Source organism: Meles meles, chromosome 3 (assembly GCF_922984935.1).
Source record: "Meles meles chromosome 3, mMelMel3.1 paternal haplotype, whole genome shotgun sequence".
Classification (NCBI taxonomy): domain Eukaryota; kingdom Metazoa; phylum Chordata; class Mammalia; order Carnivora; family Mustelidae; genus Meles; species Meles meles.
In genome coordinates, this window is record NC_060068.1 from 172,651,121 (window position 1) to 172,939,478 (window position 288,358).

The 288,358-nt window shown below is 47.6% G+C and overlaps 1 protein-coding gene across 3 annotated transcripts; it reads right to left on the reverse strand.

Annotated features, from left to right (window-relative positions):
* Positions 1 to 14,697: 14,697 nt before the first annotated feature.
* TRIO (trio Rho guanine nucleotide exchange factor) lies at positions 14,698 to 240,101 on the reverse strand. Of its 3 annotated transcripts, XM_046000363.1 has the most exons (56): positions 239,978 to 240,101; positions 229,482 to 229,596; positions 223,267 to 223,459; positions 220,253 to 220,765; positions 218,594 to 218,716; positions 214,314 to 214,505; positions 206,640 to 206,771; positions 194,072 to 194,302; positions 179,516 to 179,638; positions 167,554 to 167,745; positions 150,706 to 150,875; positions 149,579 to 149,753; positions 145,417 to 145,612; positions 144,452 to 144,618; positions 142,346 to 142,465; positions 140,463 to 140,654; positions 139,840 to 139,989; positions 136,371 to 136,485; positions 132,494 to 132,609; positions 127,869 to 127,991; positions 121,567 to 121,761; positions 121,357 to 121,472; positions 120,506 to 120,572; positions 119,786 to 119,895; positions 118,796 to 118,865; positions 118,103 to 118,192; positions 113,448 to 113,540; positions 110,943 to 111,054; positions 108,768 to 108,958; positions 106,694 to 106,795; positions 103,502 to 103,644; positions 102,836 to 102,935; positions 91,820 to 92,063; positions 55,679 to 55,971; positions 54,201 to 54,371; positions 51,603 to 51,698; positions 46,090 to 46,238; positions 44,742 to 44,808; positions 43,317 to 43,420; positions 40,965 to 41,034; positions 38,954 to 39,043; positions 38,302 to 38,394; positions 37,472 to 37,522; positions 37,134 to 37,211; positions 36,025 to 36,216; positions 33,927 to 34,104; positions 30,897 to 31,720; positions 26,670 to 26,917; positions 24,892 to 25,030; positions 23,992 to 24,019; positions 23,628 to 23,790; positions 23,241 to 23,362; positions 21,867 to 21,945; positions 19,976 to 20,176; positions 17,615 to 17,753; positions 14,698 to 17,042 (listed from the first exon to the last, which is right to left on the reverse strand). In XM_046000363.1, exons 1-56 carry the CDS (start codon positions 240,099 to 240,101, stop codon positions 16,494 to 16,496), a joined length of 9,219 nt encoding a protein of 3,072 aa, XP_045856319.1. In that variant the 3' UTR covers positions 14,698 to 16,493. The 3 variants fall into 3 exon arrangements, with proteins under 3 accessions (XP_045856319.1, XP_045856320.1, XP_045856321.1); XM_046000364.1 differs by lacking the exons at positions 179,516 to 179,638; positions 194,072 to 194,302; positions 206,640 to 206,771; ... (4 more) ...; positions 229,482 to 229,596; positions 239,978 to 240,101 and adding an exon at positions 174,933 to 175,027; XM_046000365.1 differs by lacking the exons at positions 14,698 to 17,042; positions 17,615 to 17,753; positions 19,976 to 20,176; ... (3 more) ...; positions 23,992 to 24,019; positions 24,892 to 25,030 and having other exon boundaries at positions 26,784 to 26,917; positions 31,460 to 31,720; positions 239,978 to 240,025.
* Between the last annotated feature and the right edge of the window lie 48,257 nt (positions 240,102 to 288,358).

Here is a 288,358-nt window from a genome sequence, read left to right on the forward strand (position 1 = left end):
TTTTTTAAGTAATCTCTACACCTGACATGGGGCTCGAACTCACAATCCCGAGCTCAAGAGTCACAAGCTCTACTGACTGGGGTGGCCAGGCGCCCCTGAGCTAGGACTTTAATCCAGCCCCGAACCTGTTAATTTTGATCACAAGGCAGAGCGGGTGGTAATTTTTGCTACATGAAGGGAGACCGGCTAAGCGAAGGGCCCGAGCAACCCAGCCAGCTTCTCACCGAGGGAACCCCTTTCCAGGTCTCTGATTTAGAGACCACAGCTGTTTGGTTGAGCTTTTTCCTGTAATTACTTTGCTTATCTCCTGGCTACTTGAATGAAAGGGAATGACTGCTGAATTCCCTGGCAAAAGACCAAACACCATCTAAAGCCAATACCTGGACAGATGAGTTCTCCTTCGCGTCATTTAAAAATGAAGGGCAGTGTTGCATAGTAAAATGCAAGAGATGGTCTTTCCCATCTAGCGGTACGGATCTTATCTTTTTTTTCAGTTAATAAACCTATGCTCTGGTTTTCCTGGCACCTGCGAAATGACACAGGGTTCTATGCAAAGTCTTCTCTCGAGCATGGCAGAACTGTAAGCAAAGATTTCAGAATCTCAGGTGAAGCGTGGCGGCAAGCCGTCTTGTGAACACACACGCAATGTGCTGCTGGGCACCGTGGTTGGGGACGAGCTGTGTGCGGCCGGGCCCATACAGTCAACATGTCACATGCAGTGGAAGCCGCCCTGACATTTGGCACAGTTTAAGGAGGTTTAGTCATGGGGTTTGTGTTGGGATAAGGATGGCCTGGAATTTTCCACCTCAGCAGAACACAGCAGGCCCTAACTTCTTAGCTGGATGGCAGCCCAAAAGGAATCACCGGTTATGAATAAAATTTCCTACACAGGGGAACGGCCTATAGACAAAGGTGAGCTTTCCAGGACGGCCTGAGCCGCAGAACAATGAAGTACCTGGAATTCCCTTTCCGACTAGCCAGAGGAAGGCGATACCCTTGCCAACCAGAAGTCTGAACTCAGCCCCAGGAAGCCGGCTTCTGTTTCCATTGAGAACGCTGGTCCCGGCTGCAGCTCTGGGATTGCGCTTGGCACGGGCTGTGGGGGTGTGGGGCCCGGGACTGAGCTGCTGGGTGGTGGGGAGGAGGGGTCCCTGAGGATGGACCCCCACCCCCCGGGGTTCCGTGTTGGACTTGGCATTCCTGACCCCGTTCTGGCCTGGTACTGGCCTAGCCCGGCGGGGTAGGAGGGAGGCAGGAAGCGGGGCAAGAGCAGGGGGCGGGCAGGGGTGCTGCAGTGAGCCCCCAGGGCAAGGGGAGGACTTCTGGCAGTGGAATCGGGAGGCAGGGGTATTCTTGGGGCCGAGATATTCGGATGTTCATCAGTCCAGGGAAGACGGTCCCGTGGTGGTCTGGGGAGGTAGGGACTCGTCACACCAAAGCAGGAGTCCTCGGCCTGCTGTGCATGTGCGGCGGGCTGGCTGGCCGTGAGAAGGTCAAGGCTTTCTGAAATAATTAGAAAGTCGCAGGAAGTTGCAGAGATAGCGCAGAGACGTCCCGTATACCCTTCGGCCCGTGTGGTCCCGTTGTCAGTAAGTACAGTACGACAGCAAGCCGGACAAACTGACGTTGGGACGATGCACGTGTTTACTTCCGTGCTTTGACTTTGGCTTTTTCCATCCAGCATCACTGCCTTGAGACCCGTCCAGACCGCTGAGGGTATGGACAGTTTGTTACCTTGGACGATGACGCAGAGCGCCATGGTGCGCCGTCCGGTGGGCCTGGCAGCTCTTTCCGTTCGGGGTTCTTACACCCCTGGGCCCCATGAACAACTGCGTACGGTTTACGTGTGGAGGTAAGTTCTCGTTTCTCTGGAGTAAATGCCCCGGAGTATGACTGCTGGCTTAAAGGGTAAGTGTGGGCTGACTTTCTTGAAATGCCAAACTGTGACCCGGTGTAATTGTATCATTTTATGTTCCAAACAGCGACATGCCAGTGGCCCACTTTCCTCTCTGCCTCCCCTGTATTTGGCGCTGATGCTATTTTTAGTTTAGTTTAGTTCGGGCTGTTGTCATGGGGGGGAATGACATCTCCCCAGGGTCTTAATTCGCTTGTTTTTCCTCCATGGCTGGTGTGATCTGACTCGGGATGCATGCGCTCTTCCCAACCATGGACCGTCTTTGGCTTCGGATTGCTGTCCTTTGTCCGCCTTTCTGGGAGCCAAGGCCCTCATGCTCGTAATAAAAAACCCCAAAACCAACCCCCCCAAACAAAAACAAACAAAACCTAACCCCCCCCAAAAAAAAACGAGAAAGAAAATCCTTATTTTGTAACAGCAGTCTTAGGTTCACAGCAAAATGGTGCCTGAAGCCCAGGGATTTCTCATACACCCCTGCCTGTAAGCATGCACAGCCTCGTCACTATTAATATCCCCCTGTTAATGAACCCACACTGACACGTTGTAGTTATCCAAGGTCCGGGGTTTACATTAGGGCTCACACTTGCTGTCCTACATTCTGTGGGTTTGGGCAAGCGTATGCTGACATGTGCCCACCATCAAAGTATCATACAGGGCACCGTTGACCTTGAACAGTGTGGGGTTCGGGTGCTGAGCCCCCGAACAGTCCACATAGAACTTTTGATTCCTCCAAAACTTCACTGACAGCCTGTTAACCAGAAGCCTTACCAATAACATTGTCGACTAACACCTATTTTGCATGGTCTATGAATTGTATACAGTATTCTTATAATAAAGCTAAAGAAAATCATAAGAGAAAATATATTTGCAGTCCTGTCCTGTATTTATTGATGAAAAAAAAAAAAAAAACCAGCAACAACTCTGCATAGAAGTGGACCCACGTGGTTCCAAACCTGTGTTATTCCAGGGTCAACTACTTTCCCTGCCCGATAAATCCTGTTCTGCTTATTCATCCCCCTCTCTCCGTTAACTTCCGGTGACTCACTGATCTTTTTACGGGTTCCATAGTTTTGCCTTTTCCAGAGTGTCACAGAGCTGGAATCACACAGTACGTGGCAAGCCTGTTCATACGGCGTCTTTCACTTAGTCTTATGCACGGAACTTCCCCCACTGTCTTTCCCCCGCACGCGGCCGTTCATTTCCCATCAGCGCCAAAGCTGTTCCACTGACAGGATGTGACGCGGTGTATGTGTCCACTCACCTACCGGAGGGCATCTTGGCTGCTTCCAAGTTCTGGCAGTTAGGAATGAAGCTGCTGTGAAATCCCGTGCGCGGGTGTTTGCGTGGACATGATTTCAACTTCTTTGGAGAAATACTAAGGAACATGATTGCTGGGTTTTATGGTGAGAATAGGGTTAGTTTGGTAAGAAACTGCTGAACTGTCTTCCAAAGTGGCTGTAGTTTTGCATTCCCGCCCGCAGTGGCTGGGAGCTCCTGCTGCCCCGCCTCCTTGCCAGGGTTTGCTGGGGGGAGGATTCCGGTCATTCTGAGAGGCTGTCTGCTCTTTCCTCTTTCCCTGGAGACACTCAAATGCATGCACTCCTCCAGCTCGCCCTGTCTCAGAGGCTGAAACCTAAGCCCTCTGGCTTCTGCTGGGAATCAGCCCTGGGAGAGCACCAGCAGGAGGCGGAGGGAGAAGGATGATGAAATGCACACACAACCCCACCCCACCCCTCTGTGGCATTGCCTCAGGCTGGCAGCTTCTGTCCCAAGAAGGCCATGCTCTTCCAGTGAGGGACCAGTCCTGACTCTTGCCGCCTGCGTCCTTCAATAACCCTTTGTTAATATATCAATTTCTCAGGGTGCCTGGGTGGATCAGAGGCTTAAGTGTCTGCCTTCGTGATCCTCAGGTCCTGAACCTAGGATTCTGGGATCCAGCCCCATGATGGGCTCCCTGCTCAGTGGGGAGCCTTTCCCTGTTTGTCCTTCTCCCTCTGTCCCCCTCCTTCTCTCTCTTACTTGCTCTCTCTAGAACAGATCTTTAAAAAAACAAAACAAGGGGCTTCTGGGTAGCTCGGTCATTAAGTGTCTGCCTTCGGCTCAGGTCTTGATCCTGGGGTCCTGGGAATAAACCTCACATTGGTCTCTCTGCTCAGCGGGAAGCCTGCTTCTCCCTCTCTCGCTCCCCCTCCTTGTGTTCCCTCTCTCGCTGTGTCTTTCTGTCAAATAAATAAGTAAAATCTTTATATTAAAAAAAAACACCCACAAACCAAAAAACCCCTAAAATCGGCTTTTCCAACTTGAGTGACCAACTGTTCCCCAAAGGACCCTGATTGATGTATCTCCCCATCCCTTCACCCCCAAGAAAGTGATTTTATTTCTCTTATTACTCACTTGCTTGGCCAGTTGGTCCATTCGTGTACATGCTCACTTCCAACTGTGGAATTCATTCATTTATTCATCCAAAAAACACGGAGTGAATGTTTCCCTAAGGAACAGGCGTATCCAGGTGTGTGCCCGTGTTGGAGGAACTGGGTGTGAGGGGCAGGGCACCAGGTGCTGTTTTGAGGGACGAGGAAGGGGTTTCTTCTGCCCCTGATCTCCAATCTTCCCCGGCTCTGTTGAGTTCCCTAAAACACCTCCAAGCCCTGCCCCTCCTGAGCAATCCTGACCTCCAGAAAGTCTCTTCTTCCCGGTCCTCTGTCCTCTGGACCTGGTGCCATCTTGCTGGGTTGTTGGCCTGAGTATCTGCAGACATCCTAGCCACTCCGTTTCTCCAACAGGACTGTTGGTCTCTGTCCTTCCGTCTGACCTAGGTCAGAACTTTTTCTGCAGCCTACCTCCATGCAGCTAAACTGTTTGCTTGTGGAGACTCTCACTACCTGCATCATGGCCAAAGCCATGCCCCCGTGAAGAGTGTTTGGGGCCTTTCTCCCCATACCACAGACCCCCTCCCTTAGGCTTCTCGGTCACCACTATTCCGAAACCTCATGAAGCCGTCCTCTGCTCCCCGCGCCTCTGTAAGATCCTTCTGAGTGCACCTGGGACAGCTCCCCGAGGGTCCCTTCTCCCCATTGCAAGGTGTGTCCAGCTATGCTGTCCAACATAGGAACTATTTACATCTAAAATAACTAATATTAAACTAAAGGAAAACTCACTTCCTTAGTTGTATTAGCCACATCTCAAGGGCTCAATAGCTATATGTAACTAGGGGCTACTATACTGGATGGCACAGATATAGAACATTTCCCATCACCGCAGAAAGCTCTTTTGGATGACCCTGATCTAGATAAAATTTGGCTGGGGCCTGTGGAGCCTACGAGATTGTTGGAAAGAAACAAACACCTGACCATGTGTGCAGGCTTCCTGCATTGATTCACTGAGCAGTGTGGAGTCTCCAGCACTGCAGTTCATCAGGCTGGCTAACAGCGCCCACACTTCAGAGTCAAAATGCAGAATCCTTCGTGTGCGCTTTGCTGAAATGAATGAAGGAAAAAAATTTCCAAGAACTCACAAAGCTTGAGCCCCGGACTTCTAATGTCTGTTCCTCGGTTTTTCACCCCTCCAGTCTGGCAGGCACAAGCCCCCAGCGGAAGCAGAGCCTGTCCTGGAAGGGTTTGTAGGAAGCGTCTTGAGCTTATGAGAGGAGATAATTTGTTGCACACAGACCAAGCACTTGGAAACAGTGATGAAGACAGAGGAGCTCCCTGTCCTCACACAGCTTACCATCTGGGGGGAAACAAAGAAACAATGTGCATCAGTTCACGCAGGGACAGAAGAGGCCATCCCTTAGGTGTCAGAAGGGCTTATCTCCAAGGACACCTAACCCAAGTTAGAGGATGCGGACAGGGTGTCAACATGGGGGTGCATGGTGCCCAAGGAGGGACAGGAGGGTGTAAAGGTCCCACAAGGTGGGGATGGCAGCATGTTCTGGGCTAGGGCAAAGGCAAGTGGTTGGAGCAGAGGCAGCGAGATCAGTGTGTGGTGGGACGGAAGCCCTGTGGAGGCTGGACATTTCCTCACAGCAATGGGAAGCCTCCCGAGGGCTTAGGCAGGGAAGACAGAGGCATCTCCCCAGGCTGACTCTACTCTGAGGGGATCACCGAGTAAAAGTGTGTAGAACCGGAAGAAGGAGTCTGATTAGGAGGCCTCTGTGAGATACATGGGGGTCTGGAGTGAGGTAGTGGAGAAAGGAGGGGGCTGAACGGCATGTTGTTTAGAGGTACAGGAAATGCAAGGGGCAGGGAGAGGAAGGGCAAAGGTCAGCTTCAAAATTTCTGGCCCAACACCTGGGTAAATGGCCATGGCTTGGGAGTTAGGTGAGAGGTGAATTTCAACGTCCAAGTAGAGCGTTGGGTATGGGGGGGGGGCGGGGGGGGGGAGGAAAACTGATTTTTCCCTCTATCCTTCGGAGCTCTTAGGTCAGGCCCCTGCAATAAAAGGCAATTAACAAGGGAAAACAAACAGAGGTTTATTAACATGTAACTCTCATATATACATGGGAGATGCACAGGGGGAAGTAACTCGAGGAGGTGGATTAGAACTCTGGCTTAAATGGCACCTTCCACAAAGAACAATAAATTTGTGCAGAAATTACCAAAAGAAGGAGTTTGTTATGTAGATTTCTCTGATACTCTCAGCTGCCAAGGTCTAGAGTTGTCTCTGGTGATTAACTTTTGTCCTTCCTGGTAGAGGGGCTCCTTTGAAAATTTATGTCCTACTTTCAGGCAAATGGTGAGGGAAGGAAGTTTTCCTATATCTACTTCAACTACCTTCCTATGAAAATAATCCAGAGTGGTATGTTTTGGGATGATATTTGGATCCCCTTGATAGGTATGTGATGTGGAGCAGAGGGGACTTTCCTGGAGACATAAAGTTAGGATTGTTGGCACAGAGATGACATAGTATGTTGAAAAATGGCCCTTTAGAAGATATCTCTGTCCTAATCCCTGGAACCTGATATGAATGTTACCTGATATGGCAAAGATGAATTTAACATCTGCACAGTTGTAATGCCTGCTCTCATTCATATTTCCTATTTCACCCAACTGGCCATAACACTGAAAAGGAAAAAGAGAAGAACAATGACTTCTTCTTACCTTAAGTGAGCCTGCTGTTCTAACTCCTGGTGTGGTGGGTGGAGCTTGGCATGGGGAGATCATTTTCGTGTTTGCAAAAAGTCAGTGCTTTGCATCTTTTCCCTTTTTGTGTAAAAATAAATACAGAAACCAGGTCATTACCATATCTTAACAATCCAGTGGTATAGGCAGTTCTCAAATTATCACTAAGTTGTGTCTTGAAAATCAGTTTTATGTCATTAGTTTTCAAATATAGTTTTCTACGTAAGTACATTAGCATGAGATGAATTTAGTTATAAAATGGATGGACAGGGCAAACTGAGTTAAAAAGGTTTTTAACCTTCACAAACGAAACAGAGATGTATATGTTTTCTATAGGCAGCAATTATAAATGAGGCAATTAGTTTTCAAGTCTCTGCTTTCCTTGGGCCTTCCCAAGGATTCTGCCCGCAGTGGCTTTAGCTGTCCTCTTCTCAGGACAGAGAAAGCTGGGAAATGCTTGGATACACTCAGTGTATCAGGCGCCTGCAAAGAGGCCCCTGAGTGGTGGTTTCAGTAGGATGAGAGCCACAGAGTGAAAGATAAAGCCCTACAATTTTTTTGAATTGTAAATAAGAAATGGCCAATGGAAGCTGACATGTTGGAGGAGGCAAATGCTGGGTCGGTCTCGAATTCCATCAGAAGGACACCCTCCTCTCCAAGGAGGACCAATCTGAGGTCACTGCCTGGAAACCCTGTTCCCCCTCCAAGGACCGGCACACACTCTTTCCTGTTCCCTCACAATGTGAGGCAGTTCTTTGCACTCCACCTTCTATAAGTGACTTGAGTCAATTCTTGTCCCTTCTCTCCCTCCCGATACTTGAGAGCAGAGTGGCCGCACCCCTGCACAGCTCTGCCCACCCCGGCGCTCCCTCCCTGCAGCCCGGCCAGGCCCGTGCACCTGGATCTTCTGGACCAGGAGCAGGAGACCTGGGTGGGTAGTAGAGTAAGACTTGACTGAGAAGCGAGTGGGCAGAAGAGGCACCAGACTGTGAAATGGGCAAACAAACCCTGGTTGTGCAGTTCTTCCTTTGAAAACTGATAACATCAGTCATTTTTGAAAATGAGAGAAAGCAGTTGATTTTGCCCAGGAGACCAGTGTCACGTCATGCCAACATTGACAAATAAGGGGAGAGGCATGGACACTCCACTTCTTGTCTTGGGAGGCTGGCCTCATGCCCCGACTCGGAGCAGCAGAGGACCCCGGGCGCCAGGCACCACAGGAAGCAGGAACCACAGAAGACCATGCGCGGTAAGGAGAAAGCTGGCTGGTGAGAGGCCTCAGGGTTGAGGAAGCACAGGTGGTGAGTTCTCTGGGATGTCTTTTTTGCCTCAGTCTTACAGCTAAAGCCGCCGGCAACCTGGAAATGTCAACAGATGCCGACAATAAAAGTCCCAACAAAGCTCTGCTCTCTCTAGACAAAGGGCCAGCTCTGAATGATGGAAAGCTTTTGGACAGTAACCTCTCTCCTCTAGCAGACGCTATAGAAAACCCTTGGCCCCCACACCCACCCAAGACTGAGCAGGGATCCTAGGTTTCCATGCTTGATAGGCTATAATGGGGTGTCCCAACCCCTGGCTGAGGAGGTATTAGAGAAGTCAGAGAGCAGAGAGTTTTCATCACTGCTGGGTAGGAACAGGAACCCCTGCTCTCTCGGCTATCAGCAGGGATTACGTGGGGAAGCCTGAACTTCCAACCCACTCCTACCAAGTAATAACCAGGTCCCTGTCCTACCCAACTGGGGTGTCCCGTAAAGCCTAGGGCAGTCAGGACCTCTCTCATCCTTGTGGGATCTGGGGAGACTAGTGGAACTCAGACCACTGACCACTGTTAATGAGGCGGCACCCAGCCTCCTTCCCAGCTAGAATGATGGCAGAGGAAGCCAGCTAGGTCAGAAGCCTGGAGTGAGATCCAGAGCCACAGAACCTAATACCCAAAATGCCCCCATTTCACGCTCAGAGAGGAGTCTACTTCTCCCTCTGCCCCTCCCCCCACTTGCGCTCTCTCTCATATACATACATTCATCCACACATAAAATGCCATTTCAAATGAAAATCATTCATCATACTAACCAGGAAAATCTAGGAAAAGAATGTGAGAAAAGAATAAGCAATAGAAATCAACAAGACAGATGACAGGGATATTAGAATTATCTGACAAAATTTAAGGCAGCCACGATAAGAATCCTTCAAAGAATAATTGTAAACATCCTTGAAATCCTTTAAAAGGAAAAGGTCAAACATCTCAGCAAAGAAATAGAAGATATAAAGAAAAAACAAATAAAATTTTCTAACACAGAAATACCACAGCTGAAACAAACTCAGTTTATGAGTTCAAGGGTGGCCTAGAGTGGACAGAGGAAAGACTCCAAGTATGTCGAGACAGAAAAACAGAATTTATACAATCTCAATATAAAGCAAGTAGCTTAGGGTTGGAGATCGGTGGGGATACTGCCTCAAAACAAAAATGTCATCAATGTCTTTGAAGAAGGAAAACGATGGTAGGCCTCTAAAAGTACTTGAAGAAATGGATGAAAACAAATTTGGTAAGAGACCTAAACATATAGATTCAAGAATATTAGTCTGAGACAGAATAAACACAAGTAAATCCAATGCTAAGACACTCACAGTCAAACTTCTGAAAACTAAAGACAAAGAAAAAGATCTTGACAGTGAGAGAAAAACATCTTACTTATAAGGAGGAAACTTTTTTCTTTTTCTTTTTCTATTTGTTATTTTTAAAGATTTTCTTTATGTTTGACAGAGAGAGACAGTGAGAGAGGGACACAAGCAGGGGAAGCAGCAGGCAGAGGGAGAAGGAGGCTTCCTGCTGAGCAGGGAGCTCAATGTGGGGCCCGATCCTAGGACCTTGGGATCATAACCTGAGCTGAAGGCAGATGCTTAATGAGTGAGCCACCCAGACACCCCAAGGAGGAAGTTTTAAAAAAAATTATTCGAGAGAGAGCATGTGCAAGCAGGAGGACAGGCAAACGGGGAGGAAGAGGGAAAAGAATCTCAAGAAGATTCCCCTGAGCACAGAGCCTGACGCAGGGCTTGATTCCACTACCCTGAGATCATGACCTAAGCTGAAATCGAGAGTCAGAAGCTTAACCAACTGAGCCATCCAGGCACCTCATGGGAGGGGACTGGGTGGGATTTGAATGACTGTAGATTTCTCATCAGAAACCATGAAGGCCCAAAGGAAGTGGCACAATGTTTTTCAAGTGCTGAAAGAAAAGAACTGTCAACTCAGAATTCTAACCCAGGGAAAATATCATCAGGAACAAAGGGGCAGATCAAGGCATCTAAATTATCTTTGTTGGGGGCGCTTGGGTGCCTCAGTTGGTTAAGTGTCCCACTCTTGGTTTTTGATTAGGTCATGATCTCAGGGTCATGAGACTGAGCTCTGCGTGGGGCTCTACATTCATGCTTGAGATTCTTTCCGTCTCCCTCCCCCTATACCCCTCCCCCAGCTTACGCTCTCTCTAAAATAAGTAACACCTTAAAAAAATAAATCATGTTTGATGATTGAAACAAAAATCACAACACTGTGTGCTGTGATTCTAAACCTAGGTAGAGGAATTATTTAAAACAATTATAAACTGGAGAAGGTAATGACACATAAAGAAGGGTGGGGTTTCCATATGTTTTTCAAATTGGTAAAATGACAACACTGGCAGACTGTGATGACTCACACACATGCCCATACGTACACACACTGTAATATCTACAGTAACCACTAAAGCCATACAAAAAGATACATTCAAAATCAGTACAGAGCAAAATGGGATTCTAAAAGTGTTCAAGCAACCCACGGGACGGCAGGCAAAACAAAACAGAGAAATGAAAACCAGAGAGAAAAACAGTAAACAGAAAAATAAAAGGGCAGGTTTAGGCCTTAAGTTTATTAATAATTACATTAAATGTAAATGACCTAATACACTAACTAAAAATAGAGATGGGTGGGTACAGTGGATTATAAAACATGATCCAACCATATGCTATTGATAAGCAATCTGCTTACATATAAGGGTGTAGGTGTACTGACAGTTAAAGGATGGAAAAAGGTGTATCATGCAAACATTAATTAGGAAAAAAGAGTAGGCATGATTACATTAATGTCAGATAAAGTAGATGTTGGAATAAAGAAAATTGCTAGAGGGAAGAAAGGGATAAAAAAACATTCAAAAATCAATTTCAATTTCTAAATGACAGCAATAAATTCATGGACACCAAAATTAAAAGTATGATATAATTTATAATTGTTTTAAAAAAGAAATACTTGGGTATAATTCTAGCCACCACATATCAGAACTTGTAAAACTATAAAATGCTGATGAAAAAAATTAAAGATCTACATCAATGGAGAACCATATTGCATTCACGGGAGACTCAACATAGTGAAGGTACCAGTTCTCCCAAACTGATAAATTTAGTGCAATGCCTATAAAAATATAAGTAAGATATATTTAGATGTAGACAGGACTATCTTAAAATTTATATGGAAATGCAAAGGAACTAGAATAGCTAAAAAAACAATTTTTTAAAGATTTTATTTATTTATTTGACAGAGAGAGAGATCACAAGCAGGCAGATAGGCAGAGGAGGAAAGCAAGCTCCCCACTGAGCAGAGAGCCTGATGCGGGGCTCGATCCCAGGACCCTGAGATCATGACCTGAGCCGAAGGCAGAGACTTAACCTCCTGAGCCACCCAGGCGCCCCATAAAAATTTTTTTGAAAAGGAAAAATAAGGTGGGAGGACCGTCTACCTGATTTCAAGACTTCCTGCACAGCTATGGTAATCGAGACTACATGGTAATGGAGGAGAAAGAGAATTAGACGAACAGAATAGAGAACTTAGAAACAAACTCACATAACCAGGCCCAACTGATTTTTGACAAAATCGCAAAAGAGCAGCCTTCCAACAACTGGTGCTGAAAAAACAAATTGGTCTTCCATCTGCAGAATGCAAACAAAAATAAGAAAACAAGAAGGCAAGAAATACCCCCCAAACCCTTCAACCTAAATTTGATACCTTATACAAAAGGTATCTCTGTTTTGAGTTAATTTTCGTATAAGGTATCAAATTTAGGTTGAAGGGTTTGGGGGGTATTTTTTGCCTTCTTGTTTTCTTATTTTTGTTTGCATTCTGCAGATGGAAGACCAATTTTTTTTTTTCAGCACCAGTTGTTGGAAGGCTGCTCTTTTGCGATTTTGTCAAAAATCAGTTGGGCCTGTTTATGTGAGTTTAAATGTAAAATGTAAAACGTAAAAACATTTACCACCCCCCCCCCCCCGCCAAAACCCCTTAGGTTAAAAAAGTTCACTCGGGGGCCAGATTTAAAAAAAAAAAAAAAAAAAAAAAAGGTCTTTGCTTTGATACCAAAAAGCTTGATCTACTAAAGAAAGAATTAATAAATAGGACTTCATTGAAATAAAAATATATTTCTCTGTAAAAGATCCTGTTGTTAAGATGAAATGGGAGAAAATATTTGCAAGCCACATCTCCGACAAAGGACTAGTATCTAGAACGTATAAAGAATTCTTAAAACCTAACAACAAAAAACCCACTTAATGAGAAAATGGGCAAAACACAAGAAGGGATATTTTATGGAACAGGGTAAGCAGAAGGCAAATAAACAAATGGAAAGATGTGCAAAACCAGGAACCGCGAGGGAAAGAAAACTTAGAACCTCAATAACATCACTATACACTTGTCAGAATGGCTAAATAGAAAAACAGTGACAACATGAAATGCTGGCAGATTTGGAGAAACTGGATTACTCAGACGTTGCTGGTGGGAATGTCAAATGCTAGTCTGGAGAAGTTTGGCTAACCCTTAAAAAACGGAATTTGTCATTGGCATGTGATCTTCCAATTCTCTGACATTTATGGCAGAGAAAGAGACTTACGTTCACACAGAAAGCTGCACACGATTGTTCTTAGCTTTGTTTGTAATAGTCAAAAGCCAGAAAAACTCCAGATGTCCTTCCATGGGCGAACAGTTAAGCTACGGTACATCCACTCCACGGACTACTACTCAGTAATAAAAAGGAAAACGGTTGATATATCCCACAACCTGGATGAATTTCCAGAGAATTGCGCTCAGATAAAAAAATCCATCTCAAAATGTTACAGACTGTATGATTCCATTTATTTAACATTCTTGAAATGACAAAATTGCAAAAACGGAGACCAGATTAGTGGCTGACACAGATCAAGGGAGGGTTAGGGGCAGGAGGGGGTGGGCACGGCTCCAAGGGGCTATGGGGATCCCGGCAGCGATGGGGCGCCCTGCATCTTGACTGCATCAATGTCAATATCCTGGTTGTGACATGTGGTGTGTTTTCAAGACATTATCACAGGGGAGAACAGGGGAAAGGGGACATCTCATACCGCTGCAGGCACATCTACGGTGATCTCACGGTAAAGCTCAGCTTGATTTTAAAAAGTACGTTCTATGTGATTCTATTTACATGAATTCAAAGGTAAACTAACCTCAGAACGATCGAAATGAGAACAGCGATCACCCTGGCAGGGAGGGGGCATGAGGACTCTGGCGCATAGTGGAAATGTTTTTGTTTTGGGCAGTGACCACAAATTCACGTCTCAGAAAAGTACATTTGAAAGGATCTCTCCTTCCAGAGGTTTAAGCCAGTCTGATATCCTGAATTTAAGATAATGCTCAGCATGTGTTCTGCTAAAATACTAAGTTTCTTCCCTTTAGAGCTGAAAGGAATCCCTGAGCTTTACGGATTTATAAATGGTAACATGCAGAATACAAAGCATCATGATTTTTGAGGGAAAAGAAAATCTAGGTAGTGATCACGACAGGCCGTTTTTCACTTGGGGGAATGCTTGGCTAGTCCTATAGGCGTAACGACTTCCTTCGGCAAGTGTCCAGTGACAAGAAAACCCCCACTTGCCCCAGTCTCGCTACTGAGGTCTGCACTGTGGTGAGGCGGCCACTCCCCGGGCCCGCGCAGGAGAGCCTCCCTCGTTTCTGGCCCTCCGGAGCCTCCCGAGCCGCGGGGCGGCGCTGAGACTTCGAGGCGACACCCGTCTCTGGGTGAGTGAGCTTCTCGCGCCCTCCCTGACTTAGGGTCTCGGTGCAAATGTTGTCCTTTCACACCTGCCCGACCTTCAGGATGTCAGCGAACGGAGGAGTAATGAAGCCTGTTCTACAAGTGCCCCAAGACCCCACGGCTCCTGGGGCGGGTGCTGAGGGCCAGCCACCACCTGGGGGGGGGGTCTGCTCCGAACACCGACCCTTGAACCCAAGCGCTTCACGTTCTTCCATCCAGCTGGACGTTAGGGGTACTTTCCTGTGGCCAGGAGACGACAGCCCTTCCCTTTGCTCCATTCGTGTGTCCATCGAGAAGTGGGGGACCTCAGCGATTCTGACCAGGACGAGGTGCAGCCCCACCGCACACCCCTGAAATCTGATTTATGCACCAGTGTCTTTGGAGTCTGGACTCTGGGAACCAATCTGCAGGCCCCTCACCGACTCCCATTTCTGGCCCTGTACAGCGGATTCCCAATCCAGAACATTCTCCCCTCCAGCTCCCCGCCAGACCTAGGAGAGGTCAATCTTTCAGTCTCCCTCAGTGATGTCTCTCTTCGATTCCATGGTGATCAATTTAAATAAAAGGCCTAACGCAAAAATCAGGCAAATATGTTTAATTTTTTAAAATAACTGATGGCAAAATAAAATATTCACATCACATCATACTGTGTAAACATGTAAGGTCTCTGTACAAAGAAATATACATGCAAAATCATGTAAAAACTTAACTGAATAAAAGAAACAATACACAAACAAACGTTGTGAGGTTACGAATACACATCCAGTTTTGAATCCAATTTCTTTTAAAAAGTTTCTGTACAATTTTACAAGAAACAAACAAAAACCCAACAAAGGAATAAATAAAATACACTGCAAGCGGCAGGGCTGAACCAGGCCAGTTCACGGCTCAAGACTCTGGTGTCTGGCCGGCTGGGGACGCGGGCTGGTCTCTCTTTTGTGCATTTCACACAACGAAGGAAAAAGGACATCCCGAAAAATGCAAGTGTGCCCAGAAGCCCCACGGCACGCCCCAAGGCCTCCCCACTGTGGCATGAATTCTGCCAATGACACCGCCGTCGGATGCCGGCCTCAGGGCGGCTAGGGCTTAATTGGCTTTTATTTCTTACCAAAAGCTCAAAATCCAGCCAATTTCTGTACAGAAAGTTGAATGTCAAAAAGTCTAAAAAGTAGTAAATGTCCAGACTGATTTTGGGAAAAAAAAAAATAATACTTTGGCATTCTGAATAATAGCATAATAAATTTTAAAACATTACCCTATTATCCAGTTTTATATTCAGAGTATGAAATCACTTTTTACAGTCCTCAAAACTGACAAACTTCACGAAGAGTTAAATCTCCTTGAACTGATAGCACAGGGCTACAACCCCCCCCCACCCCCGACACACGCACAAAACCATAAAGCTCACTGTACGAAGTATGTGCTTTTTCTATATATTTATTACAGGTACAACAGAGGTCTTCATAAATAGTTGCATAAAATGTTAAAGCCACAACATTGCACATGATATGAAATAAAACAAAACAAAAACCCCCAATGAGTGCATTTACAGTATTTTCATCTGACTGTATACTGCTCAACAATCTGATTGACGGCTTGGAGGGGTGGGAACACGGGGAAGTGACTACTGGGGCTCAGGGCAGGACCCAACCTGATGTCCTGGGTGGATGGGCAGAGCCCCCTGACCTCCCCCGGTGGAAGCCCTGGGCAGCGGGTGAGGAGCAGGAGGGAAGGCAGGACAGGAAAGGACAGACTGAAGGCAGGACCAGTCTTATATACAAGTAAGGCCTACATTTCATCAGAGCAGAACGATTCATTCTATTTTTATGCAAAAGTCTGAGGTTGAATGCACATTTCAGGAGCCCAGTCTGGCGTCCCAGCGAGACGCACACAGACCCGGCAGCTGGGAAAGCTCAGAGCTAGGTGGACCCCGAGCTCTGGACGATGCCGCAGGGACGGCCACCACGAGGGTGAGTCCTCCCCAGAGGGGTCCACCATCTCTGTTTTGTTCGTGAACACCAGTGGTCGAACATAGGCATTTCGTTTCCTTGAATAAATCTTGGAAAATGTTAAATTTGCAAAATTCTATTCATGTTCGTTTAAAAAAGTTTCTTTTTATTTTTTGCAGAAACCTGAATAAAAGACTGTGATGCAGCAACGCGGTGTCCGCTCACGAGGCTGTGCGAGAAGGTCCTCCACCCCAGCACAGCGCGCTCCCGAGTCCCAGGCGCTGCCGAGCACAGCTCGCTCGGAGCCCAGCGTCACACGATGAACATACGGCAGCTCATCAGTTCTGTTGGTTTGTGTTTCTCTTCGAAATTCAAATTAACAGCTGATTGGCAGGTGAAAGAGAATGAGAAAGAACTTCAAGATAGGTCAAACTCGAGGCAAAAGCCTGCTCTGTAAGAAGTTTTTAACACTACGGATAGGTCGAACATCGTTCTGGTGTTTGCGCCGCTCAATGAAGGAAGTCAGTCTGGACGTGTCGAGGACGCCCGCCCCTTTGCCACCGCCATGGCCTGCCTGCAGCCACTGCTCCTGGAGGGCCAGCGCAGCCGAGGGACGCTTGGCAGGGTCCTCTTGCAGGAGGAAACACACGAACTCCTTGGCCTTCTGGCTCACTCCTTTAAAGCAGTCCTCTGGGAAACTAAAGTCTAGTCGGCAAATGTTCAGGCAGGTCTCCTCCACGCTGTCGTCGAGGAAGGGGGACACGCCGCTGAGAAGCACGTATGTGAGCACTCCGACACTCCATGTATCCGAGGTCAGGGAGATGGGGTTCCCAAGGATGATTTCGGGGGCTGCAAACTCGGGGTTCCCCAGTAACTGGTGGGTGTAGTAGGTCGTGTCGAGTTGGACAGCATCTCCAAAGTCAGCCAGTTTAATCGTTGGCTTGGCCAAACTCTGAGCCACCAGAATGTTTTCAGGCTAGAAGACAGGGTAAGACAATGGTCATTTCCATCGGTCCCGATCTCAAGCTTATGCGGGATGCGCACCAGGAATCAACGAAGTCAACTGGAAGAAAGCATTCCCACGCAAGACGGCAGGCGGTTCTGAGCGTGCAGCCCACAGAGGAGGAGGAGGAGGAGGCACGACACAGAGGGAATGCCGCCCCCCCGCCGCAGACGGCCCTCCTGGCAAGTGAGCATGAAGGCACCGAGCTGAAGAATGCTGCCTCAGGAAGCTGGGCGTTCCCTTGCACTCCTGGCTCTAATGGTAAAAGTACCTTCCTTTCTCAGCTACCACTGACCCAGTCCACACCAGCCTCGCAAAGCTCACAGGAACTTTCTGGAACCTCTTGAAATGTGTGACATCTCAAATGTTGACCTTATACTTTACTGACTGTTTATATCATTGAGAGCAAAATCCTAAAAATGGAGATTAGATATCAGGGTTCCCATTACCCACCTCCTCCTGTTTGTCCCCCGTCCCCCCACACCTCTTGGCCTGGTGCAGTGGACACCCTGGGAGGCTGGGCCATGGTGGGAAACCCCACTAACCTTCAGGTCCAGGTGTGCTATCCTGCAGTTGTGAAGGTATCGGACGGCTTCCAGAACCTCCCCCAGATACGCCCTGATCTTCCCTTCGGTGAGGTTTCCCCATCGCACCACACAGTCCAGGAGACGCCCCTGGTCAGCCCTGTGGAGGCAGGAACGTGTGCAACACTCGTCACGGTGCTGGGTCACTTTAGAGGCAACAAACAGCTTGTCCGTGCCCACTGTTAGCGTCCTACCAGGCTGGTGTTTCAGGAGCACACCTCAGCCTACGGGCGCGGGGCTGCTGAGAGCCGGACTGCTGGTCAACCTTGTTACGGATGTGCGTGGGGAACAAGGGCGCCCAGCCCTCAGAGGTGGTGGGGAAGGGGCGGGGAAGGGGCGCTCTGCAGGCACCTGCTGTAGGACGGAATGAAGTGCCACACCTCCCTGAGCCTTCGTCCCGTCACGTGTAAGACGGGCAATGGAAAGGCCACACGAGGTAACGTAAGCAAAGAGGCAGACCTCAAGGTGTGCTGACAAGACAGCCATTGGGAGCTGCCGCCCCGGTGCTCCACAGCACGACAGGCTGTCCCACACGCCTCCGGGGCCTGGACATTTACCCAAGTTCCCGCTGTGCTTTTCCTGGGTGCCTCTGGAAACAACCACTCAGAGGGGAGCTGTGACCAGTTAGTGACCTCGGCCCCGCCCCCTTGTAAGTAACACCTGCAGCCGCTGCTCTCCATCCCCTGCTCACTCACGACCTGGGTTGGAGGGCTGTCCTTCCCCAGCTCGCCGCCCCCAGTTCTGGGACCTGTGATCTGAAACTGTGCCTTCGATCCAAACGTCTGCAGAGCTCCCGTTTCCCTGAAGCGGGAGCAAGGATGCTGAGGGATTCATGCTGGACTCGAAAGGCTTCCTTCTGTCAATGACTTTGACACGGAAAAGCCACCGAGGGCAGCGCTGCCCATGGGCCAGGAACTAAACGCTTACTGTCAATTCACTAGATCCTCGCGCCAACCTTCCCAAGGCCAAGCAGCCGCGCAGGACGGCCAGCACTGCAGCGAGGCGGTCTGGCCCCAGGCTCTCTGAACGCCGGGCTACGCTGCCCGCTGGCTGTGGAACAGGAACTAAACAGAAAATCAGCCATTTGTTGGGTAACAAAGTGGAACTGAGGAGAATTTGGTAGAAATTGGTTATAAGCCTACGGCCATACCACCCTAAACGCGCCCGATCTCGTCTGATCTCGGAAGCTAAGCAGGGTCGGGCCTGGTCAGTACTTGGATGAGAGAAATTTGTTATGAAAAGAAATCCTAGTAACAGAACGGTGAGACCAAACCATTCAGTTTTCCACTAAGAAGAAATGGCAGCTGAACACACTTAAAATTTTCAGCCAGAAATGGAAGTCTTGTTGATTTTTGATGAGGACTTTAGGCTAGTTCTTGTCAAAAAATCCCCAAATGAGCAGTAGCTGTCAGACACCCAGCATCTCCAGCCAGAACGGAACAGAATTTAAACACAGCTCAATGCCAAGATATTTCAGAGAGGCGAGAATGTTCTAGAGTGGGCTTCCCTGCTCGGGGACAGGTGATTCTCTGCTGCAGGCCCATCGGGCCCTGCAGGATGTTGGGCAGCACCCCTGACCTCTACCCTCTAGATGTCAGCGGCACCCCCAACCCAAGTTGTGACACCACAAAAGTCTCCAGACATGGCCAAATGTCCCCCGGAGGAGGCAAACGGCCCCCAACCCAAGATCACACTCTTGGGTCACAGTTTTCACACTTGCTCCTTAGACGAGTGAGTGCACTGCTTATCGGGGTGGCACACAGAGCTCACTGAGCCCCACGGGACTGGGGGCTGCTCTGGCCAGAGGCCCACCCCCTTTCCCAAGGACCTTCTCTGCGCAAGGTGCATCTCACTCTCCCATTCCGACCATCCTGCAGTGGACCAGAGCTCTGAGGGGCAGGACTGCAGGCCCGAAGCATCGGACATGAGCAAGATCTCAGGGAGCCCACTCAGCACCCACGAGGCTCCCCGGGCACCCAGCAGCCATGTGGTGCCATTAGCAGGGGCAGGAGTCTTCAGGGGCCTGGCCCCTTGAGGAGCCTGGGAACCAGGGTGGTGCTGAGGTGTTTCGATGCTAGGCTCACTGCCTCCTCATTTGGACAGCATGTGCTAAAGACTGTACTTCTTTCTACCATTTTTGGAAAGCTCTAGAACTGTGTTCTCTGACAATAGGCATACACACATACACATACACGCACACTACAGGAAATACGGATCCTGAAATCCTGATTTCCGTCTGTCCCAGAGAACAAACAACAGTAAAATCACTTGACGTTGAGGCTGAGGCTTACGAACAGGGGAGGGCAGTGGGTGCGTACGCACATTTCCAACACCAGGACGTAACTGGTGGGGGTCTCGAAGGTATCAAGGAGGCCAACAAGCAGTGGGTGCTGGAGGTTCTGCAGGATTCCAAGCTCATGGGTGACCTGGTCACGCTTCATCAACTTCTTGTTCACAAACTTAGTGGCCACTGCTCGTTTGGTTCCTTTCTGATCACATTTTTTAACGACAGAGAATCTGCCCCTGGAAAACAGGTTGAGAAGGTCACTTTCAGAGGACTCTGAGTATGTCACAGAGAAAAGACTCTGCGAACCTAAATGGACCAGAGGCCTGTCTGCAGCCCCTGCTCTCCCGGGGCACTCGTGGAGGAGTGGTGGCTCAGGGTGACCCCGAGGGAGCCTGCCGGTCTCGGAGCCCCTCTGCCACTGACGCTGTCTTCTCCTTCCTGGAGGCAGGCTCCGTTTCCTCACCCTGCACCTGGCCAGGCCACGTGCCCTCCTGACCTCTGGATGTGGCAGAGGTGACACCATGGGGCTTAGCAGGCAGCTCCCACCTCTGCTCTCATGGAAAACCTTCCTTACCCCGTCAAAAAGCTTGCGCTGTACGTGGTGGCTCCAGTCACCTCGCGCCCCCCACCTTCAGAAGGGACGCATGTGTGGGTCTGGTCCCCACTGATAGCCCATGGCCTCTGAAGCCCTACGCAGTAAACCGTACCCAAGAAGCCTCAGCAGCACCTTGACCTGACCTGGATGAAAGGGACCTGGACCTCAAGTCCGAGCCCACTACCGACGATGACTCTGGGAGCAGCGGGGACCGCAAGGAGTAGTTGTCTACGGGTAAATCCGTAGACAAATGCTGAAGTGGCCACACCACCTTGCTACTCCGCCCACAGAGAGGCACGGTCTATTTCTCTGGCACTGGACCTGGCCTGGCGGGTGGGTTTTGTCGGCCCACGCAATGCTGGGGAGTGTGGTTGTGGATTTCTGAGGCTGGGCCTTAAAAGGCTTTGCAGCTTCCGCTTTTGCTGTCTTAAGAGGCTTCCACCATCAGGCGAGGAAGCCCAGTGTGGACGTCGCTGTGGAGAGAGGCCCAGTGCCCCAGCCAGCTGAGCCCAGCAGAAACCAACAGATCTGCCTGATCATTCACACATCAGAAGTGATAGCAAGTGTGTGTCTGGTGCAGCAGGGGTAAGCGAGCGCGTGTCAGCCTGACATACCGGTGGGTGAGCAGGTACCCGGAGGCGCACGGCCAATGTGGCCACAGGACTGTAGGAGGCTGCTGCTGGGGCAGTTCTCTTGGAAAGCTTTTTAAAAGAGACAAGTTCAGCTGGCATGCTTTTGACCACCTCCTCGCCACATGGGTCATGACCCTGCATGTGGAGAAGTGCTGTGTGGACGGGCAGCAGGGCCAAGTCAGAAGGAGCCTGCCTGGGGGCCAGGACACTTCTGAGCCACTGCCCCAGGCGTGGCTGCCCCTTCTGGAGGGAACCAGCCTCTTTCTCTCTGTTTGGGCAGGAGGAAGGACCCTGCCCCTCCAATCTACATCTCCAATCAGAAGAACCCATTCAGCCTTTCTCAACTGGGACTCCCCAAGAGAATTAAATGTCAACCAAAAAGGGTCTGAGCAACTCTCCTCTGACTTCCCCAGGAGCAGGACAGAACAGTCCTGGAGGCACAGCAGGAGGGTTAAGTCATCACATCAACAGATAGCTTATGGCATTAGGCCTTAATTCTCTCTTGGAACCCAAGCAGAAAACATCTTTACTCCCTCAATGTTTAATATCAAAAGGCAATTACAGATTATGTTTCAAATATAATTCACATAACTTCTAACTGGTGGCAAAATTCCCTACTAACCATATCAGTCTGCTCTTACGGAGAGTCATGTCATCCACTCTGCTCTCCTGGGAGGGGCCCTGGGTTTTATATCATACCTGCCAAGCTCAGCCACTTCACTGTAGAAGGAGTCAAAGTTGTCTTTCCAGGTCACCATGATCCCATCACTCCCTGGACCTGCAAAAAGAGCAGCATCACCCCTGAGCTTGGTTTATGTGGCGCTTCCTGGGGAAGAAGTCTACAGGCCCGTGCTGTCCAATACGGCAGCCACACGTGGCTACCGAGCACCTGACCTGTGCTGGAAGTGTGAATGCACACCGCAGGCCGGGACTTAGGACGAAAAGAGATGGATTCACGGGACAGAAATAAACACACGCTTCCTTTCCATTATTTTCCCACTCACATCTCCAAGGTGGGAGTCTTCTAGCTTCCGAAGTTCCTTTAGCTTCTGCTACTGATTTCTTACAAAGCAAAAATCACCTGCATAGTTTCCGTGACATCTTTTACAAATTAGAACACTGGAGATGCTTCCCTTTTAAATTCAAGACTCTCTTTTTCCCTTGTGTCATGATCCCAGAATCAGATCATTTCCTTTCTCTGGTTTAATGAGGTTAAAATACCTGGGGTGAAGACACATGGGATAAAAATGCTAAGCCAGTCCTGTTCATTGTCTACACACAGGGCACTCCCGGACTCAATACACCTTTTAGGTCAGATTCTTATTTTTGCTCTTGGAAGCAGTTTCCTAGAGCCGGGGCAGCTGAAGGATGCACGGCAATGTCAGCCGCCCTGCACTGCACAGCTGGCTTCTGCGAAGCCAGAGCTGCAAACCAACCAGTACATGTCGCCTACTGAGTATGTACCCAGGTCAGTGCGACCAGCGGGAATTTAAGAGGGCCTGAGATGTGGGTTCTGCCTCTAGGAGCTCATGGTCCGGCCAGGGAGAGAGAACAAGGCTTTGCTGGGCCGTGGAGCTAGGGCTTCAGACCGGAGCGAAGCCGGGTCCTATCGTGGTTGCCCTGCGCTCCCAGGAGGGATGCTGTGAGGTCTCAGTGAGGCACAGAGTTCGCACAGGCCTCAGCCGTGCTCCTTCCTCTCCTTCCAGTCTGCGAGAGACCAACTTATAGGACATTCCCTCAGAGCCAAAGTGTCCACTGAGCAATTACATAAAAGAGAAGTCAGATATGAGAATGTGTTTTGAGCACTGGGAGATGGAACACACCATGTTCCAACCCGGAGGACGGCACCGGCCGCTCGGCTGCCCAGGGCCTGCAGTCAGTGGCCTACACTGTGCACCTCACCGAGACGCCCTAGACACTGGGGTCTGCCACTTGCAGCTCTCATTGGGAAGGCCCCACAAGTGACTCACTGTCAGTATTGCAGACCCTGTTGAGTGCGTTTGCGCAGAGGCGGGGTTTCTGGGCCCGAGAGTCTGGGAAGATGTGTGCCCCCGGCTCAGGGGTGTCGCTTACCCAGCACCCTCAGACTGGCTGAGGACGAGGCTGAACCCATGTCGTTCACAGCGATGCACGTATAGATGCCGTCATCTTCTGTGGTCACGCCGATGATCTTCAGAGTGGCCTCTCCCAAGTCACTGCCACACAGAGGACAACATGTTGTGGGTCACAAAGGCACAGCTCCCCCAGTGACCACCCCTACCCTCTCTCCTTTGGGGGTCACAGAAAATGACAGAGGAAGTACTGACAAGGAATTTCAGTGGGATTTTACTTTTCTTGCACACCCCGGTACGAAATGCTCCCTTGTGGGCAGCGTCAGGGTACAGAGGGTAAGTGAGGGGTGGACTGTGGTGGTCACAGTGGACGGAGGTCATGCTCACTGCCAGCGAGATCCACTCTCACCTGTAGGAGATGCTGTAGTGACCGTCGTTGTTCAAGGTGTTGTGTTCAGGGCCCTTCCAGGTGATCGAGGCCTTGGGGCGGCCACAAACTCGACATCTAAGAACAACGGTCTCCCCTGTCTCACACGTGACCTCACTCAAGGGAATGACGAATTCTGGGGGAACTGCCAGAGAAAGGAGTCACTGACACCTGTCACCCTTGGCTCCCGTCCCACGCCCACAATCCCAACAAGAATGAGCACGAGTTGTCGCCCATGCCCCAGTGCCCCAGAAAACCTGCTCCCCAGGTTATGCGCCAGCGCTCTACAACGTGCCCCGTAGCCCCTACACTATGCAAAAGCAGAGGAACAAGGAGCGGAGCTCACCGTCGTATATGTAGTTGGGGTTGAGAAGCTGAAAGGGAAAAAGCACACAGATGTTGACCAGAAACATGAACTGCTTTGAGAGATGTTATTTTAATTCCCAGGCTACCGACCAACAGGAATACAACCTGACTTATGTGGGTTTCAGAGCACATTTGCACTGCCTTTAAATGCTCTCAAAAAGCCTCATGTCATACAAATTTCAGCGAATTTTTGTTTTGCTACCTGCAGACACAAAAGAGCCTCTTGAACTCAGAAATGCCCATTTTCCTCATCCAGTGGGCGGGGTTCTGCTGGTCCCTGGGCCCCTTCCTTCTGAAGGGCGGCCAGCGCCCCGACCTGAGCCCTTGTGTTCCCTTTAGGGCTGTGCAAGCAACCGCCCCCCCGCTAGGTTTAAGGCAGTCTGACGGGAATAAAGCTGACGGAAGCGAGCACGAAGGAATGTGCTAAAGCCAGTGAGCCTGGGTCTCCAGCCTCCAGTCACTTCCCGGCAGTGCGCGGCGGGCACTGGGGAAGTCTGTGCCACGGCTGCTTCACACTGTTCCTGGAGAACCTGGGCTCTTCTTTATCAGGGCGGCTGGCAGCGTTCTTCGTAAGCTACACGTGCGCCTGGTCAGCGACGCAGGTACCCGGCGACCGGAAACGCGCATGCGCACCTGTGCCGAGAGCACGGTCCCCGCCAGCCCTCTGCAAAGTGCTGCGGGAGCTGCCGACAGGGCAGCAGGAGGTGATGGTGGGAGGCAGAAGGTGGCAACTTGAGGCCAGGTGCCAGGCCCTCAACTCCTGGGCTGCCGCTAGCCCAGCGGCTGCCCCGGGAATGAATGAGGCAGGCTTCTGGGCTGCCACCAGGGATGCCGCTTACCCACAGGGATGGCCAAGGCTCCTGGAGATGCTCTTACCCACCTTCACAGACACCTTGTTGCTGAGCCCCTCCCGCGACTTCCGATAACCGTTCTCCAACTTGCCTTCCCGCTTGCCGTCTTTATCTTTTTTCTCAGATTTTTTCCTTAAACGGAGTGCTGTGTGCCAAGATGTTGACTTCCTAGGGGGAAAATAACACGTTGGTAGTGTTACATCTTTCCAGTGTTCAGCAAGCGATTCCTGAAAGCCTTAGAGAAAAGCTGAGTAGCCCACTTCAGGATTGGGGGGTGACTGAGGCTCCCTGGCACCAGTGAGCTCTGCTGAGGGAAACCCTGTGGGTCTCAACCCTCAGAAGGGAAAGCAGCTCTTCACTTTTGAGGATTAAAAATACCAAAGTGCTGGTAATGGTTAATTTTATGTATCAACTTAACTGGGCTATTGGGTGCCCAGAAATGTAATCAAACATTGTTCTGGGTGTTTCTGGATGAGATTAACATTTTAATTGGTAGAGTAAAACACACTGCCCTCCACAACATTGGAGGCCCCCTCCAATCAACTGAAGGTTTGAGTAGAACAAACAGACGGGCTTCCCTGAGCAAGAGGGAATTCTCTAGCAGAATGGGTCCCCAGCCTGCGGCCCTCACTGCAGATTCCGACTTCCTAGTCTCCATAACCGTGTGAGCCAATTCCTTACATTACCTGCTTCCTCCCTGGAACACATAAACACACACACACACACATACACACACACACAATCTCTCTCCCCTATTCTCCTATTGGTTCTATTTCTCTGGAGAATCCTAATATAAGGCCCCAAAACACTCTTTGATAAAAACAAAGTACAAAATGGGACTCTTGAAGAATGTGCTAGAACATGCCTATCAAGGAGAAACAGGACAAGGGGATTGAGAAGAGGCTCTCTGTAGCCTGAACTCAAGGCTCCCTTCCCTGTGAAACAGCAAGGTCCAAGCCCGGAGGTGCAGGGTGGTGCTGGGATGCCGGCCAGCTGAGCTGCGAACCCAGACAAGGGTCCTCCATGCTTGGAGAGGAGCATGCCTTTGGGTCTGCTGGTTTGGGCCGATCCCTACCACAGTCAAATAGATTCAGGGAAGGGCAGCACCTGAATTCAGTTTTCTTTAAAAAACAAAACAAAACAAAACAAGGGGCACCTGGGTGGCTCAGTGGGTTAAGCCTCTGCCTTCGGCTCAGGTCATGATCTCAGGGTCCTGGAATCGAGCCTGAATCGGGCTCTCTGCTCAGCAGGGAGCCTACTTCCCCCTCTATCTCTGCCTGCTGCTCTGCCTACTTGTGATCTCTGTCTCTGTGTCAAATAAATAAAATCTTTAAAAACAAAACAAAACTTAATACAGCAAAACTGGTCATTTCCTAACTGAATGAACCTTCTAGCAGAGGTGAGGCGTGATGGTGACGGCACCACACAGATGTTCGCCGGCAGCTCCCGGAATGAGCGTCTGCCCGGCTGCAGCCTCGGCACAGCCTGCTAAGGAGTTAGAGGTCCTTGGGGGAATCCTCATCCCCAGCCTGGGACCTTTGGAGACTATAGTATCATTGTAAATACCCTAGTAGCTTAAAAAGGCTGTCTGTTTGCAAATGGAGGTTATTAAAAGAGCCAGTCAGAACAAGTCTGAGAGATGAAGGGCCACCCCGCCCTCACTCTGGGGCTCCACACTGTGCGCAGAGATGAACTCGCCCCGACAGACGACGACGCTGCTCTCTCGCTGGGCCTCCTCCTCCCAGGGCCACTAGGCCTCCCTCGCGCGCAGGCCCCTTGGCCCTCGGCTGGCCTGCCGGGGACTCACTTGAGAGTCCCATCGGGGTTCTCCATGATGACTGCACTGGTATGCCCCAGGACGAAGCCTGGAATCCAGCCCTCGGCTGCGGGGCACTGGTCAGTGGCGGCTCGGAACACCAGAAACATGTTCTGTTGATTGCTGGCCAGAATTTGAACGACCTCTCCTTGACAGACGTTTATCTCATCCTCCTTCACTGCCGTGTAATCGTGTGTCACCAACATGGTGGAGATGTTGCTACCGCTGCTACTTTCACTCTGGAGCAGGAAAGACCAAAACAAAAGGCAGAGGGGAACTGAAACGAGATCTGATGTCATGAACTCGCTCGTCAGCGCGCGCTGCAGTGTGAAGACCCAGAGCAGGGCTCCCCAGACAGATACGGAGGCACCTGCCCTCCTCTCCATGCTCTCTTTAGTTATCTTTGTGCCTCTTTTTGGGTCATTAAAAATCAGGATTTCTCTAGAAAGCAATGCAAGGAACAATCTAGATTCAATCACCGCAATGATGACACTTTGCTTTTGGGAGCTTCATCTACTGTTTTAATCCCATCTTCCTTGCACCCTCCAAGGAAGGGCTCAGTCCTCCTGCGGATGCCATGCTGCCTTGTCACTGGGACTACCGGGCTCATTTAAAAAAAGTATTATTCCATTCAAAGGCCACAGAGAGTAGCTCTTCAGCTGACTCAGCAGATGACGGAGCGACCCCAAGTCTGCCAGAGAAAACGTTCCCCGAGAACACGTGTCCAAGGACCCTGACAAGCTGCTGCCAGGCCTCATCACTTTTACCTCTTTCTCCTTTGAAAAGAATGCGGAACACCTGAACGGGAATCAGCGCTGTTCTGCTCTCACTGATAGTTACTCTGCCTGCTCTATGTGGCCCTCAGTGAGCGGCCCTGAATTTGCACGACTCAACTGTCCCGAAGGTGGTGTTGCCACGGGAACACAAAGATTACACAGCATTGCAGAGCAGCTGTGGACACCGCTGGCCCCATGACTCAAGCTCCGGGAACAGCCTTTGGCATGACAAAACCTATTCTCTTTTGGAGTCCTAGCGGGGCCCAGTCTCTTTGTTCACCGTGTGTCTCTAAGGTCCACCACAGTGACGGACACGTAGCAGACACGCAAACATATTCAGCGACTCAATGAGGCAAGACTGCAAGAGTAAAACACAGATCGTTTCTTAAGGCCACCTACCTAGGCCCACAAGCTGAGTGGTGTCAGCTGCTGAGTAGAAGAAACGCAAATGGCAAATGGCAGTATTTGTCCCCAGCTGTCATGTACCAAGAGACCCTTTTGTTCCAGGGGAGGAGGAGGAAGCTGACACCAAGGGCACATCCTGAGCTACATCTTGCTCAATGTCCCCTATCAACAGGTGGGATGCGGGAAAGGGCGTCAGGCCCTGCTCCTGGTAGCTTGTCCTCAGAGGCTCCCACCAACGATGTCGTCTGACTGCTCGCGGGTCCCCTGGGCTCCGAGAATGCTAGCCTCTGCTGGGCTCTCGGGTGCCCGGGGCAGCTCCCAGGTGGCATGGTTGCAACTGTCAGCCAACCCTGCCACGTGCCTGTCAGCCCTGGGCTACTGAGCTGGTGTTAGGATGCTCGGGAGCGGACAGGTGGGCCGCCGTTAACAAGCCAGTGTGCGGAGGATTCCGGGGTGCGGAGCTAGGACTCTGGCCCCAACGCAGCAGGGTGCCAAGCTTTGGTTCTGTCTCAGCTGAGGGTCTGTTGCGGATTCCTGCTTCTCGTGGGTCCCCATGCTGTCCACGTTAGGCTACGGCCTGTGCATATTCATTTATGCCATTGTATTCTCTTAGCATGTACTTTATTCTGACTTAGCAACACCCAATAGTTTTGAGATCATAAAGCCAAATTTGCTGGAAAATGCCAACAAAAAGCAGCTTATGTGGCACAGCTGCTTTTGGCCACAGAGCATCCCAAGCTTTCTCATAATTTTGCCACAATAATGATTGCTATTAGTATTTTCTGAACATCCCCTATGCGCCAAGCTAAGGATCAGGTATTTAAAATCTATCTCCCTTAGTGCTCGAAGCCACCTTCCCAGCTGGCACAATTATCACCCCCTTACAGAATGGGGGGGGGGTTAGGCGTGTGCGTGGGCCGTCTGGCCTCGGAGACGAAGGCAGGGGTGCACTTCTACCGCTGCCGGTGGGCAGGTGCAGACAGATTGTGCATCCACATTTGGGGGCTGGCACAGTCACCATGTGGGTTGGTCCACATCCACTCCACTCCTGCTCTCAGCAGAACTTTCCAGAAGGTGCCCATGAAAGGAGCAAGAAGAACCCAGGCCACGGGTTGGGCACGGCTGCTTGGCTGTGACTGCAGACAGCTCCGTGGAAGTAGTCAAGAAGGAAGGTGGTCACTGCTGACCCACTAGGAGGATAAGATGACCCAACTGGGTAGAAATGGGGCAGGGCGACAGTTCCTTTTAAACAGAACATGTAAGAGTCCTAGAGGACATGTTCACATCCCCATTTAGGCCCCTAGTGGTCTTCCCGGCCTTCCAGGGCATTTCTGTAAGGCACTCTGACTCACCAAAACACTAGCAATCTCCCTTTCCAGGTGACCTACCACCTAAGGAAACCTTTTGCAGGCTAAAGCTGGAACATACGGCACCTGAGACTGTGCCTCTGTCCCAGGGCATCCTGGGAGGGAGCCGGGTGGTGACGGTGATTTGTGTGTGCTCTCGGGCGGCCCGGGGACCAGCATGGCATCTGAGGTTCATTCTGAAGCACAGACTCTGAGTGCTCCTCATCCGCGGAAGGGGAGTGTCCAGGTGAGGAGGAGCTCGGGAGCTGTTCCCCAGCCCAATTCCCCAATTTGCAGGGGTCTCGCTGTAAGGCCACGCCTGCCTCCCGAGTATTCAGCCAGATGTGGACAGGCATGGCATCCCTGCGCACCTCTGCCTCTTTTCCTCTGGCTGAAGGTGCTCACCTGCTTTCCTAGCATTTCAGACCCAACCAGGGGCCAGGCTACACTGCCCGGTCATTGTAAGGCACCCACAAAGACGACACGGGTCACAGCCACTGCAGCAGACGCCTGCCTGGACCACTTATTTTTGCAAATTAAAGTCAAGGGCAAATAAGTGTACCAAGACCCATTTCCCAATTTCTTCCTCAATTAAATATAAAGATTGAGTTTAACAAAATACGTAACAAATAGGAAGAAAAGAGAAGGCCACGTCAACCCAAACAGGGCATTAACAGAAGTCCAGAGAAAATTAGAGAGACATGCAAAAGCTAGATTTGTTTTCATAAAGAGAGACACAGACCCTTTTAGGGAAATGTATTTAAAAATTTATAAAGCGATCAAACATACACTCCATTAGAACAGTTCTATTCTCTCACGCATGCCTTTAGGAAAAGTGTTAGAGGTCAGGCCATCTGCCGTGTAGGAAAACAGCTGGGTAGGATAGTGAGGAAGCCACAAAATGGGGGAGAAACCCACCACAGCAACCTTTCTGCTTGAGGACACAACATAGGTGACGGGCAAGAGGAGGGCGAGGAAGCCCGGAGCGCCTGCAGCGCGCCCCCTGCTGGGCAGAAGGCAGGATGGTCGCGGCCGCTGGCAGGAGCCTGGGCTCCAGAGGCCCTATAGCAGTCTCTTCCAGAGTGAAAGTTGGGGGAATCAAGTATTTCCACTGTAGAGATTCCTTTCCCCCCATTTTGTCTGCTTAGTTTGCTGTGAGTTGCTGTTGGAAGTTTTCTTGAGGGATTTTTTTTTTCAGCAGAGGAGTCAAAAATGCTGCAAAGATAATTTAAGGCATAAAAGAGCACAACCAAGCCATGAGCAGAAAGCTTAAAGTGTACAGATTCCAATTTAAATAGGAAGTAAACAACAGGGACACTGACCCCTCTAAAAAAACGTGTGAGGAAAAGCAGGGGTAAAAAGGAAGTTCCAAGATATTCTGCTGGTCAGAGAGCGTGAAAGACGCACAGGTGTTGCGTTCGGAAGGTTACCGGTCTGGCTTCCCGGATTAAGGGGACACACACAAAGCAAGGAGCGAGTTAGTAGAGACGAGAGCAGCGCTGTTCCCGCGGCAGGAGGGGTTAGAAGGCGGCTGGTCCGCAGGCTCCGGGCGGAGAGCTGACCATTGCAGATGGCGCCGGCCGGAGGGCCAGGAGTTAGTAGGAGGAGAGCGGCGGCCACGGGGAAGTTTAGAAGAGCTGGCGGGACAGAGGCAGTGGGGCGGGCGGGCGCAGGCTGCCGGGCGTTCTTACCCCGTTGCTCTGGGTGGACTGCACGGACTGCTCGCTGGCCGAGGAGCACGTGCTCATGCGGTCCGTGTCCTTGCCGGGGGCCGTGTGGCGCTGTGCCTGCCGCTGGAGGGAGTCACTGTCCCCCGGAAAGGTGAAGGAGCCCGGACGGCTGGCGGGGGAGGCAGGGATGGAACTCCAGAAGGAGCCCCCCTTCTGCAGGGGGCTGCTGGGGGGAAAGGGCTCCTTGCCGATCGGAGAAGGGAACGCGGTGGCCACAGGCGAGTTCAGAGGCGAGACGGCCCCGGGCCTGGGCTTTCCTAGGGGCAGTGAGCCCAGGCTGCTCCGCGAGCGGCTGTCCTCCTGGTTGGCCCGTGCCTCCTTGGTGTCCGCATCGCGGCCGGCGCCGGCGGCACTCCCTGAGGACTTCCTGGGGCTCTCAATCACCTTCATCTTGGGGATGTGCTCGGAGTCTTGCTGGGGGCCTTCGGGCTCTCCTGGAGCTTGCCTGCCGGGCTGGCCAGGGCCGGCCTCCGGGGCAGGGCTGCTGCCGGGAAGGGGCGGTGCAGGGCCGGGAGTGGACATACCTGACATCTTGTCTGCCTCTGCCTGGCTCGAGGCTGCAGAGGAGACCAGCACGGGGGAGTGGTGTCGGACAGGCTGGGGGATCCGGGAGGGTCTGCTTCTGCTCGAGCTCGGGAGGCCGCTGCAGCTGCCGGGGCCACTGCTGGGGTTGCCGCCTCCTGCGCCTGGGGCCCCGCCGCCGCTGCTGCCCCCGCTGCTGCCCCCACCACCGCCACCCCCGCTCCCGCTGTGGTTCCTCTGATACTCGATGGGTGATGTCAAGGCTGTAAAGCAAGGGAGACACAGAGAAAAGACTGTCAGGGAACCAAGCAAAATATCCTCAGGGGCAAAGGAGAAAGGCACAGGATCTCTGGAAACGGTATTCTGGTCCTGAATGCCCCTTTCCCCAGGCAAGTGGGGGCTCACCCACAAGCCTTCTAACCACGATGACCTTTAAGCTCCCACCCATCCTGGAAGCAGCAGACTGACACCATCCATCAGTAAAGGCAAAGGTCTTAAACGCCGCTCGTCTGTCGATGAACAGCTTACATGTATGGGAGGTGCGCCTGTGTGAGTGGCTGCGGCTGAGAAGGCCGAGGAAGCACCAAGTGCGTGAGAACTATTGTGGCGCCGACTGGGACAGCCTGGGAGCAGCGAGCAGAGCTCCTGCATCCCCGCCAAGTGGAAGAGGCCAACTGCCCGTGTGGGAGAATCCCAGACGGCAGCGGCTCCCACGGAGTGGGAAAATTCAGCCCAGCTGCCACAAAGGTCTTCTTTAAACCCGAGTGGTCAGGAAAAGAACCCGGCTGGGAGCTAAGGAATCCCTTGGTTTCCCTGCAGGCTCGCAGGATGGCAGCGTTAGGGGCCACTTCTGCTTTGCAGATTTGGCACAAGAGACAAGGGATGGTAAAGAGCTCCACAAAGACCCCCGCGGGTCATGTAGCTGTCCCGTCTCCCGTTCCGGCAATTGAGTTTGTATGTGGAACGTGCCGAATAAGATATGGGGAGATATGAACACAAACTTTTGAAGCGTTAAAGCCTTTGAGAAATAAAACAATTAGGCAGAACCCCTTCCTGCCTGGGAGGCGTCAGACAGGTGGGAACAGGCATTTTGTAGCCCAGTGACATTTTACTAAGTCTGTCCTGGCCATGGCCTCTTACTGGAACAAGGGGTGAGAGGGAAGAGTGTCACGCGTCCAGAGCTCCCAGGCCATTCCTGATGGTGCTCCATCCTCTGGAATCGGTCCTTTCCGTAGACTGAGGGCATTTAGTACGGTTTCACAGTATGGAATATTCTGGATTCCAGTGTGGGAGGCAGTTCATTTTATTTTCAAGATGTCAAAGTTGACTGAGACCTCCCCACGGCTGCCTGCTATGGCTGACCATGCAACGCATCACTTTATAACAGGACCGTTAAAGCAGCCTGCACTGGCTCACTGTCATGGGAGCAAAACTTTTTCTACATTCACAGGGATGGTCCCCGAACCCCCACGAGCCCCATGGAGCCAACCACAGGTGTAAAAAACCATCAGTCTTGCTTAACTACCAGGCAGCTGGCCACGCCTTGTCCCAACCTGCCCTGCCCTCGATTTTGCACCGAATGCCTGTGTTCATGGCTCTTGAACATCATGCAGGCGTGAAGGTGGTTTTAGGGCGACAAAGAAATGACAACATCCTGTTGGACTGGGGCACAGACAGAGAACACGGACATGGAGAAAAGGACAAAGAGAAGGCATTAAATGAGTTATCTAGTTTCCGGCCGAATTCTCAGAGCTCATCAGTGATGGCCCAGTTAGATGCAGAGTCAGAGTCGGCCATCAACCAGGGAAGCAGGAGGCAGTTGTAGGTCACCCACAGAACGAGTCAGAGGAGTTATCTAAACCGTAAGGTCAGTACGGTCACCCTCCTGTGGAGAAGACACAGCCCCTAAGGTGCTTTGCAGCTTCCTGTCATCACTCATGTCGTGGAAGCTGGGAAGGAAAACTTCAGGTCTTGTTTTCTAACAGGAGGTGGGAGGTATGAATAAGCAATGCAAGCAAAAGCAAGTTTCAGAGGTGCACTGGAGAATGTTTACAATATCTGTGTCTACTTCTGTCTGCTACCTCAGTCTTTCTCAAGCACTCCCTTCCCAGGACAGGCCTCCAGGGCACATATGGTGCGAGAGGCCATGTGGACACGTGCCTGACACGTGCCCAGGGCAAGGGCCTGCTGGGAACCTTGACTCGGCCATGAAGAATTTGTGGGACTTTAACTTACTGACCTACCCCGTGCCTCAGTTTCCTCATCTGTAAAATGGGCTAACACTGGTACTTGCCACCAAGGGTCGTTGTGAAAAGGAACCGAAGTAACACACAAGTGCTTATTAGGACAGAGCCTGAAACAGTCTGGGCTAACTCTGTCTGGTCATCATGAGCAGGACACAGCAGGAGAAGAGAAACAGAAACATGTACCTCCAGCAAAACACACACCCAGTAACAGAACATACGTTACCATTTAAAAAATTGCGCTGGTTTTCTAAAATTTGGTTGATTTCATGGATCCACGTTTGCCGAACACTTGGACTGGATGAATGTAAAATGAAGGTCTCCACCACACCACCCGTCCTCGATGTCAGAGCAAATTTACACGGATCGTTTTCCACATTTTCCTCCAGGCAAAGGCAACTCACCTTAAAGAGAGTAAAGCATTATTCACAATGGCCAAAAGGTGAACGTAACACAGGTATGCGTTGATTGACCGATGGATAAAGAAAGTGTGGTCTCTGGAATGAGTGATGGGGTATTACTCAGCCTTAAAAAGGAAGCACAGGCTGACATATGCCACAACATGGATGAACCTTGAGGATGTCATGCTCTGTGAACTAAGCCAGTCCCAGGAAGACAAATGGTGCTACGATTTCTTACAGATGAAATAAGACTCTGAGTGGTCAAATTCACAGAACCAGAGAGTGGAACAGTGGGTGCCAGGGGCTGGTGGGAGGGCGAATGGGGAGTGGTTGTTTCAAGAGCACAGGATTTTGGTTTTGCAAGGGAAGGAGAGTTCGGAGGCGGACGAGTGGATGGCCGCAGAGCAGTGTGAACGTGTGTAATGCCGCCGAGCTGCACACGGACAAATGGCTGAGATGGCAAATTTATGCGTATTTTACTATAATAAAAACAAAGCACATTTATTCCCACTGGTCAGGTACAATGTAAAGTTCACCCTATGTCAAAGTTGAAACAACCAGTTTTGGGTTGAGCTGTCATTTATAGTGCCTGGAAATCATCATCTTGAAGCTTTTCAATGACTTTTCAAACTCAGGGAGGAGGGGATTAATAACGTGAATATGAACTAGAAACATGGGCCTGGGAATTACCTGATTTCAAACGCCTTTATGATGAGTCAGTTTGTGTATCCCTCCCTTCTCTGTCCCAGGAATAAAATGACACTATTTAAAAACCTTGACTATTCATAGGACACGTGTTAGGAAGTTATACGTGGTATCGCACGTGGGATGGTTTCACTGAAGCAAAAACATAGAATTTCTAAGCTGCTGGAGTGGAGCGGAGAAGTCAGGAGACTTTTGGAAAAACAGGTTAGATGTCCAGAGGATGGAGGGTGCAGAGTGACAACCTGGGGGCCTCTAGTGGCCTGGGTGGGAGGGCTGGAGGATGGAGGGAGATAGGAGAGGCCCAAAGCTTTATAGAGCCCAGCTTGAGTGCCTCCCTAGGTCCTGTTGGGCAAAAGAGCCCCCTGTAGTCCAGAGCAGGAAAACGTACGAAGGCTGCTGCAGGGGCCGACAGAAGCCTCATGGGGACGGGATGGTGCGGTGTCCCACCTGTGTGCTGAGACCTTAGGGCTCAGAAGGCCCAAGAGGGTCCCTGCCCCTGCTCCTGACAGGGAGCCTAGCAGCCCAGGTTAGGAGGTCCTAACACAGGGAAGCACGTCTCCCTTCTCAGCTCAGGGCCTGCATGGCTGCAGAGGTGGGAGGAGCAGGGATGGAGATGAGAGTGGGGAGGGGGAGGGGAGGAAGGCAGACTGCATCTCCCAGGGACTGTTTGCTGGGACCTCAAGCCCCCTTCTCTGCTTTTTTTCTATCTGGCCCTTGGTTTGTCCCATTTATAGGACACAAGCCATCTGCAATTATTTTGTCTGGTTACTTGTGTCTCTCCTTCATCAGAACTCGCTATTCGAGGGTGTGGACTGCCTGTCTGGTTGACCCCCGTGGCCCCATGCCGAGCACTGAGAGCTCAGTGTGTCTGCATTGAGTGGAGGAGAATAAGAAGACACTGGGAAAGCTTTCTGCTTTGGCCTTACAACAGTACTCCAAATCTGTGTTTCTTAACACTGTACGTGGTTCTAGGACAGCGGGTACACAGGAACTAACCAAGACAAAGTCTTCTCATCATGGTCACACAGAGATGTGTGTGAACCATGAGCCACTTCAGAATGTGGATGGTACAGGGATGTAGTGAACTTTTAAAAGTTCTGAAACGTCTTAGGAAAATTTTAAAATATTTAATAAACAAAGGATCAGGACAGGTCATCACTGAAAAGGAAACAGTTTATCAGTATAACGGCTATGTATATCAGCACAATTACACATTACCTTGATGCTATTCTTAAACAGGAATCCTGGCATCGAGAAGCCCTTTTTTTTATCAAGTGGTTCACTGAAAATGACGATCTGCTCAAAGAGGAAAACTCGCCTCTCTTTACAGCGAGGCAGAAGTCCCGAGTCTTGGTCTGTGACCAAGAATGTGTCCTGTAAGAGCAGCTTGCCCTGGGCAACAATTTTACCCTAAAAGGGGGGGCAAAGGAAAAGGACAGAACATTTCATTCTAAGTCAAAGTATCTGTTTTGTTCTGTTTTTTCTTGTTGTTGTTCCCACAGAATGTGTTTTTCTTCTATTAATTTATAGAGCTTAAAAATTTCGTTTATTGTAATGAGTTCTTAGCACCAGATGGAGCAATCATCTAGATAAAATTCTTGCCAGACTCTGTGAAGTCTCTCAGTTACGATCAAAGACAGAGTGGGTGGAAAGTGTATAGTTTGCACTGCAACAGGTTCTCGAGGCGCATCCTGGCATCCTGGCAGGACCCTTAGTAATGCACAAGGACCTGTGTTTTCAGAACACTCTCCCTCCAGGAGAGTCTATGTGTGCTTTCCTGAGAACCACGGCACCAGAACTTTACATCCTAAATCTCTAGTAAAACAGTAGGCAAGAAAAGCAAAAATGTGTCCCCTTTCCTTACTTAGTAGTTGAATTTGTGAAAATCCTGAGTATCTTTAAGATACTAATAAGGCAATATATGTAGTATCAAGAGTCTGGCAACTCATAGAAATGTCAGACTAACAATGCATACACTGAGTCTGAAGTCAAGCTCCCAGGGAGAGTGGAGGGGCAGGGGGCCCCTGCTTCCCACTACCTGCCAGGGAAGGCACCTGCCACTACAGCAGCGGAGGGCCCGCGAGACAAAGCAGGTCCTGCCTATTTCCGCCATCAGGCACTGGGTTGTGAGCAAAGGAAGGTCGTCAAATAACAAATGAAATGCACTAAAAGAAGTTGAAAGAAAAGATCAATCAGGTTCAAGAACAGTTAGAGGAGACAGAAAACCAGGTAGAAAGGATCAGCTTTCTACATGTGGCGATAAATAACGGAAGACCAAAGAAAACGAGGGAGGCCGGAGGAACAAGTGTAGAGAGCAGCCGCATTACATCAAATCCTTGCAGACGCCCCACATTCATCATGTCGTTGCAGCGCTTGGGGACTATGCACATGACTTCCACGGCTCTCTGCGGGGGAGAGAAAGCAGATGCACCAGTCAGCTCCCTCGGGACAGCTGGTGTGTCCACCCTCCACCCCACCCGAGTTGGGCTCCCTCCTTCCTCCCCCACCCCAGGGTGCAGAGGGCACATCCAGGTGGAGGACAGACCCCTCCTAGGGACAGGCTCCTCTGGGGCAAGATGCTTGGGAGACACTGGAGACAGGGGTGGGGAGGATTAAGTGAGGGGTCTGGGGAGCACAGGGTGGGCCCAGCAGGGGACGTAAGTACCTCTAATTCCGACGTGTCCAGGCTCGCTTTTTTGGAATATTTGAGGAAGTCCTGCAAGGAGCACGGAGAGAAGGACACGATAAGGGCAATAATCGGAACAACCGCCGCTAAGCTTTTTGCTCGTTTCTGATGTGCCAGGTGCCAGGCTAAGCGTCTTGGTTGTATGTTCTTGTTGCTTCTCCCAGTAACACGATGCAAAGACACTCTAAGGAGGATTTTGAGCCACAGCAGGGTAGAGTCAACCAAATCTAAGCAGGTACTGGCTCCTCTTTTACTCCACGACGGCTCTGGGCTCCATGGATACCCGGCTTCTAAGTGTGGTAACTCAAGGACTGTCCACATATTACAACACTCACTTTCGTCATGGAAAACTGTGTGGCTTTGCCTTTAATTGCTTTGACAAATTTAAACCAACCAAGGGCTTCTGAGTTCTTTCAGAGCCAACAGAAAGCAAGAGGCGGGACTGAAATTTTAATTTCACCCAGGACCCCAGGAAGATCGGAAAACCTGAAAGGCCCAGAAAGCCAAGGAAAACCATTAGCATTCAATGATCTGTGATGGTGAAAAAAGTTCACTTCAAGTGACGTTTTGATTCAGAACTTGATGTAAATGAAAAATCGAGGAAATAGTATAAGGTGTTTTATTAGACTTGAAGAAATTTACTCTGAAATATTTAAAATCAGGAATCAGAAGACCACTTTAGATTTTTTTATAGGAAAGATTCCCCTCCCCTGCCCAACCCTTCCTTCTCCTCACCCATCCAGTCCCCTCACCAAACCAACTGCCGACTCCAGAGTCTGCAGCCAAGTCTGCCCCATGCAAAGTCTCACCTTCAGGAGCAGCTGGTACTTCATGATCCTCTGCACTGGTTTGATTAACAGATCTGTGAGCTGCAGCCTGTGGCCCAGGCGCTGCTTTAAGTCCTGTGGTTTTAAAGGAGAAAAGAAAGACATGTAAGTGCTGCCTTTCAGAGGACAACTGTTTAATCCCTGCATGGTCAGAAACGCTAACTACCCAGCAGGAAAGGCCGGAAAGGCGTGGGGGGGGGGGGGTCAGGGACCTCGCTGCACAAAAACCAGTCAGGGTGCCACCAGTTTGCAGAATGGCCTCTTCCAATCTTTCAGGGCAGTTTTCAAAATAGTCTTTTTTTTTTTTTTTTATTATTTAAAGACCTTCTTTCACTTGGTTTCTTTTATTCATATAAACATATGCTTTATTTTTAGGCTGAGAGTTTAGATCATGAGTTGTTGTGAATCTGTAAAAAGCCTTAAGTTCAAAATTGCTTTAAAAAAACCCCTTATTTTAACAATGACCCCAGTCTTCTGAAGGTTAATGGATACACAATCATAGACTAAATTCATACTCATTTCTCTAATTTATAGGAAAGGATTACTTAGTTCCTAGGAAAAATGATATTTTAGCTTTGGGACATCAACCGTACACAGAAGATTCAGAAATATTTGTTTCTTTCTTGGGTCTTACCTCAAAAAAGGTATCAATGTATTCTGAGACAATGTGCTCAGACTTTGGTTTATTTTGACAATAAACTATGTACATGTGCAACCTTCTCTCCTAGGAACGAAAAAGGCAAACAGATGGGTTAAAACAATCGGAAGTTCAATTAGAACATAAGAGCGCACGCACATTTCAGCACATTCATCAAAGAAATTTTCTTAAAACAAAACTGTGGTTTAGGCCTGTGGGAGTACATTCCAGATGCATGACTAGGCCAGCATTCTGCTTTGTGGCTCCAAAGGCAGTCTTTCCTCCTCGCCCCCTCAGGTATTTCAAACCCCTCGCCTCACCCGGCAATACAGGGGCACAAGAGTACATGGTTCTTCAAGTTAAAAGGAGAATTACTGCCACCCATCCAAATGGCCCAGGGCTCTAGGATGCCTTGTTGGCTTTAGCAGGGAAGAAAAAGCTCTTTTACATCAGATACTGAGGGCAGGGAAAACGTACACAGTGAGCCCTCCCTTAATCCGGTGATCCTCAAAGCGTGGTGTGCACAACCCTTGGGGCCCCTGTGGCCTTTTGGGGGATCCAGTGGGTCAAAATTATTTTCAGACTAATATTAAGGTAACACTTGCCCCTGTCTTTGTGCTACCATCTCAATGATGTGCAAAACCAGCCCGCACCTGATAAATGGTCACCACTGCACATTTGCAGAAGGCTGCCAATTCCACTTCAGAATGTTCTGGATGCAGTCATAAAAATCCATTTAATTAAAACTCAACCACGGACTGTACATCTTTTTAACATTCTTATGACAAAACAGAGGTCCACATAACACCTCTGTGGCATACAACAGTTGTCTCAAGCAGAAGCACTTGTGACACCGAGCTGCGGGCCACCATTTTTACTTGAAAGGAGGAGGGACACAAACTATATTCACACTTGGGTCTCTGACAGTCATCTTCTTGAACATGAACAAAAGAAGCCTGTTGTTTTCAAGGCAAACCAGCAGTATCTATTGATAATGAAACTCTGAGTTTTCAAGTTAAAGATGAGAATTTTGGAAAATATGGTATCTGCCACTGTGAACTTAATACCTAAGGACTGGTCTAAAGAGATGGTTGGTGACATCAACAAATCTGACTTTCTGATACTGTGTAACAAAATGTCTCAGCATCTGGAAGCTCTAAATTGTTGAACCAGTATTTTCCAACTGACCAAGGCACAATTGCACAAGCTGGTGCATGGGTGGAAGCCTGCCCGTGGGAGGCGCTTCCAGTCAAACAGGAAGGCAGAAGTCCACCATAGAGCTTTCCAGATTCCCTGTGGCAGCTAACCTTTAAGACAGTATTACGTGGTCAAGTTCTGGTGTGGCATCTCAGAAAATTACCCATAATTATTACCTGAATAGAGTATTAAAATACTCGTTTCTTTCCAATTCTCTGCTTATATGAAGATGGATTTTTTCCATATATTTTTAACCAAAAAACCATTCCACAACAGAATGAATGCAGAAGCCGATATAAAAATCCATCTGTCTTCTATTAAGACAGACATTAAAGAGATTTGCAAAAATGCAAAAACTTGTATCGCTAGCTTTTTATAAATGCAGGAATTTTTCCTTAAAAAACCCATTAATGCTAACACACTTATTTCAGATATACATATATATTTAGCTACTACGTTAAACCTAAACCTATACTGTATGTTTAGGTACATCACTATCTTCACTAAACAACTGTTTGCCCACAGATATCCCCAAATGCTCCTGCTTCAAGTCTGCCTCTGGTCTCCCTTTGAACCACTCTGCACTGCGCTGAGCTGCACGGCCAGCTGGGGCTAGGTGACTGGGAAAGCACATAATTTGTGTGCAAGAGTGGGGTTTAATTCCAATTTGCTGACACTACACAGTTTGATTTGATTCTTAACACAAGCACTTTTGTAAATAACCGGTGAGTTCTCCTTTAATCTGAAAAACCAGTCACTGAACACGACGGTATCAGAACAGAATATAAATAAATAATGTTATTGTACTGACATGTTTAACAAAAAGGGATCCTAGTTTTTCCGGATCTTCAAGGCACTTCTCCAACTCTCCTAAAAAAAAGCTGGAACAAGAAGAGAACTATTAGAGCCATTTCCAACTTGGCCTTCTGATTTTAGTCAAAATAGTCTGTTGTGACATGAGCAATTGGGAAATGTCAAGTATATACTTAAGAAATCGAATGTGCCCAGAAAACATTTTGTTAGGGCAGGAACCAAGAGAGATGGACAGGTGAAAAAAAGGCAAAATGAGACGATCCTTTGACCAGCAACCTTTCCTTCTCTTAGGCAATCAACATTTTTTGTCTCACTTTTCTTAAGGACACAAGCAATAACATGTCACGGCTGAATACAGAGAAAAAAAGTTTCAACACAATTGGTCATTTTTATTTCTGAATACTTGAGTTTCATATATTTTTATAGTAACTTTTAGGAGGCTCAAATTGAATAATTGATATAAAATACTGAATATGTTACCTGTACCAGTTTTATAACATTTTCCCAAATATCACCCAAAGCAACCTCTAGGTTATGTATAGCAGCTCCCATTAGAGACAGAAATCAGGTATGACCGCAGCAACACAAGGGCTGCGGACAAGCACTCTAGCTCTTCCTGGCTGCAGTCTCGAAGACGCAGGCCCCCCTTAGTTAGTACTTACCCACGTTGACATTTATGTCTGGTATTTTATTAACCCACAAACCAACATATCTATGAAGGCCATGTTGAATTTTCTAGCACTTGGGGTTTAATTACAGCTGTGCACACACTGTGCGGGCCCTATCTTTAGGGGCAACTTCTCTGTCTGGTCATCTCAGGAGCACTGTGCTGTTCCCTCTTTCCCATCACGGCTTCACAGCCAGACTTGGGGGTGGCAGACTACAGAGGAGCACCAAATATCCCCTTTCTAAAATCAGGTTCACTGTAGGTTCTTGAAGTCTATCGTCAACAGAGCGATCAGTTATACTGTGACTGCAAGTGGCCATTCACTTACCTGTGAGTCGAATGAATTAGATGTTAGGGGAATACGAAAATGATGACCCTGAATATAAAGGGTCATGTAAAGAATGTAAAACCCTTGTTGTATCTGGGTTCAAGGGTTTTACATTCTTTAAGGACAGATGAATTTAGAAATAATAAAACACTACTATAAACACACTCTGATAACTCCTCATATCGGCACAGTATTTTAGTTTCAAAAGCACATTTATGTATGCTATGTGCAAGGAGTACAGAGCACGTCTGCTTGGAGTGATGAGGTCTAACGGAGAGTGATAATTTGACCTGGGTTTTGAAGGGGGATGGGAGCACTCTCCAGGCCAAGGGGACAGCAATGCACAGAAAGACAGTAAGCAGGTGGCCTGTGCAGGTCATGGAACAGATCAGGGCTGCAGGAATACTCCACAACAGTATCAGTGGCTGGCATTAAGCAATCCGCAGATGACTATAGTCTTTTAAATTCACAGTAAGGTGACCCGAAGGGGCCTATGGGCTGTAGCACCAGCCTCCATGTGAATCTCCTCCTTATTAGGATGGGGTGACAAGGTGCTGGGGTCCAGTGTTTTGGGCGCAGTCATGTCTGCTTTTTCCATTACAATTGTTAGAAAAAATAGTATCTTTAAAACTCTCTAACAGTAATTTGTATTTATTCAAGAGGTGGCTGCAGTTCGAATTAGAAACATTTACTGATGCTTACTCTACACAGATGGTGTTCTAAGTGCTTTGCATGTATTAACCAGGTCTCTCTTCAAGAAAAACCCCATGAGGGGTGGATAAGACTCTGACCCACATTGTGTAGGTGGAGAACGGAGGCCTGGAGAAGGGAAGCAAGTGGCTCAAAGCCAGGACTGGGCTCTGAACCCAGGTGGTCAGGCTTGGTGCTGGTGCTTCCAGCCATCCCCATGGGCGCTCCCCGGATGCACCTGCAAGCAGAACAGACGCTTCCCCCTGCCATGGCACGCGAGACAAAACTCCTTGGCGCATCAGTATTTCTTTTTTTCTTTTTTAAAGATTTACTTATTCATTTTAGAGAGTGTGCACCAGCAGGGGGAGGGGCAGAAGGAGAGAGAATTTCAAGCAGACTGCACTGAGCATGAAGCCTGATGCTGGGCTCAAGCCCAGGACCCTGAGATCATGACCTGAGCTGAAATCCAGAGTTAGATGCTTAACTGCCTGAGCCACCCAGGTGCCCTTATCAGTACTTCCTCTGTACCAGCTGCCTCTGGGAGGCCACACAGGTAATAAAAGGACACGAACCACTGCACATCCTTTCCCATTTGCCTGCCACAAGGCAGTTTAGCAAGTGGTGATGCTCTGTACACCATCACACATGGCAAGTGTCTTACGTACTCTCTGTGCCAGTCATAAATCTGATGGATGTTGCCAAATACAATCTTGTCCTTTCCTTTCATGTCATCAGGAACGCCATCTTCTTTCATAAGAGCCATGTAGCCCTAGAATTGAATATTTAAAAATAACTCTGCTTCACTGAACATATCTTGATCAAGTATGACTTATGGACTAACAGTCATAAAGAAAAAAAGAGACATACACAACTGTCTCAAAACCCAGTATTTTTTTAAAAACAAACAAAAGCTATGCAGGAAAGAGTCCTGCCTGGCACTTGAAATGTCCCACCATACACACTGCCATGATTTTCTCTCCTTGGACTGTGTGGCACTCGTAGATCCAAAGTCTTCTAAGGAACTGAAGACATTTAAATGTAAACGGTTTCATAAAACAAATCATCTTATCAGCTTGTAAACATTAAATATTTGGCCAGAAATATATTTTCTCTGTTCTTAGCATAATATAAACAGATTTCCTTTTCTTTTTGGATTATTTACATAATTTGTTAAATAAGAATTTAACAGTATTCTTTCCAAAAGTGGATTTTTAAATAACACTTGATTAAGTATGTTGCTAAAATGTCATTTCAGCTTCTCGAGTGGGATTCAGCCTAGATACACTTATCTCTTAAGTAATTCCAGTGACTTATCTTGCAGACACAACAAGCATGCTAAATCTTTTGCTGCACACTTAACTGTGAATGCTGTTACTTTTAATGGAACGAGCATCCCCAAAGTACTGTCTTAAATAAATTTATGAAGCCAAAGAAGTGGTAAAACTGTATACCATAAAAACTGCTTTTTGATGAGCTGAGTTTATAAATAAGATTATGCCCTGGACCTGAATGACCAGGTTAAGTGAGGCTTTTCACAGAGCATCACTTGATGCCTTGATGCTGCGTGAAAGACCATTTTGTCACAGCTACACCATGCATAGCAACTTCTGGGCCATGAATATGGTGATGTATTTGTTCTGGGGAAAGTATAAGCAGCTGGCCTACTGTAGCCACAGGCCAGCTCTGAACCCAGGTGGATTCAGGATGGAACTGATGCCACAGCTGGTCACACTGGACTTCTTCAACCAACGACATTCTCAATTCTGCGATGATATCCATGTTTGTAAATAATCAAAAGCAAGATTCCCATGTCATAAATACAGTGGTTGGATATAATTTTAAAACTTAATTGTAAACAAAAGTAATTATGTCAAAGATACACTATGTGAAAAAGAAGCATTTAAAAGTGAATACAGATGAAGGGGATTGGCTAAATTTCATTTTCCTGAAACTTGGGTTTTCTTTTGGGGGAAAGGATGTCAAAATGTTTTTAAAGCTTTTGAGAAGGTATCAGTGTTAAACTGTCAAACATGATACTCCCTTGACAGCTCTTAGGGCTGATGCAGGTTATTAAATCTCTGCAAACATACCTCAACCACACAGCCGAGGTCCCGCACATAGTCACGCTCTGTCTCCACTAGTTCTTGCAAAACATAGCTGGAAAGAGAGAAAAACAAGTGTTTACAATCCAAACCCTTCTCATTTCCTCAAGGAGTTCTTCAGCACTTTGCTTTTGTCAGGTGAGACTCCCACTGGGACTGTCCTGTAATTTATCAAACTTGCACAACTGGGTCTCCAATTCCTGGGTGTCCCAAATCACTTACAGGTTCATGTACGTAACCCCCAAGAGCTGGGGACTCTGATCACATATATGGACAATCAAGAGAGACTTAGACATAATTTTTCTACATAAAGGCATGACATTAAAGGAAGCAAGTTTGTTTTGTTCTGTTTTTAAATGATTACATCATTTTAAGCTTCACTGGACTTACGAGAAAAAACTTTAACTCAGATGTTTAACGCTTTGGGTCTGACCACTGAGCCAAAAGTGTGAGCCTGAAAGCTCACAACTGTTTGCAAGGCCTCTGATAAGATAAGACAATTAGTTGATCAAAAGAGCATAATACCTCAGCTGGCCTGGAAACCCGCTGTTGGTCTGCTCATCATTCACTCAGCCCCCACAGGCTGGGCCTCTCCCGAGAGCGGCCATCATTCTCGGATCCAGAGTGCTCCACAGAGTGCTCAGGAAAACCGAGTCTCTGCCCTCACACAAGAATTTCCTCTTCTCTGAAAGCAAGGTTAAAACCTTTTGTAGTATTTCTCAGGATTCTCCTTTTCACCATAAGCAGCTTTACTGGAACTGAGAAACACTATCACTAAGGTTATGCTAAAAAAATATTCAAGGTTCAGGACTCGATCTGATTTTATGTTGCCTTCTTTCCTTCACAAGTCGTATGTAATAAAAAGCACAGGAGTTTCTCACTAGAAGTGACAGAAGAAATTCTTGTATCATTCTTATTTATAAATAAAGTATAATATACAAATACCAAAAACTGCAGCTACGGGGTGGGGGAGGCGCCTGGCTGGCTCAGTCAGTAGAACAGGCCCTCTTGATCTTGGAGTTGTGAGTTCGAGCCCCATGTTTGGTGTAGAGCTTACTCAAACACATAACATAACATACACATAATATAACATAAATAAAATAAAATAATAAAATAAAATAAATGATTTCCAAATTCTAAAAAAAGAAAACCCTGCAGTTATGACTTCCTGCACCCTTATGAGGCTCTGAGAGAGTCTCAAAGACCTATACAACTACTCCAGGAGCGACCCTGGAGCTCCCGTCGCGCTGTTCCAGAGACGGATCCCTGCTACATGTGTGAAGGTGACAGAGACAGGAGGAAATCTGACCAACGCGGACATGGAAACGTGTCTTACTGCCGTCTCTTTAGGGAGCTGGATTTTCTTTCTTCCATCTCATCAATGGGTGAGGAGGAGGACAGGAGGGAGTTGTCTGAAGGGTTGAAGGAGGGGCTGCTGCTGTCTCCCTGGTCAACAAGGAGCGAGCTGGGACGATCCTCCAGTGCCTGAAAGAAGACCAGACCACCAGTCACATTTCCTGCCTATGGTCCAGGAGGCTGGAGTTAGAATTAGGAAACCTTGTAAGTCAGAAAAGACAGAAGGCCTGATGCTAAAATCAGAAGATCTATGTTTGTGATATTACATGGTATTTCATAACAAATCCCCCCGACTATTAACACAAATACTGAGCAAGAGAAGCTGGACAAATGAGGTAAAGCAAAAAGGACAGTGAATTTATATGCATTAATAAATTCTTTTGTTTTCACCAGATAATTAGAAATAGCCCAACTTGTTTCCATCACAGCACTGCCCCCATTCCTGGATGTAGCAGGCATTCCACACGTAGCCATTTTTCCGCAGCTATGAGACAGCAGGACCATTTCAGAAGTGCGCAGAACCTCCTCCATCAGGCCAGTCAAGCACATCACCCGTGTCCCCAGCTGGTGGGCTACGCAGCAGTGTGGGCCATCTCTATTTTAGTTTAGACAGCGTGGGGGCTCTTCTTGATTATCTGTGAAGCCTTGACTCTGCCTTCAGTGCACACACATTGCCCAGCTGAATGGAGATCTATTTCTGGACACTAACCACATCCTTCCTCTCTTCCGTGGGAAGCAGTTGTCACCTGCCTCAATGAGGTATCCCAAACCCCCTCTCCTGCTGGAGTTTAGTTTCCACGAGTGACTGTCATTAACGCTGTAGTCTGTGTAGAACCTTGAATGAAGCTTTGCAGGTGTTCACATCTAAGATGAATCTCGACTTCTGTCCCTGGACTAATGTGACAATGATAAGCGACTGCTTACTTTCTAGTTGGTACACATTAACTATGCTTTTTTTTTTTTATATTTATTTTAACTATGCTTTTTAACTGAATTCCCAAAGCTCCAACAGGTGTGGGTTATAATATTTTCAAAAAAAAAATTTTTTTTTTAAAGATTTTATTTATTTGACAGAGAGAGATCACAAATAGGCAGAGAGAGTGACAGGGAAGCAGGCTCCCTGCCGAGCAGAGAGCCCGATGCGGGACTCGATCCCAGGACCCTGAGATCATGACCTGAGCCGAAGGCAGCGGCTTAAACCACTGAGCCACCCAGGCACTCCGATATTTTCAAAATTTCTAAAGCACCCAGCTGGATATACAGGATGATCAAGAAGTATTTATCTAGATGGGAGCTGGGAAAATGTGATTAACTTACCCTCCAACAAAAACTGCAGGAACACTTCATATTCTGCATCAAATCAAAACTCCTAATGCTTGTCCCATTTTTTTCCCCTTAAGAGGAACAGACCAATGCTGATCTCGTCACTGAGCCCAGCCGTGAGGACACAAAGTCTGTGCATGTAGTTTTGTTCACTAAACCCATGGAGCTGTGGAAACACACTGACTGCTGCACTTATTTGTGACAAATAGGGAACAGCGTTCAATGAGAAAGTAGCACTCTGTTTTTGAAATAATTAGCTATTGGCCTTTACTGGAAGCAAGCACTTTGCAGGAAGCCGCGAGCTTGCTCTGTGCTCATCGATCACGGAACTCCTCGAGGGGAGGCTGGAGTCTGGAGGTGGAGGGAAGGACTCTATGCACCGTCTCTGGTCTAGATTTGCGAGGAAATAGCTGAAGCTCGTTAGATTCTGTTCTTTTCATTTCAATGGTGATAAAAAAGAAAGAAGATAGAGAAGATGTCTCCTGATGTCCCTTCACACAGAGCAATGAGCAAGGAGGCCAAGCAGTAGACATGGTTGGTGTCAGTGAAGCCCTGGTGTTCGGCTGGCAGGATGGCTATCTGGACGGCCAAGGGTGGAGACGGGAGGCGTGGACCCCACTGGACAGCCAGTGAGGGTGAGGAAAGGCTTCCACCGGATAAGCCTTTCGGAACCAGAATTCCTGGGACTTCACAGATTCAGGTGAATTTCTTGTGAAGTCCTCTGGGTTTGGTGGTGTTCTATGGGCAGGTTTTTGTCAACTTTATTCCTTGGATGAGGACAGGTCTGCATAGATAATGCATCTCTTCTAAGGTTAGTTTTGGTAAACTAACTCATTTGGTAAACTGCTCATTTCATCCAGGTTCTCCAATTTATTTTCAAAAACCTCAACAAAAAGTGTTATAATGATTTTAATTTCCTTAGTTGGCTCCTCCCTTATAATTCTTGTTTTGTGAATTTGTGCTTCCCCTTCTATTTTCTTGAGGTTACCTGATGTTTATTAGTTCTTCAAATAACAAATACTGGTTTTATTTATTCCACTTTTCTATTTCTCAACTCATTATTTCTGTTGTTTTTCTAGTATCTTGAGATAGATGTTCATTCATTTTTTTACTCTTTCTCATGTCTCCCTTTATATTTAGATCAACGAAGAAGAGGAAACCCCAAAGTCAAGCGCAAATGGTCAGTGGCTGTGGGCTGCCAGTGCTCAGGAAAGACGCACCATGTTTCCTACACTGCCTGGACCCGGGATGTGGAGGTCAGGGAGAGGAGTGAAATAGTTTCCAGGGTGGTTTTATTTTTCGGATCGACTGCAGAATTTAGGGTTAGGAGGTTCAAGTCCCCGAATACCATACTGTGTAACAGTTGAACAACTTCTTCCCAGGCCAGTAAGTTAGTATGTAGCTTCTGAAGGACAACCAACTCAGCCTGAGAGGTCACCCACAAGAAAACGAATGCGGATGACCAGGGATCTACAGCACATGGGAAACGTGCTGCAGTACGTGACCCCAGTTCACATGCAGAGAACAGGTGAAAGGGTATTAAAACGATTCAGAGTTTTCACTGACAAAAAGCAGTTCTCCTCTGACATCAGAGGATTAGTGACAGGAAATCAACACAGAGCAACGTTTCCCTTGAGCCAGAAAAAGAGGGCAGAATCTAGATTATATTCCATGGATAGTGAGAATGGGATAAGTCCATCATGAACAGCATAAACACGGTCCTCCAATGCAAAAGGCAAGCACTTGTGACTACCCACATGGATGGAACCTGGCCAGGAGCTGAGCAAACAGTCCTTATGCTGAGTTTACAGCTGAAGGACACAGGCTCGGAGAGCCCAAGTGTAAGTAGCAGTGTTTGAACACGAGTGTACGCGCTTTCCGTGATGGCAAGAGCTTTGTTCCTGTTAACTGAAGGAGAAAACTGAGTAGAAAGAATTGAGTTTCAACTGGTAAAGTTTAATGCCTTGGAAATGACAGGAAGGAATGAAGCAGTAAGAGCTGAAAGAAACCACATCCTAGAACTCCTCTCCATTTCAAGACCATGTGAATTAATGAGAAATGAATCGCAGCCCACTTCAAATGGAATGCAGTTCTGACACAGAATGATGACAAGAAGGCTGACAAAGGCCACCTCATAACCTTGCTTGGGAAAACTATCCAATTATTAGAATGATTTTAGTGATCACATAATTGAGGACTATAAATGACTGTTTTTAAAATGTTTAAAGATGCTTGGAAGCTCACAGGGTACAATTTAAGTACCCTTTGTTTAGACCATCAATCAAGCTGTCCCAAAGAGACCGCTGGGATGCGGTTTAGCTCAGGTCAAAGTGAAACGATCCCAAACTCTTGACCAGTAGAGTTAAGTTCTTGGGGTTTTCTACCAAGTACTAGCAACTTCTTAACTTCCAAGCCCATCATGTCGCTTTCAGAACATGACTACCTGGGAAGAAATTCCAGTTATGGCACAGTGAAACAGTCTGAATTTTCCCTGATACAATTCCCACTTGACTGAATCAACCACAGTTTCATAGCAAATATGGTAAGTTCCAGTCTGTTTCATGTGTCCAGGGTCAGTGGTATTCAAAGACAGACAGGCTGACAGTTTCTCTTGCTATCTCTGATGGTTAGAATGATCAGATGATTAAAAAAAAATCAGATGACTGATCAGAACCTATGATAGAAGAAATGGGGATGATATAACATTACCTAGTTAGTACCTACTGGAAGGAAGATAAATTTCCTTGACAAAGTATATTCTTCGATCTGGCAATTCCAGTGCTAGAAATTTACCCTACAGATCTAACCACACACACTTAACCAACATGGAGGTTTACAATAGTGTAAAACTGAACACAACTTTACACACACACGTATATATTATTATTATGAATTTGTTTAAATAAATTATATAGTATAATCAGGTCTCTGCCCCTTACTGGCTGGTTAAGTTTTTAAACTCTGTCATCTATAAGATAAAATTACAGTAACGTGTACTTACCTCATTGGGCTCCTACTAAGTTAACACAGGCACAAAATAGTGCCCGCTATAGAAGAATCCTTCAGTAGATTATCACTGCACCCACCCAATGGACTACCGTACAGATATTACAAGGAACGAGGTAAACCTTATGTACTGATGTCAGAAACTCCTCAAGATTTATTAAGTCTTAGAATATTAAAAACAGAATGAATCCTTTTTGAAAAATAGAGCATGGACAAGCACCCTCCCTCTCCCCATAAATGTTTGCACCCTGCAAAGAAAATGTCTCGAGGGAAACATACTGATCACAGTGGTTACCTCTGGAAGATGGACTGCTGGGAGAGGCTGAGGGCTTTTATTTTCAGAGGGGTGACTTCAAAGATGTTAAGTAATACATTGTAAATCCAAATGAAAGATCTCAGAGACAGTGAAAGGAACTATCAACCCAGGCAACTATGTGCGCCTGCCATTGACCATGGGCATACCTGCGGACCTGAGTGGAATTGACCACACCTGCTAAAATGCTGTCCGCTCTGCAGTCAATGTAGGTGCAAGAACGGATTCATCCTGGCTCCCGGAAGGTGCCTCTAACCCCTGGGATGTCCTGCCTGATGGGCCTGTCTATTACCTAGGGGCCTTGGGCCACAACAGACAGTCCATGTCAACAGTGCCACTTTTGGTGGGCGCTCTGAGCCACGTGGTATCTGGATTTCTGGAGGGGTAACAGACAAAGGGGAGCCATGCCAGCAGTCAATCTTGCGTATGTAACTGAGCTCAAATAAAAATGCTGAACACCAAGGCTCAGTTAGTGTCCCCTGCTGGGCAGACTCTACATATGTGATGTAAAACGAAGTCACACATCGTTGTCAGGAGAAGTCTGTGCTTTCCACAACTGGATGCTTGACCCTGGAGCCTTCCTGCACCCTGCTCCATGCACCTCTTCCCTGGCTGATTTTAATCTGTCCTTTCACAATAGAAACCACAACTCAGGCTATCACACCTCTTCTGAGTTCTATGAGTCCTTCGCGCAAATTCTTGAACCTGAGGGTGATGCTGGGTCTCCCACCCCCGGTAACCCATGCAGGCACACTATGCAGATCGGAGCATGACGCGAACGGGGGCACATCCATCTGTAAGCAGCCTCTACGGCAACTTCCAAACCTCAGACAGTCTCTGGGAAGCCTTACCATCTTGCTTTTCACGAGTTCTTCGATTGCACTCACGAGCTCGGCTGCACTCGGAGTTTCAGAGCTGGTGGGGCGGACTAATAACCGAGAAGAGGCCTACGGAAGAAGTGAAGAGAAAGACAAGGGGGGGGGATGCCTCATGTTAGTAGCTGGACGGACAGCAAATTCTCCTGCAAGCTCAATCTCTTTTTCAAAGTAATTTCAGACAAAAAGACCACAAGTTTGTCTTTGTTTGCATTTATTTAAAGTCATCCTTTTAAATTTACAATATTCTGACACAAAATACTAAATAAAACCTGTCTGGGATACATGTGGAAAGCAGACAAAGTCTGTTTTTCATCCTCGGTCATGTAACATCAGAATGCTTTTCAAAGAGGTGACTGGGTGTGGGAGGTTGCTAACTGGAATTTCTGTAACTGCCAGCTAGGCGAGTGGCTAAGCAGGGAAAAATACAGAATCTGATCAATGTAAGAATGAAAGGCTGGGGGTCTAATGAGTGATCCTTAAATAATCAGGAAACCAAACAGGATAGTAAAAATGGCTCTCCTGTGTTTATGGGGTCAACAGAAAGAAACAAGAAAGAAAAGGAAAGGAACCGGGGGTGCACTGACCAGACAGGGAAGAGGGGGGACAAGCTCACCATTTTCTGTGCCATCCATTTCCCCAATGATTAGTGCAGAGTACAGAAGATCTGTGGCCTCACAAGCTATGAGATGCCATTTACGGCTAGAATCAAGGTGTACAGGGGTTGACAGGTAAGGAATTTGAGGGAGGGGCTGCTGAGTTCAAGTTTCAGTAATTAGCAAACACAGTGTGTTTGCAGATTACTTGTGCCATCGATTAACTGGAAACTAGAAGAGGGGCATAATATGAACTTTGCTTCATATTAAGGACAGCAGAGATGCATGCGACACACGGCTAGCTGTCCTAACGATGCATTTCTCACAGGAGACAGATACGGATTTATACATTCACAACGAGGCTTTTACATGTGTGGATCCAAATACGTGATTTGCAAAACAAATGTTGGTTTGGTCTAATGAAATCTGGAGTATGGGGTGAAGAAAACAAGAAAAAAATTCAAATGGAGAGGTAAGGAAACTGAGCCAAAACAGACACAGAACACAAATCAACGTAATGCTGCAGTGAAAGTTTACAAAAAGAGAAAACAGAACAAAACAAAATATTAGTCACAAGATAATAAACTCTCTGGGAATATCACTACAGATTTTTATAAATGAAGAACTGCTACTGATAATACCCAAAGAGGTAACACGATAAGCAATAAATGATTTCAACGCACTGAAGTATACAGTGTAATACAGTCCTGAAATGGAGAAAAACACTCTTCTGGGGGAATAAGTCAACCAGGCCCTACATCTCACTTCAGCTAACCATCCAGATTTATGAAAATTTCAGTTTCCCGCTTTCAAGGAAGGTACAGCTTGGGATGCCACAAAACAGTTTAGGAATTGGCTGAGAAATGACACATTCCCCTTTCCTGGCAAGTCTGCTCTGTGCAGGGGGTGAGGCCCTCTGTCACCTCACCTCAGCTCCCAGAGCAGCTGGCCTGCGCCTCACATGTCCCCAAACTCCAGTCTCCAACCCAAGCCACGTCCTGCAGCCAAGCCCCGGGATGCTCTGACTGTGCACCCAGTGCCAGCACGGGGGAGGAGGCAGGTTCCCAGGAGCTGGGGGTGGCCACCCACGTTAAGACCAAGGCATGGTTTGCCTCAGCCTCGCAGCTGGCTATCACTGGGCCGGGGCAGAGTCATAAAACACGGGTAATCCAGCAAGTGACCGTGTTAGCACTGAGGAGGGAGTTGGGAAGGAAAAAGAGGAAGAATGGGCAAAAATGATGAAAACACTGTTTTATTCAGAAAGCTTAGTTACTGCCCCCCCCCAACCCAAGGCACCCCTCTAGTGATGACTTCATAGCATGGTTTTCAACACCTGGGCCAGAATGCAAAAGAATGTGCAAGCCAGTTACCAGGTTTCTTTTGGACAGTTTAGCACTCTGCAACGGGGATGTGCAGAAAAGTTTTAGATCAGGTAAGAACTAAACAAACAAAAATCCAAGCCTGGTTTGAAGCCTCCACATGCACCCAAAGAGGAGACTTACGGTTTTGAACTGATCCCTACACCTGGACACCTATCCCCACATACCAGCTGATCCAAAACGCTAACATCAGGCATGCTGGACAGAGGGTCTAGACAGCAGTACTATCCCATCCAAAAACAACGCCCGTGTGCAAAAACACCCTCAAGGGAGAGCAGAATGGCCTAACGTTCACGTAGGGATGCAATCACCAAGACTGCGAATGACTTCTCGGACTTCTCTCTCAGGGACCCCGGGTGGCGCAGTACATGGAAAATACAGTTACTTTCAAAGTAACAGGTACTAAAGCATTATTAAAAATGCTTTCAAGTACCTGTGTGAGAAACTACATATGTCGGCCTACTGCCTGGTCTAAATCGACTTTGCTCTTCATACTTTTGGGGAGAAAATGGGTATAGCACGTTTTCCAGGTGCTTGTTCACAGCCAGAGCTGCCAGCTGCAGCAACGAGGCTTGGGTGCAGTGACATGGGCCCCTCACCTTGTCGTCCTGCGAATCCGGCTGGAGTAGGCTATGCTGCTGGATGGCCATGGGCGGTGGGAGAGGCACGGCATCGGCCCCCTCCTCCCCTTCTTCTTCTCCGCAGCTCTGCATGCCGGACGATGAAGACTTTGAGAGCGTGCCACTGCTCAGGCCCTCATTCCGGCCTCTCTGAAATCAAACCAACGTTTGCTCATTATATTCTAGGCCCAACTGTAAAGGTCAGCTCACAGAAATGAACCCTAAAGGCGTTAACTGGGAAAGTATAGCCGGGACAGGAACGGAGATGCCAAATCAAATGCAAACTCTTTCCACCCTGATACAGCTACCTCGCCTGCCGACTTGGACAATGGAAGGGCCACCGCATGCGTCTTCTGACGGGGCCTGCCAACATTACCCATTAGGCTTTGAACACCTCTCATCTTCAACCCCCAAGCCCCCACCCCAGATCAGTTTAAAACTCTGAACCATTAGTAACTTTCATGTCAATTCAGTTTCTTTGGTCTACTTTCATTTTTGGTAACTTGCTAGAATAAAATTCACTGAAATTAAAATGGCATAAGGAATAATATAACTAAATGCATTGGGAGAATCTGAATTTAGTCTCACCTCAATTTTCCTCTGCTTTCATTTTAGAAAAATTCTCTGTTTTATTTCTACTAAGAGGACACAGATGTAGAAAACAGACAGATGAGAACATAATAAACCATATACTCTAGTGAAAACCCAGGACAAAATAGGCCCAGGAAAAAAGCAGCAGAAAACGCATGTCTCCAAAAATAATTAAAGGACACATATCTTTGCACTCTGTTTTTTTCTTTTTGAGGGAGCTGGGCAGGCGGGGCTGGGGGTGATCTCAGTTTAAAACTCTAAGGGTCCCTCACTGACACCGCCAGCCACACAGAACCAGCCTGGGGATCATGAAGGGATTCTGTTCCCTCAGTATGTTCAAAGCTCCCCACCCCAAACAAAAAGGAAATTTAAAAAATTCCTGGCTGACCGACAGACATTCATCTGTAATGACATGGAAATAACCCAGTGTTTACTGGTTAGTGAACTAAGTTCACTGGGTGTTTTCTAGTGAGGACAGATGTTAAGTATGACTGTGGGGGAGGAGGGAGGCACACACACTCCCCCTGGCCCTCCATGTCTGAAGTGGGTGCTTCCCCACACAGTGCTGCCCCTGGGGTTTGGGGGCTGCTTAGACCTTCTGCAGCACCCAAGGGTGCCTCCTAGCTTGTCTGTGGTGCGCGGACAGGACGACCATGGCAGCAGTGTCCCCCTCCTCCTGGAGCAGGCCTGGGGGTGCCCATACCTGGGCGGGGTGGGGGAGAGGCTCACTGTCCTCTGAGCTCTTTCTCGGAAGCCACCACCAGTCCCAGGGGCCCAGGGAGACGCAACCCTTCCTACGACTTCAGGAGCAACCCCGGTGGGTGGCCCTGCCCGGTGAGCGGGCTCAAGGCCGGCAGGGCTCTGACCTCTTCCACGGTCTCGTCCTGCGGGGTGGCCGCGCTATCGTCCGAGTCCTTCTGCGAGCCGGCGTCGGCGCTCTTGCGGACCTCCCTGCTCTTCTTGTGCTTGTGCGCCAGCTTCTTCACGTGCCCGTCGGCCTTGCCGCTGCTCAGCCGCCGCACGGGGCTCGTCAGCCACTTGCGCAGCGTGTTTCCCGGCCGCTTGGGGCCTGGGGAGCTCTGGGCCCCCATCATGTGGGGCTGGAGAGAAGCCACGGACGCCGGTGGGCTGGCATCGTTACTGGAGACGGACAGCGAGTCTGAAGGACAAGAGAGACATGGCACGTTTGACAGAACCGCCTGCAAAGAAATCCTCCCGCCGTCCCGAGGGCGCCATCTTGCCGACCCGCCGACGCAGCGGAGCCCGGCGCGGGGAGCCCCGCACGTGGAGCGCAGGCGCGAGGAGCGCACGCGGGCGCCTCCGCTGTGTCCGCCCACTTCCCCGCTCACACGCACACAGCTTTCAAAGTGTCCCAAACCTGAGTCGCTCCCGGTGACGCTCTTCTCAAGATGGGCCATTCCCTCCCCACACCCCAAGTTACCAATGCTGAAGACCAGTGTCACTGTCACAGACTGAAAATGTCATCACTTAAGACATCGCAGGGGTCAGAAGAATTTTAAAATTATTTTCATCCACTTCCTTGATAAACAAAAGCTACGAAAGAGGACTTTAAAGGAAATTAAAAACAAATTGTGACAGATGAATGTATAGTTTGACTGAACACAAGAACAACTCCGTAAGTCAACGTGTGTGCGCATGCACCCAAATCAGTATGGATTTGACCTGGTTAGACTTTGGGACAAATGACGCCCATCTGGAAAGCTGCGTCACAGCAAAGTCAGCGGCTGTGGAAGGGATAAAGCCTGGCTGCTTGGGGGAGACCCAGCCTGTGGCCAGACTCTGGAAATACGCTGGTGGCGGGGGTGGGGTTGGGGGTGGCGGGTGTCTCTTTGCTCTCAGCCTTTCAGTGACTTTGCATCGAGGTAAATACCAGCAGCAATTAACAAAAACAATAATACATTTTTAAAAGAAATGTGAGGGGAAGGCTTCCTCAAATAACCAAAATGCTTTATGGAAAATATATCCAAATGAATCTTTTTACTGGATCTCAAAATCTAGTCAACCTTGAAGTGATGATTCTTTAGGAGAAAGAAAAAAAAGAGAGAAAAGCTTAGGAAACTGTGGGGCTCACAAATTCCATGTAGTTATGAGGCTTTATTTTACAAATAGAAAACTGGTGACCTTGGACACTGCCTGGTCCTCTCCTGAGCACTTCACTCTAGGGTGTCACTACAGTGGAATGGAATAAAACACTTTACACTTCAAGAAATGGAATGAAAAGATCATCACTATGCTTGTTATTTTCTTAAATCTTTTGAAGCCTTAAAAATATATTAAAATTAATCTTTAAGATCCTATCCTACAGTGTAAGAGGGTTCCCCTTTCTCCACATCCTCTCCAACACACGTTGTTTCCTGTCTTGCTAATTTTGGCCATTCTAACTGGTGTCAGGTGGTATCTCAATGTTGTTTTAATTTGAATCTCCCTGATGGCTAGTGATGATGAACATTTTTTCATGTGTCTGATAGCCATTTTGTATGTCTTCGTTGGAGAAGTGTCTGTTCATATCTTCTGCCCATTTTTTGATATGATTATCTGTTTTGTGTGTGTTGAGTTTGAGGAGTTCTTTATAGATCCTGGATACCAACCTTTTGTCTGTACTGTCATTTGCAAATATCTTCTCCCACAACCAGAGGGTTTTGAAGGGTCGGGGGTGGGGGAGGTGGGGTGGGAGGTTGAGGAACCAGGTGGTGGGTAATAGGGAGGGCCGGTACTGCATGGAGCACTGGGTGTGGTGCAAAAACAATGAACACTGTTATGCTGAAAATAAACAAATAAAAATTAAAAAAAAATCCTATCCTACAGACCCCTGTGTTCCCTTTATCCACCTCTGTGGCACGGAGACCATCGTGGGCTGTGGTTACAAAGCAGGAGTGCTAATCTCCCCGATCCTGTGATTATGTGCAGGACAGTCAACAGCAGTTTCCCACTTATGCTCCAGATGCCAGACCGAGACGACAGATCCAGGTCTCTCTGCTGTCCCATGCCTGCCCTGGGCGAAGCCTTGCACGGGTAGAGGGTCTAATCTTTCATAAAACAGATGACACATTTCAAGCAGGATCACTCATTCTTAAAAATCTACATTTTCTCGGAACCAGACTTTGATTTCAAGACCAGTCAATACAGATGTAGCATTTTGTTAAAGACTTAACCTTTTTTTTTCATCTGTGTGCATATATACACATATGAATGTGTGTATATATACCCCTTCATTTCCTTAACTTTATTTTAAAATGAGAGTCCCTGCCAGCCTTCCACGTCACTCCCCTTTTCCTCAGGTACCATCTGGAGAGGAAGGAGAGCATGAAACCATTAAGGTGGCAACACGCACACTGTGAGGACTTCCTAGAAACCTCCTCAGGTGCGGATTTAGGATGAAGGGCAAACAGGGAAACAGTGCCTCAGGAACTCCTGTGGAGGGACAAGAAAGACAAAAAGAAGGGGAAGGTCTGGGTAATCTACGTACCAAATGATAACTAACTGAAGTGTTGTAAGTTCCAGCTATCAGCAAGAATCTGTGCTAGCCACAGCAGGCCACGTTTCTCAGTCATTTACTGTGCTGGGACCTAGAGCCAAGCCCTTACCTGCCACTGAACACAGAGGAATAAAACCTTCCTTCACCCATGGGATCCACCATGTAGTGCCTTCTAGGACCACATAAGTATTAGGCCAGAATATGACACACCATGTAAGCGAGTACAAATCCTGTGGGAGGTTGAGAAGAAGGGGAATCGAGTGGAAGGATCACGGAAAGTTTCATGAAGAGGGAGCACGGAAGCTGGCCTTTGAATGAGCTGGGCTTGAAAAACTCACGTAGGCAGATCACGAGGACGTCAGTTCCACCAAGGCAGGGGCCTCATCGGCTATTATGTGAGGTATTCCCTGGGCCTGCCACGGTGCCTGGCATTCAGTAGGCACCTACTACATATCAAACAGAAACATCAGAAATCCCAGCCTCAAGATGTAAAGGAAGCTGAATCATCACCCAGATTTGAAGGACAATCATGTCTTTGATGGACATTCGTCCCGCTGGCTAATGGCACCGAACAAAGGGCTGTGGAGGTGGCGCACAGCTGGACACATCCTGGGCTGGCCAACCTGACAAGCTGCGCCTTGGGTGAGCCAAGGGGGTCTCAAGAGATTGAGGCCCACTTACTGCAATACGACCGAATCAATGTCAGGTCTTCACGTTCCTAAGCAGAATCCTCCCACATGACGAGTAACAGGGAGCATGACCTGAGCCCACGAAAGAACCTCACCTGCGTTCCGTGCCCAGAAGTGAGAACTGGAGGGAACGTGGCATGGGAGCAGTGAGCACACCATGCGAATCCTAGGAGGGGAAGCCCACTGGAATTCTGACAGGCTCTGTCCACCAAAGCCACAGGGCCACCAGGAAGTGGACAAGAGCATGGTGGGTGGGAATACAGGACAGTCCCCTCAAGCATAAGGACTTCTCCTCCGGTCACCAGACCCAGCGGGCCTCAGGAGGCATCAGTAACACTTTGTGCAACCCGGCTGGCCTAAAAAGGATGGCTCCCAGGGTATTCTAGCCTTGCTTGGAGAGGAGCTGACGGTTGTAAGAACGGCTCAGAAAGAACAACGTGAGATAGCATTTCCTAGCTTCTCTCTGTGGGCTCAGGTGCACTGGGTTTGGTTCTTTGCACTTTGAGAAGTAGGTTCAAAACAGAGTTCCTCTTCATCTGGCAGGTCAGGGAAGATAAACATGGCCGTGGCCTAGACGTTTCCTCCCAGACCCAGGAAAGAGGGAGAGCTGCCCAAGGCCAGAGCTCACCTGTGATGAATGCAGTTCTGAAGGGGAGAGTAGTTCTCTTCCTGAGGTGCTGTTTATCAAACCACTTAATGACACTGTTTCACTTTACTGGAATGTTTAGGCCTTAGAAAAATCTAGCAGCAATTACAAACTAAGAAGAAAATTGTATTGAATTTTAAGTGCATTGTTTTAGTTGCTGTTGTTTTTAAGTAATCTGAGTACCCACGAGGGGCTTGAATTCATGACCCAGAGGTCAAGAGTCACACACCCTACTGACTGGGCCAGTCTGCCTCCCCTACACAATGTCGTTGAGTTTTACATTTTACTTCAGAAAACGATGTCATTTCAGAAGTGTGTTAAGGTAGAGGGAAATTTTCTTCATCTGTCTCTAGGATTAGCAGGTACTTTGTCTAGTACAGGTCTGACATGTTAGTCATAATTCTGGTGATTAGCAATAAAAAAAATGATCAAAACCAAAAGCAAAATAGATGAATTCCTTCTCTGTCCACTTCATCTTTAATAGTAATTAATGCTCAATTCTTCACCGGTTTGATGCTCTTTGAGAAAAACAATAAATTGTTGTTGTTTTATAATACACAAACTTCTTTGCCCAAATCAATGGATGCTAACAGCCCATTCTATGGTCTTCACTAGATTGCAACATAATGCATAAATCAGAAATTTAGAAATTTAAAAATTATTTAAACTTAGTATACTCATTAATAGAATGAAACAAAGAGCCTATTTTTTTTTTTAAGTTAAGTGAAGAAGAGACTTTAACCACTAGACCAACTGCTCTGCTGCAAATCTGAAATTAAACATGTCCTAATGATACCTAGTAGAACTAAGGTCTCTAATGCTATTGGGCACGAGGTAAGCATAAGTCCCAGAACAAACACAGAACTTAGAAGGTCTCCTTGGGAAGACCTTAAATTACCGGTCTGCACATAGGGGACTCTCCCAGGAGAGTTCCTGGTGTCTGTGATATGCGGAGTCGGAAGTGTCCTGCCCAGGTATAAACACTGCATGGGCAGGCCCCCTTGCTCCAAAAGTTCACCTTCGTGCTTTGGATTAGAGCGAGGATGGCTCAAGTCAGTAACACGAGTCATCCGCAGGTGGAGGCCCTACGGCCCCAGCTCTGTATAACCATCTTGTGCCAGTACTTTCCCAGCTGGGTACCTGTCAAGACAGGAAGCCAACTGTGACCTTAGACTCCATGCTTCATGTGGGTGGGCGCTGGGTCTGGTCTGTTTACAACTATGTGCCCAGCTGCTGGCAGGATGTCTGGCACATCCTTGGCGATGAATAAGTAAGTATACGCTGAATAAATGATGAATGGTTGAGTGAGCAAGGCGACTACCGGCTACGGGCTAGCTCCCCGACTAAGCATTATTGCCTGATATCGTAAGCCGACCGCAGTGAATGGTCATGTCCTGCCTTGGTGGCATATATCCTCCTCAGTTGTAAGGGGAGCTCCAAGTAACATCTAGTTTTGGCCAAGTTCATGAGTCTATAAATCACTTACTCACAAGACCGTTAATTCAGAGTGGACTGAGGCTATTCTCGTAATGACCTGCCCTATGTGATGCTCCCTCACAAGGTAGAGAGGGTGCTGTTCTGGTGGGGGCCAGGGCACCGAAAGCGGGCTCGGGAATGAAGCGGGCTGAGAAATAGGATGGAAACTCATTTGTCCCTCAGAGAAACCGTGTCTGTTCCTGTTTCCACCTTCACTGTTGTCTCTTGCCTTCCCCTCAACTCCTAACTTCTTGGAATAGAAAAAGATAGAAATAGAATAGAAAAAGCCCCAACGCTCAGTACCGCTGCTTTCTCACCCCATCCCCAGCCTTCCCATCCCCCAGAATGGCTCCAGTCACATCGTGTCTGGTTTGGGGATGTCGTTCCTCTTTAGGGAAACTCCACCAATTCAAAGGCCAGAGGGAGGATCAATTATGTGTGACAGAAGGAATTCTAGACTCGTCAAAGGGTCTCAGCCCGAGTCTGGCTCTCCCACTCAACAGCCATGACCCCAGGCCAACATTCTAGCCTCTGGATTTCCTCACCTCACAGGGCTATCATTGGATCGTATGAAATAATGGGTGAATGAGCTTTACAAACTGTAAAGTGCTGTTTACAAAGGTAGAATGCTAGAGGTGACTTTCTCCAAGACTCCTCAGTACTACACAACTTCCTGCCACACTGTATTTATGGCCCTGTGAGCACCCAGAAAACGGGGACTCGGGGTAATCATCTTGGTAATCAAAGCTTCATGTTGGTGACCAGGACATCCTCAAAATCATTTTGAGACGAAGGATTTATGAAGGAGGTCGGGTGGGTTACTTCATTTTTTTCCCATTTGTTTTTAAAAACTTGTCCTGTATGAAGAAGAAAAAGCAGCGTAAGGAGAGGCTATCAGCCCATCGCAGTCTTTTAAAAAAGGCCCTTGAGTGTGTACACAAGAAAACCATTTGTGGCCTGCCTGAAGCCTAAGAGAGGAAATCAATTCAGGTTTATCCCCTTATTTTGAGGGGGAAACCAAGCCCACATAGGTGGCTTCTTTGCTAAGGTCAGAGTTCACACAGAGCGCACACTAGATTTCTTCTTAAAAAAAGGGAAGCTCAAGAAAGGAGGGAAGGCAGGAGTGCTGACCCCCGGCCCCTTGCAGGAAAGAGTTGTGAGTGCACAGAACACCGAGACCGGGGGAAGATGAATCGCCTTCTCGTCCCAGGCACTAAATCTGGGACATCTGTGATTAATAAAGCACTTTTTTTAATGTAAGGGAAAAAGGAGAAAAGACCATATCCTGCTCGCTGCAGAGTAAGGAGTTTCACATTTCATTCCGGCCGTCTCCCTGCTCGACAACGGCAGGACGTCTCAGGATGTTTATAATCCCACAGTGCTGAGCGCGCCCGTGTACAGAACGAGGAACTTCAGCCCCTGGAGTGGAAAACGTTCCACCGACACCTTGGCATCCCCTTGCGGCACTCCTGCTGCCTTTCTTCCTTCTCTGTCCCCACGGCGCCTGGCTCCAAGAAGGCAGAGGTGTGCTGTCTGTTCCCCCCCCCGTCTCTGCAGAGTTTAAGCCTGCTTTATGCTCAAACAAGCCCTCTCTGGATGCATATTCATTCAAATGCCACAGGGCCGGGGCCTAGCCCTGTCCCGTCAGGTCCTAGGCTGGGTACCGCTCAAGTCCTTCAGTTTTCTGATGGTGGAGTGACAGTGAGTCCTCCCCAGGCTGCTAGGAGGACAGGAACAAACACGGTCTTTGTAAAATCACAGTCTGACACACACAGGAGGCAGGACTCCCACCTGTGCACACGAATGGAACTTGCAGAAAGAGGCAAGTGGGGGGAAGGGAGGTACCCCAGGGCCAGGCACGGGAGGAAGGGACAGCTGGGACAGCGAAGGCTTCACGTCTCCAGATGGCCGGTGCCGCACCCCCTCATCGCACGCAGCCCATATGCAGAGACACGCGCCCCTTACCCCACACAGCATCCTCCAAACGCGCGCACACGGGACTGGCGCTGACAGCCGCGTCACGTCTAATGACGCATGACCCCCACACAGCTGTGTACCCTCGATCCCGGCAGACTCTCCCATAGCCAGCTAGCTCACATTTCAAATTCTCCTGCACCGAGGGTCCCAGAACGACTGCAGCTCGTTTCGAAGGAAGATATTCCCATCTTTCGGTCCACCGTACGTGCTCGAAAATCCCTGTCCAATGGACAAGGCCGTGTGAGGTCTTATCCGTCCTCTAACCAGGCTCAGCTCAGCTCGAAGCTCAGCGCCCTCCCAGGGCAAACTGCTCACTTTGGATTCTAGCGATAAGGACGTGAAGCTATGTTTATTTAGTAGCTATTGCTAGAGACAGATTATGTGCTAAGGGAAGATAAGTCAAGGACACTTCGGGGCAGCTGCGCCTCATATCTGAAGATAATTCCCTCAGACTGTTTCTGACCAGACTGGGCAGCGTTTAATCGGGTGCACCTGGTCTTCGGCAGGTTCTCAAACCTCTTGTCAAGAATTCAATGCAGCAAATCACAGTTTAAATTAGGAAATTCTTGTACCATGCCAGGAAGGTCACAATGTATAGAAAATCAGATCTAAAATTTACTTGATCGGGGTGCCTGGGTGGCTCAGTGGATTAAGCCGCTGCCTTCGGCTCAGGTCATGATCTCAGGGTCCTGGGATGGAGCCCCGCATCGGGCTCTCTGCTCTGCAGGGAGCCTGCTTCCTCCTCTCTCTCTGTCTGCCTCTCTGCCTACTTGTGATCTCTCTCTCTGTCAAATAAATAAATAAAATCTTTAAAAAAAAAATTTACTTGATCAAGGAGCAAAGAAAAAGTTGCTTGCTTATGGCTGCTGACTGGGTGGTTCAAATATTCCAGAGCAAAATTTTCACAATAAACGATGTCATCTCTGTACTTATCAAACTGGCTTTTAATTCCCTGCTTTTTGGAATCAAGGTAATAGCTTTTTGGAATGGGGGGATAAAAAGGTCGTAATGCACTAGAAATCCTCTTGAAGATCATAAAAAGTGAGCTAATCAGTAAATTACGCCCCGAGACACGTTTCTAGGGATCACATCTTCTCTTTGTGTCACACAGCAACTACAATGACCTCCACAGGCAAAGTGTGTTCATTTACGACAAAGATGAGGGAGACGAGGCTGGGGTGTTATTGGGGGGAACTTCATGTAACGAAGGGGAAACTGACCGGCCCCAGGATATGGTTATACTTCTTGTGGTTCCGCATACTGGAGCAAGTATATTTGTACTTCCAAACTTAAGTCTATTTGTAAGTATCTGAAAATTTCTCTTGATTGACTTCTTCTTCATTCTAGTTACCTCACTCTTAACTGTGTTCCACTCATCTCCTGTGTGAATCAGCAGTAGTGACGTCGCCTCAGGGGCAAAGACACACCCCAGGCGCGCCCCCTTAGCCGGTTGCCTCCCACCCACCATGGTCCGGTGTCCTGCGTTTCCCGGGCTTCACTCTGGTCTGAAACTGTCCACAAATTCACGTTAACACAGGAAATAATCGTTTTAAAAAGTTAGAAGCTGTGTAGAGGTACTGAGCGGCATGAGAGTTTGCAGAATGATGATGAGTGAAAAAAGTGGCAAGAACATTAGAAGCAAATTTGCAAGGGGAGTCCTTAATGCAACACTGTGGGCTCTGTATTTGTTTTCAAAGATGAGGTAAACACAGAAAACATGAAGAGAAAGATTAAATTCCCGAGTTGTTTTTTTGTTTTTTTTTTTAATAATCCCTAGATTCACCCAGAGGTCCGGCATAGCACTGTAATGAAGAACACATGGTCTTTCCTGCCTGAGAAAATGCACATCCATGACCAGCACATTCGCTGTTCCCTGTGCAGCCCCTGTCCACGAATTCACACTAGTATTCACTAGCAGCCCACCTCAGGGGACCCCTGAATGGAAGGACACAATGTAATCACTGGCATCAGTTCACACATGGCCGACCCAACTAGAAACAACTGGACTAGAAGAGAATCTCTCCAACCCTTCTCTTGGTGGAGGTTGAAAGCGATGGATAGTGGGGACAGAAAACGCAATGTCCCTGTCCTGGGCTTAGGGAGTCACGTCATGAAAAGGGAGTGGCTTCTCACCACCACAGAGCACGCGGAACAGGAGAGACAAGAGGCTTGTAACCTCTATCTAGCCAGACAGACGTGCAGACGGAAGTCGCACGTGCAAGTTTTGCTCTTTTGACTCTTAGAGAAATCTCAAAATGCTCTTTCTGAAAACACTTAAAAGACTACACAATCACTGGAAAATGTGGCTGTTTCAACAAAGGCAGAACTGCAAGCATCATTTCCCCTCGAATACATTCTTGGGAGGGGAATGCTAACCTGTCAGAACTTCTAGTCAGGAAAAGCGCCTCATCTTAAAGATCTTTCTCCACGTGAGTTTCAACACTTGAATTTCCAATAAGGAAACCTGAAATTCAGTAAAAATGAAAGCAGATGACATAATCCTTTGCTTGGCTAATCAGATGAACAGGATATCCCATACTGCCAAAGGGGAAATTTGAAAACACCTCAGAAATGCAATCACAGGAGAGTCATTTTTGATAGTGGAGAACACAAAGGCTGGATTAGTCTGGATCAGTGTTAGGAATTTAATATAAACCTTGTGAATGGCATTATCCGTGCCCTGAACAAAAAAGGCTCTGGCTCATCGGCTGGATGAGGAATTCTCTAGGGACAAGCAGATCTGTGGTTGGTGACAGTTCATCCCCAGGCTGCTGGCTTCTAGGAAGAGGTGAGCTAGGCAGCTGTCCTAACTTCAGACCAGGACCCTGGCAGGGGGCAGCGTAGTGATGGTCAAGGTGGAATGCTATGGCGTGCCTTGCACTGCCCCCGCTTCCAGGGTGGTGGCGGGAAGAGGGCACGTGTGGGCCGATGGCTCACCTGATGCAGACATCCACACACGGAAAACCAGGCTGTTAGAAAACCCAACTACAGTGTCAGAGAGTTCTTGTCTTCGTTTTCAAGCCCACTTTTATGTTGGGGCATATTTCTTTGTGTGAACCTCCTCTGCCTGGGACAAACACTGGCTTTGTTGGAGGAAAGCTTCTAGCCCATATTCCTGTTTTCTCCGGATAACAGGGGCATTTTCTTTGCCTTTTATGCAAGTTAGCCCTTGAAATACATGTTTCTGGGAGATGAACAGCAGGCTTTCCTGCAACCAAAAGCCCCAGGTGTCACAAAGGGAGAAGAAATCCCCAAGGAGCTATCTTGCCAGTGATGACAGAAAGGGGATTTGGGCTCATCCCTGACTTTTACACAAGGACAAAAGCAGATGTGTAAAAATATCCTTGCTGGGTGGAAGAAAGACAGTTTTTTGGGAAAAAAAAAAAAAAAAACTGCATAAAAACAAGACCAGAAACACAGACACAAATCCTGCAAGCTGCAGACATTTATGTCTACCAGAGTTTTCTGACACCCTCTGGCCTGTCCCCACACTTCTGATATATGAGCTACGTGGCTCTCCAGCACACACTGGCTGGGAAGTCAAAATAAAATGTGGTGTAGCCTCAGCGCTCACACAGAAAGTTCACCAGCCACTGAGTGGCCCTACTGTCCACACTGGCCCCCACCATGCCGCTCCATGTGAAGTCCTGGGCACAGAGGGGCCTCCGACCCCTCCCCAGGTTCTACTGCTCTCTCCACACGAGTGAAGAGAAGCTGTAAAGCCCCAGGCCAGGCTGCTCCCGTGGAGGGTCTGCAGGAGAGGGCCCTGCACGTGCATGCACAGTCACCCGGCATCACCACGGGGTCCATCGGCGACATCCTGGGGCATGCTGCTCTCGGCCCTGGTCTGCTGACAGCTCTGAAGCAGGAAAACTTCTGAATGCTCCTCTATCTGTTTGGCTTTTTCAGAAGCTGAGAAACTCTGTGTTCCCCAAAAGTCAAATGGCTGTTCTTTCCACAGGCTTACTTAAGATGAATACAACTTACACAAAGAAAGATTATTACAAACACAAATACCGTGTGTTTACTAGATTACTTAGTATTTAGTATACCGCTGACTTAGGGATAATGAGGTTTTTCTCTGTGATAAAATAATGGGTTCTTGATTCTTAATTTCTTCATTTGGGAAGCTATTTCCAGGGCAATACAGCATTTATTATTGCCCTGAATAGATAATCATCATTTAAGGGAATAGAAAGTTAATTTGGGGGGAAATAAACAATTCTGTGATGCTCACATAACATTCCCTTCATCTGATTCTGCCTTTCAGAGGTTCGAAGACTGCTAAAAACATGAATGTTTAACCTGTGGGCATAACCGTTCCTGATATTAAACACAAAGTGTTAGCAGTGAAAAGACCTGCCCTTATTTGGAGGAAACTTGCTTGTTCTGTATTCTTCATGATAAAGGTTAGTGTTTTGGGTTAATGTCTGATTACTTGTTGGGAAAAAAATGAAATAAATCTGCCTACCTTCTTACAGAAGAAACCAAAGATTTTCTTAGGGGGCAATTTGTAGATTTCCTTAAAGTTGAAAATGTCTCTAAATGAAGTGGGAGGTACACAAAGATACTCCCATGCAAAATGGTTTAAAAGAACATTCTGTAGTTAGTGGTTTAAACTACATGACTGATTTGTGTCAGGTGCTAACAGAGTTCTCCTCATTCATACACAAATTTATTATTTTTAATTAAGACTGGATCCAGAATGCCAACATTCCAAAGCCTTTTTCCTACACTCTAGAAAATGAATTGCCTAAGAACATACCCAACCAAAATATGCTATAAACCACGCAGACTTACGTTTTCATAGAGCCACATAACTCATTTCATAACCGTATACTAAATTTTACATAGAATTAAGAAGAAAAAAAAAAAAAACCCAGCCTTGGAATGTTCTGCAGTGAGCTTGCCAAGCAGGATCACTCTTCATGTCCTCCACACAGCAGGTTAGCTGAAGCCCCAGTCTCTAGGGGCGTGGAGTATTAGTCTGGAAAGACTTACAGCCATGGAGAATGAGGAAATGGATGGCTTCCCCCCCACAAACCACAAAGCAAATATCTAGTACATTATATTTTAGGGTCCCTGGTCAATTGGTTCAAAAAAAAATAAAGAAAACAAAAAGCCCTAACCAGTTAGGAATCTCTTTCACAATCATATTTTAGTAATATGTCTACCAAAGGCAAAATGCTGCTCTAACTTAAAGCTCAGCACTTGAAAACTGGGATTAAAATGTTAACCACAGGGGTGCCTGGGTGGCTCAGTGGGTTAAAGCCTCTGCCTTCAGCTCAGGTCATGATCCCAGGGTCCTGGGATAGAGCCCCACATCGGGTTCTCTGCTCAGCAGGGAGCCTGCTTCCTCCTCTCTCTGTCTGCCTGCCTCTCTGCCTCCTTGTAATCTCTGTCTGTTAAATAAATAAATCTCTAAAAAAAAAAATGTTAACCACAGTGGAAGAGGCCAAAAGCCCAAGGTGTGTGGGTAGCAGTCCCGTGGTTCCCATCCACTACCAAGCACACAAAGGGTTTGGGGCTGCAATCCCAAACTTTAATTTGATTTTAGGACACCCCACGCCACCACCGCCTTACAAGAACTGAATGGCACTGAATTTTAGTTTTCACATGACCAGCCTGTAATTTCTTGAAAACTGCCCACTCTCGTCCGCAGATGTCACGTAGCAAAACAATGACGGAAGTCAAAAAACACAAAGAAAAGAGGGTCAAGGGCGACTATACTTGGAACTGTTCATGGATCCAGCACCGGAGGCGAAACCTCCTCAGGAGAAGCCCGGGAGCCCAGAACGGGCTGCTTTAGGATGCCCACGCCTCCCCCGGCGGGGAGGGGGCAACCACAGGGAGAGAGAAGGAGGGAAGCAAGAAGGGAGGCCTGGAGTTATTCCAGGAGGGAACAAAAGCCGGCTTGGAGACAAAGGGAATGAAAAGAACGCCTCTGCTATGAACGCCAATTAATGGCAGAAATCCTGTCCTTGGTGTTAATTAGCGCCCCGTGTGACAGAATGGCACAGCCACAGACCGGGAGGGGAGCAAGGGTAGGAAGTGAGCAGCCCGCCTCGGCGTGGGGTGTGGGGGCCAGCGCGGGCGGGCGCCGTGTGCTGGCTTTCTCCTAGCTGCAGAGAGACAAAGGGAGAATGTTCAGTATTTAGCTCCACATCCTAAAAGGCACATTCCCTCGTTATTAAAGACTCCCTCACTCTGGTGTGCTTCTGGGCCACAGGGCCACTGCGGACCAGACCCCTGCGACTTCAAGAGATGGAGGAGGGAGGGGGTGATCTTCGGGTTCTGGACTCTGTCCCTGGACAGAACAACTCTGGTCCTATCATGCTGCCAGGTGTAGGTCTGTTTTCGGGACGGTGTGACTTGTTCTTTATTTTAACAAGAGGTAACAAGAGAAACCTTACTCAGCTATGCATTTGAGAAAACGGACAATGGACAGCACTGAGGAGGTTTCTTAGAGTGGAGTTTTCAAAGTAGGAGTAAAACATGCAACATTTCACATAGAAAAAGACTAGAATAAAATGAAACTGTGTCCAAACGTTACCTGCCAATGTTTTCTTTCCCTCTGCTGCCCCTTCTGTGAATTGTCTTTTTTTTTTTTTTTTCCTATTCGCATAGAGTTTCAGAGAAACTGTATGTTTTGGGCTCGTATTTGTATGGTTGGATGTGAGGGCTGTCAGAACTGACTGGGAGCATCTGGGCTGTGGCTCCTCCCCCGGTGCCCCCAGCCCGGCCTCTAAGGCAGGAAGAGGAAATGGGGGGAGTCTCCACAGACTAATTTCCAGGCTCGTTACCCCTGCACTCCCAGATAGCCTACCCTGGGTTTATGGACTTGCTTGTTGACCACGAGGCCAGCTTTGAGCACCTGGAGGAAATTCTTCTGAAGAAAAAACCCATAAATTTGTGTTCATCCTGAAGTTGGGCTGAAGAAATATGCTTAGAAAGAGCACATACCAAAGAGAGATCACAGCTGAAGAACAGGGCCCTGCTCCTTGTCTAGAGAAGAGAAAGAATTCCAGAGCCAGGAAAGGTCATTTCAACTGAAGGCTCCTAACCTGGGGCTTTGAGGGAATTTCTCAGTCTATTTTTCTTATTAACTGCAAAATGTTAATACTTCAAAATTTCATGTTCACCCTCAGTAAGGCAAATAATTTTTTGTTTCTTTGCATTCTGGCTGGAAATACATATAAATCTGGTGTGTTCACACTGTTTTGATTTTTGTTCCCTGAAACTATCACCAGACGCTCCGAGAGACAATTAAGTATGTGTTTGATCAGTGAAAAGTGAGAAAACAAAGTTATTTTTAAAATTGCAGGTCTTGGGGCGCCTGGGTGGCTCAGTGGATTAAGCCGCTGCCTTTGGCTCAGGTCATGATCTCGGGGTCCTGGGATCGAGCCCCGCATCAGGCTCTCTGCTCCGCAGGGAGCCTGCTTCCTCCTCTCTCTGCCTGCCTCTCTGCCTACTTGTGATCTCTCTCTCTCTGTCAAATAAATAAATAAACTCTTTAAAAAAAAAAATTGCAGGTCTTTTAATGTCACGAAGAAAAAAGAGCCTTTAATGTAGTTTTTAGAGAACACAACCATAGCAGCAGCAAGCAGGGGTGCGTGTGTGCGTGTGTGTGTGCGCACACGTGCATGTATGTGTAAGGTGAGGAAAGCACAGTTGAGTGTGATGCGCAGGATTTAGCCAAGGTCACACCAGCAGGGGTCGGCGAGGACAGGAACACTGGTGGCCGGACTTCTACACTATTCCCATCGTATTGTCGTGCATATCCTGTCTTAAACTCTGACTCACTTACAAATACTTAAAGAGCAAAAAAAAAAAAAGATTTGAGATAGAATTTAGTTTGCACAGTAACTTGTGTGAAAGGGCTTTCATAGCTCAAACAATACAGTGCTGTGCTAAGCACTTTGGTGGTTTTCCTTTCCTCACAGGAAACGGGGTGTCCTGTGCACGGGCACCCCCACTGAGCAGCAGGCAGGGCTGCGAGCCCACGTGCACACTTTCAGAACAGGTGCACACTGTACGTTCCCTGCATTAAGTCTTTCAAATGTTTCCCTTTAATTTATAAAAACAAAAGCTGCATTGGTGAGAATCCACATTCTTCAAAAAAGAAACAGCATTTGAAGTCAGTTCAAGGAGAACGATAAGGCACACAGTTCCCTCTGTGTGTCCATCTGTTTAACGTTAAGGAGGATCACTCATTGTTCTTTTCCTTAGAAGAATAAGTACAGCACTGGGATAGATTCCATGTGTCCTACAAAAGGGTATACTTAGTTCAGAATGAGCATAAATTCAACAGTTCCTCTATCTTATCAGTGTAACTGGGCTCTCCCACTGGAACCGTCTTAAAAGATAATTTATAGTTCTATAAAACCTGAGTTCTTTTCCTAACAAATGCTTTGCAGTATAACTCTCTAGGTTTATGGCTGTGTAAGTTATTGGTAATGGCAAGGTCTGCACATGAAATGGGCTTTCGTGAAGATTATTCCGAGCAAGACTAATTCACATTTGAAGGAGAATGCTTCAATGACTATGTCTGAAAGCAGAAAAAGAGCCTTTCCCCCAGGGTGCTTCAATAAATGAACCCCTAGATTGCTCAGGGGCTCTAAAGGACAGCTTTGCAATCACTCTCTATGGTTTGCGGGCTATTTTAACGTATTTCGGGGTTTATTTTTTGGGTATTACTCAAAAGCATTTTTCTTTTTCAATCTGATTTATGTCTATTTCTGCATTCAATTTAATAAGTAGAATCAGAATGTAATAAAATATCACTCTGATAGAACACGGCATTCTGAAAATTGTCCTGGAATTGCTACGAAGGTTTGGGAAGAGATGGACTGTCCTATTTCTTCAGAAAAAAAGAATCAGAATTTTGCTTTCTCTCATCTGTTCTTTACTGTGAAAAGATTGGATTTTTTTTTCCCATGAAAATTCAAGGGGACATCAATTTCCTTCCAAATTTGGGATATCTTAAACATTTTGTGGTGACAGCAAGGATAACATCACTTGGACTTCCCATTCGATCTCAGAACTGCCAGAACAAGACTCTGTCTAGGGGAAATGAAAGTGTAACTCCCTCCAGTATCTAAAAAGTTAAATAATGTCCCTTCAGAAGAATTTCTAAGGAACTAAAATAACGCTAGGAATCATATTGTCTCTATAAAAAGAATACTCTGTCTTTTTAAAATCCATTATCTCTTGGCAAAATCATTCATTAAAATATTTTGATCTAAGCTTTTGGTGATGCTTAGACTGCACTGGGGGGAGGCCCTCTACTTTTACCCCCATTATGCAGACAAAGAAGTGAGGTTCAGAGACATAATGTAATTTTCTTAAGACCCAGAGCTATCGAGTGGCTCAGATTTTAAATGAGACTTTTGAGGTTACCAACTGTTCCCTTTTCTTCACAAACACTATTCTTTCCATCACTGAAGAGATCTCATTGATCATCTCTGTTCGCCCACCCAGTGCAGAACGCAGAGTGTGCGTTGTTACTAATGGACCCGCCCGGCCTGGACACCGCCACAGAGGAAGGCCATTCTCAAACAACATAACAAACACAAATGGGGTAAAAGTTAGGCTCGGTGACTTAGAAATGTTTTGACAGCTTCACGAAGCAAAAATACACAGAAAATTTATAAAAAATAATGTTTGTACCAACAAATTCAATATTCACGCAGCCAACACTTATCTCTTCCTGGGCCCATTAACCAGATAATTTTCTTGTCTTCTTCTGATATTTCATGGAACACGTAAACAGTGCCGCTTCCCTCAGATGCTAAAAGCACATTTTTTGCTGTTCTCCTCCAACCTCCCCTTCTTTGGTGGCTCCCTCCACTTCATCCCTTCTCCCTTGAGCTCACAGTAAACTGGAAGTCTCCAGAAGGTCTCGCCAGGTCCCCTGGGGGGGGTCCCCCAGCTGCCCAGTTCTGAGGCACCGATGTGGGTCACGGCTGGTCAGACAATGGGGGCAAACCTCTCGAGTGCACCAGGCCAGGCCTGAAATCCCGGCCGAAGCCAGCCCCGCCTGCAAGGCAGAGACGGCCTCGTGGGAGACTCGCTTTAATGGCTGCACACCCTGGACAGACGTGGAAAGTGGCTGCTGGAAAGCCAGCCTGCTTTGGAGCGCCACTGGGCAGTTCTGTGGAGACCAGCAGACCTCGTTCCTCCCCTCACTTCATTCTTTTGTATCCTCTTGCCTTTTCCTCAGTGTGGAACTTACCGACTTCTCAAATGACCTTTGCAGGGATCACGTTTTCTTGCCTGAAGCCTGGCTGTGTGTGTAAAGCCAGAGCCTGGCACACGCATGCCCTTGGACACAGGCGCGGGGCTCCGGGAAGCACACTTTTGCACTATCTTATTATAAGACCGCAGTTCCTCGGAGAAGGAACCAGAGAATATACACATGGATACGGGACAGTGCTTCCCCCCAACCAAACCGGGAGCAGACGGGACAGCAACTGACATCCTGAGAAGGCGACGTGTGGCACAGATTATATTAGGCGGTTTACATGCCGTTTATGAGAAAGAGAGCATAATCAAAAGCAGTCAGCCTCCTGATGCTAGAATGCCTTAGAGCCCATCCATCAGGCAACACGACTGCCTCCCGGCCCACTCCGAGAGCCCCCACCGAACAGCCCCCCACACCCCGGGCCCAGGCGGGCAGCAGGTAACACATTTCAGCGCGAGCCGCTTGTTTCAAAGCATGCAGCAGCCGCGCCGGCAGCCCCCATGGGACCCTGGTGGAGGGCGAGCAGGCTGGAGGGGGCACGGGCGGGGAGCGGGGGTACCTAGGTCGAGGATCCAGTACTTGCAGGTGCCGGGCGGCCCGCCGCTGCGGTAGGCGGAGCTGACTGCGGAGAGCGAGTCCAGCGCCTCGACGGGCTTGATTCCGTTGGGCATGGTGGGCGCTGAGCGGGCAGCAGGCTGAAGGCTCGGAGCTGCCACCCTATCCGTCCCCGTAGGCAGCCGGAGTCACCCCTGCGGCGGCTGAGGCGGGCACTCAGAAGCCCGCGCAGTGGGCCGGGGCAGGCAGCGTGCGGCCCGTGGGCCAGGCCATGCTCGGCAGGAGCAGCTCCCGGGCCCAGCAGCCCCTCTGCCTGGCTTCTGAGCACTGCTTTACAGTGGGGTTTCACATGTGGGAATATCCAGACGCGCTGGATTACAGCCTACCACAGTGCCTCTAATTGGAGCTCAAGGAAATTCTGCGGGTGTGCTGGGAGCCAGCTGTCTCTCGTCTCCTGCGCGAGCCAGAGCGGCGATTTCCTGACGCTGAAATGTCGAGTGACGGCCGCCCTCCCCACGCGGGCCCTCCGACTCGGGCTTTGTGCACGTTTGGACGGAGGGCTTCTCTGAGGCACAGAACAAATAGTGCCTCCTGATGTGACTTGATAACAGAGAGAAACGCAATGCAATTCGGTCCCTAGCCAACTGGTGACATCACTGTGCTAAAATGCCTCTCCTCGCTTATTAGAAACATATCTTCCTTCCTCCGCACAAGCAGCGGCCAGCCCAGTGAAAATAAGCATGTTTACTTGTGATTCATAAAGATGTTTTCAGGAAAGCATCTTAAAAGCTCATTTTGGTCCTTTTCGGAAACTGGGTATTTTCTTCAGCCTGCATCAGGTCTTACTATTTCCTTGAGAGTTTCCCTGGGGTCCCTCCCTTGTCCCACCCAGCACGATGGCTTTGTGGGTGACAGTCCACTGTTTAACAGTCATGAAGTCTGACGTTGCAACTTCAGGGGAAGTGTATGCACTCTCCTGTTTCTCATGAATTCAAGGAGCGCACAGAGTGCTCTCCAAACTGTACTGTGATGGCCCATCTCCTGCTTTGAGGCAGGCACCTGGAATATTCTTCCCACATCTCAAACTGTAATGTGCCCCTCAGTTACTTAAACATTTCCTGAAGGGGTGTTACTTGTTGAAGCTTGTATGAAACAAAATCACATCATGCCTTCCCAAGTTATTAATAATTCTTCTATCTCTCTTTATTTACCCTACCAGCATCAATGATGTGTTGTTTTATTGTTTGCTAAGAGAAAATGTTCCTTTTTAGTTCCTTAAGAGTAAAACTTGTGTTCTCCCTCCCCCACTGCCCACATTAGTTGCGAAGTAAATTTTGAAAACTCTCAAGAGTAAAAAAATGTGAAAACAGGAGCGCCTGGGTGGCTCAGTGGGTTAAAGCCTCTGCCTTTGGCTAAGGTCATGATCCCAGGGTCCTGGGATCTGAGCCCCGCATCGGGCTCTCCGCTCAGCAGGGAGCCTGCTTCCTCCTCTCTCTCTGCCTCCTCTCTGCCTACTTGAGATCTCTGTCTGTCAAATAAATAAATAAAATCTTTCAAAAAAAATGTGAAAACAGCATAGACTTCAAGTTTCTTTCTCAGTTTAATACAATTCACAACTACAAAAAAAAAAAAAAAAAAAGAATGAATTCAAGGCACCCAAAGAAAGCTGTCTGGAGCGCTTGTTAACACCTCCCCAAAACAAACTGCCACAAAGTGGGATTTGTCTCATATTCTTCTCAAAAGACCAAAAGCAAAGCCCAAGGTTGTTTTTCCCCATGATAGATCCAGATGGCGTACTCATGCCAGGACCAAGCAAGAGGCAGAACTCTGCACAGAGCACTTTTTATGAAAGAAAACTCTATTACTGAATAAATAACCTTCTTTCTTATTGGCAAAAAAAAAAAAAAAAAAAAAAAAGGCAGTAAAAATTATGTCCTAAAGGAAATTGAGTTACTTGACATTCTAAGGTTTCATTTACTACAGTCTTTATTAAATATTTCACTTTGTCTCTTTCCAAAAACACAGCCTGCCAAGCAAGGGCTATTAATTTAAAAAAAAAGAGCTGTCAAGGGAAATTAATTACTTTATGGGTAATACATGTTCTCTGCTACAGAGGAAGGGAATGATGCTTAAAAACAAATACAGCAATTTTGGCTAAGATACATGTGACATTTCCCCAGTAACTGCCTTCTTCAAATGTTGAGTTCATGTCTGCGAGAGAAACATAACATAGAAGGGGTAAGGGAATAAAGGAAGGAAGCCTTCTCATCCCGTCCTTCCTTCTGTCTGTGGAAGTGTGAGCTTATTACAGAGTGTTTAGTAGGTAACATGGCCCTTTATAAAGTATGTAAAGATAAACTATATTAATGGCACCGCGTGACTCCTACCTGTAAGGAATGATAATCGAACCCACTGGACGGACAGGCAAGGAAGCAATTGAGAAGTCAGTGTCGGTAAATGCAAGGTGCCAAGGCAAAGGGGGAGAAAACCCAAACCGTGGGGCAAAAGCTTCCCAGAAGCTGGTTCTGAACTCTAAGACTAACTTCTGCCTTGGTGGTAGGACCGGAATTGGCTCTAGTAGTCTGCACCAAGTTCAGGCCAGAAAGACCCAAGGTGGCCTCGCAGCCTACGGACAGGAAAGCTTGGTGGGGACCGTGGCTGTGGGTGGAGAACGGGAAAGGGAAGGCAGGAAGGACAAAGGCTGGGGACCTCAGTTTCCTGGGAGCTGCTGTGGAAGGGGTGAGGATGTGCTGCACCAGTGAGGAAATCGGAAGCGACAGAGAAGTTGGAGAATGGATGCAGGGGGGGTCAGAGCTCTGGCCACGGAGTGAGCCGCCCTGCAGTGTAAGAATTCTATCAGGTAGGAAAAGAAAGGAATGGTGAGCTCAGGCTAGCACAGACGGAGATGAGCTTTGCCAACAAAGGGGACAGACATGTATGTACCCACACAGGGTGGGTTGAAACCATCTTAGGCATTTGGTATTTCTGATACGTCTCTGATATTTATTTGATGTCTAGACACATAATTAAAAGTGTCACAAAGAAAAGAGAAGCTCCAAGGCCCAAGACAGTGCTTTTAAAAACGTTATCCAAGGTTTGTCTGTGAGGACCAAAAGCAAGGGGTACTGGGAGGAACAGATGATAGATACCTGTGTGTCAGAAGGGCGACTGTTGTCTCCTGGCACCATGGTTGTGTTTCACAACCCCCGCCCCCAAGTAAATCATCAAGATCAACTAGGACTGGGATGTGTACAAATATGTGCTCAAAATGTAAGGTAAACACAGTAACAAAGGACCTAGCCACATTGCAAAAGAAAACGTAGTCACACTAAAGGAAGGAGTTTTCCTCAGTGACTCTGAGAAATGGTATTTTGATTCTCTGCTGCAAACCAAAGACAAAAGACCTGTAAGTTTGTGTCTCACAGGGGTGTGGGTCAGCAGTAAGAGTGGGTAGAGTTGAGTGTTTTAAAGTCAAGTCATTTTAGGTAAATAAAATATTCCCTTTCCAAAGAGGAAAAACACAGGCTTCCAGACGAAGATGAAAATGTATTTTGAGTGACAAGACGCAGGTGTGTCACTGTCACAGAAGGTTACAGATGAGGAGAAGGGAAGGGCTAGAATGAACTCTGTGTTGTTGACCAGGAGTTGGGAGGTTTCAGTGTGATCTGAAGTCCTGTTTCTTTACAGATGTGCAAACATTCAGAGACACAGAGAGCATGAATGCAGGCGTGTGTGTGCACGTGGATAGGTACACATACTTGTCTGCTGAGAAGGCCCAAAGGTCATGATACCCTATGGCCATGGAGCATACCCAGCACCCAGATCTTAGTTTTTAAGATCATTCTCCAATAAGAAGGAACCAGGGCTTCCTGGAGAAAAGGTTGATCCAGGACTTCAGCAAGGAAAAGACAAGATGAGCTGGGAAAGTGCTGTACTGTTAGAAAGCAAGGAAGCATGCTCGAAATGATGGGATGTGTCCCAAGTACACAGGAGAGAACCTGAAGGAGCTCCTAATGGCCAAAGCCGGGATACCCTGAATAACAAAATAAATAACAATAGTCCTGGATGAGGACCCAGAGAATAAAATACATATCCACGACTCCACACTGAGGTCCGTAACTAAGTGAGTGAGTAAAGCAGAGGGACGGCTCCTCCTTTCAGAATTCTAATGAATACCTTTAAAGAAATGAGGAAGACAGCACAGAGCAGGTGAGAACCACTGCTGTTAAAATGAGTGGGTAAAGGCAGGATGGGAAACGATATTTGTATAGTTTCAAAACGTCTCCCATGAGGTTCTTATTAATTACAAAGACAAAAGCAGTGACCTCACAGTGGACAATCATTGCAGTCCCTTCTCGAACCAGGCCCTCAAGGTCACCACCATGGGCAACTCGGTGTGTCCGGATCCTCCCGAGCCTCTGCTACCACAGGGGTGGACACGATGTCATCTTTGTGCTATTCTTGCCAAAAATCCATGAGCTTCGTTTGGTCATGAGAAACATCAGAGAAGCCGGGTGTGAGGGACCAGTTACCAAATAAAGGACTGGTAATACCTTACAAGGGTCAACGTCATTAAAAAAGGTATGATGCTCATGAAAGAAAAAAAGGCAGAGGAACTACCATAAATTGGAAAGACTAAATATGACACGGGTCCTGGATTGGATCCGAAGCCAGGAAAAAAGACAAAAGCGAACCGTGAGAAAGGGCTGTGGTGTAATGAACAGCACTGCATCAAAGCCCCGGTTCGTGAGCACTGAACCGGGGTCAAGTGACATGGGCGGTGGGGGGGGGGTGGGGGGGTGGGGTTCCTAGGTAAAGGGGGTCCAGGGATTCCTTGTACTCTTTCTGCGGCTTTTCCGTAAGTCTAAAATTACTTCAAAATAAGCAGTTTGGTTTTTTTCTTTTAAGAATTTATCTACTTGACAGAGACACAGAGAGAGAGGAAACATAAGCGAGGGAGTGGGAAAGGGAGAAGCCAGCTTCCCACTGAACAGGGAGCCCGACGCGGGATCAGGACCTGAGCCAAAGGCAGACATTTCACCATCTGAACCACCCAAGCACCCCCAAATAAGCAGTTTTTAAAAAAGAAATTGAGTGTAATGGGTATATAAATACAAATAGCTAAAGAACTTGAGGGTGTGAAAGAAGTTATTAGAGAAAAACCGGCAAATTCAGAGAAGAAATTTTGTGGGAAAGAAACATAGTAGGCAAATTAATGACTTGTGAATAAAGGATCTATGGCTTATTGAAAAAACAGACTGAAGGAATATAAAATCATTGTTTGCTTGCATATTTATGGAGCGACATATAACCATCTTGTTCTCATGGCAATAAAGGCACTTTTATTAAAATTGGTTGAGGGGTGCCTGGGTGACTCAGTGGGTTAAAGCCTCTGCCTTTGGCTCAGGTCATGATCCAAGGTCCTGGGATCGATCCCCACCTCTCTCCTCTCTCTCTCTGCCTGCCTCTCTGCCTACTTGTGATCTCTGTCTGTCAAATAAATAAACAAAATCTTTAAAAAAAATTGGTTGAAAAGAAAAATTGTTTTGGTCAAAACACTCCCCAAAATCACTTTTCAGGTACACCTCTCCCATGAGAGCCATTCCTCAAATATTTAAAACAAATTTAATGTTCAAGTGCCTATTATTAGCCTATCCAAAAAAAAAAAAAAAAAAAAGTATGAAGCAAGGTCATTTTTGCCAAAGGAGATCTTAAAAAAGTGGGGCCATATACAAATGGCGCTTTTAAAATCAAGACTAAAACAACATGTAACAGAAAGCTATTTGTAAAACTAGACTTCAGATAAGCCAAAGGGCCTCCTAAAGTCTTTCCACTCTAACAGAAGAGGAAACCAGCATTAATAATTAGGCAGCTAAACCAGGATGATGAGGGCCCCCAAGCCCTAAACGTAGCAGGTGGGAAATACAGGACAGCCGCAGCAGCATTTTGATGTCATAAAACTCTACCGACGTGACTCCGAGGAATATTGCCCATCATCTCCTCTAGCGACTAATGCCTTCCTGAGACTTGAAACACGCGCCACGACCCTCGGGGCTTCCTGTGGCTTAGCTTCCTGCGGGTCCGAACCCCAGGCGGGGCTGCCCTCCGGCCCGGCCCGCCCCAGCCCTGCGCTCCTCCTGGCGGCGTTTCCCCTTTGCGCAGCAGGCCTCGTGGCTGGCTGGGGTACAGCTGCGCCCCCGGGGTCGAGCTTCTCAGGTTCCACGCACAAAGATACTCCTGTTCCGAGGGCGTTTTGTCCAGTCTCTGAGCCCACAGATAACACCTCCTGCTCTGGAGGGAGCGGGCGGGATGACTAAATCCTGCTCTTAGGGCTCCATTCAGCACATTATTTCCTGCTGCTTTCGAGCACAGTTGCCCATCCACAAAAGCACCTTTATTGAGGGATTCAAACACTCCGTGTCGGTGCCAAAAATTCGATAGGCTCCTTTTCATTGCTTTCCTTACTATCTTTTCAGAAACGATGTGAGTTTTTCTCTTATGTTAACAAAACACACATTCAAGTGCTCCTTTTTCACGTTTCACTCTAACTCGCTGTGTGACGTTCTCTGTCTGCGCCGGCACTGGGGGTTATGTGCAAAATGGCAACATGAGACGGGACCCTCACAAATGTGTTCCCTCAAAAATAACAAAAACAGCAGTGTTCAAAAAATTAGGGTGATGTCACCAACCCCTGATAGCCAATCCGTGCTCGGATGTCCCAGTTCTGCTAAACTTGCGGGAGTGGGAGGCAGGCCACAAAAATCACTGATGGCGGGAGGATGGGAAGACAGGAAGTTTACTTCCCCAGATTTTTCAAGAAAAAACAAGCGGCAGATTTTTGTGAGGGAGGGGGGAAGAAAATTTTTACTTTTGGGAATGGTTTTTCCATTCCTTTGCTCACAAAAAGCTCACGGAGGATCAAGTTCTGGTCTTAACTAGGGGAGAAGGAAGATGAGAGATGTGGCCCAAAGGAAAGAGAAAAGAAGATTCCCATGAAGATGACTTCTCTGGGTGAGGGAAGGCAACTGGGATTACCGTAATTCAAATGACAAAGTTTAAATGGAGCCTTCTCAGACAAAGGGATGGCTGAAGGGGGCTGCAGCCTCTCAGGAATGCACAATATAGCTCCAGGAAGGCAAGCAGTCTCAGCCCTAGTGGCCTTTGGAGACCAGCTTCTGGAATCAGCTCTTCCACAAATGGTGGCTGGCCTGGAGTGACTGAGTTTGTCTCTAGAGGCTACAGCTTCTCCCCTGGACCGATGGCTCCTTCCAGCTTGTGTGGAAACAGGATGCACAGTGGTTAAGAACTTGAGTCCGGAAGTCTGACTGCTGTTCTTGAAATCCCGTTTCCCAACGCCTACTAAGCTTGGTCTAGTTACTAAGCTTGGTCTAGTTAATGTCTCTGTGCCTCTATCTTCTCGTCCTACAAAGGGGATGACGATGTTATAAACTGCCCGTGGGTGTACCTGGAAGGTTAAACGTAGAGACAAGCACAGTGCCGGGCATACGGCAAGCCCTCAACACATCCCATCTGCTACTACTGTGAGGTTTTCAGGGGGAGGGAGGGAGAGAGTGTGCAAGGGCATGTGCGTGCATGGGAGAGGGGCAGTGGGAGAGCACAGGGAGAGAGAATCTCAACTGATGTGGGGCTCGACCCCATGACTCTGAGATTAGGACCTGCTGAAATCAAGTCAGATGCTCAACTGACTGAGGCCCCCAGGTGTCCCTACTGTTAGTTGTTAAGGCCCCAGTAGTCCCTCTGCTATGGGCTGACTGTGCCCCCACCTCCAAATTTGTATGCTCAAGTCCCAAGCCACAATACCTTGGAATGTAACCCCAGCTGGAAACAGGGTCTTTAGAGAGGTCCTTAGGTTAAAACGAAGCTGTTAGGGTCGGTACTAATTGGACTGGTGCCCTTGGAAGAACAGGAAGAACAGGAAGGTTGGACACACCCAGAGGCACCAGGGTGCACACACAGGAGGACCGTGTGAGGACGTGGCAAGGAGCTGGCCGTCTGCAAGCCAGTCAGAGGCCTGAGAAGAAACCAGCCCTGCTGGTGCCTTGGTCTTGGACTTGTAGCTTCCAGAACTATGAAAAAATCAACTGCAGCTGCTGAAGTCATGTAGTCTGTGGTATTTTGGTAGCCAGAGCTGACTAACACACCCTCCTCCCTTGTCTGGTAACAATCTACTCCATAACCCAGGACTGAAATGGTCTAATTATTTTTGAGATAGGAGGAACTAATCTCTAAGAATGGCACTTCAATGTTCTTTCCTTCTAGTACATTCAAAGCTCTACAGACTCAGGAAAAGGGGCGGGGAAAGGAAAAGACGCACCAGAACACACAGGGCTACATGACAGTTAGGAAGAGTACAGGATTCCAGAGCTGCCTTGCAATGCAGCCAAGGCAAATGAGCCTGTTTACGGTCCCCTTCAATGTATGAAAGGGCCCTTCGAAGAATAAACATGTTGGGTCCTCTGTCCTGAGCTTGGCTAGAAAAGTTTTGGGAAAATGGTGACCCTCTGGAATCGTGAGCCTTGTGGAATGACTGAGCTGTCCAAAGCATTCCTGTCACCGCGAGTCAGACCACAGTAAAATGCCCCTTAATGGCTGAGACACTGAAGCAACTCGGAGGACTGCAGGGTGCTCTGGCCCACAGAGAACGCCGGGAAGGGGAGCCAGGATGCTCCTTCAGGACGGCGCTGGCTGCAGGGGTGACAGTTCAAAGGTCAGCCTCCTTAACCCTCTGACTCCGTCCGAACCTACATGCCCCTCTTTCAGCCCCTCCGAAACCCTTCTATAGTGTCCATAAAAAAGGAAGGAGATTGGGTGGGGGAGGTATTCAAAAACAGGATCTTTCAAAATTCACTGTGAAATTTTAGTGATGAACTGAATCCTTCAGAAAGTACAGAGATCACTTGGAGGCCTTCGAGCCCATTAGGGAACCTGCGACGGCGCTGCCGCGCCCCAGTGCTTCTCAGAGGCAAGGGTGTGCTGCGGGTTCACAAGTGGCTCTGCGTAAGTGGAAGGCAAAACACTGGCGCCGCAAAGAGCTGTTTATTCTCTGGAAACTACCACCCTTGACATTTAGCGGCGAACTCCTCATTTGCACCCTTCTGACTGAATCTGGTATAAAAACACAGAAATTGGTGAAATGTTATTTACATTAATATTCCACTGTATGCTGCTGTACGGAGTTCTGCGGGAAAATGTCCATCAAAAATCTCACCTCCTGGAGTGAGGCAGAAACTTGTGATTTCATTGGTATGTATGATTTAAAAGAGTGACCTTACTCAAAGGGCACAGTTTTAGGGGTTTTTTTTGTTGTTGTTGTTTTCATAAGTGAGTAAAATGATGTTAGAGACCTCAAAGGGTTTGGTACAGATCACATGATCATGACTCCCATCAAAATTTAAAAATATGTAAAAGCAAATGTCATCATACAGCACACTCACAACTTCTTTTATAGTTAATTTATGACTCAGGCGATTCTTCTTCAGATGTTTCCTTTCCATAAAGGCATTTACCCTTCCACCCATCCGCTGGACTGCGAACATTCCATCTCACAGCTAAACCTGCGTGGCAAGGACAGCGATGGCCCCCCAACACCGCGGTGTGGCTTACGTGGGCACTGCTTGGGGACAAGCTATGAGCACACACGACGACGGCACGCCTGTCACACAGAACGACGCGAGTCTCTACGTCCCCATCTGGAGTCGTTCCTACAAGGCTTGACCAAGTGAAAAAAGCCAAAATATGCTACCTTTTATGTGAGAATGTGGAGGCAAGAATAAGCATGTGTTTGTATTTGCCTAACAGAATATGGGAAGAAGTTAGAAACGTTATAATAAAAACCATTTTTTTTTAACATTTCTCCGTACACGGCAAATGGGACTGTGGGACAAATCGGCTCAGGTTACACCTTTTCAAGATTTAATTTCTGATGTGAGATGACTAAAAGTGAGTTTTAGAATTGGTTTTCCTTCTCTTCTTTAGAAAATGTGTGTGTGGGGTTGCGGGAACCGTGTGGAGGCGTTCCCCGTTCTGGGAACTGGTATGGAAGCTCTCGTCGTGCGCTCCTGCTCCCACAGCCGCTCCACAGGCAACTGGGGCATCAGGAGGCATTTGTCCTTCTCCCTGTGGTGGCAGCTCGGCTGTCAGGACCTACAGTCCCAGCTACGAAAATCCTCACCGCTCATGGGAAAATCAGCGCTGGGAACAGAATGACAAAGTCACCTCCTGCGTCTCTGAATACAGGAAGGAACGCAGAGGCAAAAGCCAAAACACACTTTGGTTTGTCTGGCGCCTGCTTCTTAGGTGCTGTTTTATCAGGTGTTCTCAGAGCCACGATTGGCTGCATAAATCACCGCGACAAGTACAAACCCCGTCTGACTGGGATACACTGTTTTTTTCCCACCGCGGACAACACTTACTCATGATCAAAACACTTAATGGAAACCAGCACACAATTTTTAAACGGTTTTTCAGCAAACATATCCTCTCTGTACTTTTTCCCAGCTTCTGCAGACCCTCATTAGAGACATTTAAGAAACCCCAGTTTGTCTAATAAATGGCGAAGTCTGATATGTACCAATGTCAGAGAGGAGGCGGCTGGAAAAGCGGGACGTGGACACCCGTGTCTTGTCCCCACGGCCACTCCCTGCCCAGCCCGTGTGTCACACTGAGGAGAGTATGCTCCTATTTTCCCTGGTGAACCTTCTCCCCTGATGACATTTCTTTCCCTAAATGCTGTCTCATGGCCATTTAAAGCAAGCGTGGGAAGACGGTTTTCTCATTCGTGGCTTACAACTTTGCTATGTATATAATTTTGTGATCATCTAATATGGACAGTGTTAATACCTGCTCATGGTTTTCTCCTGTTTCCATAAACACTTTAATATAAAGTTGGAACATGAAAATACCTCCACCATGAAGCATTCCCAGAGTAACGGCCCGCTTGCGCGGCTCCGTAATTACATGCTGCACAGCGAACGAGCCTTAATCATAGGGCTGGGACTGATCACCTCGCCTGGCTCCGCGGCGCTCGGGAGAAGGACCGCGTCTTTGTTCTTGGTGGGGCCCCATGCTCCTCAGTTTGTCTTCCCACAGGGATTTACATCACAGGCTGAAAACTGTTCTTTTCCAAGCTAATTTTCTGAGAAAGCATATATGGCCTCCATCATACATATATATTTAAAGACTATATGGGCAGATGCAGGTTTGACACGTCTATGCCTGGGGTGTGTTTTCTGGTTAACAGGGGCAATCTGGCATTAAATGTCTGAATCCACCAGAATCACGATACAGTCAACTGCATTTTTTCATATCACTAAGGTCGTTTTAATGCCCTAGGTTTTTTTTGAGAACTTATTAGGTCACTTAAAAGTCATAAGCAGTTATAAGAGGCAGGAGACTTTGATCCACCTTCGGGGCAGAGTGTCCCATGGTTTGGGAAAGAGGCTATGTGAGCTGAACAAATTGAAACCCAGTCATCCCCAATATACTTGAGGAAATGCAAGAGGCCTCGGATGGCAGAGCTGTGTGTTTGGTCACAGAGATTTCTAGAGAAGCACCTTAGTCTCTGCAGAGCTGCTGTTTCTCTGGGTGGCGGCTGCTGGGCGGGCTGGGGCAGGGGGAGCACGGGACGAGGCCCTGACTCCTGGGAGGAGCGGACAAGACGTCCCTCCGGTGGCTGTACTGTGCTAGGCTGATGCTGTCCTGGGAGCCAGGGGAGTGGTATGGACGGAGGGAAGGAATCTTAGCACCTCCCGTATTCTGAGGAGAGAAACAGCTCTGACCTGCCCTCAGAGCTGGGGCAGCAGCTGACGATGGGCACAGACTGGGAATGCAGGCGGTGGGGCCAGAGTCCCTGGGGAAGAGGACACACCTGGTGGCCTGCGGAGTCCTTCCTTTCCACGACCACAAACCTCTGCGAAGGTCCTGTCACCTGGTCTCACTTCTACAAAACGGGGAGAAGGGACATGGAAGCTGAGGCCACGGGAGAGACCTGGCTTCTCCCCAAAGCTGGGGATCGCACAAACAGGCAGGGCCACCAGCTCACAGGGCCCCGACGCTGAGGCCGGGAGGCTGAAGACAGAGGCTCAGAGGCACTGCGTTTTGGCCCTTAAGGGAAACACAGCCTAATTCTATGCATAGGGGTTGCGGTCAGGGGTCGCGTCTGATTCTCAGAGCTCTGACCTCCAGGCAAGGCGCTGGGCTCACTCACTCATTCATTTTAAGAGACTACGAGTGACTCTGAGGAGCAGCCTCTGGTATGCGAGGTATGTCCAGTGCTCTGAACTCTGAGGCATGGCCCCGGGAACATATCCAGATAGAGTAAGACACGTAAGGCAGACCGTGACAGAGCGGGCAACAAGGAACTGTGCTCACCACCCATGCAGACCCCTGCTGAGGGAGCCTCCTGGGGAGCCCACCGCCCTCCCAGGCCTCCCTGCATAGCTTCCCTCGGTGCCCTCTCAGGGTGATGGAAGGGTTCTCTGCCTCCCTCGTCAGTCCTGTTGTTGAGAACCTGTGTCGTGCGCACTTGCAGGATCATGTTCATAAGTTTAGCACCGTATCTGCACCCGCTGAAATCTGCTCTAAAGCGCTTGCAGTGAACTCCTGTGGGCTTCCTTGTGGGTTTTCGGTCCCTGAGTACATCTCATCGGGACGGTCTCAGGTTACCCTCAGTTTAGCCTTTGCGCTGAAACACTGTTAACTGCCCCCAAATTTATTCCGTTCTCCCTCACCTCCACAGACTCACCGGATACATCATTTTCTTCCTTTAGGGTTTCTCATTTATTTGGTAGGAGGGGACAGAGAAAGTCAGGTAGGGGTGAGGGAGTAAGACAAACCCCTCCTGTTACCTGACACCAGGGGGGGAGGCTGTGTGCACACCTGGGGCAGGTATGGCACGAGGCTCCTGAGCGACATGAGCTCTGCGCGACAGCAAGTCACTGAAGGAGCCTGAGGAGCTCAGCCTGACGCTATCTGTACTTCAGCTATAGTGACAGAGGAAGGGGCACCAGGGCCGGGAGGGCTGGCCCGCCAGCGGCGATGGCGGCGCCGGAGAAAAGAGTCTGTCTGAAATTCGTTATTTACATCAAGGTAACCCAATGTGGTGGGCATGTTCAGAAATCTTAAAAAAAAAAAAAAAGAATTATCATCGGACAGTTCCACTTCTGGGTACACTCCCCACAGCAGTAGAAGCGGGGACTCAGGACCCCGGAACATTCCCGGTGACAGCAGCATTATTCACGACTGCAAGCGGGAAGCCACCCCAGTGTCCGCCGTGGACGAAAGGAGGGCCGAAACGTGGCCTGCACATAGAGTGGACTGTCTTCAGCTCCAGGCATTCAGACACACAAGCTACAGCACGGAAGAGCTTGAGGGCATCGTGCTGGGTGAAATAAGCCAGTCACAAAAGCAGAACTGCTGCAGGAGGACCCCCGAGGGGTCCAACTCCTAGACACGGAAAGCAGAACAGTGGCTGCCAGGGGCCAGGAGAAGGTAACCGGGATTAGCGTCCACTGGGGACAGAGCTTCGGCGGATGGTCGGTGGTGAAGGGACACCATGTGAAGGAACTCAACGTCCCTGAAGAGAACACTGGTTGAGATGGTTACGTTTGATGTTATGTGCATTTTACCACAAGGAAAACCAATGTGGCGTCACCACCAGCTCCGGGTTTCGGCATCGGTCACGTGCCCCGGGGGCAGGTGCACGAGCTGGGCTATCACCGGGACCTCGGGGAGAAACGCCCCAGCGCCATCACGCAGGGTCACTTGGGTTGTGAGGAGAGGGGAAAGCTGGACCACTTAGCCAGAGCAGCGTAAGAAAGGGGACGCTGTGAATGGGCCTCATAAGGAACATAAATGCAGCTGATACTCCTGTCTACTTTCTGTGACCAAGACTAAGTAAAGAACAGAGCAAAGTGACAAGTTTTACAAGTTGAGACAGCAGCAAAGAAAAACTCCTTGGATTTACTAAGAGATTAGACATAATTACGTGGCATCAGTTTCAGCAGTGAATCCATATGTGATCACCAGGCGAGTGAGGGAGACCGTGCCTGTCAGTCCCCGCTGCGGGTCGAACTCCCTGGGCGCAGACACGGTCTCTGTGTCTGGGCCCGGGCCCCAGATGCTGATGTAACACAGACAGCACAACCCACGAACCCAAGTAAGACGGGATGAGCGGGAGGATTTGCTGAATCCTTTTCTACCTCCATGTTCTCGGGTCCATGTAACTTCTGACAGAGACTCCAGGAAGAACGTGGAATGGCAGCCAGAGCGAGGCAGGAATGAAACATCAAACATCCACCCCACCTGTCTGCAAAGACTGCTCCCCCAGCAACCTGCTTCCATGGGCCTTTCCCCAAGACGGAAAGCATTTCTCAACAAATAGTGTTCACACTGGAAAACAAATCAAGCAATTACATGCCTTGTTCCTTTTAAATAAGTTATATTTTTAACCTCTTCCTACACCACTCAAGTTTAACAGAAAAGAGGGGCTCCTGGGTAGCTTAGTTAAGCATCTGCCTTCAGCTCGGGTCATGATCCTAGGGTCCTGGGATCGAGTCCTGCATCAGGCTCTCTGCTCAGCGGGAAGCCTGCTTTCCCTCTCAAAGTCCCCTGCTTGTGTTCCCTCTCTTGCTGTGTCTCTGTCAAAGAAATAAATAAAATCTTAAAAAAAAAAAAAAAAAAAAGAAAGGAGAGAGACCCATTGCTCACAGATTCCAAGTATTCTCCTTGTCCAACAGATTTCCCACATTAACAGTGCTGGAAAACCACCACACGAACCTGGGCAGCGCTCTCGGTGAGTACTGGGCCTTCTCGGATGATGTATTTACACTCACAGTCACAGCACAATCTTTAAAATACCATTCACAACCAAACAGACATCTGATCTTAACAGGCATGATTTTCACATTTGAAATTTATGGAAATTTAAGGTTTTTGGACTAAGGAATTATGAAAAAATTACTGAGGCAATAAAGCTGAGAAAATTTTGGAATCAGAAATCAGTAAATGTGCCTCCTGCCTGGGAGGTCAGAGCAGTGAAGATTGAAGGCATTTAAGAAACTGTCCAGAGACAGATACATAACGACAACTCCGTAACTGTCACGAGTCTGGAAGTATGTTGAGAGGAGAGACAACCTGCTTTCTGGCATGGCCAAGAGGAGATGCACCAGCGATGGGCAGCAAGTTCTTGGAGAGAAGGAGCCACATGTAAGTCCTCACTGTAGCATCCTTCAAGCCCAGTCCGGCACCCCACATGAGACATCGGGCAGGACACGCATGTGCGAACCGGTGTTAACAGCCTCATGCGTGCCAGTGTTCGAGCAGTGTGGCGGCATGCACTCCTTTCCAAGTAAGGGCGAGAAGAAGGGTCGTGGGCTGAGCTGAAGCAGATCTAGATGTCAGGCTTCCTGAGGTGGCAGTGGCCTCTTGCTCCCTAAGTCTCTGTGTCTTTTTCTTGGACTTAATTCCCAGATCCTCATCCTAGTTGACAAAGGTCTCTTCTCCTAGGTGGAGAACCTCGTCACTGCTGCCCGATTTCCTGGACTTGAACATGGACAGGACACTCTGGCAGAGGCCTGTCCATAGCTCAAAGGAAGATTTCCCCTCCCCTAATCTACGGCCCAGGTCCCAACACTGCAAGCAAGCAGACAATCTTAAGAGGTTCTTTGCATTCTAGGAAAAATAAAAATGCAGGAAAGAAGTTAAAAATGGAGGTTTCTAAGCCCCCATCTACTGACTAGCTGTTAATTCACAACAGAGTTTACTAAGTGAAGACACACCCTCTTGTTAAAAAGACCGTGATGGGGTTTCACAGGGATAAGGAGTAACTTCTTAGGGGCCAGAATGTCACAGAATAAGAGACAAAAAGCCCAGGCAACAAACTGGTACTTAAACTTAAAACCCAGCAAAAACCCCACCTCCATAAGAACTTTTCAGAACAAAGTCAAGTGTGATAAATACCTAGTTCTTTCCTCTCGGCTAGCCCACAGTTGTGAACACCGGGAAGCAAAGAACACACCACGGGGAAGGCACATATAAAAAATCTTTCCGAATAAGTGTTATTTGTAGCATGCTTAAACTCACCAGGGCTCCTCTGTGTGAGAAACTCAAGGAGAAAAGTTGTTCTTTATTTTCAATTCCAACTCAAGGACTTAAATACATTATGCAACTTTGGAAGTACTGTGACGATGGGCTGGCCCAGCACAGACCCCTACTGGGGCTGAAGGGTCATGGGGGTGGGGGCAGGCAGGGGGGAGGTGGGGGCCCAATGCTGCTCTAAACTCACAGCTTTGCCAGGAACAAAAGCCCACACCTCAGCTTTTGGCCAAAATTGGAAAATTCTCTTTCTGTTTGGATCCCGGGAGAAATGATAGCTGAATTCTTCTGGTTGCTTACTGGGGTGACATTCAGGTCACATCTAGGCCCTAAGGGATCTGGACCAGGGTTGTGCCCATAATGAATGAGGTGAGCTAATCAGTAACCGTATCCTCTACAGCCTCAATGCAATGAGCTCAATGCACCTGGCAGCCAGAGGACGGGCCCCAAGACGGGTCATGAAGAACGCAAGGAGAGCACAGATGACAGATGGAGGGAGTGACCAGAATATTCCAAAATTAACAGAAAAGAACTGGAGTATGGCCAGCTAGAGTGATCTTCTCTTAGGGAAACAAACTGCACAGTCCCAGATCTGGAACAGTCTGCCATCTGCCAGCGTTACAGACGGATGGAGACTGTGACATAATATGGTTTGAGGCAGATAAACTACACACTCTGAACTTTTCTAGAAGCTGTAAATGACCAATGTTTCTCAAGAGGGCTTAAAGTCTCAAGTTTGCTTTTCCCTGAGGGGAAACCAGCACTAACAGAAACGTACAGCAACCTGCATGCGCCATTTAAAACCTTCTAGTAGCCAGTTTTCAAAAGTAAAAGGAAAGAGGAAATTAAGACATTAACTCGAACAAGACATTTTATTTAACTCTACACGATACATTGTCACCTCAGCCGATCACGGCTCTAAAATAGTTGTGCACGGTCTCTTTCACCGCAGCTCTTGAAATCTAGTGCATGTCCTCCCCCTGCGAAGCATCTCAGCTCAGACCCACCGCCTCTGAACGATGCTGTGTGCCTACACCTGTCCGGTGACTGCCACACTGGACACTGTGGACAAAGACGCCCTCGTACGCCCGCCAGGAGCCCCTGACTGACCCATCTAGACACACACAATAAAGCAGTCTCACCATCATTACCTTTCAATAAAAGAATCACCAAGGAATGCCAAATGCTGTTTGGTTCAAATGGCCCATCATTTCAGGGGAAAAGTGCTTCTTTCGGACGCCCCTGCCATCAGAACCACAGCACAGCCGCAGCCGTCCTCCTGAGCCCTGCCCGACTCGCCACCCTCTCCCTGGGGGCCAGCTCTGTCCCGATGCCGCATGGGGAGCCCTGGCACTTTGGCGAGTTCTGAGATACTCTACAAGGGAGAAAGGAGGTGTGACTAAACTCAGGGCCTTCGAGCTTGAATTCCTGGGATTTAACGCTAACAAAACAAAAGACTCTGCAGTCTGAAAACCCGGAGAAGCTGAATGTGATCCCACCTCCCCTACCTGCTTTCATCCCCTGGAGGAGAAGGGTACCTGCTCTGTGTTCTCAATTTATGAACAACACTGGCCGAAAGAGAAGAGCCCCCTTCTCGTTCTCCAAACAGATACCATTTTGGGAAACGACGCAATCATTTCTGATCATCACATGAAATCCTCGTTTCCACTCCAGCTCTTGATGGATTAGAAAGGCCCAGAGCCACAGTGATAACGGCCTGAGTCACGAGGGACAAGGCTGTAAGGAAACAGGGACAGGAGCACCAGGGTCATTTCCAGCGGGCATGAGCCAGCCGTGCCTCAGGATTCCTACCTTTGTGGTTGAAGATGCCCTCCATTTCCATGCTACTTCTCGAGTGGGCGATGCACAGAGAGCCGCAGGGAACCAGGCCCTCTGCAGCAGGGGACCGGTCGGTGGTCCGCACCAGACACCAGTCAGGCTTGTCATGGGGCCGCTCCAAAACCTCCACGGTCTGGCCACGGCGGATGGTCAGCTCCGTGCTGTTGCAGGCAGTGAAGTCGTGGATCACCACGGTCAGCTCGCAGCCGCCGGAGAGCTGGGCAGGGAGAGACACACGTCAGCGAGCCCCGGTCACTGCCCCTGCGGTGGGGGAGGCTGACCTGGGCCAGCAACATCTTGGGGTTGGGGCAGTAACTTGCCCCCAGCCTGAGTCAGGGCTCTCCAGTTTCGCTGCCCCTTCACTTACCTTCAGAATTACGTGGGCAGCTATTGACTTCCTTGTGTTTTAATACATGGTTATGATTTTTGAGGGTTTCACGGTCAGAATCTGATACAATTTTTCAGATGAGTGTCCGTATCATTTTGGGCCTGAGACATTATTATCTCCCTGCTCAAAATGTGCTATAATCATCATCTTTCAAACCTAGGGCAACCTTGTAAAACCTGTTTCAAGGCCACTGGGGGATCACTGCACCACAGGGCGCTAACATGATAGTTTTATCCGAAATTTCCCTTCCGACTTGGCGCCGCAGCAGCCTGCGCTGTCAGTGTGGGGGCTCGTGGCACCACGTGGGTCCAACATAGAGCTGTTGCACAGCAGGGAGACCGGAGAGGCCACGAGATCCCTACATATGGGCAGAGCACCCCTTGTTCTCTCTCCGAAGCCCTCCGGGATGCCTCTTAGTGGGTGCTCCCATCCCCAGGCCTTTCCAGAACCCCTGCCCACACTGTGCTTCAGCAGGCCAGCCCACACACTCTGGGCACTGGCTTCTTTCCCATACAATACATGTGTTCTGGCCTGAAGCTCCTTTCCCTCCTTCTCTGTTCTCACTAAGCTCACTCCCATTTTCTGTCCATTCAAACTACCAACACTTAGGCCCTCTGAAGCATATCCATGAACTCCAGCAAGATACATCCACGCCATGATTTCTGCTTATAAAAGAGGTGTGTGGCCTTCTCATGGCCACTTGCTTACCGTGGCCCGGGCCCTCTAAGTCTGCCCTCGGACCGTTCACACGTGGGGACAGCTCATACACACACACGCTCATTACCATCTCCTACACGAGAGTGTTGTGAACCCGCTCCCCCTCTCTGGACTGTCCCCTCTGGCTCTTCAACCCAGGCAGCCTCCGTGGTTCCAGCTCTGCTGCCTGCTCACTGTGGCCCGATGTGGCCCCATAGCCACTATGCCAAGGACTCCCCAAGCAGACACCCCAGATAACAGCTAGACACTGTTCCCCTCATCGTTTTGGACGTGTCCCTCCAAAACAGTCCAGGACATCACCCACCTCCCCAGTTTGTCTGTCTTCCGATGGTGGCTAATGGTACCACAATTAAGTTACCCAAGTTAAAAACTCTTGTGCTCCAAATACTATCAAATAGACCTAAGGCCGTCTCTCAGGTTACTTCCTTCCTCTGCCCAGCCACACCACACGTTACGTGGATTTTGTGGTGGCCTCCTTACACACTCCAGGTCACTTTCCACGCCACGTGAGCACTGCAGGCAGTTGCCTTTTTGAAATGCTAAGCCTCCCCTTCAAGGACCCTCAGATCCAAACTGCTGAGTGTGGGGTCCAAAGCTCCCAGAGCCAGGTCCCAGCCCGCCCTGCCAGGCGTGCTTGCCAGCTTCTCCTCGTGGGATTCACAGCCTGGAGCCTGTCTTCCCTGGGGTGAGTCCTGCCTGCACTGCGTGCATGAGATCCTGGCTGCTCGGAGCCCCCACGTTCCCTCTGGGTCTGCTTTAAGTTCTGCCCGCCCAGCAAAGCCCCCTGGGAAGCTGCTCCTGCACCCACCTCGTCGCTCAGTTTTTAAATAAATTGTGTCACAATTCTGAAATAAAACGTGACTTCGGGAGCTAGCTCTGCTTGTGGTCAGCGTGCCACATGCCCAGCCTTCTGTCCCCCTGCAGGGCGGCAGCACGGAGAACACACAGGCCAGGAGAGCCAGTGGCCTGGGCTGTGGCCAGTGGGTAGAAGGACCGGCCGGGCCTCCCACTGGGGAGCAGCCTCATTCCAGAGGCCTCGCCGCTCCCCGTCACTTGCAGAGACCTGGGAATCCGTGCCTCCTGCACAGGCTCACGGCCCCCTGGGCCCCCGTCATACCCTAAGCTGTTCATTATTCTCCAGTTCTAATGGCCTCTCTTTTGAGAGAAAGTTTAGATATTTACAATAAGAAACACATGTCCACAAGACAACCACAGAACGCAGAACACAATAGAACTCCTCCATAACAAAGCACACGTATCAACAGATGGACTGTCTTTGCTGGCCACAAAGGCAATTTCTCACGGATGTTTAATCCCCTCCGAAACGGTACACATTCCCCAGTGGGAAACCCATGCTAAATCTTACACGATCTCCGTGAGCCATCAAAGATGCTAATGTTAAAAAGTTAAAGGTAGAGGCCCAGGCTGGAGAATTTTCCCTGTGAAACCCCACATTATGGAAGTGCTTAATCCCTGTAACAAAAAGGAGGAATGTTTGCTGCCCTAGGGGAGGCGTGACCAGGGAAGGAGCCCCAGCACGGAGTCCGGCGTACTGAGGCCCGGCAGGGTCCACACTTCCTACGGCCCCCTTTAGGCCTGCTGGAGCTCTCCCACGGCCACCAGTGACCTGCCCGTGCGAGCGTGTCACCCCCTGCCTGGAACCCCACGCCCCCCCGCCCATCACGCCGCCTGGAGGTTTCTCCACCCCCCGCCCTGGGAAGCACAACTTCAAGACACATTATCTCATCACCAGCCCTGTGCTGGCTTCATTCTTGAGCGTTTTATTAATTTTTCAGACGGCTCAAAGCCACGTGGTGCATTCTGCGGGTGGGGGGAAGGGTGGGAAGGAGAAAAGGGGCTGCCCAAGAAGGAACGTTAAGCTCGACTTTATTTCTGGCCCTGATTCCTTAGCCCCTCACAGAGTAATCAGAAACTATTGGAAACATCTGTGGACTTGACAGAGCATAATAAAAATCAAGCCTGTTCTGACAAAGAATCCCATACTGAGTTAAAATTCTTTTTCCGAGACTTCGGAGAACTTACTAACAGAATCTCCTGCAAGAATCTGTTTTCAAATAGTGCTAAAATTATCATTAAAAAACAACCTATCTGCTTGGCTTTACCGTGAGAAACTCCTCCACAGATTTTTAAGGGAGGACTAAAAGGATGCTTTCTGGGGCACAGAAGTCCTGAGGATTTTTATCTCAAGGTTCACATCTGAGTATTTTAAACTCACTACAAAAACTGCCTTTAAAACCAGTTTGCTAACTTAAAAAAAATTTTTTTTTTAAATAAAAGACTTAAAATAACTATTTTGAGGAAGCAATGCAAATCATCACTGCCTTTTAGGAATTAAATTCCTAGGTAGAAAAAGTTCGGAGAATGAAGGGTGACTGAGACTGTACCTGTTTTCAATGCTATTTTCCCCGCCAGGGACCCGATTTCATTACTATGCTGAGTTACCATTCCACTGATACAGTTTAAAACTCACTTCTCCCTTCTAAGCACACCCTGAGAACGTTTTCACAGGACCTTGTTCACTTCTGTGTGTTTTACGGACTTCGGTCAGGGCTCCTGACCACATGCATGTAGTTTAGGATCCCAACTGACAAAAATCTCAGCTTCCATGACTCACATTAACTCTTGCGAAATTCACAGGAGAAGACAGTGCCCTCCTTCCCTCCAATCTTTCTGCTTTTCTCCTTTAAAAAATAACTGTGGTGCCTAAAAACCATGGCCATGACTGGCCTTAGTGCACAGACCATGGAAACTAGCCATGAAATGCCTCCTGCAGGACCAGACCACCTCCTGTCCCTTGCCGAGGACTTCGACGACCCAGACACACAATCAGCAGACTCCAATCAGGGTCCCTCTGCCTGAATTCTCTCCAGAAAGACTGAATGTGACCAAGCTGTGGACGCTCACCCAAAAGAATGAAAGAATGGAACACTCATCTCTGGTCGCTGGCATGTTGAATCTTCAACAATTACCACACAGAACAGAATTTTACTTTTTATGTTTTCTGGAGAAAGCATGTTATATTGTTGCTTTACCTGAACCCAGTTAAGAGCAGTGACTCAACTGTTTTAGTCCCCATGGCTGGGGACTTCTAAGAAGCCCACTGCTCCTCAAGGCAACACTCTCTGGTGCACAATGAGGCAGTTTGGCGTTACAAGTACACAAAGTTCTGGAGAGACCAAAGCAAACACGTGCTTTGAAGGATGGTGCTCCCAGGTGAGCTCTGGGGCAGGTTCGGCTGGAGGGACAGCAGGCTCGTCACAATGGCCACAGGGGACGATGCAGCCCCTGCAGCAAATGATTCTACTTCGAGAACCGAAGTCAGCTGCAGGTGGGTGTCTGGCCAATTTTGTGAGAGCAATTCAAAAGGAAAGCGGCATTGTGGTCTCATAAAAGCCATTTCCCCCCAAAAGAACAAAGTGTATCAACTCTGTGAACAGTCCCTCCTACAGCCCAGCACGGTTCAGTCATTCAGAAACCTCACAAAAGAGGCTTGTGGTTTTGTGGAGGTTTCACACCGAGCGGACCAAAGACCAGTCGCTTGGTTCAAGGGGATTAGGGAGTACAGCGCCATTACTGGCAACGGTTCCGAGAGAGGCCACGACCGGCAGCCAGAGTTCCCCGAGAAAGTGCATCCTGCCCCAGGCTCTCACCCACCTAAGTTTCCCACTGTGCAACTTCACTAAGCCTGGGCAGCAGAGCCCCCACTCACCCCAACCCCAATGCCAAGTCCACAGGCGAAGCCTCCACCAAGATCTGCGGGAGCGTTCTAGAGAGGACCACTGTCATGGGCTCACACACGTCGAGGGTATAGAAAGAAATCTGTGAGAACTCAACAGATGGTTATTAATTTTATATGGCTTTTACCACACACACACGCAAAAGAAATCTGTGAATTTTTCTTTTTCTTCCCAAAACGGTAGCTTACCATACCTAACATTTTATCCAGAAAAGAAATACTGAGTGTGGTATTCAGGGATGTTAATTCTTCACTCTTTACTGATCACACACTGGGTTTTCTGACGCAAAAATAATTCTTAGAACCAAGGCCTCCTTGACGGTGTGATATACATGAGGTGGAATGGAAAATGAGATGTTAAAAAACCCCAATTTAAAAGCCACAACTAAAAAGGCAAACTTTAAAAGCCACAACTAAAAAGGCAACTTTAAAAAAGTCAGGCCAAGTGGAGATAGGACAGTGATTATATATCAGGCTTCAAGGCTTCACAGACCCTGACCTGCACCAGCAACCCATTTCCCCTTGCTCACATACTAGAACGAGAGAGGCCAACACCTGCTGAAGAAACAGGCACGGAGGGAAGGTGGCCAATGAACGAGAAGTTTAGTTGGTTCACACAGAAAAAGGCACAAGAGCTGGAAAGCAGACAGCGGACCACTGTTACCTTGAGCCATCTGGTTCTGGAAACCCCGAAGCTACATAAGACACTTTCACCCAAAGAAACCCGTTTTCTGAGTTTCCTGAGTGAGCAAGACCATCCTTCATCCAAAAAAGTTAATGTGGAATGACTCTTTGTCTTTGATGGAGGGACACGAATGGGAAGAGCTAAGAAATGACAGCCAGTTAGCCAGGTGACTGGGCTTCTCACCAGAAGGAAGAACAACCAGAAGAAACCTCTGGGCTCAAGTCCAAATCAAAACTATGTCATCACCTTCAATCAGGACTGTAAAATTTACATTAAAAATCACTTTTCAGTGCACCACTATTTTTTTTTTAATTTTTTTTTTTCTTTTTTACAGATTGAGAGAGAGAGAGAGAGATTACAAGTAGGCAGAGCAGCAGCCAGAGAGGGGAGGAAGCAGGCTCCCTGCCAAGCAGAGAGCCCGATACGGGGCTCGATCCCAGGACCCTGAGATCACGACCCGAGCTGAAGGCAGAGGCTTAACCCACTGAGCCACCCAGGTGCCCCAGTGCACCACTATTTTAATAAACAGTTGTTACATTTCTACCCAAGCTTTGTATTTAAAAAAGAAAAATTCTGCTTTTTTTTTTTTAAGAACTGAGGCTTTCTGGGGCGCCCGGGTGGCTCATTTGGTTAAGTGTCTGACTCTTGATCTCGGCTCAGGGTCTTGATCTCAGGGTCGTGAGTTCAGGCCCCGCATTGGGGAAAAAAAAAGGAAAAGAAAAAGAACTGAGTCTTTCTACTTTAGCGTGGGCAATTTTGTTTTTCTGATTAACTAAAATTATCAAAGACTACATTCCACTTTGTGGTTTCATGAAAGCACTTAAAAAACTTGTCAAAGGTTACAAAAAACCACAGCCACTTAGGAAAATAGAAAACAAAGATTAGCAAAAGGAAGACACAAACACCAGGTGCGCTCCATCCCCCAGACTGCTGGCGGGGGCGGGGGCCTCGTCTCCCGGGTCCTTCCTGTCCTGGAGCACCTGTCCTGGGCTGGCCCACAGTGGGTGATGCACGGACATCCGTGAAGAGCGTGCAGTCATTTTACACGTGTGCAGCCACAGTACGGCTCATTCCATGGGGTTAAAGATGAGCGGGGGGTGGGGGGGGAAGAGGTTTTTAGCAAGAATCCCCCCTCTTCTTCAGTGACTGCCCATTCAGTATGGGGCATTTCACAGTTAAGCCCCCCGCCCAGTGCTTACGTCCCGCACTAACACTGAGCAGTTTATTCTTAGGGCGCCTCTAGCTCCTAATCAGCACAGCTCCAAATCCACTGCCGTCCGGAGCGGGCAAATACCAGGACAGAGAGGCTGACCCAGATGGCCATCTGCAACTGCCAGGAATGAAGAGCAACAGTCCAGGAAAGAGGGAGAAGGCAGCACTTTCGACAAAGACATAGCGGTAAGCGGGGATTCATTAAGTGCTCAGTACGTGCTCGGCCCTGTTCTCAGCACGTCACACCTTTTCAGTGCGCACAGCCCCGTGAGGTGATTCGTGAAGTACTGTCCCCAGTTACAGATGAGGACACTGAGGCACAGACAGGTGAGCTAACTGCCCAGGGCTGCTGAGGAGCGGAGCCCAGGGGTCTGGCTGGCGAGCACTTCCTCGTTCCTAACCACCTGCTGTCACACTGCGAGCAGCGGCCGGGGTACTCTGTCTGGGGAGACTAAAACTGCCCTGGAGAAAGGCTTGCGAATTAAAGCACTTGCTGTCATGCCCACACAGGGACACACCGACATGAGGTCCTGGGAGACTCAGAGCTCTGACAAGGCCAGCAGCTTGAGCTCCTCCCTCGGAGCCAAAGCTGCGGGAGCTCAGAACCAGGGTTCATGTGGCTCCTGGCAGGGCCACTCTATGCCCGGTATGCCAGGGAGGTGGGCTGGAAGGGAGCGGGAAGGCATTTCCTAAATAGCCTCAGTGCAAGTTTCCTTTCTCGAAAATGTGAATTTGGCCCCATTTTAAAATGCACACTGCAATTTACATAAATCCGGCCAAGTTCCTATCGTTAGGATGTCACTTCATAGAGGAAGTTGGTTGACTTTTTAAACTGCATAAAACCTCCTATCCCCAACACAGTGCTACAGCGCCTTCATTAAGAGTAAATGAAATCATTTATTCTAAATATGTGGATTCATAGATTCACATTGTAAGCTTAAGGCAGTTCGTGCCAAGTGTCAGTCTCAAATGAATTTCTCATTCATTAAAAATCAGAACTGCATTACCTTCGATGTCAAAGAAAGCTCACCCTGGCCCCGAGGGCTTGGGTCAGCTTGTCCACAGGCCCCCTCATCTTGCTTCGGTGATTCATCTTGACCTCAAGATGCTTTGTTCTAGAGTAGCCTGTATCTGATTCCCGTATTTCCTATTTCCTTTATAAGTTTTTGTTATATAAAATAAACCACAGACTAATAAGGCAAATAGAAGAGAAAACGGCTAAAAATGCTTCTTTAATACATTAAAATATTTAGCTCCACAGCCAGCGCTAATGCGAATAGTAAGGTCTGGACTCTGGCTGGTAATTAAATCCACATTTTGTTTTTGGCGTTAGCTTTCCGCTGCTGGGTGGCCCTGTGAGGGTCATCCGACCTCCTTCATCTCCTCAGTGTCCTGAAGGCTGGCTCAGCATTCTCCTCCCTACCTCAGGGAGACAAGCTCAGGACAAATGAGATAAGAATCTGGCAACCATTTGATTTCTTTGGACTCCGAATTATATTTTTGTAAGATCATTTTATCAGCGTAAGTACTATGAACACGGACAAGAATCGCTGCTAAACTCACTCCCGGAACAAGGGGGTGGCGTATTTCAAAACTGATGTTTTCAAAGAAAGAACTGTGCTCACGGGGGGTGTGGTTTGTACCTGTTTGTACCCGGCTCTGCGAACAGTGCTCCCTGGAAAGAGGGTTTCTCCAGGAGTCCCTCCTCAACAGACTCTTCCAGAAACATCCTGCGCGCCTCATAGAGCATTACTACAGCCCTGGGCACGTTAACTTTTCTTTCCGATCGCTCCAAGAGGCCGAGTCGAAAACATCCCCCCACCCAGTTTCTGAAATGTAACTGAAGTCCACGATAACAACTAACTCACAACAGGCATCATAAATTAAGCCCAACAGGCAGAATATGGTTAAGTAATTTCCCTCGCTAGGTCTATCTGCCTGTGTCATCAGAGGCTGCTTAAACCTAAAATATGCAGGGTGGAAAGAACCCTGAGACAAGAAAACTTACTGCCATCGGACTGGAGGGGGTTTTCTGGCTAAGCCAAGTTCAGTCCAACAGTGCATTCTAAAGCTGACTCGAAAAAGGATGCAGTTTCCTAATCTTCCAAATGTATTTTCCTGACTCATCTCCTGACCCTGAAATACCTACTAGAAGTATAAGCGGGGAGACAACAATAAGAAAGCCCTCCGGAAGCCGAGAACACACAAATCCTGGCATTCGCGCGGCAGCAAACTCTTCCCTTCTTTCTCATCAGGCCAAATGGGAACATCCTCTCCAAACTCCAGATTTTGAGTTACCATCATGAAATCTCACATGCTTTTTATTCTCAGCCCAAATACAGACCCAAGAACTGAAGAAGGCAACTCGCTGCAGGTCTATGGTCTTAGGAAGACAGCTCATCCCTGTTTGGTACTTTTGAACCTACCAAGGACCTACGATCTCAGGGAGGGGTATTTAAGGAAATACATGCCAGGTCCACGTAAAAGAGGAGTTCTGGGGTGTCATTACTCTTCCAGGTGGCTAGGAGTCACAAGAGCGCCAGGCCAGGAGCTGCCTGGTGGGAGAGCCTCTGTACAGCTCAGGTTGGAGGGTAACGGCTGTTCGCTGCAGAAGCAGTCATCAGGGAGTTCTGAGCTCCACAGTGACGTTTGGAGAGAAGGCACCACATGAGGGAAGCAGAAAATGGTGAATTACCTCTACACGTAGAAGACTCAATAGACAGTTCTTTAAAAAGCCTAACATCCCCGTAGAAAAGCAAAATGTTTTACTTTTATTTATCTCTTTGGCAATTTCATTCAAATTCCTTATTTCTACAAAGTAAATTTTAAAACTCATTTCTAGAATAAATTCTATGAGAGTAAGAAATTCTAGAGTAAGTTCTATGAGAGTGTATTTGGGAAGAACATGAACTTGGGACCTGACGGGTCAGTCGGTGGTTGGTGATGCCCACCACGGCGAGTCTGTGAGGGGTCTGAAGGTGGGTGGCCGCAGGAAACATTGCTATTACACCCCAGATGCCTGACGTGTCCTTCTTCTCCTTCCTCATTTCTACCACTGGCAAGACATATTTGCCACTGGGCTCTGAACAAAGTAAAATGAGACACTTTTTCTTCTCCATCCTATTACTCCAACCATTCTACTTCCTAGGACTTATAGCTTGATGAACTCAAAAAACTGAATAGAAAAAAACAAATGACTCAAACCAGAAGGATCTTAAAAGAGAAATCACTGTAGGAAAGCAATACTTTTAAGCCCACTTCCTTCTCTCCTGGACCCTGCATTACACACCGGGAATTCCCTGCAAAACTGGGTGAGGAAAGCGCCCCCATCTGGGCCTCCAGGACCTGCCCTTGGAAACAGTCTGAGACTGGACCCTCACCGAAGTCAGCAGTCGCTTCCAAAGGACTGTGATGTCAGGACACTTCCTGCTACAAATGCGCTGTGCAAACACCAGGCCAAGAACAGACTCCCGCGTGTCCCCCACGCCCCCTCATCGGGACGAATGTAGAAAGAGCAGCCTGCATCACATAGTGGGCAATGCAGGAATTCTGAACCGGGGGCACACTCAATAAAATCACTATTCACTACCAAATAACCTTTTTGAGAATTTGGTCTAGCAGTTTAGAAACAGAACATGTGCTCATCTCAGTGGGAACAGAAGACTTATGTAGCTGACATGAATGTCCCCCAGCTGGCTTTTATGGCGGACCCTGGTTAGCTGTGCCTCATGTCAGCCTGGATTCCGAATTCTCCTGCTGATTTATTTTGTTGGTTTTGGGATTCGGTCGGGACAGATCATGAGGTGCTCTACACCCCTCCTGGAGAAGGGAGAGCTACATGGATGTTTTGATGACCGGATTGGCTGCCCAGCCGTGGGCACAGGCGCGGGCTCCTTCCGGGGTGCCTTTCCTGCACCTGCTGCACCTGTGTTCCCAGGAGGAACCGCGGGGCCCACCAGGATGCCGGCGCCCCTACTGATTCACAGCAGCTTCTCATCCGGGCTCTGGGCCGCATCTGGGAAGGTCAGGCGATTTTTCCTGAATCCTCAGACTTTACCCCCGACACCCCCGAGTTTTTGTGTCTGCTCCTACTCCCAGCACTACTCAGCACATAGCGACTGCTTGGAAATGTTGGTGCCAAACTGTCATTTATAGATAGAAACAGGCTGCTTCCTAGCAGATCCAAGACTACATCACCCACCCGCCAAAGAAGTGTTGGTTGCAGCTTACCTTATCACTGTCCAGCGTGTTCTGAGACGTCCGTGAGGCGATGGAAATTGTGTCCGGCTGGCTGCTCCCATCGCCCTGGCTATCCAGATCCTCTCCATCCCTGAAGAAGAAAACAAAGTTTTCATTCCTGACACTGCTGATTTCTCAAGACTGGTGGAGGGCAGCTATCAGCCACGGGAGAGACAGAGATGTTCAAAGAGGCACAGAGCCATCTGTGGGACTGCACCAGTATTGCGTGAATAGTGACAGGAGGCCACCTTGGCTGCACGCCGGGCTGTGTGTCCAACATGTGTCCTCCGTGTAATGTGCACAATGGTAAGACAGTTGTGGTAATTTCCATCACAGAAACGAGAAACATGAACACCTAAGATAGGATGTAGCTTGTCCCAGTCCCACGCATGACCCAGATACGCATCCAGAGTCACACTTGCTGTGGAAAGGGCAACAGAAAGGGATGTGCACAGAGCCCTTCCTTTACTTTAAGCTGAAGAAGGTTCTTGTCTTGACAAAGCAATTTCATTGCTAAGAATGAGGTTATACATAAACTGTATTAAAAAAATTCCTCAAAATATTCAAGAAAGATGATCTTGGAAAAACAGTAAGTTAACACTGCCCTGTTCCCTCCCTACCAACTAAACACACCTACCCCGAGTCCCCAGCACTAACCTTCTCCCCTTCTGCCTCGCGGCTGGCGCCGTCTTGGGGATGTGAATGGGCTCCTTCAGGGCTCCTTTCAGGTGAATTGTCCTTTCCTGAATTACTTCACGGATGTGCTTTATCCAGTCCTGCTTATTTTCTATACTGGAAGCCTGAACGAGGTGTGAGAGTCAGTCAGGATACGGAAGCGGTCCTTTGCAGAACCCACACTAATCGTGCTCAGGTCACCCGCATTCCTTGCTCCCCATTTTCAAAATAACTTTCCAGCAGAACAGCAACCACATCCCATGTCTACTTTGCCATTTTGAGTATTTTCAGTCAAAGCCATTTTTAATCTTACAGCACGTATGTTACTCTAGATCTCCGAATATTGTAAGAATCAATCATTCCCCAGCCTGCAAACCTTGTAAGCAGCTCTGGGTAAATAAAACCACAAACAATCCCAAGTCCAAGTGTCCCTGAAGCAATTTAGGTAAAGACCAAAGGTCGGGGGTTCCCAGCCACCCGCGTTGGTGCCCAAGTCCCTCTGCCTCGTCCCCTGCACTCTGTTTCCGGACCAGCCCTGCCTGCACCCATGCTTGCAGCCCCAGCACTCTGTGGAGTCGGGCCCCCCCTTATCCTCGGGTCGGAAATGGGCCCACGGTCACACGGCTAGCATGGGAAGCAGCCGGAGTGCTCAGGCTAGAGACAGATGGCATCCATGTGGACGTCAGAGCCCGGCCTCCCAAGCTCTGCCGTCACCTACCCCTGGTCACACCAGTAGCGTAAACCAGTTAACCTACTGCCAGTCACAGATGGCAACACCATTACAACTTTCCAGAACTATTATCTGAAAATGACACATGGTCGATATTCAATAAGCATTTGCAGAATGAACACATAGGGCAGTACTCCTTCCAGATTTTTTCCCTTTCTCTTGGCCTCAAAGAAGGTTTCTTTCTTATTTTCTTTTCCTTCTTTTCGCATGTTCTGGGGCTTAGTAACAGTTTTTAATTTCCTTGTGGAACACATCAATCTCCTATTATGACATAAGCACAATTCCCTGTAAATGACTGAAACAGTCGTCAGAGGGATTGCAGCTGAGATCCTGACTGGGAGGGAGCATTTTCTCGTAGCGCACCTTGTCTTCCAAAACAGAAAGTCAAGGCCCAGTTGGGAAAGGAAATTAGAGTTGGGACTATCTTTCCCCTATGTAAAATGTTTTAACTGGAGGCTGTGTCTTTAAAGTCACTTAGAGCTAGGAACAGGGAACTAATAAATAAAGGATAAATGCAGCCTCTGGCCTCCATTCCCACATCTGAGACTGGGAAGCAGTAACCCAAGTTCTTCTGGGGCCAGAGGCAGGAGGATCAGGGACTAGGGGAGTCTGTGCACGGAACAGAGGTGTCTCTCGGTGCAAAACTCTGAAAACTGCAGATCTACTGGCCCTGAAATGCCTGATGCAAGCATTCAGGTTAAACGGAGAGAAGAATCTGAGAAAGAACATTTGGCAGGGTTTAGGGACAACGGAGGGAAACTGTTAAATATGGTTCACAAAGAAATGAAATTCTCATGATTTAATAGGGTGAAGTGATCATTACATTTACGGAGAGGAATTCTCCTGACCTTCAAGAAATTAAAGGAAACACGTGCCAATTTTTCCGAAAAACAAGAGAAAGGTAAGCCAGCTAAATACTAAATAAAAGGTCCCACTTGTCTAAGAGATGGGAATAGTTTGTTTTGGACCCCTAGTAGTCTCCATCTGTTTATGGAAGGATTTGGAAATCAGGTGCTGCCTTCCAGAGGACAAGAAAAAAAGGCCACGGCTCTGTTTTCTAACGACTGGGCCATCCGTATCGCTGGCGTTTCTGTCAGTAACTCCTCCGCCGCCGCCGTCAGCTCCAGCGGCACCACCGTCTCCCCCCGCCGCCACCGCCTCCGCCATCATCTCCACCTCAACACCTCCCCCGCCACCTCCACCGCGACCACCTCCATCTCTGCCACCGCCACGTCCATCCCAAGCACTGACATCTGTCACTGTAGCTAATCTGGATAAACACTTACTATGAGTTGGAAGTTTTATGGTTTTGAGTATACTTTAAAATTTTATGGCTTAGGAAAGTTCCGTTATCTAATATTTAGCTATCAGTGCAATTTCTATTCTATAGGGCTTTATGCCAATACTAACAAGAACACACTGGGTTGGTAATCTCATATTCATTGCAAAACAATCCATCATTTCCATGGGAATAAAGATCTTAGAAACACAATGGCTTCTATTAAAGTACAAATTCTTTAAGAGCAAGGTACCGATGAGAAATTCATAGTTGCGGGAAATACTGGTGAGAGATTAAAAGGAATGTATGAGACAGAATCCCTGGCATGCAGTTTCATACACCAGAGTCCCATTAAGCTTTTGGCTCATCTCCCAATATTATACAAATCTTCAGCAACATCTTCCACAAAACATCCCAAAATCACTTATGGCCTTCCCAGACAGCTAAAAAAGACAGTTGCTTCTGTATTTTCTCAAACACAGGAGGGAGTACACAAGACACCTGAGCGCCCTGCGTCTTTCCTTGGAGAGGCTGGTACAATGGAGGCAGAGTTCAAGTCAAATATTCAAACATATATTCCTCCCCTATTCCAATATATACCCCCCAAAAGCACCCTTAGTGTTTCTGAACACTTTGAATCATAATATTATCAACCCTTGTAACTGATCATTATCTCCCTTTTTTCTCTGCCCCTTAACCAGAAAGCCAAAGAGCCTGGGACCCCATGAAGACTCTCAGCACATTCAGCCCTGGAACGGCCCAAGGCCTTCACAAGCTCATCAGGTGCCTATTTGCCTTTGGAAACTGGACGAAGTGTGCGGTGAGAGTTGTTGATCCACATGTCCTTCTTCCCGTACCCTCAACTTCCTGCACCCCTGATGGAATCGACTAATTCTTTTTCAGACAGAAAGAATGGGAGAAGTTTAAAGAGATTTCTCTCCATCTGACCTTTATCGTAGAAGAGCGAAAGTTTACCTTAAGGCATTTTATCACTAGCGTACCAAACAGAATTTATTCTATTATTCTTTTTGTGATAATCACCAATCCCGAGAGAACACAAAAAGAGCAAATAAAAGCATATGAACACCAATATATTTCAACAAGAAAAAAAAAAACAACAATAAACTTGTCCCAGAGGACATTCCCAAGCTTCAAATGAACATACCTTCAGGACAATTTTATTATCTGAGGTTGGCGTCCTCCCCACCCACAGTGCAAATTTGCAAGGATCTCCTTCAACGTGTTCCGTGACACCCAACTCTGAGGTCTGGATTAAAAAGTAATTATATAATTAGATGACTGTAAGATTCCAGCAGGATACAGAACAAAGACCAAGAAAATGGTTTTTGGCTGTGGTCATGCCAGGTTATAACAACGTCGTTTTTTACGCTGACGGGTAATCCTCCGATCTTCCTGCAGTTAAGATGAGAAAATTTTGTTCTCAGGCCGCCATGATTGGTTGCATCCCTTCTACTTCCCCTGTGCGCATCTACTGCAGATCCTGATGAGGGTCAACCAGCAAACCCAGAGGAAGGAAACCAAAATATCTAAAAATCCTCTTACTGGAAAATCAAAGAGTTGGCCATTTTCAACTCATAAACAACAAACCAAATTGGTCTGAGTTGCAAAGGAACTGCATCATGCGTTTTCGGCATGAGTGGAGTAGCTTCGCAGAAGGCACATATTGTCTTCACAGTTATTTCCCGATTTGTTCATCAAGAGCATTAACTTTTAGTATTTCGTCAATAATTTTAAGGGCTAAGAGACAAAATTTCTCTCTGTGACATGTGCAGTTGTGATGGGAGCACGTGGAAGAGCAGAGGTGAAGGTCAACATCTTCAGTCCCTCCTCCACAGTCAAGTTCACCTCATGTGTTTCCCCCCTCCAGCAAAGGAAGTGATTCATAATGGTGGCCTCTGAGGGAACCTTAACTTTTGAAAGATAAATTAAATGAAGATGTATCAGCTTCTAAAACAGACTAGCTTGGTCTCTGAGGACAGATTAAAGCCAGCTAGTGAAATTACTAGCCAGCAATGCTGCACTTCTTTCCAGTTACAATATGATCTAAAATGATGTAAGGTGGGCTGTGAGCCAAAAGACAATCTCAGACAGGATATAAGCCAAAGAAAATGGTATGAAAACCATTAGTTTAAACTTGCAAATTCCAAATTATTATTAAAGATGATTTCTACATTGGTAGTATTTTATTACTTTGGGAACTTGATTAATATATGGATACCATAAAAATACATAATGTAGATGCTGTCCAAATTCCAAATATCTACCAATATTTATAAGTGATCTGTCATGTCTTGTGTAAAGAAGAAACCAAATTCTATACATTTCCTATTCTTTCTCAGACGGTGATTTTTCATTAGTGTTGCCCAATCCTCCCCCTGCCTGACCCTGCCCAGCGGTTCTGTGATGACAGCCCAAGGTACTCCGACGAGGGAAACACAGCGGACCCCGAGGAGGACACCTGCTTGAGGCTCTGCAGAGAGTCAGCATGTGGTTTTACACAGAGACTTGTTATTTGTTGGAAAAAAGGCATCAGCTATCTTCTTTTGGCAGAAAGTACAGTCACCAGTTAAAAAAGAATTCAAATGCAACATAGTATGCACCCAGCACTCAAGGGTGGGGAGTGCTCTCTGCACGGATGGGATAGTGGACCTTTAGAACTATTTTTGCATACGTATGTTTTCTCTAATAACCATATTTTGTTAGTGTAAAGAACCCTAAATTTGCTTATTTATTTTCCACACATTTACCTTTATTGAAAGAAAAATTCACCCCAGATTATTAAGAGCCTATAGCCAGCTACCCAGAAAGGCTGCTTAACGTATCTTCCAACATCGGTGAAAGGAAAATTAACTGGAATGATATGAGAACTTAATCGTAGACTCATACGATCAATTTATTTGTAAAGCTGGTTTGGGCACATAAGAGGTAAATCTAAATTCACTTAAAAAGTGTTTTCACATCCTCAGAGTCTATGGAATTTAGAAAAAGCAGGTTTCCTCCGTCTAGCGAAGCTAAAACCCGTGAGCTCCCCCTAGTGACTCCAGATCGTCAGAGATGTTCACTGTGGAAGATGAAAACCTAACAATTCTAAAGTTCCACATTTTAGGGCAGTTTGGGGGGTTAAATGGAAAGCAATGGTGCTTTTTTTTTTTCCTGCCTACAAGAAGATTTGCAAGTGCATTACCTTTAAATTAACAATTCTGAATGTTGATACTTACAAACAGTTTGCTTTTATAAAGGTACTTGCTTCTGCCACTGGAATCTTTCACTTCTTTACTAAATACTAAGGACATTTCAAAAAGGAAGAGATGCCGTTCTCGACCCTTTCGAATTAAGGTTTTTGGGTCCCACACTTGGAAGGATTCCTGCAGGATGAGTTCTCCCTGAGACTCAATATTTTCATCAAACCCTGCAACACAAAGACAAGGAGGCACAATCAATTTGAAAGAAAATTAAAAATGATGCACAGGACAGCACTGGGACGATTTAAACATCTGTTCAATGCCCGACAATTGCTTCACAGATTAGAGTTCCCTTTCTGGGCCCCCATTCCAGTTTGCCTGCACTGACGAAGGGTAATTCTTCCTAAAACACGACTTTGCGTATATTTTCCCTTGCTTGAAAAGGAAGAAGAAGAAAAAAAAGCCAGTGCTTCCTCATGGCTTTATTCCTTCAACTCTGTCTCCTGCGGGTGGCATTCACGCCATCGGAGATTTGAATAAACCCCTTACTTCTCGGCCTTCACTCATTCCATCTCACACACCTCCTCCTCCCCTGGCCCAGAATGGTCCACGGACCTTCCCCCAGGCCACGGCCTACTCCCAGGCTGCGACCTGATCCTCTGCCTCTTCAGCCCAGACACCCTCCTGGACATTCCCCTGCAGTCCCAGCCTTTCCACAGGGCTCTGGTCTGGCCTTTCTCGGTCAGTTCTCCCGTCTTTGCAAAATTCTTCCTGTGAATCAGTCACACTCCGGCCACGGAGTGGCTTTCACTCTGCTCAACTCTTCCCGGAAGTGGCCCACTGCCTGGACTTCCAGCGACCAGGCTGCAGGAAGTGGCTGGATATCCGGGGCAGGGCCTGCTAGTTCTCCCTCGACGACGGCTCTCTCCTCCTTCTCCAGAAAGAAGCGTCCTTTGTGGTTGCTCAGACAGGCCCTGCACTTCTGCCCCCGTGGCGCTGGGACAGCACGCACCCAAGCTCAGGCCGTGTGGGGCAGTCTTGCGTACAACTCCTCGTTTCTGCCCTTCCAGCGGCTGCTTCCTCCCCGCCCTCTTTCCCCACTTTCTTTCTGTTGGATGGAACGTTCCCATGGGCTTGACATGTCCTAAACCTTCCCAAGCAAACGACATTTAAGCAGTGGAGAGAAAGTACAGAGAACAGAGCCTGAGTCCTCGATGGTGCCAAAAAGGGCTGCCACACCAGCTCAGGGTGTGACTTCAGAGGCAGGAAAAGCCGCCCCACCTGGCCTCTGACTCCTGCGTCTCTGCGCAAACAGCAGCACCTCTGCCCCAGTATGTACTGGGCAGCTACACTGCTCGACACTACTGATGAGACACAGGCTAGAAAAAGCACTTGGGGAAGGATTACTTCTTGTACGTAACTGTGTACCTGATAATACGACTAAAGCTCTATAACACAGAAAAGGCCTTTTTAAACACAAGCATCATGGAAAGTTCACTTGCAAGGTGTTTCATTTTGTTTCTCTGCTCGCTCTTCACACAGCACACACCGCCGTGTCCCATGCCCCCATGTTCGAGGCTCTTGCAAGTGATACAGTGGATAGAGATACACGGAAACAGCAAGGCTTTTAAAGGATTTTATAATCACAGGGGGCTGCTCTTGCCGTCCTTCCATCCATCCATCTACTGTGGACACCTGATTGCTTAAAACAAGTGACACACGGTGCTACCGGGGTCCGGGAGAGTGGACAGCCTGTTCTCCAGATGATGTCAAGGGCGTGCTCTTAATGAGGCTGAAGCACTTCGTGAAACTAAGGGGAAGCACCGAAACCAGATCTTTTAAAAAAAAAAAAGAAGGTCCTTGGGGCGCCTGGGTGGTGCAGTCAGTTAAGCATCTGACTCTTGATTTCAGCTCAGGTCATGACCTCAGGGCTGTAAGACTGAGCCCCACGTGGGGCTCCATACTTGGCGGGGAATCAGCTGGAGGATTCTCTCTCTTCCCCCACTCTTCACCCCTCCCCTGCCTTGTGCCTGCACACTCGCGCTCTAACAAATAAATCTTAAAAAAAAAGGGTATTCACATCTAAACTCTTAACTCCTAACAGAACACAGAGGTACAAAGCCAAGAGTTTCAGGGCATCGAGAGCCCCTCATACACACTGTCAGCAGGACGTGTGCAGCTGCTTGTCAGGGGACGCGCAGAGCCTCGTACCTTCCAGCATGCTGAGGTGCATGGCGTCGTTGGCTCGCTTTGGCACACTGAGCATCACCTCAAGGCCATCTTTTATCTCCCCTTTTCCTTCCTCACAGCAAGTGAGTAGCTCCTGTAAGAGACCAACACCATGAACCAGCCAAAGGCCAAAAGCTTTGCCAACAAGATCTTTGCAGAAAAAAAGTCCATGAAGGATCCATGAGTTTCAAGAGAACAACAGACCACGGTCAGCTGGGCACACAGTCTCACAGAAAATGAATCACTGCCTCTTTATGGATGGAAGGATCTATCTGGCTCAACTCAGGATGCTTCTTCAGATCAGAGGAAACCAGATGCGGTCCCAGTTTAAGACAAAATCAGTGTACACATTAACTACCGAGCCTCAAAAATAATAAAAATAAAAATAAATAATTAGCACAGCAAAGCATAATCAGCTACCGGTTTTCTCTGAAGGTCATGGCAGAGTGCACCGACCACCCCTGTGTGATCGTGAACGCTTCTGTGTTGTTAACACCGCCCGCAGCCCGGACCTCCCGGGTCACGAGCAGGAGCAGCACCGCCGTGCCCATATCCACAGTCACACACTGTGTGTGCCCTTGTGCGCAGGACGGATAGCAAAGCGCGAGTGATCCAATCGCACCTCCCTGAGTGTGATTCCATTTCAGATGCACTTGGAGGAACATCTGCTATTAAAGGAAGGGTGACAAGGACAATAAATGCATGTTCTGGCAGGCTCCAGGATATTTTCTTACCAGCGGATGAATGGTGACAGTAATAGTAACCAGCACTCTCTGGGTCCTAGCAGTCCCCAAGAGGGACAGGGCACTGCAGGGAGCTCTGGTCTCATACTGGATAGTTTTAGAACAATTTGGCACCAGACAAGCACTTTCACTCATGACCAGATGGTTTTCACCTATTATTCTAGGGAGCTTGGCAAGAAAAAAAGTGCTTAAGAATGCTATGTACAGAAATTAACCTCACTGGCAGAAAACTCTCCTCGTTGGGGAGCTCAACAGAGCTTATTACTATTCTGCTGAAGAACCCCTGGGCAGAATAACGTGAGGTTCATAAATTAAAGTCCCACTTTAATGGTGATTAACTAGATGTGAGGTCACTGGAAAAAAGAGATTTTTAGTGGAAACACATGCTAAAGACAAAATTCTTAAATCCTGAGGACACCAAGAGGTACGCGGCCTTTGCAGAAGTAAAAAGCAAAGGGTTAATGTGAATATAAACAACTTAACCTCCTGACTTCTATTTCATGCTCATGGCAAGCTCATATTGCTGCAGTGAGGGCCATAGAAGCACTTAATAGGATTTTGATACCAAAGTGCAGGAGAGCTTTCCCAACAGAAACGGCCCGTGATGGAACTGCTTTAACAAAAGTATATGGCCACTTCTGTTTCTGGAGTTTTCTCCTTAACAGAAAGAGAAAGTGTTTCAGGATTTCACAACTCCATCTCCGAACTTCTTTTCTATCTGGGAAAATTACAACATCACCAGCACTGCTGTGCTAGGGCAGCACCAGGGACAGAGTCAGATTCACAAAACAGGGGTCCCAGGATGCGTGCAGGTGGCTCATTCTCATGCCGGATGATATTCTCCAGCCACGTAAACAGCACACACATCATTAGGCAGAGCTGGTGGATTATTATTCTCCTAGTCAAGAAAATGTACATCGATTTATACGATGCATTCTGTGACAACGATCCCAAATTCCAAGTTTCCTTTCCCATTCTACTGTTAAATCCTTAAGATTATTAGAAACGGGCTTGTTTGTTTGACACACACCATTATGTTAGTTTCAACAGTATGACATAGGATTTGCTATTTGTATATATTGCAAAATGATCACAATAATTCTAGTTAACACCCGCCAGTATACCGAGTTACAGGATGACCTTCACTCCCCATTCATAACCAAGAGAAAGTAGAGGTCAGTTCGACTCAAATACTTGGGACGTGTGTGAACAACAAGCTCCACAAATAAGTGTGTGACGTGCGACTAGACGTCACAGGGAGGACGCTAGCCGAGGGTGAGCTACTTGAGCTGTGGCCCCATGTGGGTTTAGAACGAAGCCCAGATGCCAGCGACCCAGGGATGATGGCAGGCATGACACTCGTCCTCACAGGCTCGCTTCCAGACCTGCAGACCAGGTGAACGTAACGCACGCAGAGCACAGAGCACAGTGCGCGGCCCATGGTCAGCGAGCCAGCCTGGGACAGGTACCGAGTGATCTAGACTTCACGATCTCTTTTCTCAGTGTATGTTAGGGACCAGGGTCAGTCATCAAAGCTCAGGTGCCTAATGAAGGAATAGTCTCTTACTTACCTGCTGCACTGAGAAACTGATCAGGGTAACAAATGACAATGCATTAAAAAAAAATTGATTGGTTAGGTGTTATTTCAAAAATTCAGGGTACTTTACATAAACAGAGAGAAAAATGTCAAAATAATAATACACAGTTCACAAAATTTTGCAGGTAGAAGATGCTTCATACATACTTTTAAAAGAAGTTGATACTTTGTTATTCGCTGAACTGGCTTAATAAGGTACGAAGAGATGGAATTGGCTAATCCGTGCCGCTGCTGTATTTCCTGAATTAAGAAAAAAAAATTAATGTATATATACTGATGAACATTACTGGGTAAACTAGGTAGCATGAACTAAAACTACATTTTTTACCTCCAAAATGAGTACACACATATCACTCTTAGCCTAAGGGATAAAAGTAGAAATCACTATTTATTCTTTTCATATGCTGAACATAAGAATAAGTTAATCACTTTGAACCAGAAGACAGTGGTTTTCAGTCTGGATTCCTGGCTTTCACGTGCAGATGTCAAACAGGCAAGCCCATGACACCCAGCCATGGAGCCGTGGGGCCCACACTGGCCCGGCGACCTCCGCCCGCCCTCCCCTGGCCCTGGCTAGCCCTGGTGCATCAGCCACCGAACACTGAGCCACAGACCAGACAAGCCCTGTCTCCCACGGCAGCTGTGGCAACTTGGGCCACTGGTGCCCTGGAGCCACAGACCACACCCCTTCCCCCCACTCCACCCAGCCTGCCTCTCCTGCACAGGGGCTCCTCCTTCCTCACCAACACATTCACACACCACTCAGCCATTCTTCCATCCAGCCTCACAATCCATCTCCTCGCCCAGACTTTCACACCAACCCGCTGTACTTGTGCTATCTTGGCTCTTAACACGCTTCTCAGAAAATTTAAAAACATAAATAAAAGGGGTGGGGCGCCAGGGTGGTTCAGTGGGTGCAGCATCTGCCTTCGGCTCGGATCACGATCCCACAGTTCTGCGCCCCACGTCAGGCTCCCTGCTCACAACAGAGTCAGCTTCTCCCTCTGCCCCTCCCCCCTGCTCATGCTTCTCTCTCTCTCTCTCTCTTTCTCTCTCCCTCTCCTTCTCACTCTTTCACTCACGCTCTCTTTGGAATAAATAAAATCTTTTTTTTAAAAAAAGGGTTATTGAGTGTCTGGGTGGCTCAGTGGGTTAAGCCTCTGCCTTCGGCTCAGGTCATGATCTCAGGGTCCTGGGATCGAGTCCCACATCGGGCTCTCTGCTCAGCAGGGAGTCTGCTTCCCTCTCTCTCTCTGCCTCCCTCTCTACCTACTTGTGATCTCTGTCAAATAAATAAATAAAATCTTTTAAAAATAAAATAAATAAAAAAGGGTTATCTTCTAATAGTCTGCGCTTCAAATGTGATTTTAAAGCCACCTCTTTGTATTCTCAATATTCTCAGTCTGTGGGTCATCTCGACTAAGCTCCTGAGGAACCGAGCATTGCGTGGGGCTTCACACAGTCACTCTCCTTACAGTGTGCCGGCTGCCGGAATCACCAAACAACGGGTCACTCACGCACCAGGCAGATTAGAGTAAAAACTTAGCAATTCTTCCTCTGCCTTCGAAATCACGAGTAGAGCCTTAAGTTTCTCTTCAGTGACAAATGTTCAAAATGTGGGATTTATGATTTAATGATTATGATACATGTATTCATGATGTCACATCTAAAAGATATCTTTTCATATACAGTATGATGTACAAGTCCCATGTACGGGTCACCGAGTTCTGACAGATGTCAACATACTTGCAATCGAGTATGTACAGAGTATTTCCAAAATCACAGGAAGTTCTTCATACCCCTTTCTAACCAATTCCCCCACCCACAACCCCACCACCACCAAGAGGCAACCCCTGTACTGATTTCCATCACCAAATCAGTTCTGCATATTCTAGAATTTCATATAAAAGGAATCATACAGAATGTATTCTTCTATGTCTAGCTTCTCTCAGCCCACGTTTTGGAGATGAATCTTTGCTATTTATGTATCAGGAGTTTATCCCTTCATACAGCTGAGAAGTATTCCGTTTCATGCACACCCCACAAAACATCTGAGACATATTGCAATGTGTTTTGAATACCATTTTAATAACATTCAGAAATGTATCTCTGATATTTCTAAACACCAATCTCACTATTTTTGTTGACATTCTTAATACCTTATCATAGGATTATACTGCTCAAAAATGACAAGAGAGAAACGAATATCCAATGGGAAAAAGACAGTCTCTTCAACAAATGGTGTTGGGAAAGTTGGACAGCAACGTGCAGAAGAATGAAACCATACCCCTTTCTTACACCATACACAAAAGTAAACACAAAATGGAATAAAGGCACAAACGTGAAACTATAAAAATCCCTGAAGAGAGCACAGGCAGCGATTTCCATGACATCGGCCACAGCAACATTTTTCTAGATATGCCTCCCGCGGCAAGGGAAAGAAATGCACAAATAAACTACTAGGACAACATCAAAATAAAGAGCTTCTGCGTAGTGAAGAAAACAAGCAACAAAACTAAAAGACACCTGCTGAACGGGGGAAGGTGTCTGCAGATGACATATCTACTAATACAGAAAGAGCTCATACAACTCCACACACACACACACACACACACACACACACACACTCCAATAAAAATGGGCAGAGGATATGAACAGACATTTCTCCAAAGACCTACAGATGGCCAACAGACATATGAGAAGATGCACATCACTCATCATCAGAGAAATGCAAATCAAAACTACAGTAAGATATCATTTCACACCTGTCAGGATGGATAAAACAAAAAGTATAAGAAATAACACGTGTTGGTGAGGATGTGGAGAAAAAGGAACCTTCTAGCACTGCTCCTGGGAATGCAAACTGGTGCAGTCACTCTGGAAAACAGTATGGAGGTTCCTCCATGAGTTAAAAATAGGATTACCCTACCCTACAATCCAGGAATCACACTACTTGGGTGTTGACCCAAAAAATACAAAGACACTAATTCAAAGGGAAGCACGCACCCCTACATTTATAGCAGCATTATCCATAACAGCCGGACTACGGAAGCAGCACAAGCGTCCCCTGACTGCTGGATGCACAAAGAAGATGAGGCTCATCTATACAATGGACCATTACGCAGCCATCGAAAGAATGAAAGCTTGCCGTTTGCAATGACATGGATGGAGCTAGAGAGTATTCAGCTAAGTGAAATAAGTCCGTCAGAGAAAGACAAATACCACAGGATTTCACTCAGCTGTGGAATTTAAGAAACAAAACAGATGAACAAAATAAAAAAAAAAAAGAGAGAGAGAGAAAGAAACACACACACAAACCAAGGAAGAGACTCTGAACTATAGGGAACCCACCTATGGTTACCAGAGGAGAGGTGAGTGGAGGGATGCAGGAAACCGAGATGGGGATCAAAGAGTTTACTTATCATAAGAAAATAAAATGATTAGAGAAAATGAAGACAAAAACGGCTCTGAGATAGAGTATTTTTCTAAAACCCCATCAAACATTTAATCCTGCTGAGATAAGAAAGCTTTTTCTCAAAAGCTTTTCTTTTTCTAAAAAACTGTAAAAAAAACTTCTGTGCTTCTAAAATTTTACTTTGGATGGCAGGAGCAAAGAACTGGGGGTTAAGAGGATGGCCTCGCTCACTGATCAGTGGTAAATCTCAACCACAGACAACCGTGGCGCTCGCTGAGCCCCAGAAAGACGGGCAACATCCTGTACGGCGGGAACTGATGGCGAGACATCTGTGAGATCCCTCAGTTAGATAAGCAGAATTTCCTTTATCCTTAAAGGTGTTTTAGGGCAAAGGGTTTTTTTTTTTTTAATTCAATTCCATATGCCACATGCTCTCTGTGCTTAGATGTACAGAATTCTAACTCTGCACACAGCCTTGATGTCGAGTTTCATCTGACGGTAAAGAGAGAGGAAGGTGTGAAAACCTGACAAGAAAGAGCAGCACGGGGCTGGGAGAGCTGGCCTGGTATTTACAAAGGCACTCACATGGGCTTATTGATCACGAGAATGACAACTAAAACAGGGCCATCTCCAGGGCTCCACGGCAAAGACAGAAGCTAAAATGTACCCTAATTTCCCAGATGTCCAGAAAAGAACATAACGCATGGCCAAGCACACACGTAAGAACAGAAAAAAATCTAAAATTCTCACAGCCTTTATACCAAATTACACGTGATACTGAAAAGTACTCTTTGAATCACGATGTATTCGGCACACTTGACTATATTCCGGAGACGAAAGAAGCTTTCTTTATATTACTTCCATAAGGCTCCAACCCCTTTTGTACAAAATCACCTCCCTGCAATATCTTTCAAAAAAAGAGGACCTACATGCATGCTTACACCAATGAGAATATACTTAAAAAGCCTCCCAATGATCTTAGTTGTTACAGCGCTAGTTGTAAAAATTTTACTGATAAGCCACTTTTAGAAATCAATCACATGATAAAAATGGGAAAAATAAATGAATAAAAAAGATTCAAAGGTTCAAAGATTCTTTTTCCCTCATAGAGGGTAAAGCAGGTTTATAGTCTGTACCTTCAGCACATGGTATTACATTTAAGAATGGTTATATATAAATAGTAAGTGAGCTCATATACACACGGACCTGTTGAAATCTTAGAAGGATCTTTTAGAAACACAAGACTATCCCACCATAAATGCGACAGAGAAAAATGAAAACACTCCCTCCCATCCATTAGGTGAAAGCTATTAGTAGTGTGGCATTCTTATGTTTACCAAGGACAATGCAGAGGACTTCTCCGCTTCACCAGGAGTCTCTTACTTACGTCAAAGTAGGATCCCGCATGCTCTAGTATCAGCTGAGTAGAATCAGGCTTATTTTTGCAGTATGTGACATACATCTGAAACTTATCTGCCTGTAAACAACAAAAATTAGAACATCTCTTTCAAATCAAGTCAAAATATGATAGACTTTTATGTAGGAAAGTAGCTATGGGGATGAAGGAAATTTAAGCTCTACATAAAGAGACCCTATTTCATACTGAAAGTTGTTAAAAATAAGAAATGCCATCTCCTGCTGCCTCTCTCAGCCCAGTGAGTCAAGGCTGGGCACACCCTCCCCGCTCCCACAACGGCCGAGGCAAACCCCGGTGTCCTGCATGGAGGGTAGGGCACCAACACCAGGTGACTGTCTGCCTCTCCTCCGGATGAATGACCCCTCCCACCCCACCATCGGCCCCCAAGGCATGGCTGGGCACTCATGTGTCCCTGTGAATCCCCAGGGCCTCTCACAGGCCCCACATGCCAGATGATCAAATGTCCCAGTTCAAACCATCACAACTACCAATAAAAAGCTCATTCCACGTGACTATCTGGCTGGAGAAGGTATTCTTAGAGGTAAAGCCCACTTCTCTGTAAGCCGACACCACAGAAGATGGTGACAAAAGAGAAATGAGCCATATTCCTTCCAACTTCCTGCAAAGCCACAGCCGTGAGAACGAGGAGCCGAGGGTCCTCACCCAGGTGACAAAGCAGTGTCCCACGTCCTCCGGAAGCTGCTCGTACTTCTCCAGCTCCTTCAGGAATATGCTGCAGAGTCAAAATGGGATCGTATCACTAAGAGGGTTTAAAGCACTTTACCAGTGAGATAAGCCAGAAATCAGAGCAAGCAGGCCAAGCATACCATTTCAACCAAGTGCAGTGAAACATTGCGTAGCTCTAGGCTAGCTGACTCTCAGTCAGCTGACATGTTTAGCCCTGAAGCACTTCCTATTACAAAGTCTACCCCAGCAGCTTACTTCCAGGCGAGTGCTTTGTTCAGTAGCTAAGGATGCTATTTAGGGATACAGATAAACAGTCAGAAGAGGTCACTGAGATTTCAGTGTGTTTTGCTGGGGTGGGGGGTGGGGGGCTGGGGCGTGAGGAAGAGTCCGGCAGCTTCGGCCCCAGCATTGTCCTTCCGCAGGCTACTGGGCTGCAGAGACTCTGTCCAAAGCAACTTGTGCCTTTTAAAACAACAACAACAACAACAACAACAGCAAACAAAAGAAAACCCTTAAAAATAAAACCAAGTGCCTCCTGTGGCCAATGGACAGAGCATTTTATTTTGGTCAGACTACACATCTGTTCTGTGCTCAGTTCCTCCTTTCTTCTTGGAAAAGACCACAAGACCACACAGCGGCCAGCAGCCCCGGAGAGCTCTCCTTCCATTCTGAGAAGGAATGGATGTAGCAGCTGGTGACATAGCTTCCTCCAAACACAGTGTTCACACTTGCCCTGCCCTTACTTCTACGGCAGGGAAGCACATGGAAAAAGCTGAATCTCTATAAAAAGCGTCTCTACAGTGTCGGGGTCTTTTGACGAAAGCCCAACAGGGATCATTCATATTTCAACAGATTCACTGAAATGGATGCTTAATTCAGTTGGAAGCTTCCATATCTTGTTGTCACACTGCAGCACAGTATCGAGATTTCAAGAGTAACCAGCTCCCCAAAGCTAAAGCCACTCACTTATTATGAAACTCGTAGATTTCCTGCATGTTCCCGAAGATAACAAGCTCTCTGTTTACGATGCCGGCCGGGATCTCCTCCACCCCGCTGGTCATTTCCCACAGGTACGTCTGGTCAGGAGGGAAGCAGAGGGATTATACAAAAACCGACAGCACACGTCCAAGAGACAGCTACTCCTGACATCTGTGATACACACCCAGAGTTCAGGAATCGCTGAAAAACACATCTGAAGATTGCAACTTTTTACAGAACCACATGAAAAACTTTTCCCCAAAAAAGTCCCCGCAGTTGCTATAAGCACTTTGGAATAGTTCCTACACATTCCAGCTCAAAACTTTCTATCCCCAGCTGTGAGTTTTGGAGTTACCCTACTCTGCGAGGTATGACAAACATTCTTTCAAACTACTAAGAGGATGAGCTGCCCGTCACAATTAGCAGGCACATTTCTCTGAAGCTGCTGTAAAATTCTGTACAAAGAGACTGTCAGCCAGGCGTCATGTGATGAATGGAATGAGAGGGTTACTGCTGTGTCATCTCTGGGATGAGCACAACACAGCCTGGAACCTCACAGAAGAGCGGAAACAAGAAAAGCAGGCTGCTTAGGCACACTTCAACTCTCAGAAGCAACAAAAGTGTGATTATTTTAAGAATCACCAACAGGTAGGGATAACAAGCTCGCTTAGACTGAACCTAAATAAACAAGCAAAAAAACTTACTTACATCCATACATTCGCGGAGGTCTCTTACGTAAGCCTTTTCAGTTTGAATTAGCTCAGCCATGATGAACCTTCAACAGAGGAAGACAGCAAGGAGCTCAGCTTACAGGCAGGTCACATGCTCTTTTTAACTACCTAGTTTGATGGTTTATAAAATAATAAGGCAGTTTTAAAAGCCATCAGTCAGTATGGTGTACTGGGGAATTAAGTCAAGAACAGACAGGACAATAAAAGTATGCAGCCACCGATTCAACGGAAAAACTGTTTTGGAAAACATTCTGTTGAGGTCCCCGCAGGTCAGGGCTTCTCACTCAGCACCACTGACATCTGGGGGCAGACAGCGCTCTGCTGGGGAGCTGTCCTGTGTCGTGGAGGAGGTCAGCAGCATCCCTGGTCTCCACTCACATCACACACACACCCTCCCCACAGTGTGACGTACCAAAAATGTCTCCGTACGGGACAGAATGTCCCCCAGCCAGGAACCCCTGGTTTAGGACAATCCTGTCTTCATGAATGTCTAGTACAGTGCACCAGTCGGCAATTCTGAAATAGCCCCAAGTGTGTTATTTTTCTCGTTGGTACTACTACTTACTCATGACCTACTGATGACCAACGACCCTAAAACAGTTTGTCAACCCTGTAGGAAATGGAGGCACACGGACGAAAACAAGACATGGTTTCTGAAGCAGGTGACAAGGGACAGTGGCGTCTGCGCTGTGAAAACGCCGCACACCCAGAGCTGCACAACGGATCAGTGCCATTTGGTTTCAGAGCACACACACAAGCATGTCTGTCCAAGTGACGGTCCCTTCACTTGCTCAGCGAATCCCAGCAGATTCGGAGAGACTGGCTTACTCTTTCCTGCGGGCCGACTTGCGTTTCTCTTCGTTGAGCTCATGAGCCGCATCACGAAGCTTCACCTCCGACCCAGGGACACTGGCAGGGATTATATCTAGCTGAAGACTTTTGCTCTGTGGAGGAAGAGAGCCAAGGAACTCCAGTTAACTCAACCTGGGGAGGATACGAGCAAGAACACCTTCATTCTGTGTGCATGAAGCAATTTACCGATTTGTTGGAATCTGAAGAAATGCCCAGGGCTTTCTCCAAAGAGGTCCTGTACTTCTCCATCCGCAGAGAGAAATCTCTGTACCTCTTATCCACTGCAGTCACACATTTTTTTATCTCTGCTGCATGGGCATGCCCTTTTTCACAAAAGCCATCAGCCAGCTGTATCAATAGCTTCACTCTCTCTTTGGTTTGCTGCAAAAAAAACAACAGGAAAGTATTGTGAGGCAAATGAACTCAACTGCCAGAGACCAGAAACATAGTGGCAACTTGCCTACTGCTCTGAGCTCCCAACAGGGAAAAAACCACTGGGGACAGAAACTTCCACCGAAGCTCCAAGTGCACCCATTCATCACCCTGATCCTAGCCGAGCTACCTCTCCTCAACTTTCCACAAAGAATGGCAAGTTTATGACCTTGAGAACCACCAGACAAAAATCTAGACTTTCCTTTTGCAGTATCTTCATCGGGTCGATGCTCAGGAGCGTTCTGTTGAAGGAAGACAGGAATGCGCGCTCAGGCTCTCTCTGCGCCCTGCGACTCTCCACCACTGACAGGCTACAGAGACGCTCCCTGCTGCCCGTGGGTCCATGCCCCGCGCCTTTAGGGCAGCGGTGGTCAGATACAGACGCCGACTTTCCTGCCGCCCACGTGGCAGAGGTTCTCCCCCCAGCAGACCCTCCACGGATCCTTGGAGCAAGTCCATATCGCACGTTCATTTCTCCTTCAGCTCTCAGTAGAAATGGAGGAAAAATCACTAGTCAGGAAATGATCTTCCTAAAGGTATTTCAAATGTCCTTCCCTGTTGTAGAACTCCCTCTCAAGAAAGTTATTTTGTTTGTATATGTACTTAGAGAAGATATCTTAATTAAGTTAAACATAACTTTCTTACTTTTCTTTAAGTTAAGGATAAGCCTAAAACATTGGTTTAGCGTGTATGACAGTGACTTCACTCAACTGATTTTTCCACCACATCCTTCCCATGTGTTCTGACAATGAGGCTTCCTTCACCATTCCCGCTGGCACTTGCACCGAGTACAGTTACTCTTCTGGCAGGGAACCTGATTTTTTCCACTGGACTTTATCTAGAAAATCTCTATGCCTAATGTTCAGGAAGCTGACTTTAAACCCTCCCAACAGGTGTACATGAGAGCAGAGGCCTCAAAAAAAAAAAAAAAAAAAAATCCCAAAAGGATAAAGGTCAGAGCTCAAAACCTGGATAAATTATCTTAGTTTATACAGTAAGTCTGAGGCAGAATTCACCAGACTACCTATAAAGCCAGCTGTCAAAATCCTTGAGCTCGGCACAGACACCCCGGGTAACCTCGCTGCAGCCGAGCACCCGACTGGCCAGTGTCCAGCATATGGGCCCCACACGGGCTTCCTGTCTCCATTTCTTTGCCCTAGCACCCCTCCGGCCCAGGATGTTATTCCCCCAGATGTCTCCGTGGCTCCTTTAGGTCTCCGCTTGACCAATGGCCCCCTTCTCAGCAGGCCCCTCCAATTCCCTTAAAATTACAACTTCCCCTTCCTGCCACAGCACAGCTACCCTTCCCTACCCTGTCAGCTCTACTCGTTCCCAAGGCACGGATCACTTTCTAACAAGGACCCAGTTTACTTACTACCATTACTGCTGCCTGTCTCTTGTTAGAATGTAACCACCACAGGACCGGGATATCTGTTTGTTTTGCTTACTAATATCTCACTCACTGCCGTCTGCCTGGTGCGTAATGGACATTTACCAAATACTTCTTGAGAAAATAAATTAACATTAGGTTCTTTGTGCAAGTATGTATATGCCTATAACTTTAATGGGCGTGGTAGTTACTCTAAACAGGCATTAATATAATACTTATCAAAAAACAAGTGAAAACAAAACTCAGATACAATCATGTCTTTGTGGAAAAAAAACTTAACTATTACAGATTCTATTCAAGCTGTTTATTGGAAAAAGTCAGCAAAACTTAAACTACCCTGAAGTTGATAGGGCTTTCATCTGGTATGGAAATGAACTCAAGTAGAGGGAGCTAACAGGAAAAGATCTGTCAACCACATCTTTTTTGTAAGAGAGGGAAAGGTGGAGGGGAGATACAGAGGAAGAGGGAGAGAGAGAATCTTAGATAGACTCCTTACCCAGTGCAGAGCCCAACATGGGGTTTGATCTCAGGATCCTGAGATCATGACCTGAGCCAAAATCAAGAGTAGGACATTGAACCGACTGAGCCACCTAGACGCCCCTCAACCAAATCTTTTCACTTACCAACACGACATCTTTCTGGATTTGTTAAGACAAGACTAAATATAAACCAAATAAAGAAGTCAAAGTTTCGGACTTGGAAGCATACATTCCAAGAGGAACTTAACTTAGAACCATTATTAAATTTTAATATGAAAGACAATTAATAGGAGTATGGTGGGATTATTAACAAACTGTGTTGCCTACATAAGGTTACACTGCTGTGTGCCCAGATTCTACTGTGCTGAGAAGCACAAAGAAGGTTCCATGACACCCAGGGAGCACCTCTCTTCCCATTCTCCGTCGGTGAAGGGTACTCAGAGTTATATGTACTGTTAATGAGGCAAGAAAACTGTGTCCCGTTGTAAGCACCAGGGTCACCGGAGTGAAGATAAAAAAGACAATTGAAAGGGAAAACAAAAACACCAAGAATGGACAGGAGGGTTTTTGCCTAGTACACATCATACAAAACAGACCAGGTGCCAATGTGTAACAACACCAACAGGCTGTTACTGAACTGGACACTAGATGCCGCAGAAGGTAGCCTAGAGGCAGAGCCTGGTAGCTTGCAACTTTATTTAAACCATCGGAAAGTCAGTTTCTCCAAGAGCTGTGGCCAAGCTACTCCCTCAACCATGGCCTCCCTCCCTCCCTGATGGCTGTCTGCTTTCTCTCATTACTTCGCAGGCACTTCAATATATATTTACCCAGTCGTCTTGTTACTGCCTGTCTAACTAGAAACTGTAGTCCATGAGCGCAGCACGAGGAGTAGTTTCTGGTGAGTGGCAAGGGCTCTGTGAATCATGACCGAATGAATGAACAGTGTGATAAAAATGAAGTATGATGAATCTGCTCATTCATGAACCTTTTATATCTTGATATATATTTTTTAGTTGGTGTTTTTTAAATGTATGCATAGAATTCAAAATTCAAAAGGTAAAAGAGGATACAAAGTGGAAAATCTTCTTGCCCTGCCTTCCCATGACCTGTCTCAGTGATCAACATCCCGTGTTATCATTCCAGAAACGTTTTAGTACAGAAGGGGGTACACCTATATTTTTTTCTCTCTCTCATTTTGTACCTAAATGCTTGCACACAATAAGCCCTGCTCTACACCAAGTACTTTCCATTTAACAACTCAGTTATCCTTCACCACTGGAGCACAAGCTACACCCTTGTTTCATGTTGAGAGCTGCATATTGTTTCTATGAGCTAATGTGCTTCCACTGACGGGCCCTTCATGCTGCTCCTGCGCTTTTCCCATGCCCGGCCCAAAGCAGGAGAAAACACCCCCCATCTGCGTCTGCGCATGTGCAGAGCCCGCATTTCGAGATGTGGGCCTGGGGGGCTGAACAGAAAGTGCGTCTGTGACGCTGAGTGGTAATACGGTGACACCCGCAGAGGTCACCTCCATTCACCACTCCCAAGACAACAGGTGCAAGCTTCTTGATCTTTGCCAATCTCTTGGGTGAAAACAGAACACACTGTAGTTCTGATGTGTAATTTTATTTTAGGTAAATTTGACAATTTCATACGTTTAAAAGCCATTTGCAATTCTTTTCCTGTGAGCCCTCTTTAACATCATTTGTTCACTTTCTTATTTCGTCTTAGTGATTTAGAAAAGCTCTTTACTTCTAAGAAATCAGCCCTTTGTTATATGAACTGTGTATTTATCTTCTCTTTCTGTCTTTTAGTTACGGTGGATTGCCCTTTAGCAATTTTGAGCAATTTTTAGCAATATGAGAGGGGGACAGAAGGCGAGCAACACCTCCAAGGTCCAGAGCAAGGGCTGTCTGAGTAAAACAAAGGCAGCCGGAAACCAAAAGGATAAAAAGGCTAAGAAAAAGAATAAGAGGTATTCTTTTCAAAATCTACCAGTTCCTCTTGGCAAAACTGATTCCGTATATTCAGTGAAAGAAAGAGCTCTGTATATCAGGGAAACAGCAAGGTCAGATATTACCTGTGATTTTAGATGCTTATTTTTTACAAAATGCAAGGGCAAAAAGATGCCCGCTACTGCTCATTCTTTAATAACCACACCCCAAATTTGAGAAGGGAAATTCAGAAATAAAAAATCCTTTTGTAGACACCCCACTGGTGGAACACAGCTGCCATGCTACTGCACTGTAGACAGGGGCATTCACATCACATCTGTGTGCCTGGCGCCCCCTGGGGTTGTGCAGTGACAGGGCTGTGTGTGCATAATGACCTGCAGAGGGCAGCATGAACGGAGATGTAAGCTCGTGAAAAGGAACCAATCTTAAATCTACCCTCTGAGTGGGATCTTAGGCATTTTCTGAATACCTCTATAATCAAAGGCTATTCAAAGAAACAAAGATAGATCATATGAGGCACACAACTATAATTTATTATCCAACTATTAAGAAATACAAGAATTATACAGCCAAAGGGGTGCTGTATCTAGGAAGCAAAAGGCACGCTGCTTACCTGCAGGGGCAGGCAGGTCAGCGCTCCTCAGGTGAGTGGGCGGGCGCCCTCCTCTGGGTACTCATGGCCGCTCTGGGTGCGGCTGTCATTGCCGGACTGCCTGAGCCTGCCCCCGAGCCCCAGTGTTCACGGTCCGCCCCCCCTTGACCAGGGCCAGCTCTCACCCAGCCCTGCAGGGGTGAGTCTGTCCGCAGCTGCACTTGACTGTGTGCTCTTCCAGAGCAAAGACTGGGGGCTCCCAGAGCCCACATCTCGTGGGCGGGCAGAGGGCAGTGAGGAATAGCAGGAGGGGTCAGAAACGGTTACAGAAAACGAAGTACAAATAAACATAATACAAAGTAGCTGTTGCCACTCTAGAGGATTTAAAAATTTCCCACCGACGGTTTTCAAAGCCACCTTAAGGGCAACACGAGAAAATCGTGTTTTGTTTTTTTTTTACTTTGTGGGAATACTTCTTTTTCACCAAATATACTATCCAGCTTAATCACCTATTTCTACCAGTAAATCTGAATTTCCAGTTTAAAAAAAAAAACAAACAAAAAAACACCTCAAATCTATCATCAAAAACAGAGGCACTTCTGAAAATATTACAAAGAATGTATATTCAAAAACTTTGAAAAACAAAAATAAAAATACCACAGGTGGAGAAGGGAACTCTAAAAATCTCAAAACTGTTTTGAGGTAACAGAGTTAGCCTCTGTGGGTATATACTCTAACGGGGAAAATGTTCGTGGCAATGTGTGGAGTCTTTTTTTTTTTTTTTTTTTTTTTTTAGATTTTATTTATTTATTTGACAGAGAGAGGTCACAAGTAGGCAGAGAGAGAGGAGGAAGCAGGCTCCCTGCAGAGCAGAGAGTCCGATGCGGGGCTTGATCCCAGGACCCCGAGATCATGACCTGAGCCGAAGGCAGCGGCTTAATCCACTGAGCCATCCAGGCGCCCCCAATGTGTGGAGTCTTACAGATTTGCTTAAAAATTCATCTTTACTCACGTATATGACACATGCCATGTGTTTAATTCTGCTTCGCCCTTCAGGAAGAAAGGGAAGATGTCTCCACTCGCATGAGCCCACGTACAAGCACTACGAGCCCGCGGAGGTGCACTCTGCCAGCCGTGCCCCAGACCGATTCCCGACCGGACCGGGCAGTATGTGAGCAGGGCCGCAGCAGGAAGTGTCACTGACCAGAGACCAGGCAAAAGAGTGTCCCCAAAACATACCCAAGCCAAGTCAGTTAACACCAAACAGTGTTTCCTAAAAATAGCAAGTACTCAGAAAAGACCTCAAAAAAGAAAACAGAAAGGTAAAAAAAAGTAATGGAAAGGACAAAAGCGAAAACATAAAGGCATCTGCCAAAATCAGAGGATCCAAAGGGAACACCACATACAGGGAGGGACAGCTGAGGGGAAGTATGAAAGGCAGAAGGAAGTGTCACCTTCATTAATGTGTGATGAGCCACTGGGGTCCCACTGTTTCTCCAATTTTGGATAAGGAGTTTAAGTGACTTTTTCTTTTTTGAGAATTACCTTATGTACATGAAGTGTCCTGTTCTAGGTTATTCTGGAAAACCTGCCGGGCATCTGGGCGACTGAAGAGATGTTTATTACCAACCTGAACCTACCTTGGCAGTGATCTGAAACTCCTCGTGCTCTTTCAGTAGCTCTTGGGTGTGCTGTATGCTTGAGCCCGTGGAGGTGTGTGTGGAAAGGTAGAACTCCCCGTTGTCATGGATCCATTCTAAAGCCTAGAGAGGAAGGAATGCAGACGATCACGGCTGAGCCCTGATAAAGGCAGCCCCATTCCGTGCGCAGCACACGCAGACGTGAAGTCACAAGCCAAGGCTGGCACACACCTAGAAGTACTTCCTCAAGGACAGAGGAGCGTCTGAAATAACTATTGTAAGTCCAAAAGTAAAAGAAAAACCCTGACATTCTAGAAAGCACATCACTTATATCACAATGATTAAACGTTCAAGAGGTTCTTACAGTTGTGAAACACAATCACAACAGAAGAAGCAAACACTAAGATCCTTTTTCTAGAATACTGAGAAGGCATGGATGGGGGGCGATCTGAGAGCCTCACGCTGCTAAATGTTTAGGCCTTACTTCCTCTTCCTGCCTTCACTGAGTACCGGTGGGACCCACCACACTTGCTTTTTGGGGGTCCCATCCCATGATGCCCAAACATGCCACGGGGTGGGGGGACGCCAGCAGAGGATGGGGCCTAACCCCTGTGGTGGCAGGAGAGAAGGGAGTGCACCTGAGAAGAAGGGGACCAGGGACTGCGAAGACCCAGTTCTAATGCATATGCGATCTCGTGCCCTTAGATGAAAGTGGTTTCATCACTTCTATTTCCATGTAACTAAAGCGAAATCAGACTTACTCAAACATATGCATCTAAAAACCCAACACTGTGGGAAAGAAGCATAAAAATGGAGAAGCTTTTACATTTGCCATTTGTAGTCTCTGGCTCATCCGCTGTGCTGTGCTCATCTTAAAGCAGAAATGTCACCGTGTCTATTAGATACGTCACAGCATCTACAGCATTTTCGAAGGCAAAGTGAGAAGGAAACCATGACCTGGCCAGAAGACTTACCGTGCAGGAATTATGGCTGTCAGGCTGGAGCCCGCCCCAGGACAATGTTAAAACTGCTGCTGGCTGGAGGCTGAAAGTGATGCTTGTCAACTCCCTCCAAAGGTCCCTGGTTTTTTCGTACTTAAGCACACTGTCTCTGGGGGCCTACTGTGGAGTCAGGTGCAACCTGGGGGACTGGGGAACGAGTGGAGCTTCAGCCCTGCCCCAGCAGACAGGGCAGGAAGTGGGAGATGAAGAAAGAAGCACAGAGACAAATGAGAGCAGGGACACCATGCTTAGAACGGGAGATCAGCAGAGGCGGTGCTGAAGCCGGGAGAGGCTGGCTGGGAAGCAACAGGTTCGGAAGAACAGGGAGAAACTCAACAGGCAGAGGGGGGTGCGCTGTGGCCGCAGGCTGCTGAGCTGGTCTGCTGCGGGGGCTAGAGGAGAGGCTGGAGAGAGTCTGGGAGGGCAGGAAAGCCCAGGAGCTCACAAGCACAGCCTCGACTTTTCTGTGGAAGCTAACAGGGCTACTGTGTGAAGGAATTGCAGTACACAGCGAGTGGAAGAAGTAACCAGTCAGCAAACGGGCTCCAAGACTCAGACAGGACACGGCGGGGGTTCCTACAGCATGCTGGCTCTGGATGTGAAGGGGGAGGGCAGATCTGACACATGTGGGAGGTCTGCACCCATGGAACTCATGAAGGAGTGAAGGTGGGAAACTGGGAAAGAAAGGAACCAGGTGCTATACACCCTGGAAGGTGAGGGGACACAGGGACATGCCATGTAAGAGGAGGGGATCCTGGGGGACACAACTTAAAAGATGAGGAGGGGGACACACCCCCTAAGACAAGGGGGCCGGAGGGACACCCACATAGGACAACGGAGCCTGGGGGACACAACCCATAAGATGAGGGCGCCTGGGGGATACCCACATAGGACAATGGAGCCTGGGGACACACCCACATAGGATGATGGAGGCTGGAGGACACACTCCGTAAGACGGGGCCAGCAAAATCAACAAGACAGGAAAAAACAAGTGTTGGCGAGGATGTGGATGTCCCATTGTTGGTGGGAATGCAAGTTGGTGCAGCCATTCTGGAAAACAGTGTGGAGATTCCTTAGGAAATTAAAAATAGAGCTACTCTATGACCCCGCAATTACACTACTGGGTATTTACCCCAAAGACACAGATGTAGTGGAAAGAAGGGCCATCTGTACCCCAAAGTTCATTGCAGCAATGGCCACAGTCACCAAACTGTGGAAAGAGCCAAGAATTCCCTTCAACAGACAAATGGATAAAAAAGATATGGTCCATATATACTATGGAGTATTATGCCTCCATCAGAAAGGATGAATACCCAACTTTTGTAGCAACATGGACAGGACTGGAAGAGATTATGCTGAGTGAAATAAGTCAAGGAGAGAAAGTCAATTATCATATGGTTTCGGTTATTTGTGGAGCATAAGGAATAACATGGAGGACATTGGGAGGTGGAGAGGAGAAATGAGTTGGGGGAAATCGGAGGGGGAGATGAATCATGAGAGACTGTGGACTCTGAGAAACAAACTGAGGAGTTTGGAGAGGAGGGGGTGGGGGATTGGGTGAGCCTGGTGGTGGGTATTGTGGAGGGCACGTACTGCATGGAGCACCGGGTGTGGTACATAAACAGTGAATCTTGGAACACTGAAAAAAAAATTAAAAAGAAAAGATGAGGGGGCTTGGGGGACACACCCCATAAGATGAGGGGGCCTAGGGGACACCCACAGAAGATGAGGAGGAGGGCAGGGTTTCATGAGTCCAGTTCTGGTCTCGGTAAGGCCAAAGCAGACACCAAGGAGGCAGCTGGGATTTCTAAGTCTGCAGACCCGAAGCGGGGGTCAGGGCTGGGAGGTCCAGCAGAGGAGGTAAGAAGACAGGAAAAGATAGGAACAGAAATAAGAGCCAGCCCCAGACAGCCTGGGAGAATGCCAGCGTTCCACAACGGAGAGCCTGGGAAGAGCACTGAGGAGGCCAGAGGTGCCTGGGAAGTCCGAGGGCCGGGACTCGCCCCCAGAGCCGGGGCCTGAATCACCACTCTGCATTCCTGCCAGTTAAGCTCAGGGTGCGTGCATCAGGGGGGGCCTCCAGCACTGGGGCTTGTAAATAAGCAATTTCAGTGCAGGACTGTGAGCACAGCACAGAACAGAACCCAACGGGCTTGCAATGGCCACACTTCCAGATTTCGTTTTGGGCAAATGAGCTGACTTCAGGAAAAAGCAACAACACATTCCATTGTTTCTCCCTATTAAAATAATTATTTACAACTGTGTTCTCTGTCGCTGAATGACTGCTAGTCTTTCGACAGAGAAACAATAAAGACAGACATATGAGAAGAGGTTATGAGACAATCTCTAATTAGAAACAAAATCAGGCCCCGTAAGTCTGAAATACGGTTGAACTGTCACTAAATAAAATGTATTTAAACACTAAAAAATGCTGCTGGCCACTTCTGTTGGGACTCTAACGACTGGTGACATCAGCCGAGATGAGGGAAGGGCCGAGGCTGGTGCCAGGTCTACAGTCCAGGAGCTCCGGCTTACCAGCCTCGGGGGAACTAAGCCGTTCTGAGCACCTCACTGCCCATCTGAAACCAACACAGACCAAATCAAAAAGATTCTCCCTAAGTGGGAAACTGTGCTAAGGAAAATTTAATCTTTCTTGAGCTAAAAGATTTAACTGAATGCCTACTCTGTGGCAGGCACAGGTGAAATGAGAAAAGACTGTCCACGGCTGATACAGTGACCAGGGACCCAGAGCACTGAAGAGGCCCCAGTGACTTTAAGCTCCCCGACATGCACACGAGATGGCTCACGCACGGGTTCTGCGAGCGAGCCTTCTGCCCTCTGTGCCCTCCAGACTCTCCACATTCTGGACCAACAGCTTACGGATTCCCGTGCAACCATTAATGCCAGGAAGTGACAGGAATCGTAGTTCACGTTAGGGGTCAGACAGACTTTACCCTAAAACGATCTTCCACGACTAACCCTACTGGTGGAAGCACTTATCCCAAAATGACTTCAGAAGATGGAAACTCTAGCCTTATCTTCTTACTGTTTTTTTTAAGTAGGCTCTATACCCACCATGCGGCTTGAACCCGTGACCCTGAGATCAGGAGTCCCGTGCTCTACTAAGTGAGCCAGCCCGATGCTCTGCAAACGCACCCTCTTGAGGTCTCTGAATTAGTCAACTGCATGAACGTTTTTTAACTCTACTGAACTCTTAGAAATTCTGAAACATTTCTTACCTACTTTTAGCTCAAGTTATCTGAAGAACAAAATTTTATCTTGAAAATATAATTACAGCAAACAACAACAGAAAACCCCACCCACTGCAGTATTTCTACAAGTACAGAACCTGGCTCCCACAACCATTTTTGAATCATTGTCATGATTAGGACTCGGACTTGGTGGTCTTACGTCCGAGCTAACGGCAGCAGAGGCCGGCTGGGCGACACACTTGCTGAGGGCCCAAATCACATTTTTACGGGGTAGGGGCTTTCGTTTCATGACAAATTTATTTAAAAGGCACGACTGTTTTGATCATCTGAAAGTGGTTTTCAAAACGGCTGATGTGCAAGAGCCACCCAGTGGAGGCCGGAGAGCACGGGGGAGCCCGGTGTAGCGACCGACCTGCTTGGCACTTCGTTCAAAGACCACGTACTGCTGGCACTGGTCTAGCCGTCTCTTTCGCATGGTCCAGTAATGCAATACCCTGTTCTCCCGCTGGAAGAGTTCATTCAAGATGTCTGAGAGCAAAAACAAAGACGTGTGTTGGTACTTACAAGCAGTGGAAACACTTGCAAAATCCCATCCAATGTTATGGAAAGACTTTATGCAAATGTCAGTGCAAGACAGAGTATTAGATTAAGAGCCACACAGCTTGCTCTCCCCTGTTCTCAGTGAGCGTGTCCACCAGATCCCTCCTGCCGCTCTTACCCCAATGTGTTATCTTATGATTGAGCTCACTGGAAACTGAAGGCTGACGTCCACTCTCTCGCGTTATCTGGATGAGTGGGATAAGCTATGGCATCCCCTGCAGGGGAAATCTGACAATGGCTGGAAAAACTTCGGTAGTAGGTAATTTGTTCAACAACATTAAAACTTCTTGTAGAAGTTATTTATAGGATCTATATCATAATGTGTATATATATATATATATATATATATAGGATCTATATCATAATGGTGAGGTACTAGAAATAAAGTTTTTTTATTCTTCTTCTCCTTTTTTTTTTAATAAAGACAAAAAAAAAATATAAACCATTAGGTGAAGCAAGGACATGAAGCAGAGAAGCATGGAGCCAGGAAGGCCAAAAAACCCCGATTACATAGACACTGTAAATGTCATAGATAAAGAAAAACCACCATAACAGTACTGCACCAATAAAAAGCAAGTTAAAATTATTGGAAAAATATAAGACACAGACCAAATGTACTTGCTAGTCGAAGTACAGATGTACTTGGTAGTCAGGAAAAAGATGAAAGGTCCATTAGAAAGATGAGCAAAGTGTAAAAAGATTTTATTTATTTTTATTTTTAGATTTCATTTATTTGAGAGAGTGAGCGTACGAGAGAATGTGAGCATAAACGGGTGGAGGGGCAAAGGGAGAGGGAGAAGCAGACTCTCCGCTGAGCGGGGAGCCCTATGTGGGGCTCGATCTCAGGACCCCGGGATCATGACCTGAGCCTAAGGCAGACGCTTAACTGCCTAAGCCACCCCGGTGCCCTGAGCAAAGCATATAAACGTGAATTTCATAACATGGCCACTAAATACACAGAAACACGTTTAACCTCACTCAAACAATGAGACCATCCCTGCACCCTTTTCCTACAAGCACTGGTGCTATCCAGCACTGGCAGGATGGGGGGAGAGGAACACGGGTGACCCCGTATTACTGAGGGGAAACAGCACCACTCTTGCAGCGGGCACTCTGGCAATAGGTGGCGTCATCGGAAGTACGTACACCTCTGAACCAGCGATTTATCCTTCAGATGTACGGTGCTTACACAAGCCATACGTACTCGGGTGCACGAACATGAAGGCACTGTTTGGAAAAACTGGCAGTGACATCTGAGCCCAACAAGGGGACGGGTTAGGTCAACTATGAAATCATTACACTGGACATTGATATCCGTATGATGGAGCAGATCTTTAAAGTCTGACGTAGAAAGAGGACTAAGATACATTATTATTTTTATTTTTTTTTTTAAGATTTTTTTTTTTTTTAAATTTGACAGATAGCACAAGTAGGCAGAGAGGCAGGCAGAGAGATAGGGAAGCAGACTCCCTGCTGAGCAGAGAGCCCGATGCGGGACTCGATCCCAGGACCCTGAGATCATGACCTGAGCTGAAGGCGGAGACTTAACCCACTGAGCCACTCAGGCGCCCCCATTATTATTATTATTAAGTAGACTCGACACCCAGTGTTGGAGCCCAACCTGAGGCTTGAACTTAGCACCCTGCGATCAAGACCTGAGCTGAGATCCAGAGTTAGACGCTTAACATGAACCTGTGAGCAGGATTTACGTGGCAGCTCGGTGGTCATGCTGCATTATCTTTACTGAAAAAGTAAACTAATGCAGTGACACAAATTAAGATTTGAAGTTTGAGGCTAGTCAAAAAATTAAGCTACCATTTAAATAAAAACATCACACGTGAAAACTAACATGAGCCAATGGGTCTTTTCCAGGCTCTTCTTTCTACAGTCCCTGCCTGGAGCCCAACTGATTTGGGGCGAGGAAGCGGCCAGGCAGAGCTCGGAGCACCCCCGCCGGGACTGGGACGGAAAACCCCCTGGGGCTTCCTCGTGCACCTGAAAGACTGTCTGGGATCCTGAGACGGGGTCTCTTCTGGCACCATCACCCTTACGTGGATTTACTGCACTGTCCCACACGTTAACTCTTTCGTCCCCAAGTGCCCAATGAGAGAAACAGGACATTTTGTTTTTAGCTCTTCAGAGAATCCAGAATAATAATGCACAGCAGCAAACGCAGTGGCCACCCAGTAAGTGTGCAAGTGGGACACACACTCCTCACACACACACCCCCTCGGACTGGTACACCTGGTAAGGATCAGAACATCTGCGATCAGAGAAAGCCGAGTACGACCAACAACCAAAGGCAATACTGATGGAGAGAAAGGCAGCGACGGTTATATGAAATGAGCCAAATGAACTGATCACCAATGCAAGTAACTTGCTGAAAAGTGGCTGTGTTAGTCACTCATCTCCCTGAGAGAGAAGCCCGCCGAGTAATAAAGACGACTCTCCTCTGCAGAGTGCTGGAGACTCTACCAGTGTGACATTTTTCTGACACCTCTGACAGATGAATCCAGACGAACAAGGAGGGAATATAAGGTACAAAAGTTTCTGCCCATTGTATGGGTTTAAAAAGTGAGATGAATCATTTGTTAATGGGTTATGAAACCCAACTCTGAGCGCTCAGGCTGTGGGCCAGGTTCCTCCTCTGTTTACTGCCAGTCTCTGAAGCCCGCCGTGAGGACGGCAGGGGCCTCGATGTCAAGACTGTTTCAAACTCTTAATCATTTTTCTTAGGATCTATTTCCATGTAATCTTAATTGTATTTGTAAAAACACACACACACACAAAACAAAACTATGATTAAATCTAAGTTTTAAGTTAGAGAACACCTACAAGTATTTTCACTGTTAAGTACTCAATCAGAATTCTAAAGTAAAAACCCTCAGTCCCCCTCGCTTCTATCCATACTGATCCTATTAACAATTTAGTATCAAATTTTCCCAGATCAGTTTCTACGCACTTACATTATATATATGCATACATAAAAACATAGCTTTACAGACTTTTACACTCAAATGATACCAAAAGGTATGATATTTGGCAAGTTGATTTTATTAATGCTTTAAGTATATAAAATCGGTAATACCTTCCAGCAAAAACTTTGGTGTATAATTTCCTGACTTGAACTTTTAAAAGTATTTGACTATAGATGAATTCTGGTTTTCCTTTTCCCCTAATTTACAATATTTTCCCTTGCTTGCACAAAATAGTCCATGCTAATAAATATCATGCTGCCTTTTGTCCCTGCTTATACTCTTCAACTTTATTCAACAAAGTATCAATCTGTATCATTTGCTTCATATTTTATTATTAGACAAAGGTAACTGGCAAGAATGTTAATATGAAACAGACATTTAAAATGAAGCCCTGGGTGGCTCAGTCCGTTAAGCAGTTAAGCGGCTGCGGCTGCCTTTGGCTCAGGTCGTGATTCCAGGGTCCTGAGGTCAAGCCCCGCATCAGGCTCCCGGCTCAGTGGGGAGTCTGCTTCTCCCTCTCCCTCTGCAGCTTCCCCGGCTTGTGCTTGTGCTCTCTCATGCGCGCTCTCTCAAATGAATACATAAAATTTAAGAATTAAAATGAAAACATAAAACCAAATAAAATGCAGCCCTGGATGTCAGGCTCTTGGAACCTATCTTGCCCAACTCCTCGTACTGCTCGCCAGTAGAACGACTCGTAGCGGTACTCACTTTTTACTTGTTGTTCGGGGGCTTTGATATGTGTCACCATTCCTGGCATGTTCACACTGTTCCTGTGCAGGTATTTCAGGAAGACATCTGCGTTCCTTCTAGCAAGTGTGCAAGCCTAAGAGATACATGGAGGGCAGTGTGTTGTTAACACGACTTAGACAAACATGTGTTTTGAGTCCATACGGATGACAACATCTTACAGCTCTAACGAATGTCTTTACCTAAAACATTCATCGGGCCAACTTGTGGTTTGGAGAGTACATAGGTTATCTCCTCTTTCAATTAAAAAAAAATCTGTCTTGGCTCTCTTGCTCTGATGAAGCCAGCTGCTGTGTTGAGCGCTGCCCTATGGAGAGGCGCATGGGGGAGGGGACTAAGAGTGGCTGCTGGCAGGCAGTGGGAGAAGCCAGAGGCCTTCTCCTGCCAGGCCTTGAGCTGACCACATCTCCCAGGCAACACCCTGACTAGAGCCTTGGGAGAAACCTTGAGTCAGAGCACCCAGCTAAGCTGTGCCCAGATTTCTAGAAAGGGCAGACAGTATTTTCAGCTTTCCAAGTCATACATTCTCTGTCTCCCTGTTGCCAGTACTGAACCCAACCACCGTGGAGGGAAACAGCCACCGGCCGCATGGAGATGAGGAGAGCAGATGGATTCAGCTCTCAGGTGCTTAGACTGACAACCCCTGGTGTGAGCCGTCAGTCTGGGGGTGCCTTGATTTGTGGTGTTACTATGGCAAGAGATAACTGGTGGATTCCACATTTATAAACCAAATAAGTTAATTTCATTAATGTATTTTTTAAAAAAAGAGGAAACATATTCTTAATTATATTTGAGTTGGAAATATCCATTTCCTGTCTTCTCTCTGGAGTTACTCTTTCTTCAGAAGCTCTGTCTCCTCCTTCAGATACCAGGGTATTTAGGCCACAATCTGAACAAGACACAGGGAGCTCATTGTTTCTGGGTGGTCACCGTTTCCAGGCCTTTGCAGTAGATGGAGTTGGGACAGTTTTTAATTAAGAGAAGAATGTATCATGAGTCACCACAGATTAGCCTGAAATCGGCTGCGTTCCAAACAGCGAGGAAGCAGCAGCGGACGACCATGGTTATGCGAGGAGGATGTCAGAGCCAACCTGACCGGAAGGAGCTTCCATGAATGGGACGAGTTGAGTATAAAAGGATAAATGACTGCAACTGATCAAAATACACCAAATATCTTAAAATCCGGGAAGACGGAACAAAAACTAATCCTATGTAGAGGTTGCCAGGGCAAACAGCTCATTATTCTGAAAATGATAAGCAAATGGAAAGATTCAAGCATTTAGCCTGCCTTTTCTGAACACACTGTTTGAGAGTAACCAAATAGCTAAGGAGGGAATAATTCTAGCTCATCTAGGCAGAAGGAAGATAGAACCTCACCATTCTGCGACTCCTAATGCAGCATTATCACCCCAGGGTACCAGGCCCATCACGTAAATGCAGACAGAGAAGCACATGATGGATAAACGGACTCCATACGTCTGAAGCACTCGGAAGCCCTCGTATCACACAGACACAAAGAGAAGCGGACCTCGTGTGCCTCCTGACGGAACGCCAGGTACACTGAGCACACGCACACACACTCACACTCCAACGTGAATCCAAATGAGGCTCTCAACAGAACACACTTAGAGAATCCAGGATGGCGCAAAATGACTCCCCAGGATGCAATTATGGAAATCCAGAGTAAGAGAAACGCTACAGCCTGAGGGACTGACTTCTTCGGCAGACAGATAGTAATAAAAGAGGGGTTGGTATTTAGATTAAAAGAGGTTTCAGAAAAATGTCACTACAGTCAACAGGCGGACCATGTTTGAATCCTGATTAAAACCACATATAAAAGACAATATTGGTCAATTTGAACCAACTGAATTCAACTGGTCACTTGAAATGGGAAATTTGAACACTGCTGGATTTTGTATAAGAGATACTGTTAATTTCCAGGACCTGATAATGATATTGTGGTTATCTTTTAGAAAGACAGAATTTACTGTTTAGATACATACTCAAGTATTTAGAAATAAAATGATGTAACATCTAGAATTTAAAGTAGCCAAGGGAAGGTGGGCATGTGCCCAGGTGCTGATACTTACTGAAGTTGGGTGAGGACCCAGAAGTTTGTTACCTGTTCTATTTTTGTATGTATCTTTAAACTTTCATAGTGAAAAGTTTAAAGATACTGAATACACAGACAGTACTGAACCCAGCTGAGTGAAGGAATGTGAACAGGCCAGTGAGTATTTTGTTTTATAATTTTATTTAAGTATCTGTCTTACTTAGACTATGGAGTATTTAATTCTGCTTTATTCTGAATGGACTGCAGAGAAAGAGAGGCAAATTATGAGGGTTCCAATGGAAATGTTCTCACGGTGGCAGGCATTTCATAAATGTGACGAGCAAGGACACACAAAGCCCGAGCTTTCAAGTCCCCTTTGAAATGGTTCAGCGGGAGGCTGAGGGAGTCACCCCCCGCTTTCCCACCCTGATCTGCTACAAAGAAAGTCACGTGTTAGAAGCTCAAAACAAATGACCAGATAGAATTTTCTAGGAGTTAAAATCTGTTCTCCCAGACTAAACAGTAACTCTGTCAGGACAGACATCACCTTCGGGATGGAAACAGAAACTATGAAATGTAACAGGAAATGGGGTCAGAATGCCAAAGCAAAACTCAATAAAGTGACAATGAAAAGCACACGCCACACCTATTCTTAAAAGTCTGAGTGACAACAGGCAGAGCCTCAGAAGATTGTCAAGAGTGAAAGAATGCATCACAGAAACATGGAAATGTTGCCCAATGTTTTAAGCACTTTTTAGAACATTTGGGTGCTTTAGGTACGCACATGACAAAGGCAACTAAAGAAACTCCTCATTTAAAGCTTCTCAGAGTCCAGACTTCCAGCCAGGCCTAAATGGGATTACGTTTCTTTTGCAGGAAACGCTTCCTGAACAAGTATTAGTAACTAATCCTGTACACCACAAGAGCTGTTCCTGCTTTGGGTCTACTCTGCACTGGGTTCAGGCTTTATTCCTAAAAAGGCTGAATTTCCAAAGGAAGATTCTTTTAAGCTATAGGCATTTTTGTCTCCCCGAATCAGTCAATCTCTGCTCAGAACCATCTGGTGTTGATGTCCACCCAGGCCCTATTCACACGGGTTTCCAGCAATCTGGGAAAACTAGAGAGCGTAAATCACAAATGAAAGATTTTAAGACTTTCTCTGACCAGCTAGCACAGGGCTGATGCAACGTCACACAGGGGAAAGCTGCAGGTGTGGGGAGCCCCTGTGGGACATGGAGGCAGCCACACGCCTGGCACATGGGGATATCTGTGGTTCTCTGACAGAGGGTCCAGACCCTGCCACCTTCAGGCAAACCCTCTCATGTCTGTGTCCTCTGTTCAGGGAGGCACCAGCACCCCAAAGGGCCGCCTCCGTACCTTCAGGAATGCTTCCTTTTGCTCCAGGTGCTTGCTGATCATTGGGGTGACATGGTCCGTCTCCGAGTTGGGGCCCAGCTTGTCGGCTCCTCCACACCAGTCCTCTTCTCTCTTGTACTCCTGCTCCAGGCTCTCGAGGACACTGCAGACCTGTGAGCAGAGGAGTCACAGGCTCAGAGCAAGCCGGTCAGGCACAGATCAGCATCTCTGGCAAGTGTGGTTGGTCATGTTCTGGGGACAAAGGTGCTGGCCTGGGGATCAAGACCATCGAAAGGAACCATGGGCTCCATCTTATGTGAGGACAAATGCTGGGGACAAAGTAGGCAGGCCTTTCAGAACAAGAACCAAATAAAAACAGAATTCCTGGTCTCTCTCTGGTGTATTTTAGGCCATGTATTTAAATGAGAGGAAAACGGAGGTCTTCTCAGCTCCTTTCCAACCTATTACTCTTTGATCTCTAAGGTAAGCAATAATCCTTCTACTTCTAGAATGCTCTTCCCTGCCTGCAGTTGAGCCGTCGGGCTTAGTAATGACTGCGGAGTTAATGATGGAACTGTCCAATAAGACGCAGCTCCACACAAAAGGCTGGTCAGGAGCCCAGGGCGCAGGACCTGCCTCCTCACCTGCTCTGAGGTTTTGTAGAAGGCGACAGACGCGTTCACGAGCTTGAGGCGGTCTTCCATCTTGAGCATGAGCTGCTGCCAGTGGGAGGCCACCTTCTCGGCGCAGTCCCGGATCATGTCCATGTCGTAGTGATTGGCCTGCAGCATGGCTTCTGCCTTCTGCTGCACCTGCAGGGCGCTCTGGTGTGTTTTCTAAGGAAACAGAAAGGAGAAGGGATGCTTACTTAACTGGGCTGCCATGCGTTTGCTGGAAAGGAACCGGGAAGCCTGCCATGGTACCGCTCCTCCTGTTTTTATAGAAACAACTTCACTTGGGGCGCCTGGGTGGCTCAGTGGGTTAAGCCGCTGCCTTCGGCTCAGGTCATGATCTCAGGGTCCTGGGATCGAGTCCCGCGTCGGGCTCTCTGCTCAGCAGGGAGTCTGCTTCCTCCTCTCTTTCTCTCTGCCTGCCTCTCTGCCTACTTGTGATCTCTCTCTGTCAAATAAATGAATAAAATCTTTAAAAAAAAAAGAAACAACTTCACTTAATACTCATTAGGACACTTCCACAAACACAGCAGACTGCCCGGACAAAAAAAAAAAAAGAAAAGAAAAAGAAGAAGAAGTAGAAGTTGTTTTCATAGTTTTCATGCCTAACAACAACTGCATTTATATTTAAATTACCTAACGAAGATGAAATGCATTATGACATTCCAGAATGGGTCCCCGTCGTGGGGTTCTCAGCTTGAGAAATAGCAGAGAAAAGCCTTAATAGCCAATACTCTGAAAAAGCTGCCAAAATGTTCCAAGTTTATTCTTCCTATTGAGCTTCCTTCTAACAGCAGCTAGAGGCACACCAACACATGGGGAAAAAGGCGGCCACACTGAATGCCTTTTTCATTTTTACCTTAAACTTTAGACTTGAGTAAAAAGTTTTCAAGAACTATAGACTTTTAAAAAGAGAGAGAGAAACATAATTCAAAGCCAGGAATGAGCTAAGGGTATACTCTGGAGGCTCATGTCATATTAAAATATCAAAATAACATCAGAAACCCAGTAGGAATTCCTGCTTGTGGACGTTCACTAGAAGATTCCATGAGGGGCTCACAGGTCAGATTCTCCCAAAGAAGAATCACAGCACCAGACAGAAGAGTCGTTAGGGGGAGTTATGAACAGTTATGGGTCTCTGCGGACACAGAGTAATTTTCTTTTTCTATTTTTTTTTTAGCCACAGCAAAATTTTGCATTTCACTGGAAAGGCACTAAATGATCCCACAAAAGATTATACGCAATATGACCAACTCTATCTTTCACCCAGACACACTGACACGTATTAGCAAATTAATTATTAGAAATCACCACGCACAGTGTATAGTTTTCAGAAGATGCCCAGAGTCTGGGCTTCAGGAAGAAGTGTTAGTATGTGTCTGTTGGTGCTGAGTAGTTGAAAATACGTCAATCTTGAGAATAAATTAACAGTATTTTCTGTGGCTTTTTTCTCTATGTATATAACAAGTAATCTGTAATCAAATGCTCTTATTCCCATTATCATGAGACTACCTACCATAATTAACTCCCCCCTGCCCAAAAACACAACAAGTAATTAACTCACATGCTGTGACAGGGAATCTAAGCGGGCCTGGACCTGGCCTGGCACCGACGACCCCACGAAGGTGAGGACCGCTGCTTGGAACCAGGGTCGAGGAGTTCCGTGGACAATGCTGCTCATTGGTGATGTGCACTGCTCTGCTCTGTCCAGGAGCATGTGTACAAGACCAGCAAAACGTAAAGCCCCTCAGCCCAGACTCCAGCTCGGGTTCTCAGGCGCAGGTGCTCCTGACAGCGGGGGGCTCAGCAGACCAGGAGGTGGAAGAGGGAGGTGGGAGGTGGGCTGGCATCCCTACCTCGATGGCGTGCTGGAACTGCTCATGCTCCCTCTGTAGCTGCTCTGCCTCTTGTAACGAGCTGGCCGTGATGAGTCCAGCGTTCAGCATCGACTCTCCATTGCGGATCCAGCCCAGCACCTGAAACACGACACGGGGACCTCCAAGCATCGGATCTGCGGGGGACCCCCCTGTGGGCCAGCAGGGACACAAGCCACGCAGGCAAGGTGCTCAAGCTGCTCACGTCAGCTGCAAAGCACGGGTTTCCTTATGATCCCTCTGCCGACAGCCTGACGTCTTTCCACGGTATCCGATCCTGAGTGCTGCACTTTAAAATTAAATCAGTTCTCTTACAGCTTCAAATGGGTGCTGAAGAGGTGGTCCACAGGTCAAAACGGATTACGAATGACCTATTAGAATATCTACTACCACAAACAGTTCCCTGAAAATGGGGCGCCTGGGTGGCTCAGCCGGTTTAGCATCTGCCTTCGGCTCAGGTCATGATCCCAGGGTCCTGCGCTCCCTGTTCAGCAGGGAGTCTGCTCCTCCCTCTCCTTCTGCTCCTCCACTCCTGCTCCTGCATTCACGCGCATGCTCTCTCTCTCAAGGAAATAAATAAAATCTTTTAAAAAACACTAAATAATTCCCTGATAATCAAGAAATATATTTTTCATTCCTTTTTAAGTAAACATGCAAAATTAGCAAACTGCTTAATAAGGGAACTCTTTTATTTCACCAACCTATTTTCCAATTTAGTGCCAGTACTAAACGGCCCGCTAACCGAAGAGCGGATTCCGCGGAGCTCCGAGGCTCAGGGTCGCCCCCGGGATTCTCAGCATCACACACCAACAAGAGCATCCCAACTGTGGCAGCCACGGGACTGTGGAAGGTCACCGTGGGTACTTATTTGTGGCACAGACCGCTGCTTACCTACCCAGTACCTACTTCTCCTCATCTCCTGTCTCAGAGAACCCTGACTCTGGGGGGTGGGGAGTGGAGGTTAAAATAAAGCCACCTCACTGCCCCACCACCATCATTTCGTTACAGTCAGGACGCTCTCTCCAGCTACAAAGGTCTGCGCTGTTGCCTCTGGGCGCCGTGTGAACACGCTTCTTCTCTGAGGCAAGTGCTTCTTCCTCCCGGTTATGTCCTTCCCCTCCTGCTGCCTGGGAAGTGCCGGGGAGCTGGGGTTACAGCAGCCGCCTGACAGCTCGTCACCCGCGTATCTGCCTGACTTGTCCTGTGGCCACGCGGACGCCAGTCAGTAATTTCTGAGCACCACTTTTAGACTGTTACAGGCGAATGCAATTCCTTGTGGATAGTTTATCCCTTTGTTGCTCAGACACATTGTTTTGTTTTTAGCAAGAAGGAACATTTTATTAACTGGTCTTTAAAAGGCAGGTCACGATGCCTCATCTCACCACATGGGGGACCAGCAGGTGCTCTTTAAAGCTCTCCAGTGTGACAGTGTATCTGCTGGAGTGTGGGTGCCGCCCACTGAGGCCTCACACCTAAGAGGCCCCTTATCCCCCCTGCTCAACCTAACACACGCTTTTCTGTGTCTCCACCGGAATCCCAGAGAGCCCTACTTTCCCTGTATCACGGCGGAAGGCATGGTTTCTCTGCTCGGGAGATAAAATGTCACGTAGATGCAGAGTGCGCGCAGGAATCCCATCCGCCAGGAGCCAGGAGCAGCCCCTCGCCAACGTTCCATGCTGGCCACGCTCCTGAGATAGGGCAGTAGAGCAGGCTGGCCGCAGGAGACAACCCCAACCCTCTCTGGCCTGTGACCCCATCCAGACTGAAAACAGCCAATCTGGCAGAACAATCCTACAGTCATTTAGCTGAGAAGCAACGTGCTCGGTTTCAAGCAGGAGACCACCAAGGACAAAACAAACTAAGCAGACGTTCCCTTCCGGTGATCCACCTGCTGGGCGGGGAAGGTCTCCCGCTCCAGAGGAAGCACAGGGCAGTCCAGGCACTGACTCCGTCCTTGCCCCCGAGCTGTGGCCGTACCGGGATTCATACCATGCCTCCAACAGCTGTGCTCTGTGTCCCAGGTGGCCAGGAGGTCCCTTCCCGGAGGGCGGGTCACGCGGGACCCCTCGTGGCCGGCAGCGGGCTTACCTGCTTCACTTCGGCTTGCAGATGGCGAAGCTGCACGCACTGCTCCAGATGCTTCCGATGCTGTTCCGCTGCCACGTCCAGCTCCTGCTGCTTCTCGTGGAGGAACTCCAGCAGGTCCTGGACCCGAGTCGCCATGTCCACGTCTCTATCGCAAAGCAGCTCCACGCCTGAGGACAGTGAAGGGAGAGCGCAGAGGTCGACGGGCCCATCTGCTGCTCTTCCGCTGCACACGACACACACTGCACTTTGGTGAAGATTATCTGCCCGGCCCGGACCAGCCCTGTCACCTTGAAGGCCAAGTTCAAGGAAGGCGGAGTGGGCAGAGGAATGTTCACATGTGCATGCGAAGGGGTCTGTAAGAATGTATCTGATGTGTTCCAAAGCAAAAGGTAATGTAGAGCCAACCAAACCAGACCCATTTCCCGTCAATCTGTTTCTGCAGCCGTAACTGGGCCCTCCAGCCCCTTGGCTTTACCAATGAGCGAACCTGGGCTTGTTTCTGCTGTACCTCCACTGGCACCCAGCTTACTCTTCAGGAAGCACTTAATCTGATTTGTGTAAAATCAGTAATGTAGCAGCAGGTTGCTGGTAAGTTTCAAGCCCTAGGGACATCTCTCTACATTTCTGAGCCTAGAGTGACATCTGCTGGTAAAACATCAACTAAGACAGAAAATGAAGAATGTGAACATTCTTTTGAGATTCCCATTTCACTCGTGGATGTACAACTGGAGTTCATGCTCCCTGAGGTGACAGGCAAGAGTAACAAGGGTAAGGACACTAATTGTAATGTTACACGTGATCACAGTACATGGAAATAAAACAGCAAACTGTTCCTTCTGAAGAGCCGGTCCCCAGAACATCTACATCACAGGGGCTCACTAAACTTTGCGGCCGGCACACTAACAGGATGAGTTCCTGTATGACATGAAAACCCCGCAGCTGACGGAATGACATGCACTCCTTACCGGAGGCCTGAACTTCATTGACGTACTGCAAAAGGTCCTGCCCTTGGTGGATGACATCGAAGGTCAAGTTGTTCATGGTCAGAGCTTTGTCTGCGTGGTGCTGGAGGCGCTGTTCTGCTATCGTGAGATCTTCCGTGTCAAAGTCGTTCATTTGCTGAGAAAGCTCATCGTTCCAAGACTCAAGGTCTGAGATGATCTGACAGAGGAGAGTACCTTCTTAGGACCAAGACTTAGAAAATAAGTATTTGCTGCAGCATCTCACTGTGCCAAGTAAGGAAGGAAGGGACTAATGTGACTGTGTCCAAAGGACATGGAAGCCAGCTATAGGGGCTCCCACAGGCCACAGAAGGGGCAGTTAGATTAAAAAAAAAAAAATCTATCATGAGTGAATAAAATTTTAAAAATATGTAAGAACACATTAATTCCTAATGATTTTTTTTAAAAGAAAAGGTAAAAAGCTTAAAATTAAATGAAAAACTCTGATTAGAAGTTGACTGGAAACCAACATCCTGAACCTGGTAAAAGAGAGAACTATTTAAGCCTTTGATAACAATGAAGGAAGGTTCCCCTTTATAGATAAATCTAGTTAAATGTAGAAATAATAAAATTATAGAGTTTTTTTCTAATTCTGTTTTGAAATTCTAGTGAAGTAACGCTTTGGGCCAGGATCATCAATGTGCAATAAACTACAATGGAAAGGATGGGGGGACTTCATGGGAGGGTCAGGCCCCCAGCCCCTAACCCCACAGACCAACATTAGCTCCCTAAAGAAGTGGGACCAGATAGGACCAGCCACCTGACTGGAGAAGCCGTGGCCCCTGGGAGCATCTGGCACAGAAACGGAACCCAAATCTTAACCGGGTCTTTACACTGAACTTCCAAGTTTATAGGAAATACCAGGGAAAGAAAAAACAGAAGAAAATCACTAAGTGAATGCAGAACGTGGGACCTAGTTTCTTCCGCTAATGCAGTCATTCCAACAAGTCACAGCAGGAAATAAAAGAAAGGTGGATGGAGAGATGATTCTGGATGGAAAGACTAACTATATCAACCACAGAAGCGGCACCCACACCTCCCCGCCCCCAGGCAGCTGCAGAGGTCTGAGCAGGGGCTGGGTGTTAGAGATCAAGGACTCTGGTTGGTGAGGGGTGGTAGACTGTGGTTATATGGGAAAAGGCCTTACTTTGTAGGGATACTTACAAAAGTCTTCTTGCTCTAGGACGCTACTGCACAACAGTAACAACAGTGGGCATGTTCACAGCAAGAAGACACAATCCTGCCCCATCTGGGAGACAGGCATGTGGACATTCGCTGTACCACCCTTGCTACTTGGGAGCCGGTTTGAAAACTTTTGTAATCTATTTTTTAAAATTAAGGCTAAAAATTATGAAACCCAGAAAGAAGGAAAAAACCTCTTGTGAAAGAATACCGCATTACCTCTACTTCAGTGGACTAACCTTTCCCATGAGTCCTGATTTCCTTATCCAGATGAGCAGTGACTACCTGAGTCAGAAAATCTGACCACGTGGGAGAGGTCACATTGAACCTAGCTAGGAGATGGGAAGTAATAAAAACTGCAGGCTTCCCCAGACTCCTAGAGCACAAATCTTCTGGATTTATTCAGTCATTAGTAGGATCTGCATATAGTATGTGCATTTGCATTAATTTATTAAATTGGACTAATTTATAAGATTAATAAACTTAAAAAATGTTAAATTACACATAAGCCAAAAAGCCACTGAGGGAAAATATTTTTTAAAAGAAAAGAGTTTACCATACCTTTAATCTTTATCTCTACCCTAAGGGGAATTTTCTTTCTTAAGGTTCCTTTTCTGACACTGAGGTAGGAGAGGGTTAGGTGTGGCTGAGACACAGACTCAGCAATAATGTCTCCTGGAGAAAGCATCAGGCTCAGACAACACTCAAGAGCGGATTACAAGGATGAATGTTCTAGAACCAGCAGGATTCAAAAGTACTCACTGAGCTTAAAGAAACCCTGGCAATGGCCGTGATCAAAGGATCATCAGGCAAAATCCCACCCAAAGTTTATCATGATAGCTTGTTAACCATACAAGAGAAGACAAGAAATCGGTGGCAAAAACCAAGCTCAAGAAAGTGGAAGTCATTTTTTTTGAACACGAATTCTCTGGAGAAGTAACTTTGTTTTTAGTTAGATTCCGGAATGCTTATGAATTCTACCAGTTCCTCTTCCTCAGTGTACATATAACTGTGCTCCACAGTAACTGTCACAGAATGCTACAGTAATGACTTCGTTGTTCTCAGATCAATAGAGCAGATTTTACCTGGAGCATCAGCAGGCTGAGGTACAGTATTTCTAAGCCATAGAAAACCTAGATCCACTTTTGAGAGATGGCAAGACTATGAGATACAAGAGATACCAGGGATTTTTAAACATTGGTCAAGGAATAGATAAGTTTCTCCCTTAAAGATAACTCCATGCTTCCTACGGGCAGTTGGATGGAGCATTTTCCCAGATAAGGGACAAAATCCTGGGTGAAGCCTCAACTGTTCAGGTTTTCCTGTATTCAGGATTATTCCAGAGAAAAGAAGTTCTTAGGCTACGACATTCTAAAAGCTTTTAAAGTACATTTTAGCTGGCCTGTGACTGAACTGCAGGTTTAATGTCCTCACCTCAGGGAAGCACTAGCCCCGGCCTGGCACACTGGCTTTCCTACGGCCCCTTGGAATTTTGTGGCTTCGGGGTGGGGAAAACTGTATTTCTGGTGCCTGAGCTACATTTTAAAACACTGCTTTTTTGAAAATGGAGAGACAATTAGAATTTTTTTTCCTTTAAAGTAGCAGCAATGCAAATGAAGGCAAGAGATTTTCTTTAAATATCACAATGTCTTGAAGAAAAACTTCAAATCATGCCTGATTGCTCTGGGTTTCCTCACTGAAACTACTCCGGAGCAGCTAAGTTTATCAAAGCAATGCATGTAAGTAGAGGCCACAGAGGAAAAGGGGCAAGCTGGGTGCTCTGTTCAGACAGTCTGCAGCCTAGAACTGGCCCATGGCACCAGCCATGGGCAGGCCCTTCATGAGCTCAGCACAGGAGTCCGTTTCTCTTCATGGCTTCATGTGGCTGCAAAGGTCATGACACAGAATAGATTGTACCAGACAGCGCGCCTGGGATTGAACTCCTTTCTTGTCGTGAACCAATGACGACAATGGAAAGAGCCAAGAAGGCTTTTCTTTAACGAAACACTGATGAAGTTTAGACAGATGGTCGACCAGAGACTCCCGAGAGGCCCTGCCCGGGCCTGGCCCAGTCCCTGTACAGCACACCAAGACCACCACTCGGAACTGGGCCTACAGACGGGCCCGAGAGAAGCAGGCGAGGCCCACTTCCAGCAGAGGGTCCTCCCCTGAGCGGAGAGAAGTGAAGCAGTCTACACAGCCCGGCCATCACCCCTCTGCCTTCAGTGGCACTGAGGGTCTGGGTCTGCACGCCCTTGAGGCACTAGCATGGGGCAGGCAGGCCCTGCAGACTCTGCTGGGCAGTCGCAGGACCAGCTGGCGGGCTGCGGGTACCCGGACAGGGGCTCGGGCTCAGAGCTGACGGGCACAAGGAAACAGGCGTCCCCGAGGCTGAAGTGAGTTTGGGTTCATCACATACGACATAAGATTTGGTGCCATCCAATTATACTTACTTCTGCTTGTAATTCATCAAGTTCAAAAATAAGACCTTCCCTGACACAGAATTTGTGGAAGAAAAAGAAAAGAAACCTCACGTATAAGGTGTAATATTTAGGTAGCAAGAATGAAAGATCATCTGAACACACTTCTGTGGAGGAACTGGCCTTCAGACTGCCAAAAATGCCACCGGCACAGGCGAAGGCCTGTTCTCACTATCTGGGAGGAGGCCCGGTGGGGGAGACAGAAAGGAGAAGTGAGGGCCAGAATGCAGGTGTGAGCCTGAGCTGCACAGACCAGGAAGGCAGCGTGGGGCCCGGCGTGGCTTAAACAAGCGACTTATTGGAGGCAGCTGGGCTTCCCCTCTGCACGGGCTCGCTCTTTCCTCCCCTGCCCTGCAGTGTGGCTTCCAGCAGGGGCCGATAGTTCCCAGGGCCACGTGCGCTCCTCCCACCCTCCCTCCCTCCGTCCAACGGCCTGCAGGAGGAAGGAGAGCAGCCACACTCACGTCGATGGCGTCCCTCTCGAATATGCGCAGCTGCAGGAACAGCTCCAGCTTGATCTTGCGCTCCTGGAAGAGCTCCTCCATCTGCGCCTGGGCCTCGTCCAGCTGCTGCAGCACCGTCTCGATGTGGCTGATGGAGCTGTTGTGGGGGGTCTTGTTGCTGGAGATGGCCGAGTCCCTGCGGAAGGGCAGAAGGGGCCGGGACAGGCATGAGAAAGTCTCCCATTGTCAGACGCCAGATCCGGCCGGCCGCGCAGACCTCGGGGGAAGAAGGCTGGCAGGAAGCGGGCCGCTGGCCTCCGAAGATGGAATCAGCAGCCCCTCCCGCCCCGCAAGGCCGGGCTTCCTCCCTCGAGCAAGCAGCCAGGTCGGAGGCCACACGGAGGACCCCCTCCGCAGCCCCCACCGTCGCTCTCAAAGGAATTCTAGGGCGGAAAGTAACTTCAGGGGGGCTCCCCTGTAGCCGCTCTTCTCCTTGAGCAGAGAGAAAAGAACAGACCGTCCCTATCTGCTGCACGTGGTGGGGTCGGAGCGGCAACAAGGGGTTAAACTCTAATGCAATCAGTTCGGCCTTTAGCAAGTCACTTTCGCCTGGCTGTTGGCAAAGTGAGGGGCCCGTGAAGTTCTCAGTCGGGATTCAAAAACTGTCCTGAGTGACCCACTAACACGAATCTGCTTCCAGGCCCACTTCCTGCCCGGAGGAGCCCCCAGGACAGGTCCGCCCCTCCCCAAGTCCTGGCCGCCCTGAGCCTCAACTCTGAGGACAAGGACCCCCACAATCCTCTAGGGAGGCCTGAGGGACACAGTCCTCGGAGGTTTAAATGAATCTGGTCTGTGAAGAAATTTCAATAATCATTAGGTAAGTGTGAAGAGGAAATATTACTAAAAGCTGAGCTCTGGGAAAGCTTCTTAGTCCGCTGCCACTCGAGAAACCCTCGAGTCGGAAAGACGGTGGGAGAAAGGCAGAGAAGAGAAAGAAAGGGATTTACTCTCCTCTGCGTGCAGAGGTAGTGTCTGTTCTCCACCTCGCCGGGCGGGGGGTCACAGCTCATTGTTCAGGGAAGGGGAAATCACTGGCCCGATTTCAAAGCGCCCGCGCCCGGCGGGAGGACGGGGACAAGGCGGCCCACCTCAGCTGCTGGATGAGGTCCTCCCCTTCCTTGATCACGTTGACGGTCACTTGCAGGGTCGTCTGCTGCTGCTGGCCGAAGCGCTTGATGAGGTCCTGCACGGCCTCCACCGACTCGGCGTACACGTCATCCAGCAGCTCCTTCTGCAGCTCCTCCAGCCATGTCCACAGCTGCGGGAGGGCAGAGCACGTGAGGCCCGGCCGCGGCCCCCGCCCCGGCTGCGCCCCCCTGCCCCCCAAGGCCTGGCACGGACGCCACGCAACGGGGCCAAGGGAGCGGGTAGCAGCCTGCTCCCGGGGAGGGGAGGACGGCGGGAAGGGGAGCACCCCGAGCCGGCCCAGGCAGCCCAGCACACTGGGCAGTTTGCAACCCACTGCCTGGTGAAAATAAACAGGCAGAGAGCCCGAGGGGACTGTCACAAAAGAGAAGAGGAAAGGGAAGGGAAGTCACTCTTTCCGATTCTTCCTAGGCTCAATCCCAGCGTAAGAGAAGGAAGAAAAGACCCCCTCCACCAACCAAAACATCTGCTAAGCATAACGCATTCCTTTACACATCCTCTGACTCTCGCTTAGCAGATGGACGGTTTTATTTTATTTTGAGCAGGGGCACTACAACCCAGTATTAATTATTAAACCACTGCTCAGATGGGGCTGCTTTACACGGCTCAGAGAAGGAGGCAGCGTGCGGTGTGCGGAATAAATTCACCACCGGGCCTGGTGGAGACTGCGAGGTGGCCCCGCTCAGTAACGTCACCCAGGGCCACGGCCAACCCAGCCACGGCGCAGTCCTTTTGGGGAAGGAGTGTGCCTCTCGAAAACACCTCAGACCTCCCTGGTACAAGCACTCAGGATGTGTCTGAGGACACAGACGGGCAAAGACAACTTGGTAGGGCAGTGGCAAGAACCAAGAAGAAGCTCAGGCGCAGCGGGAGCCGAGCACTTCGCCCAGTTCCTGCAAGCCCGCTGCCTCCCTCCACCTCTGGGGGAGCCACTGAGCAAACAGGGAAAGATGGCTGATTGCACCGAGCAGGCCCTAGTGGCTTGGAAGCACTCTGTGTGAAGAGAAACGGCTTCCTGCTTCCTCAGGGATGTAAGAATCACCCCCTTCCCCGCATCTTCCACGTGTCCATTACAGACCGCATGTCCACCCCTGACGCTGACCAGCCTCAGTGGCCCAAACGGCAACACCGTGCTTGCCAAAATACATGCTGTGTGGGGTCTTCTGTTTCTGAGTTCTTCTTTTGAAAACAGCAGGTATGTAACTGACACTCAAGAGACTGCAGGAATTTCCAGGATATAATTTGCAAAGTTTGGAAACATGGACACACCCACGAAAATACCCTCGCTGTCCACAGTGAACAGCTCTATCGCCCCACAAGTCTTCCTGCGGCCTCTAATCCTGTGTCTCCCTCTGCACTGGCCCGCCGGGCAATCATCCTTCTGCTCTCTCACAATAGATCAGCTTGCGTTTTCTTAAAAAGTATATAAATGGAATCATACCCTAGGAACTCTATTTTTGGTCTGGTTTCTTTTCTTCAACACGTGTTGACATTCGCCCATAGCGTGGTGTGTATGAACAGCCCACACCTTTCTCACTGTGGGACAGTGTCCCAGTCTCTGTGTGTGGCACGGTGTAGCCGCTCACCTGGTAAGGACATCGGAGTTGTTTCCATTTTTGGCCATTACAAATATAATTCCTTTGACTATCTGTGCACAGTCTCTGTATAACCTATGTTTTCCCTTTTTTAACAGTAAATAAATACGTGTAGAGTGGCTAGATCGTATGACAGGTGTACGTTTAAATTTTTAACAAACTGCCAAGCTTCCCACCTGCCCGTACCATGGCACATTTCTGACAGCAGCCTTTGAAAGTTCCAATGCCTCGGCATCCTCACCAATATCTGAGAAGGTCAGTCTTTTTAATTTCAGTTGTTCTAGAGAATGCCATCTCCTTACGGTTTTAATGAGCAATTTCCTACTTGCTCACGATGGCAAACCCAAGCTAACCGTCTAAGAATTCTTTTGTTGTCAAAGGTAGATTTAGTTAGGTCAGTACTTTAAATACGGCAGGTCAATTTAAAAATAAGGGACGTGACAGCAAAGGACTTATTTTTCAGTCAAGCTACCTGCGACCCGAGGAGTTCATTTTACCACAAATGTTAAATAAAACATGTTAGCTTTTTACTATCCACACATTTTTGTGTATAAGTTACCAAACTTATTCCAGAATTTTGACTTAAAGGGGTTTTAGAGGTCGGCTCGTTCACGTCTTTGATCTTACAGATTAAGGAAAAGCAGCCCAGGTGCTGATGTCACCCACCCGACACGGCCAAAACCAAGTGCTGGGGCCGAGCTACCGGCTAAGAACCCTCCAGGTGCCATCCCACTTGGCACTGATAACTGTCCGTCGACACCAACAGCACCGTCGTAGAGTCACCACACAAATACGGACAGATGCTCTGCACCCTCAGTAAAGATCCATCATCAAGAACATACTCTTTTGGGTTTGTTGTTGCCTGCTGTCCTCTGAACCCTTGTGAACATGGTTGCTGCCTTTGTGAATACCAGGAAGGATGGCAGCATCACGGCCGGGGGACCCTCCCGGTCTGCTCTGGTACTTCCTAGGAAAACCTTCCGAGTCTCCAGGCCACACTGTACAGCAGGGATACGGTGGATTCAGATGCTCTAACACAGCACTGCCTCTGTGACCTCAGAGATCCCCAACTTTCTCTGAGACTCGGCTCGCTACAGCAGGGACCCTCAGACCAGCACTGGCCTCAGCAAGTCACTCCGAGGGCGGGAGACAGATGCTGCGGGAGCGCGCTGGCGCATCAGAGGCGCTCTCAAACAGACTTCATTCCCGAAGCACAGTGACCCACTCCAATCAACTCAAGAGCCAAGACTCGCTAAAACAAACCAAGAATGTGCCAGTGAGCAGTAACAGTTTTACCAACACATTTTATCGAGTCGAAATATTTATCTCAAAACATCCAGGTCCGTTATCCAATAGGCAGGCTTTTCCAGCTGCAATGGTTTCACCAACTTCCTGGTAACCTGCCTCCCACTTGCTCCCCACAGAGAAGACCCCCTCAGCCACATGGGGGGCCGCTACAGCTCTCCCCACCCTCGTTTTCCTATCCCGGGACAAACACTATGGAAGGTGGACCTGCTCAATTATGCTGATTCCAGTGTAAAAGAAAATTAAAAAGAAATAAACACTTCAAGTCCCTTTCTTTCCAAATCTCACTGTCATCTTCTGCCCTCTACACGGGCTGCACCGGCGCTGCTCCTACCTCGTCACTGTGACAGAACCCAGGGAAAGGAGGGTCCCCAGAGCACCCCTGCCTGGGAACTGGCCCTGGCTCACGGGTGAACCACGGTGCACACGTGAGGAATGGACAGAGGCGCCACACGTCACACGGCTGGGTTTCTAGACTCAGGGGAGCTGAATGCACAAGCAAATGCACAGCCAGGAAGGGCAGCTCTCTCTCACGGTCACTCAGCAAAAGCAGCGCTGAGGAGAAGCAGCGTCAGGGCGCCAAGCCCACCCCACAGGTCGACCCCGCATCACGGAAGGGGGTATGGGGTTTCTCAGAGAACTAGCTGGTCCACGGAGCGCTGGAGCCGGTGGGGGCCTCTGTTTTGACAAACACCACACTCGTGAGAGCCGGGTTATCGGAACACCAAGACAGACGAGTATCTCTTCTCTCAGAAACAAAACTGAAGACCGCTAGAAAAACACGACGATGTCAACTCAACAGAACAGCACGAATGCAGACAGCTGGTAGAGAAGGCACGTACGCCGCACAGGACCCATGTGGTCCCTCCTGGGGCACACACAGCATGCAGGTGGCCCAACCCTCCTCCCTGCCCCCGTTCCCACAGCTGGGGCAGGCTTCTCCAGCTCACCAGCCGGCCGGGCCCCTCCAGGCGCCCTGGCCCAGCACCCTTCTTGCCCCAGGTGCCCTAGATGCCATGTGGACCCAAGGGGGGTCTGTGTCCCTGCCTGATGCTTGGCAGCCTCTCCCCAGACTCAGCTGTGAGGCCTAACTCACAACCCAGCCTGTGGGACAGGATGGGGCACGGGGTACAAAATCCCTCATCTCCAGCAAATCCGACCTAAAATATGTAACTTAGATTATGAAACCATGTTAACGAGCCCTGCTCCTCTACACTGCGGGGAGGAGGAGATCAAAACCCACGGCCGGAACTGCCCCGAGGCACAAGCAAAGTGCTTCTACAGAACCGCGCCGCCGCGGCCCACGGGTTAACGGTCTATCACCTCTCCGAAGAGGAGATCTGGAGTCACAATTAAGAGTGTACGCTCTGAAGCTAGACTGCCTGACACCCCATCTTGACTTAACAGCCCAGGCTGCGGCCTTTGGCCGGTTACTGGGCTGGTGCACGGCTCGGGCTCCTCATCTCACACGGGCCTGGCAGCCTCCCTCAGGGAGCCGCGGCCCGGAGGAAAGGGGACGGCCGCGCAGAGTGAAGAAACAAACGTGAGCCGCGAGCACGAGTTCTGTTCTTGTGAAAAAAAAAAAAAAAAAGAAAGAAAGAAAGAAAAAAAAAACACATCTAAGAAGAAAACAGTTTTAAATCTTCTTTCTCAAGATATTTTTCAAAACATATCCAGGTTCCTACCTATTGTTCAAAATATATCACTAAGTCTTGTAGACTCAACACCATCCCACGTTTAAGTCTTTTTACGCCTAAAAATAGTAGGAGGAAAAGGTGCTAGAATGAGTATGCCGGAGTCCGCAGAACTCACTTCCCTTGGGTTGCAGGGGAGACGCCGTGAGGACCTGCGGGTCAAACCTCTTCCTTTCCTCAACATCCTGGACACTTGGACACGCATCCACGGAGGAGCGCGCGGGGGGCCCAGCCCGCTGTGGAAGCGGGGAAGGGACGTGGCTACAGAGGAAACCACAGAAATGGATCTTGGGCTCCGGCAGTTGAAAAGGGAACAGTAAATGAGGTACAAGGAGCAAGGTTATATTTAAATCCATAATGTCAAAATGTCCCCAAATCCTTTGCCCCTTTAGAATTTCTTTCCCCTGCTTCTACAGAAAATATTCTCATTCAATTTGGAGAAAAAAGGATTCTTCGAAAAAGGTCATTTCTAACGTCGGGGATGAGCTGCTATGTACCATAACCCAGTGTGATTCACATAAAGTCTATTTTTAAGCTTTTACAGTAGTATATGACGCCTAAAATAACCTGATACAAGAATGAGAAAGAGTCTTGAGGATACCTGTGGAATTTCTACCATAAAATCTCCTAAGCGTGAAAAAACCCTGCACTTCTGTGCATGCTGTGAATTTACAATTAAGAGCTACGTCTTTGCGGACAGCAGGAGAGGAGCTGCTTTCTACCCAGGTTCTCAGCAGCGTGGATTGTATTGAGAACTGGGGTCCACAGCCAGAGACAGGCAACGCTGCCCCCTTGAGGTTTCCCGAGCGGTCACCAGCAACATTCCACGGATGAGAACTTGAACGCAGCCCACAACTGGGCTGCGGTTGTCTACAGACCTGGTTCATGGACCAGGATCCATCCCCAGAGAAGGCTGAGCTAGGGAGATGCAGGAGATTCTGGGGAGAGAACTGCTGGGACAAAGACGTGAGAGTCCTGATCCTGGATCCAGTGGAGTCAGGCCGGCCCGTCTGACCCCCGCACACGTTTCCCCCCACCCTCCCCCTCACCTCTGTGCTGGGTGGAGCCTAAAGGAGAAGGCAACTCTGCTGGGAGCAATCTCCGGGAAAAGCCCCTTCCTCATTAATCGGATGGGAGACTTTGCCAGAGAGAGCTCCTGAAGAACCTGCTGGCCTAGGGGAATGAACCCCAGGAAGGACTGAGCCTCTGGTCCTATAGCTCCCAGCCCTATTCTGCACATGGCAGGATCTGAGACCTGAGATTTGGGGATTGGTTCGGCTGCAACCTCTTTCAGATGCAAAATCTGAACGCAGCCTGCCAGCCGCTCTATCTGGAGGTGGAGCCCAACAGGTCAGATGTGGGCCCTTATCTGCACATGGCCTTGGGAAAATCCTGGGGACTCTCCAGCCTCAGCTTTCTCATCCACGAAAGGGGATCATTTTACCACATGCCTCCCTAACTGGCAAAGCCCAGTCTGAAAATCAGATGGAAGTGACCACAGGCCTGTGAAAGTGCTCAGACTTGAAAAACAGAAATGACCACCTACTGCTAGCTGCTTCCCCACCCTTGTGTGTGACAAAGACAATCATCTGGGTGCCAGTGGGGCTGGGTGAGCTGAAAGACCAGCACGGGCAGTACAGCGGCGGCCGGAGCAGAAGCTGCGAGCCAGGAGCAGGAGTCGGTGGTGCGGGACTTCAGAGGGCACCCAGTGTGCATGTAAATCGTGATGCGGTTTCAGGTCCAAGCAGCGGGGATCAGAGGGGAGCTGTTCCCGCACGCGCGGCACGTTCTTCAGCCCGAAACGGTGCACATGTCTGGCGCCCCGATCAAGGAGGAGTAAGGCCTGGGGAAGTACCTCGTTATTCTGGGGTGGGTGAGAAAAGATGTCTTGATGTGACGAAGGGAAGTCTCTGAAGGACGTACTGGGCGGGGCCACAAATCAGTCAGTGTCATGAAGGAACAGCCACGTAAGTATGTGCAAGAGGGGACAGAAAGAGAAGCAGGAGCATGCCAGAGCGGCCCCCAGTCGAGAGGGCATGCCGCGTGGGCGCTGGAGCGCTGGAGGGCGGAAGCCGCAGACACCGGATCAAGGACAAGGTGAGGCACAGGAGATGTGGCCGGAGAGAGGGCCCACACAGAGACCAAGGTCAGAGTGGGAACCTCAACGACCCAGATATTTTCATGAAGTCAACTTGGTGGAAGAGCTTTTGAGATGAGAGATTTTCCTTCTTATGTCCGGATATCACCAAAGCATAGAACACTCTTCCCGACGTGTCAAATTTGGGAAGAGCTCCTCACCCCCACGTCATTCTGAGAGCAACCACTTTCCCCTCCGAAAGTCTACAGACTTAGAGCCTAATTCCTCCTTCAGTCTTCAAGTCTCTGGTGACAGAGAGCACTGGCGTAGTCTGTCCTCCCTATCCCAAGGGTAACACTTCAGTCCTTGGACTCTCCAGCGTGGCAGGATCTGAAACTCCTTCCACACCAGCTCACTCTCCTCTGAACAATGCCCCTGGCCCCCCGCCTTGTGAGGTGGGGGCTGGAGAGCAAAGGTGACCTCACATGGGATCCCACCAGCAGTGCACAGTGAGATGACTGCCCTCACCATCAGGGGTTTTTTTCAGTGCTTTTGCTCATTACAGCCATGGGGCACAACACTATTGTGCACTCTGTTCATGAACATGTGTAAGGTGGTTGTTTTAACAAGTTCTGTGCCCCACCTACAAGACCCATACTCTATAACCTGTCTAGATGTGTTTATGATTCAAAAGACTCATAGTAAAACCCATGAATGACATTGCTGTGACAGATTTTGACTTATTCCTGCTGACATGTTTTGGGATCCTACATATTTTACAGACCCTGGCCTAGGCTTTGATTAAGTATGCCTTCCGTGCCAATCCACCCACTCACAGGCTTTCTGCATGGGGACAGAGGCGTACAGGGGAGACATCGTTCCCCAGCCTCGCTGAAGCCACTGACAGACACCCCCCATGATGATGGTCTCGCTGGCAAGGCTTTTAAGGTAGTCACAATTATTTCGGCTGCACCAAGTCTGCCCTGGCTTTATGGCCATTTTGCCCATTTTCAAGATACACAGCTCTCCATACAACAAAGGCGAGCTTTCAGGGTGCCTAAGTTCCAATGAGCAATCTTTCTAGATGTCACACTGGGACACAGAAGTTCGGAATGCATTAGTGGAGTCAGTTCGAAGACAGGACAACCGCACAGGCTGCTCGCCTACAGAAGGTGACAAGCAGGGATGTCACCTGCACACCCGCCAGGTCTCAGGTCCAACTGGGATGTCTGATCCACCGCCTCCCATGGCCACCACTATCGGCAAGTCTGACCCAACCGCAGGTCTGGACTGGAAATTACTTCCTTCACTCACAAACCGGGTATGACGCATAATACCTTACTATCGAGCACTTTCTTCTGGCACCTTCCACTTGGGGAGCGGCAGGGGAGGATAAGGACAGGGTTGGTCTCGTGATAAGGGACTCCCTCAGCTGACCTTTTTTCCAGCCATTCAGCAGTCTGATTCCAGGGACGGCACTAACAGACTGCCCATACTTTCCTATCTTGTCTACAAATTAAATGTCAAATGTCTGAGCAAATGCCCACTAATTACACTGCCTGCCCTCCATCAAACCCAGTAAAGAATGAAATCAAGTTAACGTGCTATAACTTGTTTGTTCACGTCTTCCTCTACTGGTGGTTTATCAACTGCCTCTTCCAGAACTCTGCCTCGGGCTGACCTCACCTGAGTGCTGTATGAACCCCACCTTCTGCGTCTCCAGCCCCCCGGCATGTCTCCCCTCACGTTTCCTTAAAGATCCACAGAGCCAACCATCCAGTTCTCTCCCTACCCCGCAGTCTAATTTGTCTTGTGACAGAGACCTGAATTCACTTAGAAGAAGTAAGTCCTTTCTTACAAAACCTTCACTCATTTTGATCTTCCACTTCTTCTAAGTCTGAAAAGTGGCCTCCTTGAGGAGAACAAAAAAAGCAAAGTGAAAGTGCATGAAGTCTGCTTTCTACTCGCGTCCACGGACTTCACTAGCGCCAGGCAGAAAGCCCAGCCCTTCCTTGATCTTGGGGTTCTGAATTTGGGGCTTCAAAGAGAGGAAAACAAACAATAACAAAACCAAAAAAGCATTTTCTTATCTAGAGATTTTAAGCTTTCCTGACAAAATCCTCATTATGTTGTTGGTGATCAACCTTTCTACCACTTACTCAATAAGAACAATAATCAGTTACGAACAATACGTGCCAGAAATGCACATGGATGATGTATTTCTCGCAGTTAACCGAGACCTAGCCCATTTGGTTTATGAAGCCAAGTATCAAAATAAAAATTAAGAATATTAAAAACGCCCCCCCCCCCAAAAAGAATATTAAAAATGCCCTATTACAAGTCTAACAAGCAAACCAGATTCCGCATACATCCATTTTCAGCTGGGCATTTTAAGACCCAGCACAGGGCACTGGCTTCCCCTTTCTATTATATCAACTGAGGCCAATCTACAAACAATGCCTTAAAGCAGACATTTGCAACTCTCCACTGAGGGCTGACCCTTCAACAAGAAATTGTAAAATGTGGAGTCAGTGCAGTTACAGATTTTCAATCCCCACTGTAATTCTGAGTTACAAATAAAGTTACAAATAAAGATAACACAGTGCACTGTTCATTCATTCATTCTTCTAATAATCACCTACGAAGTGACCATTACGTGTCAGGCATGTTAGCATTCACTATATTTCTCTGCACTAACGTTCTGATTACTCTGTTGACATTAAAATTTTCTCTACCTGAAAATACTGGACCAATATTAAGAAACGGAAAATTCATGAATTTAAACCGGTTTAAAACTACTCTACAGGGCGCCTGGATGGCTCAGGTTAAAGCCTCTGCCTTCGGCTCAGGTCGTGATCCCAAGGTCCTGGGATCGAGCCCCACATCGGGCTCTCTGCTCAGCAGGGAGCCTGCTTCCTTTCCTCTTTCTCTCTCTCTCTCTGCCTCTCTGCCTACTTGTGATCTCTGTCTGTCAAATAAATAAATAAATCTTTAAAAAAAAACAAACAAACTATTCTACAGAAAAAAATTCTTGTTTTACCTGAAACTATTTTGATAGAAGGAACTTCCCTTTGGATAATAACATCCTTCTTTCCCCACAGTCTAACAAAACGTTTCTCACTTATTTGGTGAAAAAACACTCACTTATTTTGCAGCTTTGGCTGGTAACAAAAGTACTGAGTGATGTGTACGAGGGAACACATGCCAGTATGGACGATCCCGTAAGAGCCAACTCAGTCCTGACAGAGCGGGGCCGGGGACCGAGCAGGGCCGGAGACAGAGCAGGGCCAGGGACAGAGCGTACATTCCAGGAAGGCTTTCTTCACACTCGGATCCTAAACACCGGGGCCAGGGCAAGGTGCTTCTCAGAGTGAGGGCACCACGAGCAGCTTGCAAAGTTTCTGTTACACAAAGATGAGTGAGGAAAAGTTCAGCCCACACCGGGGTACTTACACCTTGGCAGTTCATGCTGAAGTTGGCCTCATGCTGTCCGTGTCCCACAAGCTACAGATGGCCTGAGGAAGCCAAAGTGGGACACGTCCCAGCAGCTCCTCCAAGACGGGCGCCGCGGTCGCTACCACACCCGCAGCTGTGCTCAGCTGAGCCGCACGCCCGAGAGCCTTAGCGTTCCCATCCCGTAGGCGGGAAAGCCGAGGCTCTCCAGAGCACTTTGCCCCGGGTCGCTCAGCCAGACCAGGGCACACGGTACTCTGATATACTCTATTAATTATTTTAATAAAGATTATATGTTTACAGAACGAAAGCTTGAATGCCAAGGACGTACCCGTGCCATGAAACACTAGGCAGTAATGAAGAGGAAAGAACTATTATTGATGGATCTCAAGGGAATTCCTGTGCCGTAACAAGGTCACCCAGAGTATGATCCCGTTACGTAACAATTCTGAATGACAAATCACAGTCGGAGAGCAACAGGTAAGTGGCTGCCAGGGCTCAGAGATGCCGTCGCGGTCAGGTGTGAGCAGGAGGCGTATCGGGAGGTGACGGAGCAATTCTATAGGATTCCGTATGTTGAAAGCGGCAGTGATCCCATGAATGTACACACGATAACAGTGCGCAGAGCTAACCACACGCCTGCTCACACCCGCCAGCGGGGGCACACCCGCGGCACTGACATAAGCTCTATAGGGCCGAGCAAAGTCACTTCCCGGCTTTTATCACACACCGTGGTTACATAAGACATGACACGGTGGGGGGTGCTGGGAGAAGGGGCACAGACCTCCTTGTCCATTTCTTTCTTGCTAACTTCCTGTGAACTTACAATTCTTTCAGACTGAAAGCTAAAAAAGAAAGATGGGAACATGTCTGCAGGCATCACATCGTCTTTGGAGGTAAGTACGTGGGGGGGGGGCACTGGGAAAGGAAGAATGTGTGAATCATTTTAGATGACGCACACACAGGAGTCCTCGGCAGAAGCACAGCCAATAAGGCCGAAATGAAAGGCTCGGAAGTGGGGGTCACCTTGCGGAGAACGGAGCCCAGGACAGGTCGGAGAGCTGGAGGGCTCAGAGAGCTCATGTGTCTCATCCCTGGGACAGGCGTGCCGAGGGGAGTGGGCTCTGCACTGGGACTGCCAGTGAGGACAAGAGTCCAGTGGGAGGGCAGCTGGTCGATGCAAGGAACAGCACCATCAGAGAATTTTCCTGAACGAGGTTAACCAGCAGATGCCCCATCTCTCTCCAGCAACACCACAAAAAGGAGAGAAAAGAAATCGGGGTTTTTTTGTTTTTTTTTTTAAAGCAGGGGGCTGACTGAGAAAGCACCGGGGCCGTTTCAACACACTCCTGGAGCAAACTAGGTGACAGGCCGAGGAGAGGTGGCCCCGAGCGCTCCATCCCCCAGGGAGCTACGCAGCGCCCGCTTCCTGGAAACCCTCCCCGAGCACGGTGACCACAGCGCAAAGTCCATGAGGGCTCTGGCCCTGCTCCCCGCGGAGAGGGAGTACTGGTCCAAGCATAAAGAAAGAAGTCTGCTTGCTTAACTGTAGGCATGAAAATGATGCCAGACGGGTAGGCTGTAACAAAAAAATCACCAGGTGGTTGGGAGGTCTTTGCTTTTGACTTCTGAATAAAATGAAAGGTTGCTCTTTTCCGAAGCATTACCCCAAACAAAAACTTGTCCCAGTTCAGCGTGTAAGGTTTGCAGAAACAGAACCTAAAGGCTTCTTTACTTACACCCAGCAAGAGTCATAGCCCGATTCAAATGGGAATGGTCTTCCCTGGGAAACCAAGGCTTTCAGGAATCCAGCAAACAAAACCGACTCAAGGCCACTGAATCAAATCCAGAAATAAACCACCACCCGGTTGCCTCAAATAACCCACAAATTTCAAAGGTAATTATCAATTAATTCAGGACCTAATTTTGAGAACGGATGGATGAAAATAACGATGCTTGTGCTATATTTGGAAATGGAGAGATGTCCCTCTATCATTAAATCTGAGAATGGTGAGCTAGAAATAGGTATCATTTCTTCCCCACGCTGACAGGGGCTATGCTCAGTGTGGAAGGCAGGCTAACAAGTGAGATGCAAAGATAAGTGACACATAGTTCTGGTCATGGAAATTCACATCCACCACGAAAAACAAACAAAGGACTAAAACACACAACACACCCGGAAACAGAAGTACATTCTCCACTGGTCATTCATCTTTGTTCCAGAATGTGATGGCTGGCCGGGAAGACTCCTTCCTGGGAAGGAGTGAAAGAGTGAATACGTGATTCAACAGTGGGAAAAAGCCTCGAAGGAAAGGAGGGCAGGTAACACAGGAATTTTAAACGGAGAGTACAGTCAGAGCTGCTGTGACTAAAACGCAGACAGATTGAGAGGTAGAAGACAAAATGCAGGAGGAGAAAACTCCTAAAATAAAATCCAAATTCCTATTAGGCTAATCAGCATTCTTTTGAAATACTACTTTAAAAACACTGTCAAAAGGAAAAAGGAGACTATCAGTCTTCCAGCTTTCTGAGAGGAGGTAAAACACCTCAAAAATTGCTTTTAGAGGAGAAAAAAACCTCAGAAGGGTCCCAGAATGCTTCCAAATCTGGGTTCAGGGGTGAAATTGAGACTAATACCTCTACTAATCACCTTCTGCATCTAATATCAAGGTAGAAGATATCTCCTCAGGGCGCCTGGGTGGCTCAGTCGTTAAGCGTCTGCCTTCAGCTCAGGTCATGATCCCAGGGTCCTGTGATTGAGCCCTACATCGGGCTCCCTGTTCAGTGGGAAGCCTGCTTCTCCCTCTCCCATTCCCCCTGCTTGTGTTCCCTCTCTGGCTGCCTCTCTCTGTCAAACAAATAAATAAAATCTTAACACCCCCCCCCACCCAAAAAAATTTCCTCTCTGTGCTCTTCCCGGGAATGGGAATTCTATATTACGTCCTCTGGGGTTAGGACAGCAAGGAGTCCAGATGTCTTGCGCAGAACCCACATGCTTGGTCTGCGGCGATGTGTAACCACCAACCCCCTTCCGGGTGGGATTCTTAAGAAGATTCCCCGACCCAGCCCTGAGTCGACACCACCTTGATTCAGCACTTTTAAAGTTAGTTGTTAATTATGTGCTCATCAGTGAGCCAGAAATTTACCGCAAAAAGGGGAGGGCCACTGCTGCGTTCCAGAGGAAGCAAGACACCAGCAGGGCTGGGCACCGGGCAGGGGTGGGGGATTGTTAACCTACACACCACACCCACCACCACCACGGGGAAGCCTTTGAAAGTGAACTTGCAAAAAGCTTCGTGTATTTGCCTAACTGAAAAAAGACAACCTGCTTTTTCTTTCATCTACGTAATTTTAAATTGTAGGATCTGCTAGAAAAAAATTAATTCAGATAGCAAATATCTTTCAGCAATTTTTCATTCCTAATATGTTAAACTATTCAGTAATTTTATACAAACAGGTATTTAATTAGTATGACTTCCTCTCCTTGGCTGCTCTGTCACTTTTCATCTCATTTTCAACTAAATTTGTTCTAAGTAGATCTAAGTTTTCATTCAATAAGCAGTTTCAAAACACAGTGACTGAAAAAATCATTCCTTCCTGCATAAAACCTACCAAATATCCCTGTGGGTCTTTGGGCATGATGGATATAGCATAGAGAAGGGAGACAGAGGAAAATTCTGGAGCTGGTCAGTAAAAAAAGAATGTCCTCTGAGACCGGCTGGGGCTAAAAATGAAGTCCAAGCACGTGGCAGGGAAGAAATCAGGCAGCGTTCCATGCCTGTGTGTGGCCTGCCTCCTGGCCACCCTGCCTGCCAGGTACCCCCCCAGCTGGCCACCGGGGGAACCCTTCCTCGCCTCCCATCACTCAGGAAGAACCAAGTCAGGGTCAACATGTCAGCTTCTCTGCCACTGTGACAGCTTCTCATATAAAAACAAAAGAATAAACGCACTGAAAATGCTCAAATTGTGACAGTGAATCACTTCACCTTGAAACCAGGTTTGAGGGCTCCTCAGTCCATCAATCTCATCAATACTGGAGGTTCCCACAGCCTAAGTCGATGAAAACAAAATGTGTTTTCACTTTACAATAGATTTCCAAGCCTAGTGACAAGACAGACCCTACCGTTGTGAACTGTTTTTATTCTAAGATTTTTATTCTAAAAACGCTACAGATGTAAAAAACCGATGAACATAAACTGAGTCTCTGGGGGCAGCTTTTGCGAAATGCTTTGCTTCGAGCTTCCTTTAGTGTCTGCTTTCGGAAAACCGTAACCAAGTTGAACACGTGATGTCAATCATGAATGCTGCTTTGTGTAAAAAGTCTTCTCTGTCCTGGAGGCAAGTCAAATCTTTACAAGTCCTGCTGAAGACCGTCACTAGGCATGTCACAGAGACACACATCGGATTACCAGCACGGGGCTCGGCTGCACTTCCCTCTCCCGCTGCACACCCCCTCTCCCCAGGGCCACAGCAGCCCCTGCGGCCCCCGATGGCTGTGCTTCCTTGGGAGGAGCTGCTCTCGGCTCCCCGCTCCCCGCTGCTGGCTGACTGGCTACCGCAGCTTACTGAGCAAAGGCACAGTCTGCTTTTTCACACATATCACCTTCCCCATCCCAACTTGGAGGTTCAAACACGTAAGATAAAGAGAAGTTAATGTATCCACGCTGAGGAGAAAGAGGGAGAAATGCACACTTGTGCTGCAACCAGGCCCAGGGCTATGACAGGTGCATGGAAAGAAAGGTCCAGAAAGGGCAAGGGAAACCACGAACTGCCTGGGGAAGGGAAGGGAAGCAGTTAAGTACAAGTTTCAGGGGGGCTGAGTGCCACAGGTTTGGGGACACTGTCCTGAGTAGGAGGGGCTGGAGGAAAAGCGGAGGCCAGGCCACAAGGACGCTGAGAGGTTTCAGGCTGGTGCCCGACGTACAGAGGCACTGATGGCTCAAAAGCAAGGCTGTGACCTGGTCAAATTTGTATTGTGGTGGCAGCGTTGTGGAGGCTGAGGAAAGAGCCGCCCGGGGGAGGGAGGCCAGTTGGTGGTCACGGCTTGAATCGAGCGGAGTGGAGAACTTACAGCCCACTACCTCTGGAACTAGGAATTGCTGCGGACAAACGGAGCATCTGGACGTCTCCTCAGAATGACCATGTAGCCTCAGTTTCTCCACAGATGTGGTAAAGTCATTTTTCGTTACGGCATTATTAAGGGAAGGCGAAGAAAGGAGCGGAGTTGCTTTTCTACTCTGACAGCCAGGCCCAGCACCAGCCTGGGTGCAGATGAAGCACAAGGCCTTGGGGTCTCCGGTTTGCCACACAGTTAGCTCATAGAGTTTCAGAGTAAGAGCAAAGGTTGCGCTTCCGGGAGCCACGCTTTCAAGTTACGAGTGGCCTAGCTGAGGACTGACTGCCCAAGAACCTAGAACGGGCAGTGAAGTTCTTTCCTTCTGAACACATCTATTGGTTCCTGATCTCTGATGCCCCTCCTGTTTCTCCAGCGGCCTGACTCTTTCTAGATTCTTCTTCCCAGCCTGTGCCTATAAGCCTTCATGTGTTTAATTCCAAATTACCTGGAAGGACTCCTTAATTCCAATTCATAAAGAGTTTGAAGTAGAGAATTTTTTTCCCTTAGAAATAAGATGCAGTAAAGTTGATATGCTTACTGAATTTGTAAGCCCTTTTTTCCTCAAAAGCTACAGGAGTGGGGCACCTGGGTGGCTCAGTGGGTTAAAGCCTCTGCCTTCAGCTCAGGTCATGATCTCAGGGTCCTGGGATCAAGCCCCACATCGGGCTCTCTGCTCAGCAGGGAGCCAGCTTCCCACCACCTCCCCCCCCCCCCGCCTGCCTCTCTGCCTACTTGTGATCTCTGTCAAAAAAACAAATTAAAAAAAAAAAAAGAAAAAGAAAAAAAAAGCTACAGTTTCTTGAATTGTAATTTTATGTGATTTCTACTAAGAATAACATACATAAAAGCATAATTAGTATCTCCCCATCTCTCATATATTTAAAATACTGTATCAGATAACATATATTCATTTCATATATTTCAAACAACGTTTCATATAACAGTATTATCTCTTACAGTGAGGTAAGAGCATTAACAAGAGCAGACCTATGACATTAGCATTAATATTATTACGGCCAGGTTGGCCTTGCTACCTTTACATTTAACATTACATAAAATTCACTTCTCTGAGAATCTGAGAGTAGTCCCACAGTCTGATAAGATCGGAAGCCAACCATGACGTTGGCCACATGACAGACTAATACACAGAAAGGAAACCCAGCTCTGACCACAATGTTCAAGTCGTTTACTGACGCTAAAATGGCCATGCTCTGTTCTCTCCCAAGTTAAAGGCAGCACCTTCAGTTCGACATTTCCCTGCTCACTGGCTACTCCACACCTCTTGTCGGCCAGCCTAGCCCTCATGGGTCCACTGCTGCAGACACACAGGCTCCCACCTCCCCTGGCAGAGTCATGGCCATCCCTGTGCGGCTAGAGGCTAGGAAGACCAGCCAGAAGCCTAGTGCGCCCCTCCCCCGAACCCCGTCCTGGCTGGCCCGCTCAGTGCGGATGGGCTGCGCCTCTTCACTGGCCACCTCTGGCCCACTTTCTCACACCACAACCAGTCCACACTCTTCCCCAGGGGTTCGCAGAGCCTCTCAGACCCTTACCTCCTTGACATGGCTATGGAAGGACACGGACATGTCCAGCAGGATCTTGCGCTGCTCCACGCGCCGAACAAAATCCTGTATCCGGTCTTCAAGCTGATGGGCAGCCTGATAAATCTCTTCTGGGTCACATTCCCCAGTCTGAGCCAGCTGTTCTGCTGCTTCTAGTAATTTATCCGCGTTGGTATATGTGTTCTGCACAAGGGAACATCCAGAGAAACAGAGGGTGAATTAAAAAAAAAAAAAAAAAAAAAAAAATGCAGCTGGGCCTCCTACCAGACTGCAACTGAGTCAGATTGGGATGCTCCTGATCATTTCTGTAAATCCAACAGAAAAAAAAAAAAAAAAATGATGGAAAGACAGGACTTTAGGAGTTCAATACACCTCTGTCAGCAGCTTTCCCCATTACTGTTCTAGATCGTTAAACATTTAAACATCAAACTTTCTGGCAAAGCCCTTCCGTCTCCAGCAGTGGTGGGGTGTCTGCAGCAGCTTCTGGCTGGCCCCTGACTCACAGAGGGCCTTCCACTTCTTGCTGCCGCACACCCAAGACAGCCCCGAGCATGAATGCCCACTTCACTTTCCCTTCCAGTCTTGTGACGGACTGCGGGGTTCCAGTTTTGTTTTTCAGTATGATGTATGATTTTGTAATTCCCCAAATGCAAGTGGAAAGATTCGGTTGCAAATACAAGTTGCCGTTGTCTTAACATGTTTCTACTTATCAGTAATCTGTGCTTATCTTTTCTCTACTTAAGGGGACATATGTTTTTGAGAAAAAGGAAATAACCATAATAGTTTATACAAAGTAGCCAGAGTTTTAAAGAACTGAAGTCATGTGTAAACAGGCATCAAAAACACTTTGACAATTATTGCATTTTAATTCACGATAAATGAAAGGCTGCAAATGGGTTCCACAGATACAGAGGTGTGTCAGAGGCCTGACTGTTCGTGGAGCTGCTGGAGAGGGGCCGGTCGGCAGGGGCCGGGGGCAGCCCAGACAGGTGGAGGGCTTCAGCACAGTGCGAGACCGGGGGAAGGTCTTCCAGGAAGGCCCACAGAGCAGGCTGCTGTCCCTCCGAGAAACGGGTGGAATCCCTCATCCTTCTCCAACATGACAGTCCCACAGCTGAGCAGGGTGGGCATCTCATCAGTGGCCCAGAGTGTGGGGCAGTGTCCCCCGCAGAGAGCCTGAGCCCTGAGGAAGGCCGAGGGCGCCCCTGCACAGGCAGCCTCCCCCTGGGGAGACTGGTCACATCCAGGGACCTTCATCTCCTCAGCCTATAGGTTAAGGATAATGAGAGGCAGAGTCCTCACTTCAGAGAAAGCCAGACAAATACAGACAAGGGGAAAAGCCGAGTTGACCTGTGTGACTGGGCTGGGATTAGAGGTACGAGTGTGAATACATGGTTTTCACACATGTGTGAACATGCTCCTCTTTCCCTTTGTCCCCTGAGAAGGCCCGGGAGCAGCAATGACCCAAGAGCAGTCAGCGTGCTTAGCACCCAGCTTTGCAGCCCAGAGTCACCGTTCTCCTCCAGAGGGAACCAGGGCTCCTGGAGACACGGCTGACTCCGGGGGGGGGGGAGTACAAGATGAGGCTGAGGCGTCTTACTGTATCCACGAGTCAGGAAATGCTTAAGAACAGTGTGGGCGGGTCAGGACACAGACGGCAGCTTCGGCTCCCCCTGGCCCAATCAGGGATGGTCTGCGAGTAAACAGTGAGAGCAACAGAGGATAATCCACCAAAAACAAGAGGAAACCACGAGTCCATGCAGACATAAACAAATAAATAAAATCGGCTGAGGAACAGGATATTTACAGAATTTCAGAGTAGCTCCCCGCTAAGTCCTTACTAATTACAAAGGGCAGCGGAGACTCATCTCACGACGGAGAAATGTGGCTGACCCCACTTCAACCGAGAAATCCGCGCGAACAGCATACGTAGCAGGACAAGCTGAAGTCGGCGCCGACGGGTGGGAAGACACAGGGACTCGGCAGCCCTGACGCACCGGCTGAAGACGGATGTAGAGGCGGAATGTACTCACGACCGAACGTCAGACAGACCCAGAGCGAGAAGCCGGCTCCAAAATAACGGGCTTGGGATCTCCCCAGGTGTCAGGTCACCAAAGCTCAGAACAACCAGGGGCGTGCTACAAACTCGGGGACGGCTGAGGTGAGATGGCTCAAGGCCACAGCTGATTCTGCACTGGGTCCTTTGGCCATAAAGGACATCACGGGGTCCGGGGACCAGCACGTAAGCCTGCAGCAGGGCTCACTTCCTGACTCGGACGGTGGCATTGGGGGGGTACAGCCGAAAGTCCCTTCCTGCTAGGAAATACACGCTAACTCAACGGCTTAAGGGAGGGTTCAGTTCTTTATGCCGTACTTCCAATTTTCCTGCAAGTTAAAAAAAAATTTTTTTAAACGAGTGTAAATATGGCTCGATAGGTAGGAGATGGTCTCAGGAAGGATGGTTGGGACGCACTGAACAGAGCGGCAGCGCCCCACGCGTCGGCGGGGGTGCAGAAGCCGTCCCTCCCGGGGCACGCTGCAAGTGGGGGTGCAGTGTCTACAGAGAATTCGGGAGTGTCTATAAAACCAACGAAAAGTCAGTCTATGCTTCTACCACCAGCACAGCCTGCACGCCCACTTCGCCCTGCGCCAGAGCCACGAGCACGTACTGGGCCTTGGGTCTAGTCCTCAGCACGGCCCCTTCCTTCCACAGATCAGGACACTGAGGCCCACAGGGCAGTCACTGCGCTGGGCCCGAGGCTGAGTGTGGATCCTGTGCTGCCGTACCCCACCCCCTGCCCCCCATATCGTTCAGCCCACGGGGTTTCAGGCAGCACTGTCCACGTACTGCTGTGAGGCGAAGCTCATCGTCGTCTCTTCCTGCCCATCTGAAAACCCCTTTTCAGGGGACTTTTCTTTTTGGTGTTCTGCATTATTAACTGAGGATCTTTGAACTCTTTCTGGAAATGAGTGAAGAGATGTCAAAGGACCCAATCCTTTAAAATACACCACTTACGGCCGGAGCTGGAAAGTGCATCCACGTACATTTCACATGGTCTCTGGAAACAACTACCCGAAGTCCTTAGAAAGCGCAGTTTCCGACCTGACTGCAGAACTCAACACTGCCACTGAAGGGCTGTCCGTGCACCTGACGGGACCTCCTCGGAGGCTAAGTTAGAGCGACCCTGCGCGGAGCAGAGACAGTAAGGGCCACTTCAGAAGAGTTTTGTAATGACAGCAGCATGTTTCACAAACTCCACTGTCCATTCTGTGCAACTCCAGAACTCCCCATCCCCCAGGCGCGTCTGGCACCCTGCCAAGGAGGACGGGGACAACGAGAAGCCCTCCACACACAGAGGTCGAATTGCTTGGAGATTCGGGGTGCCCGGGAGGAAAGACTCTCACAGCAGATGCCCGAGAGCCAATACCAGTCATGTCACTGACCTGGTGCCCCTGAGCTGCAGGCAGGAAAGCACCACGGGAAAGCACCACGGCCTTAGAGATGAACGAGGCAGGAGCTAACCTATGAATGAGAATCCGAACAGTGTCCTGACAAGCGAAAGGATTCGGGTGCTATTAACAACAATAAAAAGTAATGACAGAAACTCCTGGAGTCGAGAGGAGCCTCAGGAGACATGACAGCTAAATGCAACGTGGCATCCTGGACGAGGTCCTGGAATGGGGGAAACTCAGGAAATCTGCACAAAGGAGGGGCTCCAGGAAATCCATCAACCTCAGTTAACGCTGACAAACGTCCCAGACTAAGAGCAATCAGAGGGGAGGCTGGGACGGGGTATGGGGACGCTCTGTAGCATCACCACAATGTTTTTGCAGACCTGAAACTGGTCTAAAAAAATAGTTTCAAAGTATATGTGTTTATACAGTTGGCCCTTGAACAATACATTTGAACTCACGGTCCATATACACGTGGATTTTTTTTTTATGGATATAGTATTGCAAGTATACTTCATGACATTACTGACTTTTTCCCTCTGGCCCACTTTATTATAAGAATACAATATATAACACGCATCACAAATAAAATATGACAATTGGCTGCTTATGTGATCACTAAAGCTTCTGGTCAACAGCAGGCTACTAAATACGTTTTAGAGGGGGTAAAAAATTATACCTGGACTTTTGAGGCACCGGCTGGCAAACTGGTAGAGCGTGTAACCCTTGATCTTGGGGTTGCAGGTTTGGACCCCATGTTGGGTGTAGAAATCACTTAGAAATAAAATCTTTAAAAAAAGTTATACGTGGACTTCAACTGCAGTGGGGGGGTGTCAGTGTCCCCAATCCCCACGTTGTTCGGGGTCAGCTACATGTGTGTGCATGTACACACAACATACACACACATATACACATAGCAGATTTTTCAAGAATACTTTCATCTTTGGAATAATCCTTGGGTACTTTCCACAATTATCTCAGACCTTCCCCGAGAGGCTGGCCCCTGGGCACAGAGAACGCTCTCCTTATGAAGCTCAGTTAGTAGCATCGAGGGCTCCTGCCACCGAGATTCTGCGGTACACTGCCGACAAGGGTCTGTGACCATCGGAGGCTGTTCCAGGTGACCTTTCTGGGGACGATGGCTTTATGGAGACCCAGGCTTCCCCCCATGGAGCCTCACCTAGGAAGCGTGCTCTGCACCTCTGGGCAGAGACATGAAAGAAGCTACCAGAGTATCACACCTTATTCAGTGCACACACATTTTTTTTTAACAGCTAAATCCTATTTTCTTATTGTCACCACGACCATGAAGTCGCTTACCTCTTGTGTTTGATAAGGGGATCGGCAGGGGATATTGCCTCCCAGCACTGAACACTTTGTTTCTGAAAGCTTTTCTAACTCTTTGTCAGCAGGGAAAGATATTTGAGACATATGTGAGTTCATTTCAAGCGAACAAGTGCATTTTTTAAATTTTCGGAGACACTACACAATATTTACTTCGTCCCACTTCTCATTTCACACGTGGAAAAAATGAGGCCACACAACGGATTCCATGGCTTCCCCTGGGCCCCCAGGATAGCCTGCTGGAGCCAGGGTCGGCATGCTGGGTCTCTGAAGCCGACGGCCTTCTGTGGACAGAGCCCACCCTGGATCCCCCTGCCTCAGAAGGTAATAGATTTCCATACTGGTCATAAATGGACACTTTGGAGCCCCTGGCCTATGCCCCACAGCAGCCTTATCCCAAGGATGGTGAAGAAACAAGGCGCAAAGAGGAAGTGACTTGTCCAGGTCAGTCAGGAGAGCCGGCATTGTTCAAACAACAGATGCCCAGGCCTGGGCTCCTCCTGCAAGGGGAGACCCAGTACTTAAATCTCTGCTTAAGGGGAGGCGTTGTCAGGAGGCTATTTTAGAGCCGGAAGAAGCCAGCCTTCTCCTGCCTTTGGCCTGCCATCCTGTCCCCAAGGGCATTTCTCCCCTGAGACATGGGCCCACATTCCCTGTGAGGAGAAGTACAGGAGATACGGGAAGGCCCAGGCCCAGGTGGGGCTAGAAGGGTTTCCTCTTTTCTGGAGAAGCATATCAAAATCGCGGAAGAGCCCGGACTGGGCAATGCTGCGGTGCAGACGAGACCTTCCTTTCTCTACGGATCCTTGGCTGCTCTGGTCTGGGACCAACAGAAGATTGCCAGAGGCTACATTTAGACAGAACCCAGTGAAAAAGATGGGTTTTCTGATCTTAGAAAACACAGGAGAGGAGAGGAACATAAGTATTTCAAGGAATGATTACTTCTATTCCATCTGTTTTGTTTAAAAAAAACAACAGACCAAAGTCTGCATATAGAAGGCTTTCAAGGTATCTTGTACTACCAAGACATAAAGGAATGGTGGGTCAGTGTGTCTACATTCCGTGTTAAAAACCCCAGTGCCCTGGGGCACCAAGCTGGCTTAGTCGGTTAAGCGTCTGCCTTTGGCTCAGGTCATGATCCCAGGGTCCTGGGATTGAGCCCTGCATCGGGCTCCTGGCTCAGTAGAGAGCCCGCTTCCCCCCTTTCCCTCTGCCCCCCTCCCCCCACTCATGCTATCTCGAATAAAGAAATAAAATCTTAAAACAGAAAAAACAAAGCCAGTGTTCTGAATCATTTAAAAGGCCCATAATTTGCCAGGGATCTTTCTTTCATCCAGGAAGGGAAAGTGCAGGACACAAGCCTGCCACCGCTCCCCCCCAACACATAGGTGGTACAGAACCGAAATGCACTACAGCGTGACAGGACTCGCAACACCAAGAGCAGAAGTGAAGAGGTCTGTGTGGCGCGTATTCAGGTCGGGCAAATTAGTGACTGCTGACTGCTATCCATATGTGTTAGCATTTTACCTGAGAGACAATGGCGGGGGGGGGGAGGGGTTCTAGGCAGGGAATCGGCACAGCTAGTCTTCTCACGGCCACCTGGCCAAGGCAGGAATTAGGTATCTTTTCATGGCTAGGGAAACTGAGGCTCAGGGAGATGCGGGAACTTGCCGATGGTCATAAAAGCATTGAAGGCCTTAGGAAATGTAAGAAGTGTCTGTGATAAGGGAAATCTGATATCTTGTAAGCATAGGCCAACCTGAAGGAAATCCTTGATAGTAAGCATTGGGTTGAAATTCTCCACTACTAATTTATTTAAAAAGACAAAATGCCACACCTTACATCAAAAAGTGAACTTATTGCAACAGGGCAGCCTGTGGTATGGAAGCAAGGACCCAGTAACTACAGCAAATTCAGGAATGTAGGACATGCTGTGAACAGTCTCCACAAAAAAGAACAATGTGCGTGGTAGCGACTAGGGAACTGGAGAACAGGCCTGACTGTCTTCTGCAAATCTTGCCCAAATGGAACGTCTCCTACTTTCTTAAATGCCACATTTCTTTATCCTGGAAGACAAGACAATTACACGGCACCCACAAAAAGCTGTTGACAGAAACGGCTTCATGGAGAAGGCTGTCACAATACATCTGGAAGTTGATGGGACTCTCAGGGGACAGGCAGACGGGAGGGAAGGCAGCGTAAGCACTCACAGGATGCCTGCCTGTGGGAAGACGCAATGGCAGAGATTTACTGATCGTATTCGAGAAATCTGTGCTCTGGAAATAGGCTTCTTCCTTGAACCAGCGTTCTGTGGGCTTTACTTTACCAGCTACTGGAATCCTAGCTTTTTCTATCTAAAGAGGAATGTCAACTTGAACACCTACATAGAAGGTAAAAGAGAAAATGCCTGCCGGAGAGCATCTCCCTTCCCAACAGTCATGTGCCGAAAGCTTCCGTGGGGAGAACACGGATTTCATCTTTAAAGCTCCTGCGTGGAAACGGGACATGGTTGCCCAGGCCACAGCCCATCCACTCATCAGCCCAGATTCATGCGATAGGAAATGGCTACTCACATCACTGTACAAAGTAAAGAAGGGATGGATCGTCAGATTAGTAGAGAGAAGGCTCTTGGCTCTGCAAAACTGCATGCAAAACGTAGCCCAGTGCTTTCTGACGTGGCGACAGTGGCATGGGAAACAAAGGCCCAGGCCAGCAGCTCCCGCGAGAAGTCCCGCCCGCACACGTTGACGCCAGGCTGCGCAGCTCGCTCCCACCAACCTGCCCTGACTCCTCTGCAGTTCCCAGAGCACCTGCTCTGTTCCCAGAGCTCTGCTTCTCAGAGCACCAGAAATGTTCCACATAATGCATCTATATTTAGTGCCTTTTAAACGAATTCAACCCTAAGACTTTCACCACTTCCTTCTTGTACCTGTTACTCCATCACATGCCACAACCCACCGTTCTGAAGAAGCTGTCTACATAAAAATGGCTACCTCTAGATCGCTGAAGACAATTTAGAGTGGATTTCCCAAAAGACCTGTCAAGATGCAACCCTAAAAACAAAAAAAAAAAAAAACGGCAAAAAGGAATTTTCTTTGCCCTAAACCCCAAAATTTGTTTTACTTTTGTGAGTATGTTTCGGAGAATGAAATACAGCTCCTTATTAAGCACTGACAATACCTCTGCTTACACATTTAAGGGGCCTCCAAAGGCCATCCTGTCCAAAAACTGCCGTAAATCTAAAACGTAAACTTCGATCTCTGCCATAAGCACTTCTGTGATTTGCTTTGCCGGATGGCAGTCAAGGATGGGGGCGGGCAGGGAGAACAGGTGGCGAAGGTCACGCAGCAGAAGGCCTTGTTTGCCCGTGCTGCCCCAACACTGAGCCTGTGCCCTTGGGAAGAGCCAGAAAACCTCAGTGAAGGAAGCTACAAACACAAACCTGCGGCACATGGCCAGTATCTGAAAAGCAGAGGTGTTTGCAAAGTGAACAAAGAGTTTGCATTCAAGGCTGCTTTTGATGCACAGCTCAGATTTGGGGTGTAAGCAGTTTCACTGTAAGGGGAAGAGGGTTGGGCACCCCTTAGGATCCCAGGGACAACGAGCAGAGATAAGAAAGGACTGGGACTCAGCCGAGTTGGTAGAGGTGGGCGCAAACAAGCATCCGCCTCTCTCTGAACCAGGGGTGCTACTCTGACCCTCGGCTTGCCCTACAAATCTGTGGACAGAAAAGTTTCCTACAGAGAAAATCTTCTCACTCCTGCTGACCCCTGGGAACTGGTGTTGACAGCTTTGATGTCTTAGGCCTCAGACCTTAGACCTAGATGATGACGGCTTAGACCAGAGGAAATGAGTTTATCCAGAAAAGAAAGGGCGTTAGGCACAGCTGAGACCTCCTTAATTTGGAATGGAGGGAACCACAGAAGCGGAGGGAGAAGGGTCTGCGGACTGCTGGACACACGAGGATGATCAGTAAGCCATCATCCTCCCATTACAGGGAGCGTGGGAGGGCGTGGGAAGAGGCAAGGGCAGCCCAGCCTACCGCCGTGGGGGACCGTGCTACTTGAGGGGACAGCCTCCATCTCCAGAGCCCATCTGTTCACAGTTCTGCCTCTTACTTTCCTCAGTGCCTCAAGTCTTTGCTCATAGGACACAAATTTCATGTCCATCCCAAACCACACCGGCCACAGCAGTAGCTTAGCGCATGGAAAAAATGAAGGGGAGATAAGAGCACATGTTCTGTATTTCTTCTACAACAGGAAGACAAAATATTTCCCAACAGGCATGAAGTAGGGACACCACACATCAAACAGACAAGAAAAATGCTCCAAAGACGCATCCTGCCTGAGGCAAGGCTGCGGAACACAACATCCTTTCCTGCTCCTTTCTTGAGATGGAGAAAGTAGAAAGGCCGAGATTGCCATTTTTTAACTCTGTATGTGAAGACACGGAGAGAAGGCATTGTCCCTGGACAGGACTTAAGTGCAGACTGTTTCGTAATCCCATAAGTCGCCCCGATTCAGTTCCCCAAAGTAGTGGGCGTCTGAACCCTGTCATGCAAAACTACGGACACACAGTCCGGTTTACTCCTCTCTCTTACGGATGAGACCACATTGGTGGATCTGTTGACATTCTTCCTTTTGTAAGGGAAGAACCTCTTTATTTCTAATAAAGTTTTTATACTCTCCAACCTACTTGCTTAGTATTAATATTCGCAAGTCAGTTTTATTTGGGTTATTATTTGCCTGGTGGATCTTTCTCTAATAGGTTATATACTTCCAAACTTCCTGGGTATTTATGTTTTAGGTGTGTCCTCCGAAAACAACAGCATGATTTTTAAGAGATAATCAGAGAATCTTTTGTCTCGTTACAAGTAAAATCTATTTTGTATTTATTGTAATTACTGATACTTATGAACAAATTACTACATCTTATTCTGTGATTTCTATCATGATTTTTGTTTTGTTTCTTTGGCTTCCATCAGACCCATTTCCATGGATTTTTATTTACCTCAGCTTTTCTGTGTTTCTTTTCCTGCATGATTCCTAGGAAGCGACACTTCTTGTCCCTAGACTGTACGTGGTCACTCTGAAGTGCTAACATGTCCCCAGGTTTACAGGTGTCAGGAAAGCAGGGGCTCCTGCCAGCCTCCAAACCCACTTCGGTGCTGTCCTGTTTTTAACTACTCCAAGCCTACCTTTAAATGGTCAGCCCTTCGATTTATAAATAGGCTTGTCAACGTCCGTGCTCAATCTTGATCCAGCTCTTCCTTCTGATACTTTCCTTTTTATTAACTAATTCATTTGATAAATATGTGCTGATCACTTAAACGCACCAGGCACTGTTCCAGGGCTCAGTGAGAGAGAAGCCAACAAAACAAAGGCCCTATTCTTGCAGCGTTCACATTGTAGCCGGTGCTTCCATTATTCTTACTCAGCCACATGCCTTGGGGCACCTGGGTGGCGCTGATGGTTGAGCAGCCTACTCTTGGTTTTGGCTCAGGTCATGATCTCAAGGTCAATATATCGAGGCCCATGTCGGGCATGATAGTGGAGTGTGGAGCCTGTTCAAGATTCTTTTCCCTCTCCCTCTGCCCCCCCCCCACCACTCTCATGCACATGCACTCTCCTGCTCTCTCTCTGAAATAAACAAATCTTTAAAAAAAAATAAATAAACTATGGCGCCTGGGTGGCTCAGTCGTTAAGTGTCTGCCTTCAGCTCAGGTCATGATCCCAGGGTCCTGGGATGGAGGCCTGCATCGGACTCCCTACTCAGCAGGAAGCCTGCTTCTCCCTCTCCCACTCCCCCTGCTTGTGTTCCCTCTCTGACTGTCTCTCGGTCAAATAAATAAATAAAATCTTTAAAAAAATAAAAAATAAAAAAAATAAACTATATGCTTTAGTTCTTCTGGTGAGTATCTGAGGAGTAAACTCATTCAGTCTTGGTCTGCATTTTGTCATCATTGAATGATCGTTCCTCTGGATTTGGAATTCCAGGTTCGGAGTTTATTTCCCTTAAGACTATTCTATCAACTTCCAGAACCTGTGGTACCTGGTGAGAAGTGGCCTTATTTCCTTTCTTCCTTCCTTCCTCCTTTATTTTTAAGATTTTTTTTTCTCCTAGAGAGAGAGAGTCAGTGGAGGGACAGAATGAGAGGGAGACCCAAACAGACTCCCCACCGAGCACAGAGCCTGATGTGGGGCTCGACCTCATGACCCCCAAGGATCATGACCTGAACTGAAACTATGAGTTGTTCACTCAACCAAAGGTGCCCCGAGAAGTCGACTGTCTTTCTAATAGTCCTTCTCAGGAGTTGTTTTGTCATTTCTTTTTGTTTTTAAGACGTTGTCTTTGAGATTCCTTGGTTTTACAATAATGTATTTCAGTTTGGCTGCACCCTACTAGACAACTTCTTCTTAAAGTAACTTTTCCCCTACACCTCCTTATAACTTCCATATCATACGGAACAGACACACGCAACGCCCACGTTATTGTCATTTCTCCCTTCTTCACTCCACTTTCTTTCAAAGCACAGAAGAAAAAGCACATTTACCAAATAATAAGTTGTAGGAAGGCCCTGGCCCGTGTGACTTCTCCGCTGCTGCATGCACACCTGACTTCCTCCCAGAAGCCTCTGTGGTGCCTACTTTCCAGATAAGAAAGTTAATCTGAGAAATGTGAAGAGACTTTTCCCAATGACACAGTTAGTGAGCATCACAGCCAATGCTCCAACTCTCAAATCGTGTGCCCTAAACACACTACACATTCTACGTCCTCTGAGTACACACATGTAAAAAGAACTGGAGAAGGACAAGAAATGCTGGACTCTCTTTACAGGAATGCGAGAAGAGCCACTACTGGTTGACTATCAGGTGAAATCTCACAAATGAGTAAACAGGCATTGGTACAGTAAGTATGGGAAAACATGCGGGGCATTTTTCTGTGTCAAGAACACCTTATTCTATGGCCCAACCAAGAGACAAAGTCATCTTTTTGAGCAGGTAAGAACAACCTCACTCTCAAATCTGAGCATTACCTTCTCTGAACCACCTTTAAACATATCTAGCCAAGGGTCGCTCATCTCAAATGCTAAAACAAACTCAAAACCAACGACACAGGTATTTATGGCAGAAAATAGTGAGAGCTATGGTTTTACCTGGGCTACTTCTTCAAAATCTTCATGACGTTTCTGTAGAGCTCTGGCCCGATGAAGAGATTTCCCCACACCCGTATGTTTGCTCAGAAATGCTTCTCCGTGGTTCTCAATCCAGTCGAGCACCTACAATAAAATACAGGTATACATGCCATAAAAACAGTGTTCTGGGGTGCCTGGGTGGCTCAGTGGGTTAAGCCTCTGCCTTTGGCCAGGTCATGGTCTCAGGGTCCTGGGATCCAGCCCCGCATCGGGCTCTCTGCTCAGTAGGGAGCCTGCTCCCCTCTCCCCCACCGCCTACTTGTGATCTCTGTCTGTCAAATAAGTAAAAAAAATAATAAATCTGTTTTAAAAAAAAAGTTCTGTCTCGTTTGATGGCTAGTGCTACCCCCGCCCCCACCCCGATACATTCTATTGTCAGAACTATAACAAACAAGCAGCAGAGGAAGGAAAAAAACTGGAAGCAACTGGACACGAATCTACCATGTCTGATCAGCTCTCCCACTGTGGTTTTCAGCAGCTCTTACTGAAAAGCATACGTCCATCTCTGTATGAACATTATGTGCCATAATGATTAAGTCTCATATCATTTTATGCGCAATGGAGCATCCAAAACTGAGTGGGATGTGGATAAGATAGTGGTTATCAAGCCACAGACAACCAGTTTAACTTGACATTTTCATAAGGGTCAAAGCTTCCCAACTCAGGCAATTCAAATTTAACCACAGAGTTAATGTTTTTCTGTCCCTTCTTTAGACCACTGAAAACATACAAATACAACTTAAGAAAACAAAACACTTCAATGCCTCTGTCCTGGTCTTTGAGGATAATTTATTCTGTAAACTACTAAGCTGTTGTCAAAGCTAAACATTCCATGAATTTAATTACATAAAACTTCTTGCAAGTTGGCGTCCACCACATACAGAATGGGAGTCAAAGTGAAGCAGTGCAGCCGACGCTTCTAGGTTCAGAGCCAGCGCCGAGTTCACTGGCTCTCGTACTTGGGAAACCACAGAACACTGACATGAACAAAATATTTACATTACCATCAAATGTACACTTGGCCCCTTTCTCATGGGGAAAAGAGAACTAGCAAACCAATAAGTCAGTGACATCTTTCACTTAAAAACTAAAACTTTAGTACAAGGAATTCAAATATTCGAACACATTTGTTACCGAACTGCTGACGGCCACCTGTCATACTTTGTGTTTCGTTTCTATGGTAACACAGCCTACGGATCAAAACTACCTCAGACAGAAGCGGCAGCTGGGGCAGGCACAGCCAGGACAGCGGTCTTGGGGACAACCTGGAAGCAGACCAGTCACATCACCCCACTAATAGCAAAATATAAGGGCTCTTAACATTCAGTGCTACAAAAAGGATCCTTTGCCCTTTGGTGCCTGCACTAGAGAGAGAGCAGTGGTGCTGACAGAACTGCTAAAAAAAAAAAAAAAAAAAAAGGTGGCTGGTAAGGGCCAGCTGTCGCCCAGGGACACCTGGCCTTGTTATACATCGCTCCAAACCAGCGACCTTCTGAAGTCGAGGGTCCGGCCAAGGCCCCCTTCTGCATAGAGTTTAGTAAAGTTAGTAGTACACGTAAATAAAATAGCCTGCAAACCCGGATAAATCGCTGGCAGTCCTCTTAAAGACCCCGCAGAATTAGCAGAGGTGCTGGTGTATGGGGGCAGAGGGCGGGCGTGGGGAACCCAGAGCCTTGCAGCAGAGGCTTGGCTAAAGCCACACACCTGCCTTATTGCTACGGCTCATTTCTGAACCTCTTTTGTCAACTCCCATCTGCTAGTCACTCGGGGTCACGCTACCAGAGTGCTTCTTCGTGGATCTACCTGTATCCTGTCACCTGGTTCCCAGTCCTCCTGAGAGCTCGCTCATTTCCACCCTCCATGTCTAGCCTCCGCTGCATACCCCGGGTCGGGCTATGTGTTCTTGGGCGAGTTCTTTATCCTTCCTGGACTGTGGCTTCCGTGGGGCTCAGGGATCGTGGAGGAGCATTGTGAGGTCTGTGTCAGGCACATGAACACCGGCGTGGTGGATATGCAGTATGGGCAGCCTCCCCACCCGAACCACAGCCCGTGGCAGACTGCCATCTAATTCACAGCCCGGTGGTGCCACAGCTATAATTATCTGTAGCTTTTCAGTTCAACTTTTTTTTTTTTTAAGTAATCTCTACACCCAACACAGGGCTCAAACGCATGACCCCAAGATCAAGAGTCACACACTTCTCAGACTGAGCCAGCCAGGCACCCCATCCATTGCTTTTTAATTAGTGTACATTATTTTCCTTTCTGGAGGTAAGAGAGAGCGAGCGCGTGCTCTAGTACTACCAATAGTAAACGGTGCTACAGTCACGCCTGACTTCAAGGCAGACATAAAGCTTCTGAGTTGTTGACATGAGTCTCTTAATTCTTATTATAAAACACAGACCGTGTTTCACTCCTACGAAATGTTCATTGACAAGTTCAAGATGTCTCAGCCTCAAGGATGGATACAGTTAAATGGAATGTGCCTCTGGGCATGGGGCCAATACCACACAGGAGACAAGGATCAAATATTTAAGGCTTGAAAAGAACTTAAAGATACGTAAGTACACCTAGGCTACAATCTCCCTGGCTGTCAGAAAGGGCTAAGAGATCTTTCCTTTTAACTACAGTGTATTTTATATATTCCTCAACTTTACTGTTAAAAGAAAAATTAAGCCACTTGCAAGCAGCAAATCTGATAATCACCAGCAACTCAATAAAGACTTGAAATAAGGGCACAATTTCAAAAAGTAAAACGTAAACACTATTTGGTAGAAAGGGCTGAGGAAGCAAAATACAGTATATTTAAAATAATAAAAGTTTGGTTTTGAAGCCCAAGAAGTCTTTCAGGGAGCGAAAGTTGGAAATTAAAGCTACTATGAACCAACCGGTCAGAGTTACAATTTTTCTTTCATTAGAGGTTCCTTTAGACAGAATTGTAAATACCAAGTAGAATATTATTTCCAACAAACATGAAAGTAATTCAAAGAAGGTACACAAACGCCAAGCACTAAAAAAAAAAAAAAAAAATAGTGGCAGACAATTATGAAATCCAGCTCACACTCATAACCAAATACTCCACGAGGCTTTCGCTTCTTTTACAAGTCTGAGAACACTCCTCAGATTGCCAAGGAATGCTGAACCAATAGAGCTGTTCAAACAGCATCTCAAAGACATGACTGCGGAATCTCTTCCGTTTAAAACATAAAAGTACTTGCAAATCAGGAGCTTGATCAACCTCTTCTAGTCAGCCGCTTCCCTGACCTCAGCTGTAGCCAGCGGCTGTCGTCTCATGACCCCAGCCTCAAGAACACACTGGCATGGGATTTGTGGTGCTGCTGCTAGCTTGGAGGAAAAGGACAAAAGTGATCCCTTCCCGCAGGCTACCTGGTCCCTGGGCAGAAGAGCAAAGCTGGGAGGCCAATGCCACCTCCCTCTCTGGGCAGATGCTGTGCTACGAGCGAGCTCATTTCTCCGTACATCGGTGCCCTCTAATGGACACACTGACAGCCCCAAGGACAAGGTCACTCCAAAGTGAGACACCAACACAACACAAATACCGTCTCAGCATCTAAGTCAAAATGTCAGATGGGCGGGACATATCACATATTGTTTAGCTTAACTCCCTGTTTGTAATTACAAGATAGATCATGATGATGGCAAGTATGATTGTGCTCATTTCCTCCCTAATAATTATACTGTTGTCTGAGAACCTGCTGCTGCGGCAAGCACCGGCCTGGGCTGTGTGTGCGCTAAGCCATCAATCCTCACAGCGGGCTGGGGCGGGGAGGCCGAGCACGTCCCCATTTCACAGATGGAGACACAGGACCAAGGATCCTCGACTACCGTGTGGAAGAGCCAGTCCAGGGGCTAAGACCCAGGAAGTGTGGTCAGAGGTCCACGCTCTTAGCTTCTGGTCTACACGTCCTGAGTCGGCTCAAGTGCCACACAAGTGGGACAATGGGGTCTGGAAGGAAAGAGCTGCTCTTGTCTGCAGACAGCTGGGGCCTCAATGACCTCTGCCGAAGTGACTGTTACAGTGGACAGCAAACGCCACCAAGTCCCAGGTACGGCCATGGGCACCGGCTGCTGGCACCCCTCCCCGCCACGCGGTGGAGTTCCGGCCGCCACGCATGGCCCGCGTGTTCTTCTGGGACGAGCCCCCACCCCACGCTCACTGCCTCCTGGATTACTATTTCCGGCGACTGCGTCCTTAAGCATTTGGGACTAAACACTACAGCCCTAGCAGAGGAAACTAATTCTCACAAACCTGTGTCTCAACCGTAGACAGCACGAAGACCAATGCAGAGACCCTCTCCCTTTTAAATCAGGTGTTTATGTCCAACCCCGACCGGGGGAATCTCGCGACCTCACCGCGTGTCCCGGCACCGCCACCGGCGTTACCCACGGAGAGAGGATTCCAGGCTGTCTGGGAAGGCCGCACACGCAGGTCCAGAGTCCCTTTGCCACAAAAAAGCTGAAACAGCTCTGAAATTCTGAATATTTTTTCAAAATCTGGTCTCAAAAATTCATTTGGCACCAAGATCTGGCTCCCTTAGTGTAGTTCAGAGTCCTTTGGCTACAGAAATCTTCACGCGTTCCTTCAGATTATGGGGGACAGCCCAGACCCCCGGGGTGTCCTGTATCACACGCTGTATGCACTCTGCTACTCCTAAAGTCTGAAAAACTCTTAACCCCCAAACACATCTGTCCCCAAGGGCCACAAACGAGAGGATGGATTTTGATTACCGTCCCTATGCAACAAGAAATGGGGGCTCAGAGACGTGAAGTGACTCACCCAAGAAAGAAGACTGAGAAAAGAGATTCACGTGAAGGTCTTCCCAGCCCCAAACTCAGCCTCTAACCCACCATTACATTACATCATGGCTTGCAGATACTACATGAACGTTGTAAAAGTATTTCTAAAATTAGAGTTCTAGCTCTAGGATAGCTGTTTATAAAAACATCTTTAGATAAGACCTCGGACATAAAACAACCAAGAACACATGAAGCCAGTCTGGTTTTACTGGGAACTTGGGATCCAAAGAGTATTCAGGGAAAGTATCCAAATATCTGTGAAATCCAGCCACCATTTTAAAGAGACATAATCAGTGAATAAGTGTTTTCTGTCATAATAATGAGAACTCCTTCTAAGTCACATTCATTCAGTTCACAAAACACAAACAAATGAATCAAGTGAAAAACCAGGGTAATTGTAAGATGCCCTAAATGTGTTCTTTTTAAATATGAAATCAGATTCTTCCAGTGGCAAAATATTAATTTTGTCCCTGTCCATTTCCAGTAAAACCAATATTAACCCAGTTTCATTTAGTTACTTCCTTGTTCGAACCCTGTTGGTTTTCATTTAAATCACCGGGATGCCCATCTCGAAACAGACATACCGTGTTTCCAGGGCTGCCTATTTTAAAATTTTTTTTCCCAGTGCCATTTTTTAAATAAGTGGTCCTGAAACAATCATTTAGATCAGAGCTTTCTGGATTATCAAATCAATGGTATTTTAACAATTATACAATGAATGAGTGATTAAGCAACATCACTGCGAATTTGCTAAACGTAAGCAGGAGACCAAAAAGGAGTCCTTCGCTTTCAGAATGTTGTATGAAAGCCTGGTGTCTAGCACTGCCATAAGGATATCCAATATTATGCCACTAATGAAATTTGTCCACAAAGTTAAAACCACAAAAGAAGGATACTTGGAGTTTATATTATTGAATTCCACATACACATCCTCTCTCAGGCCCCGAAAGCTCAGAGCATATTTCACCTGAAACCAGCACCCTTGTTCATGTCCTTCCCTTTCTGGTGGAGGCCAGGCTCGCTGAGCACCTGCATGGAGACCAGGAGAAGGATACAGCCTGGGGCAGGTGTGGGGAGAGGGGTTCGAGACTGCTAGAAGCCATGAATCCGTGCAGAGGAGTTCTCTCCCTTGCCTTCTCCACCCCCACTTACCCACTCCCAAGGGGACTAAGTGAACCCCTTACAGTGGTGAGCAACTGTAGCTTCTAGAAAGCCCTTCCCCAGTGTGATAAGCTCCACTGCAATATTCTTTCCTAAGTAACATGTCAGTTTAAATTTGCTCTTTGATTAGCTCAGAGGTAAGCAATCCTCCTCAGGTCAAGAGCTGTGAAGCAGTTAGAAAACCACTGGGCTTCCTGGAGCTTCGGTCAAGTCACTGGTCTTTTTCTACTCTCAGTTTTATTAACTGGAAAATAAGGAGCTCAGCTTAACAGGATCATGAGGGCCTCTGGCTCTAAAGTCTATGATCTGCACGGCACAACTTTGACAGTGAGATATGAGAGACATAGTCAATACACATTTGTGGGCTTTGGGGGACTGAAGGAAGAAGAGGGAACTTTTCAGGCCCAGCATGCACAGTTGCCTGACAATAATGATAGTCCTCCATGTCTTTATTTCTCTCCACTGGAGCCAAGAACTGTTTCTTCATTCATTATATTCCAAAATTAGAATTAAGTTTGCCCTAAAAATCTATAGACTTATTCTTAATATGGAAAGATATTCTTTAAAAAGTACGGTTTCTAGAACATTCTGAAGTATACTGAGCCTAATGCTAACTTGGAAAAATGAGCTAAACAAAAAAACGTCAGCAAGTTACACAAATATATAGCAAATATTACAGCAAATGTGGAATGCAGAACCACAATGCCCTGTGTTGCAAGAGCTACTTAAAAAAAAAAAAAAAAAAAAGATTTATTTATTTTGAGGGGGAGGGGAGAGCGTGAGCACAGGGGTGAGGGGAAGAGGGAGAGAGAGAATCTCAAGCAGACTCTGCTGACTGGGAGCCCGACTCGGGGCTCAGTCTCATGACCCTGAGATCCAGACCTGAGCTAAAATCAGGAGTCAGATGCTTAACCGACTGAGCCACCCAGGCACCTTAAGAGCTACTTTTGTTTAATCCAAGAGCATATGAAATGTCAGGACCACGTGCTCCATGTACACTTTCTGGGCTAGAAGGGAACATAGGTGAAGTCAATGAAGAAGGGCTCACAGAGGGCTTGGTGGGGATTAAAGATCTAAATGTGAGACCTGAAACCATAAAAATCTAGAAGAGGGCGCCAGCGTGGCTCAGTGGGTTAAGCCGCTGCCTTCGGCTCAGGTCATGATCTCAGGGTCCTGGGATCGAGTCCCACATCGGGCTCTCTGCTCAGCGGCGAGCCTGCTTCCCTCTCTCTCTCTCTCTGCCTGCCTCTCTGTCTACTTGTGATCTCTCTGTCAAATAAATAAATAAAATCTTTAAAAAAAAAAAACAAATCTAGAAGAGAGCATAGGCAATAACTTCACTGACACTGGCCGTAGCAACATTTTTCTAGATATACCTCCTGCGGCAAAGGATAGAAAAACAAAAATGAACTATTGGGACTTCATCAAAATAAAAAAACTTCTGCGCAGTGAAGGAAAGAATCAACAAAACTAAAAGGCAACTTACTGAATGGGAGAAGATATTTGCAAATGACTTATCTGATAAAGGGTTAGTATCCAAAAAACACATAAAAAACTTAGACAATTCAACACCCAAAAAACAAATAAGCCGATTAAAAATGGGCAGAAGATACAAACAGACATTTCTCCAAAGCAGACATACAGATGGCTAATAGACACACGAAAAGATGGTCAACATCACTCATCACCAAGGAAATACAAATCAAAACTATAATGAGATACCACCTCAAACATGTCAGAACGGCTAACTGAAAGCATAAGAGACCACAGATGCTGGCGAGGATGCCGAAGAACGGAGAACCCTCTTGCACTGTTGCCGCGAATGCAAGCTGGTGTAGCCACTTTGGAAAACGGTACGGAATTTCCTCAAAAAATTAAAAATAGAACTACCCTACCAAGCAGTAATCACACTACTTGGGTATTTACCCAAAGAATACAGGAACACTAATTCGAAGGGATATAAGCACCTTGATACTTATAGCAGCGTTATTTACAACAGCCGGATTACGGAAGCAGCCCAGTGTCCACTGACAGGTTACTACAGAGGTGTAATGGAAGCGTGTGGATGTATAATGGAGTGTTATCCCGCCATAAAAAGGAATGAAATCTTGCCATTTGCAATGACATGGATGGAGCTAATGCTAAGTGAAATAAGTCAGAAAAAGACAAATACCGTGTGTTTTACTCATATGTGGCATCTAAGAAATAAATGAGCAAAGGGAAAAGAAAAAGAGAGAGAGACAAGACAAGAAAGAGATTCTGAACTACAGAGAACAAACAGATGGTTACCAGAGGGGAGGTGCGGGGGGTGGGAGGGGGTGGAAAGGTGATGGGGACTAAAGAGCACACTTATCATGAGGAGCGCTGAGTGATGTACAGAACTGCTGAGTCACTGTACTGTACACCTGAAACTAATATAACACTGGTATTAAAATGAAAAACTTAATAAAAAAAAAGAGGAGTTGGCGGAACTTTAAACTTTTACATCATCTACCTACCCATCTATCTTCTAAAAATATTTAAATCACCAGTTCTCATGGTTATTACCCTAGTTTTAATTACATAAGTACATGAAATTTCTTAAGGAAAACAAAAAAGCTAAGGAAGGAAAGGAAGGAGGAGGGTGGTAGGTAGGTTATTATTCATATTAATAGTCTTGATCTTGGCTATTCCAACCAAATCATCATTCTATCAATACTGGCTCATCTGCATCTTTCCCATTCCTAGTTTGGAAATGAATGTGAGAGAGTCCAGAGTTATGCACCACCCCCCAATCTTCCTATGTCCAGGTCTCACTCTGGGACACTGAAGTTCTTATGCACAGCCAGTCTAGTTCCTGAACCTGTCTGCAGGCATGCACTATCCCCTGTCCAGCTAATCCCTGTGCATTTTCCACTTGGGAGCCCCAGGCAAAATGGCTGGCACTTGATAAAAGGGAGTCCCACGGGACCTGGGGTTTTCCGGGCTCTCCTGCTCCTCAGCATAGAGGTCCTCAAGGGCTTGACGACCTCTGCTCCCTGCTCACCTCCGATTTACCCCAGTCCCCTGGGCTCCAGCTCCCTGCCCTGCTGGCTCACAGCGCCAGCTCATGTATCCTACAGTCCTGATTCTGTCTGCTTGGGGGGAAGAAATTCACCCATTTCCCACCCTTTGAACTCCCACTGTTGGCTTTTAGCTCCTTCTGAGCTTGGTTACAAAGATTACCCTCACAGTCAAGTCTCTCCCGTGTTCACTACCACAAAAGGTAATTAAAGCTGGCTCTAAACCCACCAGGAAGACCAGCGCCAGCCTCCACAGGCCCCCAGCAGCTTCCAGATCCCTCCCCGAACACTTACCCTCCAGCACTCCCTAATTCCAATGGAGAAGCTCTCAGAAAAGATGGTCTAATCCTCTAACCACTCTTATCACCAGCCACATCAAAACTGTGAGCGTGGGAATGTAAACAGAAGAGAATGTTAAGTAGCTAGGATTATATCATGATTCTGGTGAGTGGGATGAGAAAAACCCACCCTCCTGACTTAAATTAATGAGCAAAGGACAATGAGGTTCAGAAACCTTCACTCAAAAGCGAGGTCCATTTTAAGTGATACCAACCAAGAACTCCTAAGTCAAGCATCACAATGAGATGGCGTTTAGTGGCATTAGCATAGCAGCCGAGGTAGGACCCAAGGCAAACCAATAAAATAGCTTTTCTGGGCACCTGAAACCTCTTCCTTTGTCTTGATGGCATATCCTGACTTCCCTCCCCCTGCAGCATTTAAGACCCTCATTTTGTATTCAAGTGGCCAAAATCCGTACGAAAGACCTCCCCGCATTTGCACAATTGCCAGGCCCTGAAATTATCCCTTCCTTCCTGAGCCACTCCTGATTCCCCAACATCAAGCAAAACTCCTATTCCTTCAAACGGATCTCCTAGTTAGATCACTTGTTTCCAACATAAGGCCAACCCACCCCCATTCCAGAATAAATAAACTTTTAACCCAGAAGAATCTTTAATTAGAAAAATTGGGTAATTCCTTACATTTCTTCATCTATCCATTCACTCATTCGACAAATACTGAGCTGAGTCCCGGACACTTGGGAAACACCAGTGAGTAAAACCCAGATCAGCGCCCCACGGACCTCACAATGCCGCTCTCCACGACTCCTCCGTGACACGCATGGACGGCCACAAAAGGACTCAGCCTGTCTCCCCAACTGGAGTCTCCCTTCCCTTCACCTCACTAACCACACTGCAAACAGGGCGAGCTTTCTAACCCATGCAGGATCCTGTCCTTCACCCCCCACCGCCAAGAGCATCGAGTCAAAATGCACACGGCACAAGCCCTGCCTGGTGTGAGTTCAGCAGAGCAGGGGGGAAGCGCTGGCTCAACGGGGCGGCTGTGAGAGTCAGAGAGGCGAGCAACGGACCTGTGAGTAAGCACCTGAAGCACCAAGGCAAGCCGGATGCCACGTACGTGTTCCTCGCGTAAGCCTCACAGCCACTCACAAGTCACCCAGGCTCTGGCACCCACGTACAGCACTCAGGCAAGGTGCACCGTGCCCCTTCACCGGCATCCCGACCCTTTCAGAGCCACGTCACAAGCTTTCATCATGAGGTCACCTTCCCAGCACCTGCCCCGTCTCCCACCTGCACACCTCTCCGTTCTGCCCACACCGGGCTGCCTGCCGCTCTGCGGACAGGCCCTGGCCTTCTGGGTCTCGAATCAGCACGGTTCCAGCTGCCCCGTCCTCGGCCTGCTGACTTCCTACCCATCCTTCAACGAGCAGCTCCAAACCTACCTCTCCCGTGAAGGTGTTCACGACTTGCGCCTCTATTACAGGTCTCCTCACCTGACATTTGACATGGAGACGGACGAGGCTTTCTGGAACCCCCACGTTTGCACGAATCATTGAAGCACAGATCTTCACCCTCAAGATGCCTGAGCAAGGCAGGCAGGTACCAAGGAGGAGGGCGGCGAGCTGTATTCCCTCTCTCACTCCAGCTAACCCCTTCGGAGGCATGACTCACATCCGCGCCTGAGCGAAATCATACCTGGCAACAACCAGAGACACTAAACACTAAATCTGAGCACGCTATGGTATAAGTTATTAGACTATCAAGTCATCTGCTTTTACTAGATTACAATTCCTTGAGAAAAGGACCTTTGACACATGCAACACAGTTACCTCTGTATGTCTGAGTGTCACACATTTGAAAAAGGAGAAGGAATGAAATGTGGGTGAGAAGAACCTAGAAGATACTGGATTTGTTTCACTGTTTTCTCAGTGAATGGCCCTGCATCAGCCTGGAAGGAGTTGTTCCATGACGTAACTCAGAGGGGTGACGGTCACACTCGCGGGTGGGGGTGGGAGGCTTTCGTGGGAAGGGCTGCCTGCTTCAGGAAAGGGGATTCTGGGGCCCGTCCACCTCGCCCAACCTGCTGGAGTAACTAACTGGCACCAGCGTGAGAGGCAGGCACGCTGCAGCGGCGAGGAGGAAAAGGAGCGGGCGAGCAGACCACCGTGGGCTACTTCCACACGCATCCTCGCCCTTGAACAAGGACAGTCAAAGTGCTGCCGTTAGAGCGACCTTCAGCGTGGCCCATACTGGAGATCACTGCTCTGCTCGGCAGGAACGCAAGCGCACACCCACGGAGGGTGGCTCCAACAGCGACCACAAGGCAATGGGAGCACATCCATTGCTCTACCGACAAGAAAGGTGGCAGGGTATTGGTTTTCTTTTTAAGTGAACAGTGCCTACTTGTCAGCAGGCAGCATGTGCGTCTGAGTCTGTCCCTAGTCCACTCCTCCAGTGGCAAGGGGCCCGGCAGCAGGGGACTCCCTGCCCCTGCCCTCACCCAGCGTCTGGGTATCTGAAACACCTTCCATGCGGAAATCAGAACATTCCCTTAGCTTGTGAAAAGAAAACTGAACACTAAACCAAAATTATTCATGTTTCAAAGATCATGCCATTCTTCCTGGAAAACACGCTACTGACCCTCTGGCTTCTAGTCTTTGGAAGATTTTTCCACAAACAAACAAGTCCTCTTTCTCTTTGGGAAGGCTGTTTCCGTAAAAGTGTCATCATTCCATCATTTCTCTCAGCACTATTTATGGATGCCTTTTCATTACTCAAAACAACCAAGCAGTTTTATTTTTTTTTATTTTTTTTAAAGATTTATTTATTTATTTGACAGAGAGAGATCACAAGTAGATAGAGAGGCAGGCAGAGAGAGAGAGAGGAGGAAGCAGGCTCCCTGCTGAGCAGACAGCCCGACACGGGACTCGATCCCAGGACCCCGAGATCATGACCTGAGCGGAAGGCAGCGGCTTAACCCACTGAGCCACCCAGGTGCCCCAAAACAACCAAGCAGTTTTAAAAGCACCTGTGGTACCTAGTTGACTTATATTTTTTCTGAATTTTGTGTTCATCTTTACAAATTTACCTTCAGCTGACAATGTCTTTGATACGGACTACTGTTTTTTTTTTTTCCCATTTATTCTCAGCTTACCTCTCCCAGTCTATGTTCAAAATAGCAAAAACTTCCACGTGTTATAATTGCTTCAGTTTCAGAAACACACTGTTGGTTCTGACATCCTATGAACTCCTTCGAGGTAAAGTGCTTACTTTGCGTAATCTTATCAACTTCAGTTCTTGCTCCACAAGTCAAGCCTGCGCAGCAATTTCCTGTTTGCATAACATGTCCAGACCATTCCAGATCATTTAATCAAAAGAATGTTTCCCTTAAAGAGCAATTATTTATTTTCTATGGAATGCTAATAGGACCATATATGCATTATATGTATTGCAAAACACTTTCTCCCGCTGACATCCAACCCAACCTACTGATGTTTGAGAAAAAAAAAAATCTAGCATAAAGAACTGGTCTCATAATTATCATAATTACCTTTCTACATATAAAATGTAATGTTTGGTGTTTTCAAATTCAAGGGCATTAAGTACTTGGTGCCAAATTAGATGGCTAGACTCCTCAGCCTATTCCCAAAGGTGCCTCCCCTGCCATAAACTGCCCAGTGGCTTATTCTCATGTGCCTGGCACCCTGTGGAGCCCTCAGAGTTGGGGTGACCCAGGGAGGGGGAGCCCCTGCTGCTGCTTCAGACACAAGTCCAGAAGGCATGCTGGTCCATGCGTGCATATAGAACACTTGATCCAAGGGACAGAGAGGTGAGTGGGAAAATCCTTTAATAACTGCACTGAAACTATTAACACTTCATGGTCTATAGAAGTTTTTAGACAATTAGGAGAAGCTAATATTCATGCTTTTAACCACAACACCTCTTTTCTCACAAATAACTCCCTGACATCGACTCTCCCTGTTCACTCCCTAAGCTATGTTCTTTCCCTGGCAATTATCCTCTTTGATTAAAAGAGCATTGGAGAGAAACATGAATAACATCAAAATGACAATTTTGGAGGCACTTGGTATATGGAATCTTCAGAAAACTCAAACACCCATAAGCAGGATCAAAGCACTATATGTGAAAATTAAAAATTATAGAGCAATTAAAGTATTCTGAACTCACCAGACTCACATTACATTAAGAATGATGATCAGTGAAATACAGGAGAGTCTATGTGCTCATCGGAACACAGCACGACTCTCCACCATCTCAGCCCACTGAGCAGGAAGGAAAGCCCACTGGCCCTTGGATGACACGAGGTGGGGGGAATGAAATCTGAACCTGTACATGTCTGAGCAATGCTCCTGGGCGCTCAGGGAAGAGAGAGAGGTTTTGTTCCAGACTTACCACAGTGACCGCCCACCGCCTCCTCGGGCTTCCCTGCATACATACCCCAGGGTCCTCCCAGCCCCAGCGTCAACACCTCGTCCACACCCTTTTCCCCTCTATTTTAGAGCAAGGACACAACCGTTATCTTGTTTCTCACTAAAGTTGTCCGATACTGTACCTGCTACCACAGCATTAACCCTCAAAACCCTGGCAGCAGGCCAATCTTCTCTACCCCATAAGAGGGGCATGAACGGTACTAGGGCCTAGGCTTATGCTTACTTTTGTAACAATAACAAACAAGATGAAAACTGCTTAGACACTGATAGTCCTAAACTCCACTTTGAGTGAACTAGACTCGAACCTGTTAAGCACCTACAGGGCACCAGGAACCGCATGACCTTCCGAGCAGAAATGGACGGGCGGTGAGCTTACTGCTCCAGGAACCGGAGAACACAGAGATGCTGAGTTGTAAGTGAACCAGGAGGAAGCCCCTCCGGCACCATTCTCAGCAGTCAGTGTAACTGGGGACCACCTGCTTCAGAAACACATGCCTGAGTCCCCAGGGGCGGCCCTGCCCCAGCTCACATGCTCTGCCCACGTGAGCTAACGGCTGGCGGAAGCCGGTGCACACATCGTCAGCACCACGGCCACGCACAGAAAGCAAAGCAGCTGTGTGCGCGTGTGGACGTGCGTGTGCGATCCTCCCATCTCCCCCGCTTTATCTCTCAGCACAGATCGCCCAGGATGGCACGCACTTCCCGAGCACCCGACTCCGTCCCCCCGCGGCAAAGCGCCCAGAGACTGACCTGCTGCACGTCTTGTTGGAACACACAGAGCTGCAGCCGCTGGTGCAGTCGGACCTTGCGGTGCTGCCAGATGTTCTCCAGCTGCCGCTGGTGGTGCAGCACCTCGTGGATGACGTCAAGGACGTGGTGCACGGCCTTGGAGTAGTTGGCAGAGGCCGTCAGGGAATCGGAGCTGCCGGGGGTCAGAGGCCGCTGGAGCTTGTCGAGGAGCGACTTCCCATCCTGGCTCACCTTCCGACAAAGCAGAGGGGCGATTAGCCAAGGGCCGCTGCTTTACCCAGGCCATGACCCTGGCAGTGCGCTCGGAGACGTGCACGCGTGCGCACGCGCGCACACACACACACATACGCTCACACACATACACAAATATGAACTGTAGTTTTACTCAAAGACGTATTTCATAAAGAACAAAATAAAATTTAAAACAAATCCCTCAGTTCTCCAGTGATGCCACAGGACCAAATGTGGTCGAACACTGAGTTAAAAGAATGTTCATTTTCATACATGATAGTTGATGCCATTCGTAGAGAATAAACATCGTATTTTGCCTGAAGTGGCATATGTCAGTTAATATAATTACATTGCTGAGTTATCTGCAAATTAAAATTCAAATGTAATAATTTTCTCTTGAGATATGGTTAGAATTAAACAATCACAGTGGAGCCAAGTTTTAACACTGAATCTCAAAACCTCAGTTAAAAAAATACTATCTAGTCCTTGGCAAAGAATCTGTACTTAAACTTTCTGATGCAGTTGGATAGCAATTTTACCTCACAGGATAAAAATTTTAAAGTGTCATTTTACTTCATTCATGAACTTAAAGAAATTTTAATTAAAATGCCATCATTTTGGGTGCCTGGGTGGCTCAGTGGTTTAAAGACTCTGCCTTCGGCTCAGGTCATGATCTCAGGGTCCTGGGATCGAGTCCCGCATCGGGCTCTCTGCTCGGCAGGGAGCCTGCTTCCTCCTCTCTCCCTCTCTCTGCCTACTTGTGATCTCTGTCTGTCAAATAAATAAATAAAATCTAAAAAAAAAAAAAAAAAAGCCATCATTTTTTTAAAAGAGATTTCAGTATTATTTCTATACTCTGGAAGCTAACTACCAAGTTACAATGAAATAAAAGCACTCATAGTAGCCAAAGAAATAAGCAAAGATAAAAGTGGAAAATGGAAAGAAAAGCACTACGTATTTTTCATATTTAAGTGCTTCTTAAGATTTATAAAGGACTATGCCAGATGCGATAGAAAAAAATTCGACATCAGACAATAGAAAAGACACGTGGCCTACAATGTAGGAGGCTGTGACCTGGGGACTTCTCGGGTCAGCCCTCACCTCGATCCCTGTGCTCAGATACTGCTGAGTCTGGAAACCTCACTGGGTTTCTACGGAAGGGGGGAGCAAATGGGAGCCTTCTGAACAGACACAAGCAGGGGTCAGAGGCAAACTCGCAGAAGCGGGAGGAGGAGGGGAAGGGAACACACAGACACAGGAAGCCGGTAGCAGCCAGGAGCCCGTGGAATAGCCTTCCAGGGTCTTACAACCTCCAGTCATGCTGGAATGGAACGTGTTTGATTTCTAAGACCTGATTCTGAGACCTCCATGGGAAGTGCTGACTGTTCCCCACAAAGGCTGGTTGTCAGCCTTCCTAGATTAAAACTGATCAAACACGTCGAGATAGCAAAATGTCAGCAGAAACAGCCAAGGTGAGAGAACCAAAGAAAATAGGTGATAAAGAACCAACTAAACCACTTAGTATCAGGCATTTGTAACAACAAAAACAGTGAAAATAGAAGTCTTCTAAAGCAGAGAGCTTTCCGCAGGAGTCACTGAAACTCACGTGGGCACTTTCAGTACACTGGAAAGGGATGTGTAGAGGGAGGCACCATGACGGATTTGGGAAGGGACTCGTGGGGAAGGATCCAGAGAGCCAGGATATTACCTCAAAGTGAAGACCTTTCCTGCTCAATTGTCTGAGCTGGGCTCTATTTAGCATATACACGTGTAGGTCCTCCTTCTTCTTCTTCTTCTTCTTTTTTTTTTTTGCCTACTCTAACATACACTGATTTTTCCAGGAATGTGATTACCATGGTCATCAAAGCAAGGCAGTGCCTGGTTTTCTTTGAAATTTGTAAGAGCTGCTTACCGTTTCAAAGTAGCAGCACGATAATGCCATTCTCTCTATTGGAGTCACCGATATAACACATGTCCAATCTGCACTTGCTATATTTGCAATGGTTTTTTGATCTACAGCCAACATAGATAAAGATCTTAATACCTATTTTTTCCTTCTATTGTGCATGTCCTTAGGCATTTATAGGAACACATTTTATTATAAATCACCTTTGTCTGTAATTTATACTGTAGCATACATGTGATTTACATATATGTACACACATAAATTTTAGGTGAAGATTATTCATACATTTTTTATAGCAGGCATCAGAAAATGTTTTGTTAATCATTGGGGGTGTTGCTTCTCTTAGGATTGAAAATCAGTGCCCTGGAGTACCTGGGTGGCTCAGTGGGTTAAAGCCTCTGCCTTCAGCTCAGGTCATGATCCCAGGGTCCTGGGATCGAGCCCCGCATCGGGCTCTCTGCTCAGCACGGAGCCTGCTTTCCTCTCCTCTCTCCCTCTCTCTCTGCCTACTTGTGATCTCTCTCTCTCTGTCAAATAAATAAATAAAATCTTAAAAAAAAAAAAGAAAGAAAATCAGTGCCCACACTGAAGTCACACACTTCACATTCTATAGAGCCTAGTAAGAATTTCCTAGAAAAATTTCCTCTAAGTTTTACTCCTTATAACAAACATAAGTCAAGAAACCTACAGAGCATACAATTTGGTGAATATGTGTTAGAAGGATATAAATCAGAGGTATGGCAGAGGAGGCAGTTATCTCCTTGAAGTCCACTGGCCCCTCCTTGACAGCCAAACCCTGATCGCCAGGGATGGCAATTCCCCAGTATAAAACTGCATTTTCCAACCTCACTTACAAGCAAGAGTAGCCAACACACAGAAGCAAAAAATGCTGAGGGGACTTCCAGTAAAGACATTTAGGGGGTGGTGTATGCTCAGCCCCTCTTGCCTCTTTCCCCTCCCTGCTCCCAAGAACTTGGTGGAGACGGCTGATAATAACGTTGAGGCAACCTTAAGTATGGCAGCCTCCCTGCTAAAGGGGCAAAAGACAATTGTATCCAGAGATCTCTTACTAACAGAGCTACTGCATCAGCCCTGAAATGCCAGCCTTGGGACTTCTACACCCGTAGAAAGCAACCTTATCTTAAGCCACTGTTTTACAACATACACTAGAAATACAAAATTCTCAGGCCTCACCAGGTGCCCTCAGGCATTCGGGAGACATCATTAATGTTCTACTATAAATAAATAAATAATCTGAGCAAGAATATTCCAATGAATCTGTCTTCCCTTGGGGGTCTCTGCAATACTTAGCAGAGCTCTGGAGCAGATACCATTATTGGGTTTAGAAGAACACACTGGCTCGTGACGGATGGGTGATGGGAAATGGCTGCGTTCACACACAGAACGTGAACACACAAATACCTCAACATAAGACAACTTACAAGTAGAACCCCGCCTTCTGGGAATTCCTAAGTGGGGACTGCGTGTCCGTGTCAGTGTGACTGCTGGTGCTGTCAGTGGCAGACGGATTCCAGGCAAGAGAACATCGCTTACGCCCACTGAGACCAGACGCAGACAGCACGCGACTCCAGCACATGCTCACTGTAGCATTTCTCCAACAGACCTTTCAGACACAATTCTATCCCCGTGCAGCTTTTATCTTCATTTTTGTTTTAAAGATTTTATTTATTTATTCGGGAGAGAGCATGCGCAAGAGAGAAAGAACATGACCAGTGGGAGGGTGGGGCAGAGGGAGAAGCAGGATCCCTGCTGAGCCGGGAGCCCAAGGTGGTACTCAACGTGGGGCTCGATCCCAGGACCCCGAGATCATGGCCTGAGCCAAAGACAGATGCTTAACCCACTGAGCCAGCCAGGCGCCCCGCTCAGTGCAGCTTTTGTAGATGTGTTGACTGAAAAGAAGCTATGCGAGCCCATAAAGGATATCACTTCTATTTTAGTGACTTCCGGCAAAATGTCTGCCTTCATTACTACAGTAGTATTACATAAGGAAAAAATATGCTACATATTTATGAAGGCTATTGTAAAGAAATAAAGATTTTTAAATGGTACAGAATAACCAGAAGAGAAATAATGAAAGACACTGAAAAGTATACAGCAGTCTAAATATTACTATATAGTTTAAGTACTGAAACAAATAGGCTACGTTTATAGTATGTGAGGCAGTTCTAGATTTCTTAACCATTGAACCAGGTGAATTAATTTATTAAAATTATATGTTTTGTCTAAAAATAATTTTCTAGCTTTCAGGCAGTTCAACCCTGTCCCAGAAAGGGATAATAGCTCAAGAAGAAGATCAACTTTTATTATCAAAGAGCAGGACTTCTATGATTTTTGAAGAAATCAAACTGACTCATTTTTTTCAGGTTCTGCTCTTTGTTTTTCTTGGAATACAGTGCTCCAGGACCTCACGGATAGTGCAAATTGCATTTTACAAAGACTAATAATGTTCTATAGGTGTATGAACTAATATGCTCTAGTAACTAAATCAGGACAAATGAAAATTCTTAAGTGTTAAAAATCCAGAATAATGGTCTGGTCCTTGCATTTCTTTCTTTTTTTTTTCTAAGATTATATTTATTTGAGAGAGAATATGTGCGAACGAGCACACAGGGGGAGAGGCAGAGTGAGGTGGGGGAAGCAGGCTCCCTGCTAAAGAGGGAGCGCAACACGGGGCTCCATCCCAGGACCCGGAGATCATGACCTGTGCCAAAGGCAGGCACTTAACCAACCGAGCCACCCAGGCACCCCTTGAGTATTTACTTCTAAGCAAACTCCACACAAGATCTGTAAGATTGGGGAGATCTGGATTCCTGTGTGTTCCACTGCCCCCCACAGAGACTTGCCTATTCTTACTTCTGGTACTTGGTGCTCCACATTTCCCACACACCAGATTAGAGCTAAGAGACTCCAGCAGGAGTCTTCTTCACGTACACAAAGTAAGAAGGCTGCTCTGATCTATGGAAAGGGAATAGCACCTGGACATTATTGCTTAGGGCTGCAAAAACCGCCACCTCCCAAAGACCACATATGATCTGCAATACGTCAATTAGGTCCAAATGTGGTGGTGCAGATCTGAAGGTGCTAGGAAATGGTAGTCCCCAGATAGAACCCAAACAAGGAAGCAAAACACACAAAATATATAAAGGCACGATGAGAAATGACGACACTTAGCATGCAGCGAAGAAACACCAGTCCTTCTTCGAAACTTTCAGGAAATAAGTTGCACCATTTGCATCAACTCAAACCAGCACAATTTGTTTAGAATTTTTTTTCAGGGCTTGGGGCTTGCCACGGCCTGCAGAGCACACCCCTCTACACGAAGCCTGGGAGTGGCTCCACGGCCACCACTAGCCTTTCCAGCTCATGCTGAAATGATTCTGAAATCAAAGTTCTAATATGACAGGAAGGAGTGGCGATGGGTCCACATGTTCTATAGTTGTGGTCAATCATCCTCGGCCAAACAGGAACACCTCCTCCCTGAATCAGGAGGTTAAACCTGGCAAAAGACAGCTACGCTAAGAAGGTCCTACCAGGAACAGAAGTCAATGACCTTCTGGAAGGTCCTGTCCTGGCAGAGGCATTTTTCCATGCATCAGGGAGGCTACCTGAGAGAGAAAAGGCTTCTTTTCTCTGGTGATGGTTCTTTCTTCCGGCCAAGTTCTTAGGATGGTCCTCTAGTGGCAGATTTCTAGATCTTTCTGCTATTAGGTTTCTTACTCACAACCAGATCAATCCACCTATGTCTGACTCTCTGCTACCTCTACCCAGGATTCCCAGAAAGGAAAAACCAAGATAAGATGAAAACAGGAAACGGCTGGAGCAGCCCAGTTAGTTACATCAGGTCCACGCAGAGAACACGGCTGTGTGGCAGACTCCACCCGGGCCCGCCATTTTCTACTCCTTCGAATTTCGACCCCTTGCAAGGCTTCCAGAATGAGGGTGTGCAGAGACTGCTGTGTGGTCTGGCACCTCGGACACCGCACTCAACGCTGACCCCAGCACTGGAGCAACGGCAGCGCTGCATTACGTAATGAGGCTTTGGAACAATCGCTTCACAGAAGTTCTTCCACGGCAAGGCCGCCGAGCTTCCACGTACACCAAAGACAAGGGGTTTTAGTGAGCTGACTATCAACGTGACTCAGTTTGCTGTTTTTCTCACATGCCTTTGACTCTAATCACGCCGTCACCCACGCAGGCAGTGCCTCACAGAAGGCGGCCAACCGGCTCCACGGGCAGCGAACCAGTCACCTCCAGAACTGCGCAGCATGTCGGATCTGCTACACGGAGAAGCTAGTACAGAAGTGAAACCCTGACGTCACTGCAAATCAGAGCAGCCAGGGCCGACGTGCCACCTCCCTTCCTCCCGCTCCAGGAGTCGCTAGCCACGGCTGCAGCGGTGAGGACCGTCGGCAGGGGTGCGGGCACGCCTACCCAACTCCGGCATTCCGCGTTCAGCGTGCGGGGCCACACGGGCTTGCTGAGCTCAAAGTCCTCCACAGGAATTTAGTTTGTGGGGAAAGTAGTTGATGAGTTTGTTTGCTCAAAAACAGTGTTAAAAATGAATACTCTAACACGCTGTTTCTGAAAGTATAGCTTCCCCAGACGAGTCTGTTGCTTCACTCTCCTGTGATCAACCTCGGCAGCCAGGATTAGCCCCAACCCTGGCAAGGGGAAGCAAGCGCAAGTTCACGGGGCACCCGCACGCTCCCGCTGCCAAATCACAAACAGCAACACCCCGGGCCGGGGCTCATGACAACACCGAGAAGCAGGGGTTTGTGACTTAGAAAAAAACACTGGGAAGATTTCCTACAGCAAACCGGTGTCACCAGAGAACAGAAACAGCAGACACTGTTTAAAGAAAAAAATTACGGGGAGGAGAAGGGGAAAGAGAGGAAAAGGGAAGGGTGAAGTCCTGCTCTCCACGTCCCTGCCCCTCGAGGACCCGTGCCCCGGCGGGGTCTCTGAGTCAGCCCTGGGAGGACAGCCTCCTGGGGGGACCACAATCCTTCAAACCAGGGTGAGAACTGGCTCCAGTGTGGGGTGGATAAGCCTCGCAGCCGAGATGCCCACCAGTAAGGACACCCCATAAACACAGACGGCGACTCTGCATCTCCGGGCTGGAGCGTGAGAAGCTGCTTCGACAGGCACCCTGCAGTGAGGACGCCACTGATTCAGGAGAGGAAAAACCACTTCAAAATCAAAAGGAGTCCTTCCCTTCCTCTGCCTTCCCTCCCTCCTGGCATAGAGGAAATGGCTCCCAGGGTCTAGGCAGGGAGGTGGGGGCACCAACACAGGTGTCCCCTGCAGGGCCTTCTAAGGCCCCGAGGAGTCGGGAGGGGGAAGACACACATAAAGAAGCCAGACCTGTGGCTAGGAGACGGGGCGGATGGAGAAAATACACTCCCTGAACAAGCGGCTGATGCATCTGGGGGTAAAGGGAGCCAGGCTTCCCGTGGTCTTAGAAGGAATTTGTAAATGCAGAAAGGGAAAGGCTGGAAAGAGCCCCGCTGTGCTGGATTAGGAACGGAAGCACCGGTATGGACACACGGGTCTTGACCACAGATGCGGCGCGATCCAGCCACAGTCCCAGGTGGGGTGGGCGCGAACATGTGCCCACCAGGGTTTCCCGACTATCTGCCCCGAGAGCCTGGATGCACGGATGTCCCACAAGCAAACAGGCGCTCCCGAGCTCCCCCATCTTAGTCTCTAAATCCCACACAGCACAACTCCTGCAGCTCCTCGGTGAGACAGTGGGTCTCAGGGATGAGGCCGGGAAAGGACGGAGTGAGTCTGAGAACGTTCTACCGGAAAGTAAGGGCATGCTCCAATAATGGTAAGGGCATTAGAAAAACCAAAAGCAGACCCAAAAACCACACAAGAAAAGGGGCTCCTGCTCCGTAAATGTGGACAGTTTAAGCATCAAAATAGAGTTCCGGATTATAACCCCAATGAATATACCATAAGTTCACACTGAAATGATGATTAAGTAGGAAAGAAAGACAATACAGTTCTTCCTCACAGTAGCAGAGCACCTGGTAAGTGGAGGAGGAACACTGGCCGCCAGGCGGCCTCAGCACTGGTAGCTTAGAGGGGCGGAGGCTGGCGCAGTCTGATGAGAAACAGTGGTCAGTGCATCTCCCACAAAATGCTCTTCAACACCAAATCTTTTTAATGATCACTCTGCCCTGGAGAAGCCTTGCAGACACCAACCTCACCAAGGGGTCAAGGTCAACATCACCAGTGGTGGGAGGGGTCAGCATCCTCTGACCCTGCTGAGACACTTGGCTTTTATCAGCCCAGGAGTAACACTGCCTGGGTGGGCAGGAGGCTGAGGGTCATCCTAGAGACCGCAGGTGCTTTGTTCCCAAACACTGTCACAAAGACTAAACAATGCTCCACCGTGAAGGAACCCACTGAGGTGCGTCCACCAAGTGTGACGCATGCTGTTGACAGCATCGGGGGAAACAGCCCCGGGTCTGGAGGAAGGACGGCTGTGTTGCGGCATAGCTCATTTGCTGACTCCAGAGAGCAGGGAGGGGAGGGGCGACGGAGCGAATGGGGGAAAATGTGAAAAACAGGGAAATCTGGGTAAGGGAACGTGGGAGCTCTCTGTTCCATTCTAACACTCTTCTAGAGCCTGAAACTATTTCAAACATTAATTAAAAAGAAAAAAGTTTGTTCTGTTCTATTGGAAGACTTTTCTGTTCATTTCACTGTGAAGTTACTGTTTCCTTGAGTTTATAGCTCAGCCACAAACATGGTTTTTAGGCTAAAAATTGTGGTTTAATCCCTCAGCCTGAAAAGCAGTTCACTTGCCATCAAATTATTTAAGGCTTTGTACCAACACAAACGCCCATGAAACTGCACAGGAGGTAAAGCGAAGCTCCCATGTCAAGATGCCCCATTCCTATAGAAGGCAGTGTGGCAGAATCACGTACTTTGCCAGAAGCACAAGGGCACCAGCAGACTGAACTGGCCAAGGTAGCCAGAGAATGACACTGGTCAGGTCAGGCTGACTCGACACAAGTCGTGTCCTCTAAGACCGTAGCCTGGCTGCTGCCAAGCACCTTAATAGCAAACTATTCAGCCCCACAGGGGTCTGGAACCTATCAGAGCAATCCAAACACAGTTCCCAAGAAAATCACTACTACGTAGATGAGTGAAGGCCCAGTTACACGGTGGGCAACACTCACTTTCCTGACTACAGGTCAAAAATCAGACAATGCGTTGAGATGGTATGCTAGGGAGAAAGAAATTAGTATGTTTTTTGGAACTCACAATAATTCTCAAGAACTAACGCAATGAAAAAAATTAAATATCTGTTCAATTTTCCATTTTACTGTTAAAAATACTATCACTTGGGGCGCCTGGGTGGCTAAGTGGGTTAAAGCCTCTGCCTTCAGCTCAGGTCATGATCTCACGGTCCTGGGATCAAGCCCCACAACAGGCTCTCTGCTCAGCAGGGAGCCTGCTTCCCCCCCTCCCTGCCTACCTCTCTGTCTACTTGTGATCTCTCTCTGCCAAATAAATAAAATCTTAAAAAAAGAAAAAGAAAAAAGCTATCACTGGGCGCCTGGGAGGCTCAGATGGTTGAGCATCTGACTCCTGATTTCAGCTCAGGTCATGATCTCAGGGTGATGCAATCCGGCCCCACATCCGGCTCCACACTGGGCATGGAGCCTGCTTAAGAGTCTCTCTCTCCCCTTCCCTCTGCTCCTCCTTTCCACTCTAAACATTAAATAAATAAATAAGGAAGCACACAAAATTAAAAAGGCTATCAATAATATTTATATAGTTCCTAAAAGATTATTAAATTAACTAAAATACATTGGGTACAAAATTAAGAAACATAATACTGAGGACTCCTTTTAAATTCCATGGACAAAATAAAGCAGTGCGCCCCCCCCCATACACACACAAGAGTGGGGGGATCTTTTGGATAAAAAAGTAGCCAGCAAAAAATGAAACAAGATGGGATCGGGAGGGAGACAAACCATAAGAGACTCTTAAGCTCACAAACAAACTGAGGGTTGCTGGGGGTGGGGAGGTGGAGATAGGGGGGTTGGGTGATGGACACTGGGGAGGATATGTGCTGCGGTGAGTGTTGTGAAGTGTGTAAGCCTGACGATTCACAGACCTGTATCCCTGGGGCAAATTCTACATTATATATTAATAAAAATAATTTAAAAAAAAATAAAGGTAGCCAGAGAAACAATCATGTAGATTTTAACCTTCAGGGCAGGAGGTATGACCACATTCTGAAGCAAATATCACAACCATTCCATACATCCGTTCAATTCACCCAAGGACGCTAAGGGATCAGGAGAGCGGGGCCCAAGGACAGGAGAGTGGCAGCCACTTGATGAAGCAGGAAGTGCCAGACTGAAAAGCCAATGGCCAGTTTCTTCCCTGTGATTCTGACCAGTGTGTTGGTAGTTCTCGTCAAGGAAGATATGGGTAAACCAAGCATCCTCTCTGTGCCCTGCCCTCTACAGGGTTTGGGGTATTTCTTACTCGAGTCTCCGGTGATCTTTCATCTCAGCATACACGGCTGCAGATGCCCACGATGAAGGGAGAGTGGGGGACACCTCGCTGAAGACAAGCATGCGCCCCCACTCCCCTCCCGGAATTGAACCAGAGTCAGAAAGGCAGATTGGTCTCACCGGCCTGACGACCACACCACGGAGGAGCGGGGCACACGTCAGGCTCTCTGCACCAGCTGTGCCCAGCATGTGAGGGCACATGGAGGCAGCGGGGTGGTGGCTGAGCGCAGGAGCCGGCCTGCCTGGGCTCATGTCTCTGCTCCACCTACTCCAAGTGCTGACCTGGCACAAGTCACTTGACCTCTGAGCCTCGGTCTCCTCATGTGTAACAACACAGCCAACAAGGACACATGCCCCAGAGTTGTGAACATGCAATAAGTAATCCCATAAAGTCCTCACAAAAAAGCCAGGCCCAGGGGTGCCTGGGTGGCTCAGTTGGTTAAGCATCCAACTCTTGGTTTAAGTTCAGGTCATGGGGGTGCCTGGGTGGCTCAGTGGGTTAAGCCGCTGCCTTCGGCTCAGGTCATGATCTCAGGGTCCTGGGATCGAGTCCCGCATCGGGCTCTCTGCTCAGCGGGGAGCCTGCTTCCCTCTCTCTCTCTCTGCCTGCCTCTCTATCTACTTGTGATCTCTGTCAAATAAATAAATAAAATATTAAAAAAAAAAAATAAGTTCAGGTCATGATCTCAGGGTAGTGAGATCGAGCCCTGCACCGGGCTCTGTGCTGGGGGTGGAGCCTGCTTAAGATTCTCTCTCTCCCTCTCCCTCTGCCCTGCTCCTACTGTGTGTGCACGACCTCTTTCTAATAAATAAATAACAACTAATAAAATTAAAAAAAAAAAAAAAAAAAAAAAAAACCATGCCCAGAGAAAGGGGGCAGAAAATAAGACACGGATATAGTAAAGAAATAATTTACCTTAAAATAGTAATAAAAAAATGCTATCCTTAGATTTCGAAAGCAGCTAGTAGCTTCAACCAGTGTATGGTTTTTTGGGATGCCTGGATGGCTTAGTCGGTTGAGCACTCTTGGTTTTGGCTTAGGTCGTGATCTCAGAGTTACAAGATCGAGCCCAATATTGGGCTCTGCACTCAGCAGGGGAGTCAGCTTGAGATTCCCTCTCCCTCTCCCTGTCCCTCCCACTGCTCGTGTGCTCTCTCTCCCAAATAATCAAATCTTAAAAAAATAAAAAATAAAAAAGGGACGCCTGGGTGGCTCAGTCGGTTAAGCCACTGCCTTTGGCTCAGGTCAGGACCCCAGGGTCCTGGGATCGAGTCCCGCATCGGACTCCTTGCTCGGCGGGGACCGTGCTTCTCCCTCTGCCTCTGCCTGCTTGTACGCTTGTGCTCGCTCGCTCTCTCTCTCTGACAAATAAATAAATAAAAATCTTTTTTAAAAAAATTAAAAATTAAAAAAAAATTTTTAAGTGTGTGCTTTTTGATCTAAAACATGAGGCAATATCAGGTTTCCCTCCTTTCTACAAAGTTTCATTCAGGAAAATTAAACTGAGTTCAACTAGATGGAATTGCACGTGAAAACACCTATTTCTAAAGTACGCGCAGTCCAGACAGTTGGACTCTCACGTACTCTAGCAGGTGAAAACATAAGCACTCCAGAGGAAATCCACAAACGTCACAGGGGCGGGGGAAGTGAGCTCACGGCCGACCACCCCGTTTTACAGGAGTCCCACAACCCCACCCCAGCACACACACATCGTTCAAAAGCCACAACCAAACTGCAGGTTAACACGAAATCTACAAGCCATGTCTGGGCTAAACAAAACTGCCTTCTTTCTCCCCAGCTCCTGGGACTAGGACACAAGACTGTTGCCTCCCATCTCAACGGAACTGAGTGGAACTGCCCGCTCACCTCGGAATAAGCAAGAGTGATGTGCTCATAGATTCCCTGATGGTGATGAATGGCGTCCTCCAGATCCTGCAGCTCGGAGGGAAGGTCTACCTCGCCACAGGCTTTACACCATGAATCCACGTTGCTCATGTACTTGGAAGATGAAAAAAAAAAAAAAAGATTACTTCTATCAATGGCAATTTATGTTGAGAAGTATATATTTTTTAAACATGGTTTTGAAATTAGGGTCATTGAGAGAGAGTCTAAGAAAGCAGCAGGGTTGAGTCTCCACCGCAGCCGGGACTGAGGTGAGCCCTCAGACCACGGCTGGACTTCACCCCTGAGCTCAGGTTCTAGCAGGAGCGGGGCTGGGCCTAAGGACCTGCTGTTGGAAATGACAGCTCCAGGTGACTCCCGGGCCCACACGGAGCAGCACTTCTGGGGCCGCCCTGCCCTGTGTTCTGTTTTGGGCCTCCTGGTTAACTCCCCAGCCCTCCTCTGAACCAGTGACGCCAACCAGCCTGCGCCACGAGCCGCGGGGGGCATGGAGGCCCGGCGGCCCTGTGCCTCGGCCCCAGCCAGGAGCTACAGCCCAGCGTTCCCGTTTTCCTCTAACACGGAGATGCTAGCAGAAGCCCGAGTATCTGAAATCGTTTACCTGAACACAGGAAGAGCAGCAGGCCCAAATGAAGGCCACCCAAAGTCCTCAGCCGTGCCCACCGAGCCCCCGGGAAGGCTGAGGGAGGTGGTGGACTGACTCAGAGGGCTTTCCCACTTTGCACATAAACGAGAAGGGAAACATCTCATCTGTGGTCCTGGCTGAGAACTGTCATTCCAACCTCTCCTCAGTTTTCTGCCCCTGCCACCACTGCAGCCCCGGGATTCATCGAGTGGAGAAATCACTGCCAGACTTCCAGGGAGACCCTATCAGCACCCACCGCAGGTAAGGGTCAAGGGCAAGCGGCAGAAGACCCCATTAAAGATGCTAATTCAATTAAGCCAAGTAGGCATGGACACGTTTCCCTGCGCTTCACCGCGTTTACTCTAATTCCCTGGCATCTTTCCACGTTTACCAAGGAATACAGAGGGTGATTATTCGAAACTGGGTGAGGACCTGCCAGACAGGAAACGTGCTAGGATTCTCTTAAAATACATAGGAGAATGACCCACCAGTTACTTATGACTTTTTTTAGAAACTTAAAATAGGCAAGTCACTCAAGTAATAATTTGTTTATAAAAATCCTTTTATCATTAACGTACTGGCTCGGAAAAATATCTGTATGCAGACCTTAAGGCTGAAAGGAATTCACCGGCATTCTGTGTCCTGTGATAGCAGCTGATGCTTCAGCCGCCACGAGCGCAGGGGATATCCTCGCTACTGCGCCCTCCAGACACCGTCAGGCCCAGAGAAGTAGGAACAAGGCTGCCTTACACCTCTCCCCTCTGCATGCGTGCATGTGGGACGACACACGCGTATTTCTAGGGATTTCTTGTGCGGAGCATTCCAGAAATGTCAAACAGGTCAGGCTGAGTGATCTCGGTTTCCCTCCTTTTCTGTGACTACATGAAACACCAATCACTGAAAACCTTTCTCAAATATGAATAAAGAGAAACATTCGAGAAGTTTCATCTATGCCTGTAATAAAACTTAAAACTTCTTCAAATATCTAGAAAGGGTATTGATTATATTCATCTGAAAAAACAGCCAGGTCCTAAATACATATAGAAGGACGGCCTGCCATGAGGAAGCCACTGTAGAGAAAGGACTGTGCACGCCTAAATTCACTGAGCTGAAGTATCCCAGTGACAGACATAAACCTGGGCATGGTTTCACAGGGCTTTTGTGCAGTGTAATCTGTCTCTTGTTAACGAGGTGGCAACTCGAGACCCCAGAGTACAAGCTCTAAGCCCTGAATGGTTTCTCAAAGAGTCTGAACCCACGCCACAGGGCAGCCATCTCCATCTGATAGGTCTTCCCCAAGGAAATGGCATCCTGGTGGCAAAGTCCAACAGGTACCTATATTGAGTAGAACCTCTCCGGGCCAGTTAATACGATAACGTGCATTGCGGATGGGCAAGGAGGGCAGCCTGCTGTGTTCATTCCCCGAACTTCTCGGACCATGCTGCGGCTTTCCACCCTCTCCACCCCAGGCCACCCACGTCTCGCATCTTGAGAAATACGGTTGGACCTACGCCCCCAGGGGAGTGCGCACTCCGTAAAGGATGGTTGCGGGAGGTGGCTACCTACTCTAGGGAGACTGGAGCAGCCAGTTTAGTCTCTGACGCTTTAAATGCCCCAAATACGTGAACACACAGTATCCAGCTAGCGAGGGCAAGAGAATTCAATGCTTCTGCATGAATTCAAATCAGGAGCTGCTACAGAACTGGGAATTCTGAGGCTCAGCAGAACAGTGACTTTTTTAAAGTGTAGCTGAATACAGGATGAAGAGTCTGGCTCAGCCAGTTTGCAAAACTGAGGCAAGCAGATGAGGGCACAGTAATTAATACACATGGCTTCAACAGGAGAGCTCGAATCATTAATTAGGTTTGTTTCCATAAACATTTATTCCACTACCCGCCATATGCTGAGAGTGGGGACTTCCAGTCTGGGAGCTGCTCAGCGCTCTGGCCTGCTCTGCCTCCTGCCGCCCACCTCCCACCCCACCAGGGCTCAGGACAGGGCACGGCTGAGCACGGGTGCTTAGCTCATTTAGGAGACACAGAGACAAACTGCCCAAAATGGGAATTTTTCAAATATTTAGAGGGATTTTCTCTCCTTTGACAAAAATAAGACCGGTTTAATATTACAGACACACACACACGTACATGTTTAATATAAACACGAACTCAAACATTAGAGTTCTTATTTCGATTTCTTCACTTTTTTGTTTTCACTTCTAGAAAATATCACCCTAGAAGTTTTATATTTGCCTAGAGTAAAGTAACTTACAAGTTACTACTTTTCCTTCATACTTCATCATTCCTGCTCCATGAGTATTCATCAGCAGGCCCTCTTTCCTGGTTCCGCCAAGGGAGACGGGCTCCCTTCTCTGCAAGTGGAGATCACAGGAGGGAGGAGCCTGTCCCATCTGCGAAGCTCTGACAGTATCAGCACGGTGACTTGGAGGAGGCAGGCTCAGTTTGAAGCAGAAGATGCCAGTGATCACGTGCGTTACACCTGTTCTCTTTAATAACTTTTTGTTTTTATACATAATTACTCCAATTCCTTTCTATTCCATGAGAATCTTTGTTTTTGTCCACAAGCCAAAAGTCAGGCCTATGCTCTCATAAAGTAAAACACCATTAAACTGGGAACAATTACGTGTGTATTATTTGCCTTAAAAATGCAAAAAGGAATAGTGAAGTATTCTTTTCCTCTGCGTTCCAACCCTGACTTAGGATAAAGTTATCTGGATAACTAGGATAGATCATGTTTACCATAAATGTTATTTTTAAAACTTTTTATGGAAAGTGAAGTTTTATAAGGATATTAACTTAATAAATAGTGTTCTATTACGTCAGGAACTAAAAGACTGTCACAGACCTCAACAGAAGTCCCAACATAGCCAATCACTCCCCAAACACAATATAAGGACAATAATACCACTGATCCCATCTACTTCACTGGGCTGATTTAAAGAAGAAACGACAATTTGTGTCAGAGAGCTCCGTAAATTCTAAAGAACTATACAGAGACCGGCTCTCACTTTATTTTTGGCTATTATCAAATTGCAGAGCTCTCAAACTCTCAGATGAAGTGAGGTAATCAGATTTAAGGCTCACGTAAAGGTACACCTTTATCAGCACTCGCAGAACTTTCGGCAGGGATGGAAGTGTCTGTCTGTGCTATCTGGTACAGCAGCCAGCAGCCATGATGTGGTCACTGGATGGAATTTTAATTTACTTTCACATTCTCTTAACAAACTTTAAGTAATTTCAATGGCGGCATGTGGTGACTGGCTACCACACTGGAGAATGCAGCTCTAGACCTTGTTTTTTTTTGTTTTTTTCTTTTCAGAAAGGCAGACTGCCACACACAGAACCTAGCTGTTTGACTGCCCTCCTTTCTTCCCACAAAGGGGCGCTGAGGGTCCTGTGTGGGGCTTCCAGCAGGAAAGCGCAGGTACTGGCCTGCTCCTGACCAAAGACTATCCTCTCTCGGGAACACTCACCCTCCTGGATGCGGCGAGCAGCCCCTGGGAGGGACGCACATGGAGCGGGGACAGAGGAGGGGGACACATGCCTCACCAGCCAGATCAACCCTGGTGATCAGTGGGGTGACAAATGTCACAGCCAGATCACCCTCACACCCCAGATCATTTTTGTTTTGTAGTAAAAACGGGAGATGCGAAGGTGTAGTAAAATCAATCACTTTCTCTGGTTTTATAAAAATGTAATTCCCATGACATTAGCTATGAAAGTTTCATATCAAGAGACCATCCGGCAGACAGACCATGTGACCAAAAGAAGTGAACACCGTGTACCGGTGAGACCACCGGCCTCACAGCCCTGTCTCCAACTTGCACATGGAGACTCTGGGGGCACAGAGCATCCCCGGGGGCGGGGGGAGGGGGTAACCTGAGAGCTAATGAACGGCTGAGACGTCTGCAGAAGGCAATGCTCTTCTCAGCTAGTCTCCATCTCAAGATTTATGTTTGTAAAACCACAAGTAAATCCCAACACCAGAACACCCACCAAGACCACAGAAGAGACAGAGGAGCGCAGCTGTGCAGCACAGGGCATGCGTCTCCCCAGCTGGGTGCTGCCGTCCTCATAGGGAAGCCGCTTCCTTCCATCAAACATGAACCATGGGCTCCCATGGTGGAGCTCCAGGCCTTCCTGATCACACTTCGTTTCTTACTGATACATCTGGATGGGGTTCAGAGAGGGGGCCAAGATGGCAACCTAACTTAGGATGTCCAAGTTTCTGGTCTTCTCCCCAGTGAGCTTATGAAAACAGCTTCAGCATAACTGGGAAGCAAAGCACTTTAACAAAAGACCAAAGTTGAGCTATTTCTCTCCTGGGAAGAGGAAAAGTACCGAGTAGATGTGATCTTCCTTCATGCATTAGAACGTCAAGGATCTTACTTCTGTTCAGTGAAGGGGAAGATTCCTACTACATTTTCTCCCGCGACTAAAGGCACTCCAAACACGTTCTCATGCCCCACCCGTACATTTTTTTTTAATATTTTACTTATTTGACAGAGAGAAATCAAAACTAGGCAGAGAGGCAGGCAGAGAGAGAGGAGGAAGCAGGCTCCCTGCAGAGCAGAGAGCCCGATGTGGGGCTCGATCCCAGGACCCTGGGATCATGACCTGACCGGAAGGCAGAGGCTTAACACACTGAGCCACCCAGGCGCCCCCACCACCTGTACATTTCAGTTGCCTGGGCAGGCCTTGGTCGAATCCATCAGAAACGCTGGGGCCTCTCTACACCAGGTCCCTCTGTTCCTACACTTGTATCTGGTTTCTGGCTTCTTCTCTGGCTACTCCATACACACAGAGACCTCAAGCTCTGTTACACTTTATGAAGGATCCCACAAAACTATGTTCAATAATGCATTCATCTAGTTTCCTTCAAATCCATAAATTACAGTCATTCTTCTTATCCAAATGAAAACACCCAATGCTCTTTTTGAAATTTTGGATAAAAATTTTGGAGGAAAAAAAATGCCCCATGGCACACACATTTCTAGATTATTCTCAAGCAGGTCAGAATAGCAATTAACTTTGGGGCTTATTTACAATTCTGAATCCAACCATGTTTAGGGATTTTTCCCTGCGTGTTACTGTGGCTCAGACTCTGTGTCATTCACCCACATAGCTTGTACTGTCTTGCGTTTGTTCCTATGATCTTCACGAACTTTCTGTGAGCCCACTACCAATTAGCACGCTTCTACTTCCAGGGGCTGCTGTACCCTAACGTGCTACCTTTCCAGGTGACGGATGTGCAGGGACTAGACAGCTCATCCTCCCACCACCATGACGTCCAGTGAATGATACACCACTCCTCTGGCCGACGTCAGGTAGCATGGGTATGCGCGGTGCGGTTTTCTGCTGAAGGGGGTTTCTACTACTTTTTTTAAAAAAACCTTGTTTTTCTCTGTGGGCTTCTGTTTATTCTTTATCATAAAGCCTATCGAATACATAAGTTTAGGGAGGTGAAAAACCCTACTATTGGAACCTCTAAGTCCCTATTCACAGCCTTCACGTGAGGCTACTACCATTTTTTTCTTTTCCTGTTCCATTTAGTTTCCTCTCTTGCTTCACAACTTGAAAGGTTTCTAGAGTCGAGATCACTGCTAATTAGGGTCTTGTGCAACGTTCTTGTTGACTTGCCAAAACCCTGGGCAAGCTGGGACCTTTATCTTACCTTCAGGGGCCTCACTCAACAGGGACTGTTTCTAGATTACAGAGATACCGTTTCCTGCCTAGCACCATCAGTACAGATCCCTATGAATGTAGTCTCCCCTCAGCACCAGAAAACCCTCCCCGATCAGTATTTCTCCCTCACGGCAACCCCTCACTTCTCCCCTGTATGTCTTCCTGGCGGCTCAAAGTTCCTGTGTTGCTTCTCCGCCACTTGAAGAGGTATTTCCCCGCCCCACACACTTCCCACTCCAAAGTCTGAGTCATGAGCAAAGCACTTCCCTCGTGTTACTCCAGAGTATTTGCTTAAGCGAACTCGCTGGGGGCCTGGAGAGGCGTGGGGAGTGTTTCGGGCATGTATTAGATGTTTAGATGTTCCCTCTGCGAGTATTCTGACCAGAACATCGGCAGATGAAGCCAGCGTGAAGTCTGAATCCAAACAAATAACCATCAATAGAAGACACTGGAAGCGGCCTATCCAAAAGCCACTCTCCAACCCTAGCCCGAGCCAGCAGAGCCTGCCTACTGCTGTGGAGGCTAAAAAGTCACACCCACCTTCTCCCACCCTTCCCAGGAGCTAGGGCACTGCCTGCACCCCACTCCTGGCCAGTGGGAATGGAGGCGAGGTGTGCGGGGATGGAGGGACCCTCTGAAAACAATGCTTCCCCGCCTATAGTGGCCGCCGTGCTCAAGGTGCAGGGGCTGGGGCACCATGTCTGTGGCCATGGCAGGAAGGCCAAGGCAGCCCGAGAGGAGCAGATCCTGGCCTGACATCGCTGTATGGCTACAGTTCCCCAGACTTTGCAACATCTTGTTTTCTGAGAAATGCAAACCCCTGATATTTAAAACCTCATACTCAAGCATTGTTACTTGCTGTCAGAGCATCGTTTTAGAATACTAAGACGACAGTACTGAGGAGGAAGAGAAGAGGAGGAAGGGGACAGAGAGTGGGGAGAAGGGAGAGGAGGGAAAAAGAACAGTGGCTACCACTGATTAGTACCTACTGTACACCAGGTACCACACAGGCCACCTCACATGAATTACCGCTTTTACAGGAGAAAACACTCCTCTCAAGTAGATACTTTTATTTCCACTTTACAGATGAGAAAACCACGGAACAGAGAGGCAAAGGAACTTGCCGAAGATGGCACAGCACAGGGTCAGAAAGCTGAGGTTTCGGCTCACAGCTGCCTGACTTCAGAGCTCATGTTCTTAAGCACTGTGGGTGCCACACCAAAGTCGTCCAGGGATTGGGCTGCGGGGAGGGCACCGGGGGAGAACGTGTTCCGGTCACCACCTTGCGGGCTGCGGGCCCCAAGCACTGACCTTTTCAGCCTTCTGGTGGAAAATGGAGGACATGTCCAGCAAGGTACTCCGCTCATCCAGGGCTGCCGCGAACGCCTTCCACTCCTGCTCCAGCTGGTTCGCAATCTGCTTAATCTGCTGAGAGGCGTAGTGGCCAGACTCGACCAAGCGATTTGCCACCGACATTATGCGGTTTATATTTACATACACGTTCTGCAAAAGGTGGCGGGGAGAAAGAGGGCTCGTCAGGGGAAGGCAAACAAGAGGCTTCCTTGCAGGACCTGCGGATCATAGCGCTTTCTGAAACACAGCCCACGAACTCCAGTTCTGTTTTTAACGGCAGCATCACCTGGTATAGAACAGTGAACGCATTTGCTATCTGATTTACAGAAACTCTAAATATTGGTTTCGGTTTCTATTTTTAAAACTGCAAAATTACAAATCAACTAGCTGAGGGGCAGACTGGTAGGCACAAAGCAATCAAGTATACAAGTGGGTGCACACAGACACACTCTTACTCACTCGCTGGCTTCGGATCCTGAAACGGGGCCAGATGGCAAGCCTACGGAGAAGCAGTCACCCAGAACCGAGAAAACCCCACACGCAGGTTTTTACTGGAACCCAGGAACTACACGCTGCACGTGGAGCAGCCACAGGCTGTTCTGTGTGGAAACACGCTCTCCCGTCTACACCAGCCCAAGCCGTCTGGGCGGTGCCAACAGAGAATCCTCTGCAGACGGATCCGCTTTCTCCACAGTGGAGGAGTGGAGGCACAAAAGGGAACAACGCGAGTGCAAACCTTCAATCAAGTTTTCTATTCTGCGGAAATGCTCATCTTCAGGCCCAGCAGTTTACTGCAAAAATAACAGGGTGAGGCTGGAGAAAAGGACACATTTGGCCCTCAGAACAGGTTCTCGCCAGGCTGTGCTCCCTTCCAGCTTCCTTCGCCTTTGAGGCTGCTGGTCCGGCAGAGGCAGCGGTGGGGAACGCACGCCTTCAACACAACCCCGGCCTGCCATTCCTCGTCACAACACTGCCCTCTTGACGGGACCCCAAAACCAGGCACCCCCGTTGGCTCCTCCCAACTGTGCTGCGAAATCGAATTCCTCAACCTGTCCAAACCTCTCTCCCTTTTTCCTGCCTCCTCTCCGCTCTCGCCGTGGTTCTCTGGGCCCCTCTCCCACCGCACGCACCCCGCGCAGCCTCCTTGTGGTGACCTCGTCTGCAGCCCACCCTGAAGCCCCCTGAAGAAGGTACTTGTCCATTCTTCCTTCGTACCATCTTCTACTCATTTTTTCCTCTCCACTTTGACCCAAATCAAAACTAGATAGAGTCACTCTGGGACTAGAGAGGCACAGAGTCCAGCCTCGAAGCCACTTTCCTGGGTACACCTGCAGAATCCAATTAGCTAACAGATGACCGCTGTCTACAGTGGCAGGGAGAGAGGGCACCCGTGAGGCTAAGACAGTCCACCAACGCCATGGTCAGTGGGAAACCAGCCTCCCTGGCTCTTGTGGCAAAAATGCTCTAACGAGGGGATCCTTCAGGCAGAAGTAACGCCCCCCCTTCCCAACTGTGTTCTCTCCCTCTAGCTGCAGATGACCAGAATTACTATTTTTGTTTTGTTTGTATCATTAAAGATGAAAATCAACCCCAAAGGTGTTGGGAAGAGCATATGCCCATGCCCTCTGTCAGAACCCAGAGCAGAGCTCTCCGTGCAGATGGGTCCGCCATGGGAACCACTGGGGGGACTCATTCCCACTGAGATTCTGTTACGGTGTCCCGTGTCCCTTTCAGATCCTCAACCAGACTGTACTGCGCATGGAGGGTCTGTGGACTGGACCTTTACCATCATTCCATCACTGATTACACAGATAAAGGAAAGTGCTGGAACACCAACCAATAAACAGCCTCTAATATAAAATATAGAATTCCCTTTATTAAAGTACCTACCTCTAGATCTTATCATCACAGCTATTAAAGAAAAAAAAAAAGATTTTATTTGTTTGAGACAGAGAGAAAGCTTGAGCATGGTGAGGGGCAGAGGGAGAAGCAGGCTCCCCGCTGAGCAGGGAGCCCCATGCAGAACTCGATCCCAGGACCCTGGGATCATGACGTGAGCCAAAGGCAGACACTTCACCGACTGAGCTACCCAGGCACCCTCATCACAGCTTTCAAAAATTGCTGGCGTCCCTTAATATGCTTTAGAGCCTGGTAACTTGGCAGATTGATACTTAGCCTTTTCATTTTATCAAAAAAAAAATGTCTGAAACACTGCAGGAAGCACAAGAAAGGGCTGACAATTAGGAAGTCCTGGCTCTGCATAAAGACATGTCCCAGCTGGGTGCCAACCACTCATGGAGGAGTGGCGGACGAGGAGCCAGACAGGCCTGGAAGCTTCCCCGGCAGCTGCCACCCACAGTGGCACAGGGTTATGCCGCTCCTCCAGTTAAAACTTAAGCTTAGAGGGGCACCTGGGTGGCTCTGACAGTTGAGTGTCTGCCTTCCGCCTTTGGCTCGGGTCGTGGTGGTCCCAGGGTCCTGGGATGGAGCCCTACGTCAGTCTCCCTGCTCAGCCGGGAGCCTGCTTCTCCCTCTCCCCTTACTCATACTCTCTCTCCAATAAATAAATAAATAAATCTTGAAAAAAAGAAAAAGAACTTTAACTTAGAAAAATAAGTTTATTGTAAAGAACGAGAAAATAGACAAGCCTTAAAAATTAAAAAAAAGTACATTACTCGTACTTTTGAGAGTTTAACAATGTTTTTAATTGGTGGTAACATGACTTTAATAATTACCATTTATCAAGTACTTACTTTGCATTGAGCACGATCTTACTGTTTTACATATGCAGAGGAAATAAAATTATATCTGCCATGGAAGGCAGATATAATCCCCACTCTACAGATTAGGAAACTGAGGCTTGCAGAGACTAAATGGACTGCCCAAAGTCACAAGGTAACTGGAAGGCTCAGATTAGAAACCTCTGCATTCCTAACCCACCCCACGCTCCTGTCTTCTACATCACACTTCCCATTTTCTTGACCCTAAATGTCGCATTAATAATGCTGGAGGGTGGGTATATTTTCTGTTCTTGTTTTTTTTTTTAAATATATTTTAGTACTTCTTGTTTATATATTCTGTGATACAACGGACTGAATGCCTTCCACCACTAGCTGCGGTTTCAGAATAACTTGAAAAATTGATAAACATTTCTTAGGAAGAAATTCAAAGACGCTTCCTCCACAGGTAACATTTTGGGACTCTTCATCTATGCCTGGGTTTAAAATTTCAAACCAGAAATTCTCTTACCTCAAACTCTAGAAGAGACACTAAACTTTTTTTGATGGAATCTATTACAAAAATTGTATTGCTAAATGTTACCTTTGAAACTACCTAGAGCACTCAGTTACCCAAACTTTAATTAAATAGCATCTTACTGAATTAATTTAAACAAAGACCCTGTCTTCATACCGCTTCAGTGTTCTGTAACAAATGTTACAAGGCCCAAGAGTGGTTAATTCTCACAAGACTAGCTCAAAGTCCAACCCAAAACTCCTGGTCCCTGAAAAGGAAATTTTTAGAAGGATAATTGTCTACAGACACAACATATATCCTCCTATAGGACATAGTGTTTTATTTTAGTTATATTAACTCCAAAAATGTAACAAAAATACTATTTAGAATTGTTTGTTGTTTTGTTTAACGGTCCTACAACAACCCAACACTGGTCACAACAGGCCAGCGGAGTCAAGTACATCAGCCTCAAACAGAGCAGGGTGTTCTAGGCATGGCCTATGTCCAGACCCTAGTACTTCAGTTCAACCTGGAGGGAAACCTCGTGTTTTAAGAGAACTGGAGTGTGCCCTTGAGGGAGAAAGCAGGCAGACTGGCTTATTTCTTCCTCACAAGGGGCGGCCAGCAAAGTGACGGCAGCTCTGCTCAGAACACTCCCTCGGCCACTGAGCAGCTTTTCTGGAGCCCCTACAGGCTCCTAAGAGGCACAGCACAGGAACCAGCCTCAAAACCATCCATGTCGAACTGGCCAAGTAATTGGCTCAGGTTTCACCGATGTGTTTGCTTGTTCTCACGTTTTCATCTGCTTAAAGCTTACAAGAAGCTGTAGGTAGCGCTAACACCAAGAACGTCGCGCGCTCGGAGGTCAGCTACCAACACCACCGGTACCTCTAAAGGCCCCGCGTGGCCTCCTGGCAGAGGGCCGGGGCACCATCTGTGTAAGTCCCCCCCCGCCGCTGGAATCCTCTCTCATACGGGCCACCTCTGTGCGCACAGCCTCTTACCATGCAGTTCATGGCGAAGTGGTTGTGCTGCGTCTGCAGCTCCATCGCGTGAGGGTGGCTGGTCCCGATCTCAGTGTAGCTGTTCAGAAACAGGCCCTTGTTGTGTGTGATCCAGTCGAACATCTACCAGAATGAAGAAAGACAAGCTGAAGCAGCCCCGGGAGGAGGGATGGCTGCCACAGGCCCAGGAGCAGGGCCAAGCCAACTCAAGGGCAGTATTTTTGCTCTGACAACCTCTCGGTCTTTTGGGTCCAAAAAGATCCTTGACTTCGAAGCGAGATGTTCTGAACTGGCCCGGTCTGCAAGAAAGTCCTCCCGCATGGGCTCCTTCGACTGATGAGGAATTGTGGGGCAGAGAGGCAAAGGGGGTGCTCAAATCCCCCAGGCTAACTAACACCAACCTCTGATTCTCAACCCAGCCTCCCCGCTGATGTGAACAGCTTCCCTGACCACACTGCTCTTCAGTGAAAGACCTGTTAGGTGAAATTAGGGACTCGCAGGTATCTGGGCAGGTTCTCCTATGCCCACAGATTACCGACAGCAACTCCAGTGACTACAAGATCATATCTGCTTGAGAGCAAACAGTATTTTAAAAACCATGCAAATGCAAACAATAACATTTACCATAAAAATAGAAAGGAATGGAAAAAAATTTAATGATGACATGCATCTCTCTCGAGGTGCAATACAGACAGTCCCTGGAAAAGGATGTCAGTTACGTTGCGCCCAAGGAAAACCTGAAAGCAAAAGGAAATAACTATCATTATTTGGACTGGTATCGTGACTTGAATCAGAATCCTAGAGACAGTCACTTTTTTTTTTTCCTAGTAATTGAAAGGAAGATTTTCCCAGTGTCTTTGACAAGGCACTTCTTTAAACTTAAGGACGCTGACGGGTAGGTTAAAAGCTTGCCAGACAACAGTAGTCAATTGTCACTGTTTGAAAGGTCCTTTTGTATCAAAGATTAGTGATGTCGTTTTTTTAACATTAGAAAATATTCTCCTGTGAGAAAAACTCTGTGAAAAAAATTCAGTGAGCTCAAATTAAGAGTGATCGGTTCACCCATGTTCATGGCTTGCAGCACAGTCCTCTCAGTAAGTGTCCTGCTTCCACTGCTAAGACAGAGTTAGCAGGTGACACAAGCATCCCCTCGGACCAGCTGTTTCATCTGGAGCACGAGAATAAAATGAGGCCATAAGTAATCACTGCCCGTATTTCCCAGAAGCTATTATTTTTAACACCTGATTCGTCTTTTATCTTAAAAGCATGGTCAACAATAGATCAGAATGGTGTTCTCTCACTGGCTTCATCGGGGCAAAACACGTACCTACGTAATTATTGCTTTCGATCACATAAATTCTATAAGACGTTCACTCTTTTAACTCAAGATACCTTTCTTGTCTGTCTTACAGGCAAGCCAAACCACAATGTCAGTCATTAAGAACCCAAAGCTCCTCAGACAGGCCTGGCCTTCCCCCACGAGGGAAGCTGGAAGGCGGGGATCGCTGCCAGATCACTGGAGTGAACCGACAACATGGGTGTGCCTTCCTCTTCCTCGGCCCTCTCTCTGGACCAAAGCAGCCCCCTAGCTGCCGGGACCCGACGATCCAGCGGACCCACCCGTGTCTCATTTCAACTTCCCTCCCCCCGCTCCTTTACCTTTTCAGCGTCCTGCTCAAACAGCCTCAGCTGAAAGCACTGGTCCAGCTTCAGTTTTCGAACGTGCCACATCTGGTGCAGATGCTGCCGCGTGGAGTGCAGCCTGTCCAGCATGGCGGACACCTTGGGCAGGAGGCTCTGCAGGTCCGCATTGCCTGACCCCGAGTTCTTTTTGGGAAAGCTGTCACTGCTCTGAATCCTCTGGAGTAGCTTCTGTCCCTCTAAATCCAAGTCTTCTATGGGGGCCTTAATCACCTTCTTCTTCAGCTGGGAATGTTCCTCGATCATATTCCGAGCCCCCTCTAAATCCTGAGGCAATTCTTTCTTGGCCAGGATGTCCTGAAGTTCCTCCAGCCGAGAGAGCATGTGGGTTGCATTGCTAATGTAGTCTTCAAAAGCAACTCTGATTTCAATCCATTCCTCATGGTTGTATTCCAAGCAGCCATCAAACTCGGGAGTTAGCTGAGAAGGATCAACTACTTTGGTAAGGCCTTCTAAAGAGACCATGTTTGTCTTAAGGGGAAAAAAAAATCATGTATGAGAAAATGAACCAATTTTCTGTGGCCTTATCATAATGCAATTTGCAATACTTACTTACAGATTTTCAAATGTAAAGCAAGTGATGTCTTTATAGAAAACATACCTTGTTCTGGCCCCATAAAAACAAACGTAGATGAAATTAACATTACCAGTATAGTCAGTGAAACAGAAGTCCATTAGAACAACACGTTAGTTAGAATACCTAAAATTAGAGGATGGGTATCTCATGAGAGCTAAAGAAATGAGATTTCTTCCCAAGAATGTGGAAATTAACCCGCTATCTTAGGCATGTGAACTGGGAAAGGTCTTAAATCGCAATACAGAGCAGACGATTAAGAAATTTTACTTTCATCAATGCACTCTTTCTCCTCCGAACCACTCCACCATCTCACTCCCAACAGAAAACTCTGCAGAGGCCTCTTGCTCTCTGCAACCAAGCAAATGTCCTGTTCATGGGCTTCCACAACCCGGAGAAGTGCCACCCCCCTCTGAGGTCACGTGTTTGTGAGCTCTTTCTTCAGTGACAGACATGCTCCCACCAGACCACCATCACGGCTCATCTTGCCCTACCTCCACCTGCCATCAAGTAGCAGATACTGGGCTACGAATGACTTTCTGAAACTTTCTAAAATATACAAAAGTTAGCCAGACAGGGGGCAGAAGCTCTTGCCATAAAGCTGAAGACAGAGGGGATGTTTCATGCATTGCAGTCATCTGTCACAATTCTGAGTAGTAGAAGGTTTGTACATTCCAACTGCACTACATTCCAATCTAACAGCGACCAAGTTTTAGTCCTTTATAATCTAAGCAAAAATCTTACCCTCATCCTACCTATGCCACGTACCACAGGGCTACTAACAATATCGTGCCTCAAGGAAAACACCGGGGCTGGGAGAGGGGTCATTAAATGCAAAGACAAAGTTAAAGGAAAAAGATCTATAGCCTAAGAGCCAAAAAATAAACCAGAGAAAGGCTGGCTTAGCCCCACCTCTGTCACACCTCCAGCCTTAGAAAACCTAGAACTACAGCAGCCCCATGCTGGCTGGCGTAAGAACCTGCAGAAAGCAAGAGAGCTAGGAAGAGGGCCCGCTCCTAGTCCCGCACTTTTGCTTGCAATGTGCCTGTAGGTTCATTTCTATCTCATCTGTCCAGACTTTCAGTAACATCCACGGAACTAATCACTTCACAGAGAAAGGCTGGTAACGATGCAGAGACAGTAGAGAAGCTGGTATAGGGAACTTTGAAGGCCCAGGGGAAGATACCAAAATCAGACTAGCAAAACTTTTGTGTGCATTCTACATTGCTACACACCATTGTTTCTGCTTTAAACACGTATAATTAAAAGCAACACATTTTGAATTCTGCATCAAGAAAATAATAAGACCCAATAAACTGTTGTCCAAAATGACTTTTTAACTGCGTGAAGAGGAAGGCTTATGGGTTTCATCTTTTACCTAAATCTCTTGAATGAAGTTTCCAATTCAAATTAAAACTGAATTCCAATTTCTGATTGAAAATCAGTACCATGGCAAGAGATTTAAAAACACAAGTAATACACATGTGAAGACACTGAAAAGTTACCATGGAACATGAAGCTTAAAAGTACAATTGTGTGATGTGCTTAATACTACTGTCGTTGATCTGAACACCCAGGAGGACATTCACTGACACCTGCTGTTTGGGCAAACTTGAAGAAGCAGCAGAAGCTACTCCACCAAATACTATGAGATCTCAGTAGAAAACGTTCTACTACAGAATATGGCATGGATTAGGTTTCAAGCTGGCCAGAACACTTTCCTCCCACAATCATCTCCTTATACTACCTGCATCAAAGCCCGGGCAGAGCCTTAGTAGCTGAAGGAGAGCGGACAGTGGAAAGGAAAAGAAGTTAGCAGGCTGAGGCCTGTTCACACACCATCTGAGACGGTGACCTAATGTGCTGCTGCATTCCGAACTCTGCAGAGCTTTTAAAGGAGTATCTCCCTTTCCGTAAACAAGAGAACAGATACATGAATTACAGAACAGATCATTCCCTCCATTCTCAAGGACAAGGTGAAAACTCACTTTCATCCGGACACGTGAAGTTGGGTATCTCTCCCTAACAGTCCCTTACTTCCAAGCCGGAGGCAATGATGATGGCTCTGAGGCCACATAAAGCCACCTGGACTGAAGGGTGAAGCTGTTTCAAGCTCTTTCTGTGGTACACACCTTCCACCTCAGCAGCCCCACCAACCAAATTTAGAGAACTAAAACCGAAATCGCCCGTGGGTGAAATAGCCCAGTAGCGTCATGTCATAAATGAACCGAATTTTGTTTTACTCGGGAACTGATTTTACATGCCATATGTACGTAAGATGTGCCGTTCCCATTTAATATGTGCTTTTAAGAATCTATTATCTAAAATGATGAGGAAAAAGTCAGCTTTTCATGAACCACGCCTATTGGATAACCGGTCTGGCTACACGTGGAGTTACCTCAAATTCAAATTTAGAACTGCCAAAATTAGTCCTCTGCTTCTGCCAGAAGGTGTCTGGCTTGATTATCAGTGCGACATGAATGCAGCAGGGAAAGGACTCTTGCAGTATCTTCAGCAGAGGCTTAATGGAGTCCCACTTGGAACCGCGCATGTCCACGATCACTGTGAATCCTCGCTTGCACACCTCTTCACTAGAGAAAAAGAAAGAAACAGGTTTAAGCCATGCAACTCCTTCTCTGAGCAGAGTCCTACTGGGTGAGGCTGACTCTGTGACCCTCACCCTGATGTCTGTGGGGCTCCGTACTGTCAGGTGGGGATAAGTTGGGGGGGGGGGGGTGTCTCATCTTTTGCGTATTAAATAATCACACAAACTATCTCGGAACTATCACAGCAAAGGTCCTTGGTGAGCACTAATGCGGACAGACCCCTAACAGTGTGCACAGAGCCCAGGTGGGGAGGGTGACGGACCAATGAATAGCAGTCACAGGAGCCTCCCAGGATCACAGGCACTGAAACCACCCACACCACTGCACTGGGGATGGCGGGAGCTTTTCACTGCCCCGTTTTGTCCCCTTTAACTGGCTTGGGTCCTTAGCTGTCCCAGAGGTTCTCCAAGTAAGCTCCACTGATCTCTGGGGGTCCTTGGTGCCCTTCTGGCAGGGTCTTCGGAGTAAAGGGATTTTCACAGTAATGCTAAGATTTATTTGTCTTTTGCACGCGGTTGCACTGGTGACGCAAAGGCCATGGTGGTGATGAGGCTGGTCCTCAGCACCGGCCCAGCAAGTGCTAGAGCCTCTGTGCTCTTCCCCCCCACATTCTGGCCAATTTAAACAAAAAAGCCAGTTTCTCTTAACAATGACCCTGGAAAAGCAATAAAAATTATTAGTCTTATTAAGTCTCAACCCCTGAGTACATGAAAAATACAGGCAATGCACTTCTGCCATAAAGAAAATCCAAGAGTCAAAGTGTCCTTAAACACAGGTGAAAATACTCAGTCACACTTGGTTATAACTTCCGTGTTCCCGGGGAAGCTCTTAGGAAGGCTCTGGCACAGCCTTCCACTTCTGGAACAACCATAACCCTGTTTTGTGGTGGATTCACACAGTCCATGCAGGCTTCTGGTCCTAGCGCCAGACGTGAGCCGGATAATGACTGAAGGAAGGGATCTGGACACACACCTAAGACCCTGAGTGGGTAATGACAACTTTTTCACCCAGCGTGAATGTACTGGGCCCAGACAATGGAAAGACACTGGACATGTTTCTGCCTCGGGTAATCACCTGAGAAACTAAAACCTATTTCTAGTTATAAACTCGTATTAAATAAACTCAGAAAACTAATCTCTATCATCAAGTGTCATTAAAAAGCCAAAATAAAATAAGTCAAAATTAAAACCAATTTCATGCTCTCTTGCATTAGCTCACACCTTTACCCTTCCCTCCCCATCCCTGCAGAACGCCATTCGTTTCCTTATCTTGAGGCACACCATTACAGTAACTCGCTCCAAATTTCACAGACAGAAAGTTCCTATCACAGCTACACCCACGTAAGAGGCATGTCACAAAAAAATTCTACAAGTCTGTGGGGCACAGGTGCTGGAAACACGGTGTGGTAAGCCATCACGGGGACACAGACTGACAGCAGCCCAGCTTCTCAAAGGCGGAAACCGCCAGGAATGGTTTGATGACCTCCTGTCTGCCACTCCTACATGAATGGGAGCTCCAAATAAGTTAATGCTTGGCTCAGGCCCCTCTCATGATACCGCTTCTCCATGTCTCCAGTAGGTCCTGGGCCATAAACCAGGGAACAGCACAGCACGGACCTCCTTCGCAGATCCTAGAAGCAAACAGGGCTTCCAGAAAGATCTACTCAAATCTCCCAAGTCACTGCCATGGAGCATTCTGGGCCTCTTACGGTTCTGATGGGGTGTGCAATCTAGCAAGACCAGCCAGAGCACAGGGAGCCTGCCCTCGCAGAGACCCTCTACTCCGGACGCCCTATCTGCTGCCACACTCCAAAGGCAGGAGACCACACGCCAGGCCCCTGATGGCCTCAGTGGGTGCTGTCTGCTAGACTGACTTCAGCATCGGCCTTCACCAGATCAGGGTACGCTCTCAGGCAGACTGTATCTCTCCTCACAGAGCATGACACGGTGTGCACGGAACACGGCACAGCCCCTCCACTTGAAAGGGGCTGGAAAGGCATCCTGAGTAACTCCAGACTCAACAACAGGAACACATCAGAGAACACCACACCAGAAGGTGCCTGAGCTTACACAGTTCACAGAAGGCCTCACAATCCACCTTCCTCCACAAGCAAACCGACTACCCAGTGACTTCTAAATAATGAAAACTGCGCATGAACTGGGCTGGGAGGGCACAGCCTACCAATCCGTCTCTTTACCCAGTTAAAAGCCAGTCCTTGTTAAGAAAGCAGTGACTTGCAAAGATTCCCAAACCCAGTTCTATTCAGGAGCAGCTACGGAACGTGGGCAGCTGTCTCCGGGAGAAGGCACCCATGCCACTCCTCCACCAGAAGACACCGCTCGCTGGGACGTGTGACCATCCACCAAGTACTCTGGTACTTTCCTCTAAGAACCTCATTTCATTGTGAGATAAAGAAATGTTAGATAAAATTAACATCCCTTCTCAATGCTGGTCTCTGAAAAACAGAAATGCTCCTTAGTTTCTACATGAAGAAAGTACATTTTGATATGAATGTTCACAAATGAATCAATTTAAGTCTCACATTATTTTGCTAGTGACAAAAGAGAGTTTATCCACGTAGCTACTATAAATCATCCTAAAGAAGGCAAAATGCTCTAAAACATAATTAGTATATGTGTAATTCAAACAACAAGAGCAATAAACACCTAGAGATGTACCAAGACCGATGTTATTTTCATCACTGTGTGGGAATCCCAGTTAGACCACCAAGAAGTTCTACTGTGACTTGCTTCTCCTACACAAAGTTAATGGAAAGTTTCTTTGCAAATTGATTCTATGAAAGTCACTCCATTACTCCAATTGCTTTTATTTTTTTTTAATATTTTATTTATTTGACAGAGAGAAATCACAACTAGGCAGAGAGGCAGGCAGAGAAGTGGGGGAAGCAGACTCCCTGTGGAGCAGAGAGCCCGATGGGGCTCCATCCCAGGACCCTGGGATCATGACCTGAGCCGAAGGCAGAGGCTTTAACCCACTGAGCCACCCAGGCACCCTGCTTTTTTTTTTTTTTTTTAAGATTTTATTTATTTATCTGTCAGAGAGAGAGAGAGAGGATAAGCAGGCAGAGTGGCAGGCAGAGGCAGAGAGAGAAGCAGGCTCTCCGCTAAGCAAGGAGCCCAATGCGGAACTCGATCCCAGGACCCTGGGATCATTATCTGAGCCAAAGGCAGCGGCTTAACCGACCGAGCCACCCAGGCATCCTGCCCTTTTTTTTTTTTTAAAGGAGAGAGGAAGGAAAGGGAAGGTGACCCAAGTAATAATGCTCAAACTACTCATCACCTCAGATCACACTTACGATTACCTCTGAGGGCTACATTTTAAGAGGCACACAGACAGACAGAGGCCATGCAGAAGAAAAATGAGATAACCGGGCTCTAGAGCACATGTCAAAGGGAAAAATAAAAGAAGGGAAGTAGGACAAATGGAAATTATCCTACTTTTTCTGAGGGAGCTACTGTGTATCAGGCACTGCACTAGGCATGTGCATACAGAATCTTACTCCACGCTCACAATGATCCCAAGAAGTACTCATTACTATCACATTTCACAGATCAGGAAACTGATAAAAGGAACAGCTGGTCTGATTCTGCTGCCCATGCTTTCTGGACAGTGTACTTCTCCACATCTGGGAGCGGGGGGCCCTACAACTCTCCAGCTTGGGGGTGGCAAAAGGCCACCTTAATGCCACAGAAACTATCAGGGGTAATGGACAGGAAAAGAAGACTCATGACCCCCAGGACGATTTATACGGCTCTGGAACTATGCCTACAAAAAAATCAGACTTAAGTGCAAGCAAACCCACAAGTCAAAAAAAAATTCACACACCATCATTTTGCTGATGATTTTCTTGGCCCTAGTGCTCAGCTCTAACAAAACAATGTTCCTACTACCAGGCGCACAGTGGGGCGGAACAGCTCCTGTGTGGTCAGGGAGACTCACGGGTTCTGTTGCCGCTTCACTCCATATGAAACACTATGAGATTTCCCCATTATCATTTGAGAAACATATTCACGTGTTAATCCCACTTCTCTTATCTTTGACCGAGGACAAGGAACGTGACATTTCTTGTCACTTGGAATTATAAATACAAAAGCAAACTTAGGTGATGAAGTGGCCGTGCTCGACAACGGGTGGGGGGGGGGGGGTCACCTTCCACGCTTAGTATGCCTAAGAGAAATGATAAGAGGCTTGGGACTTTTTTTATTCCAGGGGACACTTAGAGAAAAACAAGACTGGTGACACTGATTGGTCCTCACTGACGCCGGATGGCAGGTATGTGGATGTCTGCTGTGTTGTCCTCACTACTTTTGTGTATGCTCATCACAATGAAGTTTTGTAGGCTCAGGCGGATCATCCCAATGATCTAAAACATACCTAAATCAAATGTTTGACAATATCAATGAAATAAAAGAAATTTTCAATAGTGATGATCAACCGAGATTTTTAAGCCAGAAAGCCAGTTGCCGCAATTATATACGGTCGTTCCATAGTTACACCGTATGACAAGTATCTCTCTGACGGGCAGAGATTTTTACATCGTCCCTTGTGCTTCCGCTTCCTCTCCCATGAGCAGCACAGCACCGAATGCACAGAGCTCCCGGAGTGGTCGTCATCAAACTATACTGTTCTTCAGAAATGACAGTGAGGGGCGCCTGGGTGGCTCAGCGGGTTAAAGCCTCTGCCTTCAGCTCAGGTCATGATCCCAGGGTCCTGGGATCGAGCCCCGCATCGGGCTCTCTGCTTGGCTGGGAGCCTGCTTCCTCCTCTCTCTCTCTCTGCCTGCCTCTCTGCCTACTTGTGATCTCTATCTGTCAAATAAATAAATCTTTAAAAAAAAAAAAAAAAAAAAAAAAAGAAATGACAGTGAGCAGGACGGAACCTCTGAAGCCCTTTTTAGCCCCGTGGTTTCAACAGTTCAACCGCCCGAGAAACACCGGAGTGCGGGGAGAGAGCGAACATTCACGCAGGGCTCTGTCGCGTGGTCACGGACGACCAAAGTGGTGGCTTTCGCGGAAACGACGCCCAAACAGGCGTCAGCAGGGCGGAGAGTCAACAGCCAAAGCGGACCTGCCCCGGCCACCGCCGAGCTGGGTCACAGCGGGGCACTGTGACTTGCTGCCTGGGCAGCCGAGGAGGCCAGCAGTGTCCCAGGCCGTGTGCCGGGGCGGGTGCAACGCACTGCCCTCAGCCTCCGGGAAGCCATCAGCACTGCCACTGACCGCCTTTAGGGCTGCCCTGCATGACGTGTCCATGACATCACGCCCCTCCCCCCCAGCCTGTGTACAACGACCGGGTTTGCCTGCGCACTCGCTGGTTCCGTCTCCGGGCACCGCTCCTGGCTGGAGCACAAGGACGACGCCCCCTTCCGGCGCGCGCCCGTCCTCCCGGCAGGGAAGCCGGCGCCCACGCCCAGACGCTCGGGGGACGCGGGCGCGCCGACCTGCTCAGCCTGCGTCCCCGCAGGATGCTCGTTTCCAAAAAGCCACCAGGAAGACGAGGCTTCGCCCGGTCTCGCGGCTCCTCAGCACCCGCGCGAACGACCGCCCCGTCACGCAGGGGGTGTCGGACTGAATGGCGCTGCCACCCCCGGCCCATCAGCTGGGAAAGACCCGCGCCGCCTCACAGACCTTACGCCACAAATGCAGAGGCTGCTTCCCGGAAACTGAAGCGGAGCACCGAGGCAGAGACGTAACATCGGCAACAGCCTCCTTTCTGGTCCCCCGGGGCGTCGTGGCCTCAGAGTCCCGAGGGACGGTCCGTCTGGGGCGCCACCTCCTCAGCCGGGCCCTGCCATCCCCCCACAACGCTCTCCAAGTGAGACGCCTACCTTCTCGTCCCCACACCCACACGTGCCGTCAGCGTGACACAACGGTCACAAAACACAGCGAAGGGCAGAGGGGCCGGTGCCCGTTCTGCTCTGGGTGGGCGCCGTGGACCCGTCTGGGACGGCCGCAGCAGGGACAAGCCCGCGGCGCCCGCGACTCACCTCGGGATACAGGCGAGGTAGGAGATGAGCCTGCGGAGGTCCTCCTGTCGTATTCTGTCGTGATTGCTGCGCGCCGGGAACGTTAGGATGGGGCCTCCCCGCTTGTCTCTGCCACCTGCAAAACAGCATGCGGAGCGCGCTTAGGCGCAGACGAGCGTCTGTACCTTCCCGTGGGTCCCCTCCAGCGTCACTTTTACGGGTGGAGAACGTTTCCACGTAGGTGGGCGCTGCTCCCCTGAAACCGCGGCCTCCTCCGCCTTCCCAGGCCCTCCCGTCGCCCCCCACACCCCCCCCCCCCCGGCATTCTAAGCTCCCTTTGCAATCAACCACATCGGGGTTTTTTTGGACAGACAGAGATCACAAGTAGGCAGAGAGGCAGGCAGAGAGAGAAGGGGAAGCAGGCTCCCTGCTGAGCAGAGAGCCTGACGCGGGGCTCGATCCCAGAATCCTGGAATCATGACCTGAGCCAAAGGCAGAGGCTTTAACCCACTGAGCCCCACCCAGGTGCCCACCACATCGGGGTTGAAGTCTTGAAAGAAAGAAACAGGAACGGACTTCAAACTTTATGCCAACGATGACCTTCATCATCTGGGATCTAGGGCAGCTTCCTCTCCTGAGGGCAGCACCTGACCCCAGTGGTCAAGCCTCACCAACCTCTCATACACAGCCACACAGACAGAGAGACTGGCATTTAAGAATTTTAAAACAGAACTAAATTAGCTTGAATTTAGAAAAATTACATCACATACAAAGTATAAATGTCGGGGGACTGTCTTGGCATAGGCAGATGTAACCCTCATGAACATACATACAATCCTCATGAGGCCTGTGGGTATCACTGAATACTTCCGGTGAAGTTTCCAGAAGTATTCTATTACTCCACCAATGTTTTCAGAAAATAAAACAGAGAAGGAAAATCTAGCCCTCCCAAGAGGATCTTTCCTTCGATTCACAGCTCTGGTCATGTGTCCTCAGAGGTAGAGCAGTAAGACCACAAAATTCAAGCCACAGCATGAAACCCCTCATTATTTTCTCATCTTATTTACTTCATTAGCAGAGGTAAAGCTAAAAAGCAAGCAAACATTAACAACAGAAACCCGGATTCTCTCCTTTTAGAAAAGCCAAAAAAGGATTCAGCACAAGATGTTGGTATTTTAAAAACATATTTCAGCAATATGGATTTTCACAATTTCCTAGAATGATTAATAATCCCTCTGAACAATAATGAAACTCAATTTTGATTCTGAACACTTAAAATGATCCACATGTACTGTGAGGTCATGCAATCTAGAAAAGTGTTAAATTATTTATAAATCCATTTATAAATGGGAACAACACAAAACCACAGCCACTGATACATGCTAGGTATGGTATCAAGTCCTTCACATGTGCTCGGATTTCAACAGCACAATGACCCTGTCAAGAGGTTTTACCCTTCCAGCTTTATAATTAAAGATACTAAAGCTCAAAGTGCTTAAATAAAGACGGGGGGGGGGGGGGGGCCTCCTAAGAAGAGCATGCAACTCTTGATCTCAGGGTCGTGAGGGTTCACGTGCCATGTTGGGTGTAGAGATTACTTAAAATAAATAAACGAAACTACAAAAAAAAAAAAAAAAAAAGACAAGGGGACTATTTCACATGGTCATAGGTGGGCTCTTTGCCCTGACAAAAACTTATAAAAATTTTCAAACTAGTGGCTTTAAATCTCTCTAAAGTAGTGAAATGTCAGGATAAATGAATGATGGTTCCTGCGCTTTTCAATGAATGAAAGGTACTATTAAAAGTAAGCAGCAGTTCTGTTATAAATGCCAGAATGTAATCTTCTGAAATATCAGACAGTATTTTTAGGGTCAAATCAATGGCCCTAGTTTTGGGGAAGTAACTCTTATCCCCCAGATAAGAAAGGCAACAATTCAGTATTTTTTAAAAATCTCCCAACATCTTTGATACTTTCCAAAAAGAGACTTGGTCTCCTTGATCAAAAAATACTGTGTTTTGGGGAGCCTGAGTGGTTTTGTCAGTTAAGTGTCTGCCTTTGGCTCAGCATCTGCCTTTGGCTCAGGTCACAATCCCAGGGTCCTGGGATCAAGGCCTGCATCAGTCTCCCTGCTCAGCGGAGAGTCTGCTTCTCTCTCTCCCTTTCCCCCTGCTTGTTCTGGCTCTCTCGAATAAATAAAGTCTTCAAAAAAATATAGTGGAACACCATATTTTTCAAAAATTTGAGTTCTTAAAAATAAAGTATGATATTTGGGTTAAAATACTCACACCACTTTTGATAAACAGAATAGCGTCTAACATTTTTCTGGACCACCATTCTGAATTTTTTAAATGCAACATTAATATCTGATTCAGCAGGGAGACTAGATGACAATGACCCATGCTCAACCCTCCTCCCTCTGCGGTCATCATATCTCACCAAGCAAGCAAAGGAATGCTCCACCGTGGGTGTGAAAAGTAGAATCCAAAGCCTGCCCTTCAAAGACACTCACACAGGCAATCAACAGGTGTGCACACCGCACGCAGCCATCGGCTCACACAGAAGTGAGAAGGAAGCGCAAGGGTGTGCACAGGTCCTGACTGCCTGTTGTACCGCTTCACCTTTTAACTAGAGATTCCCCCCAGCTGGTAGCGCTAATGAGGTGTCCCCTGAGAGCTGCCAGGAAGCTCATCCACCAAACAGGCTCTCACTTACGTCCTGAAGAAAAGCTTCTATAAACCCAAATTTGACCTTTAAGAGGAAGAAAAAAAATTCACTTTGTCTTTTTCCTTTTCGCAGAACAGAGCTTCAGAAAACTCACTAGAATCAGGCTCTCTGCTCAGCGGGGAGCCTGCTTCTTCCTCCTCTCTCTCTGCCTCTCTGCCTACTTGTGATCTGTCAAATAAATAAAATCTTAAAAAAAAAAAAAACTCACTAGAATAGTTTTAAAACGTCATCAAAAATCACGTACGAAGTAAAAACTGCATATTCTTTATTTAAGTAATTTAATGATTGGCTTTCACTTGCTACCCTCCCTGCATCAGGGCGCATCTTCCAACGACCTGTGGTGTGTCGCCGTCAGTGAACGGCAGGTGCCCAATCTCCATCTGCTGACCCTCCCAGGGAGGTTTGTTTTTTTTTTAATATTTTATTTTATTTGACAGACAGAAATCACAACTAGGCAGAGAGGCAGGCAGAGAGAGAGGAGGAAGCAGGCTCCCTGCGGAGCAAAGAGCCCGATGTAGGGCTCGATCCCAGGACCCTGGGATCATGACCTGAGCTGAAGGCAGAGGCTTTAACCCACTGAGCCACCCAGGCGCCCCCTCCCAGGGAGGTTTAAAAAAGAAAAACCTGAGAGCCGAAGAGACACAGTATTAGTTCAAAGCATCCTGGGCTCTGAACCTCGAGGAGCCTCAAGTCAACGCCACAGATGCGTTCGCCAAGCTTTAACACGGTGCCAACGTCACAAACGGGAAGGTACATAAATGAACGCTGCCCAGGCTGTGAAATAGAAGAGCGACTGCCTGAAAGTTCTCGTTCCGGAGAAAGTAACAGGAGTGAGGCTGCAGCTCATGGAAGCTTCGCCTGCCGGATACACTCGGACGACAGGACGTCCACTTGCAGCCCCAAGGGGAGGCAGGTGGGACACACGGCGGTCTCGCGGCACAGACGGGAAACCCAGCGCCTGGGTTTCTGCCACGAAAAGGGCAAGAAATCCGTGTCCTGCACCTACCAATGTCCAGTACATCTGAGAGCGGCACAGCCTCTGGACTGCTCCATGCCTGTCCTCAAATCTAGCAGCTCGTTAAGGGTTAGCTGCCTGCCCAAGTGCTGTTTTAGTCAAACCAAACCAAACAGAAAGTGTGGTTTTTGTTCATAACGACACTGTTTATTTTCAACTCTTACAATTCTCTCCAGACCCCATTATATTTCTGCAAGGCACCTCTCCCCTTCTAGTACATCATCTGACTGACACAGTCTTTTCCTTTGTCTGTCCCGCCCGCTAAGTGAAGTTCTACGGAGGCAGGGCGTCTGCTCATTCACGGACGTCAGCACACACCTGCGAGGCCTCAGAGGCGACCAGAACAAAGAGCAGACTCGATACATACCAGCTAAATGAATGGATTCCTCATCTGTACTTCACACAAAGGCAATTCGAAATACCTATCATCGGGATCAGGAAGTTAAAAACAGACATGCCTGATGAACTTTCCTATAGAAACACAGAGGTAGGGGCGCCCGGCAGGGGCAAGGGCTGGGGAGGGGGGTGCGGTGGGTTAAGCGTTTGACTCTTGATTTCGGCTCAGGCTGTGATCTCTGCTCAGGTCGTGATCTCAGGGTCCTGGGATCCAGCCCGGCATCAGGCTCTGTGCTCAGCATCAAGTCTGCTTGACATTCTCTCCCCCTCGCCCTCTGCCCCCCCACCTGTGTTCTCTCTCTCCCCTCAAGTAAATGTTTTACACACACAAACAAACACACACACACACACACTAAACAGAGGTTCTTGTCAACATGAGAAAGAAAGCGGAGAAAGTCCTGCATTATGGTTCCAGCCATCTGCGTGACCCTTCCTCAAACCCAGTGATGCTTATTTTCCTCTTCTGAAAGGGAAAAGCCCAGGGCATCTGGGCTGTGGAGAAGCACGGCCCAGAATGACCACAGAAGCAGCTAGCTTCAGAGCTGCCCCTTTTTCTTTAAATCAATTAAGAACTCACCTTTCATCCTTCTCTTCAAAGGCGGGCATACCTGCTTTGAAGACTATGAGGTTGATCTCAGTGAACCAACTGTATTTGTCTTGTATGGCCCTTGTTTGAATCTCTGGATTACAATACAACCTGGAAAATGATTCTTTATGCTCCCGCCCCTGCCCAAAGAATGGTCTAACTCACTGATCATGAAAAGCAGAGCTTTTCAAAGAAAGCTCTGAAAAGGCACAGTTTGTGAAGGAGAAATTACGGCTGCCACCTATTAAGGCTGCTGTCAACTAAGAAAACTCTGTTACAAAGGTGTTCGCCGGGCCACTGCTCTCGGAGGGGCGAAGGAGCAGCTGCACAGCCCGGTACCCTCCCACACGCGCCTCCTGCAGCCCTGTCCTGAGAACTAGTATTTGGAAGGAAGACTCTTAAGGGGACCTTTGACGGGGCGCTTGGAGAGCCTCTGGCAATTCCCGGTCTTGGTCTGTCACCGTGGCCTCAGACAGTGCCAGGGACTAACCAGAATCTCCAAGATGGATGGGTGGTGCCCTTCTCTTTCCAGAAAATGCAGAACTCAGCAAAACTGGAACAAGAGGAACTATGGTCAAAAGCCCCAGTACCAATAGCAAACCTCTTGGCAATCAAAACCCACACTCCTTTCAACACCCACACTTGCAAAGGTGAATGATGTTCACTTTGCCCTGCCTCAAAAATTCTTTCTGAAAAAGCAACCCAAATGTCTATCAATAGGCAGCCAACTGAACCAATATGCTATATACCCACAATCCAGTTTAAACAACCGTAAAAGCAATGTGGCATCTCTGTATGTACTAATACTCTGTTCTCCAGAATACTGTTAAAATAAAACCGTAAGCAGAGAAAATGGCCCATAAATACATGACTGTTTATCTTGGGGAGGGAGGAGAGAGCTCCTGTTTTACAAGTATAAGAAAAAAAAAAAAGACTAAAGAAAACAGAAACAAAAAAGGTTTCCTTTGGTGGAGGAAAGGCACGGGGGTTGATGAGGCAGGGTGAAAAATCTGCATTTCTTTGTATTTTAATTTTTTTTAGTTTTTAATCCTGGAATGATGTACACATTTTACTTAATACTGATGCAAGATTAGGTGGTTGTTTTTTTAAGCTTTAAAACTATAAAAACAAAATGAAACATGTGATCTGGAGTTTCAAGTTGGCCGGAACTTGACCCACACAGAGAGGAGCTATTCTATGTGATTTTAAAGCACGGTAACAGGACCATATGTTCCCAGGGGCATATACCCTTAGGACAACAGAAATATTAGATGACATCTGGTAGTCACTGCGTGGCAGTAACATCAGTATTACAATGTGAATAAGCAATTACGTTGAGGGGGGCAGGAAAGCGGATTTTTAGTATAAGGAAAAAGAGATACAAATATAAAGTCAAAGAAAAATACCTGTAATTCTAAATCTGAATTAGAAACTTTAGTTATGAAGTCATGATATCCTACTTAAAAAAAAAAATTATCTACACATGTATTTCCTAGATGTGTCCACTGAAGAGCACCGGAACGGTGACTCAGCCGGGAACAGAGAACTCCCCTAGCACCTTGCGCCTTTCTCCTACACAGAAGAGCCAGCACACCTTGGAGGGATGGCTGGCACCTGATGCGGAACGGGGACAGACGAGCTAGGCTGGAAACATCCTGTCTCAGCAGCAAAAAGAGAACCTGCAGGGCTGCACTGCATGGACTCAGGAGCCAATCTGAAGACACTCCCATTGGATCAAAGAGAGAAAAATTTAACTTCTTAAGAGATTTTTAAAAATTGGCAATTAATTGAAACACATCAAAAATTAAAAAGCAAAAGGTTCTTTTTTTTAATCAGTCTGAAATAACTAATGGTTATTTTTCATTAGACCAAAAACTGGTAAAGGACAAGAATCAATCATTTAACCTTTTTTTCTTGTATTAACTGTGTTCTCAGGATAACCAAGAAACTGATGATGGGACTTTTATTTTTTTTCTTTTTTTTTTTTAATTAATGGGTTGTTTTTTTTGTTTTTTAAATCTGACAGACAGAGATCACAACAAGTAGGCAGACAGGTAGGCAGAGAGAGAGAGAGGAGGAAGCAGGCTCCCTGCTGAGCAGAGAATCCGATGTGGGGCTCAATCCCAGGACCCTGGGATCATGACCCGAGCAGAAGGCAGAGGCTTTAACCCACTAAGCCACCCAGGCACCCCAATGGGACATTTCTTTTTTTAAAATATTTAAGTTGATGAAGAAGAAAGAAGTAATCAGAATGTCACTATTCTGCAACTGTGAAAAATACTAGTTCTAAACCATGATCGTCGATGAATGCTTGACATCATAAAAAAAGAAACAGTCAGACTCCCCCAGTAAAACTCCCAGTAGGACTATCTGCCACCACCCATTAAGGATTTTTGCCTTCTTCCTACAAAATGTAAGCTAGGTCTGATCAAGCCTCAAGACCCAGCTTCTAGTTTATAGGAAACAACAGGGGAAGGAGATTATGTTAGATGGCCACCCACAGGTGCAAAGAGCAAAAGCTAAAATGTAGGGAAATCTGCAGGAAAACACATAGTTTCCTCACCTAATAATTAACATAAGGGGAAAAGACAAAAAGGAGAAGGAGTAAGAACCTACAGATTGAGAAACAGAGTGATCAACCAACTGCCATGTATATCCTGTGAAACAAATTATGACACAAGCAGGAAAATTTGAATACCGATTGGGCTTTTTTTTGTATTAAAAAATTACTACTCATTTTTTAGGTCTCTTAATGGTATTTGAGGTTTTTTCCTAAAGCTTTTACAGGCATACACATGACAAAATTATTGAAGTGAACCATGGTTTCTAGAAATTCTTTCCTTTTGGATGCTGAAATGTTTTTTGATTAAAAAGTTAAGGGGGAAAAAAGCGTTCTTAATTCTGATGGTAGTCTGTGAGTTCTTTTGCAGCCCAAACCCTAACCCCTAGTGGCACAGGGCTGACATTTTATATATATACACATGTGCATATGTATATATGTGTATATATTTATATACATAGATGATGTCCACACTACAATATATAACACATATATTTAATATATATTAAATAAAATGTTAAATATATACTATCAAACACTGCTTTTACTGCCCCTACTTCTGACCTGAAGCATGAAGTCAGGTTTTACCTGCAGGACTTTGCAGGAGTTAGGAAGGACTTTGCTGTCTTACCTGTATGTGGTGAGGTCTGCTTTCTACAGTACCTAGAGATGAGACTAAGAATCAAAAATATTCAAGTTCAAAGAATCCCCACTGGGTTTTTAGAGCTTTTGACCTAATAAGTATCTCAAGGAATCGCTGATCTCTTGGCCTGCTTTTTCAGAGCCCTAGTTATTCCACTTAAATTTACTAAAAGCTACTCATACAGAGAGCTTTTACAAACGTACCACAATAAATATCCCCTAATATTTAAAAAAAAAAAAAAAGTGGGGTGAGAGGAGAAAAGTAGATTAGCAGTTGCCCGAGCCAGGTGGTAGAGGAAATGGGGCCTGAGCATGGGGCTCTTTTGAAGGTAATCAAAGTGTTCTGGAATCAGACCATGGTGATAGTTTCATAACCTTGTGAGTACCCTAAAATCCACTAAAGCATACACATTTAAAGGGCAGATTTTATGGTTGTGAATTATATCTCAATAAAACAGATTTTAGAAATCAGGATCAGAGGTATACATTTTTCAAAGATTTATTGCTTCACTGTAAACCTTTTACACACATAAAGAAATCACTATGCAAGTAACGAATTTGTTTTTAATTTAGTGGGGTTTTTTTCCTTTTCCCTTCCTAAATGAAATAACAGCAAGCCTAAAAAATCAGCAAATGACATCAGCTAACATAACGTGCCAATTCTGATCATAAAGTAGGAAATACTACAAATTGTGATGGCAGCTACCAACTTCACTTAACCAACACAACTGGAGAAAGTCCCACCATCCCTAATACTGAAAAAATGGTTCCAGATTAGTCTGCTGCCACGCACAACTTCCCTCCCCACTAAAGAGATCCAACTTTAATTAATCCTGCAGAATTCAAGGTTTGAGTAAAGAGTCATGACAAACACTGAAAGACCGATGATTTTATTTCTTCGATTAGTTAAAAGGGAAACAGCTTTAATTCTGATAGTGACTTGGACAAAAATGATATCAAATGAGGCATTCTGTATTAAATGCCTAAGGGAAAATGAGTACAAATAAAAATCATCAACCTTAACCTTCCCGTGCTCTGGACATGCCCATCTCTGGGTGCTTAACCAAAGAAGCAAGCGCTCTCACCACAGATGCAGACTTTAGACATTAAAAAAAAACTGCAGAACATCTGGAATTGGCTCTAGGCCCTCCTACAGACGCCTCTGTCATTTATAAACAGAGTCTTTTCACTATAACAACTTTAAAATCCATCTGCAAACTACAAAAGCAGGAGTCGACAAAGTGCGGCACGAGTCCATTTCGTGCCGTCTGTTACTGAGTGATTAGGAACGCGCAAAGCCTACTTTCAAAACTCAGTGTAACAGAAGCCAGGAGGGGCATTTTCTGCAGCATGTATTCCCAACTACCAAAAGTGTCCTCTTCTTTCCGTGAACTTCTATTTACAGTCCAAATGTATTCTGAATTAGACTCACTTGAGCCAAATCATCAAAAAAGTGTTTAGGAGGGGCGCCAGGAAACACCACTGGCCGTCAAGGCGAGATTAGCAGCAGCACCACGGGGAGCGGTGTCCTAAATACAGCCCCGTTCCATGGCCAAGGGGACACACCCAACATATAAAAGCAGCTGGCGGTGTTATACATTTAAAATAAAATGTGTTCAAAAGGAGACATCAGATCAGCATATTACGCCTGTTTGAGAAAGATAAAAAAATTATCGGAGAAACACACCCAGGAAGACTGTCTGAAAGCACGTGACAATCCACACATTCACTTCCTGCTACAACAGAGCAGAAAACTCTGCAGACCTTTGTTTTGTAATAAGTGAACTGGGGCCAAAAAGTAAGATACCCAATGGCTCTTCTGTTCATCTAGGAGGGAGCCCTCAAAGAAACAGTCCCCAAAAGCCCAATGTGGACCCTCCAGTGCTCCAAGGCCCAAGAGACTGGCCGAGACTGTCCTCACCCCAAAGGGCCAGGCAGTACAGGTAAGTGGAGGACCCAGTTGGCAGAGATCACGAGGACTTTAACAGTCCATAACACAGGTTCTAGGAACTCCAGGGTGAGGGGACAAGAAACCAAAGCAAGGAATTCGGGACACATCCAGTAAGGCCACGTTCCCATCTCTTCCAGGAAGATGATGGACTTTTACTTTTTTTTAAAGATTATATTTATTTATCTGACAGAGACAGAGAGAGAGAGAGCAGAGGCAGGAGGAGCAGCAGGCAGAGGGAAAGGGAGAAGCAGATTCCTCCCCACTGAGATCATGACCTGAGCCAAAGGCAGACACTTAACAGACTGAGCCACCCCGGCACCCAGATGATGGACTTTTAAATTTCTGAACAATCAGTTGTTTCACTTAACTGAATGAGGAAAAACATCAAATGTCGGTTAAGTGACAGACACAAACATATCTCACTCCCCAGTACCATCTGACTTATACTGTGCCTACCCACTAGGAGAAAATACTTCGGGCACTGCTTTCTCAGGAAAATGATGTAAGAAGAAAGCAATCAAAGATCTACTGAAACACAGTGTTTTTATGTGTGTGGCAGGTGAGTTAGCATGGTATTTCAGACTCTTGACACTGTATCAGAAGCAGAAGAAACAGCAAGCAGATTAGAAAGTTCAACTTTACCTGAAAGGTACGCAACTTTTTCCTTTAAAATTGGCAAAACATCCATAGCTTTCATTTCATCATTTTTTCGAAACCCTGAAATACATAAGGAGAAATTCAAGTTACTAGGTTGCTTGAGTGACATTTAAACTTCTTACCCCATCTATCCAATGCCAACACAGCAGCTTTACTCACACCCATTAAATCAGCTTTAGAAATAGCATTTCAAAGCATCTGAATTCTATGAAGGAAAGGCCGTGATCACAGAATTATTTTCTATTTTAATGTCAAACAAGGATTTGCACACAGACCCAAAGGCTCCGGTACCAAGCAGGCTCCAGGCCACTTGTAACAATAAAGATCTGGTCCCCAAAAACACAGGATATGAAACCAGTCCAGAGCGTTTCAAAATTCTTCGTCTGGATCCTGTATATGAACGCAAATAAATGAGCAATATCGTGTTTTAAACACAGGTATTGGTGGCACACTGAAGCCTCTAGGGGGCGCTCAAAGCCGCCTCCGCCTCCTCGCAGCCTCCTCCTCCCAGAGTCCAGAGTGGTTAAAAATAAACAGTGGCAGTGAGGAGAGCAGGGATTATAAATAGCAGGGGACTGGCCACAGCTCCCTTCAGGCTCTATCCTTCCAGGCTTTCTGGGTCATGCCCCCCGGGAGGAATGTCACTGGCTACTGGGGTAAGATGGCCCAGTACCACCTGCTTCGGAAGGTGGCTGAGACCCTCTTCTCACTGTGAAACTAACTCTCCCTACAACCAATATTGTCAAAGGCAAGTGGAGAGATAGATCATGGAAGAGAAGCACGAAATAAGCAATAGAGGCCAAGCCAACATCCATCTAAGATAAGGAATTCTCGAAGCCCGCACGTGTCTGGCCGGGCTCGCCAGGGCAAAGGCCCACAGGCGAGTCTGGGGTCAAAAATGTTCATGCTCATAATAATGACTTGCAATGTTTCTCCCGGAGGTCTCAAATGGGAAATCTGGGTTCGGGATGCTGGCCATCCTCATCAAAACAAGAAAATATCATTACTGGCCGAGTAATCTCTAGGAAAAATAAAAGACTACTGCCCCATCGCATTTTCCTGTTTGTTTTTGCCAAAACAGTACAAGGAATGCTCCAGACTGGTAGCTTGGTAAAACAATGCAAGGCAGACCTGGGTTAGGAGAGCAAGGCAGGCTCTCTCTCAGTGACCTGGGGCTTTCTGTGACATGTCTGAGTAGCCCCTGGGGGACCAGGCCTGCCTGCCACAGAGGACACCCATAAAAAAGTCAGCAGTCTCAAGGCTGCAGAGTAACCCAGAGCAGGGCGACATGCTTGGGCAAAAGGGAATGGCACTGGGAGCGAGGGACTGGGGCCGTTAGCCTAAGGACAGGGCGCAGGCTACGCCGTGCGCAGCTGCCCACACAAGACCCAGACACAGCTCGGGGCAAGCTCAGCAGCTGAGGAGAACTCGTGGAAAGGAGCGGGGGAGCCCCAAATTCTGTATATAATCTTGGCCCAAATCTCTGGCTCTCTCTGGAGCCTCGCTTGTAGGAGGCAAGCTCCAGGCTAAAGACAGAGTGTCTGACTGAGATTCATGCTAGGGCCCACTGCAGGAGATGGGGTTCGTAGCTCGAGCCCCCCAGATTAGCAGCCTGCCAGAGCAAGCAAACAACGACAAAATTAGCACTTTGAGGAAGGATGTAATGGAACCCAGGCTTGCAGTACAACATTCATAGCAGCAAAGAAAGACAAAATTCGTCTCTCTTGTGTACCAAGAACCCAGTTTTAACAGGATTAGCCACGATACTGACCATCACCAGAGACATTGCCCACAGACAGCAGCAAACACATCCTGAGGAGGACCCCACGGTCCAGGAGATACGGTGGCATGACCCCTCTGGTCATGTAAGGGCTCAACACGGAACCCACAGCTCTATATCATCGGGCCATTTTGCTTTCCAATATACCAAGCTTTGTGCTGGCAACACAACAAGCTTTTAAAAACAGTGGCTGTTTATAAAAGGCCAAACAAGAGCCAAGAGTTCTGCAATTTCATCCTTAAGGTTCCTTCAAAGCTCTTGAATGGACGCAATCTAGTGTCAGCAGTCGCTGGTAATTCACTGGACGCATCCGCAAGGACAGATTACATCTCAGTGCCCCCTGGGGCGGATCTAGAGGTGTCAGCGGGGCAATGCAAGGAGGAACTGGGCAGCACAGCGGCCCTCATGAAGACAAGCTCATAAATGCCTACGCAGGGCACGGCACAGCGCGGCATGGAACATCCCGCAAGTGGCCAGGGGTGCTGGGGAGCCTGGACCAAGGAGGAGGAAATTGAATGACAGAACAGTAGGAAGGACTGAGCCTTGGCTGTGGATCCCAAGCTCCAGGGATTTGAAAAGAGGATCCCCCTCCTGCTGCTACCAGATAAGAAAACACATGCTTTTCCCCATCCGCACATGGTCTCTGTCCCCACAGACATCCTGGCCAGGACACAGCTAAGCCCTCCGAGAAGGACTGCCGTTGACCACGGTCCTGGGCCCCGCACACAGAAATCGAGCCCCACTTGAGGGTCTCCCCCGTCTCACACAACCCTCAGCACGCAGAATGTCCCAAGCCCGGTGCCGGCCTACATGACGTGGCAATCCCAAAGCATCCTTAGCAATTCCGCTGACTCTCTGAAAAGAGCCATTTATTACCACCCTTTACAGAGTGGGTGACGGAAGTTAGAGCTGCCCCAGGCCACCCCATGGGAAGCACAGCTCACGGACGTGAAAACAAGGTGAAGTAAACACAACCTCGCGGTGAAAATCTCAATTTCCTCTGACCCACCAGAAAACACAGACTCACTCCCATGTTTCAGTTTTCAAAAACTAGAGTTACTTGAGGCCTATCAGTTCCTGCATTTCTCCCCTAAATTCTTGTTAGAGGAGGGAAGGCACATAAATCCAGAGTTAAACCGGTGTTAGAGTGTGTTACGTTTCTATTGTGATATACATACACAGCCAAACATAGGGCAGAATATGAAGTCTTCACAGTTTTACCACAGTCTTTTTTTTTTTTTAAGATTTTTTTATTATTTATTTATTTATTTGACAGAGAGAGAGATCACAAGTAGGCAGAGAGGCAGGCAGAGAGAGGGGAAGGAAGCAGGCTCCCTGCTGAGCAGAGAGCCTGATGCGGGGCTAGATCCCAGGACCCTGAGATCATGACCTGAGCCGAAGGCAGCGGCTTAACCACTGAGCCACCCAGGCGCCCCTTTACCAGTCTTTTTGTTGAATATGTCACAGAAAAAGAGATGGGAATTTCATTAAAATCGTCAAAACTTTTAAAATAGAAAACTTTCAAAAGCAGACGTATAAAACTAACCACAAAGAGACTGAGTTTGTGACTATTACGACAGTCACCAAGTATTATCTTTAATCTTATTTCCATTTAAAAAAAAATACATCCCATAAGCAAAAGGTTAAGTAAGGAAGCATGTACACATACCATAAAGCTAATTAAACACATCATGTAACTTTTAATAAAAAGCAGGTAGAACTCAGCCGTGAAATATCCTCAGATCAAAAAGGCGGATTCAGTTCTATGCCCTGAAGAGTGGTTTATGAAAGCAGAGTGTGCAATTATCCAAAAAAAAAAAAAAAAAAAAATCCAAGTACATGGCTTCTGTGCTATTCCGGTGAGTCTAGATTACACTGCCGATAAGACAACTCCTACTGTGTTCCATCTTTGTGCATTAAAGGAGCTAGCTGTGGTTTCTAAACTTTTAGATCAAAAGGATACACTCCGTGACTATCCTTATAAGCACACAGCCCCTCCCCCCCGTGCTCCTGAGGAGAGAAAGGGATGGCACATGCCACCTTGGGGCAATGATTCTGATGTCTCAGACCACATCTTTGTGTCACAGACCACCAGCCAGCAGCAGTCTTACCTCTAAGTGCCACCAAGAGACTTTGAAAATGCACTAACAGGTGAAAGGCAGTGCCAGAGAAAGACTTTACGTAAAATTCCACGAAAAGAAAAGCAGCTTGAAAATTGATAAGGAGAGGTCGAAGTCAGAGGACATTTAGTTCTACCCATTTCTGAAATCAGATACTTTTTAAATTACATAGAGCCTAACTAAACAGTGCAGAAAGGCAGACTAGATTCTTGTTACAATTTAAAGTAAGTTTCCCTACCCCAGACAAAGAAGCCAACATGAATTAAGTCAAAGGCTAGCTTCAGGAGACAGGGACCAGAGCATAAGAATGCAGTCAGCGAAGGCTTGTTTGAAGGTGCAGAGGATGTTTCCCAGGGGCGCCCTAAAACACATGCAACAACCACTCTTTTGAGCCAAGTCTACAAGGAACCTGATTGGAATATCTACATGATAACGTCTGTCATTACTCGAACATCTTGATATTAGTATCTGTTGAATGATATTGAAGAGAAAGGAGTGTGGGTTAAAAATCAGATGTTACCATTGTTAAAATAAATGTGAAGTCAGAGCTTGGTAATTTTCTCTGTTCTTTCCAAACAATAAAATTTGAATATTTAGAGGGTTTAATATATTCATTTAAAAACATCTCAACTCTAAGGTTCACATATTACTTGCCAAAATTGATTCTGTTATCACCTTTTATTTATTTATATTTAAGGATTTTCTTTAAGAGAGGGAGAGACAGCATGAGGAGGGGCAGAGGGGCACAGAGATAGAATCTTAAGCAGAGTCCACGCTGAGCACGGAGCGCAACACGACGCTCGAGTCCACGACCCTGAGATCATGACCGGGGCTGAAACCAAGAGTCGGCCACTTAAGCAACTACGCCACCCAGGCGCCCCTGTTATCGCCTTTTAAATTGCTATTTGGTTCAGAAGCATGTCAATCTGGGGGACACTTTACACCCCTGCTTCCGAATTGCTCATATTTCTTAAAATGACACGCATTATGTTGCCCATCAAGAGGAGAGTTTTTCTCTCTCTTCCTCTAAACTGTCCTGCTAACCAGAGGATGGGTTTGCTTTCTTCCCTGCCATATAGCAGATGCCTAAGACAGGACCAGGCACAGGGCAGTCAACAAACACAGGACGGTTGAATGGATGAATGAATGAAATCAGTGAATGAATGAATGAACATACTTCTCCAGCTTCTTGCCCCTGAGCCCCTACTCAAGCACTCCAATGTTCCTTTAGCACTTTGTATTTTAGGTTTATGAAATATAAGCTCAGTGTTTTCAAACAGCCACTCCTATAGTATGTATTATATTTATAGCAAGGAAATTAACCTCTGCCCTGAGAAGAAATATTCCACAAGTTAGCATTCAGCAATGGAAAATCTTTTAGCTGAATTAATGGTCTGAAACTTCGGCTATCTAACACCCCCCCCACCCCGGTCAAATCAATTTTTCATTTTTCACCCTGAGACTCTGTGAGTAGGTACTGTATTGTTACTGCTAACAAATGCCTTTTGGACTGAGTCATTGCTGACCACAACGCTCATTCATTTGGTTTCTTTTCCATATCAGATTTTAAAAACAACAACAACAACAAAAACAGGAAAGAAACAACCCCCAAGTTCTCTTACTTAAGAAGGAGAGGGGGGGAAGCACCAAGGAAATAGTTTTACAATGAGAAAAAAAGCTTTTATACAGCACATTCTGATAGTATTTTTTATATAAAGGTCAAAAAAATTAAGGTGAAATAAGTCAGACAAGGTAAAAATGAATCAAATTTAAGCTTTTTAAACTAAGAAGTCGTTTTTTTAAAGGGCCATTTTTTTAAAAAATCCCTTATTTCTCCCAGGACTACTGGCAGATATTAGTAATTTGAAATTTTATGTAATCATCAAATTAAACTAGTCAAATGGTTTGGGGTTTCTTCTCTCTCTCCCTCTCTCTCTTTTAGGTAAAAACAGTGTTAGGAAAAACCACAATTCTCTCTTGACCATTTGGGCTGAACGGAATGAACTGACGCCTTGTTCTGAACCGTCTGCCTCGCCTCCTGCCCTGGGATTTGTCTTTAAAAGACAATCCACAGGACAAACTGTGCCCTTCATCCATTTTCAAAGGCCTCATTTGCCTGTCAGCTGCCCTACTTCAGTACTCAATGGGAGGGTCGAAAGTGGGAGTAACTGAAAACTCCAATTCTCCACCTTCAGAAACACGGGTTGCAGCAGTAATAACGTGTTAATAAATACAGCAGCATTCTGAAACCACAACAAAAGGGAACACTCCCGTAAGCTGGAGGGTTACTATTAGTACCAAGTCTTGGTGGTAATTACCCAATTTTACTCATTAGTTTATTTAGGGGAAACGAGCGCGCGCACAAGCGCCCTGAGCACAAAGAGCCGGATGATAAATCTCTGCATCAGAGGCGCCACACCGCGCCTGCGCCTGCGCAAGTGAGGGTGACGTCACCCTTTCCAGGCAGCCCCTCCGCAGTTCCGACTCCCTCACCTTTCTCTGCAGTGCCTGCAGGATTAGTCACAGATCACAGGGAGCGCTGGTGCGTGGCGTGCAGTGTTTGTGCTATCGAGGGCTTCAACTAGGCAAGCAGTCAGACTAGCTAGCGCTGTGCAGGAAGGGAGCGTTTTTAACTAGCCCGGATCCTCTATGAAAACGTTCAGGGGGAAAGAGGTTATAAATCAAATGACAGTAATGTCAGTTTTATTAAGGCATAAAAAATCAAAATATAATGTAATGTTTATATTTTTATGTAAACCTACAACCACAATCCACACATATAAAACGTTTATAAAGTTTATAATGTTTATTACGAAGCAAATTAAATACTTATATCAAGCATATAGGCATGCTCACAGACCACCACACAGGAATACGGATGGGGTTTCATAGTGCAGTATTATAATTCTCACTTAAACCTTTATGGTTGTAGTAATTGTCAGACTGTTTAATTTATTACTTCACATAAATTTAGAAGCAATAACCTGTTTCTTTAAGGAAGAAAAAGTAGTATAAGTTTGACGGATCCAAGGAAGTTAAGGGCATTTCGACTTAAAATAGTGCTGGCTTTTTAATGTCTTGAGCACAAAACACAGAGGGCAAACCAAAATAACCAAAACACCATAACAAAAAATATTTTTGAACTATTATGTATATTTTAATATAAATGAAATAATAATTTTTAATGTTTGATTATTTAATTATGTATTAGCTATACATTAGAATTTAATTAAAAACCATAACTAACAGACCAATGGAAGGGAGTATCTTAATAGTCAAAAAAGTAGTAGTATCATAAAAGGGGATTCTACCTTCCTACAATCTCATACACCAAAAAAGAACCATGTGCCCAGGTGTGCTGTTCGTCTTCATACCCCCAAGGACCAGCCAGGGCTAAACCCAGAGAAACCTTATGCTCTTGTTTGCCAAATGCCAAAAGAAAGAAGACATATATCTGTCTGTACCTCTAACAGTATCAAGAGATGCCTCTAGGGAAAGCTCCCCCACTGTGCTCTGAGACTCTAGTCACCCATCCCAAGCCACATGAACACACACACACACACACACACACACACACACACACACACACCCCTGCTCCCCCACTGTGCTCTGAGACTCTAGTCACCCATCCCAAGCCACATGAACACACACACACACACACACACACACACACCTGCTTATAGTTCTGTGCTACCTACTCCATTTAAGGCTTGCTTTATATCAAGAAACAGCCTCTCTGGAAAGCTAGTTAGAAACGTGGTGGTTCAGATGAACCACAAAGATATAACTGATACAGTTTGGTCACTGTTAAATGATTTGATTTAGAACAAATCATCGAAGATTGACGGCTAAAAGAAATAACGTCTAATCACTACAATAAACATTTCATACATGTTAGCACCCTTGCCCTCTATCAAAATAGAAAAGAAAAAAATTCTTGTCTTCATATTTTTTAATGCAGATCAAAGCCATTCTTGTAAAAGGCTTTGAAAAATAAAGCTATATTGTAATTCTCCTTTTCCTTTACGTACAGACCTTTTTGATTATTATAAAGAATAAAGGTGCAATTACAGAGACGCAGTATAAATCAGTGATGTTGAAACGCTGTTCAGTGTACAGTGACTTGCCATTTTGGCGGGACAGGGAGGGACTTGTACCTGAACTACTAGAGCGCCCGTGTTACACTCAGTCTGTTTGAGAAAGCAGCACCTGAAGTGTTCAGACTTGGAGATGACTATGGAGGGTCTTGATGGCCAAGCAGAAGACACCCACCACAGGCATAAAAAGGTGTCAAGAAAAAGGGGGCAACCTGCATGCCTATGACACAGCCATCTCCACCTGTACTCATCATGGGCCCCGCAAACCTGCTCCCCAAAAACCTGCTCCCCATCATATGGGTCCCAGCACAGTACCTGGCCCCACAAACCACCTACCCAACAGTCAGACCAGAAACCCCAGCTTCCCCCCGACTCCCATCCTCTCATGCCCTCCTGTGGGCTCCACCTTCACTGGAGTAGCGCGGCTCCCCACCCCACTGGCCGGCATCTCTCTGTGTAGATCAGCCCAGCAGTCTCCTCAAGGAGCCGCAGGACTGCCTCTGACCCATCCGGCCACTCTCCCCCAACCCACATCTCATCATTTTACTCCCCTAAAATTTGCCAATGGCTCCTCAGAGCCCTCAAATAAAACTGAAACTCCCTGACATGGCACAAAGTCCATGACCCGAGCCTGCTGACCTGCACCCCGCTGAGCTCCCCATTCACTACCCCCTCCCTCGTCTGCTCCCGCAAGTTCCACAGGCCCCTGCCCCCGCACTGCCTCAAGCACCCCCTCCCCTGCCCACGCACAAGCCCACACATTCTTCACCTTCCTGAAGACTCCCAGCAGACCCACTCCTTGGCCAGAGTCTTGCTGGATCTGACCCCCACCTTTGCATGGTAATTATCTAAGCAACACCTGGGGGAGGGCACCCCCTATCAGAAGGCAGGCTTGTGCCGCTCACCTCCCAGGGTGGCTTGGCTGCAGCAGAGCGCACAGCACACGGGAAGGGCCTCGCACCTAGCGAGGCGACCCAGTGGTTCGTTAACGCTCCAAGCAGTCGGACATTCAGAGGGACGGTCTACAGCGCGGCGTTCTGAGCAAAGCACCCATCTTACCACAGAGAGCAACAAGGCTGCACTCAGCCTGCTGCACACACTCATTTTGAGGAGGCTAACGTGACTGCATTACTTCGTCTGGTATATCCAGTGACAAATGCATAAAATCACACTTACATATTCTTGGGATTTTTACAATGTAATTAAAAATGCATTTTCTGCCCTGGCCACCAAAATTTTAATTAATTATAAAAAGCTTCTCTGGTGGGAAGACCAGGCTGTGATTTGTGAAAAGAGCATTCCGTAGCTTTTCGTTCTATGTCCCCAACAACCCAAAGAATGTGGGCCTTCAGGGAAGTGGCTTCGAAGTAGGAAACACAGGCCTGGAAAACCGGCCTCTTTGCAGCGGGTGGGGTCATGGTCATGTCTTCACCTGAGAACTCCAGGTTGCCCGGAAGAGCCTTCATCATGAGGTTCTGTAAACACAAGAACAAGAGGGAACCAGCAAGCCAAGTAAATGCCACTCAGCTCCAAACCGAATACCTTTCTGTCTTATTGTCTCCAGGCCCCCAGAACCAGCAGGCTAAGTTCAGCCAGAGGCAGCCTAACCGGATACTCACACAGCAATGTCTTTTGCCACATTAAAGACAAGTTAAGCCTCCGTAAGTGTCATATGTCACAAAGAGTAACGATCCCTGAACACCTGCATTACGTCACTGACCTCCTTCCTTGTTACAGACCACAAGTATGAAGGGAATAGAAAACACATCAAGCAAATAGGCAAAGCCAAACCTTTCTGGCTTGCCTATAAATTTAACAGAAATGGACAGAATTCCTTCCAATGAACCAAGATTTGGGTTCAAAATCTGGTTTGTTTCAGATTCTCTGCACATCAATATTCCCCAAGCCAGCCTTCCTTCTGTGCACCCGACGATGCTAAGGCTCTGCTTCTGAATATTTCCTCCTGCCCAGACAGATAAGAAAGGGTGTGACCACGGGGAAGGCACAGAAGCCACCACGGCAGCCACAGTCCTCACCGGGAGGTCTTCTCCAGGCTCATCAGCAAACGCTTACCAATCTCCTCTACCTTTAAGACACTTGATTAGTTTTCCATTCATGGAGAAAAAAAAAACCAAGGTTGAGTGTCTTAATATGCCATCAATTTACCTGACTGAGCAGTGAGTATATTCAAACGGAAATACTGTACTTAGCAACACTAAATTATACATATATACAAAATATCAAAATGTCTCCTAAAGTAGCCAGCAAAGTACTGTGTGTCCAATTCTGCTTCAAAGCTCTTCAGTTAATTCATTTATCCTTATTATTAAGGTATCATCCAAGGGAAATGCCACAAAGAAACAATTTTTAACCCAAGGACTGAAAAGTCATTTCCAGTTAGATTTAATTTCAACATAAACTCACTAGAAAGATATATCTTTAGTAACATCAAAGAATTTGGAAGAACTTTCTACCAGTCAGTCCTCTGATGAAGCTCTGAATTGTGGTTTTAATCCCTTGGCAGTCACAGAGGACGTATTTACACACAGAGCTCTCTTAAGTTTTAAGAAGTCTGTAATCTAAAACAAAATAAAACACACATTTAGATCAATGGAAAAAGCCTGATGGAGACGGACAAATGTCTTGCAAATCCATGTACTGTTATTTTTTAGAGAGATGTAGGGACTGCTGTGATGAGACGATCCCACCTTTAAGTGTTGCTTTTGTCCCTCAAATTTCCCATCAATCATGGGCACTAAGTCCATGACATAAAAAAGGGTATTTGGGACCGTTCTGAAAGGGTTAGAGACCCAGACCCTTGCTCCAGGGATCAGGGAGTGAATAATACGAATAACGGGTTCAAAGATGACCACGATGATGTTTCCTTTGTTACAGATCCGCGTGACTCTGTTCACACACAGCTGCTATGCCTAAGTCATTCTGTGCCCCTATTCTGCTTTGACAATAGTTTTCATCATTTTCTGAACAGATCACAAACTTGTCTGCAAAACACTGTGATACATCTGAAGCTTGAGGACACAAACCAGAACAAGCTACGTTCTGGCCTTCAGATGGCTACTGACCAACGACGGATGAGAGCCTCGAACAGTACGAGAACCCTAGGAGAAGCAATTCTGTGGCTACTGTGTGAGGACGACTCAAAAAACCAAAACAACAACAACAAGAAACCTAGCGCTTTGTAACTTGTTTTCAGGCTGAATTTGGAGTACAAGCTTAAGTTTGAATTTTTCTTCCCAATCCTTCTATTCGTCATAATGAGATTTGCCTGCTGAGGATAGGGTGTGGGAAGGGCCAGGCCCACTCTGGGCAGACACTGTGACCACTTTTACAATTAGACCACGGAGGGCAGCTCTGCCTTTACAACTCACCGCCTTTCAAGGTTAAAGTGCCTTCTACTTCAGGTGCTGGTATCCTGACTTACCGTCATTTCCAAGCAAAGGGAAAAAACCATACTAGTGAAAATGTCCCTACCATTTACCTTCCTATTGGATTCCTATTAAGAAACTGAAGAAATGGGGTGCCTGGGTGGCTCAGTGGGTTAAGCCTCTGCCTTTGGCTCAGGTCATGATCTCAGGGTCCTGGGATCGAGCTCCGCATTGGGCTCTCTGCTCAGCGGGGAGCCTGCTTCTCTCTCTCTCTGCCTGCCTCTCTGCCTACTTGTGATCTCTCTCTCTCTGTCAAATAAATAAATTTTTAAAAAGAGAGAGAGAGAGAGAGAAACTGAAGAAACTACCAGAGTTGAGAAAAAGCCACCTACCATTGTAAAAAAACAAAAAGCAAAGGGAAACTCATCGCCACTCTCTCACTGCCTCTCTTCCCATCTCCCCCACCTCAAATCCCCTGTACACACATACAAAAGTAGGTTTTTTTAAAAATGTCTGGTTTAAATCTATTAAATCAAATAATTTAGATATACTGAAAACAAACCGTGACATAAAAATGGATTTTAATGCTGACTGACTCAACTCCATTTACAGTTTCATACACATGCAGTGAAGAAGAGAAAAGCGCACTCTGGGAAGGAGTGCAGGGCGCTGGCTGGAAGGAAGTCACTGTCAGGCACTGGGCACATCCCTGGTGGGGGGTCTGCCTCTGAGTCACTGGAAGTCGTGGTGGGAAGTCGGTAAGCAGATGCCAGCACAGCTCAGAGGAATGAACCACAAGTGCTCCAAGAGGGCTACGACCCCCACAAAAGGTGGAGAAGCCCCACCTGTGGGACCGTCACTCACCATCCCACATGGGACTGCTGAAGCGTGGGACACAGCCTGGGGTGGGGGGGAGTAGGGCAGCCTCTCCTCTCTGCATGTTTTACTTCTTTGGGCTCGTCCTGCGGTTCCCAACCCAAGTGGAATCAAGCCCAAAGGCGTGTGCCCTGTAGGCTGGGGAATCCGCTTTTCCTTTCACCATTCCCTGACTGCTACCTTCCTGACAGAGCCGCAATGTATATCTACGAAGGAACACTTTTTCCAAGTTAACTCAGTACAGAAATGCACATGGCAATGCGACAAGGACCTCTTAGTACTCCCGCACAGAGGGCCCTCTGCAGAGCTCAGCGCAGACCTCAGTACACCTGCCACCCAGGTGCTCCTGCCCAAGGTCAGGACTGCACAGGGTTGCAGACAACCTCCTTCCAAGGGAGGCAGGAGAGACACGAAGGGCGAGGAGGGGGTCTCCATCTCTCACTTCCGTTAGCATGACACCTGAAAACCACAGTGCCACAGCTCAAAAGAAAACTGTCAGCAGCACCTGGGTGGCTCAGTCCTTAGGCATCGGCTTTCGGCTCAGGTCATGATCTCAGGGTCCTGGGATCAAGCCCCACATTGGGCTCCCTGCTCAGCCGGAAGCCTGCTTCTCCCTCTCCGGTTTCCCCTGCTTGTGTTCCCTCTCTTGTGTCTCTGTCAAATAAATAAATAAAATCATTTTTAAAAAAAGAAAAGGAAACTGTCAAGGTAATCCTACAACTAGTAAGGAGCCAGGGCCGAGGGCGGGCTGCCTGGTCTGTTGACTCCCAGCAGGGACACAGAGGACGCATGCTCAGTCCCCTGCACCTTTGTTTCCTCCTCTGCGAAATGGGATTCCAATGACAGCAACTCACAGAACCAACAGGCAGCGCCGAGAGCGCTCACTGTGACTGCCACTGCCGCTTCTCACATGTACACATTCGGTAACTGTTTTAAACAAATGGATTTGAGGAAGTTTTGCCCATTTACCTGCCATTTCTGCACTCTATATAGAGATGCATCTTACTCAAAAAGAAAAAGGAGGAGCACTGAGATACCCAGTTACTGTCAAAAGTCGCCAAAAAGAAACCACTTGTTTCTGGAAAATCAACAGCCATGACAGATTAACCTTGGCAATTTCCTTCTCCCAGACTGACTGGAAATAACTTAAGTAACTGTAAGGCGATTCAAAAGTCAGAACACTCTCCGATCAAAGAGCTCTCGATCAAGTTCATCCCAACCCCTTCGTCACCCCCTCACACAGCAACACCCCCACCCCGGGGCACCCAAGCACTTTCAGGATCCTGCTTACTAGCCTGTTCCTGTCTGTGGGAAGGGGTGAATCAGAATGCAAACAAATGAAAGCACATGGGCCAGAAAAGTCACCTCAAGGAAAACATCTACATAAGAGATCACCTCCTCTCACTAAAACGGTGGCAACAAAAACTTGAACAACCCCAAAAGAGCTCCCCCTTTCTGACACCTCCTCGTTCACACCCCTCTACGGTTGAGATCTGTCCGTTGGTGCAAGAATTCCTCTTCTGCTGCTTCGAAAGTGGGAGGGGCAGGGATTACTGCGAGAGCCATTTCCGGCGGGCTGGCTGGGGCCTCCAGCCTGCTCGTGACCGCTAGCGCTGGGGCTGGTGGGGATGCCGGGCGATGCCGGCTTGGCTCCCACATCCAAGCCCTCCACTTGCACCTGCCCTTCCCTGCCCTGCCTCTGGGACGCCTGCAACCAAGAGGAGCTCACTCTCTACCCCTCATGAGGCCCCCTGAGGCCAGAAGGCATGGACAGACCATACATACTCTCTCCCCTCCGTTCTCATCTTCCACCTTCCTGCTGTTTTTAACGGATGATCAGGAGCAAACAGGATTTTCCCACTCTGCCTAGAATCGCAGTAAACAGTGCAACGAGCAGCCAGCTGTGCACATACAGAAACGCTGGCCTCTGCATACACACCGCCCACGGCTGCCGGGCCCACGGCTGCCGGACCCGCGCCTGCCCAACCCGCCGCCTATGCGGCTGAACACAGAACTCATGCGAAGGTAACGTTTTACAATGATGAAAAACCACTCCACGTTGTCCTTCTTTGTTCCTTGCAGAAGCCAGCCAGCCCAGGAGGATGCTGACAGCGCGACATCAGTCAACTCTGCAACGGTACCACCCCAGCACCTCCAAACAGGACGACGGCCAGGCTTGGTATAGGAAATAACATCTAAGAGCCCCAATGGCTTTAAATACTCAATTATTCACTTTACGGTAACACAAAAAGGCTTTCAAATCCATTTTTCTAATTCTTTTAGCTACTAAAATGAAAGCCCAGGCAACACGGGCCCCACACAGAAGAGAGGACCAGTGTGGTCTGCACTGAGGCATGTGTGTGCCGTGTGCACGTCTGAAGGGAGCGTCCCATTTAAGAGGTGGGACCGGCCAACACCTCGGAAGCCTCTTGCCCCTGCCTGATGCTACGCACCCCTGACACACCCCCGTGCTGACACCCAGGGTAACCATTCTCTTGCTTTTCTTTATAGCTATGCTACTTCCTGATCTGGTGCTGCCTGACACATGGCCTTGGTTCCCTGTTTTGGAGCTTCGTGTGAAGGCGGTCATACTGCACACATCCTCTTGAGACCTGCCGTCGGTCTGCCTGGGGAATCTACACTGCCGTGCGCCCTGAGCTTCATTCACTGCTCCATTCCGTGACTATCCCACAAACTTCCCTGGGCAGTCTTATGAATGGACATTCGCTCCGTCTCCCATGCGTGCCATTATGAATGATGCTCCATGAACGGCCTCGTCCAGCTATCCCACAACACACTTCTGCACGGTCTCTAGGCCTACAGGGAAAATTGCTGGGTCAGAACTGACGTGCCTATTTAAATTTACAAAGTGATGCCTAATTGTTTTCCCAAATGGCTGTTCTCCACATCCTCTCTAAAGCCTGCATTGTCTGTCAGATGAATCTATGTATTTTTTTTTAAGCGTGCAACCATTTCGTACTTTCTCCCGAAATGAACTGAAGAAAACAACAAAAAACAAGCATATTAATGGACAAGAAGTCAGTATGCAATTAATTTGGGGTTCTAATCTCTCCACACCAATAGAACAATAAACTAGATTTTCACATTTCATCCTACAAGTTTAAGACTGAAAGAACAGGATACCCCAGATGTTTCCCTTTCTATTTCTATCTCAACTGAATTCCTCTAATAGTTCCTCCTATTTAAGAGTCCTGCAGAGTAACTGCCAAAAAGGAACTGCTGTGGAGCTCTGCACTGAAATTCAGTCTCTAACCTCCAAATGGCCTGTGTTCCAAAACTTTGTCAAATCCACCGTGACTCGATTACAGGAACGGATTTTCCCACAGAAATAATACTACAGATTGGTCTTAGGGTCTCAGGGGTTCCCACAAAAGCCTATTTCATGTACAATAACCCATCTAAGCTGCTGACACGGATTAGAGCAGACGCAGGGTGTGTGGGGAAGATGGAGCCCAGGCAAAGGGAGAAAGACAAGACGGTCCCAGCGTTCACCAACCCCTGGGCTGCTGAGGGGCCCTTCCCCAGGCTCCTCACGCACCACCTGGACCCGTCTACCGGGACTCGACCAAAGCAGTTCTCAAAGGCTTTGATCTCAAGACCTCTTCATGTGCTTAAAAATTACTGAGGATGCCAAAGAGCTTTCGTTCATGTGGGTTCTCCCTGTCATCCACACTGTCCGTAGAATATCTAGATATCTAGTGTGGATACTTACCATATTAAAAATTAAAACAGAAAAATTTAAAAGATGTCTTTAAAAAACTTATCACAGACTAGCATAAATGATACTTTCTATTAAACTATCTGCATTTTCTAAAAAATTAGAAAGCTAGCATTATTTTATACTTTTGAGACTGGCTTCAAAGTCTGGCTTAATAGAATACATCTAGATTCTCACATCTGCTTCTGCGTCCGATTTGTTGTGACATTATATGCCCTGCAGACCCTAGAAAACATCCCTATACCCTTTGGAAAGAAGGAGTGTGAAAAAAAAATCTAAGACCATAATGTGCCTATTGTGAAAATACCTTTTGCTCACAGATCCCCTGTAAAGTTCGTGGGAAGCCCAAGGGATCCTGAAACCACACTCTGAGAACCAGTGCCCTAAACCAACACTCTTTAACGCTTTCGCTCAAGAGTCCTATCACCAGGGACTTTTATTTTTTACTACATGCCCCGGATTATAGGTTATAAATGTACTACTGTACTAGTAGATCACATACCCACAAATAGATGTTTGAAGATAAGCCTTAAATAAATAACTTTGAAAGCCTTTTGGTATTTTCTCCCCTCGCTCAGGAGATCCCAGTGCATATCCCTTCTTGGCAAACACAGAGCTCCGTGCTCCCCGGAATCAGCATTTCCTTTTCTTCGGCAAAGTTCCTCTGAATTACCACTGGACGTGACCGATTGATCTACACCCGTACTAAGAACAGTGCTGACAGAGAGGGTGTTCCCATGATCCAATGAACGGCTACTCATCAGCTCGTCACCAGGCTCCCTCGGGGAGAGGAAATGCTGGCAGTGTGCACAGTCGAACCCCAAGTCCAGAAGCCTTGAAGGTGCGGCCAGTTCTTGCTGGGAGTCTGTGCCTGTTCCCCACCCGCTCGCGCCCACCGTGAGCTTGGCGGAGGTGGGGAAGCCTGCACACCTGTCTAGGAGGCAGGACCTTGTCCCTCTGCTCCCCCGGCAGTGAAGGGCAGGGACCAAAATCCTACACTGGTCATACACGGGCAGCCTAATCGCAGGGGACTAATTTAGATGTGGAAAGGCTAATTTTAAATAAATGTTCAAAGAATGGTTTAATCGTGTCTTGGGCTCTCCTGCCATCTTCTGTTCCCTCTGCGGGAGGCAGCAACAGACCACAGAATGCCCCCTTGAAAGCTGGAAGGGAAGTGATGGGAGTCCCTCAGTGACACAGATGAGGCTACCTAAAGACTCTGAGTTCAGCCCTTAGAGGGTAAGTGACACCCTGTGCGGGCTAATGATGGGACCTGGTCCTCAGCAAGTACAAAACAACAGATCCACTGAAGTCAGGGAGGAGACAGTGCGCCTGGAGCAGGCAGTCTGGTGAGGCGGCCAGGCGCTGGGTTAGGCTGCAGTGGGGCAGTGCATAACAAAGGACTAGAAGCACAATGATCACGAATAGAAAAGGAATTAAATCTGCCAACAGACATGATGGGAAAGCAACAGCCCTGACATACTAAAATGTCTCCAAAGAGTCTTGCACAAAAGATGTTTAATTTGTGGGGCACCTGGGTGGCTCAGACGGCTAAGTGGTCTCTTTCCGTTCTGGTTATGGTCCCAGGACCCTGGGACCAAGTCCCACATCTGGCTCCCTGCTCCCTGCTTCTTCCTCTCCCTCTGTCTCCCCGTGCTTGTGCTCTCTCTCTGTCAGATAAAATATACATATAAATATATATATATATATATACACATATATATATATTTTTTTAAGGTTTTATTTATTTATTTGACAGAGAAATCGCAAGTAGGGAGAGAGGTAGGCAGTGAGAGAGAAAGGGAAGCAGGCTCCCTGCTGAGCAGAGAGCCCATGCAGGGCTCGATCCCAGGACCCTGAGATCATGACCTGAGCCAAAGGCAGAGGCTTAACCCACTGAGCCACCCAGGCACCCCATAAATAAAATCTTTTAAAAAAAGGACAAACTTTAAAAAAAGATGCTTAATTTTTAATGAGACAAAAATCTTAAGACAAAAGAAATCATAACTAAGTACAGCAACAAAGTGACTTTTTTCTTTTGTAAACAAGTGTAACAAAAACAAACTGATACTTTTATTTCAACATCTTATTTTACAGGATCTGGTTAAAGATATCATAAGCTCAGGAAAGACCTCTTTTAAAGGCCATCCTCTCACAGGCTGGCCAAACGGGGTCAGCTGCCGGGATCCACCATCCCCAAGCACAAAACCACACACCTGGTGAGCGGTCACCACAGACGGTCAGCCCTGAGGGCGCGGGGACGGCTGTGCTGCTCTCACTCCCATCTCAAGTCCTAGACCTCACCCCTTATCTCACCCAGAAAAGCAAGATTTTGAGATACTAACTCACTTCATACTCTTCCCTTCTGACTTTTGAGACTCACTTCCAGCTTTTCACGCACCACCTCCTCTGATCCTGTGGCTTCTGTCGGCACGTGCCTGGTCTATCCATGAGGTCACTGCCACCCCCCACCACCCCCCAGGCAGACAGATCGGAGGCCTGAGACTTCCTCTGCAGGGAGCTGCCACCTCCCGGGGCCCTGGGAAGACCCAATGAGCTGACACAGTGAAGCACCGACCACTGCTGGGCACTGGCGCTCCAGAGACTGGGCTCGAGAAACGGACACCACGTGTCTGTGTGCCACACCCAGGCCTGCGCCCGCACGGTCACGAGAGCACGCAAGGCCCTTCCCGATGGCCGGCTCAGCCGGAGGTGCGGCCAACAGAACAGCCGCCAAGAGGGAGGAAACGAGTGTGCACGGCAGGCGTGAGCACGGACACGTGCTCCTGTCTCCCCATCCACCCCAGCTCCAAATTCTCCACACAACACAGCACGTTTGGAATCTGGGATTAAGGTGCAATGATCTTTAATTATACAGGAGCTATGCTCTGTCACCTTATGTGCAGGCCATAAATGCTGATCACAATCAGCGCTCACACAGCTTAACAATAAGGTCCTCAAAGGCATCGCGCCCCCGAGCCAAGGAAATTCTGTAATTCCTTAAACCTTATGGGAATCACGGCACTCAGGTCACCCAGAAAGCCAGGCCCAAGAGGGCAAAGCTGGCCTGATGTAATTAAGCCTCAGCGGCCAGGGGCACACATACCCGGGGACTTTTAATAACTGGCAAGAGAACACCGAGGTCACTTGAGAAGGAAGATTCCAAACCAAATCTTTCATTTAAAGAAAAAAAAATCAGCAGGATAAAACAGAACACACTCCCCTCGCCTGACTCCGTGCAGCCGAGCACCCGTCTCCCCCACTGCATCCCGTCCTCTGAGCTGTGGGTTTCAGAAGCTGGTGGCACAATGTAACGCGCAAATACGCAGGGAAGAGTTTAACCTAGAGCTGGAATGAAAAAGGGCACGGTCCACAGCAGTGACTACGTTGCTGTTCACTGCCCTAAATCAACAGGACGGTGTGATGGCCACTGAGGAAGGGCACTAAAAGGCAGAACATGAGGTAGGATTCATTCCGCCGAAAAGGACGTGTGTCTGCGTCTACGCAGCTGAATGCAGTCGTCTTCCAGGCACCCCGCTCAAGGGTATGGGCGCAGGAGGGCTACTGTCGGAACTCAGAAAAAAGCAGTGGGAGAAAGGGGAAAGCCGGAGCCCTGAGCGTTTCCCCGCACTAACAAATAACCAACTGGTTGCTAATGGCAACGAAGCATCTCTTCCTGCATTACATCTGCGGGCACACACGCCCGGTGGCTCCCTACAACATGCTACTCTGGTCCGCTTTCTGCAGAAAGTCACTCCCCCGCTCTCCAAAAGCACAAAGGCACGCGTGAGCGCACACAGGTGAGGGACGGCCTTGGCGGGAGGGCAAGGCGCAGAGAGAGGAATGCAATTTAATTCCCAACCCACAGTCCTGCTGAGCTGCTCAAGTGTTGGCAGCAGCGAGGGACCCGTGTGAAGACAGTGGCGGCACGCTGGCCACGTGGCCCACAGTAAAAAGATTACATCATCTCCTTTGTGCAAAGCTGAACTGCAGGAGAAGCGACTGCTCACTAGCTGAAGCACCACACGAGCTATATACTACAGACGGCGGCAGATTTTTTAAGGTGAAAATCATTCCTATTTCTCCTCTGCGTCAAAAATAAAACATGCCCCCAAAGACAATAAAATCAAGCAGCATGGATTCCCTAACAAACTCATATTCATCATTTCCCTGTGCCTTCTCAAGCATACTGTTTAGCAGGTTAATTCCTAAAACTGGAGAGGAAAAATAGATATACAGGTCTTTTTATGAACTAGGTTAGAAAATTCCCAGAATATCCAGCCTTCCTCCAGCTCTGCTTCAGCTCTCCATTCCACGCAGAGTGGCGCACAGACGGATGTGCACCTGGGGTCCGTGTTCTCTCCCACCAGAGCTGCTCCTGGCAGCGTGGAGCCCAGCCAGCAAGAGTCCTTAACCGCGTCCTCGGGCAGGGCTGTCCCTGGGGCCAGAACTTCACTCTGCTCCTTTCAAATGATTCTATTCAACAGGCGAGTCAGGAGTCAGCTCAGAATGACGTTATTATCAAGGACCCTTCTCCTAAAATGTGTTCTGCAAGCAAGCACGCCCGCCTCTCACAAGCAAACCTCTAAACCTCTGAACCTAAACCACAAAAACTAAAACTAAACCACTAAACCTCCCCCGCCAGCCTTGGCAACAAAGTAGCTGTGCTGAGGGTCTGTCCAGCTGCTTGACCAGGACGCATGCAAATTACACTTACACAAAGGAACGAATGAAGCCTGAACCGCATGGACACATTCTCCAGCAGGAACTCCCTCCTCTAAAGCCTGGGAAGTTCAGCTGTTTTTCAAGCTAAAGTAATGACCGGGGCATCTGCCTCAGCTCAAGTGATGTGCAGTCAGCAAATGCATAAGCCTCGCCAGGGGCTGTCACCAGCCTCCAATGACAACATCTCTCCCCCAGTTTCAGAATGCTCCAGAACCCAGAAATCAACTAAATCTGAAACCGGCAACCTTTTCAAGTGCCCTGCACCAACCAGGTTCCTCGTACATTTCCACGACTTTCTTCAACACAGAAGCCACATGTGTCCCCCCCCCCCCCCCCCCCCCCCGGAAATCACCAGTCAAGCCTCCTCTCTGTGGCCTTCGAGATCAGCGGTTCCACGACCTGCCTGTTGCCAGCTGTGAGCAGCTGTGAGCAGCTCAGACCAGGAACTGGGTCTCACTCATGCTGGCCCACCTGTTGTTGAATCAGAGGTTCAGCAGTTTTTTGAGAGGGTTCGGAACAGTGGGAAAGATCATCACCTTCGGGCAATCAATCAGGCTTAGAATCAAACCTCAGAAGTACCATCTCCATGTTAGCCAAGCTGTCTATCAAATGGGAGTAAGAATCTGTGTGTAGGTTTGCTCTGAGGATTTAAAGGAAAAGTCTACAAGCACTGAGCACAGTGCCTGGGACCCCAATCGTGTCCAGCAAAAGTCAGCTCTGCTGAGGCTTATCTGTTCCAGATCAGAGCCCAACGGAGCAGTTCCTGGCCATGAGGGAAGATGGGCAAGAGAGGTACCCACCGGCCAGGGCAACCATTCTGGACAGGGGCAGTGCTAACTGGGGAGGGGCTTACCCCTCAGAGGGGCTGACCTCCAGCATGGAGCGGCCCTCTAATTCCCAGCAGGACTTAGGGCTCCTCTGACCTCCTCACCTAAGGCACTGCAAGCAAGGATGCTGCCTGGGCCCTCCCACCCCAATATTTCTATGTATTTCACCTACACAGTTAACATAAAATTACCATTCAAGTAATTAACAGTTCAAATCAATGCATTTTACTTTCCTAATCTACTCAATGTCACTTTGAATTGACAGTGGATATTGGTTCCTAAAATGCATTCAACACATTTTTCAACAGTAACTGTTTTAACAAAAGGGTACAACATGGGCTTTGTTACCTAAGGTTTGACATTTTATTTCTTTCCAAAATTGTTTTAAATGTTAGAAGGCTGTAACAAAGAGGACGCCTGAGTGGCTCAGTAGGTTAAAGTGTCTAACTTCAGCTCAGGTTATGAGGGGGTCAGGGGTGTGCTGCAATCAAGTCCTGTGGTGGGCTCCCTGCTCGGCGGGGAATCTCCTTGTCCCTCTGCCCCTTCCCCGCAACCCCATACTCTCCCTCTCAAATAAATAAAATCTTAAAAAAAAAAAAAAAAGCTATAACATAAATTCATGATTCCTTCAAAAGCTATTTTGATCATTTTAACTTGGTATATTACCAGTTTCTAACTCTATGATTTCCTAATACACCATGAGGTACAAGATCTATTTAGACTCCCCACATTCAAGCTAAAAAAGTAAAAAACAAAAGCAAAAAAGCAAGTCTTTTTTATTAACATGTCACAGATTCTAACTTGTGAACTCTGTTGTCAAAATGGTATGCTGTCTTAGCATGAACTGTGAAGTCTCAAAACAAAATTAAGATGTACTTTAATTCCCACAATGGAAACTTTTTTACAAATCTAGATGGAATATATATATGTGTGCTGTAAGAAACCTATAAAATTCAGTGAATTTTCCCCAAAATAAGGTTCAAATAATCAAGAATTCCTTTGACATATGACTTCAATTTCTGAGTTAGCCTCTAAGAATGGATTCCTTAAAAGTCTTGTTTTTTGTAAGAACAAAACTGTTCATGTAATGGTGTGTATAGCTATAACTGAAAATATGTAAGTTGCACATTAAAAATGTTCCTAATTCAGACTGATCTTCCCAAAATTCTGAGGTTTGCATCCATACTCAAAACAACAGATTACAGCAGCAAAGTCCAGATCCCCGATTGTGACAGGACAGTCCTGTTGTCCTGAACCTGGCTCAGGCCCAAAGCCAAGGCAAGAAGGAAGAAGCACCCATGCACTCTAAGGACAGACCTCAGGCCCATCTTTCCGGGGCTCCACGCAGCCCCGCAGCACCCCGGTGCCAGCCCTGAACTCTGCAGGCTGAGGCAGGCTGCACAGTCCAGGGAGAGGCTCTGGAGGGCAGCAATGCCAGGTCACCTAGAGCTTCACCAGGCCCTAGGAACATTCCACAAGGGAATGTCTCTGAAGAACTTGCAAGACTCATGCAGAAACAGGGAAACAAAGCACAAGAAAATGGTAGACAACAGCCCAGGTCAAAAGAGGGTCACCCTTGCCCTTTCCCCGGTTTCCGCTCCCCACCAGAGGGGCCAAGAGAAAGGGTGGGTGAAGGGGGGAGTGTGTGGAGAGGAGAGAGCAAAATAAACAGACATGGTTGCCCCCCTGCCCTGCGGCTGACCCACAGGAAGGGCTGGGGGCACGGACCTGAACCGGGGAAGAAAAGGGCTTTGAGTTGGATAAGCGAGGAATGTTTGGGTTTAGTCCGGTCTGGTCCCTTAACACACAGAGCAAGACCTTTCTAACAATCCCAAGAAAACGGAGGGCTCTCGGAACTACAGGAAAAGCTACCAAGAGGTGGAGGGAGATGGAGGCAGCTGGGGGCAAAGCCAAGCCATGCCTGATTGTGCCTTCCCACAGTCTGACAGTTCAGTAAAGTAGTGATGTGACTTCACAGTCAGACTTGCTATTTTAAAATGCTGGCGAAGATACTAAGTTCCAGGAGCACATGAACCTCCCAGCCCTGAATGAAACTGCACCTGAGAATTCCCACCTAGTTTAACGCCTAGTAAATCAAGTTTCAAATTTAAGAGAAATGAGGAGCTGAAACTTTAATACCATTGATCCAGTAATTAAATTTTATTTCTCTATTCTTAAAAAGGGATTGTTTATTTTGAACTTTTGCCTTCTGATTTAAATTTTTTCAAAGGGTACAGTGAAACAGTGTAACTGCTTATCAGATAAAAAGAAACGGCTTGAAGGGCACCTGGGTGGCTCAGTGGGTTAAAGCCTCTGCCTTCAGCTCAGGTCATGGTCTCAGGGTCCTGGGATCCGACCTCACATTGGGCTCTCTGCTTAGCAGGGAGCCTGCTTTCTCCTCTCTCTCTCTCTCTCTCTCTCTACCTGCCTCTCTGCCTACTTGTGATCTCTCTCTCTCTCTGTCAAATAAATGAATAAAATCTTAAAAAAGAAATGGTTTGAGAGGGGAAGTAAAGTTTACAAGGGATTTACATATATTAAGGAGCCAGAGAAGTGCTGTTTTCTCATTATACCATTAAGAGTTACTCTGCAGAACAATCAAGCGGCATTTAATACACACTCTATCCCTAAGTACCTATAATCTTTTCCTGCTTGAAACAGATAGCAAGTACTCAAAATAAATAGCTAATTCCATAGCATGAATCATTTACCTGGAATGGGAACCATTTGGCAAACTGGGCTCTAGCAGGGTCAACCCTGTCCTAGCAGGGCTGACAACAGAACCAGAGGCCACCGGTTATCCTGGATTCCGAAGGACTGGGCCAAAATATCAAGCCCCTGGCACACCCTTCACCCACTTGTCCCCCCACAGTGATCTCTGCGTGCGCAGGCGGACACAGCCCTACAACGCGCTCTGGGGGCAGACAGGGTCAGCTGCAAAGGCCATTGACCTGCACCGAGAAGCATTTCCAGGCGGAGGCATCGCCCATTCATGGCCGTACAATTGTCACCAGCTCGGCCGCGCATATACTATCATTAAGTCATGACAAGCACTGCCCTTAAGAAAGCAAGATTTTTTGTTAGCAGCTGCCTCAAAAATAATGGAAGCCTTTCTGTTCTTAATTCCACTCGTGGAGGAGGGGAGGGAAAGCACTGGGGCACCCCCTGAATAAGAAACTTTGTTGTCACAGAGAAAGACTCAACCATCTGAAAGCTGTACACTGATCCTATCACACGCATTCAACAAGAATGTTCTAGTTGAAATAAGAAACTTCAGTGAAAGAAGGGCTCAGATTTCTGGGGTTTACTAATGTAGAAATTATGCCAGCCTTTTCAACAGGTGCAAACGAGCTCTCACAATAACCTAATTTAAATACCACAGACAAATGGATACACCGCAAAGGGGCGCGGGGGGGGGGGGGGGGGGGGGGGCAGGGCGTGAAAAGCAGAGAATGGTTACAGTCCCCCGCACAGTGTTTGAGAACAAAAGCTAGCTCTTCGCTGACCCAAAAGGCTCACCGGCTTTTTCAGACTTCAGGTCCCTATAATATCTTACTGCCTGCTGGAGAGGATTTTCTATAATATCTTACTGCCTGCTGGAGAGGATTTTGTACATGTAAGCCCTCAACGTGGGCACCCAAATCCCAAACCTCATTCTCCCTGTGCTCTGGGGACCACCACCTCCGTACAAGAGCCATAACGGAAGCACCCCACCTGAGTTCCCCAGGAACCCCCCCGCTCCCTGACTGAGGACAAGGAGCGGAGCGCGGAGTCCCCCCAGGCCGCTGCCGACTGCTGCTTCTTGGGCTTCACTTGAACACAGATGTGGTCCCGGGCCCATCAGATCTGTTGGGAGGACTGCTGCTCATTTTCCCCAATACTCTGAATACCGTGATTCAGCAACATGACAGAGCAGGTCAACTTGTAGGACCTGGCCTGAGACCTTAGCCACTAGTAACAATTCTACAGGAAAACACGTTCAAGAATGTAAATAAACTGGGGCGCCTTGGTGGCTCAGTGGGTTAAAGCCTCTGCCTTCGGCTCAGGTTATGATCTCAAGGTCCTGGGATCGAGCCCCACATTGGGCTCTCTGCTCGCTGGGGAGCCTGCTTCCCTCTCTCTCTCTGCCTGACTCTCTGCCTACTTGTGATCTGTCTGTCAAATAAATAAATAAAATCTTTTAAAAAATGTAGACAAATTAATTCAGAAAAGCTGGCCGTAAGTTACTTGTATTTATACAGTACTGTGAAAACCCCACGTCACCAATGCCTTCAGACAAAGCATCGATTTTCACCTTCTCTGCAACTTCAGGGAGAGTTCGGCTCTGTTTGCGCAGACATGGGGAGCCATCTATCAGAAAGCCTATGCATTTTTACACGGAATGCTGTAAATTAAAAAGGGAAACACAATTTCAAATGCCTTCCCAAGAATGGCAACTTCAGATAGAAAACAGCCACCTTCGTGAAAAATGGGTTTTATTTTCCTAATGTATCAGAATCTCACATGAAAAGAAAATCAACCCCTCTGCTAAAATACTCCATCCGAAGACTCTCCCAAGTTTAACTAATGAAACCAAAGCACAGAATGCTAACTGGCCAGCTCCATGAGGTAGAAGATGGCCCGCAGGCCCGCAGGCAGGAGCTGAGACATGAACTTGCCCCCTCTCCCGCCAAGGGGACGCTGCCCCCTCACACAGTGTCAGGGTCTGAGTGCATCTGCCGGACAGCGTGTGGGAAGCTCAGACCCGGCCTGTGCTATTTTCCTAGAAAATATTCTCTGTTTGATGAATTAGGAAGCTCTAGGCATGTCTATTCTGAAAACTGCTCATACAAGACAAAAACTAATAAAAAATGTACACAATTAAGGGGGGGAAAAACTACCAGCATACAAAAGTCAATACGGTCTTTTAATGCACCTAATTATTTTCATGACAGGTTTTCCTTATAAATGTATGAGAAAAGCAAATGCTGGGGAAAGGACTAGTCTGGTTTAGCTCCTCCTGCTGAAGACCTTTTTTAAACCCAGGACACTGCATCCACTGTAAGACATACTTTTCCGTCATCATCATGTCCAGCTGAACTGTATCTTTCTAAAAATCATTTTCTAGTTCAAGACATGCATAATAAAAGTGGTCATTATAACAGGTACAGGGAAACTTTAATCAAGTCCCACAAACATAAAAAAAACAGAAGGGGTGGGGAGAAAGTTTACTATGTTAAGGAACAGAACCTTGAAACAAACTTAAATTTAACTTAAAAAAAAAAAAAAAACCAACCTCATTTCTAAGGTATGGGCTGAACATAAAGGGAAGGGGGTAAATGCCAAGGAAGAGGGAAAGAGCCCAGGCTGAGCCAGACAAACACACCAACACCAAAAACACCGCCGGAAACCCTGACTGAGACAAGCCTGAAGCCCCAGAGAAAGAGCCTTGGCGTCGGGGCCAGAGTGCCCCTAAGTCTCCGCGCAGCACTCCTCCCGAGCTCCCACTGAGCTCCTCTCAGGGGGCTGAGAAGACCATCTCTGGCCAACACCTGTCCCAACACCTGCCAGGTGCTGCTATGGCCGGGGGGCTCACCACCGCCCGCGTCCCCTCTGCTAGAACTCACTCACTGACCAGGCGTTTGGAGGTTCACCCGTCATCTACCTGCCCAAGGACAGACGGAGTTTATAGAAGGTGGTGGCTGTGTTTCTCATTTCTAGTTTATTCTTCAACGATGCACACTACGGTGGGAACTTAAGGACTGGCTGACTTCAAGCAAGCAAAGGGTAGGTTAAAAAAGTCCCCACGTTATTATCTTTTCCTTATAACATTCACCTGGGGAAAAGAGTGAAGCAGAAACTTCTCTATGCCTGGCGGACACCACTTTATCTTCTTCCCATGAAAACTCAAGGGAAAAACTGCATTAATGTCAATAATATTTTTAAAATTGGAAAAACAGACCAGACTTCAGACTTGCACTGGTTTGGTCTCCTTTGTTAATGACTTTCACTCTGTGTACAGAGGAGCAGGCTGAGAAAAGATAAAGATCTAGCATCTCTTCATTATACCCAGAGATGCATTTACTCTGACCCCAAGGCCCTGTTAACACAATGGGGGAACAACTCTCTCTCAGTCAGCTGAAAACATCAGGCCCAAGGGCAGCACGAGCACAGGAGTAGGACCACCGCGTGCATTCCAAGGGGGGCTTTGCCTCTCAGGAGCCACGGGGCCTTCAAGTCTCTGTTTCTCAGTCTCCATACCTGTAAACAGTACATGCACCGCGCAGAGCCACAGGGAAGACAATCAAGTTTACACCAGTGTCTGGTGCAGGGGAAGCAGCCTACGTGGCTCTGGTACCCTCGTCGTTGTTGTCTTCAGCAAGATGCCCTGCAACGTAACTTACTTGTAATTTTAGTAAAAATTACAGCGCTCACATGCACAGAACTGCTACAAAAAGTATTCCAAGCTCCACACAAATATAATTTATCCCACATTTGGCCCTGAGAGGCAGGGCAAACCCTAACAAGCACAGCGAGAAGGAAATACAATCACAAACCACGTCTGGGATAAGAGAGGAAACAAGAACACTGAATGAGCAAATACATGTTTTACTCGTTACTGCTTTGCCTTCTCCAAATTATGCTATTTAAAATGATGAAATAAAATGTGAAGAATGCTAAAATCAGAGTTTTAGGGCTGAAAATTTCTCTGAATCCACGATATAAAAAATCAGCCTCTAATACAAATCAAGTTTCAAAGAAAACCTTAATGAAAAACCTTTTAAAGGCACATATCTAAGCAGGGACCGGCAGCTGATTCCGCTTCCTCTCAGCTTGCTCCCGTGGTATCAAAAAATCCTGAATACTTGTTCAACTACGTACGGATTTCTACGATCACACTAGATGATTACGAAAAGATTACAAAATCATCTACCAACTCCATAATTTCCACCTGGTTTCCCTAAGTCAGTATCATTTAATTCCCAACTATGATACAAGGCAAATTTATAACATTCAAAGGATAACTACATACTATGAATCTGAATACAAGAGGCCTGAAACAAGGCCTGCATTTCTCAGTTAATATGAAGGAAAAGTATTTAGGAAATACTCTTTGAATAAACCCTCAAACTGTTTTAGCAGTCTTCGCTGAAAATAAGCTGCGGCTGCATGGAGGTCCTTCATTCTGACACTGAAAACGAAGAATCCAAGTGGCATTTTTGTTCCTTTTAACCTTCTGAAATGCATTGCTTATTTTCTTTTTTTTTTTTTTAAGATTTTATTTATTTATTTGAGAGAGAGAGAGATCACAAGTAGGCAGAGAGGCAGGCAGAGAGAGAGGAGGAAGCAGGCTCCCTTCGGAGCAGAGAGCCCGATGTGGGGCTCGATCCCAGGACCCTGAGATCATGACCTGAGCCGAAGGCAGTGGCTTAATCCACTGAGCCACCCAGGCGCCCCGCATTGCTATTTTCAAAACGAACAAACAAAAAACCACAACTATCACGGATACTTTAATCAGAACGCTCTAGGATCCAAGAACTACTCTTAAAAACTGCTGTTTCACAATTCCTGAGAACATAATGTAAATTTCAAACTTTTATCATATTATATTCCCAGATGGGTTTTGCCAATAGCTTTAATGAAGAAATCCCATCTTGACTGTAGAAACAAAAAAGCAGGGAGAAAAATTCACATTTTAATATCCTTTCAAATTCAAACCGATTAAGAGATTTGCAGAATCTCATCAGATACTGATAACTGGGGGGCTTGTTTTCCACAACGTAGGTGAATAGTCTTCTCTCTCGTCTGAAAGGCCGCCCCACACACGCACCGCCGGAACGCGTGCAGCAGAGGCACACAGCGCGCAGAGCCACTGTTTGCAGCTGAAAGGGTTTTGGAAAATGTCTAGCTGGCTAACAGATGCTTGGCTTGGATTTCCTCCCAAATATGTTTTTAATGCTGATAATGCTTAAATGCAACTGTTCAGAGCAAGGGAAGGAGTGAGGAGAATGGAAATCTGCTGGCATATAAAAAAGGGGAAGGGGGATAGCCTCACATTAACAGCTTAGCTAAAATTTTACAGTGATTCTTTTAACACATCAGCTGTTCCCAATCTTCTCACTACCAAGAACCCCTTTTTCTTCATTTACCCCAGTAGATAATAACTGATCCCATCTTCAGAAATCATGTATCTATTAGAATAAACCAATGTAACCACACTGCATTCATGAAAGCAAACAAACTTCAAGCTTCACTTCGTTTCTAAAGCCTTATTCCAGACATCTGCATGATTCCTATTAACTGTTTTATTATTTTAAAAATCTATTACTCACAGACCAAGACAAAATCCTGAAAAACAGCAAAATTTAGGTTGCAAAAAAAGGCAAAGAGTTTAGGAAGGAACCACTGGAGAGGGGGAAACCTTGGTAACATTCTAGCCGGAGTGATGGAATACTCTCAAACGATCTGCAAATTACGTGTGAATTACTTCAAAATTGAGAAAATAGTCCTTCTGCTCCTATCACCCTCCCCTCTCCCCCAAAGCATCCTTCTTTGAAGGCCAGTCTCAAGCTTCATGAAGCCTTTCCAAATACCTGGGAGGAAATGCTCTCCTTGTAGACCCTCTGCAGTACTTCAGCCATCGCTCGGCATCCGGAGAACTGAACCGGGCACTCCCAGTATGAATCTCATTGTCATTTATGTTCCTGTATTATCCCCTCCACAAAACATGAAGACAGACAATTGTGGCAAGAAGTCGATTTTTTTAGTTTGCTCAACCAGCTCAGAATGCGATTCTACAGTGGGGTGGCCCCCTGTGTGGGATGGGATGGGGAGTCTGATACGGTCGTGAGGATTAAACAGGAAGTCGGCTCCCAGGCAAGCACCTAGGGACACACGTCAGGTCCGTGCTTATTCGTTGCAGGGGGGTTATCTCTGCATCTCCAGGGGCTTGGGGGGATCTGGGCGGGAATGGACACTGCAGCTCCGTGTTGCTGTGCTTGCATAGACCTTTTTGGGAGAAAGACCAGGGACCCACACTTCCGGATGCATAAAGGGCTTCACTGCAGACTGAATTACTACATAAAGTTCTCATTCTGTACATTCCAACTCGGTATAGGAGGAGGAATCACCAGTAGCGTATTGAAGAGCGCTCAGAACCACCCAGAAAGGCCTGGGGAAGGGAGAGTAGAGATGGGAAGAGGTCCACATCACTCACCAGAATAGAACATTATAAAATAACTGAGACTTTCTCTCAAAAACAAACATATAGACACAGAATGTCAGAATGCCATTTACATACAGGTGTCCCTTAAACACAGGGTCAGGGGCACTGACTCTTACGCAGTCAAAAGTTCATGTACAACAACTTCTGGCTCTCCGAAAACTTAACTACTAACAGCCTGCGGTTGACTGGGAACCGAGAAGACACACAGGTGATTACACATATTTTGTGTATGTATCGTGTACTGTATTCTCACAATAAAATGACTTACTGAAAAAAATTAAGAGAGTCATAAGGAAGAGAAAGCACATTTAGAGTACTGCACAGATTCACTGGGGAAAAGAAATCTGCACCATGAGGGGTTGCAGAAGGCAACATGCCCACACTCGAGCCCATGTGGGCTGACAGCGCACTGACCCTGGGAATCAGGGTCACAAACACGGTACAACAGATACCTGGCTTCAAGTTTACCTCCCACTGCATCGTGCAATAGGGGCAGACTGTGTCACTGACATTATTATACATGTTTAAAGTAAAGAGCCAATTAATGAAAAATTTCGAATCAGCATTTTTCACCAGCTAATTACCTTCTTACAGAAAGTCCTTCCCAGGATGCAGGTAATTAGTTCACCTCCAGCACTGACCATACTCCTCCAAAAATAATACCACTGTGCATTTTTTCTAACTTCTACTCCTATTAAAATCTACTGCATGCCCACTGTTGAAAGAAATCTGACCCAAACTCTACTTCCACAACGTAAATATGGTATCTGACTTCATCTGAACATTACGACCGACTTAAAACTTCACCGCAGATGGAAAGGAAAACATATCCTGTGTCTCTAAGGTCGATCACAGGCTGGACAGGGTTAGCAGCTGTATTAACCACTTACAGTAACATTTTTAAAGGTAATTTTGTCCCATAAATAATAATAGCACTACTCACTGGGCCATAAACTCTACTTCAAATAGTAGCCAGCTGTAAGTTAAAAGTAGGCAAGTAGGTTTTGGTTTAGCTCGTAACCAGTCTCCCTGTTTAACACCCAGTTATCAAGACATGACCAGTACTACTGGCCACGTAATTCTCTCTCAGTCAACAGGTGTACCGAGAGGAGAGGAAGCTGCTGGGCTGGGGCATCAGGCATTTTAACCGCCGTGCTGGTGAGCAAACTCCGTGGCTGTGCAGAGGGCTTTCTGGCTCATGCTCGAATGTGTCACGGTCACGGCCATCTGTGTCAAGACTACAACTGCTGGTTTCCACCCAACAACTGCTGGTAGCAGCAGGTGTGTGCGCCGCGTGTGTGCGCACATCTCCGACGGACCCGTCAGCCGACCTCTGGGGTTTAGAGCAACACGCAAGCCTCTCCGTGTCAGGGCCACATCACACCACACGACAGCAGTCACACCACACGACAACAGCCCCACAGCATCACGGACCTAGTCCTTCTTCGGCCACTGCATCAACAACCACATTAGTACCGAAGGAAAGGGGAAGAACTCCCAGACACTGTCAGAGGGAAAAGGACTCTGTAATGTGACAAGAAGGCAGGCAGGAGGCCCCAGTCCTCTCCCAGCTGTTTAGAGAGGTACAGCAAGTCACCGCACATGGTGCCAAAGCAGACGGGCCTAGAAAGTCTGTGAATATCTTCCTCAGGTTAGAAAAACAGGGTGTTTTGTAGGCCAATCTGTAGAGAAAAAGAGTGGCTTAGGATGCATGGGACCAGAAAAAATCAGATGTTTGGAGAGATGAAGGTTAAGGAGTGTGGGGCTCTTTCTGGTGAAGACGCTCCAAAATTAACTAACTGCCGTGATGGTTGTCCTATTCTGTGAATCTACTTAACAAGCCACTGATCACACACTTTAAATGGGTGATTTTTACACTAGATCAGTTATATCTCAACAAAGCTGACCCAAAAAAGTTGTTGACAAATGTTTCAAAAACATTCTACATAAAACATGCGGTAAGTGATTATTAAAAATATTCATATGGAAGGGAGGAGAGGTCATTCTGAACAGAGGCAGTATGATTATTTCGTCTCTCCTAAATGCACACAGGGTTTGGGTATATTCAATAATTCTAACGGCATTAATGTTTATTACAGCTCTGTCAGAGACTCCGCTGGGCAGTTAAGTGCGCACCTTCTACGTTAACCCACTCCTGACCCCAGCAGTTCAGTCGGAGAGAGACGGCTAAGTATTCCTCATCTCTGCTTTGGCAAACAATCCACTACAAGACTAAGGCTTGAAGAATAAAAACGCAGATTTTATAATTAAGACAAAAATTTTTTCCACAAAAGGATTTTTGGTCACTGTATAAAAAATACAAGCATTTTAAGATTTTGAATTCATTTAAAGGAAATACCTTCAGTCACCATTACATTTTTAGTTGGGGGGGGGGCTTTTGATGTTCTGGAAAAAAGAATTTAAAAAGCTGTATTAAACCGCCTTGTGAAGGGCCAAACCACCATAATTCCTTATGATCGGGTCTTTCACCCTAAGGAACCAACAGCTCAATAAAATTAGGTTCACCTCACTCATAATAAATCATTTGTCAAAGAGGTCATCCGTCTAACCAACCAGGTCAGCTGGCTGACTCCACAGTTCTAAGTTTTAGGTTTCATCAAAAATGCATAGTTATCAGTAAAACCACAAAAAACCCTGCATCCTTACCCAAAAGCTTTTGATGACTTGCCAGTGAACTCATTCTACAAATAACATGTTTATTGATTAGAATAAGTATACATTAAGTGCTAAATTTCATTCATCGTTTAGTATTTTGGCTTTAGAAGAAAAAGCTTTCATTTTTCTAGATTTTCATTTTATGTAAATTAAATCACCTTTGGATCTAGCAGAACCATCACCGGCCAATATCTCACCTTTAAACTGTTAAAACTATTAACACTTTATATAGTTCCTTACAGTTCTTAAAGCATTTTCCAAACCCAATTAGCTCACCCATTGACTAAACCCAGACTGTAAGATAGATGCATTTATTTTTTATACATTTATGGTCTATTTTTTTTCAAGATGTTATTTATTTATTTGACAGACAGAGAGAGAGCGCGTGCAAGCGTGCACACAAGCAGGCAGAGCAGCAGACCCAGGAGAGGGAGAAGCAGGGTCCACGCGGAGCAGGGAGTCCGACGTGCGCCTCGGTCCCAGAACCCCGGGATCATGACCTGAGCTGAAGGCAGACGCTTAACTGGGTCACCCAGATATCCCTGGTCCACGCTTTAGAAACCAGAGACTCAAGGGTCAAAGAAACGAAATCACCTTTTACTCAGGACAGTACAGCCAGGAAGCAATAATCAAATCCAGGTCTTCTGTGTTTTTTGGAGCATTTTTGTTTCTTTTTGTTTTACTCAACTCAGAGCCTGATTTTTTTTTTAAAGGTCTGATCTATTTCTAGAATATGTTAGTTTGTACAAATGAATTAGACTGCATTATATGATGCTTGAAATAAACTTTTAAAGTATCAAAATTTATCTGAAATATTTTACAAGTAGCAAAATACTCATCCTGGGTTTCCCCCTACAGTCTAAATATATTATGAAGAATGGATAATATTTTGTTTTGGTTTTGCAGAGATACCATTTTCCCTTTCATTCCTTAATAGATCACAGTTTCCTCAAAAAGAAGACATGTTCTTAAAGTCTTTATTAATATGTTACTTAGAGCAAATCTTCCAAATTACTGGAATGTAATTTAGGGCAAAGTAAAATCCCTTTTTCACTTTTTATTCAAATCATTTAAAAAGAAAAACAGTGCATTTTAACCTAAAGCAAAATCATCTTTCCTTATCAACATGTGGTATCACATTCCTTGAAAATCATCTAGCTTTGTAGATTAGATCAAAATTTTTTTGAAATAGTCAATTCAGATCTTTTTACAAAGCAAGCACTTTTTAAAATGCCCCACACCCCTGTTAAATGACCACATGTGGCAAAGTCATACATTCCTCTTAGGAGGCTGAGACATCTGCTTCTGCGAAGGAGACGGAAACTTTCCGCATCACCACCATCTGCAGTCGCTACAGCGGGTCCCGTGCACTTACAGGTACTCGGCACGGTTGTACCTACCGATTCTCTAAGCACGGCTCTCAGCACATTTTCCCTCCACCTAATCGTGGTCTAAACGTTCCTCCAGACAGACAGGCACTGAGATTCCAGAACTGGCTCCTGGCCCCCCGCCCCCGCCAAGCATCAGGCTGTTCACCAGCGTCTTCACAGGACACCAGGTTAGACAAGCCAAGGCAGCCACCGCCCTACCCACAGATTAGCCAAGCAATCAGCGTCTCCCCGTCCACAGGGCCGGCCACCAGCTTCTAAGGTCACAACTGACTGGTCCCCTACCCATCACCCAGCTCATCCACAGAATTTTTTGTTTGTTTATTAAAGTTTGTATTTATTTATTTGACAGAGATCACAAGTAGGCAGAGAGGCAGGCAGAGAGAGAGGAGGAAGCAGGCTCCCTCCTGAGCAGAGAGCCCGCTGCGGGGCTGGATCCCAGGACCCTGGGATCATGACCTGAGCTGAAGGCAGAGGCTTTAACCCACTGAGCCACCCAGGTGCCCCAGAATTGTAGTTTTTTTATCCTCTGCCATTCATCCCACCTCTGAAGCTACCAGTATTTCTGCCCGGGGTTCCAGCAGTCTGTGGCACAGTGTCTCTGTACCTTCTTCACATGGGAACCTCGTCAGCGTTTTCAGGGATAATGACAGGGAGCAAATCTTCAGGTGGATGTGGTACAGAGGAAGGGAAAATTAACCAGGAGCTTAAGAAGGGATAGAATCAAAGGAACATTATGTCTGCTACATTCAGAGACAACAGAGGGAAGGAAAACCATTAGTAAATAGTTTTTGAGGGGGGTCAGTTACCCGCTTCCTCCAGAACTCAATAAGCTGTCATTGCCAGGTGCGGACGTCTTACACACCAAATGCTGTCAGACCACAATCCCAGCCCAGCCCCAGCCTTTGGGATGAATTTTATTTTCCACGATCCCCACAGTCCCGGAGCATCGTACTTCACGTGCAACCGCCTGCCATTCCCCTCCCGAGCCCAGCACACCCCACTCGAGACCGCACTCTGCTCCGCCCACCAGCCAACCCCAGCAGGTGTTGAGGCTTATTTGGTGGCTGTCTGCCCCCAGGTGTAAGTGGGGTAGGTCCCTGCACCAGGTGATCCTCTGACGTACAGAAAAAATACTAGCAACTCCATGTTTTTAAAATTTTTCATTCTTTTAGAGTTCCAATTTTATGACTTTTTGTAATATACAGCATTAAGTAAACAAACACACGTTGAAAATATATACTCGGTTTTTAAGATCTTATTTACTCATGTAACAGAGAGTGAGCACAAGCAGGGAGAGCAGCAGGCAGAGGGAGAGGGAGAAGCAGGCTCCCCACTGAGCCGGAGCTGGAAGCGGGGCTCAATCCCAAGGCCCTGGGATCATGACCTGAGCCGAAGACAGACGCTTAACCCACTGAGCCACTCAGGTGCCCCTAGACTCAATTTTTTTAACTGATTTAGTAATGCTGTTCTTTAAAAGTGTTTCCCACAGCTCAAAAGATGCAGAGCCTCTCAGAGCCATCTCCCGCTTTCTACTTTGTGTGGTACATAGTGAACAAAAGTTTGTACATCCATTTCATAAATATTTCTTGAGTACCCACCATGTCGCGTGTCATGCTGGGCAGTGATGACGGACAGCTCCTCCTGCCTTCATGGGGCTAAGAATGGACCTAAGTATACTGCAAGAGGCCGTACAGCTAAAACCACAAATGCGATCGAGTGTGAAGCTGGGGTTACAGGAAGTTTAGGGGACACACTGCAGAAGTGGGGGGGCACAAAGATGGTGCAGGGGAGCAGGGAATGCCTGTCTGTATGGGGTAGGGGGCTGGGAGTGAACAAGAGCAGGTTCACTGAAGCCAGAAGCAAGCGGGTCGGCCTCATTTGAGGAACGGAGAGCAGCCTAGTTTGGCAGAAGCACGCAGTGCAGAAGAACGGAGGCAGATACACACACTCAGCCCCCACCTGCCATGTGACCCTCACGACCACTCAGCACCCGTCGTCTCTGGCCTCCAGCACCACCGAAGGAGATGCGCCTCAGCAGGACCGTCAGGAGGCCTGGTCGAGTAACTCGGGTCGCGCTCGTCGCGGGAGCTGCCGGCGGCGGCCGCTGCTGTTGTCATTAAGTCCTGATGTTCTCAGCGAGACAAGAACACCCACAAGACCAGAGTCTTCACCTGAATGAACTTGTACATGTAGATTCCCAACAAGTATTTGCCTCCCCCTGACTCCTTCAGGGACCTATGATCGCGCGACAAGATACAGGAGGCCCCCCTGACCCGCAGGGTCAGTTCCCCATGGTCAACCTCTGTCTGGAATCCAGGACCCTCCTCCTGCACGCTGCCGGAAGGTCCACAGCAGGCAAGGCTACGTCACAGCGCCTGCGTCGCTCACCTCACGTCACCTCATTGCACAGGCATGACACCATCTCGCAAGAGAACGGTACAGCACAGCGAGGTATTTTGAGAGACCACATTCACATAACTTGTATTACAGTGTACCGTTATAACTGTTCTACTCTATTATCAATCTCTTACTGTGCCTCACTTAGAAATCGATGTACGTATATACAGGAAAAAATATGGTATATATGCAGTTTAGTCCTATCCATGGTTTCAGAGGCCAAGGGTCCTGGATCGTATTCCTCACAAATTGGGGGTACTACTATTATTAACAAAAAAATCGGGGATGCCTAGGTGGCTTAGTCGGTAAAGTGTCTGACTGTAGAATTCGGCTCGAGTCACGATCCCAGGGTTTTGAGAGGGAGCTCAGCAGTGGGGGCATGGAGCCTGCTTAGGAGTCTCCCTCTGTCTCCCTCACTCTCTCTCCCACCCCGTCTCTTAAACAAAAAAGAAAAAAGAAATCAGTCACTGTTTTATGCCTGTATAAGACTGTCCAAAGGAGTTCAAGTCCCCAAGATCAGAAAGGATCCTATTATGACTCTACAATACATAATTCCTGTAACTTTGCTCAACACAAGTTTTAAATAACTGATCATAATAACACGTTTTGCTGTTGCATACTTTATGTTCTAACCACATTATTCAATTAAACTAGTAAGAGCAGAGAAGGAAGCTGGTAAACAGCTCTCTGTCCCTGCAGGAAGAAGAGTCACCGAGAAAGCGGCCGGCTCCCAGAGCAAGGCAGGCCCAGGAACAGGTGTTACCAGACTTTCTACTTAACCCCGAGGGAAAGTTTTCTCCCTTTCACTTATAGCCTGGAGGGTCTAGGAACAAAATGCATCTACTCTCTGGCTTGAGAAAATTGAAGAGTGATTATGACTCATTACTGCTCAACATATGCTTTCTGGCACCCACAGGTCATCCGAGGGTCCCCACCCGCCCCCTGCCGACAGATCGGGGGATGGGAAGGACAGGGGGCCATTCCTGGGCCAGGCTTCTGCTTCCCAGATACACGCTGATACTCCTGACGCATCACAGAGTCCCACGTTCACGGCAGCAGATCACGTGTCCACTTCAAAAACAGCTTCAGCTCACCAACGCCGTGGGGACCGCAGGAAGACCAAGCAGGAAATAAAGCCTCAAACGGTGGGCAATGCTCTCCTCGTGACAGCTATCAGGAAGGGATTTCTGTCTCTGACGTGCCCACACCAAACACCCTCAGAATGCAAGCTCAAGGTGCAGAAAGCCACATTAAAACACACAAACATGATTTTCCCCCAAACCTAACCAGGAACTAATGCAAGCAAACCTGTTTTTCCTTTGTCCTTTATTGGGCATGGAGGCAGAGGGTGGGTTTCGTCCATTCCCAAATGGCCATCAGCAAGCCTGCAGGGGCCGGTTCTCACTGGCCCCACACCCTGGCCCCAACACCTTCCCTGTGAACTCAGGGAGAGCTCATATCAACTCTTCGGGGCCCCTATTATGGAATACTTTGCTAATGCTGAGCTGTACTCATCCTGAGTTTCAAATGTAACAAACAGGATATTAGCAAAACTGGATTCTAACTTTACTCACAGGAGACTTTTCCAGAACACAGAAAATGGACTTTACTCTTACACCATAACCTCTCAACTGAGGTTGAAGAGCAAAGCTAAAGGTGTAGCTCTAAATTTCATACCAGAAGTAAACAAGTGTTGGCATCTTTATCTCTGGACTGAAGACAAGCCTTCCCAGTTCGACGTCACCATACTCAGTGCGGCACCATTTGCTGACCTGCACGTGGTGGAAAACCACACGAGGCTCTCGGTGTCTCTTCCACACGGGCCAGCCTTCCCAACCCAGTTCCTGCCATTTCCCACAGCACTCGGAGGGACAGGGTCCTGAGCATACAGCGGGCACGGACAAAGGGCTCCCCAGCGGACTGCGTTACACACCAAAGCCCAGGCACGCCGCTTAGCAAATAAATCTTCCACTCGGAAACCACACACGAGGAAGCCCGCTCTGTAACCGATGACCTACTTGAGGATGTAGTTTCACTCTGCACACAATGACGATGCCCCTGTCCTTTATCACAAAGGTCAAAGGTGTGCTGTTTCTTGGCTTTCTCCTTGTGCTATTCTTTACAGAAAACATCCTCATTTTACCTCCCCACGTGGCCATCACTGCCCGCTCCCTTCACCTTTGGGACACAGTCTGAGCCGCTGACAGCAACACTCTTCCTGAAGGCCCAAAAGGGAGGGGACCCACCAAAATGCCCGAAATCCCTCGAGGACTGAGGACTGCAAACAAAACAAACCTGGCCAGCGAGCTGAGTGCTTAGAACAATATTGGACTGATTTCCACCTGTTTTCCCCCAAGCACTCCCCTGTGCCGCAACTCCTGACATCACAGAGCTGTGGGCTTCCTGCAAGTCCCGGGTTCTGAGGACACTTAGCCTTGCTACTGCTCCTCCTGACTCCCACCCTTAAGCACTAGGCTGAGGGAACCACCGTCTCCCCCCATCCTCCTGACTTCAGCCACTTGCTCACTCGGCCCGCACCTGGGGAAGATCTGGAAACGCTCACTCCCCACGGAACCTCTGCTGAAAGCGAAGGCCTTTCAAAATACCAGATTACCCAGGCAACTGACTAAACAGGTTGTTTCAATGAAGACAAAAACAGGAGCTTTCGCCAAGCTTCACGGACAACATAAAACTATGTTCATGAGGGGCGCCTGGGTGGCTCAGTGGGTTAAAGCCTCTGCCTTTCGCTCGGGTCATGATCCCAGGATCCTGGGATCGAGCCCCGCATCGGGCTCTCTGCTTGGCGGAGAGCCTGCTTCCTCCTCCTCTCTCTCTCTGCCTGCCTCTCTCCCTACTTGTGATCTCTGTCTGTCAAATAAATAAATAAAATCTTTAAAAAAAAAAAAAACTATGTTCATGATTACTAGAAATTCCACACGTTAATAGGCATTGCCTCTTATAAATACATAATATGGAACAAAACAGTGTTGTAAAAAAGAAACTACTTCCACGGACCCTTCCATCGGATATGCTCAGCCTCAAAAATAACATGCAGATTCCTTGGAGCTGAGGCTCCGTCAGTAAAATTCTGCTCATCCCGAGGCACCCAGGTAAATCTTTTTTTGTTTGTTTTTAAATATTTATTTATTTGACAGAGAGAGATCACGAGTAAGCAGAGAGGCAGGCAGAGAGAGAGGAGGAAGCAGGCTCCCCGCTGAGCAGAGAGCCTGATGTGGGGCTCGATCCCAAGACCCTGAGATCATGACCTGAGCTGAAGGCAGAGGCTTAACCCACTGAGCCACACAGGTGCCCCAAATCTTATCGTGACCAGAGAGCAGCACGCACCTGGCACTGGCCTCACTCTCAGACTCCACAAGGTCTTCTTAAAAAAACATAACTGTAGGGGCACCAGAGTGGCTCAGTCGGTTGCAAGTCCGACTCTTGACCCAAGCTCGGTTCTTGATTTTAGGGTGGTGAGTTCAGGCTCTACGTTGGGCTCTACACCAGGTAAGAAGCTTACTTTAAAAAACAGCCTGTATTAGCATGCTGGAAAGGCTGGGATTTTACAGGAGAAAGGACGGATCCGAGAACACCCTCGCTGTCATCAAATAATCCAAGGCAGGAGGGGGGTCGGGAGAGGGGGGTGGGGTTATGGACATTGGGGAGAGTATGTGCTATGCTGAGTGCTGTGAAGTGTGTAAACCTGGCGATTCACCGTCCTGTACCCCTGGGGCTAAACATACATTATATGTTCATAAAAAAACAAAAAAATTTTTTTAAAAACACAGACATTAATTATATATATATTTAAAAAAAAAATAATCCAAGAGATGACAGGCACTGGCACTTTGGAACTTTCCACACTGGTCCCACTGAAGACCCTCCCACCAGAAGGAGTCCTCTCCGGTCTGCACCACCTCCACTGAAGCCCAGGGCTCAATCTGCTCCTGCGGGCCTCCAGGGCTGCCCCTGGACTGCCTCACCTTCCCTCGGATGGCTCCGTCCCATTCAGTCACTCCCACACTGTGTCCTGATGAGGGGCATGAGCACCGGAACAGCCATGCAGGAATTCAAAGTTGACTTTTCCCGCATTTCACCTCTTCTTCGTTTCCTTCCGTCCTTCCACCCATCAGTGTCCAGCCATTATGTTATAAGCACTGGGGCAGGCACGCCCTGAGGACGCCCCAAGACAGCCCCGGCGTGTGCCCCTCGGAATCCCGCCGAGGGTCACGGGAGCCACTGTGCGTGGCAGGGCGGGAGCCCGGCTCTCGGCTAACCACCAAGGGGGGCCCCGAGATGAAGGCGAAGGGTCAGAGAGGTTGTCCTGCTGGCCTCGACGAAGCACAGACACTGGCTGCAGCAGGCCACCGGGCAGCGACCTGAGAGCGACCCCCATCAGCCAGCAACCCGCGAGGAGCCTGGGGCCTCGATCCTTTGACCAGCATGAAGAGCACTGGGCCAGCAGCCTGCGTGCACGCAGCCGAGGAGCCCAAGCATCGGGGAGGTGGCGTCCCAGGACAACCACAAGTGTCTGCAGAACAGACCTGAGCATGGCCCGGGAGACGTTGGGCCCGAGGCCGGACGGACCTCCACAGAGTGCGTGCGGCGCAGTGACGCGTCTGCGGGGACCTGTTCACGGCAATAGAAATGTAGGAGCCCAGTTCGTCCAGGGTCCACACGCTGCCTTCCGCCCGCTCTTTCTTTTCTCAGGGAAATGAGCCCAGTCTCCTCCCTCCCCGACCTCATCCCCATCCACAAAACAGCCAGTTAATGTTCTGCTGAGCCAACAGCTCCACACTGATTCTCCGTAATTCAAGCACAACTTAGGAGAACACTCCCTGCTTTCCGTCACCTGTGGCTTTTAAAAGTGACGAAAACTGCTCGGGACTTCTGTGTTGGATACGATGATCGAGCACGAGCCCTTCATTCTTAGAAATGAGGACAGAGGCCAATTTTTAATTTTTAATTCACAGACTTTCATCTTGACACATGATATCAAAAATACTGGGGCGCCTGGGTGGCTCAGTGGGAATTTGAGCATAAAATGTCACACATTTAAGAGGAGAAGGAAATGCATATGCCAGAGGCAGGGAGGGAAAGGATAACCTTCAAGTTAAAAATAAAGTGGATTTTTAGGGCCACAAAATGCACAGCTACACAGCACCAGCCCAGCTTCTGGGAAACATGAGCGTTTCCTCTGGTTCTCACAAATCCCACTGGATAGAACTTCCCGCTTACAACCTATCAGAAGCAGTTGCCTGGTCTCGAAGATAATCACCCTCCCTTTCTTTACATAATAAGATTAAGCTGTGGCCCTGCCTCCTAGGGAGGGGGTCTCTCCAAGCAGAGTCCAAACCCTTTTCAGAGTCCGCCTGATGGACAGGAGACCAAGGGACGCGCCCACTGTAAAGCCACGCAGTTCCCCAGGAGGAGCTCTGAGAGTGAGTGGCCAGGGACTAGGGACTGTGACAGCCCAAACTAGGCAGCCGCACCCCAGTACAGTGACTGTCCCCGCGGGGCTCAGAACGCTTCCTTACATTCTGTTTAGCCATTCAGTGTGGCAGGGTAGGAGACAGGAAATACCACCTTTTCAAAAGATAAGATCAGAGGATTTGCGATCTGGAATCTGGTTTTACAAAAGAAGCAGGGAGAGCCCAGCCACTGAAGCCATCACCTAAGACCACAGAGCCGAGGCAGGGCCTTCCAGGTCGGTGGGGGGGAACGCCCACCCACCGGAGCTGGGCTTCCCCTCTGTCCCGCATGGAGCTCCAAGCACCGGGGTCTAAATGCAGCCCAGAAGGTGCAGGGACAGGATCTACTTGCGAAGCAGAAGGCTTTGTGCCCCATCTCCTCTCTAAAACTTTCATTTTGGGCGGGGGGCACCCGGGTGGCTCAGTCGCTGGGCGTCTGCCTTCGGTTTGGGTCATGATCCTGGGGTGCTGGGATGGAGCCCCACATCCAGCTTGGCATGAAGCCTGCTTCTCCTGCTCCCGCTCCCACTGCTTGTGTTCCCTCTCTCACTGTGTCTCTGTCAAATAAATAAATGGAATCTTTTAATAAATAAATAAAACTCTCATTTTTAAAACAATCTTATTTTCTTCCCATCAGGGCAACCGCCCAATCAGGAGTGCTGATTCTTCACATCTCATGGCCCCTGATTCCCTCTGAGGAGGGGATCTGGGACACCATGTAAGTCACCAAATCAAATCAATGTGGCTGCAGCCTCCTTATCTGTAAAATCGGGAGGAGGGCCTGTCACCTCACAGACTTGTTACAAGGTCTAAAATACAGCATGTAAAGTGCCTGCACAGGCCCATCCCTATTTCCTAAAGGGGGGGGGGGGGGGGGTCCTGCAAACACCTGCCTCAGAATCACAAGGGAGTTACTTAAAATGCAGCTCCTGAGCCCTGGCTCACGGATTCTGAGACAGTCGGTCTGGAGCAGGGCTGCATTTTACTCATTTCCCTGGGATATTCCAATGTGCACTGAAATTTGAGACCCAAGGCCAAGGATGGATTAAAAGCATCTTCCCGCATCTTTTATTTCTGAGGCTCCTCACGAAGTAGGTAACTTCCAGGCCGTGCCATGGGCTGAGGCTGCAAACAAGGCAGGAGGGTGCGGTGAGGAATACACAGACATCATCCCCGCTCCTGGCTTCCACACTTCACTGACCTCGACCCACAGTAAGAAACACATTCTACGATGTAACCAAAGCAGAACACATGTCAGACACACGGATTCTTCAGTCTCACCAAGTTACGCTCCGTGTGTGCAGTGAACTCTGATATTTCCTGTACTACTTTATTTTAGTCTACTCTTATTTTTTTTAGAAATGTTGGTAACAACCTACTGCTTGAAAAATACCGATCTATTTCATTTCCTCCCTAAATGGCTCTTGAACATCAGTTCAGTTCTTACGCAGAGATGCCAGCGGAACGGAGTCCTGAGCCCCATCCCAGACCCTGGTGCGTCACCCAGGGGTCTCCAGGCGCTGCCGACGCATATGATCCCTCACCGCCAGGGTCCTCTGTGGGGCAGGCCACCCCGAGGACGGTGAGGGACCTGCGGAGGCAGAATCCTCAAACCTGGAGGGTCTGTCTCCTAGAGCCTGAAACAGCCACAGCTCTGCCAGAAGCATCCAGGCAGCATTCCCACGGGGGCTGGTAGGACAGGGCGGCAGAAAGAAGCAAATCTCTCCAAGGGCCCTGAACCGGAGGACCTGAGGACCGGAGACCCGCCCCCCCCCCCCCTTCCCAGGGCTGATTAACAAAGCAACTGCTCACAGAGGGCGATGCAGGGCTCCAGAAGGCGCTTCCCTATGCTGTGCAGGAAGGGGTAAGGATCAAAGCAAACCCCATTAAAAACATATATATATACAAAAACAAGTACTCTCTCTCTCCCTACCCCACATATATACCCAAAGCCGCTGGCCCTCAACTTTGTTCTCATGCACCACAGGCTCTGCGAAAATCTTAGAAGTACTTTTGCATGTAACAAACACTCACCGATGCCCGGCCACCACATTGGCCATGACCTATTTCTGCAAATTCTGGGCCACCTGCCGTCACCCTGGGCACGTCTCTCTTCACCTCCGACAGCATCAGAAACGGAGGCACAGGTCTTAAACCTCGCAAACCCCACAGGCAAGAGCAAAGCAACAGCCTCCTCAGGGAAGCAGCTACGGACCGGCCACAGTGACGGGCTTCCGGCGTCTAACACGACCGCACTGTGCTGCCGGCTCGTGGACCCCACTTCAACAGTTCCAGTCCCTTTTGTAGGATTCTACTCATCTTGGTAAGTTCATCAGCTTTTGAAATGACAATTTCCCACATTTCAACAGCAGTCATGGTTCTGTTTGACGCACAAGGCCTGGGGCAGGGCCAGGAAGGACAGCGGCTCTGGCTGGAGCCCTGGCTCTAGCAGCTGTGCAATCCGGACGTGCCCTCGACTCAGCCTGCTCTGAGGACGGCTGGGGCCAGTGTGCTGGCAGGGGCGGTCCGGCGCCACTGCAGCCACGGTGAGCACCTGTGGCAGAGCCCTGCACAGAGCACACTCCCCCACTGCCCTGTCCAAGGGGACAGAGATGTTATTTTCCCTACAAATCGCTCTGTTCAGTTTTTGTATTTGGGTATTATTCCCATGGTATACCTGACTCTCAGTCAGCTCAGGTCCAGCTCAGTAATCAGAGGATTACTGAAGATTACTGAAAAGGTTGTTTTTTTGTTTGTTTGTTTTTCCAAATTAAATGATGTCACAGCACTGGAACAACACTTCTTTGGGGCCTTAGTGTATCAGCCTTCTTATGCGTGTCACCGTGGTTTTATAAGAGAGAATGAAAAGTACTTTCACAATAATTAGAAACTTACTCTCTACCAGACACCGTCCTAAGATTTTTATGCAACAACTTCACTGAATCATCCCAACAATGTACCATGGTGGGTCAGTGACACAGAGAGGACAAGTGTTCTCCAGATATCACAGAGGAGGCAGCTAAGAGCACGGGTCCACACCAGCACTGTGCACACAGAGCACAAGGCGGGGGTCCTGCACATCTTTCCTTACATAATCTGTCAAGGAAGAAGATACCAAGTACTGCATTAAAACAGCATGCTCAGGGCGCCCGGGTGGCTCAGTTAGTTAAGTAGCTGCCTTCGGCTCGGGTCATGGTCTTGGAGTCTGGGATCGAGTCCCCCATCAGGCAACCATGGGGAGTCCGCTTCTGCCTCTGACCTTCTCAGCTCTCATGCTCTCTCTCTCTCAAATAAATAAATAAAATCTGTTAAAAAAAAAACAAGAACAAACACAAAACACACAGCATGCTCATGTTCCATGTCATTTCTTACTGAAGCTGGTGACTGAGTGTGATAAACTGAAACATGTTCCTCATGGATGGGTCTTATTTAATTTTCCAAAAGTTACATTTAAAAATCCAACCTGGGGGCAACTGGGTGACTCAGTCCATTAAGCATCTGCCTTCAGCTAAGGTCCCCAAGGTCCTGGGATCAAGCCCTGCACTGGGGTCCCTGCTCAGCAGAGAGCCTGCTTCTCCCCTCTCCCTCTGCTGCTCCCCCGGCTTGTGTTCTCTCCCTCTCTCTCTCCCTCTCAAATAAATAAATAAAATCTTAAAAAAATAAAAATCCAACCTGTTTGGAAAAGGTAAAGGAGAATCTTCTTCCTCCCCAAGAGACAAAGATGATAGTTACATTAAAAATCAACTGATTAAAAACACCTTTTTGTAAGAAATGCAGATTCTTGTTCCTAAAAGTTCCTGAATATTTTAGGAATGTTTGATTTCAAACTCAAAAATATCATTTGTTCACTTAATATTTTCCCACACCCAAGACTATCTCACATTATTAGCATTATAACAGAAAAAGCAGCTACTTTCAGATTGCCTTTCACAATACATCTCGGTGAAAAGGGGACTGTGGTGACTGCGGACATGCCCTGCCGGCCCCCCGGGGCTGTGGCCACCACCCGCCCCAGACCTTCTGAAATGTTACCCGTATCTGAAACAGCTGTAGGTGGTTTACCTCTACCGTTTTCTGATGAATGCGTTCAAGTGTGCCCTTGTCCTCTTTGAGAAAAGACAATTTTCCTATACATCAGAAATCTAGTTTGAAAGTTGAGCACATCTGTGAGTGAGCACACGGCAGCTGAGGTCAGGTGGCCGGGGAAAGCAGTGCACTGGAACCCTAATTCCCCAGCTCCACACTCGGACAGCGGGGGCTGCGTGTGTGTGCCGGGGCAGACAACAGTGAGGATATGTGGACACGCAAACCTGAGAGGGAGCGAGAGAAGGGCGATGGGCAGGGTCATGACTAATGGTAAGAAAGGGACCTGAAGGGGCACCTGGGTGGCTCAGTGGGTTAAAGCCTCTGCCTTCAGCTCAGGTCATGATCCCAGGGTCCTGGAATCAAGACCCACATTGGGCTCTCTGCTCAGCAGGGAGTCTGCTTCCTCCTCTCTCTCTGCCTGCCTCTCTGCCTAATTGTGATCTCTGTCAAGTAAATAAATAAAATCTTAAAAAAAAAAAGAAAAGAAAAGAAAGGGACCCGAAGAGTTTACAGACAAGAGATCACCTTGCCTTTCTGTGAACTCTTCTGGCAGTCATGTGACCAGACAGAGTTAATGCCTGAAAGAGTGGACACTGAACCGCCAGGGTTTAACCATCACATACTCTCTTGGTGGCAGGTATGGGGGTTCTGTTTTGGTTTGGGTTCTTTTTAAGTCCTGAGAATGTTAATAATGAACATCTGTAAGTCAAGAGGAGGAGGAATGAAGCATGTAAGATACATCAAAACAGATGCACCATCAAGACCCTCCATATCCAGCCCAATGCTGGAAAAGGATGCACAATCTGGTCCTCTAGCCACACATTCAGGGCAGTTCACCCCACCAGCTCCATGAAGCAGGGTGGCCAACAGTCCTCCACATCCCACGGGGGATTTCTGATTGTTTCTGCCATCTCAAGGGAGGTGGCCCCGCAGGGAAGAGCCTGGCTCCAGGTCCCGGGGCTTGATTGGAACGCTGCTTCTCCTCTCCGCCATGGGACCTGGGGCAGGCTACCTACCACACACAGTGACTATAAGGATCTGTCTAAGCCAGACAAATGGGACCATGATAAGAAGAGAGGAGAAGGGGCACTTGGGTGGCTCAGTGGGTTAAGCCTCTGCCTTCGGCTCAGGTCATGATCCCAGGGTCCTGGGATCGAGCTCCACATCAGGCTCCACATCAGGCTCTCTGCTCAGCGGGGAGCCTGCTTCCTCCCTCTCTCTCTGTCTGCCTCTCTGCCTACTTGTGATCTCTGTCTGTCAAATAAATAAATAAAATCTTTAAAAGAAAATAAAAAGAAGAGAGGAGAAAGAAATGTACTGACCCATTCAGGACACATTCGGGTAGTTTCACCCAAATCACTGAATCATGTTAAAAGATAAACATGCTGGGGTTGCCCAGTTGGCTCAGTTGGCAGAGCACGTAATGCTCGATTTTGGGGTTGTGAGTTCAAGCCTCACAAGGGGTGTAGAGATTAGTTAAAAAATAAACTTAAAAAAAAACACATAAACCTGTCTTTATGCTGCTCTTGTACTAGTACATGCCAAGTGGAATTACACAATTAACAGTCTACCATATGACAGACACGGTCT

Bases quoted from the DNA above. Each gene is read 5' to 3' on its own strand.
- TRIO (XM_046000363.1), bottom strand. From the start codon at position 240,101: ATGTCACTCAAGCAACCTAGTAACTTGAATTTCTCCTTATGTATTTCA. The intron at 41,035-43,316 runs GTACGTAAGACA...TTCTTGTTCCAG, and splicing joins ATTTATGACTGGCACAGAGA to CTTTTTTTTAGGAGAGTTGG. The intron at 39,044-40,964 runs GTCAGTACAATA...TTTCGTTCCTAG, and splicing joins GATCCCTTTTTGTTAAACAT to GAGAGAAGGTTGCACATGTA.